This window comes from Papio anubis, chromosome X (genome assembly GCF_008728515.1).
Source record: "Papio anubis isolate 15944 chromosome X, Panubis1.0, whole genome shotgun sequence".
Classification (NCBI taxonomy): domain Eukaryota; kingdom Metazoa; phylum Chordata; class Mammalia; order Primates; family Cercopithecidae; genus Papio; species Papio anubis.
Window position 1 is genome coordinate 101,579,346 of NC_044996.1, and position 227,053 is coordinate 101,806,398.

The window sequence follows — 227,053 nt, forward strand, 5'->3', positions numbered from 1 at the left end:
CAGAAGAATGGCGTAAACCTGGGAGGCAGAGCTTGCAGTGAGCTGAGATCCGGCCACTGCACTCCAGCCCGGGCGACAGAGCAAGACTTCGTCTCAAAAAATAAAAAAGAAAAAAGAAAGAATTTGAGGTGAGTCCAAGAGTAAAGTAAAAGCAAGTTAATTAAGATAGTAAAGGGATACAAGAAATGGCTAATCCATAGGCAGAGCAGCCTGAAGGGCTGCTGGTTGCCCATTTTTACGGTTATTTCTTGATTATATGCTAAACAAGGGGTGGATTATTCATGCTTCCCCTTTTTAGACCATATAGGGTAACTTCCTGACATTGCCATGGTGTTTGTAAACTGTCATGGCACAGATGGGAGTGCAGTAGTGAGGACAAACAGAAGTCACTCTCTTCCCCATCGTGGTTTTGGTGGGTTTTGGATGACTTCTTTACTGTAACCTGTTTTATTGGCAAGGTCTTTATGACCTGTATCTTGTGCTGACCTCCTATCTCATCCTGTGACTTAGAATGCCTAAATGTCTGGGAATGCAGCCCAGCAGGTCTCAGCCTTATTTTACCCAGCCCCTATTCCAGATGGAGTTGCTCTGGATCAAATGTCTCTGGCATAAAGATACTTCAAAAAAAAACTCATTGTCTTGGCCGGGCACGGTGGCTCACGCCTGTAATCCCAGCACTTTGGGAGGCCGAGGTGGGCAGATCACGAGATCAGGAGATCAAGACCATCCTGGCAAACACTGTGAAACGCTGTCTCTACTAAAAATACAAAAAAATTAGCCAGGCGTGATGGTGGGCACCTGTGGTCCCAGCTACTCGGGAGGCTGAGGCAGGAGAATTGCTTGAACCCGGGAAGCCAAGGTTGCAGTGAGCCGAGATCACGCCACTGCACTCCAGCCTGGGCCACAGAGTGAGACTCCATCTCAAAAACAAAGAAAAAAAACCCCACAAAAAACCGTTGTCTTAATCTTATGAACAAGTAAGAAAAAACAGGCTTCCGGCTCTCAGGAAATGGTGGCTCCCCAATTCATCTATTTGCTTCCAGGGGAAACCCGGGAATCAACATTGATTCCTTCCTTTCCCTCCCCTATGCCCCACCATCCCCTTACTCCAGAAAACATACACACAAATAAATATATACACACTATATTCAATTCATTGGAGAGCCTGTCAATTCTACTTCCAAAACAGATCTGGAATTTGACTTCCATTTCCATCTTTACTGTCTCAACCTTGATCCAAGCCACTAGTGTTTTCCACCTGGAACTAATGCAATCGCCGTCTAACTGGTCTTCTCTCTATATCTGCCTTGGTCCCTTTCGGCCCATTCTTTATACAACATCTATAACATAGATCAGATCATTATTCTCCTCTACTTAAAACCTCCCAATGATTTGCAACTGCTCAGAAAAAAAATTCCAAATCCTAACCACGTCCTGTGTAGAAGCAGAGGGAAAGCTTCCCTTTTGCCCTCTCTGAAGGCTCACTGAAATGAGCTGACAATAGACACTATCAGGATAAGAAACATACAAATTTATTTACGCGCACATGGACACAGGAGTCCGGCAAATATGAGACCCAAAGAAGGGCCAGAGAGTTGAGACTTAAATACCCTCTTTAGAGTGGAGAAGAAATATGGGGGATGTAGGTAATCCTGATGGGTAGTAAATGCTTTTCAGGGGAAATGCATGGGTCCAAAGAGCAAACAACTGGGCTGGGACAAAGTTCCTCTGAGCTCTGGGGGAGGTGGTGGCAATTTGTGGGAAGTGAGAGGTAGAATTTCACTGTGAACAAAGGTGGTCTTATCATGCAGATAAAGTGTCCCAGGCAATCTCAGGGAGCTGCCCTCAGAAAAGTAGATGAAAACTCTTATCTGGGTGTGGTGATGACTTTTAGTCTTTTTACCTGCTCCGGTCATTACTCTTTTCTGATTATTTGATGAGATTTCTCAAGGAGAAAGTTTTAAGACAATTGCATTTCCTCTGGAAGAACTTCCCTTAATGGCATAAAGGGACTTTAGAGAAAGCCCCTGTCTGTGCTTCAGGAAAGAAGGGATCAGAGCAGGGGCCAGGGCTGCCAGTTCTGAGGCTTATTTCTGAGGCCTTTTCCTTCCCTTCCTTCCTTCCTTCCCTTCCTTCCTTCCTTCCTTCCTTCCTTCCTTCCTTCCTTCCTTCCTTCTTTCTCTCCTTCCTTCCTTCCTTTCTCTCCTTCCTTCCTTTCTCTCCTTCCTTCCTTTCTCTCCTTCTTTCATTTCTCTCCTTCCTTCCTTCCTTTCTCTCCTTCCTTCCTTTCTCTCCTTCCTTCCTTTCTCTCCCTTCCCTTCCTTTCTCCTTCCCTACCCTTTCTCTCCTTCCTTCCTTTCTCTCCCTTCCTTCCTTCCTTTCTCTCCTTCCTTCCTTTCTCTCCTTCCTTCCTTCCTTTCTCTCCTTCCTTCCTTTCTCTCCTTCCTTCCTTCCTTTCTCTCCTTCCTTCCTTTCTCTCCTTCCTTCCTTCCTTTCTCTCCTTCCTTCCTTCCTTTCTCTTCTTCCTTCCTTCCTTTCCTTCCTTCCTTCCTTCCTTCCTTCCTTCCTTCCTTCCTTCCTTCCTTTCCTTCCTTCCTTCCTTCCTTCCTTCCTTCCTTTCCTTCCTTCCTTCCTCCTTCCTTCCTTCCTTCCTTCCTTCTTCCTTCCTTCCTTCCTTCTTTCTTTCTTTCTTTCCTTTCCCTCTTTCTTTCTTTCTTTTCTTTTCTTTCTTTCCTTCCTTCCTTTTCTTTCTTTCTTTTCTTTTCTTCCTCTTTCCCTCCACCTCCATTTCTTTCTTTCATTCATTCATTCTTTCTTTCCTCAATTTTCCTTCATTCATTCATTTTTTCTTTCCATCCTTTCTTCCTTCCTTCTTTCTTTTCTTTTCTTTCTTTCTTTTCTTTCTTTCTTTCTTTCTTTCCTTTTTAATAGCTGTTGTTGCTGTCATTTTCTTCTGAAGTTTGAGTTGTCTGGCTTCACTTTATGAAAGCATAGCTTAGTTTTCAGTGACTACAAATTAGGGAAAATAGGGGGGAAAAAGGAAAAAAATGAAAACAATATTTTGAAGACTTGTAGCCAAGAAAAAATTAGAATTCTGTCCAAACTGTAGAAAATAATAAAAACTGAAAAACATTAGGCAAGACTAGAATCTAACAACAGGTGTACTATAGTTTTGAAGCAATTATAATTATTACTGATAATGTAAACTAAGTCATATCAGAATTATAGGAGCTTCCAATGATTTTGGAACACATACCAATAACATATACAAAGACAGCCCAAAGAAAACCAAACACCATTTCATATTTGACAATGTTTCCTATATAATTTTTATACCAAATTATGCTATTTTTGGACTTTAGGGCATCTAATTTCGTAAAAGATTAATTAGATCAGAAAAAAACATAATTCATAACTTGATTTTGGAAAGTTTGTCAAATATCAACGGTTTAAAACACTTGATATCGCAGTTCATTGTAAAATAAGTCATTTGACCAAAGCGATAACTCAAGGATTTCAAAAAAAAAAGGGTGAAAACCAAAAACCTTCATTATCTGAGAGAAGACACTTAATCTTCCAAGCAATAAGTCTTGATAAAACAGCATGAAGCCAATTAAATTTGTTTTTCAAAATTTTATAGGCAGTCTATAAAATTTTAATCTTGACCATAAGATATAACTTCCATAAGCCTTTTATAGCCTTTATAATCTTTATTAAGGAGTTGGTAATGCTTCAAGAAAACCTTGTTAATCTGGCACAGGGGCCCATATACTGTTCTTGCATCAGTGTGTCTTTGACATTAATGATTAATTAACAGAGAAACTGAACTGTTTTATCTCTCAAAATCAGCCTTTACAATCTTACATGCCCACCTTTTCTGCAATAGTCCCTGGCATTGAGGAGTTGATTAGCTTTAATTTCTGGCCCTGTGCCTTAGGAATGCTGTTTATTTTGGTTGGCATCTTCAACTGGGCCTGAAGATGAGGCTTTAATTACTGTCAGAGTTTAAGATTTAGCAGGACTTGGTGTTCTTTTTAGACTCAGGGGTCAAAGCTCTGTAACTCAATGTCACAAGAACTTTAAAAGCACATAGAGAAAGGTACATGGATGTAATAACTTTAATTAAAAAGAAGTTTTTTAATCTCAGTTTTTTCCCTAAGCAAGCCAAAACGTAACAATAATGGCATAGAAATTGTTTTGATAAACCATAAAATCTATTAAGCCAGTTACCAAAAGGCAAAAGAAAAGAACTTCTGCACTGCACAGAATATTACGTTGGAAGGAAACTTTTTCTTTAGACCTTTAAGAAAACATTGTTAGCATCAGGCCACAACAAACAGAACTGGAGGAAAAAACTTATTTGAGTTGAAGAAAAGGAGTTGAAGGAGAGCATTACTATTTCATGCCCTTTAAAAGGGGAGAGAAAACCGAAAATGGTGCAATGCAATAAAAGTTGAACTTTGGGTTAAAAAAATTAAAATATCTTATAATTTATTAAAGGTAAATTAATCCCTTAAGGAAATTTTATTGTTTGAATCAATTATTTAGTGTATAAGGGTTTTTTTTTTTTTTATGTCAAGCTAATCTCTAGAAAGACCATTATAATTTTCCTTTAATTATAGACAACTTGATCATATAAAAGTTTTTTTTATTTTTCCCTGGTTTGTCCTGAACATCTCTCTTTCTTAAACAACCAGTCATTTTATTCTAGGCCTAAATTTACCATACAAGATTCTTTCTCATATAAAATTACTTTAAGCTTTCTTACCAAAGGGGGGGGGAAGCCCTCTTTATTTTTATAAATTTCCTTATATCTCTCTTATTTTCTGGTTTATTTTACCTTGTTTTATGTGTAACTGTAGCAGGACGAGCCCACTGCTTGCTCAATCAATCACGACCCTCTCACGTGCACCCCCTTAGAGTTGTGAGCCCTTAAAAGGGACAGGAATTGCCCACTTGGGGGGCTCGGCTCTTGAGACAGGAGTCTTGCTGATGCCCCTGGCTGAATAAACCCCTTCCTTCTTTAACTCGCTGTCTGAGGAGTTTTGTCTGCAGCTCGTCCTGCTACAGTTACACATAAAACAAGGTAAAATAAACCAGGAAATAAGAGAGATATAAGGAAATTTATAAAAATAACTTTTATTGCATCTCACCATTTTCGGTTTTCTCTCCCCTTCTGGAACCTGTTGGATCCAAACAGTGGCTTTTATCTTAATAGAAAAATAATAGCAGAGTTAAAGCAGGCAGAAAAGAAAATAGAGAAAATGAGGACTTAGGAACTCTATAGTATAAAGATCAACCTTAGGGCTCTTTTTCCTTCATGTAAATGTGCACAAAGACCATATTACTTACATTTTACATAAACTCTGGCAAGTAGAGGTGCCATCAAACCTATGGAATGTTCACAAGGGTGTCATTCTGCTTGTTTTCTCCTCATTCTCAGACTATTTGTTTCTCACTTTTTTTTTCTTAAGAGGAGGAACTGAGCTATGGCCTAGGGTTTTAGTGTGATGGATCTGGATTTGTGTGTGCTGCTTGTGGGCAGGACTCCACAGTGTATCACCACTGAGTCGTTTCTGTCAGGCCTCTGAGCCCAAGCTAAGCCATCATATCCCCTGTGACCTGCACATATACATCCAGATGGCCTGGAAGTGAAGAATCACAAAAGAAGTGAAAATGGCCAGTTCCTGCCTTAACTGATGACATTCCACCATTGTGATTTGTTCCTGCCCCTCTTTGAGTGATTAACCTCATGAAATTCCTTTTCCTGGCTCAGAAGCTCCCACACTGAGCACCTTGGGACCCCCTGCCCCTGCTAGCAAGAAAACAACCCCCTTTGACTGTGATTTTCCACTACCCACCCAAATCCTACAAAACGGCCCCACCCCTGTCTCCCTTCACTGACTCTCTTTTCAGACTCAACCCACTTGCACCCAGGTGAAATAAACAGCCTCGTTGCTCACACAAAGCCTGTCTGGTGGTCTCTTCACAGGGACGCGTGTGACAGTTTCCACCCCCTTACGTGTCTCAGTTTCCCTCCCCAGAGGTCTGTGACCTCTGAAATGACTCAAAATGCCAGTGATCAGCCCTTATATGTGTTTCCTGGATGAGCCTTTTTTTTTTTTTTAATCTAATTTTTGTTGGGGATTTCCCTGTCGGACTGCTGCACATTGTGGGGGATTAACCCCCCAGACACCCCTATGAGGCCCCTGGTCACCCAGGGGTGCCTTTTGGCTGGGAGGAGAACAATGCCTTTTCTCTTCAGAGCTAAGAAAACTCAGTCTCTCATTTACCTATTAAAACAACAGCTCAGGCCGGGCGCGGTGGCTCGAGCCTGTAATCCCAGCAACTCGGGAGGCCGAGGCAGGCGAATGGCGCGAACCCGGGAGGCGGAGCTTGAAGTGAGCTGAGATCCGGCCACTGCACTCCAGCCTGGGTGGCAGAGCGAGACTCCGTCTCAAAAAAAAAAATAAAAAAAAAAAAAAAAAAAAACAACAGCTCAGTTCCTCACACAAATGTGCACAGACAAGCCAAATCGAGATTAATTTTGGGAGAAAAAGCAATAGAGAAGACCCTTTAGAATGCATCTCTGAACTAAAATTAGTATACTTAAACAACAGCTTCCTAGGAAAAGAAAAACAACAGCCAAGACCTCTTCCTGTAAACTGGGCTCAGCCACCCTTACTTTGCAGTTCTCATCCGCTATTATACTCACCAAGGTCAAATCCTCTCACAATACAAGGTAAATCTCTGGTACCTCCAAAAATAAAGAGGTCAGGTCATGCAATACAAGAAAACAGAGCTTTAGACCTAAGAAGAATCTGCCCATGATTCTTGAAACTCCGCAAGGAAAACAGAACACCCCAAAAGGGGTGAGTGGTGCCTTTGTTCTAAATTCTTTAAAGGGGTTCAAGTCGTTAGAAACCTTCTCTAGATTCTTTGGTACTACAGATGGCAAAGGGGGAAGGAGGTATATAGGGTGGAAGAAAAGTAAACGAAGGAACTTTTTTTTTTTAAGACAAGAAGCAAACACAGGAACCAAACACATGGTTTTTTGTTTGTTTTTTTGTTTTGTTTTGTTTTTGTTTGTTTGTTTTTCCTTTTTTGCAGCTGTGAAGAATTTTAGCCAAATTAAAGAGGATTTGTTATTCATAATTTGGAATTCTCACTCGGATTTGACCAAATTGGGTAGAGTTAGTCAAATCTGATGGGAGAAAGACCAGAACAAACAATAACAACAACCAAAAAAACCCAACAATATGATCACTGAGCGCTCTAATGGTAAAGAGAAATTAAGACTAGTTGTTAAACTTTAGCCAAGGCAAAACCCCAATTCAGCTACTTACCTAGGGACAGGTCTCAGGCTGAAGACTGCTTTCTACCATCCTAGAAGCAGGAAAAAAACCTCAAACTCATCTTCCCTGCTGGAAGCGAGCTCAGACTCCATAAAGGAGTTACCTTCCTTCTATCATTATGGAAGCAGGAAATTTTGCCTTCCTTGTTGGAAGCAAGTTAAACTCCAAGAAAAGGGAAGTTGTAAAGCAAAATAAACTAGATCTCAACCACATTTGGGAGATCTGGGATTCTCTGGAGGGGGACCTCAGACCTCAGCAAATTGTCCTGTTGGTTTGAGCCACAAAGTTAGCTCATGCTGGTCCCAAGCACTGATAGGAGATTTGTCAAAGGTCAGGGGCACCTCCACTCAGAATCTCCCCATGGTTACCAAAATGTGAACCCCAAATATCTGAGACAAGTCTCAGTTAATTTAGAAGGTTTATTTTGCCAGGGTTGAGGGCATGTGCCCGTGACACAGCCTCAGGTGTTGCTGATGACATGTGCCCCAGGTGGTAGGGGCACAGTTTGGTTTTATACATTTTGGGGAGACATGAGACCTCAATCAGTATGATCTGTAAGATGTACATTGGTTTAGTCTGGAAAGATGGGACAACTTGAGGCAAAGGCGGGACAGCTTGAAGCGAGGAGGGAGTTTCCAAGTTATAGGTAGATAAGGACAAATGGTTGCATTCTTTTGAGTTTCTGATTCACCTCTCCAAATTAGGCAATCAGATATGCATTTATCTCAGTGAGCAGAGGGGTGACTTTGAATAGAATGGGAGGCAGGTTGGCCCTAAGCAGTTCCCAGCTTGACTTTTCCCTTCAACTTAGTGATTTGGGAGCCCCAAGATTTATTTTCCTTTCACAGTTCACTTTTATTGCCTGTCTTCCCCTCTGGAATGTAAATTCTATGAGGGCAGAAACTACATCTGTCTTATCTCTACTTCCTGAAAAAGTACCTGACATATAGCAGGTATTCAAAAAAGTAGCTTGAATAAATGAGCTAATCAAAACCAATTGAACAATAAACAAGGCAGAACAAAAGTGTATTAAATTACACATAAGATAAAAGCTATGAGAATACATAAGAAGGGATGATTAATTATCATTGTTAAATGATAACAGTTACAATGAGATAGGGTTTAAGGCAAAACTTATCTATGCCGTCAGAACTTAGGATGATGTTTTGTTTTGCAGGGGGCTGCAGGTAATGACTAAAAGGGAATGTGAGTCAGGCTTCTAAAGTGCTGGTAGTATTTTGTTTCTTAATTTGGCTACTGGTTACCCAGGTATCTTCAGTTTGTGACCATAAACTTATGCACAGTTTTCTGGATATATAATGTTCTTCAATAAAAGATTAAATTTGGGGAAAAACATAGTTTATGTGGACCACATTACATCAAAGTACTGTAACCGATGTCCATAATGATGTTCTAATTCATCAAAAAGATTAAGTTTAGTGTGACTATTTTCAAAAATGTCAAGTGTATAATGTAGTTTTAAAAAGATTTCCATGAGAAATAGTTAACATTATGCCACATTGGTGTGTCTATAACATGCTGACTTAGATGGAACACCTTATGTTTCAATGATGCTCAAGAAATAAGGTATTAACACAATAACACCTTTAGAACAACCACAAAAACATGCTGGCATTATTGCCCCTGATTTTGCAGAAGTACCTGAGGGAGATAACTCGATTTCTTCAGTTGCGCATAAAGAAAGTGGTTGCTCCAAGGCCTAGATTCCATTTACTTTGACTTCAGGAGCAGGACAGTGTGCTTCTTTCAATACATGGTAATATGGAAAAGAAGAGGCAGAACCAATGGCACTGAGCCATCTCAAAGAGAAGGGTCTGCTAAGAAGATGATCTGTGAGTGGCCCCCACCTTCAAGACTCTTCGTGAGTCTTGAAGTTTTGAACATCTCCCATGCCTCCTCCTCACTTCCTTTGAGTGGTACTTGGCATTCTTTGAGCAATGAAACTATGATTTTTCAACAGATATTCATGAACTCTTACCATGGATATACCTTGGCTTAGTAGAGCTGTCTTTTATTTCTAGGGGCCATTGTGCATCTATTCTCTGGTTGTAAACAGCAACAAACATATACAGAAATGACTCTGAAAAATGACTATATTCTGTTGAGGTCTAAAAATTTTACCCTAAAGCATGGGTAACCACTTCAGCATTCAAGTTCTACAGCTGATTGACTTATGACCCAATCAAGGACTATCAGGTCCCAATTGAGTGAAGAAGTGGAGTGTTACAGGAAAAGGAAAAAGTGAGGCCCACTCTGGTACACAGTGGTTCTGAGATGGCTGGGTTTTCCAGGCTGTCACATCTGGAGGGCTTAGTGCAGGCCTCTTCTTAAGCCAACATAGTAAGTGCATGCAGATCAGATAAAGCCCACATAGCTACAGAGCCCCATGAGCCTCAGAAAGGGCAATTCTATGGCCTGGAAGAGCCTGAACTTGATCCAAAGCTCTAAAGTAAACTTCTAGGTAAGATCCATAATTGACATAAGACCTGAGAGCAGATCAGTTGAACAAAGCCACACTTACCCTCCCAGGCCTATGAGAGACCATTGGCAGAGAGTGGGAGACACCATGTGGCAGAGAAGGAGTCATTTCCCCCTACAATTCCAAGTATTGCCAGTGTTTTCAACCTTGTACTGGATGCTACAGTCGGTCATCCCAGATTCCACCTTCAAGGCTGAGACATTCACTCATTAGCCTAGCTGCCATGAACGTTAGTGGCTGGTAACCATCAGCTGAGTCTCTGTCCAGGAGTTTCCATAAGCCAAAAAGAGCCACTTGCCTCAAGGTCCTGCTGCCTGCATAGAGGTAGACATAATCCAATGACCAGTTACGACTGGAGTTGAAAGTCTGGTCCCTGTGTCTCAAAGTAGGACAACACTAAGGGGCCATCCCTGGGAGATGAGCTGAGATCTTTTCTGTGACTGTATCACAGCTCACCTCCACCCAGTCCTGCTTCTTTCACTTTCCCGCTTCCTATGTTCACTTCAACACTTCCAGGTATCAATCTTTGTGTATAGGAAGGTCCTTAATACGCTTCCTATACACAAAGCTCTGGCTCAGAGTCAACTTCCCCAGAAACAAAGAACCTGACTTCAAAACAATCCCTTATAAAACATAAAAGGTATCATAAGTTTAGAAATCAGAAAGGCCATGAGTAGAAATAGCTAAAATAGGAATGGAGCAGAAAATACCTTCCTTAGAACATTGTTTTAGAAATGGTAAACTCAGAAACTTTGAAAAGAGGTCAGTATGAAACTGATTTTTTTAAAAAAGATTTCATTTTGACTTAGTTTTCGTTTTAAGGGTGTTTCAACCTGCAGTTATTTTAGAACTAGAGATCTAAGCAGAAGTGCTGAGTTTTCATTTGTGGAAAATTTTGCATCAACAGACCAAGGGTTGATATTTTTAATGCCTAAGAAGCTCATACACATCAATAAATAAAAACATGAATACTTCAAAAGACATAAATGTTTAATGGTGTGAGTATATAACTCAAAAGCAGTAAATAATAATCTCTAGTAATAAAAAAGTAATCAAAACTAAACAATACTTTCCCTATTAAATTAGGACACATTAAAAAATTATAAAATGTCTAACCCTGGTGAGATTTCAATGAAACATACTGTTACTTACTGCCAATGGGGAGCAAACTGGCACAGTCTTTTTGGGAATCACTTTAACATTTGATATTAAAACTAAGATAATAATATTATTTGTTAAAGCAATTCTATTTCTGGAAATCTATCCTAAAGAAATAATTCCAAATGTGGGAAAAGCTTTGTTCTACATATTTTTGTCACAACATTAATTCAAGTTGAAAAAAGCGTGAAAACAAATACATGTGAAATTTGTTTAAAAGCCATTATATATATTTCATGGGCTGTTATGCAATCATAAAAAGTGATTACAATCAGTTTATGAAAATTTGAAGAATGCTCATAATTTAGTGTTAAGTGAAAGAAGACACATACCTTTTCTATTTCCTCTCTGCTGTTTAATAAAAGTTTCTCTTCCATTGATACCACTTTAAAACCTTTATATCCTGCATTTAAACTATGTTTTTTTTAATCTCAACAATTTAAGGTACTAAAAAGGTGTTTTCTATGTCAGTTTCACTTACTTTTCAGACAATTCTTACATTGATATATTCATTCACATCAGTTTTCTCTAGGAATTGGACAGAATGGTTCATTGAAACTTTGATTGGAACACAACACAGTAGCAGGTTAAAACACTGTCCTACTGTACAGTGGTTTTCAATAATTTTAGGGCTTTTAAACACTCCTGGATCATTGCCTTCACTGTATTTGCTCTAGTAAATGCAATAAGACTTAACTGAATCGCCAAAGAGATTTTGCCTCAAGGTCACTTCACCCATAAAGCCATCAACAGTAAAGCTCGAGGACATTCTGGCAGGGATACTGCACCCTGCTATTGTTAGCTCTGGCACGATGAGCTGTACTTCAAGCTGCTCTTCATCATTAACTGGTTAGTCCTCATGTTATTTGAGCAGTGTCCAGCCAGAAGTGAAGGTAATGGCTTTGTATTTTGTACACATGTTCCAGAGTAAAATCCACAGTGAGGTACTGGAAACACAGAAATGCTTCTACTATATTGCATTTCTCTGCATTTCTAGAACAATAGTTCTTAAGGGAAGAAATGCTCATTAGATAGCTTGGTCTGTGACTTCCTAGACCTCATTGCCCTGGATGAGTTTGATACATATAAGTCTATTCCTTTACCAGAGCAATACTTGGAAAGTCACATACATATCAGCAAGAAATGTGTCAATTTTCAAATGCTTTGAAGGTCTGGGGCTTTAAAAAAATTTCAAACCCAAAAATATGGTGAGAAATATATCATCTTTCCTCATGTCATATAACTTTGCAAAAATTATTCCTAATGTGTTAAGATATCTTAGCTATTGCACATATAAAGTTAATGGTTTTCTTATTTTTCATACTTGAATGTTACTGCCTTATTCCTTCTCATTGGGATATAATTTCCCATAACATGTTAATAGAAAACTGGATTTTAGGGCAGTTAATGTTTGTTAGAACCATATTAGTTGTCCCAAACACAGATTATTCATATGCACTCCTTTACCAAAAAAATTAAAAATAAAAATAACAAAAAAGAGGGAAAGAAAAACTTTCCTCTTTAGGTTCAATTATAACAAATCCATTTCACCAAAGTGACACTCTTAATAACAGAATATGCAAGGATGTAGAAGAACTGGAATTCTCATAGATTGCTGGTGGGAATGTAAAATACTGCAATCGCTTTAAAAAACAGTGTGGCCATCTCTTAAAAAGTTAAAGTTAAACATATTTTTACAGTGCGATCTAGCCATTCTATTTCTAGGTATTTATTTAAGAGAAATGAAAGAGTAAGTCCATACAAAGACTTGTACATGAATGTTCATAGCAGCCTTTTTTTTTTTTTTTTTTTTTTGAGACAGAGTCTTGCTCTGTCGTCCAGGCTGGAGTGCAATGGTGCGATCTCAGCTCACTGCAATCTCCACCTCCCAGGTTCAAGCGATTCTCCCGTCTCAGCTTCCCGAGTAGCTGGGATTACAAGCACTCGCCATCATGCCTGGCTAACTTTTGTATTTTTGTAGAGACCGGGTTTCACCTTATTGGCCAGACTGGTCTTGAACTCCTGACCTCAGGTAATCCACCCTCCTCGGCCTCCCGAAGTGCTAGGATTACAGGCGTGAGCCACTGCACCAGGCCAGGCAGCTCTATTTGTAATAACCAAAACGCAGAGTCGTTGAAACATCCATCAGGAAGTGAATGGATAAACACATTGTGGCATATCCACAATTGTCTAATATCCACAAATACCCAATATCAGCAATAAAAACAGAATGAACTGTTGATACACACAATGTGGATGCATTTCAAAATAATTATGCTCAGTGAAAGAAAACAGACAAAAAAGAAGATGCTGTGTTTGACCTCGTGTATACAAAATTCTAGAAAATGCAAACTAGAGTGACAGAAAGCAGATCAGTGGCTGCCTAGGAGATAGGTGTAAGGGAAAGGCAGGAAAGAGAGATGACAAAGGAGCTCGAAGAAATTTGTGGGGCTGGTGAATATGTTCATTTTCTGAAATATGGTGGTGGTTTCAGCCATGTATACAAATGCCAAAATGTGTCAAATTATACTCTTTAAATAGGTGCAGTTCATTATATATAAATTATACTTTATTAAAACCCTTAAAAAAAAAATAGGCCAGGCAGGGTGGCTCACGCCTGTAATCCCAGCACTTTGGGAGGCTGAGGTGGGCAGATCACAAGGTCAGGAGTTCGAGACCAGGCTGACCAACATGGTGAAACCCAATCTCTACTAAAAACACAAAAATTAGCTGGGTGTGGTGGCGGGCACCTGTAATCCCAGCTACTCAGGAGGCTGAAGCGGAAGAATCGCTTGAACCCGGGAGGCGGAGGTTGCAGTGAGCCAAGATCCGACCATTGCACTCCAGCCTGGGTGACAGAGTAAGACTCCATCTCAAAAAAAAGAAGGAATAACATTCAGTAGAACCAAGGTTGTAAAAAATGTGGTATCTAAGTTTCTTTGAAAAGGGATATAAAATTTAAACATCCTAATTTTTTTTAAAGAATGGCTTGGGGGTTACATAAGGAGTAGGAGTAGAACTGGAAAAATCTTGTGGAAGGAACAATCACCAAGTGACTTTCTGTTCACTAAGACATCAACTATGTGATGTAGGGGCCAAGGCCTTTGGTTTCCTGGAGGCTTGAAAGTGATATGAGGCAGACTAATAGGAGAAAAGGCATACAAATTTAGTTAATGTGCATACACAGGAGCCTTCAGAATGAAGACACAAAGGTACAGGGGAAATGGTCCATTGTTATGCCTAGGTTCAACAAAGTATGGACAGCCGTGTAGAAATATAATTGGAAAAGAAGGGCGTTGTTCATGTTAATATACTGTATGGGGAGACACAGCAAGGTCTATCTTCTTGGCCTGTCTGAGCAACACTCCTTGTCTAGATTTTTCGTGGCCTCTCTGAGCAGCATTCCTTCATTCTGAGTGTGGGGCAGGGCCGTCTCTGCAATGGGGATCTTATGACTGACAGTCAAACAAGGTAGGTCAGATAATTTCTTTATGGCCAGTTTTTATACAGAAAGGCAGAGGGAGCGTTAGAGTAATAATTTTAGGTTTTTATGACAAGCTTTGTAGGGAAGGGGTTCTGGTTTCTATGATCCAGCTTGGGGAAGAGGGATTATAATTTCTATGGCTGCCCTTGAGGAGAATGGGACTGAGACAGGAGGGCAGGAGGTCAGAGAGAAACTTTTGCTCTCTTTCTGACGCCTTCATTTTAGGCATTGTTCTCTAGCCCGAACAGTAAAAATACCCCCAGAATAGATAGAAATATCTAGATTATTATATCAATAATTATGTAGATTAAAATACCAATGGCCAGACACGGTGGCTCATGTCTGTAATCCCAGCACTTTGGGAGGCCGAGGTGGGTGGATCACCTGAGGTCAGGAGTTCAAGACCAACCTGACCAACATGGTGAAACTCTGTCTCTACTAAAAATACAAAAATTAGCCAGGCATGGTGGTGCACGCCTGTAATCCCAGCTACTCGGGAGGCTGAGGCACAAGAATTGCTTGAACCCAGGAGGCAGAGGTTGCAGTGAGCCAAGACCACGCCATTGCACTCCAGCCTGGGCAACAAGAGCAAAACTCCATTTCAATAAATAAATAAATAAATACCAATGACAACACTCAGAGATTAGGGGAGAGCAAAGTAAGATACTGAGCATATAAAATCCTGGTCCAAATATGATCCAAAGTTTTTCCACCCAAGAGAAAGGGATATAAAAATTTAAAAGCCCTTAGAATCCACAGAAGGTATTCTCCTGACAAATTGCAGCTTATTGCATAGGCCAGAAAAGGTGTTAGGAATGCATGTGAAAACACATATTATCCTGCAAATCTCTTTTTTAAATAAAACTCTACCCATGGACCATTTTTCCAAGCATCCATTAGTATTTAAAACATAAATCCAATTGAAAAATTTTACATTTCACTTAGGGACACACTGAGGGGGTTGGAGGGAGGGGGAGAACATAAAGGTTAGAGACCTGAGGATCTGCCATTCCTGATTTAATGTGCCAAGAAACAGATACCCTAAATGAGTTAGGATTGCTGGATCTGCCTTTCCTCAAAGCAACGGAATAATCCTATTGAATATATCTTCCCTCTGAGGCTGCTTTGGAACTGCTGTTTCATCCTAAATCTTCTCTGGATCCTCTTGACAAATGGCTTTGAGATGACATAATGAAAATGGACTTTGGGTCTTGTTTTTAATGACATTCATGCAAACAGAAAGATGGGTCCCATCTAAAATTCTGATGTGGACGCTGGCAAGTGTTGGAAGTAACAGAAGCACAAAACAGGCAAGAAGATGAGGAGAAATACGGAGAATACAAGAAGAGATGAAAGGAGGGAAGAAAGACCCAATATATGATATTTGGAGTTAGGAAAGGAAATTGGATTGCATAGAATGGCAGACACTTGGAATAACTGGGAACCCACAACATTTACTGATGGATATAGCTTCATTAGGAGATAATGGTTAATTTAGTCTTAAAGAATGAATAGGGAACATCCAGGTAAAAATTTATATAGAGAGAGAATGAAGCCCAGGATGCAGTACAAATAAAGGTGTGACATTATGTGCTGCTACTACTAGTGCATAGAATGTGTGTGTATTGAGGGTGGAGGGTGGGGCAGGTGAAGAAACGAGTAGAGGTTCAAAACCAGGAAACTGACATTGGCACAATACAATTAACTTGACTACAGATCTTACTCAGATTTACCAAGTAACAGTGTTTTAAAAATTGAAGTGTTGACATTTCAACAGTGACATGTATATTAGTCAGGTATCATTACTAATGGCTTACGTGGACCATCATTCAGAAATAACTTCAGTGATGCTGGTGAACATGTACTAACCTATATAAGTATATTTCCTGGTATGAGGCACAGATGGCCCCTGTCTTAGAGAAGTGTGCAGTCCAGCTGGGTAGCTGATGTAGGGGAGGAAAAACAATTTTCTCTTTATCCTTCATAGTTCTTAGTTGAGATGGATCCTTGTAACAAAAGATAAATTAATAAGAGAAAAACAAAGTTTAATAACATGTATGCCTCATGTATACATGAGATATATTCAGGGAGAATAAGTAAATCTCAAAAAGGTGGCTTTGAATTCAGGCTTAAAAACCATCATTCTCTAAAGCAAAGAAAAAAGAAGAAGACCAGTTATGGGGAGATAGCTAGGAAAAGGAAAAGCACGGTAAAGAAGGATAAGGTTTGTTACACAGATTTAATTTGATTCCTTCTCCATTGATAAGAGCCTTTATTGATTTAGAATCATTCCTCTCCTCCTGATACAAAGACGGAGACACCCTTATAAATGAATTATTTCCTTTATAGATGTAAATTTCCCTTACAAAAGGATAACCTCTACTGTATTTTCAGAGTTTCCCCTGTGTCTGCCATTTCTCAAAATAATCTTTATGCCAAAGAGCTATATTTTGGGGTGGCATATTCTGGTCTCCTACAGTCACATTTTGGGGTGATGTTGGGGTGGAGAGAACAATACCACAAAGTATAGTGCTTGGACATGCTGAACACTTTTAAATTAAAGGAAATTGGAAGGCCTCTGAAGCTGCCTCAAAACCAAGGACTTTCTAACCTTCTGTTGTTTCTTCCCAATAAGCAAAGGGAGAGAATCTTTCTGGAATTTCCTTATCTGACTAAGAAATCTTCTTTCCAAATAAAATGCAGTTGTCTTAAGACTCCCTCCCTAGGAATCTCATCAAATAACCAAGAAAAATTAACCAGCAGGGAAGAAAAAACACAAAAAGTTGTCACTATGCCCAGACAGATTTTTCATCTATTCTTCTAAGGACAACTCCAAGAGATTGCCTGGGGAATTTTATCTGCATAATAAAACAACCATTGTTCACAATGAAGTTCAGCCCCTCATCTTCCTGCTACCTCACCCAGAGCTCAGAGGAACTCTGTCATAGGTCATTGTTATTTGGGTTCATTCATTTCCCCTGAAAATCATTTATTACCCCTCACTGCTAGGTGGGGTGTCAGAGCCCTGGCATCAGAAAGTGGTCAATTCATAGGTTGGTAGGAAGAATTTACCAATGACAGTATAGGTTTGAAAAAGGGAAGTTTTACTAGAAAGAAAGAATGCTATACATGAGTGCAACGGGGCACCTCAGAAAGACAGGACTGAGTGTGCCATGGTGGATTTTTTTCCTCAGGGGTATTTATGGACCTTAAAGCAGGAGCTTAAGGGTAATTTGGAGTATATTAGCCACAAAGGTCGTGATGAACGATTACATTTGTAGACATTTTGGTGCCTTAATGTCAGCAATGGCTGCACAATGAGTTTCGGTGTGCATGCATTCCAGAGATGTATAGAAATTCTAGTTACTTAAAAATTTGGGGGAAAGAAACCTGGAACCAGCTGCCTGCTTTAGATAATAGGGAAGTCTAATTATTTCTGAATTCCTCAGATAAGCAGTTTTGTCTCTAGATGGTCTACTTGATGGTCACCAGGTGATCTTTGCTGTCCTCATTTTCTGCCTGAAAAATATCTTGGCTAAATCTTTGACCCTTTATATTCCCCCAAGCTCATGTCTAGCTGCTGCCTATTAGGGTCTCAAGAAGAAAGGGAAAATGGCACAGTGAAGAGCAATGTCAAGTCTGGTTACCTCCTGCTGAAAGGGAGCATTGAGGGGATACATTGTGTTCCCCTTTCTTGCTCTCTGTCATGAAGGGAATGAAAGGTCATGAAAACTTGTTCGCAGGGAAGACTGGATTCCATCAAGAGTCCCCATGTAAATGGAAGGTGCTGTTGCAGGCCAGTATTGGGATTGCATAGTCATCTGTAGATGGAATCGTTGTAATCTGTAAGATATAAACTTAATGAGAATGTTTAAGAGGCAGGGACTAAATATTAAAACAAGAATGATAAGGATTAAAGGTCCAAAGAATGGGGGAAGCCAAGTGATTTATGGAAACCAATGAAAGGTTTTGGCCCAGTCTTGGTTACCTTGTGAAAGTGTGTGTAGCCATTTGGCTTGTTTGAAAATTTCTTGGACATTAATTTTCACTTCTCCAGACACATTAATGTAGATGCAACAGATTTTGTTGATGACAGCACAGACTTCTCCTTGCTCGGCTTGGAAGTAATCTAGAACTCATCTATTCAAAAACCATTTCTGCTAGTGAGTTTAAAGACTTTTCTAGCACCGATAGACTTGCACTAGCTTTTGCCAAGGCTATTTCAAGGGAGGCAGTAAGTTCTCATAGTGTGATTTGATGGTAAGTAAAACCTCCCCAAGGGGCAAGAATTGCAATGGTTCCCACAACTCCAGTCACAATAAATCCTAGGGCCCTTTTTGTTCTTGAGTGGAATCATAGATTGGAAGTTATGTTCAAGACAGTAATTTGGGTGGGAGCTATTGTTCCCAGAGTGCAATCACCATAATGAAGAGAGAATTATCAAGATGGTATAGGGCCAAAGCCTGAAAAGGGTTTAAATAATTCTTAGCAGTGCTGCAAAGCCATAAGAGCCCAGGACAGGCAGGAAATATAGTTTGAGGCTTTTTGGACTAAGAGGTCCTCCACTGCTGAGGCTTTTAAGTGGGTGCTGAGGGGCCATCCCTAGGATACTAGGTCTAATGTTTTTGAAAAATATGCCATAGGGTGCTTAGAGAGCCCCAGATTTTGGGCTAAGAATCTTAAACTTATTCCCCTTTGTTCATGTACATACAAAAAGAAAGGCTTAGTCAAATCTGGTAGGGCCAAGGTCGGGGCTGAGATTAAAGCTTGCCTTAAAGTGTTTAGAGCATGCTTCATATCATTAGTCCAGAATAGAGGTTGTTCCTCAATTCCCTTGAGGGCTCATATAAAGGTTTTGCTATTAATCCAAAGGAAGGAATCCATATTCTGGCAAAGCTATTGTTTAGTTTCTGGAGTTGTCACATTTAAAACGAGATCTTTTCAAGCACTAGAAAGGCTCTTTGTACCAGGGGTTAAAATAAGATCCCAAAATTGAACTCTTTGTGTGGATATTTGTACCTTAGAAGGAGACACTTTGTATCCACAATTAGCAAGTTACTTTAGTACTACTACTGTATTTTGGTCTGAAACAGTATTGTTAGGAGTACAGATTAGTAGGTCATCCACATACTGGAGTAGACTGCTATCTGGGAAAAGCTGCAGGGTGTCCAGGTCTTTAGCGAGGCCCTGTCCAAAAAGGTGGGGGCTATCTCTGAATCCCTGGCACAGAATTGTCCAAGTTAACTGTTGAGTTATTTGAATATTTGGGTCTTGCCATTCAAAAGCAAACAAAAATTGGCTATTTGGGTGTATAGGAAATGCAGAAAAAGACATCTTTAAGATCAAGTACAGTAAACCATGCTGTGGTGGAGGGAATCTGTCCAAAAAAGATAAAAGGGTTTGGGACAATAGGATGAATAGGAATAACAGCTTCATTAATAATTCTAAGACCCTCTACTAGTCGGTAGGAGCCATCTGACTTCTTTACTGCTAGAATGGGAGTGTTGCAAGGCACATTTCATGGATGCAATAATCCATGGGTTAAAAATGTTGTTATTAGGTGCTTAACCGTTTTCGTGCTTCTGGTTTCAAGAAGTATTGGGGGTTTCTAGGGAACTTATTTAGGATTTTTAGGCTGAATGATGATGGGAGCAGCTGATATTGAATGGCCAGGAATGGAAGCATTCCAAACCTCAAATGGCACTTGTTTTAGCATGTGAAATTCTATAGACTCCAGTGGCTCTTTTAGTGACATGTGAGTTAATACAGGTAGAAGGTGGGGAGTCTTAGCTGTAAATTAGCTTATAATTTTGTGAATATGTCATGACCTGATAATGGAACAGGGCAACTTGGCAGGACTAAACATGAGTCAGTAAAGGAATAACCTTCTGTTTTACAAGGAAGTGGCAATGTGAAACAGCCTCATTAGGGTTTTCCATCAATACCTGTGAGGAAAATGGAGGACTGGCACATTGGGCCATAATAAACGTTCAAAGCTGAATAAGTGGCCCGTGTATCTACAAGGAGCATTCTCTCTTGCTCAGCTATGATCAGATTTACTTGAGGCTTGTCCATAGAGATGGAAAACATAGGGGCCTGGATGGCCTCAAGGCCCCATCAGTCATCTAGAGGATGACTTTCAGAGGTTTGATCATAATCCAGGAATAGAGTGAGAGGTGCTTGTCCTTGCCCTTGCCCTTGCCCTAGTCCTCATACTGTAGGATCCCTTTGTTGGGTAGGTTGGCAAGGTTTTGGCTGTGACAGCCCAGAAGGAAGAGATGCCCCCTTTCTCATGAGGGAGAGAGGGGTACTCACTCTTCCAATGACCCTCTTGTTTGCAATAAGGACAGGGTCTAGGGGACAGCTTGTAACCCAGAGGTTTGGGACATTCTTTACTCCAGTGTCCCGGATTTCTACAGCAATGCCAGGCCCCCATTCTGTTAGTATTATAGGGACAAGTCTTGGGGTTGTTAGCTAACGAAAAAGAATGTGCCAATGCTGTTGCCATGTATTTAGCTTGGCGACAGCATTTTTTTCTCCTCTAATGGAGCCTTTTTTATTTTTGGTGTTTCCTCCTGGTTATTAAAAGCCTTAAAGTCTGTATTTAATAAAGTAGAAAAGGGAGTTTGTGGGCCTTGCTCTAACTTTTGGAGTTTTAGTCTGATGTCTAGGGAAGCCTGACAAAATGGATTGGCACTCAGGGCTTTTGGAGTCTAAATTTGTATATTTACGCATGGCCTCCACCAGTCTAGCTTGGAAAAGGACAGGATTGTCAGATGGCTCCTGAGTGATTTCTTGTAATTTAGAAAAATTAACAGGTTGCATTACAGCCTTTCTCATTCCTTCCAACAAACAAGTTATCGTATAATCTCATCTGCCCCTATCTCTGTTTGGACTGGTATCAGCAGCCTGATATTGCAAATTGGGTTATGTGCTGGGGACAGCTTCTGCACTAGCTCTATCATCGTTAGGATTACAAGCATGAGCCTCATTTGCCCAAGCTGGAGCTAAAGATCATATGTGTGATTTTTCTTCATGGAGACAGCAAGTAGTTAATATCACGAATATGTCTTGCCAGGTTAAATCAAAGACAATAGTTAAAGCCCCCAATTCTTGAATGCACTTAGAGGGATCCTGGCTAAATGAACCCAACTTGGATTGAATTTGCAAAAGATCAACATTGGAAAAGGAACATAAACTTGAATTGTTCCCAAATCTTCATTTGCCACCTTGTGAGAGACAAAACTGTACTAGTGGTATATGTGACTGCTGTGTGAGTATGTGAGAGGGATAAAGTGTCTAGATATGGGAGGGGGTTGATTAGCAGATGGAGCAGATGCAGAGGATGTAGGTGAAGTGGGAGCAGGCTGAGGAGAGTGTGATAGGCAAAAGGAAGGATCATTTAAGACACAGAATCAGGGAGGGAGGAAGTTCCTTGGAAGCATATGCGACAATTTTTTTTCTGGGTTTTGGGATAAAGCCAAAAAGACCTGAACATTTGGGACCTCTGAATCCTTTCCAAGGTTCTGGCAAAATGAATCTGGTTGTAAAATAATAGTCCCATCCAGGGCTGGTTCAATTAAGAGGCCAATTTAAATTATTGGGATGCTTATATTGAACCCAAGCTGTATTACAAAAGAAAATGATACACTTCTTTTTGAGAGTGTGTGGGTCACAATGGGACCAATTTTTAAGTATGCAACCCAAGGGCAAGTGGAGTGGAATTGAAGAATGAATTGAACCCATGTTGGATTTTGATAAAGGACTACAAGATCCCTGGGGCATCCCTGAGGGATTTGGACCTCCCTTTATCTGTTGGCTTGCTCTATTCAAGGATGTTCCACCATGGATAGAGGGCCTGCCCTTGCCTGGATGACCAGTCCAAGAGTACCCTTGTTTGAGTGGTCATCTCAAACCCAATGTGAAGGAGAACTCACTCATAACTTGGGATGAGGTACTTGTGATGAAGGTGAATCCAAACTTGGGTCCACAACCGGTAGAGTGTGTCTGCGCAGAGTTGAGATGGCTGCTGCTCGTTTCCAAGTCACGGTTTACAGAGTGTTAAGTGAAAGTGGACTTGCCATCCTGACGGGCAGTACGGAATTCACTTTTTTGTCTTGGCCTTCCTGTAACACCAGGGAGTGCCCTCGGCCAGAAACCCTCAATTACCAAAGAATATTTAAGCTGATTCACTGGCAGTCAGAAAATGGAAAAAAATCCTTGGCCAGTCCCTCACCCCTAAAGGCAATAAAGACAGGTGTCCCTTCTCTAAGGCTTCAGAATCTCACCGAAGAGTGACCTCAGCCAAGGATCTTCAGTTCCCAAGAGTAAAGAACCAGACCATCAAAGGAAGCAGGGAGGAAAAAAAGAAAGGAGAAATCCCCAGTAAAGTCTCACTATGGGCGACCAAGATGCCGAGCAAGGTATCAGAGCCCCAGCATCGGAAAGTGGTCAGCTCATGGGTTGGTAAGAAGAATTTACCAATGACAGCATAGGTTTGAAAAAGGAAAGGTTTGTTTGTTTGTTTGTTTGTTTGTTTCGAGACAGAGTCTCACTCTTTCTCCCAGGCTGGAGTGCAATAGCACAATCTTAGCTCATTGCAACCTCCACCTCCCAGGTTCAAGCAATTCTCCTGCCTCAGCCTCCCAAGCAGCTGGGATTACAGGCCCCTGCCATTATGCCCAGCTAACTTTTATATTTTTAGTAGAGATGGGGTTTCACCTTGTTCGTCAGGCTGGTCTTGAACTCCTGACCTCAGGTGATCCGACCACCTAGGCCTCCCAAAGTGCTGGGATTACAGGCGTGAGCCACCATGCCCACCTAGGAAAGTTTTATTAGAAAGAAAGAACACTGTAGAAGAGTGCAGTGGGGTGCCTCAGCAAGACAGGACTGAGAGCGCCATGGTGGACTTTTTCCTCAGGGATATTTATGGACCTTAAAGCAGGAGCTTAAGGGTACTTGGGAGCATATTAGCCACATAGGTCATGATAAATGATTACATTTGTAGATATTTTGGTGCCTTAATGTCAGCAATGCCTGTGATTTTTGTCGTTGACAGGTACTGCTAATATGACAATTGTTTGTTACCTACATTCATAGTAAAAAATATATTAATTTCAGTTACGAGTTAGCGAAAATGAGTATGTAAGTTTTTTTTCCTTTTCAAGATCACAGATCCTCCTGAATTCTATTAGTTGACTTCAAGTTGAGAACTTCTGGTCTAAAAATCTGTGGTTTTATTGTATACCTCCAATACTGGATCTGCTAGTGTGTCCTGAGAAAACTCCCATTAAATAGCAAATTACATGCTCAGAGACAATTGCCAATCTTTACATATCCCTCACCTCTTCAAGTCATAGAGAACTGGTCAGGAGCAAATGCAGGGCCTGGCAACTCTGCCACTTGCATAGTATCTGTTTGTATCCTTTTATCCTTAAATCTGTCTTTTGTCCTGTCCCTGACGACCTTAGGGCATATTCTTTTTTTTTTTTTTTTTTTTGCAGTAATTATGATTTCAGCTTTTATTTCCCTCTAGGGAAAACCTTCTTAAAAAGTTTTATTTTAATGTATCACAGATGTAAACTGGAGGGATTTCCATAAACATGAGTGCTCTACACTTGTAGCAAGAGTTGTTAGCTCCGAATTTTTATTCCAAACAAACATGAAAACAATTGAAAATAATGAGATGCTAACTCATGCTCATATTTATCAATCTAAGTAGTGCTAAAGAACTTTCATCTCCATGCAAAGGACTTTGGTGACTGATGACAGCTGACTGATAACAGATGTCCCACTTTCTCTTTTTAAACATTCTTTCCCAGCTCAGCAAATTTAGAATGGTATATTCACCATGCATATACACTGTAATTACAGCTTCATTTTTGAATTTTTTTTTGAGATATAGTCCTGTTCTGTCACCCAGGCTGGAGTGCAGTGGCATGATCTCGGCTCACTGCTACCTCCGCCTCCCAGGTTCAAGCAGTTCTCCTGCCTCAGCCTCCTGAGTAGCTGGGATTGCAGGTGTGTGACACCACACCCGACTAATTTTTTTTTTTTTTTTTTGTATTTTTAGTAGACATGGGGTTTCACCATGTTGGCCAGGCTGATCTCGAACTCCTGACCTCAGGTGATCCACCCACCTGAACCTCCCAAAGTGCTGGGATTACAGGTATGAGCCACTGCGCCCAGCCCGTTTTTGAATTTTTTAAGGAACTCATTGAAAGCACAACATAGAAAGTGGACATAGATCCAGAGCCTTGCTTATCAGCTGCTGTAGTAGGTCATATTGACATGGTCGACCATCAGTCAGGATCCTAATAAGAAACACATGACAAACTCAGCTGAGATTTTTGTATAGAGTTTTAAAGATGGGAATATTCACAAAAGTATGAGCTGGGTTATGGAAACTGACAAGGGATATTGAAGCATCCAGGGACTAGTCATGATGGGAAGCCACTACTTGGCCTGACAGGATATGGGGAGGAAAAGGTGTTAGGGGATCCCAGCTGAGAGCTGGAGCTGTGGACAACAACAGGACAGAAGCTGTAGTTAGAAGGGGGCAACCATGGCCATGTCTCAGCTGTGGAAGATGGGGTGAGGAAAGATGGTGACAGTGATGAAATAAATACCATGACCTTTCTCTCCTGCCCTTTAGTCTCTTGTCAATCCCCACTCCAATGCCCCAACCCAACCAAAAGCTAAAAGGCAGGGGTGCCCAGGTGATGCATTCCATGGGGGTCAGAGCAGGACAGAGAAAGGTGGAAAATCAATGTGGAGGAGAGAGAAACAGAGAACAACCAGTACCTTCCCTCAGCACTTTTGAACAGTATTTTTACAAAAATAGGTTGAGGAAATTGAAGGCGGTAATCTTGTTTAAAATTCAAGTCCCTCTTAAGATGATGCTTTTAAGGAAGGTCTTGTCTGCCTAGCATTCCATATTGATCAAATTGTGTAGATAATTGTCTGTTTACCTTACCATTTTACTTTGCCTTCCTGGTCCCAGTCAGTGGGAATGCCTAGAGCTGCATCTCTTAAGTGAGTCTGATTTGAACTTAATTGATTATCTGCTGAAAGAAGGGCACTGCCTGTTTTTTTTTTAAATCATTCTTGTTCAAATTGTGTCTTGAAATATTGAAAGTTAAAAGAATGATTTAAAGAAGAGCCTGGACTTAAAATTGCCCTGAGCTGCATGATTCAGAGAATTCTCTGACTCTTGTCTATTTAGATGGAAGGAAGAGTAAACACGTTTATAAATGTCAGACATGGGCCCTGTAGGGGCTATTGATGCAGACAGCCAGAGCCAGCATTAAAAAAATTATCCAGAGGGCTTGATTCAATATCATTGCTGACCAGAAGTCTGGGAAAGAACTGAGGTTTATGTGCTTGAAAGCCCTGACTTACCCTTATCCTCTGTCCCTGCACATAAGAACTTCTTTAAAGGAGCAGCAGTTCTTGTGGTATGAGCATAGAAGCTTCATCTTCAACTATTGAGTAGCTGGAATGCTGTAACTTCCACCTCACCGCTATACATCCAATACCTTGCTCTGAGCTTAAATCACCTGTCACTTATTAAGGAATTGAACAACATACATTTATACTTCTTGAATCGGGGAGAGTCCTCTGAGGATTTAATTAGGTCCACATATATCATATCTCAGTGATACCATAACTAGTTATCACCATGATAATTGGTGAAGTCCCTTTCCATAATGGAATAGGTTATACTTCAAAGTATTATTCTGCTTGTTTTCAGTGTTCTCCCCTGCTCCCTCTTCTCTCTCACTGATATATTGTGGATCAATTTCACTCTTCCAGTCTACACTGAAGTTGAAATAAAGTTACATAGAAAATATAAAAGAAACTTTTAAATTTATGTGTCAAATGGAAATTCAAATGGCAGAGGAAGGACAGAAGGATGGGCGGAATGAACTTTCTGTCATGATAACCAAAGAGCCAAATAAAAGGGATTCCAGTAGGGACTGTTGTTGAGTGCAAATTCCCCTTCCTCCACCCATGCCAATTCACAGAATGTAGACAGCCCACCTTTCAATAATAATGGATATTTGTAAGTCTCCTCCACTCACACCTACCTCTGACCAAAAGGTGGAGATGGGAGGCACGAAAGGAGAACCTCAGCCCCTGGCAAGGTAGAACTGAATGGGGCCAATTGGGAGTATCCTCCTTGAGCAGGGCAACAGTAGACACACATTTACTGTTCTACATTCATTTACAGAACTATATCAGAAGGATTAAGTTCAGCTGCTTTTAACAGAAAACCCTAAATAATAGTGACTTAAACAAAAAAAGGTGTATCTGTCATATAAAAAATGTCTAGCAATGTACATGCTCCTTCTAATTATTCTGCCAGCCTGCTTCTATCTCTTTGTCTCAGGTGGCAATGCCTACATTCCAGATGGCAGAAAAGAGGAAGGAAAGAAGAGAGAACGATCCTTCCCTTTAAGAAAACTTTCTGGGAGTGTCACATGACATTTCCAATTATATCTGTTGACCAGAACTTAGTCACACTTAACTGGAAGGGAGGCCAGGAAATTGTGGTCTTTATTCTGAGCAGCAAAACTGTGGTTCTATTTCTAAGGAAGAAAGAGAAAACAGATACTGGAGGATAACTGTCTTTTCCACAAAGATAATCACAGTGATCTTTCATTTACAATGAAGTAGAAGATTGTGGGGAGAAAAACAGATGAAAGAACAGAAATAATGCACACATTCTTGGTAGTTATGCTTTTTAAGAGTAGAAGTATACAAAGAAAATTAGTACCTCATAATGTGGCAACAGACAAATGAAAGGTAATTTTAACATATCTGTACTACATGCAATAGAAGATATAATAGAAGATATAATAGAAGGAGGACCAGAGGCTGGACATTTATTCAGGACTGGAGACTGGACAAAAATTCAGAATTCCTTGCTCAAAAAAGGCATGCTGGCAAGGTGTGGTGGCACACACCTATACTCCCAGCTACTCAGCAGGCTGAGGCAGGGGGATTGCTTGAGCACAGGAATTTGATGCCAGCCTGAGAAACACAGTGAGCCCCTTATCTCTTAAAAAAAAAAAAATCCTAATGCTATGCAAATAGGGCAACAATGGGATGACAAGGAACAGAGGACATGCATATTACATGTATCTCCTCAGCTCATATGCATACTCCACTGCCCAGTGAAGTCTCTTTGGGCTTCATTTAAAAAATGAAAGTTCAAAGGTAAAATCATTAAGAATTTCAAGACAGAAACAGCAGGGCATTCAACCTAGGGCAAGACCCTTCTAAGAGAGGGTCCCTATATGCCCATGAAGCCAGCCCTGGGTGCTATAACAGGCATGGACATTCATTCATCACTCATATCCTTCAAGAAGGCTCCTGCACAGATGTGAGAAGTGTAGCTAGCTGACAGCCCCTAGCTGTGATTTTCTTCAGTATCTGCCTCAGCTTTAGTGTTAACTTCACAATATTCTTGGGGAAACACAAGGCAATGACTAAACGAAACAGTCTTCATAGGAAAACCTGCAGTGAATGACTAAGCAAGGCAGTGGTATGGGGCTAGACATTTACTCTAGTTGAGTAACTCCGGGCTTCTCTGAGAAGTATCTTTCACTGGGAACTCCCACTTGGCTGGTCGACACTTTCCAGATCTGCATCTGGATAGCCCTCTTCTGAAGTTTCCTTTCAGAAAGAGAGATAAAGTTTCTTTTTCGTTTGTATGAAGATGAATTTCTTTTGCCTTCACAATTGAATAACAACTTACCTTGGTGAAGGATTTTTGGCTCAAAATAACTTTTCCTCTGAACCGTTTCTCCCTAATGCTTAATATTGAGCAAATGTCAAGCCTGGAGAACAGTTAAAAGAATATTTTGACCAACACCAACATAGTCTTGACCTGGACTCACCAATGGTCATAGATATTACCACATTTTCATTATTTGTCTTTTTTTGTTTTTTTGAGTCGGAGCTTTGCTCAGGCTAGAGTGCAATGGCATGATCTCAGCTCACCGCAACCTCCGCCTCCTGGGTTCAAGCAATTCTCCTACCTCAACCTCCTGAGCAGCTGGGATTACAGGCATGCACCACCATGCCCAGCTAATTTTTTGTATTTTTAGTAGAGATGGGTTTTCTCCATGTTGGTGAGGCTGGTCTCGAACTCCTGACGTCAGGTGATCCACCCACCTCGGACTCCCAAAGTGCTGGGATGATAAGTGTGAGCCACCGCGCCCGGCCTTGTGCTTTTTAATAAATTATTTAAAAAATAAGTTAAAGCACTCATGACATTTCACCTCAAAGAACTTCAGCCTGCATCTTCTAGGAATAAGAACATTCTTGGCCGGATGCGGTGGCTCACACTTGTAATCCCAGTACTTTGGGAGGCCGAGGTGGGCAAATCATGAAGTCAGGAGTTTGAGACCAGCATGGCCAACATGGTGAAATCCCGTCTCTACTAAAAATACAAAAAATTAGCTGGGTGTGGTGGCGGGCGCCTGTAATTCCAGCTACTTGGGAGGCTGAGGCAGAAGAATCGCTTGAACCTGGGAGGTGAAGGTTGCAGTGAGCCAAGATCGCACCACTGCACTCCAGCCTGGGCGACAGTGGGAGACTGTCTCAAAAAAAAAAAAAAAAAAGAATGTTCTCCCCATAACTATAGTACTATTATCACATCTAGTAAAATTAACACTAATTAATAATATCATCTAATATGCAGTCCATATTTACATTTCCTCCATTGTCACAATGTCTATAGCTTTCTAGTTTTCCAAACCAGAATCCAGCCAAGTTTTACAAATAGTCTTTGGTCATGTCTCTTTATTCTCTTAATCTTGCACAGTCCCACTGCTTTTTAGTTTTTTTTCACAACATTAACTTTTATTGAAGGATCCAGGCCAGTTGTCTTATAAAACAGCCTGTATCTGAATTTGTCTGATTGGTCTCTCCTGATTGGATTCAAGTTAAGCATTTTTTGGTAAGAATACTGCATAAGTAAGGTTGTGAACATTTTTTCTTTTTTTTTTGAGATGGAGTTTCACTCTTGTTGCCCAGACTGGAGTGCAATTACATGATCTCAGCTCACTGCAACCTCTGTCTCCCGGGTTCAAGTGATTCTCCTGCCTCAACCTCCTGAGTAGCTGGGATTACAGGCAAGCGCCACTATGCCCAGCTAATGTTGTATTTTTAGTAGAGACGGGGTTTCTCCATGTTGGTCAGGCTGGTCTTGAACTCCTGACCTCAGGTGATCCACCCACCTCGGCCTCCCAAAGTGTTGGGATTACAGGAGTGAGCCACGATGCCCGGCTGGTTGTGAACTTAATACATCACATCAAAGGACATATTATATTAGATTATTGGTGATTGATGATCTTAAGTTTGATCATTTGACTTAGGTGGTAACTGCCAGATCTCTTACCTGTAAAGGATTTTTTTTCCTTTATAATTAGTAAAATAATCTGTGGGATGATACTTGGAGACCTTGTGAATGAACAATTTCCTAATGATCTTTCACTCCTGGGTTTTAGCATCTGCTGAGATGCTTGAATTGATTATTACAAGAGTTCAAAGTGGTCGTTTTTAATAATGCCTTCTACATTTACTACCTGATATTTTTCTGTAAAGAAAAACTTTCCTTTTTAACATCTTTCTCCTTATGTTTTATTAACTTATTTATTTTGGTATAACACAATGGGCTGATGGATTTTCTATTAATGTTTTATTATTGTCTTTTTTTTTTTTTTTTTTTTTGTGAGACAGAGATTTACTCTTGTTGCCCAGGCTGGAGTGCAACGGCACGATCTCGGCTCACTGCATCCTCCGCCTCCCAGGTTCAAGCGATTCTCCTGCCTCAGCCTTCTGAGTAGCTAGGATTACAGGCATGTGCCACCATGCCCGGCTAATTTTGTATTTTTAGTAGAGATGGGGTTTCACTGTGTTGCCCAGGCTGATCTTGAACTCCTGACCTCAAGTGATCCGCCCGCCTCGGCCTCCCAAAGTGCTGGGATTACAGGCATGAGCCACTGTGCCTGGCCTATTGTAATACTTTTTTCATGCTCAAATTGTTCCAACTTCAGGCAACATTACTTATAGCAAAAAAGTGCCTTCTGACTGGTAAATAGCATCTGGACTGATAGACTTCATAAATGAAATCTAAATACTTGATGCAAATACCATAATTTTGGCCTTCCTTTAGTGTGGTAACTGTTATAATTGGCTATGTCCCATGTGAGGGATCCTGGAAACTATGCCTGTGTAATTATTACAAAAGTTATTGGCTCCTCTGGGGCATGAGGCTGCTAAATCAGGCTAAGTTCCACCATCGTCTGAAGTGAAACTTGTTCCTTTGTACCTAAACTACCACTTGGGAGACTAATGAGAATAGCCCCAGTATAGGTAGTCTGACTGCTCTTTGATTTGCTGTAAGAACACCCATGGAAGGCAAACACTCCATGCTGTCCTGCTGGCAAGCTGTGGTTTGTCGTGTATCCCTTTGAGCGGACTGATGCCAAATATAGTCCATGGTAGTTTTGTGAGTCTGAAGGTTTAGTTAAACCCATGAAGAATCCCTAATGGGAGTTGCACTATTTAAAAAAGAATACTCAGAGAAACTTCACTTCAATCCCTACCCCTTCCATCCCATTCTCATTCATTTCTCTGTATATGATTTATCCTTCTTAAGTATTTTTGAAAATATAAGTACTATATCCTTACACAAAGATACAAATATATATACACATAGACATATACAAAGGTATGCCATATATAAATTCTCTCATACCTTCATTTTACTACTTTTTTTTTTTTTTTTGAGACAGAGCTTCGCTCTTGTTGCCCAGGCTGGAGTGCAATGGCGCGATCTCAGCTCACTGCAACCTCTGCCTCCTGGGTTCAAGTGATTCTCCTGCCTCAGCCTCCCTAGTAGCTGGGATTACAGGCATGCACCACCATGTCTGGCTAATTTTGTATTTTTAGTAGAGATGGGGTTTCTCCATGTTGGTCAGGCTGCTCTTGAACTCTCAACCTCAGGTGATCCACCCTCCTCGGCCTCCAATAGTGCTGGGATTACAGGCTGAGCCACCGCACCCGGCCTTCATTTTACTACTTGAAAATATATCCTGAAAATCACTCCATATTCCATAGCAGTTCATAAAGATCTTCTTTCTTTTCTTTTTTGTAATGACTGCATAGTGTTTTATTGTGTAGACTTATCAATGTTTATGCAAACAGTCCTCTATGGATGGGCATGTAAATTGTTTTGAATATTTTGCTAATCAAAATAATTCCACAATAGATAACCTTGAGCATGTGTTTTCACTGTTTGTGGAAGTGTATTATTAAGGTAAATTCCTAGGAGGATTGCTGGGTCAACGGGTAAATGCATAGGTAATTCTGTTAGATATTACCAAATTCCTTACTATCAGAGATTGTACCATTTGCACTTGAACCAGCAATGTATGAGAATGCCATAAGTGTCTATAGACAGAGAATAGCATTTTTGGCCCGGGGCAGTGGTTCATGCCTGTAATCCCAGCACATGGAGAGGCCGAAGTAGAAGGGTCGCTCAAGACCAGGAGTTTGAGAACAGTCTGGGCAACAAAGTGAGACCCTTGTCTCCACAATAAATTTTAAAAATAGCCAGATGGGGGACGGGCGCGGTGGTTCATGCCTGTAATCCCAGCACTTTGGGAGGCTGAGACAGCAGATCATGAGGTCAGGACATCGAGACAATCCTGGTTAACATGGTGAAACCCCGTCTCTACTAAAAATACAAAAAATTAGCTGGCCTGGTGGTGGGTGCCTGTAGTCCCAGCTACTCGGGAGGCTGAGGCAGGAGAATGGCGTGAACCCAGGAGGTGGAGCTTGCGATGAGCCCAGATTATGCCACTGCACTCCAGCCTGGGCGACAGAGCGAGACTTCGTCTCAAAAAAAAAAAAAAAAAAAAATTGCCTCATGGGGTGGTGTGTACCTTAGTCCCAGCTACTTGGGAGGCTGATACGAGAGGATCCCTTGAACCCAGGGGTTCGAGGTTACAGCGAGCTATGATCTGGCCATCGCACTCCAGCCTGGGTAACAGAGCAAGACACCATCTCAAAACAAAACAAAACAAAACAAAACAAAACAAAGAGCATTATCAAAAACAGTTAATGTTGTCCCCAGAAAATACATGCATCAGGTTTCTGCGAAACAGTGAGGAAAACATAAGGAGAAAATGCATTGAGATATACTTGGCATAAATGAAAATTGAGTTGGCTGAAATAAGAACTTAAAGTAAAAAGCAAAACAAAACAAAACCTAAAATGAAATGACAGTTAAAATCTGCATTAGAAGCAGTACAAATAGAATTAGAACTTCAGAAAATTAAATCAGTAATATGAAGGATAAATTTGATTAGCTCTCAGAATTCAGAGGAAAAGGACAAAGATGACAGCAATGATAAAGGACACAGAAAGGTGATCCAACAAGGTAACTATAGGTGTTTCTCAGGAAGAAACCAAATATTTAAAACAGATACAATAATCCAACTTGTAGTAGAGAAAAACTCCTTGCCTAGGAATGAACAAAAACCCCAAATTAAAAACCCACAGATTGAAAGGATTTATGATACTACACACACGCAAATAAACACACACAGACACACACACAGACTTTTATTATCCTCACAAAATTGTTTAATTTCGGGGACAAATGAAACAATTTCTCAAGAGTATTCTGTAAATGAAGACTTATTTTAAAAGATGTGAGGGCTGCCAAATAGAAATTTTTCAAATTGATGTCTAGGAAATATCATCACAATTAAATTAACCAGTCATTTCATTGATGGAATGATTTTGAAATTTATTTAAATATATAATAATATATTAATAAAAAGACTATGTAAGACTACTGCCAAGAATTTGTTAAAAAAAAAAAAAAAAACTATTGGGAAGGGACGAATCTTTCTATCTGATAAAATCTAATAAGGCAACAATAAGTAAATCAATGTGGCATTGATGGTAATGTGGCAAGAATAAGCAGGTCAGTATAACATAAGAGACAGTTCAAAAGCGTATCACTATTTATGTTACATGAGGTAAAACAAATCAGTGGAGAATGGAAGGATTTTTCGAAGACAATTCTCTTATGATTGGTTAGCTATTTGGGCGGGGGAGCAGATAATCCATTTAGGTCCTCACCTTATAGCACATAGCAAAATACCTACCAGTACATTAGGATTAAATAATTAAATTTTAAAATATCAGGCTGGGCACGGTGGCTCACGCCTGTATTCCTAGCACTTTGGGAAGCTGAGGTGGGCAGATCACTTGAGGTCAGGAGTTCGAGACCAGCCTGGCCAACATGGTAAAACCCCTTCTCTACTAAAAATACAAAAGTTATCTGCGTATGGTGGTGCTGGTCTGTAATCCCAGCTACTCAGGAGGCTGAGGCAGGAGAATCTCTTGAACCTGGGAGGCAGAAGTTGCAGTGAGCCGTGATCACACCACTGCACGCCAGCCTGGGCAACAGAGCAAGACTCCATTTCAAAAAAAGAAAAAAAGAATTTAAAATATCAAACCATCAAAAAACTATTATAAAAGAAAACAGATTTTGTCTTTCAGATCTTTGAAAGACAAAGCCCTTCCAAGTTGAAAAGCAATGGAAGGCATCACTAAAGAATGGATATAACCACATAAATTTAAATGTTATACATATCTAAAATGTCATAAACAGCACTAAAATACAAATTGGAATAAACTATCTTTAGTGAAAATAGCAAGCAAGGGGTTACTATCTTTTATAAAGCACTTTCAGAAATCAACTACAGAAAGGCAAGAAGTGATCATTCACAACAGAAGAGATGGAAATGGCTGTAATACATTTTTGAAAGATGTATTTCACCAGTAAGCAAATAAATGCTAATTTACATAGCAAAGCCATGCTGATTTTTCACCTTTCAAGTTAAGAAAGGTTCAAAGTTAACTTGTTTATTGTTGGAGTGGGTATAGTAAGAAGACAGCCATTCTTAGGCATTACTGATGAAGTATAAATTTGTATAATCTTTTGGGGAAGTAATTTGGTAACTTCAATCAAAGAACTTAAAAATGCTCCTACTTTCTTACCTCGTAATCCTGTTTTGGGATTCTATCTCAAGGAAATTGTAAAAACTACATACAATATTTTATGCACAAAATGTTCGTCTCCATATTAAGTATTATATTAAAAATTGTAAAGTACTAAACGCTTAATGCCAGAGGATAATGATTAAGTAGCCAATTGAACATAAAGAGTGAATATATATATGGCATGAATATATAATGTAGTTTTTAAAAAATTAAAGTGTGAATATGTATTGAGTAATTCTTACATGTCTGGTACCACCCTAAATGTTTTAATGCATTTGCTCGTTTAACCCTCACTTCAGCCCTGCTAGATATCTTCATTTTGCTTCTCCAGGTGCCACTACCACACTTCACTTCTCTACTCTGTTCTGGCCCCTGAAGGCTGACCTGTGTCAACAAAGGGAAAAAAATCAAGTTTTTAAAGAATTACAGTTAATTTTATTCAGAAGTCTTACTGGAGGCTATAGACCAAGGCTTACAGCCTGGGAGCAGTTCTGTCAGACTGCTTGGGCACAGTATTTCAGCCCATTGCTTATAGACAAGCGTGGGAGTTCAGTACATGCAAAATTGCATCAAAGCTGCTTAGAAGTTACAATGAAGCAGAATCACATCTAGATTTGGGTGTAAACGTACATCTGGCAACAGATTACGGAAGCATAATCACCAAACCCATCAGACGTTACGTTATGTGTAGGAAAAGGCAGGGACTAGGGGCATTTATCTTTTAAGGAATATAGTGACTCAGGCAAAAAACATGGGCCGTGTGCTCTAGCCTGTTGTGTCTTCAAAGCATCCTTCTGGTGAGCTGTACATCTTCACAGAGTCAGGAGCTTTGTGAAATTATGCTGGCAAGCAGAAATGAGCAAACTTGGCTTCTTGGCACTTGCTATTTTGTCTCACACCTGTATGGACTGCCTCAACAGTCTCTCTTGTTTTCCAGCTTCTGGTTGGGTTAGGTCTGTGCAGAGGACCAGCAGGAGACTGGAGGGAGGGAGATTAGGTATTTATTCTCCCAGCTTCCTCCCTGTAGGTTTCCTGTGGGCTGGCTGTCTCCCTGAACTAAAGGTCACACCTTGTGTCAAGCAGCCCTTTCCAAACAGCATTGTCACTAAATTTCTGATGACTTCTCTCTCCCCCTACCTGTTCAGAGTGATACCTTCTTGCTGTTGCCAAGCCAGGGTACTGCGTGATTCCTTGTGGCTTCTTTCCATCTTGCCAACATCTTTGAAAATAGTTAGTTGATGATATGCTCTTGAAATTCCTTAATTTGAGTTTGCTGTTTCCTGCTGGAACCCTGACTGATTCAACAACTTATAGGATTCTACGATTCTTCGGTTGGGACAACAGGCAGAAAGAAGTCCAGTAATTTCCTAAGGTCACACAAGGGAGGAAATAATACTTATGGAATGTTTCACAGTTATTCCTTTATTTATTTAAAATGAACTTTTATTGTTTTCGTACAACACAAATAAAATGAAGAGAGAAAATACTCATATTTCTACTCATTGATTTCCATCCTTTATTTAATAATACTTCCACATTTTCATCTCCAGCCAAACTCTTACTTTGAGTCTCAGGCTTTATGTTCAGTTGCCTACTCTGTAACATTCATCTGGATGTCTCAAAGGCACTTGAAACTCATCATGTCCAAAAACATGCTCATAGTCTTCCAAATCCTAGCTACAACCAAGTCCTGTCGATCTTATATGTAAATGTCTCTAAGATATCCACATGTCTCCAGCTCCACTGCCACCACTTACCTCAGTCTAAGACACTTTCACCTCGTTCTTTAAAGAATTCCTAACTTTGGTCTACCTGTACCTATCTACTCTTGCCCGATTTTGCACATGGCAGGCAGAGAGACCTCTCCAAGTTGCAATCTAGGTATATTGCCACTTGCTTAAAGTCTTGCAGTGGCTTTTGTTGCTCTTAGGATAAAGGCCAAGATTGCTACCTTGGCCTCCGCGGCCTCAGCAGCCTTGTCTCCTATACTTCTCCCCTTGCCCACAGCTCCACAGAGTAACTTTTAGTTGCCTTAATGAACTATGCTTTTTTTTCTACTACAGGGCCTTTGCACACATTGTTTCTTCTTTCTAAAACATTTTTACACTCCCTCTCCCAAAGTTAATGTCCTGAGGGGTCAGGACTCAGGACACCCTAACACTTTCTTATTATCCCTGTGGATCTTTCTAATATAACGTTTGTCAGAGTCTGTATTTACACATCAGATAGACAGTTGTCTATGTCCTCTATTGGCTCATCCACTAGACTGTGTGTTCAATGATAATGGTCTCTGTCTTGTGTTGCCTGTGTATCCCAGTACTGTGCCCTGTGCCTAGCACATAGCGTGAAATCAAGTATTTGAATGAAAATAAATGAAAACAATGAGAATAAGGAGAAAGGTGGACAGAATCACATTAGAAAGAGCTGATTTCTTTATATCTAGTTTTTCTTCTCTCTATGCTCGAAGTCTACCAAGATAAAAATGATTTCAATTTAGTCATGTCTCAAGTCCTTTTCTAGGAAGTAAAAGTTATTAAAACAGGATGAAGAAAAGACTAAATCCATATTTCTTTACAGTTTATTCAACAAGATGTTTGATACAGAATGGGGTGAGGGGCAACAGGAGACATGTTTATAGGTGGGAGCAGACATTGTTAGCTTCCTCAAGTTCTCATCACTTTCTCTAAATTTATGTCACGATTTTACCTATTTGTGAGGGTTCCAGTAATGACAAATTCAGCTTTTGATGACAAATTCAGGATAAGAAAAAGTGGAAAATTAAGAAAGGGATAAAACTAGCAAACAGAAGGCTGGCTGAACAGTAAAATACATGCACTAAATAGCACTCTTTTCAGTAGGATGGGGAAACACATGGTTTTTATTTCATTTGTTTCTGCACCTTAGCCATCCCTTTGACCTTCGCTTTTAAAATGCAGTCCCACTTAATACATGATAGGTGAGTTATTTTTCTTGCGTACTTGCTTCGATTTGGGTTAAGCGCCTCAGCTTGAAAAACCCCCTAGAGAACCAATAATTGCCTGGTCTCCCACAAGTGACGGTTCTCGCCCCGCCCCGCCCCGCCCCGCCCCGCCCCGCCCCGCCTCGCCTCGCCTCGCCCCGCCCCGCCCCGCCCCGTCCCACCCTGCCCAGCCCCTCCCTACCCCTCCCCTCCCCGCTCCTCCCCGCCCCGCCCTCAACCTAGTGCGGGCTGGAGGCTGCGCAGACCTCGACGGGCTATACATGACGTCACAAAGGGGCCAGACCAAGTGGGGCAGCACCCTGCGATCCTGCGATCCTGCCCGGCTCAGCCTCCTTCACATATCTGCTTCCTTAAGTTCACTCTTGCCCAGATAGCTTTCAGTTAAAACTAAAGAATGAAAGCACTAGGTTGAGACACTACGCGGCTACACCCACATCCACTCCTCCACTCTCGCCAAGCAACCGCGCCCCCCGCCTGCAGTGGCATCGCCCGGCCACGCCCAGTGGCCGGGCTTCCAGCGCGAGCAGGCAGGTAGGCCGGGAAGGCGGGGCCAGGCCGGCGTACAGCCACATCTCCCCGCCCCTGAGTGGGCCCGGCGCCCGGGGCTGGCCTCCAAGAGTGGGTACCGGGAACAGCCCGACTGGAGAAGGGCTGCGGGAAGCAGAACACCGCCCCCAGCGCCCAGCGCGCTCCAGAAACATGAGCACAAACGCCTCAGCCTCCTCCCCCGGCGGCACCGGCACCGGCACTGGCACCACTACCGGCACTGGCACCACTACCGGCACTGGCACAACTACCGGCACTGGCACAACTACCGGCACTGGCACCACTACCGGCACTGGCACAACTACCGGCACTGGCACAACTACCGGCACTGGCACCACTACCGGCACTGGCACCGGCACCGGGCGCGAGGCGGAGGGCCCGCCCGAAGCCGGGGGCACAACTTCCCAGGTCCCGAACCCGGCCTCCAACTTGGACGACACCTCGTACAACGCGTCCGAATGGAGCATCCGTTCTGAGTGGCGGTCGGTCTCGGATCCGCTAGCCAGTTCCCAGTGGAGCACGTCCTCAACGGCCGAGGCCGCCTCCTGGACCTCCAGCATACCCTCCCGAATCAGCACCCCCGGTCTTAGCGAAAGTATGGACTCCGACTCCAAGAGTGGCCTCCGGGATTTCAGCGCTTACAACCGGAGCAATCGGATCCCCGAGTCTACCACCCGCTCGAACTCCTCCGATGTGGCCTCCACAGCCTCCAACCAGGACACCGGCATTCCCTGGGTGTTAGTAACAGGACCTACCCCGCCCGTAAACTCCCCCTACGAGTCATTGCAAGGGTCTGTCTTCTCCTCAGGGTTCAGCCCCCTACAGGGTTCGGTAAAAGTACCCAACCTGCCCCCGGATTCCGTCCTGAGCTCAGTGCCCGGCTACACTTGGATGTTTGTACGGGGACCTCCTATACCCAATGACCTTTCGCAAGTGTCAATACAAGCACCTCCTACACCCAGTAACACCCCCCGAGTGTCAGTACAAGGGTCTGCCACATCCTTAGTGCCCAACTTCCCCTGGGGTTTGGTACCAGGACCACCTCTGCCGGATAACATCTCCCCAGTGTCGCCACAAGCACCTCCTGCACCCCATAACATCCCCCAAGTGTCAAGGCAGGCGTCTACCCCCACCTCAGTGCCTCACACTCCGCAGGGTTCAATACAAGAACCTCCTGCACCCAGTAATCCTTTCCAACTGCCGACACAAGGACATTCTAAACCTAGTAACTCTCGCAGAGTGTCAGTACAAGAGTCCGCCCCGCTCTCAGTGCCCAGCTCCCCCCGGGTATCAGCTGAAAGATCAGCTCCGCCCCTGGGCGCTCCCGGAGTATCAGCAAAAGGGTTCGCCCCGCCCACAGTGCCCGGCTCCCCCCGGGTATCAAAAGAAGGATCGGCTCCGCCCCCGGGCTCCCCGGGGGAGTTGGTAGAAGGGTCCTTCCCACCCTTTGCCGTCCGCACTCCTGTGCCTCCGACCCAGGAGAGTGTCAGCCCAAGCATGGAGAATCAAGAGAAGGCGAGTATCGCGGGCCACATGTTCGACGTGGTCGTGATCGGAGGTGGCATTTCAGGTCAGTGTGGACCGTAGCGGTGGCCTGGGGGGTCATGGCCAGTCAGGGGTAGGGAACTTGCAGCAGCGCTTGTGGCGTTTGGGGGTCTCTCATGCATGCGAGAGTGTAGTGTAGCCATGACTCGGCCCCATATCCTGCGAGGTGGGAGTGGGGGTTGTGCCAGTTTTGCTGGTGGTGTGATTGGGGGAGTCAGACACAATAATTTTACTACTACTACTATTAAATACTAATATTTAATTAGCTCTTGCTGTGCAGTTATATTTAGCACTTTACGTGGATTTTCTCAGTCCTCAACAGTCCTGTGTGGTGGGAACTAAATTCATCCCCGTTTTGCAAAACCAAGAAACTGAGGTCTGGGGAGTTTCAATAACTCTCTTGAGGTCGAATCACCTAGCTTGGAAGTGGCTGAATGATTTTCTCCCATTTAAGACCTGCAGTACTAATTCCTGAGGTGGCTGCTTTGCCTCACTGATTTCATATCCTTTGCCCTAAACAGAACATCAGGATACAGATTTCTGTAGTATTGAGGGAGCAGTAGTGTTATTCCAGCCCTGCTCTTCTCTATTTTCCCTAGAAAATTTAGTGGGTGAAGAGGAAGGAGGTAGACTCCTTTAAGAAAAGGTAGGAAAAAAAAAAAAAAAAAAGGGGAAGAGGGAGTGAGCTCTTAAACTATTCCTGTGTGTGTGTGTGTGTGTGTGTTTGTGTGTGTATATATATGAACTTTGTGTGTGTATATACATATATGAACTTGCAGGAAGGTGTAGGGCATTTATTATCCAAAGAGAATCCCTTTATGAAGCAGGGGCTGAGTGCCCTGTTGTATCCTCCTTCCTTCTTTCGCTAAGAGGTACCACCACCTGAATCTTGTCTTCATGAGCCAGTTGGTGGGCCAGGGTTCCCCTGGTCCAGGCTTGGATTTGTGGCTAACCAAGTGAGTGGTGCATGAGGCTTTTCAATATCTTCCTGGAAGCCTCATCATGATTGATATATTAATTGTCACCTATGTTGCCATCATTGGTAAAATGTTCGAAATTTAGGAATTTTGTTACCTTTCAGCCCTGGCTAGAATACCACACTGACCTATCCTGCCCCCACTAGGTGTTAATAATTTCTGAGTTATCCCTGCAGGGTCTGATTCAGAAAGAGAAAGATGATGGGAGTGAGTAAGTAGAGTGGCCCCACAGTAGCCATTTTTATATAAAAATCTTTCGAGGAGACGCTGAACATGCTTACAAATTAATGTTGGGTAGAGATAGCTTTTGACTTGGCCTGTTCAGGATAAACAGTCACCTCTTTATCCTGAACAGGCCAAGAGAAGAGATTGGCATGAACTGTTGCTTTGACAGTTCCAGCCAGTACCAGCAAAAACATACATGTATGTTGGAGCATCAGAGGAAAGCAGCTCCTGGTGGAGAGTAAGAAAAAGGAGTATTTCACCTTGTTTCTCTTTATGTATTTATATATTTGTTTATTCATTCAAAAAGCACTTGTTGAGTACCTGCAATGAAGTGGGCTGCTGTTTCCCAAAATCTGGTCCCACTAGGCAAGCCTCCTAGAAGCAATATGGTTGCAGATCACTGGAAAATAAATGTGATGGCAATGTGTTATATACATTGAGGAGGGGTTCTGGGTCCTCTCCCATCTCCATACCATGTGTATTCTGCAATTCAGAGTTCTTTCTGGGATTTTATTCTTAGTCTTTTTCTTGTTCAGTCTCCAGAATTCCTTAAGGAGCGTTGTTTTTGTATTTTTCCTCTGCCTGATTACCTGCTCTTCCTCCCTTTCTATACTTTATGCTCAATACTTGGTCATTAGCAGAGGTGAAATCACCATGTAGCTGATAAACTTTATGCTTTATGGCCTTATAACTGTAGGTCTCTTCGGTTCTCATTCTAAATAAATAACCAGTTTCATACTCAGTCCTGTATTTGCAATTTGGCTTTCTTATTTCTTAGAGAGGTTACCCAAGTTATATAAGTTGTAGGTCCCACAAAACCTGAATCTGTCCATGGTCACTCTTAATTATTAATTTATTTCCATTTAGGGCGTTTCTTACACAGTAGTTCACACCCCTATTCCAGAGGCCAGCTTCAGTGACACTGGAAAAAGCACTTGGCTTCCTCTAATGTCATCTCCATCAGTCAGATCTGAGTGATTTTAATACTCAGACTGACCAGAAACATTGCTTTCTATCTGTGGTACCTTCGCAGATGGTTCACAACTGAAATGAAAGTAGTTGCCAAATGTGGCTCATGTTAGATCCTGGACATCAACTGAGTGTTTCATGAGCCGGTGAGAAGCATCACTTCCCAAGCATTCTTGTGAATTTAGAAACATACCATTTTTATGTGTGCTTGGCAGTATCCCATAAATTACTTAATAGTCCCTGTGGCAGTTTTATATGCTTTTGGATGTTCTTTACAACTTTTGTTAGGACTTGCATGCTTTGATAGGTTACCCACACATTCATAATACATCACCAATCCATAGCATCAGCAGTGTTATTTCTATTATATAACTCCTAGAAGAGTACATATTCTAAGTGACATTACTCAGAATTGATCCATATTAGCAACATTATTTTTTAATCTCTCTACACAGAGAATAACAGCATCTTGATGTATCTCCTTTTTTTGTCATTATAAAACATAAAATAGACTATGTTTTACAACCACAAACTGTTTTTATCTGCCTAACCACCAATTAAATAATTATATATAGTATGTTAATAGTTGAGAGGGGAGGCCGGGCGCGGTGGCTCAAGCCTGTAATCCCAGCACTTTAGGAGGCCGAGACGGGCGGATCATGAGGTTAGGAGATCGAGACCATCCTGGCTGACACGGTGAAACCCCGTCTCTACTAAAAAATACAAAAACTTAGCCGGGTGAGGTGGCGGGCGCCTGTAGTCCCAGCTACTTGGGAGGCTGAGGCAGGAGAATGGCGTAAACCCAGGAGGTGGAGCTTGCAGTGAGCTGAGATCCGGCCACTGCACTCCAGCCTGGGCGACAGAGCGAGACTCCGTCTCAAAAAAAAAAAAAAAAAAAAAAATGGTTGAGAGAGGAAATAACCCTGCCGATTTGTTGGTCTAGTGATATCTTTAAAATGCTCTGGTCCTTAACCATTCATCATCTATCACCATTTCCTTTTTGAAACTCCTTTCATGTTTTCTGCGATGCTATTGGATCCTGAATTTTTATCCCATACCGATTGCTGCTTTTCCATCGCTTTCATTGTGCTCATATTCTTGCAAGCATCTGGTTTTGAAAGGTTCCACTGTTCATCACTTTGGGGTTCTTAGGTACTCTCTCCCTCTCTTTCTCATTCTAGAACTTCAGCTGTCCCTTATCTGTAGAAAACTCTCAAATCTCTCATTTGAATCCTCTTCTTTCCCTGAACTGTCCCATAGTTTATCTGCTCCTGGGTATTTCACGATTGAACACTTCAGGTTCAACATGTACCATAGCTACTGTGCTAGCCAGTCCAACTTCTTTTCCTCAGTTTCTTGACTCTGTTCTTAGCACTACCATCCCTTCCATAATTTTTGACATAATCTTTTGTTTTATCGTCTGCACCCCTTTAGCAGATCCTTCTCACTCTTCTTTGGGGCTATCTCTCTTCTCCTTTCTCTATGATGACCTCCCTCCCCCCATCACCAGGACAGACTCTTTTTGAAAAAAATTTTTGTATAAATGTAAGGGATACACCTGCAATTTTGTTACATGGATAGATTGCGTAGTGGTGAAGTCTGGGCTTTTAGTATATTCATAATGTGAATAATGTACATTGTACCCATTAGGTAATTTCTCATCATCCACCTTCCTCCTGCCCCCACACCCTTCCAGTCACCAATGTCTGTTATTCCGTACCTCTATGTCTGTGTGTGCACATTATATAGCTCCCACTTGTAAGTGAGAACATATGGTATTTGACTTTCTGAGTTGTTTCACTTAAGATAATGGCCTCCAGGTTCCATCAATGTTATTGAAAAGGCTCTTGACCCCTGAAGCTACCTGGTTATGACCCCATTCCCAGTGGCCACCCTTTACAATAATGTCTCTCCCTTTATGTCCATCCTGCATGCAGTGTTCTCCCAGACTTGATTTTTCTTAAACACTTCTTTCATCACCTTGCGCCTCTGCTCAGGGCCTTTAGTGCTGTCCTATCAGCAGTCTCTCAAACACCTCCCTGCCCCGCCCCGCATCGTGACAAGTAGCATTTCCTACTATTTTCCAACATGGGTTTGAGCTTTAGTCTCACTGCCTCGTGTCCTCAGGCTACACTACCTTTATTTTGTCCCTTCATGCCTTTTCTGTTTTGATCTTAACATGGAAGTGCTTTTCTCTTACATTTATATTCTATCTATCCTTCAACACTTGGCTGAAGATCCTTTCCTTGATCACTCTGGCTCCCACTGATTTTTCTCTCCTCTTGTAGAGCTTGTAATCTGTACTTAACAAACAATTTACACTTGTTTTCTATCTCTTATTTCATTTGATTTTAAGGATAATGGCTCAGTCACTGAATTCAGGTGCTAGTTCTTACTCATGAGCTGCCACAGATATAATAAATGACAGAAAACTAGCGGTGGAAGATTTTAAAATGTGCCCTCAACTGAGAATTTCTGAAATGGCTCTCTTTAGTAGAGAAAAAAAGGAAACAAGAAAAAAGCCCACCTCCAGGGGACAATGTATACTTCCTTCATGAGTCTGTTTGGAATTTGAGTCTTTGGGTCAAAGGGGTTTTAAAAGGCAATCTAGTCTAATCACCTAAGATTTTAATCTTCTTGACAGCACCTCTCTGGTGATTAGGGCCAGATGGCTGTAGCTTTGAACGCATTTAAGGATAGGAAATGCTCGATCTCTCAAAGCAACTCATTACAGGTAGAGGTAGCTCTGGCTCCTGGTCTTGTTTAAGCATTTCAGGAGCCTCTACCCATATACTAAGCAGGGACCAGATCATGGGGAAAGAAAGAGGTATATAAAGATGAGTAAGTAGCATCCCTGTATATAAGGTACTTCTATCTTCTGGAAGAAGTAATCAACTGGGTGAATAATTGACATGAATATAGTGAGATAATAATTGATAGGAATATAGTGAGATAAATATCAATGCAGTGAGATAAATATTAATGTTATGAATATGAACAAAGTGCAGGAATCTTGAGAGATAAGTAGAATTTTAACAGGTAGAAATAAGAGGATGGAAAAAAAGACATACCATACAGGAGATACTAGAGGAATACAGATACAGTCATGAGAGTAAGCCAGACATGAGCAGTGCTTAATTTCCCAATGGCGAGAGTTCCAGGGAATGACAGTAGTTGTTTCCTATGCCTCTAGGGATGTGATCCTGGTAGCTATTGAGATGACCCCAGTGTGCCACGTCTGCCCATGATTTTTGTTCCTGTGTGAGCTGTGAATGGTTAGCGAGTGCACAGTGAAAATGCCTTAGTCATAACGCTGGATTGTCCTGGGTGAATACAGTGTTTCTTCATTTTTTTTTTTTTTGTATGCAATTAAATTCCAAGTGTCATGTAGAAAGACCTCTTCATGTCCAAATAGTGTTTAAGCAATAGAATTCCTCTCTATTTTTGTCCATCAGCTGAGCTCTGCTAAAAGAATTGAGAACACTAGCTGCCCGGAATTCAGTGCTGTATAAAATCAGCAGGAATGAATTTTTCTTATCATCTGAGAGACAGAAAAGCCATTTCGCAAGAAAAATGACTAATGTTCAGCGTTCCGATGACTGAGTCCACAACATACCACAATTTCCCTTTTTTCCCGTAAAAATTATTCTGCTGGGACCATTTTAGGCATTTTAACCCAGAACTTGGCAGCATGTACCGTGTGGTTTTGCAGTGATTAAGAAAAGCTTCCATATAAGAAATGCCACTTATTTTGGGTGCCTTAGTTATTTGAATACTCTGAGGTTCAATGTGGGCTGAGCATTAATTTTGTGCTGTTTAGGACACTTCTCTGCCCCTATTTTATATTTTATTTTTAGGATGTTTTTCCTTCATAAACTTTTAAAATACTGAACAAAGAACACAAGAATTACATTTATTTGTGCTCTGATTTTTTTTTTTTTTTGAAATCTTCATGGTTGAGGGAGCTTTTGGATTTATCTGGCATTTAATGGGAAATTTTAGCATTTAGTCAATACTAATTGATTTGAATTGTTACATAATCCTCAGCTATTGTGAAACATGTATTTAACAGTAGATCTAGGTATAGCATAATTGCATACATTACAGAGACCAGTAATGGAGAAAAAGAAACATGGAACACCATTATTGGTGAATATTGGGTCACAATCTTTGTGTAGTTGTGGCATAGAAATATTTTAACCTATGAAAAATCTTGCAGTATTTGCATTCAAGTGTACTCAGAAAGACTAAGGTTGTATTCTAGTTTTATATTACATATAGGGTGCCCAGCCCTGTGATTTAGAAAGTATAGACACCTGATAAATAGTTGTTAAGGAATATACTTGTATGTATGAGATGTATAGATTTCATAATGATAGGTGTTTTTTTTAATTTTAATTTTGAGTAATTAGAACTTCAAAAATTGAATCAAAACATTTTCTAAATGTTGTGAGCATTTGAGACAAATTGATTGTTGGGACTGTTTCTCCTCCTTTATCATGACAAATATTTTATATTTTTATCAGCAATTTGTATTTTCCTTCAAACAATCTATTTCTCGTTGTGTTGCCATCTATCATTGTGTATTAGGGAAATTGAAAGTCTTTGAACTGTGGTTTTGTCATCCAAGAAGTTGGATTAAGTTATATGTGATATATCTTCTGGTATGGATTTTTAGTAATTAGTCAATTTCATGAAGATCTGTCTCTTTAGTTTTCTTTCTTGGACCCTCCTCAACGTTTTTTTCTTCTATGCTTTATTCTGGGAAGAGTTTGCATTATCTCTCATACTGACATTCTTCACAAACTTAAATCAGGGCCTGGGTCTCTCCACAGGTGCTCATTCACACTTGCCCCATGGCTTCTCTGAGTCTTCTTGAAAAACCCTTTTCTAGTTGTTGCTAGGCCAAAGTAAACAAAGCACACTCATTCACAATATTTAATTGATTGATCAGATAAAAGTGTTAAGAGCATAAAAAACAGATGATAAACTTTAAGAGTCGAAGTAATTATATATTAACCATGTCCAAGGGTTATAGAATAGTGGCCTATAAGAGCCCAAAGGGACTGAAACAGAGGCTCAGAGGGGTCAAGGGAATTACCAAATGCCACAAAATTCTTAGCTTTATAACTTGTCCTTGGATGCATAAAATACTGACTTCTAGGACAGTGCTCTTTCTGTACCTCACCTCACTGGACTTGCTTTGTCAGCTTATCCATAGATCTGCAGTAAACCTTACTATTGCTTTACTTTGAAGGTTGATGCTCTAAAGCATAGGGACTACTGCTTGACAGAAATTTATATACGATATCACAGGGAATGTTATTGCTTTCTGAACATTTAAATTTAAAAATATGGGGCACCCTATTAGGTAAAATGACTTTCATATGACAAATCTATTTCCTTTTTGGAAAGTCCATTCCTAGTGCATTTAGGATATGTAGAGATTGTTGGGATAGTTTAGATCAGTGATTCTTGACCTTTTGGACCAAATGTCTCTTGGAAAATCTGATGAAAGCTATTGGACCTTTTCACCAAAAAAAAAAGCATATTTTTACACCTAGATGTTTTTCTCCCCTGCACCAGGCCAGTGTTCTGGAAATCTCTTCTGTGTCACTGTCCTAGTAGTGTAATTATTTTTAGCTGATACTGAGGCTTCATGAAAGTGGTGAAAAATATTTCAGAGGATTCATTACATCATTAGACAGTTACTAGTAATGAAATTTTAAATAGACCATGATGAAGAGTCAAAACATTCAGGCTGGAAACGAAGGCACCTACATTTGCTATATTAGGTCCATGATAACTAGAGAAGTGAACTTGACATGTTTTGAAAAGAAAGAATTTGGGAGAAAACATTGGTGAAGGAAATGGAAGGCTGTGGTGATTAAGATGATTTCTTTTAGTAGTTTTCAAAGATTGTTTATTTAAAGTATCATTAGCCCATCGTCTATTCAGTGACTTGTGTGAGGAATAGACCCTATGTAACCTCTGTGTCACAGGGGTTACAGCAATGAGCCTGAAATGCTCTTCATACCTGAAATTGGTTCAGAGGTCCAATGTCAGCACAGAGAAGAGAGGAGTTAATTCCACCTGGAGAAAGTGACAAGGAAAGGACTCGACAGAAGTGTCATAGATTTTGGATAAATTCTGAAATGTAATGAAGATGACCTTTAAGGTGACCATTTCCAGATTAAATGAGTTAGCTTGGAGCTGTGGCCTAAGTTAAAGACCATTTTCTTGCTTGTATATGTCTGTTCATTCATTCAGTAAATATTTGTCAATTGTGCATCACTATATGCCTTGGGTAAAATTTGTGGGGTTTGCTTTCTGCTTTTCTGCTTTGGCATATTGCCTCAAAAATGAAATGCCTCTTCGAAAATCTGATGAAATCTGATTGCCTCAAAAATGAGGCAATATGAGTTGGTGTTTGACTATACTTTTTATTGTCCTTGGAGTGTTCAGTCCAAGAGTCCAAATGTGCAGTTATGTAAGAATTCTGTTGGCCAGAGACCACTTCACTGAATAATAATTAACTTAATATATCATGCAGTGTACTCTGTATAATTCCTAGGTGATGATGAATATCAAAGTTGAAGAAAGATGTCACTTTCAGGAATAAAGAGAAAGAACTAGGCAGGCATCAGAGTGTACACCATAGCTACACTAAAACCTTGCCCCAACACGCTCAGCTTGTGCTCTAGGCATTGTTCACCTAGGACCTTGCCTTTGGGAGTTTATTATGCTATTTGAATAATCAATCTTATAAGAGATTAAACAAGCTTTCCTAAAGTGTGTTTTCAGGTATACATTTTTTTAAAAAGCAGAGGGTGGATAAATGCTGAGTTAAATGGGTCTTTTTGCTGCAGGACTTCTCAGGACCATATGCCAGTGTGCACCAGGCATTTCCCAGAAGGAGAAACAGTATATGGTGTTCCAACTTCCATGAACATTGATTCTTCTCCCCAGAGCATCTTTCTTGAGGACTCATGTTCCATAAAACATTTAGGGAACTACAGCCCATCCTAGCGTGCAGAGTCCAAGGACAGCAATATGGAGTGTCCCTGGTGTATTTTAAGTTTCAATGAAAGAATGGGGCAAATAACAAATTAAGGGGTAATTGCATTCCCTAACTTGGGTGAGATCCTTTTATCTAAAGTGAAGATGAATGCTGAACAATAATCAAATAAATTAGGACTGTCTAGACAACCAGTCTGTTGAATTCAGGGCAAATTGAAGTTAATTGTTAGCTTTCATCTGTTTATTACTTGAGACAGCCCTATCTTTTTTAGTCTATCAAAGGGATTATAAGATTTGGCTTTTCCAAAAGCAGAGAATTATGTATCTGAAAGGAAGTACAAAATGCAGATGGGCGTAGGTATAGATTAGATAGATAGATAGATAGATAGATAGATAGATAGATAGATAGGAATGGTTTTATGTATCAAGGGCAAGTTTGCGTGTACATTGATATTCTCTGTTGTCTTCTGTGAAAAAGCACAATGGTGGTTCAAAGATCAGAAAATGTGCTAGCAGTATTTAGAATCTGCTGACTTACTTAGGCATAAAGGTTAAAATGACATGGCACCCTATCCTTGTCAATGTTTCTTAATTGCTTGAAATAAATATAATCTAGGTAGCATTAGAAACTTCCCTGTTGCCCTCATCCACATAAGCATGATTTTGTTTTCTTAGTATATGGTTCTTCTATTCATTCCAACAAGCATTTGGGCACCGCAACATGCAGGCTCCATCCTAGGGATGCAAAGATTTATAACACATTTCTGGTTTTTCATAACACACGTTTAGCTCATTTATGCATCTCAAGATTAATGCATCTAAAACAAGACACTTGATATTTCCCCATAACTCTTCTTCGCCTGGCTGTTTCCAACCTAATAAATGGTACCACCATTTAACCAGTTGCTCAGGTTAAAAAGCTTGGATCCATTCTTGGTTCCTCTCTTTTTGTCATACACCACATCCATTCCAGCAGCAAATTCTATTGGCTGTAGCCTCAAAATATGTTCCTTATCTCACGGCTTCCCACAACAACTGCAACCACAGTTATCCCCACCCAAGCCATTGTGGTCTTTTGCCTTTGTCCAAGCCACCATGATCTCTTGGCCAGAGATATCTGCCTCTTTAGTAGTCTCTGTACTTCCTTCCTCTTTTGCCCCACTACAGTCTGCTTTCCTCACAGAAACCAGGATGATCTTTTAATAAGTTAAAATAAGATGAATCACTCCCCTACTTATAAGCCTCCAGTAGCCCCTATCATACTTAGACCAAAACCTAGAGTCTTGCTATGGTCTACAAGACACTCTGTCACTTAGTCTCTTCTTACTTTTCCAGTCTCATCTTCTCCTCACTAATTTCCCTTTGGCTGTGCCAGCCTTATTGTTCTTTGAGCACATCAGCCTTTTTCCTGTCTTCCCCAGATACTTGCATGGCTCACTTCCTTACTTCATTAAGATCTCTGCTTTAATGTCACCTCTCAGATGCATTCACTGATGACCCTGTGTAAAAGTGCACTCCCCACCTCCGTGGCTCACTCTCCCCTTACTCTGATTTGTTTATCTTCATAGCACTTAATATTTCCTTAATAGTTCATAATCACTTAATATTAATATTTATTCCTTTATTTGTTTTTTTCCCCATAAAAATGTAAGCTTCATGAGGACTTAGTTATATTCACCTGTATCACAGCACCTAGGATGATGCCCGGGACTCAGTAAGAGTGCAATATTATTTTATGGGTGAATAGGTGAAGGAATGAATTTAGCTAGGTTTATGATACTTGTGAAAGGGTAAGTATATGTACTTGCAGAAATATTCCATTGTTATCCATGCCTTAGATGCTTCTCATGAAGACAGCCCACATTTCATATATCTGTAGGCTGTATTTGAAACATTTTAAGGGGAAAAATAATTTGAGGTAGAAAAAAATTCTTAATGTTTGTGTGTGCTAGTTTTCTCTTTGCAAACACAGTGATGCTCTACAGGAAACATATATGTGCAGTACATTCAAGTGAGTGTATATTGAAAGATGACTCTTCATTCCACTTCAACCCCAAGCACTATACCCCAAAAGTAACTGCTATGATAGTTTATTGTGTATCCTTTCAGATATTTACTGTGCAAGTATGAAGTATATACATTTTTTGTTATTCTACAATGGGCCTATACTATATACAGGGAATCTCAACTTTGCTTATTTCACCTTATTTATTTCAAAGAACTTTCATTCATTTTAATAGCTGTATAGTATTTCAAAGAATGCCTCTACCACATCCTTGTGTGTAGCTCTTGAAGCACATGGGTAAGTTTATGTAAGAGAGCTTACTAGGGTTGTAATTGCTGGATCAAAGGGAGGTCCATTCATAGGTTTTGATAGCTAATGACAACAAGGTTGAATCACTTTACCACCAACAGTGTAAGACAGAGTCTGTTTTTCTGCATCCATGTCAATACTATGTTTTAACTATTTTCATTCTTCAACCCAAGAAGCCAAAATGGTACTTTATTTTTATGTTTCTCCAGTTATGAGTGAGATTGAACACCTTTTCACTGAAAGGCATTTACATTTCTTCTGTAAAACTTTATGTTCACATTTTTTTTTTCTTTTTACTTATTTTAAAAGCATGTCTGGTCATTTTGCTTATTGATTTGTGAGAACTTTTTATATTTTGAAGAAATGAATTCTTTGTTGAATGTTGCAAATATTTTCTTTTTATGGCGTCTGGGTTTTGTGTCTTGCACAGAAAGCATTCTTTATTCCAAGAATATTATTTTAGAAAAATCTGCCCTACTTTATTCTAGCTTTTTCAGGTTTTTATGTTATGCATTTAAATCTTTCTTCTGAGTTTATTCTGAGTAAAGAGTTAGAGAGAGATTCTGCTTTACTTTTTTAATTTCCCCAAATCAGATGTCTCAACACAATATATTGACTAAACCAGGATTTACCTACTGATTTGTATAATTTAGGCTATTTCTAGACCATATGCTCTTATTTCTCTGTCTCTCTGATCTTGTACCAGCACAACTCTTTTTACTGTAGCTTTGCCATACATTTTAATGAAAAGTTGAGCTAGTTATAATGCTTTTTCAGGAATTTCCTGGCAAGCTGGCCATGCTATTTTCCCATGTGATTTTTCACCTGGACAGGTCTAGAAATAAATATATAAAGAAAAAGTTACTAATATTTTAATTGAGATTTCATTACATTTGTAAATTTATTTGGAGGAATTAAGGTCTTTATAATACTGTTTCCTTTTATCCAAAAATAAAAACTATTTTTTTCTGTTGAAATCTTCTATTGTGTCTTTTGGTGATTTTGAAGGTATTTTTCAGGTAGATTTTTCAGAGCTCTTGTTGAGTTCATGTTGCTCTAAGAGGTGAGCTTATTTTTTCCCATCATATTCTAATTCATTGTATACAGGGTAGATATTTATCTTTTAATATTAATTTTGGCTGGGCACAGTTGCTCACAGCTGTAATCCCAGCACTTTGGGAGACTGAGGCGGGCGGATCACGAGATCAGGAGTTCAAGACTAACCTGGGCAACATGGTGAAACCCCTTCTCTACTAAAAATACAAAGATTAGCTGGGCGTGGTGGTGTGCACCTGTAATCCCAGCTACTTGGGAGGCTAAGGCAGGAGAATTGCTTAAACCCAGGAGGCAGAGGTTGCAGTGAGCTGACATCGCATCACTGCACTCCAGCCTGGGTGAAAGAGCAAGACTCCATCTTGGGAAAAAAAAAAAAAAAAAAAAAAAATTTTTAAACTAGACACCTTTTTCCTTGAATTTTCTTTTTGTTTTTCTTTCGTTCATTTATTCATTCCTTCTTATCAATTTTCCAGGCTAAGTTTCCACTATCAATCCACTATGATAATTTTCTCTCTTCTCTAACTTTTATACCTCACTTCACCTTTATCTAATGGCATTGATTAGTACTTGCCCAATAATGTTAAATAAAATTGGTAATGGTGGCATTTCTACCTTGTTTCTGATTTTAATGCTACTGTTGTTTCACCATTAAGCATAGTGTTCAAGCCAATCATGCCAAAAGCTCTGGAAGCTCTCCTAAATCGCTCCAGGCAAGCTGGCTTAAGGACCTCCATGGCACCTTTTCTTTACCTTTATTGTAATCTGGAACATAATGAACTTGATAATGTGTTTATCTTACTGAACAATGTTGATGTGTTTATCTTACTGAACAATGTTGACAAATTCTGTGTACATCCTCAAAGAAGTAACTTTCCACAGATCGCCCTTTGGGAAGTGCTGATTTAGAGAAATACATGATCAACAATACCAACCATAGCATAAAGGAGTTTAAGGATTGAGACAAAACCATGAGGCTTAGAAAAAAGGAGGTCATCAGTGACCTTAAGGATAATGGTGATGATGATAGCTCATACCAGTGGTACATGTACCAGGCATCAGTCACTTGGCTGCGTAATTATATATGTTACTTTGTTTAATCTTCACATTACCCACCAAGGCAGAACAATTATTATCTCTGTTTTATAGCTGTGGCAACATGTTGAAGAAAGTTTCTTAAGATTGTCACACAGTAAATAACAAAATGTGATTGCAAATTTCACTCGCTCTATAGCAGGAGCTCGTCCACATAATACTAGGAGAATCAATCCAGAGCCTGCCCCAGGAGTGTTTTGTTTGGCCAATTCATTATGGGATTTTTGTTTTGTTTTGTTTTGAAACTGAATGCCTTCAGTAGGCATACATACCGTTGAATTTGTGAGTGTTTTTGAATTGCAATCTGAAGTTTTATAAAGTCTATTCATTCATTAATAAATTATTTCAACAAATATTTCCTGAGTGTCCACTGCATGCCAGGTACTATGCTAGGCTCTGGAGATACAACAATAAGCAAAAATGAGCAAAGACCCGATTTTCATGTGGACTTAATTAAATAATATACAAAAAATTGTGTGTGTGTGTGTGTGTGTGTGTGTGTGTATGCGTGTGTGTGTGTGTATGTATGTGGGTGGTAGGAAATGGAGACAGCTGATCATGTGTTGTAGAAAGAAATTCAGAAATCACATAGGAACTGAAAAGGGTGGCATGAGTCAAATTGAGGAATTTCTTACTTTTCTGTGATAGAATAATGTGAATATTCTTGAAGAAATAAGGTAAAGCAAGTGACCCAGGGAGAGGTGGAGAAGGCAGGGCGAAATGTGGAAGCTAGGTTCCAAAGTGACAGTATGCCTGAGATTTATGCCCTGGGAAGCAAAGGGATTATTTCCTCAAAGGCTTCATTGCATACATGAACTCCCAAGGCATGCTATGTGGGTAAAATCATCTCCTATACCAGTTCTCTGGGGACAGCAGCCATTTTGGGTTGTTGGAAGCATTGCAGAATTGGTGGTAATACAGTTTCTATGGGCAGTTGCTTTAAGAACTTGGAGCTTGGTTTGAGGTTGCCATGGTAACACCACTGCTGGCTGCATACAACATCTCACCCAGGCTCTCTTGATCTAATAACCAGGACCCACATTGCCTTGAACTCTCTCAAACAAGGTGTGCTTTTAGCAGACTAACTTTTTTTTTTAAACCTCTCTGATAAATCCATTAACCTATTTTATTTTGGTTTCTGTAACTTGCAAATGACTGAGGAGAGAGAAATTAGGAGAGGAATTGTATTGTTTTAAACTCATCGTCCCTATTTAGAATACTTAATGCAAACTAATTAAAGATCTGCTTGTGCTATGATCTGCTATCTTCCTGTTTTCAAGTTTTTGCATTGTGAAATCTATCATATCTCCTTGTTCACACAATAAGGCCTTAACAAACTCTTTGTGAATATAGTTTCTCTGACCTCTCTACTCTCGCAGAAAACCACAGGATAGGCCGGGCGCGGTGGCTCACGCCTGTAACCCCCGCACTTTGGGAGGCCGAGGCGGGCCCATCACAAGGTCAGGAGATAGAGACCATCCTGGCTAACACGGTGAAACCCCGTCTCTACTAAAAATACAAAAAATTAGCCAGGCGTGGTGGTGGGCACCTGTAGTCCCAGCTCCTCAGGAGGCTGAGGCAGGAGAATGACGTGAACCTGGGAGGCGGAGCTTGCAGTGAGCCGAGATGGCGCCACTGCACTCCAGCCTGGGCGACCAGAGAGAGACTCCATCTCGAAAAAAGAAAAAAAGAAAACCACAGGATACTCAGGAGTCTTGGGCTCTTTTCTTCCTAATGAGCTCTGTTTGCCATGGTTTGGGAGAGGAAGAGCTCTGAGTATAGGGGATGGTAGATTTTGTTAGTGTTCACTTAGACCTCTTCTCTCAAAAACATGGGTGAGAGAATCACACATTTTTGACACTAGGATACTTGAGAGTTTGGTCCAATGGTCTTTTACCAAGGTGGCCCCACATCTCCTACATCCCAATGAATATCATAAACACTTGCTGATTTAATGGACAATAATGTTAGTAGCCTGAAATCACACTAGTAGTTTGAAACCCATGATGAGGGTGCATATACACCATGGAAATCTAAATGCTGTGAAAATCTAAATGCTGTGAAACAGTCCCCGCTTCCCACTACTGGACTGGTTGTTAATCATTTACTGGCATACTTGTATCAAACCCTTCCCTTACACGGGTGGAGAGTGGTGAGAAACAGGCTTCTTATCACTAGTTTCTATGTGGCCATTAAATGATGGAAAATGAAAGAAAGGGAGAGCTGTAATGCATAATGCTCTTCATTTTTGCTTAGTAATTTATATTACTTTGGAACAAGATGAAATAAAAGATTTAAGATGAGCTTTTTATCTTTTCATAATAAAATGTGAAAAAATATTTGATTACAAAAGCTATCTTTATAGTAGCCACATTTTATTTGGTGACTTGCCTTCAGACTTAAGAATCTTTTCTAACAATTTTATCCCATTTACAAAAAAATGCTCAATAAATATTTCGAAAGATTAGGTCAAAAGCCCTTAAACTAATCTGTAGGGTTGACAATTAAGATATCATTTTTTTTTTCTGTAACTGATCATTGAATTTTGTAGTGCTGAGGGGAGGGTAGAATGCATAGTGAGTGACACACAAGTGCAAAAAAGAGTTGATTGTAATCTAAGACTTAGATTTTAAAGTAGGAATAATTTTTAGGTTTTGCCATTCAAATCAGCAGATAGCTACAGTTATTACATTACAAAAGATTTCTCAGCTCCAAGTATTTGCGTGTACTTTGACTTACTAAGCATTCAAAAATACTTTCCTAACAGCATCACACTTTTATTTTCATATTGTATATATTTTAACCTTTAAGTTATCATGGAAATTTCTTAACAAGGTCTTCTTCCCGGTAAACACGCAAACTGAAACATTAGCACTCTTTTATTCAGCATCTTAGAAGAAATATGCTTAATATAGTAGATTTTCCTAAATAACTTAAACCTTCACCCTTCAAATTCTAAGACCTTTTAGAAACCATTTCTCTGAAATCCTTTTTAAATATTTTAAACATATTTCTCATTTCTTAAACTAAGAGTTTAAACTCTCCTTGCTGTCATAGGGCTAATCGTTCTTCTGCCATGTAGAAACTACTTTCACCAGCTTTTAAATTTTATTTAGTTTTATCCTTAAATGCCAAACTGCAAAATGACCTTTGTCACTGGTGTGGTCATTGTATTCGCTCAGACAGCCCTGCTCCCCCCTCCCCTTTTAGTTTCCTGAGTAGTGTTTATTTATTATGGGCACTGAAACCCATGCATAAAACTTGTTTGGAGTTACATACTAGATTCGATTTTATTAAGACTCTAAGTGAGGGTGTGAGAAGTAAAATCCTTCGCTTTTCAGAAGACTTTGTTGTGGTCATATCAGGCACTTGGAATATGGAGATAATGAAATCTATTCCAAGGGATGGTTGTGAGAGGCAACAAGGAAAGGCATATGAAATGGATCTGTTTGGATGCCACCAAGTGGTCCCTTTATGCACACGACTGCTACAGGCCCCACCACTGTTGTTCAACGTTCCCCACCGCTCCATCCCCTTAGGCAGTGTGGGGAGAGCCAGTTTCTCCTCCTTAGAAGAGGAGCTGCCAGAGCAATTCTAGTAGACCCTTGGGTATGTTTACCTAACTGGTTTGTAGTTAGGTTGATTAAAGGGAATGGGAAGAAATAAAAATTTTGCATCTGAGTTTCTCTGTTTTTAAATATGGAGTATTACTTTGAGCCTAAAAATGTTCATCACTTTTGACTTAGTCATGTCCCTTCTGGAACTTAACCCTAAAGAAATAATCAGACATAAGGAGAAAGATTTATGCATAAACATATTTTTCATCTCACCTTCATCCTGTTTTTACATTAAGCAGCACAAGAAGCCTTTGACTGTGTTCCAGAAAACATATTGCACCAAGATTGGCAGACATTGGTTTGAGTTTATTTAACTGTCAGGGGATGGCTTTCTTTGTGAGCTGATTCCAAAAATTCATTACATACTTAAATGTTTGATGGGCATCAGCAATGTAAGAGTCGTGTACTTGAAGGGCTCAAAATTGCACACAAACATTAGTAGGTAGCAGTGCTGGATATTATGGTTTAGACTTAATATCTTTTAAGATATTTTAGATCTTGTAGACCCAAACTCATCCTTGATTTGGCTATGTGTATTCTATGCCATTCTGTATATGAGTGAAATACTGGGTTCTGTGAGAGCAGGCATCAAGATAGAACTAGCTGTCTAAGAGATTTATTGTGGGAAAAGCCCGTGAAGGATAAAGGGGAAGGAGAGCGTGAGTAGGGAATAAAAAACAAATAGGGTAGTCCTGTATAATTTCCTACAATTTGGATTTTGTTCATTTCATCCCAGTAGTATTAACATATTCCTCTGTTCCCTAAGTATCAGATACAGAGGGCTGATCACACTAGAATTTAATTTGTTCCTTCCTTTTCTCCCCTCTCCTCCCCTCCCCTCCCTCCCCTCCCTCCCCTCCTGTTCCCTCTCCTTCCCTTCATTCTTGCAAAACTACTTCATAGGTAATGGTGTGTGCTTCCATCAAGAGGCAGATAACATTTGTCTCATCTGTTTTTCTGTGTGTGTTAGCAACTTGATGATCATTATGCTAGATCCATTAACTCATTAGGGGTTGCAAAATGCTGACATTTGAATTATTTCTGTCTTCACTTACTAACTAGCATACTTTTATACAGAGAAACTTCCCCTCATTAGCTATTTGGTTGTTTTGAGGTTCAGCGCAAATAGGAAAGGTAGGATGAATGCTAGATTTTTTCTTTTGCTTGTCATTTTTCAAAATGATAAGTTCGTTCCTTAGCATTTTCCAAAGGTGGAAAATGAGAGTTTTTGTGTTTGTTTAGTATTATTATGAACTCATGGATTTAAGCCATTGTAGTTGTTATCTTTATTTGACACTCAAATTATTTCATCTTTGGCCAGTAGGAGTTTATATAGGTAGGCTCCTGAGTGTTTTTGACATAATCCTAGTAGTCTCTGACAGCCTCCTTGCTTTCTGGTATGATTTATTTTTTTATTTATTTATTTTTTTTGAGACGGAGTCTTGCTGTGTCGCCCAGGCTGGAGTGCAGTGGCCGGATCTCAGCTCACTGCAAGCTCCGCCTCCCGGGTTTACGCCATTCTCCTGCCTCAGCCTCCGGAGTAGCTGGGACTACAGGCGTCCGCCACCTCGCCAGGCTCGTTTTTTTGTATTTTTAGTAGAGACGGGGTTTCACCGTGTTTGCCAGGATGGTCTCGATCTCCTGACCTCGTGATCCGCCCGTCTCGGCCTCCCAAAGTGCTGGGATTACAGGCTTGAGCCACCGCGCCCGGCCTGCTTTCTGGTATGATTTAATGTTCAGGCTCATCTTGTACATTTCCTGCCTCAGATCTCACTAGGTCACAAGCCATAGTTCATTGTAGTGAGAATTGATTTTTTAGAAACAACACTCTAGGTGTTGGGAGTGTTCATTGCTACTGGGTAGGTTACTTTTTCTAGACCTTTTCATTGTACAAAACTAAGGAATTTTTTTTTTAAAGATAGAGTATATCCAGAGATCATACTTATAATTTCAATTTATATCTAGGACTACAGGGTTACTGCTTCATCTCATCATTTTTACATCTGAGTTTATTTATCTCCATGCTAAAAAACCTGCTTCTCAACAACACAAGCCTGATTACTCACTTGTTTTATCACATACTACAAATGTGACAGCCTTGGGATCACAATGCTAATACTAGGACTAGCTAAATTATTATTGAAAAAAATGTGAAGTTCTTTTTATCTTTAGGATATATACCATTAGAAATGAACTATCAAATCACTGGGTTTTATTTTATTTTTTTTTTTTTGAGATGGAGTCTCGCTCTGTTGCTCTGTTGCCCAGGCTGGAGTGCAGTGGCGCGATCTCGGCTCACTGCAAGCTCCGCCTCCCGGGTTCACGCCATTCTCCCGCCTCAGCCTCCGAGTAGCTGGGACTACAGGCGCCCGCCACCTCGCCCGGCTAGTTTTTTGTATTTTTAGTAGAGACGGGGTTTCACCATGTTAGCCAGGATGGTCTCGATCTCCTGACCTCGTGATCCACCCGCCTCGGCCTCCCAAAGTGCTGGGATTACAGGCTTGAGCCACCGCGCCCGGCCATCACTGGGTTTTAAAATCAGTTAGAATAGTTCCTCTCCTCAACCACTTGTATACGTATTTAGGTATTATTTGTATCACTTTACTAATCTTGTCTCTGGTGCCATTCTTATTTCCCTTACCCTAATATAACTAGCATTTTCTCCCTGTATTATGTTTGTCTCTGTAACAATGAGAAGTTTATGAGAAGTATAATGAGAAGTATAAAGTTAACTAGGAACTAAGAATTTGAAGTACAAAAATGAATGTAGATTTAAAAATAAGTGTATGCACAATATATTTCTTTACTCTGTGAGCTGAGAGGTCTTAGAAGCAATGACACCCCAGTAGCAATGAGCACACCTAGAACCCAGATCTTGGTTTCTAATACTGGTCTTCAGTAAAAGGGACCAAAGCTCATTGAAGAAATGCCTGATTCTAAGGCCATGGCAGAGAAAGATAAGATGAGTCTGGAGCATTGTGTAGTACTAGAAAGGAAGGAAATGCTCAAACACACACACACAATGATAGGGGCATGTCAAAGGGGCATAGGAGCCAAGTAAAAGAACTCCCAATAACCATAGCTGGAAGAATTTGAGCAACGAAATAAATGACATAGTGTTGGATTATAATCCAAAGTATAAAACGAATATCTGCGAGTCCATATTGATATGATAATAAGTAAATGATTGAAGAAGTCAGTAAGTGAGGAGAAGAGACACATCTCCAGTGCAGAATTCCAAATAATTTATATAGATACTCCACTCTCAAAAAGCTGGAACATACTTTCCACTCCTTAAGTGTGGCCTTTTTTTCAGAGTGTAGTATGTTAAGATAGGAAAAAGAATAACTATAGTGGAGAAACTTGACAAACACTACCTCAGCCAGGTGATCAGATCAAGGTCAACATCAGTGAGAAACCATGCTTGTAGCATGTACCCTTGATATAATGTTAATCTGCAACACTTTCTTAATTTTTCTGGTATTACTATGCTGGATTTAAAAAATATTTTATGTTTCCTGAAGGCTTTTAATTACAGGTGAAAACCTGTTCTCAGCTTTGTTTGAGCTAGTGAAAAAAGTATGAAGCATGGTTTCTACCTTATAGTAACTTAGAAACTAGTGAAGGAAACAAGATCTAGCAAGCATGTAATCAAAATGTAAATCATAGGACATGATTATACAGGATTTTTAAGTTGAGAAAAGCAAAGCATAGTTATACTGAGACCTGGTGTAGCTAGAGAAAGTTTTGAAGAAAATAGTCTCTCCTGTTAATACTATCAGGATTTCTGGATGAGGGAAATGATAGGGATTGATTTAGAGGCTCAGAAATTCTCTAAATATATGATTATCACCAGAAAACAAGATACATATATTTTAAAACCATTACATTTTGTTTCTGTTGACCAACTGAAATGCAAGATGACTAAATTAGTTATTTTTGAATCCCTTATGATAGATAATAAAATTGGTGGCTCATTTAATCATAGTGTGGCCAGAATGTATTAGAAAGACAGCAAAATCACTGGATTGTATATGATACCCTGCATTTATTTGATGTATAGACCTGGTTAAATCTTGGATTTTAAGCATTTGAATGTTACGTTGCTCTCTTTTGTTTTTCCTTTAGGACTATCTGCTGCCAAACTCTTGACTGAATATGGCGTTAGTGTTTTGGTTTTAGAAGCTCGGGACAGGGTTGGAGGAAGAACATATACCGTGAGGGTAAGTGATTCTAATACTTACATGTAATATAATATCTCACTCAAACTACAAGTGGCACCACTGAAAATCACAGGGCTAGAGGAGATCTCAAGAGTTCATGCAGTTAAGCCATTTGTCCCCCATAGTCCTAAAGTACTCCCATCAAATAAGCGTGCATTCTCTTTAACAAGTACACACTAAAGACTGACAGCTTCTGGCTTTCAGTGGAGTGAATTCAACAAACATGAGCAAGTAACTTCAATACAGTGTCATAATTTCCATACTACAGATGTAAATGAAGTGTGTAGTATCTCAGATGGAGTAATAGTTTGGCTGTACTGGAAGTGACTATACACCCACAATACACACAGACACACACAGAGAGACACACCCAAACACACACATGCTTAGATTCCTTATTTATCCAATGACACACAACTTAATAGAAATGTGGTGGCAAAAAAACAAAACAAACAAAAACAAACAAAAAAAGAAATGTGGTGGCCGTAGTAAGCAGGAACAAATGTAGCATATTTTTGCATAACTTTTCCCTTGGCCCTTGTTCCCTAAGAAGTATGCTACTGCCAGAGGTATTCCTGAGGTCGTGTCTGGCTAGATATAAGAAAGAAGCCCAGTTATTGCTACATCACTGCTTTTTTTATACTTGGGCTTACATCACCATTCTGGAAAAAATGCATGCTATTATTTACTACTATTAAGGGAATGGTTGCAGGTGGTTGACTCTGGGCGAAAGTACGTAGGGAGATAATGAAGACTGGGAAGGAAATAGGGGCAAAGATGGAAGTTTTTGCACATAAAAGTGGGGGAGAAAGGGAGAAGAGCCAGAGAGAAGTAGTAGAGGCAGAAGAGGAGGACCAGACTAGAGCAGCAATAGGTAGGTCAGCGGATGAAAGAGGAAGGGGTGCTCACCTGTCAACTGACACAGTATAAAGGCAAAACAAAACAAAAGAAAAAACCCCTCGCATTTGATAGTTAGAAGTTCATTAATTAATGAGCCCCTTTGCTAGAGTACACAAATAGAGTGTTAAAGACTGGAGATTGAGAGTAAAGACAAAACCAGACTGTTGAAGTGACTGGAAAGAGAGGAAGCATCTATCTAACTAGAAGATGCTTCAGTTAGATTAATAACAGAATGGCGTAAGCAATGCAAATATTTGATTACTTCACAGAAGTCTGGTGGTACATAGTCCAGGCTCTCGCTTTTTGCTCTTCTTTCTGCTCTCATATTCTTTTTTTTTTTTTTTTTTTTTTTTGAGACTGTTTTTCGCTCTTGTTGCCCAGGCTGGAGTGCTGTGGTGCAATCTCGGCTCACTGCAAACTCCGCCTCCCAGGTTCAAGTGATTCTCCTGTCTCAGCCTCCAGAGTAGCTGGGATTACAGGCACCCCCCACCACGCCAGCCAATTTTGTATTTTTAGTAGACACAGGGTTTCACCATGTTGGCCAGGCTGGTTGCAAACTCCTGATCTCAGGCGATCCATCGGCCTTGAAGCCTCCCGAAGTGCTGGGATAACAGGCATGAGTCACCGCACCCAGCCCTGCTCTGATATTCTTTGCATGTAGGCTTATTGTATTGTGGTAACAAGATGGATGCTGAGATTCTAAGCATCAGGTTCTCACTCAAGCCTGAAAAGAGAGTGAAAGGGGGGCACCAGCCTTGTCTGCAACAAAGCTTTTCCTTCGCCAAAAGACCCCAGCAGACATTTGCTTTAGTCTCATTGGCTAGAGTTGGGTCACATGGCTACCCTCAGCTGTCAGGGATCCTGGGAAAGTAAGTATTTCACAATAGTAGGCTGCATAATAGAAGCAGGCATGCGAGAGGAAATATCAATGGATATTGGAATAGCCTACAGACAATATTTGAATTAGGATTTCATAGCAGCGATTTCAGCCACCTTGTGCCATGCTACCCTTCTGTCATTTGCTTCCTACCTTTTTGGATACAGGGATGTATCTAAGCCTATTTCTGCTTTGCTCAGCTCTAAGGGTGCTGTACAGCCTTGCTATGCAAAGTATCATCTGTGGGTCAGTAGCCCCAGAATCAACTGGGATTTTGATAGAAATGTGGAATCTCAGGCTGTGTCTCAGAACTGCTGAATCTGGATCTGCATTTTGACAGCATCTCCAGGGGACACTATAGAAGTGCTACTCTGTGGCATTTGTTTGCTTGCTTGCCTTAAATTAATGCCAATCCAGATTAAATTTTCTGAGTGCTCCCTTAGATGTAGTCCACTGGGAAGCTATTGGTCTGGGAGTGAGGAGATTGGGATTCTAGCCTCTGTACTGACTTGATATGATGTCTTGGATAAGTCCTATTAGCACTTTACATCTCAGTTTTCTCATCTGACTAATAAGATACAATCTAAATGTCCCTGGAGAAACTCCCTTCCATCTTCAAATTCTAATTGAAGGCAGCGTGTTATAGTGCAAACGAAGAGTTGCGTCTTCTGCCTGTATGCCTTTATTAGATATGATTCTTCTGTCATTTTCTGAAAAATATTCCTTCATTTTGGAGATAGTTATTAGGTTGTCCCTTAGCCCTATTTTTCTTATCTCTAAAACCTTTTGGTTATTAAACAGGAGCATCAGTCATGTTATGGATTTTCAGTTAAGAACAAGTTTCTTTGTATAAGGGAAATGAGAATTCCAACATACTTGTCCCCATCTGTGTTATAGGCCCCAATTACTTTGCCATGCTGCGTCATTTATATATGTCAGCATCACTCAGGAACCATTCTTGTCTATTCAGCATGATATTACACCCCCCTTAGGAATGTGAGAAAGGAATCTCTGAAATGCTTGGTAATTAGGACTTAGCATTTATACTCCAAATGATGAGAAGGAGAAAAAGAGGGCTTTAAGAAACAGGCATGGAGGCTGGGCATGGTGGCTCACGCCTGTAATCCCAGCACTCTGGGAGGCCGAGGCGGGTGGATCACTTGAGCTTGGGAGTTTGAGATCAGCCTGGCCAACATGGTGAAACCCCATCTCTACTAAAAATACAAAAAGTAGCCAGGTGCAGTGGTGTACACCTGTAGTCACAGCTACTTGGGAGGCTGAGGTAGGAGAATCACTTGAGCCTAAAAGGCAGAGGTTACAGTGAGCCGAGATTGCACCATTGTACTCCAGTCTGGGTGACAGGAGTGGAAACCCTGACTCAAAAAATTAAAAAATTTAAAAAAGGAAACAGGCATGAAAATTGTATTTAATAAGAAACTGAAGCAAATATTTTTAAAAATGGCTTCTAATAACATAATCAATTAGGATAATTTTGGGAGGAGATGCCGTAAAAGCTACTATGGATCTCTGAGTACCAGAATCTCAACTTTGGTATTACCTGGCAAGCTGTTCAGATGGGTCTTCATTAGTTCAAAACTTCCCCGTTTTTCCTAATGTGATTCATCCATGATGCATTAGGTCAAGTTAATAAAGTTGAAATGCCTGCAGGGCTGCCACAGGGTTGGTGTATTTGTTTGCCAATATTGTTGCATGTTTGTGACCTCTGCAAAGGCTGAGTAGTGAGATCTAAATCAAGACCCCAAAGACTGAGGTGCAACATAGTAGAATACATTGTTACTGCTTCTAGTGTCTTCATGCTGAACTTCAGGCACCTCATTTAGAATGTTTTTACTTTGTAAAGAAACATTCTGCAAAATGCCTCACTCTTTTTACTGCTTCATTTAGGATTATTTGCTTTAACTATAGTGTCAGCCTTCTAAAGACATCATGTTTGGAAACTCCCAGGAGTCCTCTTGCTGTCTTTGTTAAAGCCCAGAAATTTATTGGAGTACTGATTCCAGTTTTGTTCTTTCTATCTTAAAATGGATGTTGGAGATTAGAAAAGGTTTGAAGGACAGCACTGATGGTTACTAAAAGAGAGAATAAACATTATATGAGGACACCTTAAAGAAGTCACAGAAACACTTCATTTCTGGTATTACGGCAGAATGAAAACCCCAACTCCTCATTGAAATAAGTAACATGCTGAATACAATATGCTGTGCTCATCTGACATGGAAGTTAGAAATTTGTAGATCTCCTGGATGTTGCATACACACCTCAAACATAAGTCCAACACTAGACTTCTTCTGATCTTCCTCAAGGCCACTATTCCAGCCACCTTCTCCATGTTAGAGTATGGCAACTTTGAAAAAACTCGGAGTCATGCTCAACACTACCAGACCCTCATTTGTTTTGTCAGGAAATTCTGTTGGCCCTGCCTTCAAAACATACCCAGAATTCAATGCTTCCCACCACTTCCACTGCTATCCCCTGGTGGGAGCCACCATTATCCCTAGGCCAGATTACTGCAATAGGCTCCTGATTTCCCTGCTTTTACTCCTGCCCCCTACATTCTGTTCTTTCATAGTGCATCAGTGAGAGTGAGCCTTTCAAATGTAAGTCAGATTTTTAGCATTTCCCTGCTCAAGACCTTCCAAAGGCCCCTCCCCCCTTCTCACTGACAGTCAAAACCTATGTCCTTACAATGTCCTGGGAGGCTTTAAGTGACCTGCTCTGCCAATAACCTCTGTAACCTCATCTTCAACTTTTTTCCTTGCTCACATTGTTCTGGTCACTTTGGCCTCCTTGCTATTTCTTGAACATACCAGCAGACTTCTCTGTTTTATTCTATTGTTGATGTTGCTTCATTTTCTTTAAAATTTTGCCAGTATCTTTGTTCACTGTCTGTTCTTGAATCTCAGACCTTTTATTTGTAACCATTTTCATTCTACTTGAAACACACCCTTTCCTCCAATCTGGGTTCTAAACTCTGTACATTTGTCAGCTTGACAAAACATAGTTCTAACAGGTAACAAATTCTATTTAGAATTTCTCTTCCTCTTTTTTTTTCTCTCAGAACAGCAAAGATATTATTCCCCTATCTTCTGGCTTGTATTTTTATCGTTGAAGTCTAATTTATCGTTAAGTCTAATTGTTGATTTTTTTTTCCAGAGTATGTACGATTTGCCTCTTTCGGTTTCTGAAAAAGAATTGCTTCTGAGAGCTCTTTTCTTTGGTATACTGCAGTTTCTCTGTGTCTGGATGAGAATTTATTTTTATTTATCATTCTTTGGACCTGTTGGGTTTCTTATCTTCCAACAATGCTGGTAAATCCTCAGCCATTATTTTTTTATACTACTTAATATTTTGACACCATCTTCCATGTCTTAACTACCTCCTCAACATATTTTCCAATTCTTTATCTTCGAACTGCATTCTATATAATTTATTCAGATCTAGCAGTTTACTCACTCTTTAACTATGTCGAATATACTGTTTAATCCATTCACAGAGTTTTTAAAATTTTAATTAGTACGTTTTTATCACTAGTAGTTATTTTTAAATCTACCTGATGATATTTTCAGTTGCTTTTCCCCTGCTCCTAGTTTTAATGGCTTATTTTATTTAAAATATATTACATAGTACTTTTAGATTCTGTGTATAATTCAACTATTACAAAGTCTTTCTGGATTATTTTTTCTGCTTATTTTCTTTTGGTGCCTTGTTTGCACGTATGTTTTGTAACTCTTGGCTGTGGGTTACTAATTTTCCATGGAACTTTATCTGTGTGTAAATTATTTGAGACCTAGGGGAAAAGGATTTGAGTCTACTTCAACCACCCGCATTGACACTTTAAATTTTCCACCCAAGGTTTTTCGTATCATATGGGTAGCGTAAATTCAGATGGAAAACATAAATAAAGATAAGCTTATTTTTTTTTCCTTTTCTGTGTGACAATACTGAGACCTGCAAAATAATGGAAAATATAAAGTTGTGGATGCAGCTAAAGCAATACTTAGAAGATATATAGTCTAAATTCTTCCATTAGAAAAGAAAAAGGCTATATATAAATAAGCTAATCATGCAAAGAGTTAGAAAAGTAAGAGCAAAATAAATCCAAAGAAGGGGTAAAAAGGGCACATATCAATGATATAGAAAATGGACACCCAGGCCGGGCACGGTGGCTCAAGCCTGTAATCCCAGCACTTTGGGAGGCCGAGACGGGTGGATCACGAGGTCAGGAGATCAAGACTATCCTGGCTAACATGGTGGAACCCTGTCTCTACTAAAAAATACAAAAGACTAGCCGGGCGAGGTGGTGGGCGCCTGTAGTCCCAGCTACTCGGGAGGCTGAGGCCGGAGAGTAGCGTGAACCCAGGAGGCGGAGCTTGCAGTGAGCTGAGACCCGGCCACTGCACTCCAGCCTGGGCGACAGAGCGAGACTCCGTCTCAAAAAAAAAAAAAAAAAAAAAAAAAAAAAGAAAATAGACACCCAACAAAGAGGATCCATAAAATAAAAGTTGATTATTTGAAGAGACCTATTAAAGATACACAAGACGTGTCTGATAAGATTTTTCCAGAAAAAGAAACACCCCAAATAAATAAGAGATGAGAGCCAGATGTGGGGCTCACGCCTGTAATCCCAGCACTTTGGGAGGCTGAGGCAGGTGCTGAGCTCAGGAGCTTGAGATCAGCCTGAGCAACCCTAAGTCTACAGAAAATACAAAAATTAGCTGAGTGTGGTGGCACATGCCTGTGGTCCCAGCTACTCAGGAGGCTGAGGTGGGAGAATTCGTAGACCCCAGGAAAGTCGAGGCTGCAGTGAGCCATGATCATGCCATTGTACTCCAGCTTGGGTGATAGAGTAAGACCCTGTCTCAAAAAATAATAATAAAAAAAGATGAAAATGAAGATATAATTACTGATACAATAAAGAATAATTAAATGAAAAGAAGATGCCATGAACATTAAACCAACAGTTTTGAAACATATATGAAATGTACATATTATGAGAAAAATATAATTCATCAAAGTTAGCATTGATTTAGTCTGGAAATAGAAGAGTAGTGCTTTAACCTAAAATAAATTAAATGTGTAGTTTAAGATTTTCCCTTAAAAAAAATCACCAAGCCTAGATAGTTCTACAGGTATGTTCTACATAATGTTCAAAGAATGGATCACTTTATTTACATACAAACCTTTCTACAGAATAGAAAAAAGTATGATCACTAACTAAGGAGATTAGCAGTACTCTAATGCAAACAACAGACAAGGCAGTAGAAGAAAGGAGAATCATAGGCCAGTCTCAATATTGCTTACATAGATATAAAATTCTAAACAAAATGTTAGCGTAGATATAAACATAGATATAAAAATTCTCAACAAAATGTTAGCAAAGCATATCCTCCAATAGAAAGATAATATCGGGTTGGGTAGCTCCAGGAAGGAAATGTTGAATAATACTAGACAATTTTCTGGAAATAATAGATTAGGTAAATTATAACAAAATACAAAGAGACTAGACAAGTTGCACTGTATAGACATACACACACATGCACACACACATCTTTAAAGTATTAAAGAGCCAGCAAGCTAACAAGATAGGGAAGAATCACTGGGCCAACATCTGGAAAAGATTAACCTACTTTTCCCTGGGTGGCAGGGGGAGTTGCTAACCACTGAAGAAGCTCCCGAAGGCTGAGCAGTGCTTTGGATCTAGTGCAAAGCTAGGGTGACAGGTCAAGTCCAGAACCCCATGAAGTGTGTACTAATTTGTAGGGGAGTATTGGTCAACTCCTTGTGCTGTGGAGTTGGGCTGCATCTAAGGACCAAGGGTGAATGGCAAGAAAGCTAGGTCAAATGTGCATTTTGGCCCAGCCTCAAATCCTCTCAGGTACTGCAAATGGAATAAAGTTATCTAGTACTGTGAGGGTCCCAGGCTGTGGGCAGAAGCAAACATTTTAAATCCTCTCTGAGAAAGATACCATCTTCCTAGGATTGAAATGATTTCTGCATGTTTTCAAGTGCAATGGGTGGCATTCAATAAAAAATAATCAGGCAAACAAGGAAAAAAGGCATGACAACGTGCTTGAGAACTGGTATACACAACAAAATAGACATAGACCCTTTAGTTATTAAAAAAAAAAAAAAAAAGCCATGGAGGGGTTGCAGCTCACCAATATTCAATTTATTGATTAAATCATTGGGACTTGCCAATTAATAAAAACAGCTGAAAAACATGGAGAACTGTATTTATGAGGGAACCCAGAGCCTCCCATTCCTACTCTCTGGCAGTGAGGGTAGCTTGTGAGGGCCACTGAGGGTGACAGGGAGGAAGGCCAAGTAAACAATTTTAGTTTATGATAGAGGGTTTGCATGTTTGTAAATAATTTAGTGATATGTGAATCTTTTTATACCTTCTTGTATTCTTTTCCTATGATGCATTCTTTCCTGGAAGTGTTTTAAAATACATCTAGAACCATCAATGTGGACTGATTGAAGATTTCACCGGGTGGAAATTAGGGAATTAGGCTTTGGGTAGCTCCTCCAGTAATAACACCAGAGAGAAGCTCACATGATAATTTAAATGTTTTGTAAAGGATCTAAACTGGCAGAATATACTACAGTGTTCTTTATCTTTTATGCATTGTGTGCTGAGTTGACCTTACCAATAGCTTTGCCAAATAATGGTGCTTAGTGATGAGTGTTAGACAGGATTGTGCCCCAGTTCTTGAGTGGACGAGGAAAGACTGCCATTTTCAGTTGCTCTTTATAGGGGAGACATAAGGGACAATTAACTTTTAAAAAAATAAATGGGGTTTTTTTTTTTACAAGGCACATTTTTCCAAGTTTTAACTAAAGTCCTCTGACCAATTTTTCTCTTTTTGCAGAATGAGCATGTTAATTACGTAGATGTTGGTGGAGCTTACGTGGGACCAACCCAAAACAGAATCTTACGCTTGTCTAAGGAGCTGGGCATAGAGACTTACAAAGTGAATGTCTGTGAGCGTCTCGTTCAATATGTCAAGGTAAGGCTGACTTCACCCAAGTGACTAATAGGGAAACCTTTTATTTGAGAAAACATTTGGTTTGTTTTTAGTTATTTTTCTTTCAAAGCAATTGTAAAAGTAGGCTCTCGACTTTGAAGTAGTATTTGCCTTTCTTTTCTTGTTTTCTTTTTTCTTTTTCTTTCGAAAAAAATCGCTAAAGTCTTCTGGAATCACTGCAGGATATTATGACTCAGCTTGGCCTTCCTCCCTGTCACCCTCAGTGGCCCTCACAAGCTACCCTCACTCCCAGAGAGTAGGAATGGGAGGCTCTGGGTTCCCTCCTAATGCATTTGAAGGGCACTGGGGTGGGGGCAGCAGGTGCCTGCAACAGACATGTGCACGCACACGCACACACACACACGCACGCACACGCATGCACACTCCCCTCCCCCAGCTGCAGGCAATCCCTGAGCGACCTAGGAAGCAACTCTAGAGCCCCAAGGAACACAAGAGTTTGAGGCGACTTCTTTAGCCTTTGAACTGGTTATTCATCCTCATTCTTACCTGGGATTATTTGGAATGCTTTATTTCCTCTGTACCTGGCCTTCACTCTTGGGAAGTCTAGCTTGTTTGTGCAGTTTCCTACTGTTTAAACAAGAGATTGTTTAAACTCTAGCCACTGATATCCACAGCTGTTGCCAGTGTTTTTCTTTCTCACTGAAGCCAAACATGGAGTGGCTGGAGTCTGGAAACATGCCTTGAGAAATCAAATTTCCCATCTGACATTGCAGCCTACTTCCTAGAGCTAGTGTCACTGACGAAGGGGTTATTTACTCATTCTAATGTCAGGATTCCCACACCAATAACCACATCACTTCTCAACAAATACATCCCTTCCCCTACTCTACCTTGGGCAATAACTGTGGGTCTGAAGGCTACAGGGCTTTGGGTGTGTCCTGGGAGTTGAGGATACTTGTGACATATGTACACTGATACCCAATCAGAAGAGACCAGAAACCTTTGTAAACTCTGATAGCCACGTGGTTTCAGATGCTTGGGATAGTCTGGTGGTGACAGACGTGAAAAAGCAAATCAGTAGTCTTTTTATTCTTTTCTTTTGACCTTTAAGCTCTGTTGGACTTGAAAATCAGTAGTCTTTAGAAAAACTGTGGGTTAAGAGGTCAAGGGAGGAATGAAGAAAGTATAATAAATTTCACAAAGTATTTAGGAACTCTGGTTACAACAGGCCGTGATCAAAAAGGAAAAACCCCTTTGCTTCCTCATTTTCTCTTTTCTGCACTGCACAGTGTTTCCATGGACTAGTAAGTAATAACAACAGTAAGAATCATAGCTGCTAACATTTATTAAGCACTTTTACCTGTATTCTCACATTTAATATCAGGAGAGAGACCAAACCTTTTGCACTCAACTACTAATTAAACAGTCACGTAAATTCACTCTCCACTCCAACTGGGAAGCAAATGAGTGTGATGATTATCTTGGAATCTGAGCAGATTCATGCTGATAAGATTCAGAGGCTGAGAGGTTTTTAGTTTACCTGGAGGCTAACAATAAACAACAACTAAAAGCTTTTTATGCATGAACTCATTAAATCCTTACATCCACCCTGCTAGGCAGGCATTATCATCCCCATTTTAAGTATGAGAAACCAGAAGTTCAAAGAGGTTAAAGTGACTTGACAAGGCTATAAAACTCCTAACAGTCTACCTAACCCCTGAGTGCGTGCTCTTCATTATCCCAATATATGGCCTAGGAAATGAAACTGAGGACTCTGAATGGAGATGTGCTGGACCTCCAATGTTTGGCCACACACACATCTATAGTAAGGTATCTCACTGTCAATATCACCGAAGCCTGGCTCATATGACAAGGAGATGCAGTCATTGAAAGACCACTTTTTTTCCCTACTTTCTTACTCTTCTTCCGGTTTCATGTTCCTTTTATGTACATTTTAAAAACTGGGAAAAACTGGAAATTTACAAGTATGTCCTCAAGCTAGGTACCTGCTAGTCTCCCAGCCATGCCCAGTCTAAAACTTGATATTGGGCTGGGTATGGTGGCTCACATCTGTAATCCCAGCCCTTTGGGAGGCCAAGGTGGGGGGATCGTCTGAGACCAGGAGTTCTAGACCAGCCTGGGCAACATAGTGAGACCTCTTCTCTATGAAAAATTAAGAATTAGCTGGGCATGGTGGTGCATGTCCTATAGTCCCAGCTACTTGGGAGGCTGAGGCAAAAGGATGGCTTGAGCCCAGGAGGTCGAGGTTACAGTGAGCCATGATCATGCCACTGCACTTCAGCCTGGGCAAACAGCGCAAGACCCTATCTCAAAAATAAAAATAAAAAGCACGATGCTAAGGTGATAGTTTGAAAGTGGCACCCACAGCCAGCTTTTGTAAGTAATTTAGCTCCTCGTTGTTCTTGATGGAGGCAAGGTGGGGTTAAAATGATAAAGTTCTGTTTGAGAATTTTGACTTTGCCTGAAAGTGATCAACAGATCTTGACATGCTGTCCAATCTTCCCAACAGGACCTTACAAATTACTTATCTTAAGTGTCAGACTTTCTGATGTCTCTGAAATTTTCTGGGCTTTACTGGGAACCCTGCTTTCTAGAAATCCAGATGTAATTGTTCTGTACTTTGAGAAGGTCCTGCTGCAAGCTTTAATAGAGGGTGAACTAATGGAAAGACTTAAGGAGTTGATGTATGCCACATTAGGTGCCTAAGTAAGGAAAGAGAAATATTAAGAGTAGCATCCAGGGTCCCTTTTTTGATATTGTTGCTGCTGCTGGGCCCGCTGTAAGGTTGGATCCACACTACCCTGATAGTCCTGTTCCTAAGGAAAAAACAACCTCAGCTTTCTGGAGGGGAGAATTGCTCAACTTCTACCATATTTTTCTTTCACAAAAATACAAATATGGCTGCGCTGTTGCTTAACCTACTGGACAAAGGCAACTTGCCATGGCATTGGACTTGGTAGCCCGAGGCTGTTTTCAAGAATGTAAAGCAGAAAATAAAATAAAAACAAAAAAAGAGGCTGGGCGCAGTGGCTCACGCCTGTAATCCCAGCACTTTGGGGGGCCAAGGCAGGTGGATCACGAGGTCAGGAAATTGAGACCATCCTGGCTAACACGGTGAAACCCTGTCTCCACTAAAAATACAAAAAATTAGCCGGGCGTGGTGGCGGGCGCCTGTAGTCCCAGCTATCAGCTACTTGGGAGGCTGAGGCAGGAGAATGGTGTGAACCCGGGAGGCAGAGGTTGCAGTGAGCCGAGATCGCGCCACTGCACTCCAGCCTGGGTGACAGAGGGAGACTCCGTCTCAAGAAAAAACAAACAAACAAACAAGAATGCAAGGCATTGTCAACCTCTGGATCTTTGCCGTTGCATGGCCATGCACATCAACACAATGGTAATATTAGACCATAATTATTGCATATGCAGCATGTGGCAGGTATGTGCTAAAACACATACCGTGCCTATGCTTTGGACAACAAATGGCACCTTTAAATCACAGCCACTGTGGTTGATCCCTCAAGGTCAGTACCACTCCCATAGTAATAATAATGACTACCCTCCCTACTGAGCTCCTAGTATGTTCCAGGCCCTGTGCCATTATCTTACTTAACCCTCCATTATCTTACTTAACCCTCACATGGATCCTAAGTTAGGGGTTATTTTGCCATTTCAGAGAAAGAGTCTGAAGTTCAGAGGCCCAGTAACCTGCCTAAGAGAGTAAGGGAATTCAGATTAAGGTCTTTTGACTTTATGCTATCTCTTGCTAGTCCAGATTCTACTGTCAGGGACTGTGGACTCCAGGAAGCTGCCTTACAGTTTGTGCTTGTCCTGGCTCTTTTTGGCAGCTCTCTTCTGATGGTCATCCTGTGTCCTTCATTGTGTCCCCATATGCAGTGCTGGTGACCATTTTGCTCAATCTTTTGGCCCAGAAGCCTGAAAGAGCAGTGTTAACTACCTGCTATGGTACAATCACTGTGCCTTGGTTATTGTTTGATGGATGCAGTAACTGGAAAATAGCCATTTAACTGTCAGAAAATAAATGTTGAAGCTCTATTTTGAATTTTAGTACTTATTTACAAATAGCTACCCATTTCAGATGGTAAGCATCATTCTTTTCATTGAACACTTAATCTCATCCAATGAAAAGATGAAAAATAGAAATACATATCATTAAACCATCCTCTCACATACTTTAACCTTTCAGAGAACACATATTTTCACCCAAGGTAGACAGCAATGTTAAGGCAAAAAAGTAGTGGGTTGGTTAAAGTTTAGTTTATTTGATCTGAATGAATGCCTTTTTGCTAGTGTTTTCCAATACATCATATCATTTCTGGAATGAGAAGTACTCGTTATAGTAGATGTTTTTATGATGATCAGGAAACTATATTAGGGAAAAGCAGGAAGATATTTAGTTCAATATTCCAGATAAGATGGTTAATAAATTGTATACTAAAAGTAACTCTACTTATTTTAAAATATCTTTTTTTTTTTTTTTTGAGACGGAGTCTCGCTCTGTCGCCCAGGCTGGAGTGCAGTGGCCGAATCTCAGCTCACTGCAAGCTCCGCCTCCCAGGTTTAGGCCATTCTCCTGCCTCAGCCTCCCGAGTAGCTGGGACTACAGGCGCCCGCCACTTCGCCCGGCTAGTTTTTTTTTTTGTATATTTTTAGTAGAGACGGGGTTTCACCGGGTTAGCCAGGATGGTCTCGATCTCCTGACTTCGTGATCCGCCCGTCTCGGCCTCCCAAAGTGCTGGGATTACAGGCTTGAGCCACCGTGCCCGGCCTAAAATATCTTAACTCTCACTGTTTTTCTCTACTTCTAGAGGAAAAGTGGGTGTTTCCCCAATGTGATAGTGTATTGGGTTAATAATGCAAATTGTCTTTGTGACACTTTCTGCATTGCTTTGTGACAACTTCAGCTTTCATAATCTAATACAGTCAATATTCGTTTCTGTAAATAACACTGAAATGAAGAGGAGGATTGCCATTGTCTACATAAACCAATCAATAATCTTTGTGGCCCAGATTGCTTCCGCTCTTAAATTTTCCCAATGCGAAACTTTGAAGAATGTTTAAATTGTTTAAACACTGTCGACAGTCTGTAACACATCTAGTGTCAGCTTATTCTAGGAAGGTTTTTACTATTCACCAAGGAACTACTCTTTACCTTTGTTAGATTGTGTTTACAGTGCAAGTTTTGACAAGACAGTGTGCAGTTCCAAGCCTGAGCCTCTCAGATGAATACTGAGGATACACCTTAGTGCTGAGGATACACCTTAGTGGTGTTTCCTCTACCTGATCCCTTCTCTTTCTGAGACTATGCCTATCTACACATTCATAGAGGATTCACATTGATATGCTAAATTCACTCATTGCTTAATATTTATATTTATGTATTTGAGAGAAATATGTATTTACAGAGGAAAATCTACTCTGTACCAGATATTGTTCCAGGCTGCAGATAGAGTGGTGAACAAATGATCAAAATTTCTGCTGTCATGGTCCTTCTAATCTAAAGAGAGAAGACAAGTAAATAAGAACAGTAAATAAATATTAGCTAACATTTTTGCCTGTATCCTTCATGGATCTTGTGAATAGAATCCCTCTTCTAATTCTGGTTTAGTAGATCCTGATTCTTATATAATAGGTTCCTGACTGGTTTCTACAGTGAGCAGCTTTTATGAATTTTGTGAGTTTGACATGGTTTTATTGGGGAGATTATATCTGATCTGTGAAATTAATATAAATTAATCTTATCGTTGTGAACCTTAAAGGTAGATTCTTAAATGGCATCAGCTAGATGTTTTTACACTTGATCTTAGCCAAAAAGCCAAGAAGCAATAGCTAGATATGTTTAAAACATTCTGTTTATCAGTTGGGCGCAGTGGCTCATGCCTGTAATCCCAGCACTTTGAGAGGCTGAGGCAGGAGGATTGCTTGAGCCCAGGATTTTGAGACTAGCCTGGGCAACATAGTGAGGCCCCCATTGCTACAAAATTTTTTTTAAATATAATTTTAAAAATAAATAAAATAAAACATTCTCTTTATCAGTTCTTCTCTTCTGCATGGCATAGGGGAAGCAGCTGGATCTGAATGCCAAGTGGATTGATTCATTACTTGCATTAGTAAATAAGATGCTCCATCAGCATGAGTGTGTTTCATTGAGTTGTGGAGATGTTTTGTTAAATTTTGCAGTGCTATGTGTTGCAGAAATAATGAAAATGTTGGATTCTACTTTTTTTTTTTTTGTTTTCTTTCCGTGAGTTTCCCACACATCATAACGCAGGTAGGGTGAGGGGTATAGAGAGGGAGAACCCAGCCAGAAATGGAGCAAGGCATTTTGCAGAGGCTACGTCAAAGGAGAAATTGACAATTACATGCCTTCTCACGTTCTTCCTGCTTTTCACATCCTCTCTAAATAAAAGTAGAGACTATAAATATATACCACCCATTTGTTTTTAGAGAATGGTGTGATAAAGATTTATTTAAAACACCATAGACTTTGCTGACAGTAACAGCTCAGCAAGCATTTTTTTTTTTTCTTTTTTTATTAGTTCTATTCTTCCCACAGCCCTTTACTCCAGGTTTCTATGCCAACGACTGAAATCAAAGGCTTTTCACAATGTGTATGTTCTGGAATACTAAGTAAATTTTGTTGTTGCTAAGAGGAAAACTTGGTTTTAGCCAGCAGGCCATACAGAAAGCTGAGTTTGTCTTAATGCTTACCAGATATAACCCCTCACTTCTAATAGAGTTTGACCCATGGCTTATAGTCGAATTTCTTTTGGATAAGGGACATTTCATTTGAAGTTTCTTTTAGCACCTTGTCCGTACCAACTCACAGAAGCCGTTTCTTTTGTCTTCAAAGAAGGATACATTTTCACTTTCAATCCCTCTCAGAAGGAAACTCAGGAAGCAGAAAGTGTTAAGTCCTTGTAGGGACGTTACTTGTTGTATATTTGCCTCCTTTCTTTTAAACACCTGAATTCATCCCTCCTGATTCCATGCTATTAATATTGCCTTCCATCTGTCATGTACCTATACATGTTTTACCTCACTTGAGCTTCCCAATGGTCCTAGGAGTAAACAGCATTATTTTTCCCAGCTCAGAGAGCGTAGGAGCCAAAGTGTAGCTTTCCAGCTCTGAGCCCAGTGTTCTGTGGGTTACATCACTTTGTTTTTTATTCCAAAGTTAACTTGTGAACCCTTCTAATAAACTGCTCCAAGATATGACAAAAATCACTTTATCCCAAAAGGCTCTGGAGTTGTAAGATGCCACTGTGGAAACAGGGACTCCTGTGGATATAGGTGTGGTCGTTCACGGGAGCTGTATGTGACACAGTTCACATTTCGCAGTTCACAGTTCACAGTGGTTGTACATGGGAGCTGTATGTGGCACAGTGGCTTCTGCTCTTCTCTTGCACCCTGAGCTGTAGTCTGAGAGGTCCTCTGGCCTTCAGTGAGCACCTGGCAGCTAAACAGCCCCCGGAGTGTCCCAGTTAGGCTCAGCAGGCTGAAGACCACAGATGGATTCTATTATTTTATTAAAATACTAAGTCTGGAGGTCTAAGGCATGGTTTGAAATTGCTGGCTATATATTCTTTTTGTTAAATGATCCATGTAAACTTATTATTCAAAGTATGGCCCAAGTATTGGCCAGTATTTTATGTTATGCCATTATATCCTGCCTGATTAGGATTTGAAGTGGTTCTCGACAAGTATTACTAATTTGGATAAGTCAGGGTAGAAGATAGAAAAAACAAAACAAAACAAAACAAACAAACAAACAAACAAACAAACAAATACCAGTTAGGTAAGGACAAGCAAGCAGTGACAGGCCTGTGCTCATGGTAAGAAATTATGTTTTGATGATAGAAATGAGGTAATATAGGAGGGATTGCTTTCTTATCTCAATTACAATTCTGAGTAGGTTTTAAAAGCAGAGAGGCTAAAAATGTTTACATATTTTCCGTTTGATCTATCCGGTATCCAGTATAAGGATATATGAAGACAGCTGGTAAAAAATTAGTTTTTAGTAACTTTCATTCTTTTTTCCCCCCTCACTTTGAAAAGACTTCATTTGCTGCCTGTGGGTTCCCAGAGAGCTTAATGGCAGAATCCCTCTTAAAGCTCTGCACTGTTTGGACAGCTAGGTCAGCATTAGTCATCTCCTCTCAGAGGCTCCTTCTTCCTATAAACTCTCAGGGTTACATCTCAGATTTGGTTTCAAAAATATAAAGTTCCTACTCAGCGACAACCCAGTATATAGCAAAATAAGTTAATTATTAGATTTTTTCTTCCACTCATTTTGTTTTCTTTTTAAAAAATGGTAAAGTACACTAACATAAAATTTATCATCTTCACCATTTTTAGGTGTACAGTTAATTCAGTAGCATTAAGTACATCCACATTGTTGTGCCACTGTCACCGCCCATCCATCCAACAGAACCCCTCTCATCTTCCTTCCATTCATTTCTAATAGGGACTAATTCACTACAGGAATTGTTTTCTAACCATTCATTGAGAAGCAACCTAGCATCACCCCCCAACTAGCAGCATAGAAAGGAAGTTAAGTCAGACACAAAGGATTTCTCTCACACTCAGGCTGAGGGACTTTGTGATCACACATAATCATGTAGGGCCTCAGCATTTGGGTTAATGGCCAAAAGAACTTTGTGAATGGAATTAAACATCATATGAGCAGCTTCCTCAAGAGAAATTGCTCTAGTCTGCATGATAACTGAACTCCTGGAGGTTCTGACCTTTCAGGTTAGAATGTAGTTGTCTCTCGGAGGTTAAAATCTCCTCCTTCCTCCTTGCTTTCTACTTCCTTCCTATTTCTTCTCAGCAACCCCTGTCCTCACCCCAGTGGCATGCACATTACTCCAGTCAAAAGACTCAATCATTGATCTTTAATTTTCAAACTTTTGCAAAGTAGCCTTCTAACAGTTGAAATCTTAAACAGCCTCTAACGTCCAATGAATCCCATATCTAGTCCGTTCTGGGCACTTCCTGAAGAAGGGAAATTCAGTTGTCCCATGATCACATGTTGAACCAGCTAGAAAACCTTTTCTGTCATTGCCTCATCCTGCCACCTAATAGGATCGATGCTGCCATGTAGCCCTCTGTATCACGTGCAGACTCAAACCTTTTTCATTTCTATGTCAAATTCAGTGAACAGATACCTTTTGAAAACCTACTGGGCCACAGAGTTTTAGTAAGTGGCTGTTACTCCTACTTTAGAGATAAGAGAAAGTTATAATAATGAGAGTGGTTCAAGGTCCTACAGAAGTGAGAAAGAAAGAGGGACAGACATAAAACCTAGTTAATTACTACCCTTTGCAAACACAGAGCTTCAAACCGAAAAGAGGCAAATAATGATAATAATGTCAATACCTGATATTTGACAGTCCAGTACTATTTTCATAGCACTTCATTTTAGTTTTTGCTTTGTGTTTGGGTTTTATGCAACCAGAAGAAGAAAATACTTGATGGAATCACAGAAAGCTTGAGTGTTAATTATAGTTCAGTGTAGTGAATGCTTTGATCCTGAAGGCTGTGAAACTGAGTCGTTTTCATTTAGAAGACTTCTCATGTCATGTTTTTCAAACGAAGAGAATGATTAGTAAACTATTCAATTACCTTTCATTCCCATAGCTCTTCTGTAATTCGTAAGACTCAAATGATACACACTGAACCTCAGGCTGAGATTTAGTTTTATGTATTTGCCAAAGTAACACAGTAGCCTAGTTTCCATAGCCATATCTAGCAGATAAATGTCTCTGGAAAAAAAAAAAAAAATCAAGCTTCAGAGACAATGGGAGGAAATCACTGTGGCTCACACTTGCGGACCAGCAGTGGGTGACAAAAGTGGATCCTGGGACACAGACATGGGTGCAGTCACTAATCGACATCATTATTTGAACATCCACCAGTGGAGTAGCCCTGAGTATCTGTGACTTTTCCCAATCTGTAAATTAAAAAAAAAAATACTATTCTGATGTTTAAATGCTGGGAAGTTGGTGCTAAGAGCATAATGGCTCTTAGTTCATCCACCCTTTCATTCCATGCCATCACCCTATCTCTGCCATCATGGTTATAAAGCCATCACTGAAGTAACTTCATCCAGTAGTAGGGGGCAAGGCCACATCTTCCCAGACACTGTGATACACAAGGTGAATGCACTCACTTAACAGCTTAGCTGACAAGAAGCTCTGCTTTGCCCTTGGCCCTCTCTACCTGCTCTGATGTACTTTCTCACTGCACTGTCTTGTTAGGAGGAGGACGGGCTGAGGGCAGAAACTCCGCGTGAAGCCCATGATGCACTTGCAATTTTAGCTAGATGTACAAGCAGTTTCCTTCCTTTCTCCTATTTGATTCGGTGTTGTGGAATTATGTGCCCTTTTGTCCAGAAGGGATACAAATGAAATTGTATTCCCATGTGTAACATTTGGAAAATAAACATTCTGGTTATCACAGCTTCTCTTTCATTGCATATTTTCCTGTGTTATGTCATGCTTCTGCCAGTGCAAGCCAGAATGTGAAGTATGCCTAGGGGAATATTTCTCAAGTTTTTTCTAAGCAACATTAATCTTAAAAATACTTTGCAAAAACAAGGCATTTGGTGGTCAGATAAATTTTGGAAGTGCTCCGTATTCTATCCCTGTCTTTGATAGTCAAGGTGCCCGTTAACAAATTAGGAGTCCTAGGAAGCCTGGCAATAAAAAAGACTATTGAACACAAACCAGGATTTCCCAGACTTACGACCATGGAAACTATTTTCATATAACACCTGTAAAGATCAGAGTAAGAGATGCTAACGCAGGAGGTGTTTTTAGAGATTTAGGTTCACAAATTATCAAAACTACTCAGGAATAAATAGAAAATTGAATAGACCTATAATAAGAAAAGAGATTGAATTAGTAATTTAAAATATCCCACAGAAACAAACCCAGACACAAATGGCTTTACTGGTAAATTTTACCAAAAGTTTAAAGAAGAATTAATACCAATTCTTTATAAATTCTTCTAGAAAAGTACAGGAGGAGGAAAGATTTCTCAGTTCATCCTGTGAGGTCAGTATTATCCTGAATAACAAAACCAAAGACATCACAAGAAAACTACAAACCAATATCCCTATATAGAGATGCAAAAATCTTCAAGAAAATACTAGCAAACTGAATCTAGCAATATATTAAAATGTTTATACACCATGACTAAGTAGGATTTATTCCAGGAATGCAAGGTTAGTTTAACATACAAAAAATCCAATAATGTAATGCACCACCATATTAATAGGATGAAGGACCAATAGCACATGATCATCTCAACAGACAGAGCAGAAACATTTGACAAAATTTAACGCCCTTTTATGATAAAACCACTAGAAAAACTAAGAATGGAGGAGAACTTCCTCAACCTAATAAAGGGCTTCTACAAAAAACCCACAGCTACCATAATACTCAATGGTAAAAGATTGAAAGCTTTCCTTCTCAAATCAGGAGCAAGACAAAGATATTTACTCTGGCCACTTGTATTTAACATTGTACTAGAGATTTTAGCCAGGGCACTTAGGCAAGAAATCAAAAAAAAAAAGAAGAAAAATTGTATTTGCAGATGATATGATCTTGTATATAGAAAATCCTGATACTGACTAAAACAACTCATGAAACTGTTAAACAAGTTTATCAAGGTTGCAGGATACAAGATCAATATTCAAAAATAAATTTTATTTCTATACAGTAGCAATGAACAGTCTGAAATGAAATTAAGAAAACAACTTCAGAAAATAACTTCACTGAAAATAGCATCAAAAAACAATAAAATACTTAGGAATAAATTTAACCAAAGAAGTGTAAGACTTACATACCTAAAACTACAAAATATCATTGAAATAAATTAAAGATGTAAATAAATGGAGGCATCCTGTGTTCATGGGCTTAATATGGTTAGGGTGATGATATTTCCCAAATTGAACTATGTTTTTAACACAATCTCTTTCAAAATCCTAGCTGACTGTTTTTGCAGAAATTGGGAGACTGATCCTAGAATGTATATGTAAATGCAAGAGACCCATAATAGCCAAAGCAGTTTTAAAAGAGAAGAACAAATTTGAAGGACCCACACTTCCTGATTTCAAAAATTACTATGAAGCTAGTGTGTTAAAACAATGCATACTTGTATAAAAACAATGTGTACTTGTATAAGGATAAACATATTGGTAAATGGAGTAGAACTGTGATTTCAGAAATAAACCCTTACATTTATGGCCAATTGATTTTTGTCAAGGGTAGCAAGGCAACTCAGTGCAAAAAGTAAAGTAAGTTATTTCAACAAATGGTATTGGACAACTGGATATCCACATGCAAAATAATGAAGTTGGACCTCTTCTCACACTATACACAAACATTAACTCATTTTAGACCTAACTACAAGAGCTAAAACTGTAAAACTCCTAGAAGAAAAAATAATAAATCTCTGTGAGTTAGGCAGTGATTTATTTGATGATACTGAAAGCACAAGCAACAGAAGAAAAAATAGATAAATTGGTCTTCATCAAAAAAAGTTTTTGAAGTGTTGTCATTTGTATACCATCAAGAAACTGAAAAGACAATCCATAAAATGGGAGAAAATATTTGCAAATCATATATCTGACAAAAGGACTTGTATTCAGAATACATAAAGAACTCTAACAACTCAATAATAAAAAGACAACCCAATTCAAAAATGGACAAAGGACTTGAATAGATACTTTGCCAAAAAAAGATATGCAGATGATCAATAAGCATCTGAAAAGATATTAGGGAAATGCAAGTCAAAACCACAATGAGATATCACTTCACATCCAACAGGATGGCTGTAATAAAAAAGGCAGACGTTAGTAGGAGTTGTGCAGGATGGGGCGACATTGGAACCCTCATCCATTGCTGCTAGAAGTGTAAAATGGTGCAGCCACTTTGGAAAATAGTTTGGCAGTTCTTCAAAATGCAGTGTGAGAGAAAGAAGAGTGACTACTAATAATTAAGGGCTTCTTCCTGGGGTGAAGAAGATGCTCTAAAATGAGATGTGGTGATGGTTGCGTGCTCTGTGAATATACCAAAGACCATTGAATTGTACACTATAAATGGATGAATTATAGGATATGTGAATGATATGTTAATAAAGCTGTTAACTAGCCTTTTGTCCTCACAGTGTGATATTTTCATCTTTTTTCACACTTCCCGTTTCTCCTGAGTTAATGGCATCTGTGAAAGAGGAAAACTATTTTTTTAAAAAAACTCTGTCATTATCTTTAATTACAAAAAAGCTGCCAGAAGAACTCATTATTGTTTCTATCTTAACTGTTTTGTTTGTAATTTCTGTATATAACTAGAATCCCTTGGAAAAGATGACATAAATTTCTTTTAGAACCCTTCACTGTTGGGGCCAGGCACAGTGGCTCATGCCTATAATCCCAGTACTTTGGGAGGCCAAGACAGGAGGATCACTTGAGCCCAGGAGTGCAAGACCAGCCTGAGCAATAAAGTGAGGCCCCATCTCTACAAGAAAAAATAAACAAATAAAAATACAAAAATTAGCCATGCATAGTGGCACACACCTATAGTCCCAGCTTATTTGGGAGGCTGAGGCTGGAAGATCACTTAAATCTGAGAGTTTGAGGCTGCAGTGAGCTGTGATCACAACGCTACACTCCAGCCTGGGTGACAGAGAAAGATCCTGTCTAAAAACATAAATAAAACCCGTCATTGTTGATGATATATCATCATTTATATCTGAGTGTAATGGTTCTCTTTTTCCAGAGATGGGACTGCACAACTCAGGCGCCCATTGCATTGGTAGCTGTACAAGTCTTGAGACAGAGGCTGAGAATATGAAATATCAGGTCCTAAACAAACACATAGGAATGTGCTGCCAGCCCTTGAAATGATGTGAGAGGTTATAGATAATTTGGTATTCGTAAACATGGAGCAGAGGCATGAAAAATGTAAACCATAAGACTGTGCAAATATAATAACAAATGTGAGGGTGGATAAGTTCCCCAGGGAAATGGGAAAGGGGTGGGCAGAAGGAAAGGAAAAGGCTAAGGATCAGACTCTGGGGGATTCAGTGGATCATAGAAGGAGGGGTCTTGGGGTAGTAGGCTGAGACTTGGGACAACTAGCACTATCTGATGGGGTGGTATCAAATTCAGCCAAGTGCTAATGGGATGGATACATCCCTTCATATCTAGCTAAAAGTGGCTCATTGGTGACCATAGAGAAAAGGGCACCCATGGACTTTTGAGGATACAAGTCAGATTTTAGAAAACAGAAGGATGTGAAGGCAATGGGGGCATCATTTGAGTGGGACTGTTAAAAGAATGCAAAGAGGATGACAAATGAAAAGGATAGATGTCTCCATGTAGGTTATGAAGGCTTTTTGTAGATAGCGTGAAGCTATGTATGTTTGAAGAGAGCTTGGATACCTACATTTGGAAAGAGGAAGATAAGGCTTTTGTTAACTATTAATACAACACAAAACTGCCGTCCTATTTAATGGATCTCTTCTTGGAGATTTTAAAATTTAAAGCATTGTTATAAACTATAGAAAATAAATCATCAAAAGATTCATCTTACAGGCTTTGTCACAAAACAATGGGACTAGAAGGGTCTCAAGGTATTCATATAAGCTGGACAGGCATATTTCTAAATTAATCTGGAAGATAACTCTTTATCTTGAAGATGATTAAAGAAGGCTATTTGGCAGCTTCCCCAGTGACCTATGATACTCTAATAACGCTCACTTCCTGTTGCTTAACTCAAATATAAAAGTACAGAGAGATGAAACTCTCCAATGTGCCAATCAGGAAATGCTATTTTGCTTACTATAAACTTAACTTATCTTATAGAACCAACAATAAAGAATTATGTGGGAGCCATAAACTGCTATCTCCTGGCAATAGTCTTCTGTTATTATGAACATTAGTAGATTGAAGATGTAGTTTCTCAAAGGGACTTAAGTGTTTGGGGGCATGGTTCCAGGGACATTGCGTTCTGTTTGACATAAACAGTTTCTGCTGTATCAAAGACACTGCCCTTTAGAGATTAATGGCCACTTTGGAAAACTAGTAAGCTTTCAGAGTGTAGGTACAAAATGAACTTGACCATTACACTCGATTTTTTTTTCCTTTTATGTTTAAAGAGCAGTAATCATTTGGAAGTATTCCCAGAGCCCCTGCTTCACCCTCTTAGGTCACGAAGGCATTCCTTACTGAGAAGTGGCTTAATATTGAGAAACTGCTGACACCTTGGTGAGAAAACTATAGAATCACATTCTGGAGACTGAGAGGGTCCACACTGTCAGGCAGTTCTCACTCAGCCAAGAGATATCTTCCAGGCACCCGTACTGCACTACTTTAGAGATTCTCACATGCAAAAGTGTTCCCCACACAAGTGCATTTATTTTTAGCAGGTTTGGGTTTTCTGTGAAATGAGAACAGAGAAGCCAGAAACTGATAGGGGTGAAACTAATTGATGAAATCCTTTATCAACAGCAAAGAAGTTTATGTTATGGGCCTTTATGGTCTTGGGGTTTTTTTTTTTTTTTTTTTTTTTAAGACAGAGTCTCGCACTGTCACCTAGGCTGGAATGCAGTGGCATGATATCGGCCCACTGCAGCCTCCGCCTCCAGGGTTCAAGCAATTCTCCTGCCTCAGCCTCCCGAGTAGCTGAGATTAGAGGTGTCCACCACCACACCCGGCTGATTTTCTTTCTTTTTTTTTTGTATTTTTAGTAGAGATGAGTTTTTTTTTTTGTTTGTTTGTTTGTTTGTTTGAGATGGAGTCGTGCTCTGTTGCTCAGGCTGGAGTGCAGTGGCATGATCTCGGCTCACTGCAACCTCTGCCTCCCGGGTTCAAGTGATTCTCCTGCCCCAGCCTCCCAAGTAGTTGGGGTTACAGGCACCCGTCACCACACCTGGCTAATTTTCGTATTTTTTTTTAAGTAGAGACAGGGTTTTGCCATGTTGGTCAGGCTGGTCTCGAACTCCTGACCGCAGGTGATCTGCCTGTCTCGGTCTCTCAAAGTGCTGGGATTACAGGTGTAAGCCACCACCTCTTCTTGTAAAATATTCCGTGGTTCCCATTTCTAAAATGATTGCCAGGCCAGATTTTCCTCTTTCCTTGAACTCTTTTCTTCTCCTGCCACCTCTGTTTATCAAGGCTCAGATCAAGGGGTCTTTGGACCTTGTGTGAAATCATACTCAAGTTGGCATCTTTCTGTGAAGAACTTCATTAGGAATGTGGGACACATTTTGTTGAGTTATATTTATAATACTTTTCTTTATGTTCCCAGACTATTGAGAATATTTATTTATTTATTTATTTGTTTTTAAGACAGAGTCTTGGTCTGTCGCCCAGGCTGGAGTGCAGTGGCGCAATCTCGGCTCACTGCAACCTCCGCCTCCTGGGTTTAAGCAGTTCTCCTGCCGCAGCCTCCCGGGCAATATTTATGTTTTTTAATAACATTTTTTCCCAAAGCAAAGATCAGTTTTGCATTAGACTATTCCTTGACTATACATGCATTTTACAGAGGAAAATGTAGATTTTTCCAGATTTCAGTTAAGGGAGGAATTATAACAAGGACCAGCTGCTCTGAGGCTGCCCCTGAGCTATTACTTACCCTCAGTCCCTCTCTTCTCCATAGCTATTTTTGTTTTCTATGTAAAATACCTTTGCCCATTTCTCTCAGGATATGTATTAGCATTTTCCAAAGTTGTTTATGTTCCCTCAGTGGTTGTCTTCCACCCCTGAAGCGTCTTAAGTCTCCATTTTTACTCCTTAGAAACAGAAAACGTACACGTGGAAGATTTCTAAGTTTCACATTTCAAAGTTCTCTTTCTTTTGGGAAAGAGAAAGTTGAGAAGTTTAAAAATGCCTTTAGAACAAACCTATCTCCACATTCCATCAACTGTACAGGAGGCAGGAAAGTATGTTTTATGAGCAAAGGCTTTGGGAGCAGGAAATTTCCATTCTATGATATACTAGCTACTGCTGCTGGACTTTAGTTTCCTTATTTATAAAATGGAAATATCAATAGTTTTTGCCTTCACAGGATTGGAGTGAGCATTGCGTGAGATAATGCATATAAAGGGCTTTAGCCAGTGTCAGGCATGGAGAAGGATCTCAATAAATGTTAGTGATGATGGTGGTGATGATGATAAAGGATTTGGAGTCTCAAAAAGTTGTATTGCAGTGTTCCAACGTAACATTTTCAGATAAGAAACGAGATCACATATTCTGCCAAGGTTATTTGAATTTGCTATGTGGAAGGGAAAATTACTTCCCTGTCACTTAATGGCCGCCATATATTCTTACTCAGGAGGTGTGCATACACGTGCTTGTGATGTCTTGTGTCCTTGCCCTGATGGTCAGGAGTTTTGTTTTAGCCCTTTAAAAAATCCAATACAGCTCTCAATATTCTGCAGTGCATGCAGTAGACTTTCTACAAGTAAATTATTTAATTAAAAAATCAAATTATCATGCAAATTATACTGGTAGAAAAGATGTGGCCTTATGAATATTTACAAGACATTTATTTTTAAAGTAAAAGAAATTAAATGAGCAAATAAGGCTGTATAAACTACCTATTTCTGGTCTATTTCCTAGGGACTCACCTCACCCTTGCTTTTCTTAGCACTTTGGCTGTTACACAATGAAATGAAGTTAATGGTTTCTAATAATGAAGGAGCCATCTTCATGTTAGAGGTCTTGGTACCAAGCAATAGAAACCAATTCAGGCTAACAAGAGGGAATGTACTGAAAGGAAATGAGAAGACCTACAGAACTGATGTGAGGCTGGAGGACCACACTTGAGAATGAGCAAAGAGCATGAGAGCTCTGGCAAGTTAGGGGCAGGAACCGTAGCCATGGTCTTTGTAGCAGGAAGCATCTGCTCAGCACTTGGCCACGGGGAAAGAAAACCCACAGTCTACTCTCTTCTCTACGTGGGTGACCCACTCCATGGCCAGAGTCCTCTGAGAGGGTGTGACTGGCCAAACTCAGATAACAGGCTCACAGCCAGGCTATACCAGGAGCTTGGGTGTAGAGATTTTTTAAAAAAAATCTAACTTATAATTTTCTGTAATGGGAGCTGGTACCTGGGACCATCCTTCCTACACAGCTATACAGAAAAGAAGAGTGGCAATTTCCCAGAAAGAAACCAGGATACCACCAGGAAAGGGGAATGGATGCTTGGCAGCCCACAGTGGCAAGTGCCTGATATTCCACACTGCTTATAATCTGATTCTTTAATCACGCATAGCGTGTAGTCTAGCTGGTCTTTATTAAGCCTTTGTAGACCTTAAAAAACAGTATGAGATATTCCGCTTTGCTATTCTTGTCCTATATGTGGTCTAAAGACGGTCCTCCACGTCATCATCCTGCTCTCGTCTCAGTGGGACCAGCTTTCTCAAGAGATTAGATGGGAATTCAGGAGTTAAGAATATTGTAGCACCAGCAGTAGATACTAGGATGTGCTACCTTTATTTAGGTATAATTTCCAAATAAATAGAAATAAATGTGAAGCTATTATTTACTGTAAATTAAAACCAGCCAACACAGCAGCATGGAGATTCTGCACATTTTATTAAATTGGGGCCTGTACAGGTATAATGTATTCAGTTCCCGTCAAAGGGAATGTTTCTGACACAGTAGAGGGTCTGGTTACTTTGAAAGTCTTAGGTTGGTTGCTTTTTTGTTGTTTTAGAATACCATTCAAATTTAAGGTATTACTCTTTTTGATTGATTCTGTTTGCTTTTATGTTCTAGGGGAAAACATATCCATTTCGGGGCGCCTTTCCACCAGTATGGAATCCCATTGCATATTTGGATTACAACAATCTGTGGCGGACAATAGATAACATGGGGAAGGAGGTAAAATGTGTGTTCAGTTTGCACATGACCCATTACTGAAATAACAATGGCAACCGTTTAATATCCTTCCATGGTGCAGGGAACATTGCTCCGGACACCAATGCATATCATTTCCAATGTACCCAAACTGCAAAGTTGGCTGTATTTCCACTTGACAAATGGGAAAAATGAGTACCCAGAGATTATGTAATTTACTCAAGACCTCATAGCAGGGAACCAGCATACCAACCCACTCTCTTATACAAATGCCTGTGTGCCTTCAACTCTATGCTACTGAGCATTTATATGACATTTTTGCCAAGTATCTCTACTTACAGTTGTCTGTCTGTCTGTAATGCCATTTTAGATAGTAAAGGAGGGAAGGACTTGCCACCCCAAAGCTTTTTAACTTAGTCTTAGGCTCTGTAATATCAATCTCTCAAACTTGAATTTGGGACATAAAGTAGGTATTAGCTTTCAATAATAATGATGATATTGTCATCATTATAATAATTACATCTAAATTTGTGCATAGACATATATAATATTGTCACTATTATTATTGTTTTGGCAATGGCATTAGGACATAGAATCCAAGGAACTCTACCGCACTCCCTGTCTCTATATAGAATTCCATGCCAATCATACATTTCAACACAGAGACCAAGAGACCCATTTTCAGAGGTTTTCATGAGGCCCTTCCTGCGAAGAGGTGGCAGTTACCATCAAACCTGAGTGGGGACTTCCTTTCTCTACAGATTCCAGCTGATGCACCCTGGGAGGCTAAAAATGCTGCTGAATGGGACAAAATGACCATGAAAGAGCTCATTGACAAAATCTGCTGGACAAAGTAAGTAGACTTTACCATTCAAAATTTACTTTTTATCTTCCCTTCTTGTCTTTTATATCTTGCCTTGAACTGCAGTGCTTTTCTTAACAACTTACAGAAAAAAAGTTAAGAGGAAACCTAGTAATCTTTCAGTCAGTAGCAATGTTGAGGGCACCTCAAAGTAGGTTAGAACAGAAAATGAATCTAAAAATTAACAAAAGTAGGTGAATGAAGTAGAATTTCTTTTAATGAAAGCGTTGTGTGATCTGCAATAAAATCAATAATTGTGTTTTCATATCCTGGAAAGGTTGCCTACAAAAGCAATTTGAAAAGATATTTTTAAAAAATGTGATGCATTTACACCATGGAATACTATGCAGCCATAAAAAAGGATGAAATTATGTCCTTTTCCGGGACATGGATGAAGCTGGAAGCCATCATTCTCAGAAAACTAACACAGGAACAGAAAACCAAACACCACATGTTCTTACTCATAAGTGTGGGAACTGAACATTAAGAAGACATGGATGCGGGGAGGGGAACAACACACACTGAAGCCTGTCAGGGGGTGGGAGGAGGGAGAGCATCAGGATAAATAGCTAATGCATGTGGGTCTTAATACCTAGGTGATGGGTTGACAGGTGCAGCAAACCACCATGGCACACGTTTACCTATCTAATAAACCTGCACATGTACCCCGGAACTTAAAATAAAATAAAATGATAATCCCATATAGATGTAGAATACTAGGAAATGAGAGGAAAGCTAGTCTGTAATAATAAAAATGTTTTCAATTAGACCATGTATTATTAGTTTATGTGGGGCCTACTATGTGAAGACACTATGCCAGGCACTGAGGAATGGGGGCGAACTTCTTAGGAATAGCCCCTACCCTCATGGAGTTTATGTTCTTCTAGCAAGCAAGACTGACCTTGAACACAATTACATAATGCTAGGAGAGTTCCTGTAACAGGGAGAACCTTACATGGTCTGAGGGTAAAGGAAGCATTCTTTGATGAAGCAAGCTTTAACCTGAAACTAAGGAGTTAGTGCATCAACTAAGAAAGAGCCGCAGGGGCAGAGGGGAGTCAGAAAAGGTGAACAGTGTAGGGCAATGGTATCTTCCAGGAATGACACACAGGGACAGGAGAGAGAAAGGAAGAGTGGATGAAGTTGGGGGGATAGTATCTACCAGGAATAAGCCATGGGGCAGGAGAGAGACAGGAAGGGTGGATGGTGTGGTGGAAATGGTACCTTCCAGGAGTGACCCATAGGGTTGACAGTAGTGAGGCAGATGGTATGATCTAAGAATGACACACAGTGTCAAAGGGAGAGAGGGAAGGTTGGACAGTGGTGGTGGGAGGAGGGAATGATAGCTTCCAAAAACTACCCACAAAAGCAAGAAGGGATAAAGGGATAATGGAGCAAGATGGGTGGTGTTTTAGGAATGACCCACAGAAACAAGGGGAGATGGGGACAGGAAGGGTGGATGGCATTGGGGGATTTTATCTTCTGGGAATGAGCCACAGGGATTAGGGGGAGATAGGAAGGAGTGATGGGATAGGGATAGGAAGATAGTATCTTCCAGGTATGATCCACAGGTTCAGAGGGGAGACAAGTATAGTGGATGGTGTTTGCCATGAATGAGCCACCAGGATAGTGGGGGAGACAAAAAAGGTTGATGGTGTGGTGGGATGGTATCTTTTATGAATGACCACAAGGGGCAAAAGGAAGACAGGAAAGGTGGAGGTTGCGGGGATATCATCCACCAACAACCCAGAGGTGTAATGAGGAGACAGGAAGTATAGATGGTATTACCAGGGTATGTCTTCCAGAAATGAGCCACAAAGGCAGGGATGAGATAGGAAGAGTGAATGGTGTGGCCTGGTTGCATCTTCCAGGAATGCCCCCACAGTGTTAGGGAGTGGGGAACAAGGATGGATCCCTGTGGGGGTATGGTATCTTCTAGGAATGGCCCACAGGGTCAAGGGGAAACAGGCAACATTAGATTGTGTGTGTGTGTGTGTGTGTGTGTGTGTGTGTGTGTGTATGTGTGTATGTGTGGTGGGGAAGAATGAAATTTTCCAGCTATTTCTCTGTCTCTGGGGAGAGAAATGGAAGGTTGGTTTGTGTGGATGGAGATGGTATCTTCTAGGAATTACCCAAAAGGTCAAAGGGGAAAACAGAAGGGTGGATGTCTTAGGGGAAGGGGAGTTTTCCAGCAATGACCCGGAAGGATGGTGGGGAGACAGGAAACATAGATGGTGAGGCAAGATGATGTATTCCAGAAATGACCCGTAGGGCAAGGGGTAGATACAAAGGTAGATGGGGTGAGGGAGATCATCTCTTCCAGTTATGACCTACAAGGATAGAGGGAACATAGGTAGTGTAGATCATTTGGCAAAATGGAATTTTCCAGGAATGGTCCACAGGGCAGAGGGTACATAAGACATTTTGGTGGTGTGGCAGGATGGTATCTTCCAGGAATGAGCCACACTGGCAGTGGTTGAGGGGAGAAAGGAAGGGTGGATGGTGAGGGGTCATGGTTTCTTCCAAGAATGACTCATAGGATTGTACAGGAATGACCCAGAGGTGTAGCACAGGGAGAGGAAACATGACCGGGTGTCGCAGGATATACCTTCCGGGAATGGTCCACAGGAGCTAGGGGATGCAGGTAAGGTGGGCTTGTTCAAAGGCATGGTTCTTCCTGGAGTAACCCAAAGGGTCAGGGGTGAGTCAGGAAGGGTGTATATTGGGCCGTGGATAACTTCCAGCAATGACCAAAAGAGGTGGGAGGAGACAGGAAGTGTGGAAGGTGACCAGGATGGTATTTCCAGGAGTGACCCTCAAGAGTTGGGAGAGACAAGTAGGATAGATGATTTGGTGAAGTGTTATCTTCCAGGAATGAACCAAAGGGGCAGAAGAAAACATGGTACATTGTGTTTAGAGAGATGGAATCTTCCAGGAATGAGCTACCCTGGTGGTGTTTGGGGGGAACAAGGAAAGTGTAGGCATAGTATCTTCCAGGATGACCCACAAGGCCAAGGGGGAGAAAGGACAGGGTGGATAGTGTGTTTGTAGGGGGAGGGCATGTTACTTTTCAGATATGTGACACAGGCACTGTGGGAACATAGAGAAGGTTAGATGTTTTGTGGAGGAGGTGGTTTAGAAATGACCCAGAGGGTTTAGAAAGGTGTAGCAAGATGGTATCTTCCAGGAATGAGCCACGTGGTTGGTGGTGGGGGAAGATGGGTGGTATAGAGAGATGGTATCTTCCAGGAATGACCCACAGGGGCAAGGGGGTGACCTGAAGGGTAAAGGTTGTGGAGGGGGATATCTTCCAGTAATCACCCAAAAGGGTAGAGGGAGATAGGAAGTAAAGATAGTGAGGCAGGATGCTATTTTCTAAGAATGGTCTTCAGGATGTGTGGGGTTAAGTAAACAGGAAAGGTGGATGGTGTAGGGAGATGGTATCTTCCAGGAATGAGCCACCGAGGTAGGGGTGAGACAGGTAGGTAGATAGTTTCATGGAATGGTATTTTCCAGGAATGAGCCACAGGGCAGGGGGTAGATATAAAGGATGCATGGTATGGAGGAGATGGTATCTTCCAGGAATGAACTACAAGATTGAGGAAGGAGGGGAATGATGGATGAGCTAGGTGGATGGGATCTGCCAAGATGGCCCACAGGGCCAAAAGAAAGACAAGACAGAGTGGATAATGTAAGGGGGATAGTATCTTCCAGGAATATGACACAGGCAATGCAGGGAGGCAGGAAAGGGTAGCTGTTTTGGTGAGGGAGTGGTATCATCCCTAAATGACCCAGAGCGGTAGAGGGGAGACAGGATAGTTGAATGGCAGGATGGTATCTTCCAGGAATGAGCCACGGTGACAGTGGTGGAAGTGGGAGACACTAAGGGTGTATGTGGATGGTATCTTACACAAATGACCCACAGAAGTCAGGGAAATACGTTTAGGCAAATGGTATCTCCTAGGAATGTACCAAAAGGGTAGTGGTGGGGGGAGATGGGAACGGTGGATATTGGGGGTGATACCATGCAGGAATGAGCCAGAGGGGGTAGTGGGGAGTCAGGAATCATGAATGGTGTGGCAGGATATATTTTCAAGGAATGACCCACATGGGCTAAGGGGACACAGGGAATGTTGGCCTGACTGGGGACATGGTATCTTCCTGGAGTGACTCAAAGGGTTGGGAGGAGATAAGAAAGGTGGATGTTGTGGGGAATACATTCCAACAATGACACAGAAGGATGGGGGGAGACACCAAGTGGGGAAGGTGAGGCAGGACGATATTTTCCAGGTATGACCCACAAGGTTGGGAGAGTAAGAAAGATGAGTGATGGTGGGGGAAATGGTATCTTCCGGGATAACCCTTAGGGGTAAGGGTAAACAGGACAGGGTGGATAGTGTTGAGGGGGTTATATCTTTCAGGAATGTGACTTAGTCTCTGGGGGGAAACAGGGAAGGGTAGTTGTTTTGTGAGGGAGTGATACCAAAATGACCCAGAGGAATAGTAGGGAAATAGGACAGTTGCATGGCGTGTCAGGATGGTATCTTCCAGAAATGAGCCACACTGGCAGTGGTGGAAAGAGACAAGAAAGGTGGATGTTATCATTCAAGATGATATCATTCAAGAATGATCCAGAGGAATAGGGGAGAGACAGGAAGCCCGACTGGTGTGGCAGGGTATGTCTTCTGGGAATGAGCCACCGTGTGGGAGAAGTCAGTCAGCGTAGATGGTTTGGTGGAATGAAATCTTCCAGGAATGACCCACAGGGTCTGGAGATATCTTCCAGCAATGACCTAGAGGGATGGGGGAGACAGGAAATGATGATGGTGTGGCAGGATGGTATCCTCCAGGATTGAGCCACACTGGTGGGGTTGTGGGGGGCATGGTATCTTCCAGGAATGACCCACTGGGATCAGGGGAAGACCGATAGGGTAGATGGTTTGGCAGAATGTTATTTTTACAGGAATGACCCACAGGGCAGAAGATAGATAGGAAGGATGGATACAGTAGAAGAGACGGTGTGTTCCAGTAATGAACTATAGAATTCGGGGAGGGGGGGATTGATGGATGAGGTAGGGAGATGGTATCTTCCAGGATGACCCACAGAGCCAAGGGGGTGACAAGGCAGACTAGGTAATATAAGGGGTATAGTATCTTTCAAGAGTATGAACCGAGCACTGCAAGGAGGCAGGGAAGGGTAGACGTTTTAGGAAGAAGGTGATATCATCACAAAATAACCAAGAGGATAGCAGGAAAGTAGAATGGTTAAATGGTTTGGCAGGATGGTATCGTCCAGAAATGAGCCAAAATGACAGTGGTGGGGGTGGCAGAAGGTATGGGTGGATGGTATCTTCCAAGAATGATTCAAAGAGGCAGGGAGAGACAGGGTACATTTTGTTTAGAGAGATGGTGTCTTCCAGGAATGAGACACCTGGGTAGTGGCAGGGGAAAACAGGAAGGGCGGAAGTGTGGGGGGATGATATCGTCCTGGAATGAGCCAGAGGATTAGTGTTGGGGGGGTTATATCAGGAATGTGACAAAGGCTCTTCGGGGACACAGGGAAGCCTAGATGTTTTAGGGAGGGTGTGGTATCATCCCGAAATGATCAGAGGGGTAGTGGGGAGATACAGTGGTTGCATGGTGTGGCAGGATGGTATCTTCCAGGAATGAGCCACACTGTGGGTGGTGGGGGAGACCATCAGGGGGATGTTGGCTGGCACGGTATCATTGTGGAATGACCCAGAGGGACAGGGCAGAGAGAGGAAGCATGAATGGTGTGGCAGGATATATTTTCCAGGAATGAATCACAGGGGCAGTAGGGAAACATGAAGAGTGGATGGTGAGGTGGGATGGTACCGCCCAGGAATGGTCCACAGGAGCTAGGGGATGGAGAGAACATTGGCTTGTTGGCAGCCATTGTTTTTCGTGTAGTGACCCAAAGAGTTGGGAGTGGTGGGGGAGATAACTTCCATCCACGACCCAGAGGAGAGGGAGGAGACAGGAAGTGTGGAAGATGACCACGATGGTATCTTCCAGGGATGACCCAAAGGGGCAGAGGGACACAGGGTGGATTGTGTTTTGAGAGATGGTGTCTTTCAGGAATGAGCCACCCTGGTGGTGCCTGGGGGGAACACAGGAAGAGATATGTGGAGATGGCATCCTCCTGGATGACCCAAAGGGGAAAGGGGGAGACAAGGCAAGGTGGAAGTGTTGGGGGGTTGTGATAGTATCTTTCAGGAATGTGGTATAGTCACTGTGGGGAAACAGGGAAGGGTAGATGTGGTTATGTCGTCTCAAAATGACCCAGAGGGGTACGGGAAAATAGGAAGGTTGGATGGTGTCACAAGATGGTATCTTTCAGGAATGAGCCACACTTGCAGTAGTGGGGGTGGAGACAGGATGGAAGGTGAATGTGGATGGTATCTTCCTGGAGTGACCCACAGGGGCAGTAGGTAACAGTGGATTGGGTTTAGAGAGATGGTATCTTCCAGCAATCTGCCACAAGGGTGGTTAGAGGTCCGGGGGATGTTGGAAGGGTGGATGGTGTGGCAGGATGGTATCTTCCAGGAATGAGCCCTGGCAGGTGGGTGTTTTGGGGGGATTGTATCTTCCAGGAATGGACCACAGGGGTAGATGGGAGACAGGTAGGGTATGGCAGAATGATATTTTCCAGGCATGACCTACAGGGCAGGGGATAGAGAAGAAGGATGGATGTTGCATTGGAGATGGTATCTTCCAGGAATGAACTATGGAATTGGGGAAGTGGGGGAATGATGGATGAGGTAGGAGAATGGGATCTTCCAGGATGGCCCGGAGATCCCACAGGGAGTCAAGGCAGGGTAAATAATGTAAGAGGGGATAGTATCAGGAATATGACACAGGCACTATAGGGTGACAGGGAAGGGTAGACATTTTGGGGAGGAGGTGGTATCATCCTGAAATGACCCAGAGGGGTAGTGGGGAAACAGAAAGGTTGGATTGTGTGGCAGGATGGTATCTTGCAGGAATGAACCACACTGGTGGTGCTTCAGGGGAACACAGGATGGGGGATGGTATCTAACAGAATGACTGACAGGGAAGAGTGGATAGTTTTGTGTGGGGTATAGTATCTTTCAGGAATGTGACATAGGCACTGCGGGAAGACGGAATGGTAGATGTCTTAGGGAGGGGGTGGTATCATCCAGATGTGACTCAGGAGTAGGGGGAAATAGAAAGGTTGGATGATGTGGCAATATGGTATCTTCCAGGAATGAACCACACAGGTGGTGACTGGGGGAGGCAGGAAAGGGGTGGTGTTGGGAGATGGTGTCTTCCAGGAATGACCCGCAAGAGAATTGGGAGACAGGGTGGATTGGCTTTGGAGACAGCCACAGGTGCAGTGGCTGGGGAGACAAGAAGGGCAGATGGTGTGGAAGGATGGTATCTTCCAGAAACAACCCACAGGGATATGGGGAGACAGGAGTTTAGAGAGATGGTACCTTCCAGGAATGAGCCACATGGGGAGTGGTAGGGAGAGACAGGAAGGATGGATGTTCTGGGGGGTGGTATTTGGGAATGACATAGCTGGGAATGGGGGAGACAGGAAGACAGGAATGCTGTAGCAAGATACATCTTCCAGGAATGAGCCACCAGGGCTTGAGGGGAGACATTATGATTGGATAGTGTTGGTACACGGTATAGTCAAGGAATTAGCCATAGGTTTAGAGGGGAGACAGCAAGAGTAGATGGTGTGGAGGCCGTCTAATGGCCGACAGGTGCAAGGGGGAGATAGGAGAGACTAGATAGTGCTGGGGGAATTATATCTTCCGAGATTGTGACACAGGCTCTGGAAGAGACAGTGAAGGTTGAATCTGGTTGTGGGGTGGGGGAGTGGGGAGGTAATGATATCCCCAAATCAGCCATAGTATTAGGGTGGCAATAGGAAGATTGGATGGTGTAGGCAGATGGTATCTACTAGGAATGACTGTCAGAGTCAGTGGGGACATACGAAAATAGAAAATGTGTTTCCGGAGATACTGTCTTCTAGGAATGAGACACAACTGCTGAGAGGAGGCAGGGAAGGGTGTACGTTTTGGGGGCAATGGTACCGTCCAGAAATGAACCAGAGGAGTAGCAGCAAGACAGGAAGAGTCAATGGTGTGTGGCAGGATGCTACCTTCCAGAAATGACCCACAGGTATGTGGGGAGACAGGAAAGGTTGGATGATGTGGGGAGAATGGTATCTTTCAAAAATGACTCAAAGTTCACAGGGGAGTGGGGAGACAGCGATGGGTAGATGATGTACAGTGATGGAATCTTCTAGGCATAGAGGACAGAAACAAGCATTTGTGAAGGCCTTGAAGTGAGGATATTGGCATGTTTGAGCAACTGAGTGGACAGTGTAGCTGGACCATAGTGATGACAAGAGCAAGTGGTATAAGGGGAGTTTGGAGGACTGGTCTAGAGGCTGATAGTGCAGGATCTATTGGCCACATTCAAGATTTGTCCTTTCTCCATTGAAGGTCATTGAAGGGTTTTGAGCAGAGGGTTTTTTGAGTTTGGCACTTTTAAAAGACCTCATTGGCTATAGTGTGGAGGATACAAGAGGGGATGCAGGATGACCAAGTAAGAGCCACCACTGCTATAGCCTGGACATATTGGTAGCCTGGACCAGGGCTGTGGCAATGAAGATGGAGAGTAGAGGATGGGTGTTGAAACAAGCATATTGACGCTTAGAGAGAACCTGGATTAGCATACTTGGAGCTAACTCATAATTTCTTTTTTTTTTTTATTATACTTTAAGTTCTGGGGTGCATGTGCACAACGTGCAGGTTTGTTACATAGGTATGCATGTGCCATGTTGGTTTGATACACCCATCAACTCATTATTTACATTAGGCATTTCTCCTAATGCTATCCCTCCCTGAGCCCCCAATCCCCTGACAGGCCCTGGTGTGTGATGTTCCCCTCCCTGTGTCCATGTGTTCTTATTGTTCAACTTCCACTTATGAGTGAGAACATGTGGTGTTTGGTTTTGTCTTCTTGTGTTACTTTGCTGAGAATGATGGTTTCCAGTTTCATCCATGTCCCTGCAAAGGACATGAACTCATCCTTTTTTATGGCTGCATAGTATTCCATGGTGTATATGTGCCACATTTTCTTTATCCAGTCTATCATTGATGGGCATTTGGGTTGGTTCCAAGACTTTGCTATTGTGAACAGTGCTGCAATAAACATATGTATGCATGTGTCTTTATAGTAGAATGATTTATAATTCTTTGGGTATATACCCAGTAATGGGATTGCTGGGTCAAATGGTATTTCTAGTTCTAGATCCTTGAGGAATCACCATACTGTCTTCCATAATGGTTGAACTAATTGACACTCCCACCAACATTGTAAAAGCATTCCTATTTCTCCACATCCTCTCCAGCATCTGTTGTTTCATGACTTTTTAGTGATTGCCATTCTAACTGGCATGAGATGGTATCTCACTGTAGTTTTGATTTGCATTTCTCTAAGGACCAGTGATGATGAAAATTTTTTCATAAGTCTTTTTGGCTGCATAAATGTCTTCTTTTGAGAAGTGTCTGTTCATATCCTTTGCCCATTTTTTGATGGGGTAGTTTCTTTCTTGTAAATTTGTTTAGGTTCTTTGTAGATTCTGGATATTAGCCCTTTGTCGGATGGGTAGATTACAAAAATTTTCTCCCATTCTGTAGGTTGCCAGTTAACTCTGATGATAGTTTATTTTGCTGTGCCAGAGCTCTTTAGTTTAATTAGATTCCATTTGTCTGTTTTGGCTTTTGTTGCTGTTGCTTTTGGTGTTTTAGTTATGAAGTCTTTGTCCATCCCTGTGTTCTGAATGGTATTGCCTAGGTTTTCTTCTACAGTTTTTATGGTTTTAGGTTACACATTTAAATCTTTAATCCATCTTGAGTTAATTTTTGTATAAAGTGTAAGGAAGGGATCCAATTTCACCTTTCTGCATATGGCTAGCCAGTTTTCCCAGCACTATTTATTAAATAGGGAATCCTTTCCCTATTGCTTGTTTTTGTCAGGTTTGTCAAAGATCAGATGGTTGTAGATGTGTGGTGTTATTTCTGAGGCCTCTGTTCTGTTCCATTGGTCTATATATCTGTTTTGGTACCAGTACCATGCTGTTTTGGTTACTGTAGCCTTGTAGTGTAGTTTGAAGTCAGGTAACATGATGCCTCCAGCTTTGTTCTTTTTGCTTAGGATTGTCTTGGCTATGCGGGCTCTTTTTTTGGTTCCATATGAAGTTTAAAGTAGTTTTTTCCAATTCTGTGAAGAAAGTCAGTCGTAGGTTGATGGGGATAGCACTGAATGTATGAATTACTTTGGGCAGTATGGCCATTTTCATGATATTGATTCTTCCTATCCATGAGCATGGAATGTTCTTCCATTTGTTTGTGTCCTCTTTTATTTCGTTGAACAGTGGTTTGTAGTTCTCCTTGAAGAGGTCCTTCACATCCCTTGTAAATTGGATTCCTAGGTATTTTATTCTCTTTGTAGCAATTGTGAATGGGAGTTCACTCATGATTTGGTTCTCTGTTATTGGTGTATAGGAATGCTTGTGATTTTTGCACATTGATTTTGTATCCTGAGACTTTGCTGAAGTTGCTTATCAGCTTAAGGAGATTTTGGGCTAAGACGATGGGGCTTTCTAAATATACAGTCATGTCATCTGCAAACAGACAATTTGACTTCCTCTTTTCCTAGTTGAATACCCTTTATTTCTTTCTCTTGTATGATTGCCCTGGCCAGAACTTCCAATACTATGTTGAATAGGAGTGGTGAGAGAGGGCATCCTTGTCTTGTGCCAGTTTTCAAAGGGAATGCTTCCAGTTTTTGCTCATTCAGTATGATATTGGCTGTGGGTTTGTCATAAATAGCTCTTATTATTTTGAGATATGTTCCATCAATACCTAGTTTATTGAGAGTTTTTATCATGAAGGGCTGTTGAATTTTGTCCAAGGCCTTTTCTGTATCTATTGAGATAATCTTGTGGTTTTTGTCATTGGTTCTGTTTATGTGATGGATTACATTTATTGATTTGTGTATGTTGAACCAGCCTTGCATCCCAGGGAGGAAGCCAACTTGATCTAGGTGGATATGCTTTTTGATGTGCTGCAGGATTTGGTTTGCTAGTATTTTATTGAGGATTTTCGCATTGATGTTCATCAGGGATATTGGCCTGAAATTTTCTTTTTTTGTTGTGTCTCTGCCAGGTTTTGGTATCAGGATGATGCTGGCCTCATAAAATGAGTTAGGGAGGATCCCCTCTTTTTCTATTGATTGGAATAGTTTCAGAAGGAATGGTAGCAGCCCCTCTTTGTACCTCTGGTAGAATTCAGCTGTGAATCTGTCTGGTCCTGGACTTTTTTTGGTTGGTAGGCTATTAATTACTGTCTCAATTTCAGAACCTGTTATTGGTGTATTCAGAGATTCGACTTCTTCCTGATTTAGTCTTGGGAGGGTGTATGTGTCTAGGAATTTATCCATTTCTTCTAGATTTTCTAGTTTATTTTCATAGAGGTGTTTATAGCATTCTCTGTTGGTAGTTTGTATTTCTGTGGGGTCAGTGGTGATATCCCCTTTATCATTTTTTATTGCGTCTATTTGATTCTTCTCTCTTTCTTTATTAGTCTTGCTAGCGGTCTATCTATTTTGTTGATCTTTTCAAAAAACCACCTCTTGGATTCATTGATTTTTTTGAAGGGTTTTTTTTTTTTTTTTTTTTTTTTAATCTCTATCTTCTTCAGTTCTGCTGTGATCTTAGTTATTTCTTGTCTTCTGCTAGCTTTTGAATTTGTTTGCTCTTGCTTCCCTAGTTCTTTTAATTGTGATATTAGGGTGTCGATTTTAGATCTTTCCAGCTTTCTCTTTTGGGCATTTAGTGCTATAAATTTTCCTCTATACACTGCTTTAAATGTGTCCCAGAGATTCTGGTGCATTGTGTCTTTGTTCTCATTTGTTTCAAAGAACAACTTTATTTCTGTCTTCATTTCGTTAATTCTCAGTAGTCATTCAGGAGCAGGTTGTTCAGTTTCCGTGTAGTTGTGCAGTTTTGAGTGAGTTTCTTCATCCTGAGTTCTAATTTGATTGTATTGTGGTCTGAGAGACAGTTTGTTGTGATTTCTGTTCTTTTACATTTGCTGAGGAGTTCTAATTATGTGGCCATTTTAGAATAAGTGTGATGTGGTGCTGAGAAGAATGTATACTCTGTTGATTTGGGGTGGAGAGTTCTGTAGATGTCTGTTAGGTCCACTTGGTCCAGAGCTGAGTTCAAGTCCTGAATATCCTTGTTAATTTTTGTCTCGTTGATCTAATATTGACAGTGGAGTATTAAAGTCTCCCACTGTTATTGTGTGGGAGTGTAAGTCTCTTTGTAGGTCTCTAAGAACTTTCTTTATGAACGTGGGTGCTCCTGTATTGGGTGCATGTATATTTAGGATAGTTAGCTCTTCTTGTTGCATTGATCCCTTTACAATTATGTAATGCCCTTCTTTGTCTCTTTTGACCTTTGTTGGTTTAAAGTCTGTTTTATCAGAGACTAAGACTGCAACCCCTGCTTTTTTTCTTGCTTTCCATCTGGTTGGTAAATGTTCCTCCATCCCTTTATTTTGAACCTATGTGTGTCTTTGCATGCGAGATGGGTCTCCTGAATACAGCACACCGATGGGTCTTGACTCTTTAGCCAGTTTGCTAGTCTGTGTCTTTCAATTGGGGCATTTAACCCATTTACATTTCAGGTTGATATTGTTATGTGTGAATTTGATCCTATCATTCTGATGCTAACTGGTTATTTTGCCCGCTAGTTGATGTAGTTTCTTCATAGTGTCAATGGTCTTTACAATTTGGCATGTTTTTGCAGTGGCTGGTACCAGTTGTTCCTTTCCATAATTAGTGCTTCCTTCAGGAGCTCTGGCAAGGCAGGCCTGGTGGTAACAAAATCTCTCAGCATTTGCTTGTCTGTAAAGGATTTTATTTCTCCTTCAGTCATGAAACTTAGTTTGGCTGGATATGAAATTCTGGGTTGAAAATTCTTTTCTTTAAATGTTGAATATTGGCCCCCAGTCTCTTCTGGCTTGTAGGGTTTCTGCTGGGAGATCTGCTGTTAGTCTGATGGGCTTCCCTTTGTGGGTAACCTGACCTTTCTGTCTGGCTGCACTTAACATTTTTTCCTTCATTTCAACCTTGATGAATCTGATGATTATATGTGTTGGGGTTGCTCTTTTTGAGGAATATCTTTGTGGTGTTCTATGTATTTCCTGAATTTGAATGTTGGCCTGCCTTGCTAGGTTAGGGAAGTTCTCCTGGATAATATCCTGAAGAATGTTTTCCAACTTGGTTCCATTCTCCCCATCAATTTCAGGTATACCAGTCAAACATAAATTTGGTCTTTTCACATAGTCCCATATTTCTTGGAGGCTTTGTTCGTTTCTTTTCACTCTTTTTTCTCTAATCTTGTCTTCTTGCTTTATTTCATTAAGTTGATCTTCAATTACTGACATCCTTTCTTCTGCTTGATCAGTTCAGCTATTGAAACTTGTGTCTGCTTCACGAAGTTCTCGTGGTGCGTTTTTCAGCTCCATCAGGTCATTTATGTTCTTCCCTACACTGGTTATTCTAGTTAGCAATTCGTCTAACCTGTTTTCAAGCCTCTTAGCTTCCTTGCATTGGGTTAGAACCTGCTCCTTTAGCTCGGAGGAGTTTGTTATCACCCACCTTCTGAAGCCTACTTCTGTCAATTCGTCAAACTCATTCTCCGTCCAGTTTTGTTCCCTTACTGGTGAGGAGTTGTGATCCTTTGCAAGAGAAGAGGCATTTTGGTGTTTGGAATTTTTTATCCTTTCTCCACTGGTTTCTCCCCACCTTTGTGGTTTTATCTACCTTTGGTCTTTGATGTTGGTGACCTACAGATGGGGTTTCCGTATGGATGTCCTTTTTGTTGATGTTGATGCTATTCCTTTCTGCTTGTTAGTTTTCCTTCTAACAGGCCCCTCAGCTGCAAGTCTGTTGGAGTTTGCTGGAGGTCCACTCCAGACCCTGTTTGTTGGGGTTTCACCAGCAGAGGCTGCAGAACAGCAACTATTGCTGCCTGATCCTTCCTCTGGAAGGATCAAGGGGGCACCCACCAGATGCCAGCCAGAGCTCTCCTGTATGAGGTGTCTGTCATCCCCTGCTGGGAGGTGTCTCCTAGTCAGGATACACAGGGGTCAGGGACCTACTTGAGGAGGCAGTCTGTCCATTATCAGAGCTCAAACGCTGTGCTGGGAGAACCACTGCTCTCTTCAGAGCTGTCAGGCAGGGACATTTAAGTCTGCTGAAGCTGCACCCACAGCTGCCCCTTCCCCCTGGTGCTCTGTCCCAGGGAGATGGGGATTTTATCTATAAGTCCCTGACTGGGGCTGCTGCCTCTTGTTCAGAGATGCCCTGCCCACAGAGGTGGAATCTAGAGTGGCAGTAGACCTTGCTGAACTGTGGTGGGGTCTATCCAGTTCAAACTTCCCCTTGGCTTTGTTTACACTGTCAACATAAAACTGCCTACTCAAGCCTCAGCAATGGCGGACGCCCCTCCCCACACCAAGCTTCAGCATCCCAGGTTGATCTCAGGCTGCTGCAATAGCAGCGAGGATTTCAAGCCAATGGATATTAGCTTGCTGGGCTCCGTGGGTGTGGGACCCACTGAGCCAGGCACCGGAGGGAATCTCCAAGTCTACCGGTTGCGAAGACTGTAGGAAAAGCACAGTATCTGCGCAGGAGTGTACCGTTCTTCCTGGTACTGTCTCTCAGGGCTTCCCTTGGCTAGGAAAGGGAAATCCCCGACCCCTTGCACTTCCCGGGTGAGGTGACGCCCCTCCCTGCTTCAGCTCGCCCTCCGTGGCCTGCACCCACTGCCCAACAAGTCCCAATGAGATGAACCAGGTACCTCAGTTGGAAACACAGAAATCACCCACCTTCTGCGTGAATCTCACTGGGAGCTGCAAACCAGAGCTGTTTCTATTCGGCCATCTTGCTGGACCCTCCGCTCATTTTCAACTCATAATTTCTTAAGCAGGAGAAAACATTAGTTTCTCTAAGAGTTAAAGAATGCATTCCTTCAGAAATTGAATCCTTGAGGGTGTTTTTTTTTTTTTTTCAATTGCAGTAGAAAAACTTTCTGAACACACTAAATAGTGTTGTAAAAACATTACGTTATCTGACTCCTATACATATTGATACCTGACTTCCACTTTTGTTCTGTAAACAGGACTGCTAGGCAGTTTGCTACTCTTTTTGTGAATATCAATGTGACCTCTGAGCCTCACGAAGTGTCTGCCCTATGGTTCTTGTGGTATGTGAAGCAGTGTGGGGGCACCACTCGGATATTCTCTGTCACCAATGGCGGCCAGGTATGGTGTGTATGTGTCTGTTCTGAAACAAGAGCTTCATCTGTGATTTTGCTTTCTCCCAGGGCAGTGTCTTTAATAATTGCTTCAGTATTTTGAAACATGAATAATTAGCAGCGTGAAATTATCTCAAAAAATTTTCTGAAAAAAAAAATTTCTCATTTCCTTTTGTCACTCCTGAAAAGGAGTTCACAGATAAAGAATGTTTCATTTTGAATTAATTAGGTTTTGAGAATTAAGTTGCTTCCTTTTGGTGGCAGGTAAAATTAGGCTGTTTATGTAGGAGAAGCTAAATTCCTAAAATAATTTCCAAAATTCTAGAAATTGTACAATTATTGTACTTAAAATCATCTCTGTTCCAGATACCAGGTTTCTGTCCCATCTGTTTATCAGATTTATTCTTTTATGTTAACTGTTACAGAATGGAAGTGACTGTTCTTCCTTCTAATTCACACAAGTGATTATGGCCACTCTTGCAATAGTAAATTCTGCCTTTTGGATTCTTAGTTTTTGCTACCCACTTGAATTTGCCCAGTTTCCATATCATTTCCTTTATTAATAAGTAGACTTATTTGGTTCATTGGCTGGACACATGGCGAAGCCAGAATCCTAATTCCCCAGACTCTGAGATTCTCTGCTTCAACCCTTTCTGTTATCCAAAGAGAATGGGTATCTCTGTTCTATAAATGTTGTGCTTGGATGGTATGAGGTTTAATTAGTAGCAGTTTACTACTAACTTAGGTTCTCTGAGTTCCCGAATTCTGAGTGCACAGTACAAGGTATAGAGTCTTTCTCTACCAAATGAATTATTCCTCTCCTGAGGAGGTCACCGGAAATCCCCAAGTTCTTGTGACACCAAGAGTCATTGCCCATTTGACCCTTAGCTTTGACAAACGCAGGACAGTTGCATTTTTTAAGTGTCTTTACTTACAGGCAGAAATGCCAGATTACTCCTTTTAGCCAATATTTTACTTTCTGAGGTATTTTGATTCATATTTGATATTTGTGTCCTTCATTCAGAGGAGCCAGGATACTTCTAGCCAAATTCTACATGACCTTTTGGAAAATATGGTTCAGATGATTAATCTCAAACCATGATCACAATATTTTTCTAAAGAACTTAGGCTTATCCTATAATTTAATTCAACAAATACTAGACCTGGAGGGGTGGACAGTGAACAAGACAGAAACAGTTCATCGTCTTTCCACCGCATTAAAACTCAAAATAACTCTTAGAAAACAGATCAGATTGGTCCGGGTTTCTTGAAGAAAGATGAATCATGAATTTAGGTCTGAACCACTATGGGAATTTTTTTCCTTTTTTTAAATTAATTTTTGAGACAGAGTCTCACTTTGTTGCCTAGGCTGGTCTCCAACTCCTGGGCTGAAGCAGTCCTTCCGCCTCAGCCTCTCAAAGTGCTAGGATCACAGGCATGAGCCACCATGCCTAGCCAGGAATATTTTTTATGAAGAACTTTGGTATTGTCATTAAAACAGTAGCCAGTTACAAAAGTGCAAAAATCACTGCATGGCTGCTTATGCAGTTTTCTGGAGGAGCATGATTGAGGAATCTGTTAAGTGGTGGGCTGTGCACTTCTAACCATTTAAAGAATCTTCTGGCCAGGCGCAGTGGCTTACACTTGTAATCCCAGCACTTTGGGAGGCCAAGGCGGCTGGATCACCTGAGGTCAGGAGTTTGAGACCAGCCTGGCTAACATGATGAAACCCCATTTCTGCTAAAAATACAAAAAATTAGCCAGGCGTCGTGGCACGCGCCTGTAATCCCAGCTACTCGGGAGGCTGAGGCAAGAGAATCACTTGAACCCAGGAGACGGAGGTTGCAGTGAACCGAGATCGTGCCATTGCACTCAGCTTGGGCAACAAGAGTGAAACTCCATCTCAAGAAAAAAAAAAAAAAAAGAATTTTCTATAATAGGCTAAAAATATCCTTCTGGTTCTTACCAAAAGCATTGTGTTAAGGAGTTACCTTCTTAGATTAAGCTGGAAACATTTCCATGGTGATCATAGCAGAAGGCAGGGGGTAGAGCACTTCTGGTCTTATAAGGGCCGCTCAAGAGAACTATTTAACAATATCTAAAGGAACAAGCAGATGCTTAGCCTTCACCCTCTGCCTCCACCTTGAAACTTACAGATAGTTTTGCAAAAAGTTACTCAAGATCTGATATTCCGATTCTTTTTATTTTTAAGATGGAGTCTAGTTCTGTCACTCATGCTGGAGTGCAGTGGCGCAATCTTGGCTCACTGCAACCTCCGCCTCCTGGGTTCAAGTGGTTCTCCTCCCTCAGCCTCCCGAATAGCTGGGATTACAGGCATGTGCCACCACGCCTGGCTAGTTTTTGTATTTTTAGTAGAGATGGGATTTCACCATGTTAGCCAGACTGGTCTTGAACTCCTGACCCCAGATGAGCCACTGCACCTGGCCCTTCTTCCCATTCATAGAACATCATTTGGTGGTAACTAGTAGGACATGACTATCCCTAAAAGCACCCTGTAACTTTGTCTATAATATGGCACCATCTGCATCCTTACCTGCCTGGATAACCTCAGCCCAGAACTACAGGAATCAAAGGAAATTAGAAACCTCATCCTCTGGAGTAAGCACAGTGCCCGCCTCTTCCCAGGGCTCCCTCCACACCCTGCACTCTTGGGCATTTGAAGCCCACAAACTCGCTGATATTCCCACTTGTTCAGGGCAGCATTGGCATAGTGGAACATTTCTTCTGGTTCTGTGATTTTTATAAACTTTAATGGCTTTTCTTTGCTGGAAGCTGTGCAGGGAATGATCATTGAATTGTCTTGGCCAACTCTGCCTCTGTCCTAATGAATTCTTCTGACAGTTAAGTGTGCAGATATTGGAGGTGTGGCCTGTGACTTTCTGGAGGTTTTCTAATCAGTAGCCAATAGGATTTTCCTTCCTTGGGCTTTCATAATGTTTCCTGTCCTACCTACCTCCCCCTGTAGGAACGGAAGTTTGTAGGTGGATCTGGTCAAGTGAGCGAACGGATAATGGACCTGCTCGGAGACAAAGTGAAGCTGAACCAACCTGTCACTCATGTTGACCAGTCAAGTGACAACATCATCATAGAGACATTGAACCATGAACATTATGAGGTAACTCGGTTGAGTCAAAAGGAGCATATAGTAAATAGGCCTTGTGTCTTTTGCAGCTTCTAACCAGATACAATTCAAGCAGTAGCATAATTAATGCTGACATGTTTCCGCCTCAGTCTTCCAAATTACCAGCCTTGGTTGACCGACCTTGATCTGTTTTGTTGCCTTACAGTTGCCTCATTGTCTCATTTTGTATGTTTTTACTGCTCAATGTTGTTTAGAAGTGATAAAGATGATTTTTCATGCCTGCTACAAAGACTGCAGCTCACATTTGAGGTAATATTTTGCTTGTGTGTGTCTTAGTGCAAATATGTAATTAATGCGATCCCTCCGACCTTGACGGCCAAGATTCACTTCAGACCAGAGCTTCCAGCAGAGAGAAACCAGTTAATTCAGCGTCTTCCAATGGGAGCTATCATTAAGTGCATGATGTATTACAAGGAGGCCTTCTGGAAGAAGAAGGGTAGGCTGCTATTATTCATGTTTAAACTATTATATGAAGAAATCACACTGTTTTAGGATTATTGAACAGAAGGTATTGAACAGAAACAAAGTATTTTCAAATTGGTAGAAAAAGGGTTAGAAATCTTGGTCTGTCAATTTCCTCATATCCTTGGCCACACATAATTACCCCAAGAGCACTTGTTGGCAATGAGAGGGAAGAAGGAGATCACATCAGTAATAAGGCCACCATTGCCCTGGCTCCTGGCATCTGTCCTGCTTCTTACTTTTTATGAGCAGAGTGAGGTCAGCAGGCACCATGGAAAGAGCACTGCATTGAAGTTACACATTCCAGGACTTCGCTTGCTTGCTAGCATCAGACTGTAGGTGTAAAGTGGTGACAGTAATACCTACCACTAAGGTGTTGTGAGAGTTAAATGAGGTGGGATCTTGGACTTAGAAAGCATCCCAGATATGGTGGCTATTGTTGATAAGCATTCTGGTTATACTCATCAGATTCCCTCCTGCCACTTCTTCCCTGGATTGGGTCGTTCCCTCCAGCGCAGCCCTTCTCTTTCCTCATGTATGCTAGGAGCCAGGGTCATCTGACCATTTTTGTCATGCATTGGTTGGTCATAAGCCCTTTAGGTAAAGGTGATGGAGATGGGTCATTTTCTGTCTGTGGGTGAATAGACATCTTTATATATTCAGTGTGTGTATTTAACAAGGCATAGCGTCTAGGATTGGGACCAAGACCAAGAGTTTAAGATTTGCCTTCCTCTTAAAAAATAGTTTATATATATTTATGTGTATATGGGTGTCTCTGATGAGCTTGGTCTCGATCTCCCATTGATTTTTCTCCTGGTTAAGATTACTGTGGCTGCATGATCATTGAAGATGAAGATGCTCCAATTTCAATAACCTTGGATGACACCAAGCCGGATGGATCACTGCCTGCCATCATGGGGTAAGTTAGAGCTGGCTGTTCTACATTTTCCAAATTGTATTGATGTATTGGTATGGATGCTGTCAAAGTATATTGCTTTGGAATTAAGCTCAAGCAATGATGAATAATGCTATCAAAATATGTAATGTATTAAAATACTGCAGTAATGTTTTGTGTGTAGCACAAGAATACTGGGAAACTTTACTAAAATTGACACCATTTTGAACTTGTACCCATGTATGTCTTTCTCTCACACAAAGCTTACATGTTGAGGACAGAGTGAAAAAGAGCAGCTAGACAGGCAGTATGGTAGCCACCCCTGCCTACAGGCAGAATGTCCACAGCCATTCTGAAATGAGAACTAACCACTTTATTCTATCAAAAAATTCTAAATGGAGGGGTTCTCGGTTTTATCCTTTTCTCCATTCCAGATATCTGCTACATAGCAAATGTTAGTTGTCACCCTAAGATATAAGATAGCTGACCAATTAGGAGGCACAGTTCAGAGTTGAGCCAGGCCTTGATTGGATGGCATGGCAGTTTTTCTGGTGGGTCACTCTAGTTGTCCTTCACCAGTGGTGCTTCACTTAACCTCCGAAGTGTGCAGATGTTCCAGGATCTGGTTCTGTGTAGGGAAAATGAGAGCTCTTCCCTTCTCTTCCCATTCCGGCACACAGCTGCCCTACTCAATGGGGGTTAGGGAGTCCTGAGAAGGAAGTGGGGTCTCCACAAAGGAATTGCTAAGGAGTTCCACAGCCTCCCTGTTGCCTGCCTTTTGGCCTCCTCAAAAACTATGCAAATAAAAGGCGATCTGTTCTGCCACTCCGTAACAAAAGAACATAGCTTCAGTAGCAATCAAGTGACTTTTAAAGGGGAGACCAGTGGTCTCCCCTTTACCCCTGGGAAATGCATACCTTTTGCTCAAAGGGAAAGGTGAACTCATGCACATCATGTCATTGAAGGAAAATTACAAAGGCAAAAGGGGCAGACCCACATCTAAGGGAACTTAGAAAGCAGGTTGTGCTGCTGGGTTACTAATGAGACGTTTATAACCACCTCTCTCACTGTAACATATAAGAACACCAGCCTCCCTGAGAAAGGCAGGTGCTTACAACATAATGACCGTTGGAATAACACATCCTCTTCATCTCTGCCAATGGGCAGAAAAGGATATAGGTTGTTTGGGTGGTTTGACATCATCTTCTATATGCCAGAGAAAAGCAGGAGGTTCAGGTACAGGTTTCAGGAGAATGTCAGTGAAGACCAATCCAACTGTGAATGGAAGAGCATTGATGTTTTTCTTGCCCTAGGAGTTAGATATAGTGATGTCTTCTGCCATTTTGGGCTTTCTTTCTTTCTTTTTTTTTTGAAAGTAGAACTCAATATTTTGATGATTTTACTTAAATAGTATAAAAGGAAAATGTTAAACAGTTGTGTTCTGTGGACAGCGGGGCTAAAACAAATATAAAATAATAATAATTGGTTACAGAGAACCAAGTATAGAAGATGAGAGTTTCCTTGGAAACTGAGGAATAGCAAAATAATCTGTTTCTTGGCGATGTGGTGTTAAAAATTAAAGCTACCATTTATTGAGCGCTGGTTGTGGGTGCAAGTTTTTATGTGTACAATGCTTTTGGGCTTTCTTCAGCATTATTATTAACTAGGTAATTCAGGGCTCAAATAACTGACCCGCTGTTAATGGAGTTATTTAGGCAATTCTTAGAAAGTGATATTCTAATTTCTTTCATCTTGACACTTGCCTCCACCCTGCTCTTTGCTCATGGCCACAGCCACGAAAACCTTGAAGATAGGGGTGGTAATTGCCCAGCACTGTGTTTCTAATAACCTTTTGGAAACTAGAAAGGACGTTGTACTTTAGAACTGTGAAACGTTTCCAACACAAAGCCAGCATGTTTAATTTCCTCAATAAAACACCAAAGTAAGTTAAAGCTTATTTATCCATAGTTGGGATTAGATCAAAGAGATTATTTCATTCATGACTTGAGATTTGGCAGAAATAACCAACACTAACTGCCCTTTGGGAAGGGAACTGTAAAAAGTATACAAGACGAGTTGACTAAAAATGTTTTCAGATAAATCATTTAATCTTTTATCAGATATTGATGATTAAAAAATACTATATACATCTAAACATACTGATTCTTACATAAACCCAAAATCTAACTAAAATGATCAATAACAAGCTGTAACTTAAGGCGTTAAATCATGCAAAATTATGACTATATTCCATAAAGTTCAATAGTTCAGATTTCCTAAATAGTCCACAGCTTTCTCTGAAATGCTATTCTCTGCATTAACATACGTGTTTGCTTCTCAGAGTGATCTCAAATAACAGCCCTAAAGGAACTGCCAATCCAATTTGAGGAACACTTTAATTTGGGGGTAGGGAGAGGAGGAAATATCTGTTTTTTGCACTGATCTATCTGTCCTTTTGGTCTTGAATAAAAGAAATACACATTTAAAATTTTTTTAATGGAAAAATAATTTCATTGTCCTTTAGATCATTTGGATTTTTTAAAGCTTTCTTTGTTTTGTTTTGTTTTGTTTTTATTGAGACAGAGTCTCACTCTGCCGCCCAGGCTGGAGTGCAGTGGTGCGATCTCCGCTCATTGCAAGCTCTGCCTTCCGGGTTCACACCATGCTCCTGTCTCAGTCTCCCAAGTAGCCGGAACTACAGGCACCCACCACCACGCCCCGCTAATTTTTTGTATTTTTAGTAGAGACGGGGTTTCACTGTGTTTGCCACGATGGTCTCGATCTCCTGACCTCGTGATCCACCCGTCTCGGCCTCCCAAAGTGCTGGGATTACAGGCGTGAGCCACAGCGCCCAACCGAACGCTTTCTAATAATAGTATAACTAAGGACTTAATGTCACAATTCAATTCTTTTAAATATACATGCAGTTAGTAATATCAGTATAATAAATAGAATCTATTTGATTAAAGGGGAGCAGGCAGGTTATAACTGAGTTTTATTGAGTTACTTTATTTGGGGACTATATCAGGTCAGTTTCCAGGGAAGCTGACACAGAGCTGGAGATTTGGGTGCTGGAGGTTTATTGGGAAGTGCTCTGGGGATGACTACCTATGGCGGAAGGATTAAGCAGAACTTGAGCTCCAGTGTTGTCCCAACAAAGGCCTCCCCCATTCCCTTGGAAGTTCTGGAGCTGGGTGGCCCTTCAGAGTTGTCTTCAACTGCATCTAGGTCAGGACAACTCTGGGGAGGGGTGGGACCTTGAGCAAGGCATTCTCTGCTGTCCCGTCCAATTACTGGGGAAGATTTCAGCTGTGAGCTAAGAGTGATGATTGCCTTGTCCCAAAGGGAGGCCTGGGGGGCCCACCGTGGCCTCCACTACAGACACATGTTTATATTTGTTTTTCCAGCTTTGATAACGTATTTGGCAGAAGGCAACAGTCATTACCAGAATGATCATTTGGCACAACATTAATTCATTCAACATTTGATTTCCTACTGTATGCCAAAAACCATGTTAAACTTTAGAAGTAAAATATTGAATAGGAGGTCACTGGTCATGTAGGGAATCACAGCCTAGCAGGGGTTTTGGACACACAGGCAGACTAAAGACAACATGGCATTTGCCCTAGTAGAGGAGGAGAGTCTGAGAGAGTTCATTTAATGCTGAATTGCTACAGGTTAAGAATACTTCAAAAAGAAAGGGTAGCTCTTAAGATAAACAGCTGTAACCTGATCATTCAATGTAACCTCTCTCTCCAGCTTCATTCTTGCCCGGAAAGCTGATCGACTTGCTAAACTACATAAGGAAATAAGGTAAGAGATTTATAACTGAAAAATAGATGAAAAAGTTAGCTTTGTATTGTGTTTTTGCACTGACACTAGTAGAATGACATGAGGAAAAACACAATACTTCACAAATATTCTCAAAATTCCAACAAACCAACCTTTTGTATTTTGCTATAGCCCTCTTGACCTAGCCCTTGCCCATGTGCATATATTAATTTTACATGTTTGTGTTTATTTTACAATGGTTAAGAGGTAGGATTTCCCTGTGAGATGGATGGAGAAAATAATAGAAAATATTAGCTGTGAAAAAAGCTGTAAAAACCGAATCCCAATCCCCTTTCAAGGCCATAATCCTTTTCTAAGATCCTCTGACATGGACTTTCTAAAAAGTGTATTTTAACTTGTAGCAACTTGTGTACATGAAAGTATTCACTACTGATTATCTGGGACACAGTTCTGATGTTCCCTTATCTGAAAGTTTCCTAATATAAAATTTATTTTAGGACAGTGGCTTTTTGTTTTGTTTCTTTCTCCCTTTCTCTTTCTGTCATGGTATATTTGTTTTGTTTTGTTTTGGAATCCTTTGTTCAATTAAAATCTTACCTGGAGAGGTTAGCCTTTTAACATCAGAGTTATTTGGCTGTTGGAGGGATGCCTCTGGGTAGCCCTAAAACCTCTGCTAGCTTTTAAAGAGGTCCAATACATACACAAAAATACAGACTTTTCTCTGAATGTAATTAAAAAAATTAAACAGCTAACCCATTAGCAGCCCTTGCTTTGGGAGTTACTCTGATGACTTTAGAAGTGGGGGAAAGGCTGCAGAATGAGTTCCTACATGTGCACACGGATTTGTTTATTTGAACAACCGTGAGCTTCAACAATCTCATGGTTTGCATGTAAGCTTTACAGGGAAGAAACTCCCAGCTTCAATCCCTGTCAGGTTCTTCTCTGTTCACTGTAAGTGGTAAATGGTTGAATCTCAACAACCATGAGATTGTGGAATCTCATGGTTGTTAAAAATTAACTCTACTCACTCAGTAGAGGAGGGATTTGGGGTCCAGTGATAGGGCATGATTTGTTCAAGGCTCCATAGCTAGTGTCTTAGTGCATTTGTGATACTGTAACAAATGCTTGAAACTGGGCAATTTATAAAGAATAGAAACTTATTTCTCACAGTTCTAGAGGCTGGGAAGTCCAAGATTATGATGCCAACAGATTCAATTCAGTATTTGGTGAGAGCCTGTTCCATAGGTAGCACTTTCTCACATGGCAGAAAAGGCAGAAGGAGGAAGGACAAAAAGGGATGAAGGTGGTGTCCTCACTTGGAGGAAGGCAGAAGGGCAGAAAGGGCCTAGCTAGTTCCCTCCAGCCCGCTTATAACGGCACTAATCTATTCATAAGGGCAGAATCTTCCTGATTTCATCATTTCCCCAAAGACCCCACCTCATAATACCATCATCTTGGAGGTTAAGTTCCAACATTTAAATTTTGGAGGGACACATACATTCAAATCATCGCAGCTAGCTTGTGACAAAGTCTGGAGTAGCATATAATGCATACGTTTTCATTACACCACACTAAGCTGACATTTTCTTTTGGATTTCCTGCTTTCCCTCCTTATTAATAGTAAAATAAATACCAGCCTGTAGGTAGACATTTGGTTATGATTCCACACAGTGGCTGAACTTCTCAAAAGTTCTTGTAAGGCAAAACCCTTACTGAATATGTCATTGACAAAAACAGTGGTTCCCAGATCTGACTGCATCAAAATATCCCAAAGGATGTTTGGAAAATATGTTTTTATAAGACTTATATATTGTGATTGAGTAGATTTGAGGTGGGGCCTGCCTATTTGTATATTTCAACAAGGCTTTCAGGTGATTATGACAAGCAACCAGATTTAGAAACCAGTGAATAAGTTCAACAAGATGATTTGCACAGTGGCCTCTTTTGGCCATCACTTAGGTTCTGTTATTTTTAGAACCAAATTAATCAATCAGTGCATTGTTTTAACATCCTTGCCTTACATATCTTTTCCAAAAATTTTTAATTTTAAAGGGAAGAAGGGAAAAGGAAAGATAATTTCCTGTGTTTGTATGAACTCATCCTTGGCTCTTCTAATAATATGAAATACAGTAAATAATGACTTATAACTATTATAATTGTTTTTAACATTCATGAATGAAAACTAACTACAGTGGAGGTTGATTGGATTTCAGGTTTCACTCTGCTTTAATAAAAATTTTATTACACATCCAGAAAGTAAGTTAAGCAGGCCTGGCGCAGTGGCTCACACCTATGATCCCAACACTTTGGGAGGCTGAGGCAGGCAGATTGCTTGAGTGTAGAAGTTGAAGACCAGCCTGGGCAACATAAAGAAACCCTGTCTCCACAAAAAATAGAAAAATTAGCCGGGCATGGTGATATGTATCTGTAGTCCCAGCAATTTGGGAGGCTGAGGCGAGAGGATCACCTGAGTCCAGGGAGGTTGAGGCTGCAGTGAGCCATAACCGTGCCACTGCATTCCAATTTGAGTGACAGAGTGAGACCCTATCTCAGAAATAATAGTAATAAGTTAAGTACTGTTGAGCTTTTTTAGAATGATCATTGCCGATACTTTCATTTTCTAATTAACTCAAAATGTCTGAATTATTGCTTGTAACACCCTTGTGAAGTAGATGTTAGAATTAGTCATCTCTTCATAGACTATGCAAAGAGGGTACCATAGTAGGCTGAGGATGGATTTTGACTGAACAAATATTTCCTGAGTACCTGCTATGGGCAGATTACTCAGAAGCGTAGAGCCTTACCCTGCTATTAATTAGCTGAGCAAAATCAAACAAATCTCTGCAGTTCCCTGAGCCTCGGTTTCCTCATCTCTGAAATAAGGGGCTTGAATCAGGCTGAGAGAGACAGACAGGCAAACAGTAGTCTTGAGACTTCTTCCCATTATTCCTTTCCTTTATGACTTTTTATGTATAATGTGAGCAGCTCTTTGAAGGAAGCCAGACTTTCTCTGACTGTCCTGAAATTTAACTATCCACCTAAATATCGATCTAATGTTGCATGACATCATCTCAGGAGTGGCATTTGACTCTCCCTTAAAACCTTCCATGGAAAATGGTGACAATAAGCAAAGTTTATAATCCGCCTCCTCCTCCTGACTTTATACCTATGAGGTGAATGTTCTGGAAGTTATATAAATGGTATAAGTGTGAGGATTTAGATAAATTTATAAGGTTACACTTTATCCCACATTATTCAGAGAAATTGGGGGCATGTCTTTAAAATATTTTCTAATGTAATTGGCAACATAAAATTGTATATTTCTAAATCTCGATTTCTTTATTACCAGGAAGCTTGAGCTCCCCCCGCCCTGCATAATTTTGTCTCTTCAGCTTTTAATACTTGTCTTATAGATTTGACTCAAACCTTTTGCCACATTTTTAAGCAAATATTTTTCCAGTTGCTTGTTATCCCTTAACAAATATTTTAGAGCATTTTCAAATGTTTAAACTATATTAAAACTATAAAAGGTAAATAGGAAAAGTATATAACTGGATCAGTGTGAACCTATGCAAACAAATCCAGAAATAAAACCATTAATTTCTAAAACAGGTGATTTTAGTAAATTAGACCTTTTAAAAAAATTCACCATGAGTAGTTGTGAGTTAAAATGTATTTCATTTCAAAAAGAGTTTATATAAGTACAACCACTAATTTTTTCAGACATGAAAATACCATGTTCTGGGCTAGTCATTTAGATAATGAATTATGAGAATAACAAAAGGCTGTGTTTGAGGTAACATTAGCATATTGTGCCCATCCCTCAGATACACTTTGAAATACTGTGGTCCACAGATCCTTCTATCAAGTGACAAATTCCTAGACTGAAATGACTGTAGATACTTTCTGTATAGCATATCTTATGTTATGCTTAAAAGATTAAATGAGCTTTATATGTTTGTAGGTAATTAAAACACAAGTATAGGATAGTTGAAAGACACCATCACTTATACTATAGACTTGTAAAAGGGATCATTTTAGAATTCTACGTATTCCAGAAAAGTTATATAGAATCAGTTCCTAAGACTGGCTAAACTTAATTGAATCCATTTTTCCCATTTTTATCTCAAGCAGATATCATATTAGGTAGCGAAAGAGGCAAAAATGTAAAAAAGAAAAGAATAATTCCATTGGATCCTCAAATTAAATGACTATTGAGGCATCGAAAGTTAATTTGAGCGCAGGGATTCATGGAACTGCTCATTTGTGCAGTTACAGAAGGCCATGGATTTTAATTTTTCTGTAATAAATCTGGTTGATACCAAGAGCTCTAGAACTCACTGGATTTATTCTATACCCATCAGTTACTCCTTCCCTAATTTTTTTTTTTTTTGGCTCTGTTTTATAGGAAGAAGAAGATCTGTGAGCTCTATGCCAAAGTGTTGGGATCCCAAGAAGCTTTACATGTAAGAAACTCCCAGCTTTAATCCCTAGCAGGTTCTTCTCTGTTCATTATAAGTAGTAAAGCAAAGTAGATTCTGATTTTCTGACAGTCTTATGAAGAGCGTATAAAGCGATATGCTTAACTTGGAGGATAAACTTCAGCAGTCACAAAAGGTTATTAAAAGCTGGTGTCAGGTGCATGTAATTTCTGACGCAGCAACTCCTTTGGGCTGTTTAAATGTTCACTAGATAACTGGCAGCCAGTTGTAATGAGAGCCTAGAGCTGCAGGGATTATGTCAAGAATGGGTGAGATGGGTTCCCAGAACAGTCGTGTCCTCAGTCAGTGTCACTTACCTGCTGCACAATTAAATTCCAGATATGTCATCATTTGTTGGTGAAGGCAAAGTAGTATGGTACTTGACAAGATGGACTGAATCTAGAGTCTCTTCCCAGGTCAAAGTCATAGTAATTTATTTTTCCATGTGTGAACTCAATTCACAACTCATTTAGGAATATCAGTGCTTTCAATCCACCACTGAAAGCAATTAGGAGAATGAAATTACGTCTTTTTGGAAAAAATACCAATAGCTGGGGGCTCTTTCAGGGGTTTGCCTCCAAACTGTTCAAATAATACACTTTGTGAATGTGCCAGGGAAATTAGAGAAGGTTCTCTCATGTCCCCTAGGAAACATTTTTCATCTGAATTGCCCCTTTTGAGTGGAATTCCCATCATTCATGTTTCCAGCTTAGAGAAGGGGTTGGGAAAAAAGTCTTTCTTAGACATTTGTTTGTCTTCTGCCTCCTCCTTCCCACCCTTTTCTTAGCAATAATGCCTGGTAGATGGGGAAGTAAAGTCTGTTATTAGAGACTCCAGAGATTTGAGCAGACCTTTCCACAAGCTGAATTGTTGATGGGGTTTCCTATAGACTTAGCTCCAAAGACTTCAGAATCTGCATGGATGGGTGGATACCCCTCTCTCCCAGATGCTGGAATACTTCCATGTCTTCCCTAATCAAGAAAATGGGAAGAGCAAAGGATACATGTTTTGCCACATGGTCCGTCACAAAAGGCCATTACTTGGTACTCTCATGTTTCCCCTTAAGTGAGTTGGAAAAACAGGATCTTCTTTATTTTCTTAATGTAAACTTTTTGTTAAAGCAACGATATTGTTGACTTGCAGCATTTCAGCTTTGTTTTCTCTTTTGCATTTTCTTCCCCACTGAACTGCAGCCAGTACACTATGAAGAGAAGAACTGGTGTGAGGAGCAGTACTCTGGGGGCTGCTACACGGCGTACTTCCCTCCTGGGATCATGACTCAATATGGAAGGTATTACACAAGCACTACGCCAATTAATCCAAGACCTGTGCCAAATTTAAAAGGAAAAGCAGAGTTCAGTGGGAATTCTAGAAATAGTTGTCAAAATCCCCATTTCTTATGTCCCAGATAATACTTGTATATTTCTGGATGTCCATAGAAAAATAAGGATGTCATTACATAGAACAATAGCTGTCAGCATATAGAACAACAGCAGAACAGTGGGGAGGATTTCAGATGTGAACAGTGCTTGTGAGAATGAAGCAAGCTGCAGTGTCCTCCAAGGGGCCTTCGTGAGCTCAACTTGACATTTTAGTCTCACATGACTGCCTTAGGCTCCTTGGCGCCAGTCAACACAGAACAACATTGGACGTTGTTTATCCAACACGTCTGTCTTGCCAACAGAGCATCTGCAGACAGTTCTCTTCAGGGGAAGAGTCCTCACTGTATACAGTTGAGGTGTGAGGAAATGACATCCACGTGGGGTGGGGAAGTCCACCTTGACCTAGAAGCCCCTTGCCCCATGGAAGCCATTATCTCCATGCTTCATAGGCATAGTGTCCAGTAACTTGCTCAGTTATAAGACTTGCTCAGTTACAAGAGACACCACACTCAGGGAAGCCCAAAGTGATAGCCTCCTACCAGGTATTTACAATTCATTTAGAGTCCTCCCAGCCTGGATGCAGTTTACGAATGTGGGGGCGGGAGGGGAGGCACTTTTAGCATAAGTGGTGCTGCCTCCATAGATGGCATTACACCTTCATCTGGTTTCCAGAGAGACAGAGCTAGAATGTTAATACAAGGTCACATTTGTCCACCGAAAAGGAAGAAGTATTTATTAACCTTTTTGTTACAGGAGGTTTTGGTCTGTTTTTTTTTTTTTTTTTTTCTTCTTAAGTGATTCAAATCGCCTTTGTTTAACAATAGCAGGATCGATGAACTGGATTAGTTCTGGCATCAAAGTAGAAGTCTTAGAAGACAAGACTAAGATAAGGAATAGATGAAGCCCAGGGTTCTGGAATTGGAAAAAGGAGTGCCAGCGGGTTGAGATGAAGGCCATCAGGGTGGGGGGCAAGACATGCAGCTTGGGAGAGTTCATGAAACTAGCTGTGGACATGGCAGGAGTCAAAGCCAAGAAAGTTGGAGGGGATAGCTGTCCGTTCAGTCCAGCCCGTCTTTGTAAGAGGAGACCCATTTCCTTGCCCTCAGCCAGTCCCTAGAGAAGCTCAGAGAAGCTAACTGTACAGAGGTTGTTTTCTTAAAGAGACACACCCATATAATGTCTCAGGTCTCTCCTTTGCCAGAAATGACAGTTAACGTCCCTGTCTTCCCACTTGCCACTGTAGTTCCTCCTGACACACTGGGAGTGCCTGCAAAGCTGGATCTGTGGCTGTTCTCAAGAAGAGTGTACCCTCCCCCGAGAAAGACAGGAGAGGGAGAAGAATGGACTGCCAACAGGAAAACATAGCAAAGAAATCTGATTTGGGGATTGAATACATGTTCTTATATTCCAGCTCTGGCTGGCTTGGCAAAGGTCAACATCCCCTTTAATGATTGATGATCTGATGGCCTGATTCTCCCTGGCTTGAAAGTTCAGATCCTCTATGCAGACCCCGAAAACAAAAAGTGACCCTTCACCTTGGGCTAAGTCATACGGGTGTTTTTTTAAACAGTCCGAATTTCTGTGCCTTCTGCAGACTAAATGAGGGCAGTGCTTGGCTCGTTTACCCTGCCCACCTTCCCAAGTAACTCTGTGTAACCTCTTGGTTCCCTTGAAGGGTGATCCGTCAACCCGTGGGCAGGATTTTCTTTGCGGGTACAGAGACTGCCACAAAGTGGAGCGGCTACATGGAAGGGGCAGTTGAGGCTGGAGAACGAGCAGCTAGGGAGGTAAGCAGGAAAGCCCAGGCTCTCTCCCTCCTGAGTCACGGCAACGTTTTTGGCATCTGGTCTTGCTAGTTCTGGACACTGATAGAATCTGTATGTCCATTTCTCTGCCCCTCACTCATGGGGCTCATCTGTGGCTAGCAGGGCCTTGAATCTGTAGAAACTATCCAGCCTCTTTTCATAATACCATGGTCACTTTCTTTCAGGTCTTAAATGGTCTCGGGAAGGTGAACGAGAAAGACATCTGGGTAGAAGAACCTGAATCAAAGGTCAGTTTGGTGGCTCTGGGCACTCTCTCTCCTTAAACCCATCATGGAATATAAAACTCACATCTCCCTTCTTCTAGCCTCTGATTTAATTATAGATGCAACTATCCCAGGGGTCTCCATGCATGGACCTTGCAGATGTGTTTTGTTCCTCCATGTCAGCATGAGTTTTTTGCTCATGATCTGTGTTCCTTCATCTAGGACGTTCCAGCGGTAGAAATCACTCGCACCTTCTGGGAGAGGAACCTGCCTTCTGTGTCTGGCCTGCTGAAGATCATTGGGTTTTCCACATCAGTAACTGCCCTGGGATTCGTGGTGTACAAATACAAGCTCCTGCCACGGTCTTGAAGTTTTATTCCTATGCTCTCTACTCATTGATTTTCAATATCACCAAAGGAAAATATTGACAAATTTAAAGGCTGTGTCACTGGGCCATTTTTAAGTGTACTGGATTTAACTACCTTTGGCTTAGTTCCAATCATTGCTAAAGTAAAAACAATTCAACGAATCGCCTAATTAATTTCAGTAAGATCAAGCTCCATCTTCTTTGTCTGTGTAAACCAACTCATGTGAATTGATAGAATAAAGCCTTGTGATCACTTTCTGAGATTCAAAAAGTTAAAGGTGATGTGCTCATCAGAAACAATTTCTGTGTCTTATTTTTATTCCCGTCAATGCAAAATACCTGATGATTTCAGAAACAAAGTATTTGACTTTCTCTCTGTGGAGGTGGAGTAGGTGAAGGCCCAGCCTGTGACTGTCCTTTTTCTTCCCTTAGGCAATGGTGAAGTGTCATTACAGAGCCTAGAGGCTCCCAGCCTCCTGGAGGAAGCAGCCTCCACTTTGGATCAGGAAATAGTAAAGCAAAGCAGTGTTGGGGGTAAGCGGCATGCAGACCCTCAGACCAGAATGGGGACATCTTGTAAGCTGCTGCCTCAGGAATCTCCTGACCACTTCTAATTCCTCCGACTTTTCTAGACATCTAGTCTCAGTGCTAGCTTATTTGTATTTTTCCTCTTTCACTTCTTATGGAGGAGAGTGTTTAACTGAGTTAGAATGTTGAGACTGACTTGCTGTGACTTGCGTGCAGCTTTCCAGTTGAGCAGAGGAAAATAGTGGCAGGACTGTCCCCTGGGAGGGCTCCCCGCTTAGCTCTGTGTGGGACCAACTGCAATTGGCATCTTCTCTTCCCCCTGGAAGGCAGCTAGACACCGACGGATCCTTGTCAGTTGTAACATTCTATTTCAACTTCGGGAAAGCAGCAGTTTTCTCTTTTTTTCCCTATGACCACAGAATTAGACATACCTCTCAACTTACATATGTCTTCAACATGGTTACCTCTGCATAAATATTAGCATAGCATGCCAATTTCTCTTGAGTACTGAAATACACATGAGAAATTTGACTGTTATTTGTTGAGACTATCAAACAGAAAAGAAATTAGGGCTCTAATTTTCTTAAAGCAAGCTCGCTTTAAGGAAGCAAAATTGAGTCATTTTATATATGAAGACTAAGTTCTCTATCTTAGGAGTAATGTCGGCCAAGAAGGGTGCCCACTTCTTGTTTTCCCATTTTAAAAATTCAGATTTTAAAAGCCCTTTCCAAAGATTTCAGCCGTAAAATGCTTCTTTTTAAAAATGTATCAACATATTTTTATTTAAGGGGAATTAACAATTGCCAGGGGAAGCCAGCCAACCCAGTTTATTATATCATTAACCTTATAAATTCAAACCTAAGTTGCTGGACCCCGGTGTGAGGGCATACATCTTCCAAAGTTCTGCCTATCCTAAGAGCTGGATTTTTCTGCTGCTCTTTGTCTTGCAGTTTAGCTAATTTAGGAGTTTTGAGAATGTATTGGATATGCTCCAGTACATACGGAGTTGCAGCATATTATATCAAACTGCTTTGAGAAAGCTCGTCCTTAATCTATTGCAGTTGTTTCTATTAACTTACTGATTAACTCAGTCCTGACACACCTTTTGGGAAATGCTGACTTAAACTCCTTAACTGGCAACAGTTGGAACAGTAATCAGTTTGTTAACATATTTAAAGTCTTGAATATGGAAGAACTCATAAGTATGTGATTTACCCTTTTCAATTTTTTGGAAAACCATTTAATTTATTCTAATTAGATTAACCCTGTTAATCTACGGATTGGATATCAAAATGAATGCCAGTCCAGATGTGCCTAGACACGAAATTGGAGCTGAGGACTCTCACCATATGCGAGTTCATCCAGTATGAAGATACCATAAGCCTTTTCTCTGAACCAGAGAAATGAAAGTCAGTTTAAGAGGCTGATACATCTTGGCCCTGTTAAGGCATCCACTTCACAGCCGTGAAGGCTGAGTCAGCCCCACTCCATAGGTAGGCCAAGAATTAGATTTTAAACCTTCATCTGTCTGTCCCAGTTAACTGTTAAATAAGGCCTTATCCTCCACTGAAGAGTATGGATTGAAGGACTGTGAACTATGTTTAGTCTGATTGTGAAATTGGTGCCTAATGTTCCATGTCTGAAGTTTGCCCCAGTGCTACATGTTGGAGTAGACCTATGTGTGTGCTTTGCCATTGAAGTAAGATTTTGCCTGTATGGTACTGTTTTGTTTGTTAATAAAGTGCACTGCCACCCCCGATACAGACTCGACTCCTGTATTGAGTTGATAGCTCTATGCAGAAAGTTCAATGGCTTCTTATAGCAAGAGGTCACAATGAGGCATTGTCCATGGAGGATAGGCTTAGGAAATCGTTTGATATCGACTGCAAATTCTCAAAGTTGAGTTTGACTCTCATTTGTTATTGAGGTTTTCTGGGAACTGATTAAATGCTGAAACACTGTAGCCTGCCTGACTGGGCCACAGATGTGGATTCTGGTCCAAGTTTTCTCACCTAATTAGCTTATGATACCTTGAGCAAGTCACTTTGGTTCTCTCGGTCTCCACATCTGGAAAAGGTTGGGTTGCATTAGATGGCTTCTAAGCATTCTTTTCATGGCAGCATAATGTGGTCTATGCATTTTGTTGCCAGGGCTGTATTTTTGCCTATTGGTATGCCAGGGGCAAAAAATTCAGTCTTTCTGTACCCTGCTTTACTCCTTGTGCTAGATTGGGTTCCCTGGAAACAGGCTCTAAGATACAGAGTCAGGGCAAAAAGTTTATTGAAGACAATCCTCAGAAAATACACCTAAGAGGGTGAGGAAGGCAGGACTGGGCAGGAGAGTCGACCTACAATGCAGTTGCAACTACAGGTTCTAATGAGGAGCTAGGAAGACCCTTCAGAAGTGTCCCTCATTGAGACAAGGAGGTCTGGACTCTGTGACCCTTCATCAGCCTCCCTCTGAGAGAGGGTGTTACCTGGGGTAAGGCAGGTTCAAGGACGATTTCTAGTGAGGAACTGTAGCTGGGAACTTCAGCCAGCCTGTATTCCCTGCAGATCCAGGGCGGAGTACTGCATTATCTACTTTACTCCCATAGAAAATACAGAGTTGCCTTGTCATGTAAAAGACATCGTGAACTTGAACTTTGGTTTTATAGATAGAAGGGAGCTCTCTCTGTGAACCTATCCCTGTTAGGTAAAGGAACTTCTTTTAGTGGGTTGTATTTCTGCACTATTCTTTACATGGAAGAAAGAAAAATCAGAATTGGAAGGAACCCTGGAAATGATTCCATCTCTGTCTCAATGAGGGAGCCCCACCTACAGAAAACTAACAGAAAGATCAAAGGGAAAAAATAAGCATTTCTAAATAGGAGTCCTAAATCCACTGTCTTCAGGAGTTGGGCAGCTAAAAACGAACGGCAGCAGACATAAGACATTTGGGAATACTGAGGACCGGCTGACCTAGGAAGTATGTGCCCTTCTAAAGAGCATTTATATTCAAATTCCTTGAAAAGATTGCTGACCAATTAAAACACATTTGGGGTGGGTGCGGTGGCTCACACCTGTAATCCCAGCACTTTGGAGGCCGAGGCAGGTGGATCACTTGAGGTCAGGAGTTCAAGACTAGCCTGACCAACATGGTGAAATCCCATCTCTACTAAAAATACAAAAATTAGCCCAGCATGGTGGTGCACACCTGTAATCCCAGCTACTCGGGAGGCTGAGGCAGGAGAATCGCTTGAATCCGGGAGGCAGGGGTTGCAGTGAGCCGAGATCGCGCCATTGCACTCCAGCCTGGATGACAAGAGTGAAACTCCGTCTCAAAAAATAAAATAAAATAAAATAAAAAATAAAATACATTTGAAGGCTTGGTTCACATGTCCAAGTTGTCTTCAAGTCCTTGATAAAGAAGTGCAAGGTTTGGTTTTGCATCACTTAAAAGTTCCTTTTGGATATCTTTGCTTTTCTGAGAAATAAGCACAAAGACCAGCAACCATTTTGTAAAACTACCCGGAGTGAGTAAGAGAGGCCTGGGTTGGAAGGGCAAAAAGAAAAAAAAAGACAGAAAAAAAGTCTTCTTAGACCAGAAATCTCCCTTAAGAAATTACCCTTCCCCAGCCCAGCATACCATGGCAATGTTTATCTCCTGCTATGTGAATGTCACGATTGACGAGAGCAGTGTCAGACTTTATTGGAAAAACCACATATTTGCAGTGAGATAGAAATCACCGCTCTTCTGTTAACATTTATTCTGTGCTATGATATAATTTCAGCAAACAGGACATCAACATTGAGTGTATTAATTTTTTCAAACTATACTCCTTGCTTTACACCGAGGTGGTGGTAAACATGCAAGGCATGCCCCTTAGCCTAAGGAAGCTGACTGAGACATTAGAGGAAGAGGATGAAAACAAAGGAAGGTACTAGGTAATACTAACAGTTCTCTTTCCTCTATCACAGCCCAGGGCTTGGCTCTCTTCCTTGATCAAGGCAATTCTTTTCAGAGTTTGAAGGCAAAAGCAGGTCTCAAAGTGGCAGTTGATGTGAACTGGTTGTCTCAGCCTGGGGCCAAGTTTCTGAAAAGTAGATTTGGAAGCCTCATGTGAAAAAGCTGGCTTGAGGAAACTTGCCACTCATTCAAGGTGGGCTGTGGGCCCTTCAAGTAAGACCTCCCCTTAATGCAGGTGTGATCCATCAAAGGCTACTATTTATTTACACTCCAAACAGTAACACCTCAGTGGGAACCAGGTTTTCCTATTAATGGGCCTCATATATTTTCCACAAACCACTGAGGTCCATGGGTGAAACAGAGTGGAGGAAAGAGGTATGGGTGTGTGCTGGGGGATGGGGAGGTAGGGATAGAGAAAAGGGACGAAGACTGGCAGAGATGAGGTTCTCAAAGGTCCACAGAGCAGTACAGTAATGAGAATCTTGATGGATTGATACAGGACACCCCTGCACCTTGTGTCATTTACTTTTTACATGCCCCTAGATAACTACTGTGACTTGAAGTACCTGTCTTATAGAATTGATGGGAAGAGGGAGGTAATGCAGGTAAGGGCTTAACACAGCAAGCACTCAGTAGGCATCAGCTCTTCTCCATCGACCTTTTAGAATAGCAGAAAGGAAGTACTGCTTAAGTTTTGTGAGCAGTTATTGCCTTGAATTTCTTACCATCATTCAACACATACTTACTGAGTACCTACACCTACTATGTGGTAGGTGGGCACCATGCTGTGATTCAGCAGTGTATAAGACACAGCCCACCTCATGGAGCACACAGTTGATTGTAGATACTGTGGAACACATTAATTGTGGCTCTGGTCAGTGCTATTACAGAAAAGCCTGAAACGCTAGGAATGTAGGGGAAGCACGATTTAAGAGGAAGTTACTGGAATCCTCAGGCCTCCATAAGCATCACCGTGTGGCAAGAGAGTAAGGACACCACATAGTGAGACAGGAAGTGAAAAACAGAAACGGCATGACTAAATGGTAAAGAAAACCACATCTGCAACTAATAAGTGCTGACTGTGAAGTCCTATTTGTCCCATTGACCATAGTTCACCCCATCAGTCTTTTACTGTTCCCCTGTCTGCCCAGCCCTTCTCTGCACTTGGAGCTCTTTAACAACTATGATTGACTATCGCCCAGCCCCTGTGCTAGGGGGCTGCGCCAATTTGTTTTAAAAGAGTGCCATCTTCTGGCCAAATAGTGTTGTTTCCTTCTAGTGGAAATCCGAAAGTATTCAAGACAGCTTCGCCCTTGGGGAAACTAAGAAGCGTCACCTCCACCCAGAATTTCCTCCAACACATTTGCCTGCACTCTCTTACTTTGTTTTCAGTTGTGACACGGATCAATATTGATATCTAATATTTGCAGCCTTTCCTCTGCCCTAATCTCTCAGGAAGGTTTTTTGTTAGAACTTCTTGGTTTTTCCGCCTCTGTTGTGTGCATCTGGGTAATGGGTGAAGGGAAAATTGGCGGGAGATGAGACAGGTGGAATCGCTTTCACCTTAGAAAGGGCAGGGAAGTAATCTGGGGAAAGCAGGAGAAGGGAGCTGGGGAAAGCAGAAGGGAGCTGGGGAGAAGACAGTTTCAGAAAGGCAACTTGGGGCTGTGGAGGAGTGCCGCTGGAGAGAAGAAGGGGTTTTCTCTTTTTATGTGATTTTACTTTAAGTTCTGGGATACATGTGCAGAACATGCAGGTTTGTTACATAGGTATACATGTGCCATGGTTGTTTGCTGCACCTATCAATCCGTCATCTAGGTTTTAAGCCCCACATGCATTAGGTGTTTGTCCTAATGCTCTCCGTCCTCTTGCCGCCTCAGGCCCTGGTGTGTGATGTTCCCCTCCCTGTGTCCATGTGTTCTCATTGTTCAACTCCCACTTAGGGGTGAGAACATGCAGTGTTTGGTTTTCTGTTCCTGTGTTAGTTTGCTGAGAATGATGGGAGAAGAAGGGGTTTTCAAAAGCTGTTTTGACAACCTAAGGAGATGAAGGAAGGAAGGAAGGAAGGAAGGAAGGAAGGAAGGAAGGAAGGAAGGAAGGAAGGAAAGAAGGAGGGAGGGAGGGAGGGAGGGATGAAGCTTCCTAAGTTTGGCTAGGAGTTGTGTGGTATAGTAAATATTTACATTACTTTTAAGCTTTGGGCGTCAAAATTGTGTTTCTTTTAGGCACTGTGTAGACCTCTAAGTCTGGGACTTAGAGGTCCCCAGAGCACCCTAGGTTATCTGGGGCTGTACAAATTCAGAAAATATACACCTAATAGTGGCTGGCATCTGGAATGGTACATAAGTGTCCTGTGGGTTCAGTATATGGGATTTCAGTGGAACTAAACCTTGGCAACTCTGTCTTCAGCAAGATCAACATCTAAGCTGATAAACTGTGTACCCTATGCCAGACGTACACTAAATATGTAATACATCTTGCAGTGAATTAGATTTACATTAAGAAAATGAGCAAAGGAGGTCTGTTTGCCTGGTGTCGTGTATCCATCTGGCTACCGTAGACTATTCTGTCACATCAACTAGCAAACATGGAAGATGCAGGTATGAGGCCCCTAGATGGGTCCAACGAGGCAGCTGGTATTAGATGGGCCTTATATTTAGACCATGTAGAACTGGTCGGAGGATACATCTGAAAGGTAAGTCCGCTGAGAGATGGGGCCAGTTCAGACAGCCCAAAGGGAGTGAGGGCAAGTCAGCTTCTCTCTCGAGCAGCCTGACCACCTTTGCTATATCAGCCATTTTAATTTTGTTTTCTGTATTAATGTCCTATTGCCCCTGTAACAAATTGGCACAAGCTTAGTAGCTTAAAACAACACAAGCTTATTATTTTACAGTTCTGGAAGTCAAAAGTTCAAAATGAGTCTTATAGGGCTAAAATCAAGGTGTTAGCAGGAATGGTTCCTTCTGGATGCTCCAAGGAAGAACTCATTCCTTGCCTCTTTCTGCTTCTAAAGGCTGCTGGCATTCCTTGGCTTGTGGCTGCATCACTCCAATCTCCTATTTCCATGGATGCACCATCTGCTTCTCACTTTGAGCCTCCTATCTCCCTCTTAAGAGAACCCTTGTGAGTACATTGGGCCCACGAAGGTTCTCTCCCTATTTTATAATCCTTACTCACATCTGCAACGTCCCTTTGCCATGTAAGGTAACATATTCATTGGCCCCAGGATTAGGATGTGGACGTCTTTGGCCAGGTTATGATCTAGCCTACCACACGGGCCTCAATATTTTTGAAAACCAAGAGTTAAATGCCACAATTGGTCTTTCCTCAAATCCCTGCTGTTCCAGGTACCTGAATTTGGAACAGCAACTATAACTTTTAATGATTTAAAACCACATGGACTCTGCCCTGCTTCCACCAATACCTATCCTCTTCCCTATCACACACACACCCCAATATAGCTTCTATCCAGCTTTGTCTTCTACATACAAAAAGGCTTGCATCTGGGATCCTGAGAAGCAAATGTATTTGTCTTACATAAGCACAAAACTAGATTCCAACTTTGTACCTTTAATAAACGACAGAAGAGAAATTTCTATTCTCTAAACCAATAACTGAATTTCTTTCAGACTCTGCACACAACTGAATACTGGACTTTCACAAGAACCTGCTCAGACATCCCTTTAGGTGGCCAAGCCCCAAAGAAAGAGTGTCCTACCAGGCACTTGCCAATCATTGACTTCCCAAAAGATCATCAGAAAACATGTCAATCAAGAAAAGCTAAGTTTATCAGACACACTGCATAAGGGAGAACATCTTGCATTGACAGTCTTACTAGTGTCTCAAAGTGGAAAAATTGGGAAAGGGTTCACAGGGTTTTCAATTTGGGGGTTGTTTTTAAGGCAGATCTTGCAAGGCAAAAAACTGGTTGGAATTGGAAAAGTTTATGATAGAGTAGTTGTGGATTGGGAGGCAAAGTAAAGTGGTGTCTTAAAGCGAGTCTTGATGAGCAAGCTGTTAGTCTTGATAAATAATCTATTTTTGTTACTTCAAAGCTTTGTATTCCAGGAGCAAGTATTTCCTGGGACAAGTAGCCAAGTTATTTTGACTGGTTCAGTATTGTTTAGCTCAGGGACAGGAAAGTCTGTTGGTTTCAGCTTCCTACATTTAACACACAATTAGGAATACTTATTATTCCTAAAGGCACGTTCTGATTTCTTAGCCCTAAGAACTGTCTTTAGAAAGAGATACTTTGTTAAGCCACCCTCTTTTGTAGGAAAGGGGAAATGTTAAAAGCTCAGGTTTCTGAAGCCAGCTAGGCCTGGGTTTGAATCTTGGTATTGAACATGCATTTTCTTATCTGTTAAATGGAGCTAGCTGTTCAGTTGTTCTGAGCATTCAATAGGATCACATAAGTGAAGCTGTTACAGTACTAACAATAAATGATAGCTTTAAAAAAATAAAGGATCCATTTGTGGTCTACTATGATTTCTATTTCAAAAATACATCTCTAATTACTTTTCTCCACTAGTAACTTCTCTCTGGTTAGCCATCTCTTGCTAAAATGCCCTGGTTTTCCTTTCACTACACCACCCGAGCAGACCAAGTAGATCTTTTAAAACTGCAAATCTGATCCTGTCAGTTCAGACGCAAGCCCCTTCAATAGCTGCTCAATACACTTTGGATATGACGCACTGTGGCTCCCAAGGCCTTGCATGCTCTTTTTTCTGCCTGTTTCCCTGCCCTCGCCTCGAGTCACTCCACTCTCCCTCAGAACCTTCCAGCCATCTAGTTCTCATAAATCCTCAGATATATCCAGTTATTTTCTGTCTTGGTTCCCTCTCTCTGGAAGGTTCTTTTCTCCATTCTTTAGTTGGCTAAATCCTTTAGGTTATTTCCCAAAGGATGAAATAGCACTTCCTCAGAGATGCATTTCCTGAGAACCTCTCCCTGACAATTAATTCTCCATTATAATCTCTTATTACTGCTTTAAAAAAAGTATTTTCCATAAGCGATTCGGGTTCAGGTGGTATTTGGTTACATGAGTAAGTTCTTTAGTGGAGATTTGTGAGATCCTGAGGCACCCATCACTCAAGCAGTATACACTGCACAGTATTTGTTGTCTTTTATCTCTTGCCCCCATCCCACTCTTTCCCCAAGTCGCCAAAGTCCATTGTATCGTTCTTATGCCTTTGTGTCCTCATAGCTTAGCTCTCGCATATCAGTGAGAACATATGATGTTTGGTTTTCCATTCCTGAGTTACTTCACAAAAGAAGATATACGAATGGCCAACAAACATATGAAAGAATGCTCTTATCACTGCTTTTGTTTTCCCTCCATGAAGATTCAAAATTATATATTTTTTGAAATGCTTCTTTAATGTCTCCCCAAATGATAGACCCCACCACAAATGGGTGGTATCTATGTAGAGGCCATCAGTTCTCCAGCCAGAGGAACAGGAACTTGGGTGGCCACAGCCCCTAAGCTACTAGCTTCCATGCATTCAATAACTGTATCCATTTACCCAGTGTGCCAAAACAAATGCAATCAATTTTTTTTTCTGTGTAATGTGATGTGAAAAAGGCAAGCACTGTCTTATGCCAGTATTTTTGGTATAGATAGAGAGATAAGCAAGCAGGGATCAAGGATCCAGGTTTTACTATGAGACATCACTTGCATGAGAAAAAGTAAAACCCACTGTCATTTCCCAGGACCACAATTTCATATGGTGCCCAGTATCATTACGGTAATGACATACCTTCAAACATATCCATCCACAAATTCAAGTTTTCTGCTCTTTAATTATTTCACTTCCATTGTAACATGCCCTCAAAAGAATGAATTTAAATGAGCCAATTAGTAACCAAAGGTCAGTCTGGAGGAAATAATTGACAGAACCAGTCCTCAGATCTCACCAGGGCTCCTTCGATTTAAATTGGAATCCAAGAGAGAAGCATTTATTCATTATTTATTTCATCCGATCATTTATGACAAGTCTGGCCTCTAGGGGAAGCTGGGTATCTGGCTGAAATGCAAAATTAACAAATTAAAATTAACAAGCACAGAAAAGAGAAAAAAAATATCCAGTCTCGCTCCAGCTTACTCCAAGGGCTAGGACTGACACTGGGTGTACCCAGGAAGAGTGCCCTTGGCTTCTCAGAGTTGGGCTAACCTTCTCCCCACTCCCACACATGAATCTGTGGTAAAAATTTCCGCTTAGGTAAAGAGAGAAAGCAGTATTGGTATAATATAAGGGTCGTTTGGCATCAGGTGGGTGCTTTTGAGCACTCAGCAGATCACATCCTTCATGGATCGGCATCCAGGGAAATGAGGGCTCTGCACAGCAGTCCCTCTGAGACAAGGAGAAGGGGGCCCATGCATGACACAATGCCCTCTCCTGGGACAGACTCAATATGGTGGGGTGGCCAGGGTGAGCAAAGGGAAAAGACAGCCTTAGTGGTCAGGAAACAGAGGAGAAGATGGGCTTGCCACACAAGGACTTAGCTATCCTCAGTCTGGGTTTCAGGCAAACTGGTCCAGGGTGTCTTGGTGGGGATGGGTTGGCAGAGGATAATAACAGGAAATCTAGGAAAGACACACTTTTAGGCTCAGACAGGAGAACCCTACACATAAGGAGCAGAGGATAAGGAATTGCTAATGGCTACTGGGCATGGAGCCTTGGTTGTGTACCCTGAGGCAGACTCATCTCTGAGAGAGGATGGGATCTGAGATACAGTCCGAGGCCTGTGGTCTGCACTGGGCACCTTAACTACCCTGTTTTCATCACAGATCCCTTTGGGGCAGGGATATGACTGGCACCCAGGTGCTGCCAATGTCTTGCTCCCTGGTTGAATATGACTTTTTGCACGCCTACTGAATACTGGGCCCTTGAATCCACCTGGATTAGCCTCTGCAGAGCCTCGATTGAATAATCTGCCAGCAACACTAGGACCCTGCTGCTCTTCCCTGCCTGCCTATCTGGCTCACACTACTAAGCTGGGCATATGGCGTTTTTGGCACTGCCAGCCTGGATGGGTTGGGGTGGAGAAAGAGCCTCACTGGACCCAGGTGACTCTCCTCTCATTGGCTTCTCAAAGAAGGAAATTCTGGAGCTGAGTGGCTAAAGACGAAATGTAGAAATTCTCCAGGCTGATGACAGGGTAGGACACCTAAGGCAGAGGGAGTAGCACTTCCCACAGGTACAAGCCCCAGGGGAAGTTTCTTGGGCCACAGTCAGCTGGGTGGACCAAAGGCCTATAGAAATTATCAGAGCCTTCCCCACTTTCCTATCTTTGTTCTAGTTTTTTCGCCCATCCACTTTTTCATAGAGCCGTTTCAAATAGGGAACCCAACCTTCTGAGGTCAAGCTATGAAAAGTGTCATTTTAGCACGCCTGCTGACCCCTGGGAAGTACTGGACATATTTGGAGTCCTCTTCTTACCATCAGCAGGATCTTGAAAAAGGAGACAGTCACCCACTGAAAGCTCTCCAGGGGAAATCGTGGAGAAACACGAGGAAGAGCTGACATTAAGGAGGCCAACAGAAAGAAGAGTTCAGAGGGTGATGGGGAAGGAAGAATCATTGAGTCTTCCAACATCGTGAAGTCACCTTGTGCTGGTGTTGCCCAGAATTTCATCTTTGGAGTAGATTTTTTCCCTGAGTTGAGCTTTTCCCTGAGTTGACCACAATTTGGTAAAGCTTATTAACACTAAAGTGAGACGTGCCAGGAATCCATTTGGTGGGTCAAAGGTGCATTTTGATAGACCCCAGTCTAAGAGGATTTCTGAAGTGACATTTCAGATAGTGTGATAAAATGAAACAAAAACATTTTCAGGTCTTGGTCAATGGGTCTTTACTGGAGTCCTTCAGATTCCCTACCTAGATAGCAGTCGGCCTTCCCTGTGCCCACCTGCTCATCCACTTACTGCTCACACACCATCTCCTTTTGTTTTGTTTTGTTAACTTGGTATTTAAATGTGTTGCTGGATGTTGTCTCAAATTCTCTGGGAAGTAGCAGACAATAAGCAAATACATAAATACAGTAGCAGATTGTTTAACCAGGTGTCCAAACCCCAGAAATATATAACAGAAATGTTTTTTAAAAATTTTAAAACAATTATTACTCACTTTTTTACATCAGCTTACTATAATCGCTGAAAAGTTGCAATAGTGGAGATTATAATGAACGATTACAGTGAAATCACTGCAATCTGAGTACATAATTTGTCAGAGCTCTTAGATATATATATATATATATATATCTGTTGGGGATCACAGCTGTTTATAATTGAGTAAATAGATATTGAACGTTTCACATTTAATGGTTGGGTGTCTCAGGGCTCATCTTCAACTATTGCTCTGTTTACACTCAATCCCACAGCTTCCCAAATTATATCACCAGCCCCAACCTCTCCCTGGAACTCTAATGTACATAGCCAAAAGCTTACTCAACACCTCCACTCGGATCTTCATGGATCTCCATGGATCTGTATCTGCATTACTCTAGACCAAGCCACCAGAGTCTCTGGCTTGGACAACTAACTTTCCAGGCCTCCTAGATAGTCTACTGCTTTCACTCTTACCACACAGAAGCCTACTTTCCACATCACTAAGTGTCTCACAGGGTGGATTTTCCCTATAATGGGAGTGGAATCAGGATAAAATAAGATGATGTACAGCATTTTGTAATTAATATTTAATAAAAGTAACTGTTGTTATAATAATATAATTAATAATAAGCATTATTGTTATCCAAAGACAATCTTATAAGAAGGTCTTAAAATTGTGTCAAGTGAGGTGGATCTTTTAGGATGTTCTGTACTGTAACAGAAAGCCTGTATTCAAAATGGTTGAATTTATTTCTCATATGACCAGACTTGCTAAAATTGGATAGGCTGGGAGAAGGGTGTATCAGGGCTGATGTCTGATTTCTTTGTAACGTTTTTGGCCTTAACCTTCTCTGTGTATGGACCTCATCCTTGGCCTGAAAATTAGATGGCTGCAGCAATTATAAATGTCACATCCAGATACTTGTAACATCTCAAGGAAGATAGAATGCGTCTGTTTTCTCACGTGTCTGTTTTTAAGAGCGAGGAACCCTTTTCCACAAACTCTACACATTCCCCTAGAGTCCAGAACATTTTAGATTATTCTATTTGGTTGCAAGATTTACTCCATTATTGAAATGAGGTGTGGGTAAGAAAACTACCATTGCTTTCGTATAAGACCTGTCCTTCTTAGTTTGAGGCCAAGGCTAAGAAGGAAGTAAAGTGATCCTAACATATTGGCCAGGAGACAAGATCCTAAAGGGTATGCAATGACAGAGGACTAGTAACAGGGGACAAGCAGAGTTAACGTTTGAAAGGAAGCAGGTGGGAAGGCACGTGACTTTTTCCAGAGAAAAGATGTCTCTGTTAGGTATACTCTGTTTCCACAGCAAAACTAGGGGCAGTCAGGAAGTAGAGGAGATCAGCTCCACTGTGGTTCATTCAAATCTCTTGATGTCCCAGAGCATTGGTCATTACTATGGAGATGCCACCATAGGTCACATGGCGCAGCAGCCACTCAGATTTGGGCTTCATTCTCCCATTCCCTGTGACTTAACCTGCTCTCTCCTTGTATCAACGTTGTCTTCACCACTGTCATAGAAAGGCTTTTAGCCAGGTCAACTTATGGAGCACTGGACACCTATAGAGTGCTTTGACTCAGGAATCAATCCTAGTCCAATCAGTTGTGGCCAGTTAGTAGGGTCAAAAAACCAGGTGACATTTCTGCAAAGATTCATTTCTGACCACCTTTTAAAAAGGGAACACAGGCATGGCAAACATTCAATGTTTCCTAGACATCTTTCTGGCATGAGACCTTACCGAGAGATGGGATTTATCCCAGCTGTGACGCCTTAAAGATCCCAAATTGAGATGTTCTCTTTATAACTAAAATATCCATGAGACTGTCACGTAAACAGGTTGTTTTTCTAAGATTCAACATGTCTCTCCCTTGGACAAGGAAAAAAATTTAAAGAAAAAATAAATAAATGAAATACCGTGCTTCTTTCGATAAAATTCTTTTAAGTTGTATATTGGTTCCTATACATCACACCTCTTAGGCACCACTGTATCCTCTCAGCCCATCTTTTTACTCTAGCCATTGACACGGCAACCAGATGTGCAAGCTGACATCAGCACCTTCCCCAGTGGCTATTCCAATTCATGGGCAAACCTGGAAGTTCAAGGGAGTTAACATTCCAGGGAACACTTTAACTATTCTAGGGTACATTGTGCAAGACTCCTCAAAGGGTCCCCAGAAGGACTGAGTCCCTGTATCCCACAGCAGTGACCAGCTCAATAATACACCCTTGGATTGGTTCTCCCACCTTCCTTGTTTCACAGTTCTACTCCCTGGGATCACTTTCCAGAGTGAATGGTCTCCATAAAAGCCCTTCTTTGAGGCTCTACTTGTGGGGGTTACCCAGTTCAAGACAACCATGCCTTCCAATCAAGATAGTCTTTCTTTAATCAAGTAGTTCTTGTGATCCAGGAAACATGTATCACTCTTTAACTTGTTAAATTGATGCTTAACTTTTAATTTAATTAAATTAAATTTTTTTTGAGATGGAGTCTTGCTCTGTTGCCCAGATGGGAGTGTGGTGGCACGATCTCAGCTAACTGTGACCTCCACCTCCCAAGTAATTCTCTTGCCTCCACTTCCCAAGTAGCTGGGACTATAGGCATGCACCACCACACCTGGCTAATTTTTGTATTTTTAGCAGAGACGGGGTTTCATCATGTTGCCCAGGCTGGTCTTGAACTCCTGACCTCAAGTGGTCTGCTTACCTCAGCCTCCCAAAGTGCTAGGATTACAGGAGTGAGCCACCACACCCGGCCCAGATGCTTAACTTTTAGGGAGCAACACTGTTTGCTTTTATTCTAAGTATGTTATTAGCATATTTTTTTTTACTCCAATATAGCTCGGTAAGTGAAAGAGAATGGAGGCTGAGCAGCAGTCTCGTGAAACAAGCTCAATGCCAGATCTCCAAGCTTTACTGCGTCTTTGAACCAGTAATTCTTAGCGCTTGGTTATGACCTTCACAGAGAAGGTCTGTGAAGACACTCACCACCTACCAGCCTGCTATATTCAATTCTTCATGTGTTTAGTTAGGTACAAGGGGTCTTTCCAAAGTCCCCCGTCATTTTGTTATACACTCACGGTTGAAAAGCATAGCTTTAGATCCATCAGTCTACCCAAGAAGGAAACTGTATCCAACCAGTTAGTGCTATCTCAACTGAAATATAGTAAAGAAGACAATTGACGCTTCAAAATGAGTATGACAAAAAATTTAAGTTGGCTTTCTACAAAACAGCATAGGAGCATTCTGTTTGCTGAGTAAGTATAACAGGATTGTCAATTCAGAATTAAAATAAAAATTACAAGAATCCATTCATCTATTATTTTTTAGACATTATGATGGCTTAGGCACCACAGGAGATACGGAGGATGAAAAGATGAATAGAAAACCATCTCTGCTTTCAAGAATAGATGATAATAATACCAGTGTATTGAATGGGATGTAAATAAATCACTTTATTTTTTGTCTTCCACTGTTCATTTAGACCTGCTCAGTGAGAGAAGTTTCTCCATTTCTTGTATTTGAAAACTCTGGCAGGTCTATGACTCTATCATCAATTGCTCTTAAATAAGAGACAATCCTATGACTTCCTAGAGTCACAAACCACAGTCTCAATTCAGTAATTTGGATGTCCAATACTGTGGAATAATCAAGTCTCTGAACTTGATTTAGAGCTCAGTCTTCTCCCCTCTTCCAGTTAAGACCAGCTTCAGGGACAGCTGTGCAGTCTTGCAGGGGGCATGTGGTAAGCTTTTCCTTTCCTTCTGTACTCCTTCCTTGCTTAGCTTAAACCATGGATTCTGGGACTTTATGGGTTGGGTGTGGAAAGAAATGAGGGAAAGTGGTTTACTGAACACTCCTACTTGACTGGTCTTCTTATAAGATAGTTTTATATGATCCAAGCCTGGCTGTTATGAGAACTAACTCTTTCTTGTGAGGACACTTTTGGGTGTTTTTTTTTTTTTCAGAGACTCTCCCTCTGGCTGTAACCTTGACTGCCACAAAACAGGCAGTGCCTCTCCTTTGGGTAGACAATTTTAATCCCTGCTTAGCATATATTTTCCGGCAGTTGCTGTGGCAGCCCCTAACTCTCTGGTCAAAACTATCTCGAGCAGAATTGAGGGCTTTGATTCTTCAGAGGTGTGTCAAGCTCTCAAAGGGGTTTTCTTGATGTTCCTCTCGCTAGACTTGGAGTGAGAAGGCAGCGTCCCCATCCCTCCCTTTTGTGCTGTGCTGGACCCAGAGAATGGCAGCGCTCTCTAAAGAGATCTCTTTACAAATCTGCCCCTTCGAAAACCCTCTCCACTACTTTTATATTCTCAGAACTGATGAGGGGTTACAACAGAAAAAAAAACTTTTTTTTTTAATATCTTTCCTTTGAAGTTTTCTATTTTTGTCTATCTCAGGACTCACCTTGGTAACTGATATTTAACGTAACTTGGCACCTCAGTCAAATCATATAACTTAACAAGATGACACAATTGCAATATCATGTGGTCAGCACAGAACAAGAGGTCAATGTATGTGACATTGGGAAAGCAAAGAAAAGGGGCACCTCACTCAGCTGCAGAATGAGTGATCCAGGACATTTTTGGAGAAGGCGATTCCTTTTTTTTTTTTTTTTTTTTTTGACAGTCTCACTCTGTCACCCAGGCTGGAGTGTGATCTCAGTTCACTGCAACCCCCGCCTCCCAGGTTCAATTTCCTGCCTCAGCCTCCCCAGTAGCTGGGACTACAGGCACATACCACCATGCCTGGTTAATTTTTGCATTTTTTATAGAGATGGGATTTCACCATGTTGCCTAGGCTGGTCTCCCGAGCTCAAGCGATCTGCCTGCCTCAGCCTCCCAAAGTGCTAGGATTACAGGTGTGAGCCACTGTGGCCAGCCCTTGACTCTTTCTTAGCAGATGCATTAGAGCTAACAATGTGATCAACTTTTAGGGAGAGTTTTTTGGAGAAGATGCTGAAGACACCCCATGCCATGTACATTTTTAGAGAGATTTAAAAACATGGTTACAAAGAAAATCTTGGTGGGTTCTTTAATTTTCCCATTTAGTCTCTGCTATGGATCGAATGTATCCCCCAAACTTCATGTGTTGGAACTTTGATACCCAGTGCAATGGTTTTGTTGAGACCTAATGAAAGATGTTTGGGTCATGAAGGCACCACTTTCATAAATGGGTTAATACTCTTATTGTGGCAGTGGGTTTGTTATCACAGGAGTGGATTCCTTATAAAAGGATGAGTTTAGCCCTCTCTTGCTCTCTCTCACCCATGTGATGCCTTCTGCCACACAGCAAAAAGGCCCTCGCAAGATGCCAGTTCCTTGAACTTGGACTTCCCAGCCTTCACAATCATGAGTCAATAAATTTCTGTTCGCTATAAATTACTGAGTCTGTGACATTTTGTTATAGCAACACAAAATAGAGTAAGACAGTCCCTAAATTTCCCATAAATTCATACATGTTAATGCCACTGTAAAATCAGAAACTGCATACTATTATTAATTAATCTTGGGAGATTTCTTCAATTTCACTTATGCTGAGAATAAGCTTCATTTTTTAAACGAGAGTATAAGAATGACCATTTATGGATTTAAAAGACATCCCGATGAAAGCTGACGGTGGGAGTCGAGAGGTATGAGTGCTTTGAGATGATGATATCATTTAAAAAATAGTCCAAATAAAATTTAATGGACTGTGAAACTGCAGTTTCAAATTAATGAGTGTACCTAGTAAAAAGCTTTGCACCAAGAAGGAATATTAAATGTCAACTGAAATTTTATAATTAGCTTAATAGTTTAAGCATCTTGCTTATTAATATGTCATTTATTTTGACAGGTATTTTTTGGGGTAGTGAAGGCAAGGAACTGTGTCTTTTAGCATTCTTACCATATCATTATAAATAATTTTCAACATGCTCACACATATGCCACCATGATAGATCATGCAATCAGAATGCATGCGGCATCCAGGCTTCAAGGAAATTTTGACTAACTGCTTTAAAGTCACAATTATTTACCTAATACTGGATCTTGATTTGATCTGTTCAAAGCTTGAAAGTCATTATCCAAAAGAAAAGACAGCAGATATGGTCAATCAACTTTTATTTTTAATTACCCAAATGTGTACTGTTCTTTGTATGAAGATACAATGGAGGATACAAAAGGAAGAAGAGATAAAATTTCTACCATCCAAAAAGCTAAAATCAGCTGGAGACACTGCACAAAACAGTAAGACTTAAGGCTATATACTGAGTAGCATTTGAGTAGTGTAAGACAACTTAGCACAAAGTAAATCCACACAAGGGGACACCATCAGTGACAATAACAGGGAGTGAAGGAGGATAATTGGGGAATACATCCAGGGAGGTGGGAAAGGCATTGGATTTGTGTTCTAGTCCCCGAGATACCAGTGGCTTATTGCAGCTCTTAGGTAATTAAATTCCACCTCTGTCGGCTTCAGTTTGCTCAACTCTAAAACAGGTGAGGACTAAATGGTCTTTAATGTCTTTCAGCTGTAACAATACAGTATTCTAAGGACAAATGCAAAGAACTTGGGAAGGTGAGGCTATTACAGGTAAGAGGAAGAACAAGCACAAAATCACAGTGATAGGAAAAAACTCATTGCTTGTGCATGGGCAAGGTGTGTTGTGGGGCAGCGAGGACCTTGAACAAGCCTATTTAACTATTCTAAAGATTCTGAGGGCAATAAACTTGGAAACTGTTGAAACAGAACGCTAAGCCAGGTGAGGGACACTAAGCAGTGGCCACAATGGACAAAGAGATACCATGTATTTTACAGTCAGAGTTGGACTTATCTTCATACTCCCTGCCTCACTCCACATTATTTGTCTTCATAGAACTTTACTGCAACTCTTTCCCCAAACCCATACTCCAAATACAGTAAGAAGAGAGTGTGATTGCAGACACCTTCTCTCTTTAGACTCGCATGAGTAGCCCCCTTTTGTGGGCCAGGAAGCCAAGAGCCGTTGCTGAAAAAATGGTGGTCAATCCAATCAGCCTGAGCAAGCCTGGCACGGAGGGCAAATATCTCTCCAAGAAGGTCGTGGTGATGGGCAGCGCAGGGACGTCCTGGGTTCAGAAAACATTGGATATTAGTACAGGGCTTGTGCACTTTATTCCAGAAAGTCTGTACTTCCTCCAGCTCTCTGAACGTGACCCATTCTTGCCAACCTCTAGACTATTAAACACGATGTTCCCTCTGCTTATACTGTTTACTCTGTCTTCCTCACTGGACCCTTCACTTCCTCAGGGGGGCTTTCTTTCCTGAGCCCCCAGCCTAGGATGACGTTTTCCTTTTGCATTTTTTTCTCAGCATGTCTTCTTCACTATTCTGTACTTTTTGGTTATCATCTGCATTCTCCACCAGATGTTGAGCTCCACAAAAATGCTGCTGTGTCTTTGCCACAATGGCTGATGCAGAACACGTGTGCCATAAACACTTGTTAGTAAATGAATCAGTGGTCCTCACAGCCCACAATCCCATCCCTGGCAGAAGCACCAAGAGAATGACTTTGGAGTGGCAGGCCTATTCTCTTTGACTTCACACTTAAAAGGATAGAGCAATAATTCTGACTTTTGTGACCTTGTCCTCTAAAGTGTGTTTTCACTCTAACCTCTATGCATCCCTCCTTCCAGCCAGGAAAACTTCCTAGGATTTTTTTACAAAAATTATGAGTATATTAAAAACAAAATTTTAATATAAATATTCTCCATTTCATTCCCTCTGTTTGTCCCTGGACAGGAGATGCTAACATACTTTCCTTTCTTTTCCTACCTCTTGTTGAGAATCACCAGGCTAGATATTTATTCGACTGGCATTTATTGAGTTATTATTTTTAGAAGTCTCTGAGAAATGTCTCCCTCCTCATCAAAAAATATTTTTTCCTAATAATCTGTAATGAATGTGGCAGCTACAAATTTATCAAAGTTCATCTAAATCTCTCACCTCTGCCCTAACCCATGATACTTATTTAAATATTCATGTTGAGATCAATTAGGTAAATCACTTAGTTGACTCACTTAGGAAAAGGTATGTGAATATATACAAGTGTGCTCTTCTTGCAAATGATGGGTTTTGGAGAAAAGATATCTAATTTCATGAAATAAAACAGCCTACCACAGACTCTGGTTCTGACTGCCAGACTTCATCCTCTGGAATCTTCCCCATGGCATGCAGGATCTGAAACAAAAGAACACATTGGCAAATAGCAAAAGTGACACCATCTTTCTTCTAATCTGCTCCCTAAATAAAGGACTAAGTAACTGTCTCTTGAGATATCCATCAAAAACACCAAGGTAAAGGCCAGAACACTCCACTCAACCTTTAAGTGGCACCAAAAGGTCTTTCTCCTGTGGTATAAGAGGTTCCAATCATTAGGCTTACCATACATTTTAATAGTTGTGAACACACCTCAGATAGAGATGAGATCAGAGGAACTGTCAGAAAATGTTTCCTGTGAAATGAATTGAATTTTGAGTCCTAATAGAAGCATGTTTGGTTCTACAATATCAGACCTAGGTTATATTTCAAGTATAGTCAGGTTGATCATTTGTCCCATGGGTTCTTTTTACCTTGGGTGACACGTTAGGTATTTTCATTATTACTTCGGGCTAAGGTATTCACTTCACCCGAGACAATAGTTAAAATGGTACTTTATGGGTCTTAACATGAGGGTTACTTGAGAGTTGGTCTCCAGGCTCTCAGATATCTTTGACCCACATGTCCGGACCGTGAGTTGCCTCCTTCCCCATAATCTGTGACCCCGGACTCTACCTCTCGGGCCGCTCTCTCCCCGGCCTCTACAGCCCCCTCCATGTAGCCGCTCCAGTGTGTGGCAGTCTCGGTGCCTGCAAAGTAAATCCTGTCCACTGGCTGGCGTAGAACCCTTGGAATAAAAGCAAAGAGGCAAAAGTGGTCAGTCTCAGAGAGTCAGAGAAAAGTTTTCCCATAAAGACCAACGCTGGTCAGCTTCCTCAGATTCTAAACAATCAAGAAGGACATTGGCAATTTTGGAATAACGTTTATGTGGTTCCTCCAGCTCTTGCATGATCCTTGTCACAAACAAAATGGAATAAAAGCCAAAGTTCATTCCTGCACCAAGAGTTGCAGGTGAAGGAGCTGACATTAATGGACGTAAATTATGTATCTGCTTCACCAACATGAAGTGAGGGACTGTATAAGCCCAGTCACATGGCTCCCTTTATGGCTCACTGGCTCTGTGGTTATTCCACTAGTGAACTTGGCAAATCACTTCCTCTCACTGTGCTCTGGCTTCCTTGCCTCTTAAAGCAAATGGTCCACTGATTTCTAAGACCCTTTCCATCAGTAAAATTTAACAAATCTGAGAGTCTGACTATGGCTCCATGACTACTATTCCTTGAACACTTGCCTGTACTGGTGAGGTCGGTACTATTATTATCCCCATTTTGCAGATGAGAATATAGAGGTGGACTGTGGTGGACATTGTGATGAACCACGCAGGCCCCCTTCAAGAATGAAAGACTTATTCCCAGCTGCTGGGAGTGCTGCCAGAAGAGGGCCTACTGATGTCAGCCCTCTTTGGAGATTGCCTCTGCTAAAAAAAACTATGTCACCTAAGTCATGCCTCCTTCCAGTAGCAGTTGCATCCAGTGACTGATCACCATAGGCTGTAAATACCTGATTCCCAAGCTCCAACTTGAGACCACCCACTCTGAAGGGCCATTCTAGTTCTGGAACTCCCTCTGGGGTCAGCTGAGGCCTTCTCTGGAACTGCATTGCAGCCCAAGTTCTCCCTATGCCCACTCCTGCTTCCTTCTCCCTTCCACAGCTGCCAATCCTAAGGGCATGCCTTAATATATATCCTGTCTGCTAACCGTTGTTTCAGGGTCTGCTTTCTGGAACCTAACCAGCAACAAAGACAAAGTAATTTGCTCTCGGTCACAGCTAGCAAGTAGCAGAGTTGATATTTGAACACAGGCAATCTGACTCTGGAACCTACAGTCTTAACCACTTAGTTACACTTCCTCTCTCTACTGCATTACTTCTTCAATCTTTTAAATAACTCTGTGACATAGCTACTATTATCAATTAAAATTATCATTATCTAATTTTACACATGAGGAAACTGAGGCTTGGAGAAATGTTCAGTGATAATGCCAAGAGCCACACTCCTAGAAAATAGCAAAGCCAGGATTTGAACCATGTCTACCAAATGTCAAAGTCTCTGTTTTCATTTTATATTCTTTGCCTGGTGTATCATCACCCTATAATATTTAATAGCTAGTAGAGTGCCCACATGCTATATGAGGGACTGAAATGTCATAGCACATGGCCTGTAAGAGGGGCAGTTCATTGTTGCTCTGACAAAAATACCATAAGGAAAGCACCATCAACACGCCATTATTCATTCTGTCTCAAGATTCTCTTATATCTGATAAGCGATGTCAAGAGCTAACACCCATGCTCCATCTTAGTCAACACTGTACACCACTGGGCCTTTTATTAGAAAACCAAACGAGCTGGCTTGCATTGGTGGGTTTTCTTTCACCTGCTCTGATTGCAGTCATCAAAAAGAGGAGAAGAAAATACAAGGAGAGATATTATATAGAATACAGATGGTCTCCGACTTATAAGTTTTAACTTTATGATGGTGTTAAAGCAATACACATTCAGTAGAAATCATACTTCAAGTACCCATATAACCATTCTGTCTGTCACTTTCAATACCGTATTTAAAACTTGACATGAGATATCCAACCCTCTATTATAAAATACGCTTTCTGTTAGATTATTTTGCCCAACTGTAGGCTAATATAAGTGTTCTGAGCACGTTTAAGGTAGCTAAGCTAAACTATGATATTTGGTAGGTTAGGTGTATTAAGTGCATTTTCCACTTAAAATATTTTCAATTTGTGGTGGGTTTATTGGGATATAACCACATCATATTTTGAGGAACATCTGTATTAGTATATTGATGACAACACATGAAATAAATCTGTAATTATAGAAAGTCTAAGGGTACTCAGGAAGGAACCCTTCCTGCAAGAGAAGGTGGATTGACTTTCCCCATGTTGATTAAACAATGTCATTTTTCACTACATGTTTACTTTTCTTCCAATGAAGAAAACTAACCCCAGTTGGAGACCTCTGGGAGGCCTGGCTAGACCCTAAGAATGAAATATTAGAAGAAAGAACAAAGGCTTAGAGAACTAATCATACTATCAATCAGAAAATGTAAAAACCAAGAATTAATTTTAAACAAAGAGATAGTTTCCCTCCACTTGTCATTTGGAAATTATGTTCCTTTAGGGGAAAAAAATGTCCAACAACCAGGTAAGAAAAACACCTGCCCCTTCTTTTGCAGGTGCATGAACAGACAGTATATATTTACAAAAGATTATAGGACTTCACAAAGTAGAACTCCACACATATTTCTTGTGACTTATGAGTTTTACTGCATAATCACGACAATCATTTTTTCACTCTATCCAGAAGAAAAATTTCTTGAGAAATGTACATTTAGTTCTTTACCAAGTTGTACTGTTAATTCTGTCTTCTCTCTTCCTTTAGAACATGTACTGTGAACTTCCAGGGCTCTGAATATAAAACTTATTGCAATATCTTAAATGCCATGGCCCTGAAGAGTCAAGAGAAGTTGTCTGGGCAGGTAGTCTCTGTTCAAGCTGGGAGTTATGTTAAGCTAAATTGTGCCTTAGAGTCTACCCTACAAATTGAAGGTAGTTAAAGGAAGCCTTACATATATCCCTGGGAAGGAATAAAGATAAAAGAAGGCATTACTGTATCACCCCCAGTGCCAGATACGATGGGATTTATCTTGCTTCTCTCACGTGGTCAGGATCAGGCCAGTCCAGGTAAGTGTCCTCTTTGCTCCCCAAACCAAAAGGTATTTTCCTGACACCCTTTATGAAATTGAGCATAAAACTCACCACTCTGTGGTCATAAATCTAATCATATCACACTTCTGATTTAAAACAAAGCCAAAAACAAAAGTAATGCAGTGACAGCTGTTCTCTGTTGAAATATCAAGTTTTGTATTCCTGAATGTGTCATATAGGGCAAAGGGTCCTTCCTCCCCCTTTAGTCTGATTCTCCATTCTGTCCTTAGTATCACCCATAGCCCATCTGATATAATTTTGACATTTGTCCCCACCCAAATCTCATGTAGAATTGTAATTCCCAGTGCTTGAGGTGGGGCCTGGTGGGAGGTGTTTGGATCATGGGGGCGGATCCCTCATGGCTTGGTGTCTTCTTCATGATAGTGAGTTCTCACAAGATCTGGTCTCATAAGAGTGTATGGCACCTCTCCCCACCACACTTGCTTGTTCCTGCTTTCACCGTGTAACTTGCCTGTTCTCACTTTGCCTTCTGCCGTGATTGTGAGCTCCCTGAGGCTTCACCAGAAACTGAGCAGATGCCAGCACCATGCTTGTATAGCCTGCAGAACTGTGAGCCAATTAAACCTTTTTTCTTTATAAGTTCCCCAGACTCAGGTCTTTATTTTAAGCAATGCAAGAATGGGCTAATACACCATCCATGCAAAGTTCTTCCCCAGACCTTCCAGAAACCTGTAGGATCCTAGCATTTTCCTCATACCATTCCATCTGCATAGACTGCATCCCCAATAGCCTTTCTCTGCCTCCTACAACCCTCAGGTGGTATGTGCATTATGAAGCCTTCTCAGATTTCTCTAAGTAAGGCTAGCCTGTGCCTCAGTGTTTCCCAGTGGTATCTCTATGCCCCTGTATTACAGCATTTACCTCAGTGTTAACATTCTGAGTGGTGATACAGTAGTGCCCTCTTTTATCCTTATTCCCTCCCAGGGACATATGTCAGTACTGTAGAGTCAATTTTTGATGTCATGTCCTCTCCCCATCTCCACCCTAGCCTTCAACACTGTCAGCTCCTTCTCAGCAGGGAGGGTGTTCTTGGTATTGAAGTTTTCAGCACAGTGCTTGGCAAATAGTTGGCACTTAGCCAATAAACGCAGACTGAAACAAATACCATTGACATATTCTACACTCAGTGATACGGTTTGGCTCTGTGTCCCCACCCAAATCTCATATTGTAGCTCCCATAATTCCCACGTGTTGTGGGAGGGACCCGTTGGGGGATGAGTGAATCATGGGCGAGGGTCTTTCCTGTGCTGTTCTCGTGATAATGAATGGATCTCACAAGATCTGATGGTTTTAAAAATGGGAGTTTCTTTGCACAAGCTCTCTCCTTGCCTGCTGCCTTCGACGTAAGATGTGACTTGCTCCTCCTTGCCTTTCGCCATGATTGTGAAGCTTCCCCAGCCGTGTGGAACTGTAAGTCCAATAAACCTCTTTCTTTTGTAAATTGCCCATCTCAGGTATGTCTTTATCGGCAGCATGAAAACGGACTAATACAGTCAACATATCTAAAAATTAACTTAAAGACCCAGCAGCTTATCAGGTGCTGCCCTTTGGCCCCAGAATGTTCTCTTGGACAATATTTTGCCATCTTCAAGCAGGTAAAGAAAGTGCCAACCAAAGTTATTATGTATCTTCTGATAAGCAGCTTTTAATCCTTATTTGACCAGTTTTCATGGACAGATTGATTAGCCATTTCCTCTGTTTGCCACATACTTTCAACAGTCTTTGACTCACTAGTTTACATTTCTCATTCTGTTTAGATTAAGCTTTTGGCATTAAATTATTGCTTGGTTTAGTAATACTATGATTGTCATAAAAATCACTGCTATATTATTAGTTCATTTATTGTCATCAAATAAATTGAACAACATACTTGTATGTATAATACTGTGAATGCTAAAAGCCATTGAACTGTGCACCATTTTGAATAGGTGAATTGTATGGTATGTGAATTATGTCTCAATAAGGATGTTAAAAAATAACTCACACTTCCCAGCATCTAAGGACTAGGATAAAAAAATAAAAATTCATACTTTCTTGAGCATACTGATTATTGCTCACTGTACATCATTTTGTCCTTTCCCATTCACTTGCTAAGAAAGTGAGGTTCAGAAAGGAGAAGTGACCTGTTTGGCATGACAAAGTTGGTTATTGGTAGAATCAGAGCTGGGACCAAAGTCTCTTCATGCCCAGTCCAGAACTCATTTTGTTTTTATAATTTTGTCCCCATGTTGGCAGTTGTACAGTGGCATTTGAGGAAGTTTTACTGAGTCCTAACTCAGTATAAGGACACTTCTTCTGAGACTGTGGGTGAACCCTTGGACTTCCTAAAATGCTACTCTTTTTTGATTTTTAATTTTTATAGGTACACAGTAGGTGTATATATTTATGGGTTACATGATGTGTTTTGATACAGGCACGCAATGTATAATAATCACATCATGAAGAATGGGGTAAAATGCTATTCTCATGCTGAAACCTTCTATGGTTATATTGATTGGAATTGCCCTTCCAGAAAAATTAAAATTGAAAAGCAGCACCATGGTGTATGTATAATTATAATGATTTCATTCATAAGATACATGATTTCATTCATAAGATACACAATTTCATTCATAAGATACAAAGGAAATTGGGGGATTTTTTTTTTTTTTTTTTTTTTGTATTTATGAGAAACAAGGGAGAAGAGCTACCTGAACCTATTTAGGGTTTGGATTCAGGTGCAGGGGATTTCAGTCACAGCTTAGCACGCTTTTACTCTACCTTCCATATTGAGTCAGGATCCCAGGGGGGAAGTAAGTTGTGTAGCAGCCCCCGGAGTACTGCTCCTCACACCAGTTCTTTTCTTCATAATGCACTGGCTGCAAGACAGAGCGACAAAAACTTGAAGGAGACACAGAGAAAGCTATCTAACCTGGAATAAATCGAACAGTTTAGTAGGCTTTGTATTGTCAAACCAATGTATTTCGGAAATAGAGTTGCATTATCCTGATGTTTTAAAAGATATGTCTTTGGGTAGGTAAATGTCATAGGTAATAAGCTTCTAAGAAATTCAGATTTTAGAATTTTTTTTTCATTTAGTTTCTTCATATCTTAAGTATTGTTCATAAATTGCAATAGTCTAATTCCATTTTTACTTTGGTCTTACCTATTAAAAAGTTTTAGTGCCTGATGGTTTCAAGAAAAGTTTTTAAAAGGATTTATGCTTACTGGAGTGGCTGGATAGGAAAAAAGGGCAGAAAAATATGTCTGTTGAAGAAAAAGGATTATCAGGTTCATGTTTTGGTGGAGGTGAGCTTTCTTGAGGGAAGCTGAACAGACAAACTTACATTTTTGTGGCAGGCAAGCACTTCTGTTGATGGTGGTATTTGTAAACGACCATTGGTCTGAAAAACTTGTTTTTGCCATGAACAGGCAAAACTGGCCAAGACTTTGTAAAGTTCAAATGCTTTTTTAAAGTAACCGAACAGAAGCTTTATCATTAAGCATTACTTCAAAAAGATAAAATCAACGTAGCAAGTTGTTTTTTTTTTTTGAGACGGAGTCTCGCTCTGTCGCCCAGGCTGGAGTGCAGTGGCCGGATCTCAGCTCACTGCAAACTCCGCCTCCCTGGTTTACGCCATTCTCCTGCCTCAGCCTCCCGAGTAGCTGGGACTACAGGCGCCTGCCACCTCGCCCGGCTAGTTTTTTGTATTTTTTTTAGTAGAGACGGAGTTTCACTGTGTTAGCCAGGATGGTCTGGATCTCCTGACCTCGTGATCCGCCCGCCTCAGCCTCCCAAAGTGCTGGGATTACAGGCTTGAGCCACTGCACCCGGCCAACAATGTTTGTTTTAAAGAGAGATTTTGAAAAATATTTTGTTTAAAATAATTGCAATCACACAGCTGACTTCGGACAGTCATTTGTAAAGCATCCTATTTACAAAGCATGATTATGAGGTTCCGCCTGATGGGTTAAGGGGCTCCAGGTCTTCTGTGGTATCACCATGCTACACCCCGTAGCACCTGACGGCTACATCCACCTCCTAAGCAAGCTTCCCTGGCTGTCTGCAACCAATGAGAAGAAAGGGTGGACTTTATCTTTCACTGTGTCTTGTTCCCAGGAATTTCTTCCTTCCACAAAATAGACACCAAAGCAAAAATAAAACAAGCGGCCCTCTCCATGCCAAGAGCAAACAAGAACAGGACCAACTTATTTTTATCATCAGGAATTAATCATCCACACCCTTATTAGGAAAAGGGACTTTCTCAAATGAAAAATGATCAGCCTTTTTCAAAATATGAGGACAAACGCTTTCCTCTCCAACTGAAGTTCCCCAAACTCCCATCTCACGAGTTGTTGGAGGAACTTCAATTAACAAACTGCTCTAGCCTGGGAGTGTCTCAGAATGCAACTTCAAAAAGCTTGAATATCTACCAGGGTGAAATCTCTTGAATGGCTTTTTTTTTTTTTTTTTTTTTTTAAATCAACTCCACACTCTTTATTCTCCAAATCTCTACCACTGAATGGCATTTTTAAACAGAAAACTAATAATTTTTAACAGATGTTAAGTGCTTTTTCTGGTGAGTATATACTGTATTTTTTGTTTTGATACTTTACTCAATATCCTTGAGCCTGGAGGCTATGCCTATATTTAAACTTGCTAAATGGTATATGAAAGCAAAAAAACAAAACAACAACAACAACAAAAAAGCAAAGCATATTCCTCATTCATATTGTTTCCCTAATTGTTCTAGTTTATTTGCTGAGAAACAATTCCAAGAAACATCAAGAGCATGTGTTTCGCCTGTATCAAGTACAGAAGATATGCAACGGTGGGGCAAGGAGGGAGGGAGAGAATTTTGCTTTAAAATAGTGAACAAAAATGACAAATTTGAAAGACACAGCAACTTGACCAGGAGGAAGCAAGTCACTCCAAAGCTAAGCAAAGTAAGTGTTAGAGTAATAGGGCTAAGTCATGCAGCTGCTCAACTAGATTATGGTATATACTTACAGAGATTTGGATTTAAGAGGCTTAACAAGTTAAACATTCTCAGCCTCCTCATTAGACTTTTTTCATGCATTAACTGCTCATTTGTACATTGGTCTCTATTGTCTTCAAATGCTTCACAGATAACTGGATTTAATAATCACTTTCAAAAGGTGGCATAGTCTATGTCAAAATATTAAAAACTTAACAGTCTGATGAATGTCATGAGAATGCCAATTCATCATTTTAAATATTGATGAGGGAGGTGATTATGGGTAATTGTTATGAGTACTTTGGGCCCTCTGACTGTCACCAAATGCCCCCTACCCTGCCCCCATCCCACCTTTAACCACCTTAGAATTCTACTTGATTCATTTGAAGATCACCATTTTTTCAGGCTACTTCCAAAGGTGTCTAGAAAACTCAAATGGCAGACAGACAGCCAGCCTGTCTTCTTTACATCTCTCATGTTCAAGGGTAAAACAAGGCAGAAAAGGGGCCATGCAGGAGTAGGGGCAGGTAATCTTATTTTTTAACTGTGGGGGATGGGGTAGGTATAGGTTTATGTACAGGAGTGAGACTCTGCCCTTTTTACAAGATCACCAAAGAGGGGAAAAAGCCCTTTTCATCCTCATCCTGGCTGCCGGGATCTAGGATCTTCCTATGGGTAGTAGAAGCTCCCCTCTTTTACCCTCCTAATAGAACTGGAAGCAGAGTGACCCAATGCCCTCTTCCAAGAAGAAACTCTGAATTCAGGGACAATGTAGCACCACCTAAACCATAGCATGTTGCAAGGTCCCTGACCCGCCACCAGCACAGCCAGGACCCACACTCTCTGGAACCACTTGTAAATTGACCAGTCCTGTGTAGATGCCTCTCCAAATATATTGGGAAAAACATGAACTTCAGGACCCCAACTTGCATCAACCTATCCCTGCTAGCCCCTGGGGACAAAGAAAGATCTCTCACCCTTAGTATAGGGTTGGGAAGCAGCCTTACCTCCAGAGCTTCTGGGGAACCCAGAACCTTGGCATAGAGTTCACAAAGTTTCTTCAACCTGTGAACGAGAAGAGGCAAAAGTGAAAATAAAGGCAAGAAGGGAAGGAAAGAAAAAGTGGGAAAGAGACATTTATCCCCTTATAAAAAAGACTCCACAAGCCATTGATTCCACTCCAACATTTCATTTTAATTTTTCAAAACAAGGCATTTTGTTCCATTTCAGATGTCTTAAATCTTTGAGGTCACAAATATTAATCACACAGGATTGCTGGTAAGTCTTCAAGAAAGTAAAGTGATGCATTGCCTGAATTACGATATTATTTTATTATTTTAAATCCAGGAGCCCTTTTGTTTATGAATAAAATGTTTATGAAACAAATGTTTATGAAAATGACTAAGTTCTTCTCCTTCCCTCTCTTCCTTCTCTCTCTTTCTGTCTTTTTCTTTGTTTTTATACAAATGAAGTAACTTGCTGCAAGCAGAGGAATGGCTAGAAACAGCAAAGAAATAAGTACAGAAGTAGAACCAAATATATAAGGAAATTTAGAATTCATAAAGGTGGATATTTTAAGCCCACAGGGAAAAGACATTTTTCAATGAAATGGCACTGGGACAAACAGCTGCCCATGAAAGAAATAAAGTTGGATGCTTACATTATTTTCTTACACCAAAGTATATTTCAGAAGGATCAAAGATTTATATATAACAGGTAAAACCATAAAACGAATGGAAGAATGGGTGATTTCTAAAAAAATTATCTTGGAATGAGAAAGTCTTTTCTATGCATGATAGATACTCAGAAACTATGGTTTTAAAATGGATAAATTTAACTACATAAAAAGATAAAATTTTATTATAGTATAAAATGAATAAGCCATAAACAGGATCAAAAGGCAAAGTGCGAAAAGATTTGTTCCAGGCATTGGAAACCCAGCAGTGAGCCAATCAGACAAAACATCCTACCTTCATGATCTTATATTCTAGTGGGGATATTTCTAGGGAAGAGGACCAGGCAGACGGCTACAGCCCTGGCCATGTGCAGAGGTAACACTGGTCATGGAGGAGAACCCTGATGGAATCGGAAAGCATGCATCATAATATAATTCAGGAGCTCTTTCCTGGTAAATACGTTATTAGCAGTGGTGTGGGAATAAATAATTGGCAGTGGTGAACACTAATTGCAAGAAGAAAGTGCCACCTCCAGAGAAATTAGTCCCTTTGTATCTATAGTCCGTAATTGTTATGCATCATTCATGTACTATGTACAGCAGACTTCCCCACAACACAGTAATTTTTCTACCTGGTTTATCTCTTTCACAAGCAAATTTTCAGTCCCTGGGTTATATCCATTTTCATATTCTCCATAGCCCCTAGCATAGTGTCTTATGTACAATAAACTCAATAAATATTAATTTGAAAACTTTGGTTCTTAAGTTATCAGCACTATGTCTTTTACAACAAGACCCTTATAATTAACATAGCAAACAAGTAGCATTGGCAATACACATATAATTAGGCAGTCTGTAAGTTAAAAAGTTAAGTAAAAATGAAAGGCAGGCAAGTAGGTAGAAAAGAAGGAAAGAAGGAGAAAAGGGAGGGAGGGACAGAGTCGGGGGAAAGGAAGGAAGAAACGAAAGAAGCAGCACTTCTTTTGTTACCTTTCCTCTTTGGTGAGACGTGCCAGTTTTCTGGCTTTGTGGGCTAGGATAAATCTAAAACATACAAACAAGAAAAAGGGGAGAAATTAATGGTTGCTTTCATCCTAGCCTCATTTTTGTAGCTACACATGTGCCCAGTTTACACAGTTAAAAGTCTACCAAAAGAAACAAACTATATACTAACTTATCTTATGTTCAAAGTTTTTGATTTACATGTCAAATTTCTGACACTGAAGAGCACTTTCTAACTTCAAGGAGTCAAGTGACTAGAAGTAGATGACTGGCCATAATTTTTGCCTTGGATAACACTATGGCTGACCCACTTTCCCTCACCCAGCTGGTGGTCAATAAGAATAATCCTTGAGCCTCAAATACCCACTTAAGGCTATGTCTGAGCCTTTCCAATTTCATCCAGTCCTTGCTCTTTGGTTTTGTCTCCACTGTGGTGTCTCCCTAGCACCCAATCTTCTAGATTCCATCTCAATTTCTAGCTCCATGATTGCCTTCAACTTACAATTGGCTTTGATCTCCCTGTTCTGACTGTTGGCTCTCTCTGAGATAAACTCATACATGTCCCAGGGCCCATCTTAATTTTGGATACTCCAGGTCACCACCTCTCTGGGCCAGAACATCCTGGTCTTCCCTTCCCATGTGCTGGTCTTCCCTGGAAAGCTGAAGACTAGGCTGGTCTTGGCTCTTCTCTACTGAGACTCAGAAATCTCAGCATCCCACTTAAGTAACATGGATGCCCACACAGCCTCCATAAGAAGTCTCTTAGTAAAACACCCCAAGTCAGGTCTTTTTATCATGCCTTCAACAAAAGATGGGTCACCAAAATGTTTCTACCCCCAACACTAAATACTAATAGAAAATTAACACAAAAATTTAAAAATGTTATTGGTATTCTGCTTCCTACCTAGATATTTATTCATTGGAAGACATTATTTAGAAAAGAACCAGTAATAATTTTTATACTGCCGAATTTGAAAAATAGTGCCACTGGGTAAAAAAAAAAAAAAATCACTTAACAAAGTTTGGGGCACATTTGTTAATAGTATGTGATTACCTTGTCAACACTGAATAGCAACCACAACACCATAAATGTGCCTTACCCCATTATGGCGGCATAGTTGCCTTCAGGTTTGGTATCATCCAATGTGTAGGCAACTGGAGCTTCCTCTCCATCAATAATCATGGTTCCACAGTAATCTTAGAGAACAGCAAAATGGAAGAGCATATTCATCACTCTATCAAACTATCCATTGCAGATATAATGAAGTGCATGTTTTTAAACTTGAGAAGCCCAAAGGCCAAATATACCATGTCATACTCCAAACATATGAAGGCAAACCAAACTGATGTCAAAGGAGGGCTAAGTAGCCAGCATTTTTTGAAAAAAATCAAACCATAAGCTCTTTTCTGCAAAGAATAAAGCATATGATATTAGGAATTCATCTAGGTCACCATTTAATGAAAACTGGTTTTCCTTGCAGTTAATACTTGGGCTTCCTGTTTTCTCTTTCATAAGAAATCAGAATAAATCCAAAGATGTATAAAGGAAATACCAGTTCATTACTGTAAAAAAGAAGAGACTGAACACTGACATTTTATGAGAAGTCACTTATTCTAAGTAGTTCTTTATTATCTGGAGGCAGTGTTTAGAGGAAAATTTATAGCACTAAATGCCCACAAGAGAAAACAGGGAAGATCTAAAATTGACACTCTAACATCACAATTAAAAGAACTATAGAAGCAAGAGCAAACACATCCAAAAGCTAGCACAAGACAAGAAATAACTAAGATCAGAGCAGAACTGAAGGAGATAGAGACACAAAAAACCCTCCAAAAAATCAATGAATCCAGGAGCTGTTTTTTTGAAAAGATCAACAAAATAGATAGCCCACTAGCCAGACTAATCAAGAATAAAAGAGAGAAGAATCAAATAGATGTAACAAAAAATGATAAAGGGGATATTACCACCGATCCCACAGAAATACAAACTACCATCAAAGAATACCATAAACACCTCTACGCAAATAAACCAGAAAACCTAGAAGAAATGGATAAATTCCTGGACACATACACCCTCCCAAGACTAAACCAGGAAGAATAAAACAATAACAAGTTCTGAAATTGAGGTAATAATTAATAGCCTACCAACCAAAAAAAGCCCAGGACCAGACAGATTCACAGCCGAATTCTACCAGAGGTACAAAAAGGAGCTGGTACCATTCCTTCTGAAACTGTTCCAAACAATAGAAAAAGAGGGACCCCTCCCTAACTCATTTTATGAGGCCAGCACCATCCTGATACCAAAGCCTGGCAGAGACACAACAAATAAAGACAATTTTAGACCAATATCCCTGATGAACATCGATGTGAAAATCCTCAATAAAATACTAGCAAACTGAATCCAGCAGTACATAAAAAAGCTTATCCACCATGATCAAGGCGACTTCCTCCCCGGGATGCAAGGCTGGTTCAACATACGCAAATCAATAAACATAATCCATCACGTAAACAGAACCAATGACAAAAACCACATCATTATCTCAATAGATGCAGAAAAGGCCTTCGATAAAATTCAACAGCGCTTCATGCTAAAATCTCTCAATAAACTAGGTACTGATGGAACGTATCTCAAAATAATAAGAACTATTTATGACAAACCCATAGCCAATATCATACTGAATGAGCAAAACCTGGAAGCATTCCCTTTGAAAATTGGCACAAGACAAGGATGCCCTCTCTCACCACTCCTATTCAATATAGTATTGGAAGCTCTGGCCAGGGCAATCAGGCAAGAGAAAGAAATAAAGTATCCAAATAGGAAGAGAGGAAGTCAAATTGTCTCTGTTTGCAGATGACATGATTGTATACTTATCATCTGGAGGCAGAGCAGAGAGGACATGTATAACTAAAATTCATAGAATCCCAAACCCTCATTTCAAACATGCCTTCCAAAGACTCATTCCCCCGTCAAGAACAACTGGAGAAACAATTGCAGCTTATCCTAGATAAGATTGTCTTCCTCAGTTCCCTACTGAACAAAATACAGGCACACCTCAAAGATAATGTGGGCTTCATTTCAGATAAAGGAAATAAAGTGAATATAGTAATAAAGCAAATTGTGTCAAAGAAATTGCTCGGTTTCCCAGTGCATATAAGTTATATCTACACTACACTGTAGTCTATTAAGTGTGTAATAGAATTATGTCTAAAATATGTACATAATTTAAACATACTTTATTACTAAAAAAGCTAACAATCATCTGAGCCTTGAGTGAGTTGTAATCTTGTTGCTGGTGGAGGGGCTTGCTTCTATGTTGATGGTTGCTGACTGATCAGGGTGGTGGCTGCTGAAGGTTGGTGTGGCTGTGGCAATTTTAAAAAAGAAGACAACAATGAAGTGTGCCACATCAATTGACTCTTTTTTTTAAGAAAAATTTCTCTGGAGCCTGTGATGCTGTCTGATAGCATTTCACCCACGGTAGAACTTCTTTCAAAATTGGAGTCAATCCTCTCCAACCCTGTCACTGCTTTATCAACTAAATTTATGTAATATTCTAAATCCTTTCTTGTCATTTCAACAATGTTCACAGCATCTTCACCAGGAGGAGTTTCCATCTCAAGAAACCACGTTCTTTGCACATCCACAAGAAGCAACTTCCCCATTCAAGTTTTGTCATGAGATGGCAGCAATTCACTCACATCTTCAGGTTCCACTTATGATTCTAATTCTCTTGCTATTTCCACCATATCTGCAGTTACTTCCTCCACTGAAGTCTTGAACCCCTCAAAGTCGCTCATGAGGATTGGAATCAACTTCTTTCAAACTCCTATTAATGTTGATATATTGACTTCCTTCCATGAATCACGAATGTTTTTAATGGCATTGACAATAGTGAACTCTTTCCAGAAGGTTTTCAATTTACTTTGCCCAGATCCATCAGACAGGCAGGAGGACTGTAAGGCAGGTATAGCCTTACAAAATGTATTTCTTAAATAATAAGACTTGAAAGTTGAAATTACTCCTTGATCCATGGGCTGCAGAATGGACATTATGTTAGCAGGCATGAAAACAACAATAATCTCCTTGTACATCTCCATCAGAGCCCTTGGGTGACCAGGTGCATTGTCCATGAACAGTAACATTTTGAGGAATCTTTTTTCTTCTTAGCAATAGGTCTCAAGAGTGGGCTTAAAATATTCAGTAAACCATGCTATAAATAAATAGGCTGTCATTCAGGCTTTGTTGCTGTTTGATAGCATTTATAGACCACAGGCAGAGTAGACTTAGCATAATTATTAAGGATCCTAGAATTTCCTGAATGGTAAGTGGACGTTGACTTCAACTTAAAGTCCCAGCTGCATTAACTCCTAACAACAGAGACAGCCTGTCCTTTGAAGCTTTGAAGCCAGGTACTGACTTCCTTTCTCTAGCTATGAAGGTCCTAGATGGCATTTTCTTCCAATATAACGCTGTTTGGTCTACATCAAAAAACTTTTGTTTCCGGTCGGGTGTGGTGGCTCTTGCCTATAATCCTAGCACTTTGGGAGGCCGAGGTGGGTGGATCACTTGAGGTCAGGAGTTCAAGACCAGTCTGGCCAACATGGTGAAACCCCGTCTCTACTAAAAATACAAATATTAGATGGGTGTGGTGGCGTGCGACTATAACCTCAGCTACACAGGAGGCTGAGGCAGGAGAATCACTTGAACCCAGGAGTCGGAGGTTGCAGTGAGCCGAGATCATGCCCCTGCACTCCAGCCTGGGTGAAAGAGCGAGACTCCATCTCAAAACAAAACAAAACAAAACAAAACAAAACAAAACAGTCTGTTGTTTAATGTAGCCACCTCTTTCAATGTTCTTAGGTAGAACTTCTGGATAACTTGCTGCAGTTTCTTCATCAGCCCTTGCTGTTTCGCCTTGCACTTTTATGTTATGGGGAGAAGGCTTCTTTCCTTAAACTTCATCAACCAACTTCTGCTAGCTTCACACTTTTCTTCTGCAGCTTCAACTTCAATTGAAGAGAGTTGGGGGCCTTGCTCTGGATCTAGGCTTTGGCTTAAAGGAATGTTGTGGCTGGTTTGATCTTCTATTCAGACCATTCAGACTTTCTCTATATCAGCAATAAGGCTGTTTTACTTTCTTATCATTCATATGTTCACTGGAGTGCACTTTTAATTTCCTTCAAGAATTTTTCTTTTGCATTTACAACTTGGGTATTTGGCACAAGAGGCCTAGCTTTCAGCCTATCTCAGCTTACGATATGCCTTCCTCACTAAGCTTAATCATTTCTAGTTTTTGATTTAAAGCAAGAGATGTGCAGCACTTTCTTTCACTTGAACACTGGGGAGACCACTGTAGGGTCATTCATTAGCCTTATTTCATTACTGTTGTGTCTCAGGGAATAGGGATACCCAAGAAGATGGAGAGATCTGGGGGAACAGTTGGTTGACTGAGCAGTCAGAATACACACAGCGTTTATCAATTAAGTTTGCCATCTTATATGAGTGCTGTTTATGAAACTCCAAAACAATTACAATAGTAACATCAAAGGTGATCACTGATCACCATGACAAACATAATAATAATGAAAGTTTGAAACATTGTGAGAATTACCAAAATGTGACACAGACACGAAGTGAATACACGCTGTTGGAAAAATGATGCCAATAAACTTGCACAATGCAGGGTAGCCACAAACCTTCAATTTGTAAAAAGTGCAATTATCTGTAAAGTGCAATGAAGTGAAGTTCAATAAAAAGAGGTGTGCCTGTATATACAATTTCAAAAGACGGTAACAGGGCACTAGTGAAAATGTCAGGGCAGAGTCTGAAATGTTATAACAATATATTACTGCAGTGTACCACTCCTCCTGCTCTATCATTTCCTTGCAAAATTGAGGTTGTTTGAATAAAATTATTGTGGAAGACTCAGCGGCAAATGTTGTATAGAAAACCCAACAAGAAGATTTCAAAATAAGGAAGAAAGAACAGAGAAAGGACCTCCCCAACCTGTGTGCATATATGTGTGTAAGCAGACAAACCAGGAAGCCTTTTAAAGGGAACTTGTCTCTTTCTCTCCTCCTGCACCCCGCCCCACTGTGCACCTGTTAGAATCAATGTCCCAATCAGCCACTGGCTTGAGGGGTGCTTGAATGTCCTTCAGATGTGCTGGGGCAGGAAAAGATGTTGAGAAAGACTGAAGTATGTGAAGAAGAAATGTTTAAAGTCTAAGAACTCAAGATTTAAAAATACAAGAGAACCATCTTAGGAATCCCCTGTTATAAGAAGGCAAGAGAGAGAGGAGACAAATAGTACAAGATATGATCAAAGAACATGTGCATACTGATCATGTAGGGATCGGCTGGACAGGACCAGCATAGGACGCCAGGCTGGCCAAGGTGGAGATACTGCTTTCTCGATGGAGGGGCTCCTTGGACACTTCCTTTTCAGAGTGAATCTGGCCTCTGAGTCAAGTGGGTGCACTTAGTGGAGGTGAAGGACAAGGGGCAGAGAGAAAAGTCATGTTCATGCCAGGACAAGCTATGCAGCACAGAAGGGATTTCTGCCACTTGCAGATAGAAAGCTCAAGAGTCCCACCCATGCACAAAAAACATCTCATCAGCTTTGTAGGGCCTTACTCTTAGAAAAAGAGAAGTGATATTCAAGGACATCCAAACACTTAAAGAAGTTATTAAAGAATAAAGGCAAAGACAAAAGCAGAAACAAATTCACAACTAACAAGAAAACCAGAAAAGCTATGGGGGATGGGGTAGGTAGGGGGAGGGATCCAATAATTCAGGTAGTAGAAGAAATTTTCCCCAAAGTGCTAACTTTCTCAGAGAGAAACAAAGCCATTGTAGCTCTGGGAGGTAACAAAGAGGCATGTTCAGAATAAAATAATTCAATAGAAGCTTTTGTAATGTAGGAGTGTGGAGACAGGAGCTTTGATGAGATGATAATCACATTCATCTGGATGAATAACTGAAGAAGTTTACCAAGGACAAAATTAAAGGAAAAAAATAATAAGGGAATGTCCTACCTGACATAGTATAACGTATTGTAAACATATTATAAAGCTACAGATATTAAAACAGTACAATGCTGTCATAGGATTAGATAATATAAACCTGTGCTTTCCAAAGTGGGAGTGTACACCTAGACTGCACATCTAGATAGTGGAAGAAAATACTAGAGATTCTAGTTTTTCAATTTAAGCTTTTTAAAAAGTCTACTTTTCAAATGTTTTATAGTTACAACGATACAATTTTTCAGAGGTACTTGTGTATAATTAAGGAATACCTATAATGGTAGTTTATGTCTACATTTTTTAGTAAGTAGAGCTGCAAAAATATTTAGAACCCAGTGACGAAGATCAGTGGAACAGAAAGAATCCATGTATAGAATGTAGTAGGGGGAACCATCTTATGACAAATCATTAAAAACTGATTCACTGGGAAAAAATATTTGCAATATAAACAGAAAAAAACTTTAATGAGCAAAGGTAATTTACAAAATGATACCTTGTTAATGATAAAAATTACAAATTATAGATAAATGAGGTAATTTCTCCTACCCGATTGACAAAAAATTTTTAAATATTATTAGCTGGTGTCTTAGACTGCTGGTGTTGCTATAAAGGGATACCTGAGACTGGGTAATATACAAAGGAAAGAGGATATTTATTTGGTTCATGGTTCTACAGACTGTACAAGAAACATGGCGCCAGCATCTGCTTCTCATGAGGGCCTCAGGAAGCTTCCACTCATGGCTGGAGGTGAAGAAGAGCTGGCGTGTGCAGATCACTTGGTGAGACGGGAGGCAAGAGAGAGGGGAGGGAAGCGCCAGGCTCTTTTTAACAACCAGCTCTCATGGGAACTGACACAGCAAGAACTCACTTATTACCTCAGGGAGAAGGATGGCACCAAGATGTTCAGGAGGGATCTGCCCACAAGACCCAAACACTTGCTTTTAGGCCCCACCTCCAACATTGGGGGTCAAATTTCAACATGAGATTTGGAGAAGACAAACATGGAACTTATATCAACTGGCAAGGATGTGAGAGGACAGAAACCCTAACAAAAATTTCACAGGTCTACCCAAATCAGTTGACTTGATAATTCCATCCTACAGCATTTATCAAAAAGAAATGCTCCTATACAAATATGTAGAGCTATATGGAGGATGCTGTTTATTGCGGCATGGTGTATAATAGCAAAAACTTGGAAACACGAAAAATGACTATCAACAGCACACAATGATATACTGGTTATTCAGTTGTATAAAAGGGGTAGATTTAAATGTACTGCTTTGGAGAGATGTCCATGGCGTATTGTTAACAGGAAAAAGCAAATTTCAGTATGATATGTATGATGTATGATTTTTTTAAAAAACATGTTTTTGGAAAAATATATTAACATATTTATTTAAAATTAAAGTTATATTTGTATAAAATATGTATTATATTATTTAACATGTATTTCCAGTACATATAGTTCTCTCTACATATATGTAGGGATGCTCACACACATATATTTAAAGTACAGGTTGAGTATCCCCATCCCTTATATGAAATGCTTGAGACAAGAAGTGTTTCAAATTTTGGCTCTTTTCAGATTTTGGAATTCTTGCATATACATAATGAGATTTGAGGGTGAGACCCAAGCCCAAATACCAGATTCATTTATGTTTCAAATACATCTTATATACATAGTATGAAGGTAATTTTATACAATATTTTAATAATTTTGTGTGAGAAACAAAGTTTTGACTATGACCTATCACATGAGGTCAGGTATGGAATTTTCTACTTGAGACATCATGTCGATGCTTCAGAAGTTTCAGAATTTGGAGCATTTTGAATTCTGAGTTTTCAGATTAGGGATGTGAAACTTGTATTACCTATGCATACAGTAAATCTTTAAGGATAAACAAACTACATTTTTAACAGCGGCCCTATAGGGGGAGGAACAATAGAAGAGAAACATTTTTCACACACTTTTGTTTTTTGAAAGTTTTATGGTCATTATATTTACTTCTGTAACTTAGAAAAACAGGTATAGCTTCTGCCATTGAAAACATAAATTGATATAAATTAGACGTAAATATTTAAGGGAAAGTAGAAATGGTTCATAGATGAACAAAAGCAAGGAGACCACAAGAATTCAATGCATTGCTAACAGCCTCCCCCTTCCACAGAAGTGGGCTAGAATGAGGGGCTGATGCATCCCGTGTAGGGTGGAGTGCTGACGGTGAGGGCGGCTAGACAGGATGTCTCGGTGGAAGGCCAGCAAAAAATAGGAGGCCCGTCCTTGCCAATTCACAAAGATGTTACACACTAAGAGACTGGGAAGCATTTCCTGGGATAATCAATCTAAAAGCAATCAGGTGCTCTTACCACACACAGGAGGTGACCATGTGAGGAAATGGATATGTTAATTTGCTTGACCATTAATCATTTCACTATGTACATGTGTATCAAAACATTATGAAGTACACCTTAAATATGTACAATTAAAAAGAAACTAAAAGCAGTGTTTAGCATGATGCTGGGATTGTGTGGGGGTGTGGAGGGGAGAAGCAATCAAGAGTTGGCTACCGCTGTCTGTATCAAAATACAAAACGTTACCTTCTCTTTAATAACCCAAGCCACACCGAACATGTAAAACAAAACAAAGCAACATAAAACCAAAACTCTGGTGATTACTGACTGTGTGCCTGATATGTGCTAATCACTGTGCTGGATTGTTGGGGCTGCATAATTCATACCCTTCTATCTTGTTACCTCATATTGACTGAGCTTCTATGTTACTAGTTAATTACAGTGTCTTTGGCAATGATGTTGATAGTCTGGTGCAAAGCAAAGATCTTGTTATAAGAGTGAACTTTAGATTTCATTTCAGAAGCTTTCAAATAAGTGTCATTGAATACACTTATCAATGTAACAGGAATCATATTGGATATGAGTCTGGAGCCCTACTTGGTGTTTCTATAATAGCCTAGAACTCAATACATTGTTGTGCAATTACCAGTTTACATGACTGTCTTCCTCCCGAGTCTGGATTTTCTGGGCAAGGAAAAGTGCCTTTGAATTCTCAATGCCTAGCACTGTGTCTGGCATACAATAGGTGCCCAGTTGAAGAAATACATTAAAGTTGTAACTCAAAAGAAATTTCAAATGCTTTGGTGAGGCTATCTCATGTCAACAAACTTTTTTTTTTTTTTTTTTTTTTTTGAGATAGAGATGAAGTCTCACTCTGTTGCCCAGGCTGAAGTTCAATCATAGCTCATTCACTGTATCCTCCACCTCCTGGGCTCAAGCAATCCTCCAGTCTCAGCCTCCTGAGTAGCTGGTACTACAGGTATGCACCACTATGCCTTGCCCACAATCATTTTTTAAAAGTCTTATGCAAGGCTCATTACCAACAAGGACCAAGTCAGATTTCGAGGGTGGAGATCTTGGGTTTTCTTTTTGATACTAGTGCCTAACAACTTGCCTGGCACATAGCAGGCCTAAGATAAAGATTTGCAGGCATGAATGGAAAGTTACAGTTCCTCTCCATAAATAAAGGCACTCACACTCATTAAGAGAAGACTGTATTCCTGGTCCTAAACCTTATCTACTTGCCACCAGCCAGTCATTTAAAATGGGTGACCTGGGTCACAAGAGGAAGTAATTCAGCACCAGTGTGTTACAGCCATTAGATTCAAAGACTAAAATGACAGGGCTCTTTGTGGTGGATCGCTGCATTGACTTTGCAAACAGTAGATTACTTGCTCAACTGATGCACCCATCCAATAGCAGTCCTAAACATGATTATCTGCAACGTGGAGAATGAAGAGCCTGTGATGCAGCTGAAAAAGAGTAGTATACAAGAAAAAGCACCCTAAGGCAAAATTGTGGCACTTTCCCCATTTGCCTCCAACCTTCTTTCCGCAGTCTTGCTCCTCCTTGGAGTACATCCTGCCCTTCACCTTCAGTCTTAGATACTGACTCTTCTTACATGGCCTCCACTTGGAAGAAAAGTGGGTGCTATAAGAGCAAATATGACAAGATTCTAGCATTGTGCTGTCTGTGTGTGGCTACTTGCATTTATATTTAAAGCAATTAAAATTAAATAGAATTCTTATGCCTGTAATCCCAGCACTTTGGGAGGCCGAGGCAGGTGGATCACGAGGTCAGGAGACCGAGACCATCCTGGCTAACACGGTGAAATCCCGTCTCTACTAAAATTACAAAAAATTAGCCAGGTGTGGTGGCATGCACCTGTAATCCCAGCTACTTGGGAGGCTGAGGCAGGAGAATTGCTTGAACCCGGGAGGCAGGGGTTTCAGTGAGCCAAGATCGCACCACTGCACTCCAGCCTGGGCAACAGAGCAAGACTCCATCTCAAAAATAAATAAATAAATAAATAGAATTTTAAAACCTGATTCCCAAGTCTCACTAGCTATATTTCAAGTGTTCAGTACCCACATGTGGCTAGTGACTGGTGCTAGTGTATTAAAGCAGCTCTAGAACATTCCCATCATTGTAGAATCCAGCACCTCAGTGAGCATCCCTGTAATATTCTACCCAGTTGAGTAGTACACTTGTTGAAATGTGCAAATGAATAAATGAATTTAATTTAATATGGTAGAATCGACACTAGTGAGAGAGAGCCAAGAAATTTTCAGAATCCCAACCTTTGTGATTGGCTTTATAAACCCATACTTTAAAACACTGAATTGGAAAAGACGACTCACCTTTTTTCACAAGATTTTGTGGGAGGATTAAATAAACATTTTGTTGATTTACAAAGAGTTGGTTATATTCTAAGGAAAGTTAATTCCATGAGTTTGTGCCAATATATTTTATTTAAAAGAATTGTCCTTAGAATCTGGATTAACATTTTATGTCCAGTATTCTAACAAAACAGTTACATGCAAATACATGTCTTTAAGTTTCAAAAGCAATTGCAACAAAAACAAAAATTGCCAAGTGGGACCTAATTAAACTAAAGAGCTTCTACACAGCAAAAGAAACTATCAAGAAAGTAAACACACAGCCTACAAAATGGGAGAAAATATTTGCAAACTATGCCCCTGACAAAGGTCTAATATCCAGAATCTATAAGGAACTTAACAAGCAAAAACCAAATAACCCTATTAAAAAGTAGGCAAAATGCTTGAACAGACACTTCTCAAAAGAAGACATACAAGTGGCCAAAAAGCATATCAAAAAGAGCTCTACATCACTAATCATCAGATAAATGCCAATCAAAACCACAATGAGATATCATCTCACACCAGTCAGAATGGCTATTATTAAAAAGTCAAAAAATAAGAGATGTTGGAGAAAAAGGAGCACTTATGCACTGTTGGTGGAAATGTAAGTTAGTTCAGTCACTGTGAAAAGAAATTTGGAGTTTTCTCAAAGAACTAAAAATAGAACTATCATGCGACCCAGCAATCTCATTATTAGGTATATACCCAAAGGAATATAAATTGTTCTACCAGAAAGCCACATGCACTCATATGTTCATCACAACACTACTCACAATAGCAAACATGTGGAATCAACATAGGTGCCCATCAAAGGTGGATTAGATAAACAAAATGTGGTATGGATATACCACGGAATACTATGCAGCCATAAAAAAGAACGAAATCATGTTCTTTGCAGCAACATGGATGCAGCTCGAGGCTATTATCCTAAGTGAATCAATGCAGAAACAGAAAACCAAATACCGCAAGTTCCCACTTAAAAGTGAGAGCTAAGCATGGGGTACATATGGATATAAAGATGAAAATAATAGACACTAAGCACTACTAAAGGGGGAAGTAAGGAGTAGGCAAGAGTTGAAAACCTACCTATTGGGTACTATGTTCACTACCTGGGTGACAGGATCATTCATACCCCAAACCTCAGCATCATGCAACATATCCATGTAACAAATCTGCACATGTACCCCTGAATCTAAAATAAAAGTTGGCTTTTTTTTTTTTAAATGCATGCCTTAGCCACAAGTTTCTTGGACCTTCTTCTAAAGGTTTTTATATAAGGAAAGTACTCACCCTTTTTCCTCCAGAAAGGCTCTTTATAATAAACTATACACTTGATGACTGAACCCAAAGGCACACGAGTGATCATCTGGTTTCTCATCATTGGCAGAGGGGGATTGAAGTGAATCTTCATGCCCAGAGTAGGAGGAATAGCACTAATCACATATTTAGCCTGAAAGAAAAGCAGCACGGTTAAACGTTGTTGCCCTGTGTCTTTTGTTTTTTCCCAATGATTCCCTCTCATTCTACCGTTGTCCCTTTTCAGTCTCTTAAAGAAGTGACAAGGATTTTGTTGAAACCTAAAGTAGCCTTTATTGTTCCTTAGTTCAAAACCGCCAGTGACTTTCCATTGCACTTAGAGTCAAAGCCAAGTTTCTCACCATCATCGCCAAGGCCACACGTGAAATGGGCCCATTAAATCACTGATCTCACCTCCTGTTACTTTTGCCCTCACTCCTCTTACTTCTGCCATTTTTCTTTTTCTTTTCTTTCTTTCTTTTTTTTTTTTTGAGACCGAGTCTCACTCTGTCACCAGACTGGAGTGCAGTGGCATGATCTTGGCTCACTGAAACCTCCGCGACCCAGGTTCAAGCGATTCTCCTGTCTCAGCCTCCGGAGTAGCGGGGACTACAGGTGTGGGCCACCACGCCCAGCTAATTTTTGTATTTTTAGTAAAGACAGGGTTTCACCACGTTGGCCAGGATGGTCTCGATCTCTTGACCTTGTGATCTTCCCACCTTGGCCTCCCAAAGTGCTGGGATTAGAGGCGTGAGCCACCGCGCCCGCCCTGCCTGCCGTTTTGATCACCTTGCTGTTCCTTGGTCACACCAGGCTTGCTCCCACTTCAGGGCCTTGGCACTGGCTGTTCCATCTTCTTCTCTCAGGGAGCCACATGGCTCAATCCCTCGTCCCCTCCAATTCTCTATCAGATATCACCTTCTCAGTGAGGCCTTCCCTGAGGACCTTATTTAAACTTGCATAACCAATTCTCCCATACCACTTTCTGGTATGGCCTCTCCCCACCTCGCTGCTTGATTTTTTCCACATTAATTATCACTCTCTGACATACTTTATATTTTAACTATATGTTTCTTTACGGTCTTTCTCCTTCACTAGAAGGAGAATTGTATGTGGGCAGAGAATTGTATCTGTTTTGTTCACGACTGTGTTCCTAACTCCTAGAATAATGTCAGACGCATAGGAGGTGCTTGATATTTACCAAATAAATATTTTCTGTGTTTTTCTAATTACATAAAAGCAAAATACAGAGGGTTGATAATACCGTTATATGTTTTTATAAATCCTCCCCCACCCCAAATAGTCTGGTTCTCTTTTCCTTTTTTTCAGTTAGAGGTAGCTTTTTCACTTTTGGCAAAAAGACTGTCTATAAAGTGTGCGATATTGTTGACTTCAACTTTGATTATCTATGAGACTGTGGCCTCTTCCCACTTGTTTAAGTGTCTTGGTAACTCTGAGTGGAAAAATGTCAAACCAAAGTGCTTTTTTCCATTCTCTCACTCAACAACGATCACCACAGAAGACTTCTGTGACCAAATGTGGAGTGGGTTTTCCCCACATATGAAGCAAGCAAGCAATTCTATAGCAGACACCAGCCATGTGTCCTCTGAATTCAATTCAATTCTGACAGTATCTACCTGGAGATAGCTTCTGATCCTACAGGTTGAGGGCTCAGTCTCCAAGACTGTCCCCCACCTTCAGATGTCAGTCACAAGTCCAGCTTCCAGAACTTCTGACCAATCTGCTTCCAGTTGACGTTCCTACAACCCCTTTGAGTTTGATTAATTTGCTACAGTGGCTCACAGAACTCAGGGAAACATGTTTACTGTTTTATTATAAAGGATATTACAAAGGGTACAGAGGACGAGGTGCATAGGGCAAGGGATGTGAGAAGGGGCATGGAACTTTCATGCCCTCCCCAGGCATGCCATTCTCAAGGAACCTCCAGTTGTGCAGATATCCAGAAGCTCCCAGAACTCGGTCCTTTTGAGTTTTTATGGAGGCTTCATTATGTAGGCACAATTGATTAAATCACTGGCCACTGGTGATCAATTCAACCTTCAGCCCCTTGCCTCATCCCCTCCCTGGAGGCTGGGGGTGGGGCTGAAAATCCCAACCCTCTAATCCTTCCATGGTCTTTCCTGTGACCAACCCCATCCTGAAGCTACCTAAGGGCTGCCAGCCATCAATCATTGGCATCAAAGAACATCACTCTGGAGATTCTAAGAGTTTTTAAAGTTGGATGCCAGGAAACTGGGATGAAGATCAAATATATATTTCATGATATCACAGTTACCTCATACATCTCATGGTTTAGGGTCTGCACAAGGACATTTTCTCTTGTCTGGTCAATGTAGATCACAGGCCTCTCCAGTTTTACTCGGTCTCCAAGGAGGTCCATTATCCGCTCGCTCACTTGACCAGATCCGCCCACAAATTTCCTCTCCTGGAAAGAGAAAAGGAGGTGAAAGAGAAATGCAGAGATGGGCATAAGTTGCTAAATTGCTAGTTGTCTTCACATATCTCTACTCTGAGATGTCTAACATTTCATTTTGAGGCTGTGAATAGTGGCTTTCACCATGGTTTTCTAACTAGGAATTGCTGTCTTTAGACAAAATTACAGGATTTCTAAGTTACTTTACAAGCTATGCTCTTGTAGATTCCCAGGCTCCAACCTTAGCTGGACATCTTCAGAATGACCCCTATATCCCACCTTTCTGGTCACTATCCCTGCTGTCTGTCCTATCTGCAGTCTTTTGTTGGGAGCTGGACCTGGTGAAGCTGTACCTAAAGCTCTTCCCTAGCTTGCCTGAGCAGACCTAAGCCTGATTTCCCTTGCTCTGTGGCCCAAGCACGGAACTTCCCTGCCTCCCACCATGTCCCTTTCCCTCAGACCAGCCTACTCTCTGTTGCAGGCTGCCCATCTTATCCTGGGTCAGATGCCTGCTGCCTCTGTAGCCACCGAAGTCATTTCACCTCACTGTACCCACCTGCCCTGAGTCTTGCTAAAACTTCCAAATGTTCTACCTGGCTATGCACACAGTTGACCTGACTGCCTATTCCTTAATTTTCAGTTCAGGTTAGAGAAGGAGAAGGAGAGGGGGAAAGAGAAAAGGAGGAGGAGAAAGAGGAGGAGGAGGAGGAGAAGAGAGAGAAAGAAGAGGAGGAGGGAGAGAGAGAAGAACAGAACATGACAACAAAGCAGATTATCTAAGAACTCCAATCTGTTCCTACTGTGTCTAGCACAGTGCCTTATACAGTGCTGGGGCTCAAGAAATGGGCATTGAATGAACGAATAGATCAATGAATTCCATGCATAGTATGTGTTTTAAATTGAAAATGCATTTCTGACTTTCCTTTATAAACTTTCCAAGAAGTGCTCAAGATAAGCTTACTTCAGATGGTCTCCTACAAACTTACCAAATAATAATTGAGTGTATGGAAAATGGCAACAGTGCATAAAGAGACAAGTCTAGTTTTAAAATTACATTGGAAACTGGGTTCTCACAGTGGGTACCTGACAACAGACTGTGCCTTACAAGAAACACTTTGAGCTGCCATGGTAATGCTCTAAAAGCCACAAGCCTGCTTCCCACTTCAGCAGTTCATGATTGAAGGATGATGCTGATCTTTCATTTCAGTAGCAGTGTTTTTCCATTGGGATGGTGGGGGAGTGGATGGATACCTGTCCTCCATTCGTTGTCGAGATGATTCTGGTTGTGCCTCCACACTGCTTCACATACCACAGGAACCAGAGAGCAGAGACCTCATGGGTCTCTGCAGTGACACACAGGTTCACAAAGAGAGTGCCAAGCTGCTTTGCAGATCTGCACAGGAAGAAACAAGAGCAAAATTGGCAAATGCAGGAGAGCAGCTTCTTAATTCTCTAAAAATTATTTGAGTAATACATTTTCTTGGTTAAGTTTAGCACAATGTGGTAAGGTCAAAAAATTGTCACTAGAATCTAATATTACAAAACATGACATCAGAGGCTTTTGAAATATCATATTTTTTCCCTGTAAACAAAACACCTTACTCAGAATCAGCTTGTATTCCAGATTCTGTGCTTTCATGATTTCTCCCTACATTCCTGCTGCTCTTCCAGTGATCCCCATCTCAGTAAAAAGCACCACCATTTACTCAATGGCAAAAGCCAACACTCTAGAAATCAAACATTATTCCTCTCTTTCCATCGATCTTCCCCCATCCAATTCATTGGGAAGTCCCATTATCTCTCATCACATCACTCCACCTTCACCACAAATTTAGCATCCGTTTCCAGGAGTACTGCAATTACTTCCTCCAGACTGGCCTCTCTGCCTCCATTCATCCTCACCTGGTATCTGTTCACCACACTCAAAACCGGAGGCTTTTCCCTCCCTCCCTACCATGGTGCTCTCTCTGAAGTGTAAATCAAATCATGTCATTTTCTTGCTTAAAAAAATCTCCATTGTTATCCTATTAAAACCAGAATAAGATTCAGATCTTACACCATGGCTTCCAGAGTCCTATGTGATCTAGCCTATGCCTACCGTTTCTGCCTCATCTTGTACCCTCTTCTTTTTACTCTAATGTTTCCTTAGAAAGACATATTCTCAATTGTCTATGAAAATGACCACTGGCTTCCATATTCCCAGCACCCTGACATTCTCTATCATTTTGCTACTGTATAGTATCTTTATAACTCTTTTCACTGTCTGAAATGGTCTTGATTATTGGTTTATTCTTTTTAATTGCTGTCTCCCCCCACTAGAATATCAACCTATGAGAACAAAGATCTTATGTTTGTCACTCACCATAGTGTCCCCGTTAACAAATGCCTGGAACACTGTAAGCACTCAATAATTACTTGTTGCATGATTGAACAAATGAATGATTGATGAGAAATATCAGTTAAACAGTATTTTTTAAACATCCATAACGTGCAAAGGATATGCTAGATGCTGTACCAAACACAAAATTAGTCACAGTTATCTATTCAGTTATTTTACTGCCTAACAGAAGACAAGCTCAAATAATGGATGAGGGGACAAGCAGTTCATAGAGCATAAATGAGTAAGCTTTTGCTTGACATTGGCAGGTAAATGGTGAGAGGTTATCACCTATCAGGAAGCACATCAGAAAGCAAATAATCTCATCCAATTTCAAGGACTCCATTATATCTAGCACATCCTAAAATTCATCAGTAGTAATGTGCACTCTGGGATATCTTTAATAAGGTCCAATCCCCCTTTTGACTTTGACATGAAGTTTGCATATTGTTAATCTTGTTATTTCTGAGACAGAATTTTCCATCTGGTAATGTTGACAATGGGTGAAATAAATGATACTGTCTTCCATTTATTGAGCTCTTTCCATACTCCATTGTCTTTAAAATCACTATCTTATTAAATTGTTGCAACAACCATATCAAATATCTATTATTTTTCCAAGTTCACATACTAGAAAACGGAGTCTCGGACAGTTTAGGAGTACATAATGGCACAACTTCAAACCAGATCATACTTGACTCAAAACTCATGCTTTTGATACCCCAAAATGTTTTCTAACTAGTCAGCTGACAGTCTTGGAAGTACAAATACTCACCAAGGGGCATCTCTCTACTTTACTGTATCTTGACCCTAGAAGTTTGTAGAATCGTGCCTAACACACGTATCAGTTATTGACATTATTTGCAGCCGTAACAACCTGACAGCCCATCTATGACAGTCCCTATCATTATAGCCTGTGAAATGGTGTCATATATACATTAAAGTGACTTACAGTTAGTTTTGTAAGATTTCTCAGGATAATTGAAGGGATGGAAATTGTTAACTCATGACTTCCTTGCGGAGGCAATTTGTAATATCTAACTAAAACAAATATCCAGAAGTCAATGTAAAATAAAAGTAGTATTTTATTTGCTGCTTCCTAAAATCCAATTTCTTTTGTTCCTTATTTTTTAAGTGGATTGAGGGGCATACAGTAAAGGGGGTAATAAATAACTGAAACTTAACATTGGCCCAGCTGGAGAGCCAATATTTAACAAAAATATTGCTGGAATTCTAGTTGTTATTGTTGCCAATTTGGTGGGAAAGAAATAATTTTGGTTTGAACTAAAGGGAGATCTAAAAGTAATTCTGAAGGGCCAGTCTCTTCCTAATCCTTTATTTGAATTTACTCTAGGAGCTTCAGTAAGAAAAGAAATAAGAACAATATTTGAAGGATGGAAGGTCAAGGAAGTTAGTGCAATAATATTTCTGAATTTTTTGCCCTGTTGACTTTTTAAAAGATAAATGTTATAATATTTTTCTACATGAAAAATACATACACATTATATAAAATTTGGAAAATTTTTAAGATAAAAAGATGAGAGAATGAGTATCTTCCACATTTCTGCCCCTCCAGAAGATAATTACTAGTCTCATTTTGATGCATTTTTTTCTAAGTATAGGTCTTTTTAAAAATGTTTTTACATAGCTGTGATCACATTGAAAATACAGTTCATGTTTGTGAAGTGCACTTTGTAAACGACAATAACTGAAAGAATAATCAACATTAGTCTTGGAATGTATGATTGTGCTTTGGTCTGAATAATAATAGACTGGATATTCTGGGGATTACTTCATTTAAATCCAGGAAATAATACTGTGTGTATCTTGCTTGGGAAGAGTTAGAAAATTGTCTTGTGTTCTTCTACTCCTAGTATCTCAGAATGCTTTATTTTGTCAAATGACAACTTAGAATATTCACTAAGTGGAGGACTAGGCCAAGGGCTATGATAGAAAATGTCAAGTTCCTGTGATCCCAAAGACATATGATTGATTTTATCACCAAGAAACTTAAAAGTTCTCTAAGGAGAAAAGAACTAACTGAATTTATTAAAAGCTTTTCATAACAGGAGTTATAAAAAAATTCAGATAATTATATACTTATTATATTTTGAAAATCTAAAGTATATAATTTAAAACTAAATACTACAATTTTATTACAATTAAAATAAATTATATTACACACTACATTCTCATAGAAGTGTTAGATAGCATTAGATAAATGTTTAAAAGAATATAATTGGCCGGGCGCGGTGGCTCAAGCCTGTAATCCCAGCACTTTGGGAGGCTGAGGCGGGCGGATCACGAGGTCAGGAGATCGAGACCATCCTGGCTAACCCGGTGAAACCTCGTCTCTACTAAAAAATACAAAAAAAAAAAAAACCAGCCGGGCGAGGGGGCGGGCCCCCGGAGTCCCGCCACCCCGGGGGGCCGGAGGAAAGAGAGGGCGTAAACCCGGGAGGCGGAGCTTGAAGTGAGCTGAGATCGGGCAACGCAACCCCACCCGGGCGACAGAGCAAAACTCCCTCTCAAAAAAAAAAAAAAAAAAAAAAAAAGAATATAATTAATAACAGGCATTCATTTCATGACATAAAAGGATTTTACTCTTCCAAAATTGGTTGCTTTCAAAGGTTGAAGACATAGGAGAGGCACAAAGATGTTTATTATAGAGTATTGTATAATAATAATAATAATAATAACAAAAAACAGAAAGTACCCAATGTGTTGAACAGGATGTTATTGGACAAATACATTACGTATTCATTTTCCATGGAATATTCTGGTACCATGAAATATGATGTTTAAAGAATAATTTTTAATGATGTAAAGTTTTTAAGCATTTTAAAAATAAATGCTTGTATAGTAATATTAAACGTTAAAAATATTTCAATGGATGTCCGCTGCTTTTGCAGTGCATATATAAATAGTTGCTTTTAGAAATGAGATCATATACCATACCACAACAGCCTGTTTTTCTATGTGCTTAATATTACTATTTTTTCCAGTCATTAAATATTCCTCTACAACACAATTTTTTAAAACCCTCGAGTATTGAATTTTTTAGATGTTCCATACTTGATTCTGCTGATTTATTATTGGATTTTCCGATCCTCTCTTTTAAAAATAATGCTTTGGATCTGCCTCTTTCACTCTTTCTCCCTCTCTCCTTCTCTCCCTGTATGCCTCTCTCTTCTTTTGTCTCACGTTCTTAAAGCTAAATTATTAGAAGCTGAATTTTTATATCAAAAAGTATATGAATTTTATGTATTTTGATTATTTCCATTTTTTAGATTCAGATATTCTAAAAGCTTGTTTTTACTTTTAGTTGGCAGTGAATGATGCCTAAAAATGAAGACATTAACCCTACAGCCAAACATATTCTCAACTAACACTCTTCAGCAAGGCAGGGCAGTCTCCTTGAATTTGGCTTCCATTTTTCTTGTTTTGTTTACCACAAATTTACAATGTGCTTGAATTGGAACCCTCATAATCCTTTCCATTTTCCCTGCTGTCCAAGAGCAGTGCGGCCTCTCCACGTGGTCTGTCTATACAAGCCTTCACAATTTCCCTACAATTCCCAGTTCTGCCAACAAGAATTTAATGCTTAACTCATGGGTACTTGTTTTTTCACTAAAGGGGAACAGCTAGTCCAGTCACACATGTTTCCCCTGTAGTTGTGAACTATCTACAAAGGCTTTAGAGGTTCCTCTTTAAGTCCTTGAAGAGTTGCACTACATCACACAAGGTATGGCAAATGCACACGCTAACCATCTCCACATTTGACCACCAGTGAAGAATACAAAAATTGTCCTATATCAACAACTTCATAAATGAGAGCTTTAAGCTGATGGTCTTTAAGCTGTTTTATATAAAGAAACTAGTACCTTCTGGTCTGTTCTGAGGACTTCACAGGGTAATACTACCTTTGTGATACAAAACTATTCCAAAGAAGTAAGTTGTATGTAAAGATATCTTCAGGGTAGGAGCCAATTCCAATGGTTTTCAGCATTCTACTTGGCTGGTGGTGTGGTTTTAGACACAAAGCAGCTACTTGTTCCATACTTGTTGAATGGTATTGCTAAATGAACCTGAAAGGTGGTCACAATAAATGCCTGTGCCTAATGGCAAGACTTACTCAGTCCAGCAGACCTTGTCCAGCAGCTCCTTCATTGTCATGTTGTCCCACTCTTCTGCAAGGGGAGCCTTCCATGGGGCATCACTGGGAATCTACATTCAGATGAGGATTCGAAGGAGAAAGACAAATGCAATTTTCTATTTTATTTTATTTATTTTTGTAATTTTCCATTTTAAATAACTATTCAAATAGTATTAAAAACTCTACCTTAAAGAGGAAAAATGTTAAGTTTTCCAAATTCATCCAATATTGCTTTTACTGCATAATCAATGCTGTCTATGTAGCTTTCCTATTATAAATCTGTACCACTCAAGCCATATTTAATTTGTGATAAAACTTCCTGCACAATAAATAGAGGCATGTTGTAACTGGGCTATTTCTAGATATGGATTCCTAAGTTACTAACTTCTAGAGAACATTCATAAATGTAACTCTTTAACAAGGATCACAGAGCTGCAGCAAATCATGTCTATGGAGCTTTCAGTTAAGCTTTATGTGTGTTCAGGAACAGAAAACCAAACACCACATGTTCTCACTCATAAGTGGAAGTTGAACAATGAGAACATATGGACACAGGGAGGGGAACATCACACACTAGGGCCTGTTGAGGAGTGGGGGGCAAGGGGAGGGAAAGCATTAGCACAAATACCTAATGCATGTGGGGCTTAAAACCTAGATGACGGGTTGATAGGTGCAGCAAACCACCATGGCACATGTATACCTATGTAACAAACCTGCACGTTCTGCACATGTATCCTGGAACTTAAAGTAAAAGAAAAAAAATGCTTTATGTGTGATTACTTATGATTTGTTTGGGCATGGTGGTGAATCAAAGACCCAGAAGTCTAATTTTGCTATGTACCGAAGATTTCCAAAATTTTAAACATCTTTCCAAGAAGGCTGAGTGGCACCCAATCTCCTGCCCACTCATCATTAGTATACAAATATCAATCTGTTTGACATCTTATTATTGCAGAGGTTAGAAACAAGTTCATTCATTCATTTCACAAATCTTTACTGCTACCGTGTGCTCACAATGTGCTAGGTGTTGGAGATATATTGTACTTTCTTTCTTTGAAGGACTAAACGTATTACAAAACAAAAAATACAAATATAGTCAAAGAAGCTTTACCTCTCGCCCCATATCATCCATTGTCCTCCAAAAGTTGTTATGATCTAAGTAGGTAATTGGATTCCATACAGGTGGGAACGGCCCCCTGAAGGGGTATGATTTGCCCTGTGAGATATAAGATATTTTAAAAAGGAAATCTTTACTACAATGTAAAAGTAGATAATCTGCCAAATTGGTAAATGTCTGCAAGCAAAATCATGTGAGTTATCAATATGTGATACACACTCAACTTTTTAGCTCCTTGTATCCTCAGAACCCCACTTAACGTTTTAGCATAGAGATTTCCAGCAAAATTCTGTGTTAATTAAGTTCACTGCCACACCAAGCACGGTAAAGAGGTTTCTCTCTGAAATTGGAGCCCTTAGCATATAAAATTTAAATACCAGTACATAAGTGGAGTTAACCTAAGGAAATCTTGTTTGCCAATGGTACTTGCAAATATCTCAGAGTCAGGAGCCTCTGTGTGCCTGGAGAGTCAGAAAATTATAACTATAAGCATTATACAACTTAGAAGGGGATGAAAAATCAATCACGAGAATGCAACCATCTGTTAGAAGAACCACAAAACAGGGCCCAGAAAGCTTTCCCAAGGACTCAGATGTGCTAGGTAAACACAGGAGTTCCCAGAGACCAGCAAAGTCAAAGCAGAAAGATTAGACAACTTCAAGCTTCTCTTCCAGACATGTTTACACCACCTGGTTCTTCCCACAGAGATACCTCGACACAGAAGTAAAGGGAACACATCATTCCAAGGATTAAAAATAAATAATCTCTGGAAGGATTAACCTGCTGATGGCACTTAAGAGACATACACAAAAATCACTTTGGGTCAATCTGAAAACCCAAGTCAGAAGCCAGGCTGTGCATTCTGACAGCATCTTTCAACCGAATCAGAATAACTTAAAGTTGTCAGTCAACAAAAACTTCCGCAAAACTCTGAGTCATTCAACAAAGATGCATCTTCTGTTGATGTTGTAGGCAGAGAAACTAGAATTGTGTAATAAGAGATTTCATATTTGTTCTTGTATTAATTCTGTGGCCATGTTGGTCTTCTCTCTCCAACAAGGCCATAAGATTCTCAGGGAAGGGTTGAGATACAGCTTTTTGTTTCTTCTCAGCCAGAATTCCTTAGAGAAACAGAACCAACAGGAGATAGATAGATAGATACATACATACATACATACATAGGTAGAAACTACATAGACATATACACATAGATAGATGATATAGATAGAGAGAGAGAGACAGAAACAGAGAAAGAAACAGAGACAGAGAGAAGGATTCAGATTTATTTTAAGGAAATAGCTTATGTTGTTTGAGAGGGATGGCAAGTCCAAAATCTGTAGGGTAGGTCACGGACCCAGGGAAGAGTTGCAGTTTGACTTCAAAGGCAGTCTGCTGGCAGAATTCCTTCTTTTCCTGGGAGACATCAATCTTTTTCTCTTAAGGACTTCAACTGATTGGAGAAGGTCCATTCACATTATGGAAGGTAATCTGCTTTGCTCCAAGTCTACTGATTTAAATGTTAACCTTATCTTAAAAATAGCTTGACAGAAACATTAGAATAATGTTTGTCCAAATATCTAGACAAGTTGACATAAAAAATTAACTGCCACCCTTCTTAATTAACACTATTGAGGTGTACTTTACATACAATGTACTCATTTTATTTTAGTTTAGTTTCCATATTTTTTATAGTTAAAAGTTATTTTAAAATTTTAACCTGCCATTAAACTGTATATATTTATAATATACAACATAATATTTTGAAATATGTATACCCTGTGGAATGGTTAAACTGAGCTAATTCCATATGCAGTACCTTACATACCTATCATTTTGGGAGGTGAGAACACATAAAATCTATTCTCTTAGCAATTTTCAAGACTACAATACATTGTTTTTAACTAAAGTTACTATGTTGTACAATAGATCTCTTGAACTTATTTCTCCTATCTAACTAAAATTTTGTATCCTTTGACCAATATCTCCTCAACAATGTACCCACATTAAATAATTTAACATGCAATTTGGGGAGTTATGACACATGTATACACCTATGTAACTACCACTCCAATCAAGATATAAAACATTCCTATCACTCCAGAAAGTTCCCTCTTTCCCCTTCCTAGACAATCCCTGTCCCCTTTCTGGCCCTGGGCAATCACTGTTCAGTTTTCTGTCACTATAGATTGTTTTTGCCTGTTTTCACATTTTTTAATGGACTCATACAAGATGTGCACCTTTGTATCTGGCGTCTTTTGCTCAGGATGATATTTCTGAGGTTTGTCCAAGTTTCCGTTTGTTCCTCTTTATTGCTAAGTAGTAGTCCATTGTATGGATGTACCATGGTTTGTTTCACCTGTTGATAACTATTTCTAGTTTTGATCTGCTGTGAATAAAACTGCTATAAACATTCTTGTACAGGTCTTTTTGTGTACATATATTTTTTCTTCTCTTGGGTAAATGCCCAGTAGGGGAATGGCTGAGTCACATGGTGGGTGTATGTTTAACTTTTTAAGTTTAATAGTGTTCCAAAGTTGTTGCACTGCTTTACATCACCAACAGCAATGCGTGAAAGTTCTAGTTGATCAGCATACTGACACTTGCTGACTTTTCTTTTATGCTTTATGTTTTAAATATAGTTTCTATTTGTTTTACACATTTTTACAAAGTAATTTGTTTTACAAATTTTTACAAAATAACTTTGTTTTACAAAGTAATATTTGTTTTACAAAAAAAGTTGCAAAGACAGTACAGAAAGTTCCCATATACCTTTCACCTAGTTTTCTCTAATGTTAGCATCTTACATTACATGGTACATTGACCAAGACCAGGAGATCGACACTGGTAGATCACTATATACTAAACTTCAGATTTTATTTGGATTTCACCCATTTATCCACTAAACATTCTTTTTCTGTTGCAGGATCCCATCCAGGATATCACATTTCATTTAGTTGTCCTGTCTTCTTAGTGTCTTATGGTCTGTGATAGTTTCTCAGTAGTCCCTCATTTTTCATAACCTTCGAAGTTTGAAGAATGCTGGTCAGTTATCCAGTAGAATATCCCTTAATATGGATCTGTCTGAAGTTACATTTTTTTTTTCATTTTTAGATTGGGACTATGAATTTTGTGGAAGACTACCACAAAGACCAAGTGCTCTTTTCATCATGTCACCTCAGAGGGCACGTGATATCAACATGACCTATCACGGATGATGTTAACCTTGATTCCTTGCTTAGGGTGGTGTCTGTCAGGTCTCTCTACTGTACAGTTGCTATTCACCCCTCTTCTATGCTCTGTTCTTTGGAAGAGAGTCATTAAGTTCAGAACATCCTCAAGAGGGGATGGTGGGAGCTAACCTCCACTTTCTGGAGACGGAGAAACCTCACAAATTTTTTGAATTCTTTTCTAAGGAAAGTTTTCCTCTTTTCCCCCTTTACTTGCTTATTCAATCATTTATTTATAACAGTGGACATATATATGTGTGTTTCATACCTTGTGTTATAATCCAACACTATATTATTTATTTGTTGCTCAAATTATTCTACTTCTGAGCACTCCTTCAGGTCGGCTCCCTGTGTCCCTTTGACATGCCCCCATCCTTTTGTCTGTTGAGCATTTATTTTCATTTCTGGCACTAGAAGATTCTCCAGACTCATCTTCTGTTTTTTCTGCCCAAGTCCTAGGATCTGTCATTTGTCCAAGAAGCCTTTCCTTTTATCAAGAGAGTGGTATTTAGAAGCAACTTCTGGCTGCTGAGTGCAAGCTGATTTTGTTTTATAATCAGCTTTGTTGAGAAATAATTCATGTTCCATACAACTTGCATGCTGACCTGAAAACCTCCACTTATCCCTCCTCCATTAGAGTTCAATACATAAAACTTGCTCAGACTTCTTCTCTCCACGAAGAAGAAGTCAATCCCCATTCTAGCTCTGCCTCTCCTAAGATGACTGACACAGAGTAAGACAGTTGCTTAATCTTCCAAGCCCCAGATATCAGTCTTTGTAATTCAACATCTACTGACTCCATTGTCTTCTTCCAGGAAGTATGCCCAGATTACCATAAACAGTTGGGTTAGGTGGTCTTCTCAGTGTCCCAGAGCTCTCTGTTTCTCTTTCATCTGCCACTAACTCCACTGCACCAGTTTCATGCATTTACTACTCTACCTCATTCATTGGGCCCTATGCTGCAAGAGCATGGGCTCTGGAACCAGTCTCCCTGAGTTGAGTCATGGTCTGCCACTCACTAGCTGTGTTAAGTTGCTTAACTTCTCTGTGCTTCAGTTAACTCAGTAGTGAAATGTGATCATAGTAACTATCTTGGAGGCATGTTAGAAAGATGAAGTGTGTTGATACATGCAAGTCACTTTGAACAGTGGCTGGCATGTTGTAAGTTCTCAATCAATATTATTACCACAGCTGCTACCATTGTAATTATAATCTTTGTATGCTTAGGATGTGCTGGCAGAGACTGCTGGCACACAGTAGGTTCACAATGCATGCTTGATACAATTTCAGCTGTGTGACCTTGAACTTGTCATTTATTTGCCACACAATGTCCCAATTTCTAAACTGATCTTTTGTACTTTGGTTCCTTATGTTATAACTATCTATCCTACTTGTTTTAAGTCTCCCCCTTGAACCCAAACCCACTCTGGTCTCTGCAGATTCCTATCAACCGAGTAGTGCCCAACCCTGCCCCCTCAACACAATGCACTTGTACAAAGGGGGTGTGGGATGGAACTTAAATAGCAAAGAACCAAATCAAGCTGCACACTGAGAGCAATGTGCATCTATGACTGGTGTACAAAGTCATCCTTCTGGACTATCAGTATGGCATTGTGCCCACAAAGAGATAAAACCATAAGCAATTGAATAGCCACACCATAAGTGGGAAGAACAGCATAGTTTTGCTTGAACATCCATTAATAAAAAGATAGAGAGGAAGAAATCAGTGTTCAGCCAAACAATTAAATTATTTAGGTTTTTTTTTTGTTTGCTTGTGCTTGTTTTCATAAACACATCGGTTCAGTCAGAAATCACCAACAGATGACTTGAAGAAGAGTGTGAGCCCAGCAGATGTGGTTAATTAATGTCTGTCTGTCACTGCCAGGGCCTGCACCAGCAACCATGGTAGCTCCTGGAAACATAAAGACAATTGATCCAGAAAGTGAGAGCTCAGTCTGACACATGAGACTTGGCCTGGGAAAAGGTGAAGGACAGCTTTTGGAATAAGGCAGGGTTAACTAACTAACCATGACCTGCATGTGGAGCCCTGCCCAACAAAAGCATCCTGCACATCTATCTATCTATCTATCTATCTATCTATCTATCTATCTATCTATCCATCCATCTATAGAGAGAGATAGAGTCTTGCTCTGTTTCCCTAGCTGGAGTACAGTGGCACACTCTTGACTCATTGCAACCTCTGCCTCCCTGATTCAAGCGATTCTCTTGCCTCAGCCTCCTGAGTAGCTGGGATTACAGGTGCCACCACCAATGCCTACACTCTTTGCACCTTTAGTAGAGACGCTCACCCATATTGGCTGCTGTGGCTGGTCTCAAACTCCTGACCTCAGGTAATTCACCCACCAAAGCCTCCCAAAGTGCAGGAATTACAGGGGTGAGTCACCGCACCCAGCCATATCCTTCTATATTAACCTCCCACCAGAACGCATAAGATGGGCACCTCTCCACCATCCCTCCTTCCTTTCCCCAGAGATAAATTATTTGTACAGTACATGTCATATGGAAGTGCTGTGATGTGGGTGGCAAGGGGCCCCTTCCAAGACTCTAGTTGACAGATCCCATCTGAATAACCCAGTTGAAATGTCACCTTAGCTGAATTATAGCGATTTTCATTCAATGGGGTCCCAAAAACATTGAGGTTTGCTCAAATAGCAATAATTCCAGCAATGCAATGGTGTCAAAGACCAGCTGTTAAAGCCCTCCTAACTCAGGAATGTTCTTAGAAAGGAGGTTTGCTCAAAACTCTAAAACCAAAAACAGTAAACGTGTGAGTAAATGGAAACCAAACAATATGTAAAGAAAACTATCATGAAGCAGAATAAAACACTTTATCCTTTAACCTCCTTGGTGTCTTATGTCTAAGCAGGCAACAGCTTAGTTTAGATAAATTCATAAAAACAAGTCTTCTTTTATAAGATTAGGGAAAACTTCTGATAAACACAGGAAAGAGCTATTGTTAGACTCATAAAAGATTGCAAATCTTCAAGTTTCCAGGGAATAAGTTGGGTAAGGAGGAAATGTCTAAGTTTATAAGATTACACATTCTGAGGCAAGAGTTTTGTGCCTCAGATTTGGCCATGATACAAACAGTCCAGTGATTACTATTACTGTTTTGAACATTGTCCGGGAAGGCTTGTTCTTCTGAAGACATCATGAGAAGACATTAGAATAAGTGCTCATCCCAGGATGTGTCTAAGTTACAAAGTCTAATTACATACAGCATTTTTCTTTGATCATTACAGCAGCCCTGTTAGGTAGGTTCAGCAGAAGTTATTTCTTCCTTTTACAGGTAAAAGAAATAAAGCTCAGAGAAGTTTAAATGACTAGATTGAGATCTCATAGCTCATGAGTGAAAGCTATTGGAAGTTCAATTTGATTTACAGTAGCTGCCAGGGTCATTGTCTTCCATCAAGCCAGACGTGAACAAGATATGCAAAATGTAAATTAATGCCACTCACTCATTTTGTTTGTTTTAGAAAACAGTTTTTTAATAAAAATATATTATGTTTACTTATAGTAGGGTTATTATTGTTATTTTAAGTAATTAAGTTCTATCAATAAATATTTTTAAGATTCTCAATTTCAATTTATAAGATGGCAAATATAGAGAGATAGAGCCACAAAAACAAAAGCTACTTGGAATTCTTAATAATTTTTAAGAATGTAAAAATGTTAGAGGCTCTGGACTAAAGTCTCATGAGAAGGATTATAAGATGGCTTTTAAGAAACCAACAGAACTGACTTGAACTGGCTCTTCAAAGTAATAGCTGTATGACTACAGGTAAATTGCTCAACATTTGTAAGCTTCGGTTCTCTTATCATTAGAATTGGAATCATGATACCTATCTTGGGTGTACTGTAGGAATAATGGAGATTATACAAGGTACACAGGATGCATGCACTAAATGGATATTGCTGATGGTTTTGTGATTATTATGAGTGTACCATCATTTATACAACCACTTCTTACCCATAAAGCCATGACCACACTTTTGATGAATCTCCTTTGGATGAATTCCTAGCATCAGAATTCCTGCCATGAAAATTTGTCTTTGACTTTTTAAAGCAGACTTCCTGAAAAACAGTAACCAAACTGATGCTCACATGGCCTCATTTTGGAGTCTGTATGTTCAGTTAAAACATTTGAACTCCACTTCCTAGAATCGTCACCTAGTGAGTGAGTGGCTCTCAGAAACAGGCTGGCTGGGTGACAGGTCCATTACTATCGTCAACATCAATGTTCTACATGTCCTTCTCCCCTCCTGACCTCTCTTCTGGAAGCAAAGACCCTACACCCCAATTTCTGCCACATTTGGGAAGCCCTTTTGCCATCATAATATTGATGCTGGACCCAGTCCCTGTCAGTAGAAACAGGTGGCCTGGTCCTTCTCAGATTCAGTTCCTGAGGAGTGACCTTTTTCTCTCAGAATGTCTCCTCTGACGTTCATGGGAACCTTGCCCTTCTAACCATTGGGAGCCAGAGTAAGCCACCCTCCCCTCTATAACTCAATCATTTTTACAGTTATGAATAAGGGTTGTTCTTAGGCAATAAACTAATTTGAAGGACCAGGCTTTCCTTTTGACCTATACTTGCAGTTTGAGAGAAAAGAAAATTAGTCTTTCCCATGAGGGAGGAGGGGAGAAGTCTCGCAAACTGTAGTTGGGCAAATGGTTGTCTTCTTCTGTTCGTGCGCCTATTTCACGACCCTTGTTCACATTTCCAATTTTTTAATTTTTAAAACATTTTCTGGGTACATAGTAGGTGTATATACTTACGGGGTACATGAGATGTTTTGATGATACATGCATGCAATGTGTAATAATCATATCATGGAAAATGGGGTATCCATCGCCTCAAGCATTTATCCTTTGTGTCACAAACAATCCAATCATACCCTCTTAGTTATTTTTAAATGTACAGTTAAATTATTATTGACTAGAGTCACCCTGTTGTTCCATCAAACAGTAGGTCTTATTCATTCTTTAATTATTTTTTTTTTTACCCCTTAACCATCCTTACCTTCCTCTCACCCGCATTTCACTATACTTCCCAGCCTCTGGTAAGCATCCTCTACTCTCTATGTCTATGAGTTCAATTGTTTTGATTTTTAGATCCCACAAATAAGTGATAACATGTGGTGTTTGTCTTTCCGTGCCTGGTTTACTTCACTTAACATAATGGTATTCAGTTACATCCATGTTATTGCAAATGACAGGATCTCATCCTTTTTATGGCTGTATAGTACTTCATTGTGTATATGTACCGCGTTTCCTTTATCCATTCATCTGTTGGTGGACACTTAGGTTGCTTCCAAATGTTGTCTATTATGAACAGAGCTGCAACAAACATGGGAGTGCAGATACCTCTTTGATATGCTGTTTTCCTTCCTTTGGGGTATATATCCAGCAGTGGAATTGCTGGATCATATGGTAGCTCCATTTTTAGTTTTCTGAGGAACTTCCAAAATGTTCTCCATAGTGGTTGTACTACTTTACATTCCCACCAACATTGTGCAAATATTCCCTTTTCTCTACATCCTTGCGAGCATTTGCTATTATCTGTCTTTTGGATATAAGCCATTTTAACTGGGGTGAGATGCTATCTTACTGTAGTTTTGATTTGCAATGAGGTTGAGCAGTTTTCCACATGTCTGTTTGCCATTTGGATGTCTTCTTTTGAGAAATGTCTATTAAAATGTTTTGCCCATTTTTTGATCAGATAATTAGATTTTTTCTTATAGAATTGCTTGCTAACATTTCTAAGCACCCAGAATTGGCACTGCCACTGTCTTCTAATTGCACCATCACATGGGTGAAACTGGAGTGAGGTGCAGACAATGGCAATGTTGCATTTTTGGAATCTTCCAGCAGCACCACAGCACATGAAAGGCCTGGGATTGTCCACACAGAAAGAAATGGGGAAGATGGGAGTGGTTGTGGCTGAGAAACCAGGCAAAGCCCGGCAGGAATAATAATAAGAAGGAATAATGACAATAAGTAGTATTGAGTGCTTACTCTGTTCAGGCCCTGTTCTGTGCACTTCATATATATTGACTCAATCTTCACAGTGACCCTATGAGATAGGCACCATGTTGTCCTTTTCAGATGAAGAAACTGAGGCATACAGAGATAAATAATTATATTTTGCCTAAGATCTCACAACTAGTATGTGGTAGCAGGATTTAAATTCAGACATTCAAAGACCAATGCTCTCAATCATGAAGCTTCCCAGCCTTTCCTTTCAATTATAATGATTGAACACTATTTGTCAGACACTGGGCTAATAGATTTAAGTTAATTCATTTAATCCTCACAACAACCCAGTGAGTAAGCTGCTGATAGTTAGTTTCATCTTGCAGATGAGTTTCATAGCACAGAGGGTTGAGTAACCTGTCCAAGGTCACACAGCTTGCATACTGCAGAAACTGAATTTAACCTCAGATTTGTGTATGTAGAGCTCACATTCTTTCTTCTTAAACAGCTTTATTGCAGCATAAGTGACATACAATAAATTGCACATGAGTAATAGAATTCAAGCTCTTGTCAGATTCTCTGCTCTATGAGCCACTTCTCATTTGTTCCAAAGATAGTCTCTGGAAGGCATTTAGATCAAGTAACCACTTGAGATTCTTACAAACTAGATAGAAGCGATTCATGGACTCAATGACCAGCCAGATCATTATTGTGGCTGTCCCTCCTGTTCCCATGCATGGCCTAGTCCAGTCCATCCTCGAATGGCTGTCACATCAGTTCATTCCTTCATTCAACAAATATTTCTTGAGTGCCTCCTGTGTGCCTGGCACTGTTCTGGGCACTGGAGGCACAACAGGTAAAAGTCTGCTCTCGTGGGAGCTTATATTATAGTAGGTATAAACAAGGAAAAACTAACAAAACAGACACTACACAAAATAAATAAGAAAATCATGTAGTAGATTAGAAGGTGGAAAGTGCTATGAAGACAAAGTAGCAGGGAAGACAAAGAGGAAGTGTTGGCGGTTTGAGGTTGTTGCAATTTTAATTAAAGTGATGTCAAGGAAGTCCTCAAGGAGAAGGTGACAGTTGAATGAAGAGATGAAAGAGGTGAGGGGGGAAATCATGTGAATATCTGGAGGGGAGAAATGCTCCAGGCAGGCAGAGGCCCTAGTAAGTGTCTTCAGACGGGAGCATGAATAGACTGCACAAGAAACCAGAAGGGGGCAGCCTTGTCCTATCTCTTTTCCAACCGGACTGCCCCCTTGCTCACTGGAACAAACTCAAGCTCCTGTACCTGGTTCTCAAGGTTGCCAAAAGAAGGTGGCTGCCAAGAAGAAGGTGCCTTCCAAGAAGAAGGTGGCTGCCTCTGTGCTCTGGTCAAGCAGTTTCCCTGATGTCAGCAGGCTATCCTCTCCTCACCAGTGTATCATCACTGCATCTTTCCTCGAAGGCTTTTTATTTTCTAATATCTATCAGCACAAAGTATAAACTTTCTTTGCAGAGCTCAATACTGACTCCTTCAAGAAATCTTCCAAGCTTCATCTCACCACCCGTCACTGCTCTGCACATAAAGGTCACTCCATTTGAGTCCCTACCATCTTAATTTGTACTTGCCCATGTTATCTTGATAGTACTGTATTCTCTAGGTATTCCATGTGGCTACGTCTTCCCTCTCCAGCTATATCAGGAAATGAACCAATCATCTGTATCGTCCCATAATGCTTAAGAATGTTATATATTCAATTGGTGTTTGACATGCATGGGATGGTTGGATGGATGAATGGATGCTTGGATGGACAGATGTAAGGATGGAAATGGACGGATGAATGAATGGATAGATAGATGACTGGATAAACAGTACTAAAAGAAGAAGAAGAAGTTTTCAGAGTCTGAGTCGGAAGTCTGATTGCTTTCTAAACACAATCAAAATTAATTTATTCTGAAAAAAGTGAAGTGTTTAAACTAAGAAGCTGAAAATTGTATTTCCTCCCTCAAAGACCTGTCTTTGTCCTATTTACCCTCACAATCTGGTGTAAATGCACCTGTAAGTGGAGACAGGTTTGAGTTCCACAAAAGAGTCTCCAAAATTAGTCCGTGCATTGACCTCAAAGAATAAGGGTGTGTGCAGAAGGATGCAGGGTTTTGTGACCGTAATTCTTTACTGCTTGTATCAGCCATTTCCAGCTGTGTCACATTTCTAACCATCAGGACATGCCATCATGCCAAGAGGTTGTTTCTAAAGCAGAATAATGCCCATGACTAAAATCAGTTTTTCCGTGCCAACTTTCTCACTCTTTCAATTTGTAAACACATAAGTGTTTATTTGATCGAATAGAACAGGCATCTAAAGTATCTCAATAAATATCATTCCTTTATTGAAGGCATGTAATTTTTGGATATCCCCAACATATTGCTCAACATGCACACCAGCACTAGCAAAACTCCAGAGTGCTCTGGCCTTGAATAACGTGCTTTTCAAAAATAGAGACAGCTACCTACCAGTGTCAGCTTTTCCAGGAGAAATCTTGGCTCAAATAAAAGGCTGTTTCACCACGATATTAGAGATTATAAGAAAGCTGAAAACTGGAAGCAGTGGTTTTTGTCATTCTCTGGGACAAGGGCTCCTCTGAAAATTGGTTGCGAACCATGAAGTCTCTCCAGTAGAGTGCATACCTATAGATAGTATAACACCAGGAGAAGGTACCTGAAGCCTACTCAGGGGCCCTCTCGCCAGAGTCCAGGAATATGAGGTTGAGAAAGCTTGATGACACCACCAAGGGCGGTGAAGTAAAGAAGCAACCAGAACTCTCATATCTTGCTAATGGTAGTGTAATGTAGTATATTCCCCTTTGGAAAACTGGCAGTATCTACTAAAGCTGCATATACACATTACTATGACTCACTTCTAGGTATATGCCCCAGAAAATATTCTCCAAACACATACATGAAAATGTTAAATATCCGTTAATAGTAATATGGACAAAAAAATGAATTATAGTTCCTTAATGGTCCACCATACAGCTATCCATCAATAGCAATATGGACAAAAAAAGTGCTATAGTTTCTTAATGGTATACCATATACATCAAGGGGAATAAATCATCTACAAATACTCCTAATAGCATGATTGAATTTCACAGCAAAAATTTACAAAGGCAGCCGGACACAAAGACTACACACTATAAGATTTCTTTTTTATAAAGTCTTAAAACAGGGAAAATTAATCTATGGTGATAGAATTCAGGATACTGGGTCTCCTTGGGAATGGGTAATGCCAGTAAAGGAACATGAGGAGGCCTCTGGGGGCTGTAGTGAGATGAAAGCTGGCTTTATGAGTATGTTCATTCTGAAAATTCATCAGCTGTTCATTTATGTTTTGTCTTGTTTTCTGTACATATGTTATACATCAACAAACATTTACATACTCAGAATAGACTAAAAATCCACTGAATTGTACACTTAAAGTGGTGAACTGCATGGTATGTGAATTAGATCTCAATGAAGCTGTAAGTAAATGAATGGTTTGTGTAACTTCTGAGTTCAGGGTGAGGAAGGTTAGCAGCCAGCAAAGGAGCCCTGGAATGTTGTAATATACAGAAATATACAGTAGATTCATTGACTGCTTGAGTAGAAAGAGACTTCAACTTTCAACTTTCTACAGCCAGCATCACTCTATTGCTACGGCGAAAAGCTTCCTAACCAACCTGATGCACTGTAAAGACATCCATATCACTAGACAAGGTAACTTCTCTAGAAAGGGATGTTCAATGTCCACACTTGCTGTAGGTGACTGACTTCCTTTGAGAGATAAATAAGAGGAAGGGGTTTAAAAATCAAGTTCTTTTTTGGATTCCAGTGGTATTGGATTTGGAGTGGTCACCATAATAGGTGACATAGGCATTGCTGATGTGCTGTGCCAGGCTAGTGGTTGCTAGGCTACCCTGAGGAGAGAGATCCACATTTCTCAGAATCCAGAATGAACTGATTCTATGTTTGATGTCTCCCAGCAAAAGACACTTTTTTCTTTAGTAGATGAGCTTCAGAAGCTTCCAATGCCATCTCCAGTGACTATCAACAAGAGCCTGAGGTCTTCTAGTGTAGCATTTCTTCCTCCCAGAAGTTATTTCTTCTTCTCCTCCTCCTCCTTCTTTTCTCCCCTCTTCCTCTTCCTCCTCCTCCTCCTCTTCTTCTGCTTCTTCTCCCTCTCCTCCTTCTTCTTCTCCTTCTTCTTTTTTCTCTCTCTCTCTTCTTCTTTGTTCTTCTCTCTCTGTCTCTCTCTCTGTTATAGCTCTCTGTTAGTTTTAACTACTGACCAAAATGATTCTTTGGGGAGTCTGGTGAATTTCACTGATTCATTCTATTGTTTTCTGTATCCCCCATCCCCCAACGATTACTTTTACTGCTAGACAATAATAATCCATTCATCTGTAAAGCACAGATTGCCCGAAATCAGTTGCTTGACTTCTTTCTTTTTCTCTTATCCCATACATAATCAGCCATCAAAACGGCCAGTTCTAAATTCAAAATATATCTAAAATCCAATCACTTCTCATCTCCTTGACTGTTACCTCCCTGCTCCAAGCCACTATCAGCTCTAACCTTTATTACTGCATTAACTTTCTGAATTCTCTCTCTGCTTCCACCTTTGGCCCCCAGAATCTCCTAGCAGTCAGAGTGAGTTTTGTAAGATATAATTCAGAACATGTCACTCCCTTGAGAAAATTCTTCTAATGACTTTTATCGTGCTTACACAAACTCCAAAGTCTCTTCCATGGGCAACACGGCTTTTGTACTTCTCTTTCCCTATCTACCACTTTCTCCTTTTGTTCACTTGCCTCCCTGCTGTTCTTTAGACACACAAACTTATCCCTGCCTGAGGGCCTTTGCACCTGTCATTCCCTCTTTCAAGAACATGCATGTGCCAGATATTCGCAAGGCACTATTTAAATGTCACTTCCTAAGATATGCTTTTCCTGTCAACCTTTATGATGCTTCATGGCAACTGAGACTATGTGGTACATTTATTCATATATATATATATATATATGTGGTGCATTTATTCATATATATATGAGACTATGTGGTACATTTATTCATATATATAAATATATATATATTCTCTCTCTATATGTGTGTGTGTGTATATATATAGAGAGAGAATATATATGTGTGTGTGTGTGTGTGTGTGTGTGTGTATATATGTATAGAGAGAGAGAGAGAGAGAGAGTGCCTCTCCACGCTGGAATGTAATCTCCATGAAGGTAGAAATCTTGTCTTTTTCACTGGTGTATTCCCAGTACCTGGAACAGTATTCATTCAATAAATCTTTGAAGAATAAATAAATATCTGATAGTGTGTTCATTTGAAACCATGTTTACAGGCCAGAAGAGATTCAGAGCAAATAGTAACAATGCTCATATAAACAAAGTCATACAATATCTGTCCTTTTGTGTCTGATTTATTTCACTTAACATATCTTCAACATTCATCCATGTTGTAGCATGTGTCAGAATTTCATTCCTTTTTAGGGCCGAATAATACTCCTATATATGGATATACTATATTTTGTTTATCCACGCATCTGTTGATACACAGTTGGGTTGTTTCCACTTTTTGGCTATTATGAATACTGCTGCTTTTTGAACATTTGTGTAGTAACTCATATTACAGACGAGGAGAATAAGTCTTAGGATAAACATCTTCGCCAGGATTACACAGCTGATAAGCAGAGTTCAAATTCAGGTGTGCTTAATGTCAAGCTAGTTTCCCAGCTCCTGCTTCCTCTCATGCAGCAAGAGATCGAAGTTCTGGATGGATCCTTGCACACAGGCAACAGCAGGTACCAACACTGCCCATCTCATCACCACTCTACTCTACTTACATATAATTGTGACTTTAAGAGTATTAGGCAGAGAGACAAAGCAAAGGATAACTATCAAATTAGAACTAACACTGTATTTGGGTAACTGATGAAGACAATCAAAACTATTGACAGGCTTGGACAGACCCAGGAGAAATCTAGGCATCATCCTTTTAAGTGCTACTAACACTTAAACAAAATGGAGTAAGCACAAGCTATGAAACAGGCACTAAACAATACACTGAAGAAACAGAAATTAAATAAGACATAGTTCCAGGCTCAAGGAGCTCCAAAGTCCTGGAGAGGCAGGTCCATGAAAACAGAGAATTATGGCATCATAATTATAACATGGCATATGGCTGGCTTCATGGCTTCACCTGGCTATGTGGCTGTGTATGGAACAGCCCCTTGATGGCAACTCTAGTCTTTGGATAAAGGAAGTTGTTCCATGGAGAGGGTAGTCAGCAGGATTCATGACTCTATTGATCTCACCAGACAGTATTATGCTTCTCTGTCCAAAGCCATTGGGTCATCCAGGTGGCAAGGTCTGCAAAAGCCCCAGTAAATAAAGTTTGGCCTGGAACTACTAAACAGAAGAGTGGAGTTCCCAAGTGGTCAATGTGGCAGATGCTGTGATGAGCTTGCACAGACTGCCCTTCAGGAATTAGGAACTTATTGCTTCAGTTACTCGGAGTGCTGTTGGCAGGCAGCCCTTGATTTTCAGCCCCCTTCAGAGATTACCCGAGCTGCAGAAAATCCACTTTGCCTAAGGTCATGTCACCTTCTCTGGGCACCTCACTTCCAATGACTGATCTACATGAGGATAGAAAGGCCTGACCCTCTTGCCCCGCTCAGGATAGCTCCCAAGGGCCATCTCATCTTCAGAATCCCTTGTCAGGTCAGCCAAGGCTTCCACTGCAACTATATCACAGTTTGACTTATTCCTCTGGCCACCCCTGCCTTCTTGCCTTCCAACAATCAATGGCTGTTGATCCCCACAGCACCCACTAACAAACCACCAACATGCTATTCTTCATCTCCAAGTCTGTGTCCTGAGGAGCCCAACTGCAACAGCCATCCATTGGAATGGGCACAGCAGCCTGGAGCAATGTCTAAAAAATCTCAATCCCAGGGCTCCGGGGTGGCCCAGACCTCATGAGAAACTTCTGACACAGGCCTAATGGGGACCTCATTTGAGAATTGAGGTGTTTTCTTTTGGGGCGGAGATTGGTGGCAAGGTCCCAATTGTTTCCATCATTCTTATCAGAGCCTTGCTAAAGGAAATGAGAAATACAGCAATAGCTGCTACAAACATACTCAAATAGGCGAACAGATCAAACTGAGAGAAGAGTCTGTAGTCAAATCTAAGTAAGGCTCACAAGACAAATTTACATCACAGATCGTAATTTTAAAATACCATTAATGTCCTTATAAAGGTTTGTGCCATGAACAAAAGTGAATTTCCTGTTTTAAAAAGGTTTCCAACCTAAACAACAACTCCTAGTATACATTTTGAGTTATTTAGGAAAGGACCTTGGAGTTAAAGTCTACTCGATCTACAAATTCCACTGAATCTTAAACAAGTATGAGTATCGAAATCTTGTCTCCCAAGCATTTTTAACATGTTCTATCAGCTGCATTAGCTTAAGTACAATTCTTCACTCCACTTTTAGTCTTACTACAAGACTTTCATAAACTCCCACCAATAATTTACATAGAAGGTAGTTTCCCAGCTCTAATATTCTAATTTAATTAATAAATCGAATGTGGTTTTTCATAGACAAAAATATAAAAAAGTGCTTGTTTAAATAACTGTTATTAAAGTGTTGTAAAATTTCAGGTACATATAGATATGTGATGGTTTGGAAAATTTCACTACAGACATAAAGTGATTTTTATGGTGATTTCATTGTAGAGCAGCAAAGAAATAAAACCAAATACAATAGCATTTACAAAAAAGGGGACACTCAGCTTCACCATAATCATTGCAAACCCTTGTTTTATAATATTCAAACACCAGAAACAACTTGAAAAAGGTTCGTTTTTGCATACACATACATGATATTAGATACTAGAGGTGAGAGCGCAGCTTGTGATGTTCAACATCCCAGTAGGTAACCATGAACTCAGGCATGCAACAAACTGGGCCTCTGTATATAATGTGAATGTAAATAGAATAGAACCGATGTCATGATAGTATTATGGGTCATCAGTGACATAATGCGTACACATCTCAACATGGTGACTTGCACATAGTAAATGCATAGATATTGACTAATACCATCCTTACTATCCCTACACTTTTCTTTCCACAAAAAGTGTTGCCAACTTTCATGTAGATGATGAAAGCATTGGCTCAAGAAGTGACTAATTCTAATTCTGTGACCTTAGGTAAGTTACATCTCTGACATTTTCATCATCTGTAAAATGTAGGTACTAATACCTCCAGGGCTGTGGCAAGGATTAAATGAGATCATATATGTAAAGTTCTTAGAAGGATATTAGTTGTTGTTGTTATTATGATTTTAATAAATATCACAAAGCCCCTTTCTAAACACACCTTGAGCCTCCCATAGGGCAATTGCCTCCCTCTGGGATAATTCTACCATATGAACTAGCAGATGACTTTGTAGAAGAAAGTTCAGAGCTTCCTGCCCATACAGCATCACTGAGCGTGCTGGGATTTATCAGCACAAAAATCCATCCCCGAATGCTTACCCCAGCACCTCTCCTTGTCATGGAAGGTACTCGTTTAATTGCATTTTCTAGCAAGCCCTCTCGGAACCTCCAGGACTGGACCCTGAACTCCAGCCTCAGAGAGCAGATCAGCTAATCCAAAACAACTGCACCACTCTCCTATCCCAGCTGTAGCCTCGCTGGGCTCACAGGTGCCGGATGACAGGTGCGCCCCTTGTCTTTCAAAGATATTATCCGAATGCTTTTGATGCCTCTGAAATGTATAGAGTAATGAGAAGATGGAAAAGTTCTTGGTAACCTGGGTACATGCCTTAGTACAATATACAAGGAGGGATGGGGATAGAGAGGGAGGGAGAAATTGACTTCTAAAATAAATGATTTTTCTCAAAACAAGTTCTTCCTTAAATGTCAATTATTATATTTGGATTATTAGATTATCCTTTTGAAATCTGAGGACATGTGATTATCTCAGTTGAGAAAAATTGTTTCTAAAAAACAAATTGTCAAAAAATTCCTTCCTAAAGTTTCTCTACCACATAAGATTTTAAAAATGATGAAGGTACCTGATATTTATAAAGTCATTTCATATATTATCATATTTAATTTTCAAGGGAACACTTGCAGGTTAGAAACTAATAATCTCACTTTACAAACTAGGAATTGAAGCTTCTAAGAAGCATTAAATTACATGCCCAAGGTCCATGGTAAAGTTATTGAAGCCCCAGGGGTATAACACAAATCTGTGACTCCAGAATTAGCATGCCTTTCTCTACAGAAAGAGCCTTATGAGACAGAAATTCATATCCTTGAATTTATCCAAGTACAACATGTTTTCTCTTCTCCATTGAATAACTCATCCAGTACCAAAGTCAGCCTCTGATTAATGCTGGTGCAGGTACCAACTTTTCACTCCATAAATTGTTTGGGAGAAGTGTTCACTTTTTTAGTGATACAAGCCAAAATGATGATTCACTTAGATGAGTCAGAATACTTCTCCAAAGAAAGTCAATGCTTTGAAATAAGAACTCCACTTTAAAATAAATCAAAGGAGACTTTATGCACAAATAGAAAGGTTTCCTTGGTTCCGAAAGGAGCTCTGTTGCTATGAACATTAATCCCTAGTGTAGAAATTGTGTTGATTTAAAGGAGATTCACTTGTTGAGGGAATAAGAAGGATGCTGGGAAGATTCTGATTAGAAGAATATTCTGGAGACTAGTCGAGAGATGACACAGCAGGAGAAAGCTGGAGTGAGATTCAGATGAAGGAAGAAGCAAGTTTGGCCAAAAAGCTACTTGTGAATTTTACATGGAAGACACCCTGGAGATACTTTAAGAGAATTCAAACTTTACCAATTGGACAGAGAGAAAAAGAATATCAGAGGCATCTGTTTATTTGAAACAATTATTTTCAGGAAGAAAAAGTTTTCAAAGAAACTCACTTAAGGGGTACTTTGAATTGACATCCATATGCTTTTTGAAAAGCCATTTCAAAGGAGAAGTCATGAGCACAAAGAAAATGGGTAAGAGAAATAAGGACTGTGATAGGCAAGTGTCATAATGAACCATTATCACCAACATCATCATCACCACCACCACCACCAGTGTCATCATGATCATTACCACCATCACCACCATCATCAGGGTTAACACTTTTTTCACATTTGCTGCATACTAAAATCCTTTTAAAGACTTAATACATTTATTTTTATTTATCTCCCTCAACAACCCTATAAGCAAGGTATTCCGATTCTCAATTTTTAGATTAAGAAACAGAGGCACAGAGAGGTTAAGAAACTTGCCTCAAATCACACAGCCAGTAAGTAGCGAGTTCGGAATTCAAATCCAGGCCCCTCTGGGTTCTAAGTCTATGATCTCGGTATCTATATTATAGCAGATGCATTTTTTTTTTTTTTTTTGAGATGGAGTGTCACTCTGTCACCCAGGCTGGAGTGCAGTGGCACGATCTCAGCTCAGTGCAACCTCCGCCTCCTGGGTTCAAGCAATTCTCCTGCCTCAGCCTCCCAAGTAGTTGGGATTACAGGTGTGCACCACCACACCTGGCTAATTTTTGTATTTTTAGTAGAAACGAGGTTTCACCATCTTGGCCAGGCTGATCTCAAACTCCTGACCTCAGGTGATCCTCCTGCCTGGGCCTCCCAAAGTGCTGGGATTACAGGTGTGAGCCACCACGCCTGACCTACAGATGCATTTATTGTTATATCTTTCAACTTTCCCAAGAAAATGTACATAGTCACATATATTGTTCAAGCCTCTGAGGAGCTTCAATATGACAATATCTATATATCTTGGGGCTGCTAGAAGATATTAGCAAAAGACCCCTGAGGCAAAGACTATTTCTTTCATAGCTAGGAGAGAAATTCTTTAGGATATATTGTATAATAATTCATGGCTTCTGTTACATTTATAAGCATCTGCCTCTTTCTTTTTCTTGACATTTTGTTCAACTATTTCACCTTTTCCATCTTCAAGCCTATGTATTTGTGCTCAGGAAGTCGGTCACTGTGCTAGTATTTTCTCTTTCTTTGATCTGTACCATTTGGACCCACCCAAAATTAAACTTTTAATTCAGAAGGTGCCTACCCCCCATACCATTCTTACGTATAGCTTCAATTTTAAAATTCTGTTCAGGGATATTGTCTCATATGATGGCTTTGAATTCCAAAGCAGGCCACAAGGTGCTAGCTAACTTATGCTGACCTAAAGTAGGTTTCAGCAATGACCGTGATAATGAAAACTGCGGGTTGGTCTAAGTGTAGTTTCAAAGTGCTCCTCTTCAAAATTATTGAATGACTGCTGACAACCCTCCCATTTCTCACACATATATATGCACATGAGTTTGAATAGGATGCTGTGAGTTTCAAAGCTAGAGAACATAGCAGGATCCTAAGAATACTTCCATTACCAATTGATGAGATGAAGTAATAGAACAGATTGTGATGACATATTAAGGCTTCACACATGTGCTGCATTTCACTTGTATGAGAAGCTCTTTGGTTGAGTGAGCCACATAGTCTTAAAAATTATGATTGATATTGTCATTTTTATTTCAGTGGGTTCTGGGTTAAATGCCTAAATGAAGAAAGAGGATTGGCCCTTCATAGAAAAGGATTTGAGGCCGGGCATGGTGGCTCACACCTGTAATTCTAGCACTTTGGGAAGCTGAGGTGGGTGGATCACCTGAGGTCAGGAGATCGAGACCAGCCTGGCCAACATGGCAAAACCCCATCTCTACTAAAAATAGAAAAATTAACTGGGCATGGTGACAGGCACCTGTAGTCCCAGCTACTCAGGTGGTTGAGGCAGGAGAATTGCTTGAACCCAGGAGGCGGAGGTTTCAGTGAGCCAAGATTGCACCATTGCACTCCAGCCTGGGCAACAGAGTGAGACTCTGCCTCAAAAAAAAAAAAAAAAAAAAGAAAAAAGAAAAAAGAAAAGATTTGTATTCTTCTTTTGTATCTGTCCCCAAAGAAAGAAGAGTAACAGCTGGGGTGAATTGCCATCCATGAAGAAGAAACAGACACAGACATATGTGTGGCCATGTGCACGTGCACACACACATGCACACACACACACACACACACATGCACACATGCACACACACATCTATTTGCTCATGAGGGAGCTTCTGTAGAATAGTACTTTACAAAGGAAAGTTGCAGCATGTTACTTCTCTACTTCAGACCTTCCAATGGCTTCCCACATCACCCAGAGTAAATGTCAATGTTCTTAGAATTGCCCTCTAGGCCCTATGCCATCTAGCCCTGCTCTCTCTCTGACCTCCTCATATTGTGTTGGAGTCTGTGTGTACTGGGTCCTGAGAACCATCTGTGTTCATCTCTTCCCAACTCTGCATTCAGTGACGGTAAGTTGGTAGCTTGACATCGGCCATTAAGTATTTATACCATGCAAACTCTACAGGTGAGAGTTTTGCTTTTTGGTGTTTTTTCTTTTTTTTTTGAATCACTGCTTCCCTCCCGCAGCTTTCCTTTGTTTACTTCACTCCAGCCACAGGGGGGTCCTTGCTGTGCCATAAACATGAGCTTTACAAAACAGCTTCAGGGCTTCTGAACCTGCCATTCCTCTGGCTGGAACACTCTTACCCATATAGCCACTTTTTTTTTGCTCTCTCCCCTCCTTTAGGTTTTCTGCTGAAATGTTACCTCCTCAGTGAGGCCCTCCCTGACTATCCTACTTGAAATTGGATCCCACCCTCTCACACAACCCCACACTCCCATTCTCCATAGCACTCATCGCTTTCTAATACAACACATATATATTTTTTCCAATGTGTGCAGATACTATAATGTACATTGCTATTAACATAATAACATCTTATACATGCATTTGGGAGATTTAGCATATCTGGTTAAAACGTTCAAACCCTTACTAAAAATTATTAAATCTTGACAGGGGAAAAGTAATAAGATTTTGAAAGCCAAAGCTCTTTGCATAATTCAGCAAGTTATTGGTTAACTAAACTTGAGCTCTAAAATATACTTGAAAGTCAACTCATATCCCCATTAGAATTGAGAGTGTTACATTTAAAGTCGCATTTTTTTAAGTTTCAAGGAACATAATATGTGAATTTTTGTTACATCTGAATTAACTTCATTTAAGAAGATCCATGTTTTATAGCATTTTTTATTCCGCACTTTGCCATATTTCTTGATTGTGCCTGTTACTGCAAGTGAAAAGCAATTATAAAATCAAACATGGCTAATTCTATTTTAGGCATACAAATATTTTTCTCCATATTTTATTTGTTTGTTTATATCTTCCCCAGATAACACATAAGCTCCACAAGAGCAGGGAGTTTTGTTATGTTTTGTTTGCCTCTGTATCTCCAATTTATCTGTAACTCAACTGTGGACAAAGTTGACTGTGGAACTTGGACAAAGTTATTTGTGGAACCTGGGTGGGAGCCGGTGGTGTTAAGTGTTGAGGTGGGGGATCCTCCTGGTTTCTTGACACCATACTAGGTGGCACATATTTTCCTGTAAGACTAGAGTACTTGTGACTAAAATATTTCTGTTTTCTCCTATGAGTGATGCCAAATCAGAGTCTGCCCAATTGTGCTCTAAAAGGGACAGGCTCACATACGGGCAAAGACGCATTCTTTCAATCATTTACATAAGAAACATTTACCTAAAGCCTACCAACTGCCACATCCTGATCCAAGAAATAATTTTGTTGCCTTAGTCCATTTTGTATTGCTATATTAGAATACCACAGACTGAAAAATTTATAAAGAAAGGAAATTTATTTCTCATAGTTCTGGAGGCTGAGAAGTCCAAGAACAAGGTGCTGGAATCTGGTGAGGGAATTCCTGTGGCATCATAACATGGTGGAAGGCATCACATGGTGAGAAGTCACAAGTATTAGCAAGAGGAAAGGGAACAAACTGATCCTTTTATGAGGAGTCCACTCCTGCGATGACAGACCCACTCACACAATTAACTACCCCGCTCCTGCAATAGCAGCAACAATTAATGAGAGCAGAGCCCTTATTACCTAATCACCTCTTAAAGGCCCCACAACTCAGAACTGTTGCACTGGGGATTAAGTTGCCAACACATGAAGTTTGGGGACATATTCCAACCAAAGTATCTGCCCTCATGGAACTTGCCTTCTACCAGGAGAAAGTAGTCAAAAACAAATACATGTATAATATGATATACATGATATAATTTATAAGTGCTATAAAAAATAAGAAAGCAGAGAAGGCATAAATTAGGAATAGAGAATACCAGTGGGGGTGGGAGAGGCTACTCTGGCATGTCTGAAGAGGTGATATTTGAGTTGAGACCCAAGAAAGGGCATTTCAAGTGGAGGGAACAAGTGTGTTTTGGTTATCAATGGCTGGATAAATAAATAAGCCCACATTTTAATGGCTTAAGGCATCACTCTATTATTTTCTCTCACAGTTATGTGGGTTGACTGAACTCAGCTGGGCAGTTTCTTGCTTGAGTTTACTTATGTGGCTGCGTCAGATGGCAGCTGGGGCTGGAGTCATTCAAAGGCTCAACTGAGTTGGATGTCTGCCGCAGCTTCACTTCCAAGTCTAGTACCTTTGTAAGCAGGGTTGGAAGGCTGGATTTGGCTGGTACAGATGAACAGAGTGCCTACATGTGGCTTCTCCAGCATGGCAGTCTCAGGGTATTTGGACTTCTTACATGGTGTAACTCAAGGTTTCAAAAGTGGAACCTGCCAGTTTCTTAAGGCCTGGGCCACCAAACTGAAGTAGCATAACTTCAGTCATATTCTCCTGGTCAAAGCAGTGACAGAGTCCTCCCAGATTCACAGAAAGGAGGCATGGAACCCAACTCTCCCTTTCCATGGGAAGACTACCAAAGAATGTGTAGCCACCCATCTTTAATCTGCTTCGAAATGCAGTAGTCCAGGGGAAGGAATAAACTTGGCACACTAGAAGCCAGAGTGGCTGGACCAGGGTGAGCTGGGCCGGGAGATTGGTGGGGCATATCATTTAGGTACTTGCAGGTCATGATGAAGATTTAATTTTATTCATTATCTTTATAACTTATTTATTTTTACTGCTTTTTCTCCCAGGGTTCTACAGTCAAGAAACCTTAGCTCCAGCCTGGATACATAGACAAGATGTCAACAGATATCTGGGAGAAATGCCTGGAACCAATCAGGGAGAAATATGAGGTCCCTAAAATAGCAGCAGCATAACTATCCTGGCCTCATAAAGAAAAGTAGCAGCTTAAAAACAACCTGTTGTTTTTAGATGGACTCTCATCCTTTCTAATCCAAAGGATCAAGGTTATTAGGTATCATAATGACATCCTTTCAATTGCCAAAACGTCGACTCCACATAGGTCACCCTTAAATATGTAATTTTATATTTTCCTTTCTGCCTAAGCATGAAGTTATACAGAAAGCAATGCTTCTTCTAACCTTATTATGTTTATACTTTGCAATGGAAACATGAAATAAGCCCAAGAAACATGTACAGCTGTCTATTCTTACGTTTATCTTGTGTGACACAGAGTTTCAGCATTCTCACTAGAATGAGCAGCTTTAATACTTTTTTTAAATTCCTGGATTAAGAATGAGATGAGAGGATTCAATGTTTCCCAATAGTCCTTGATTTGACCAAATAGATGATTCATGTCAGTGTCCTCCACTGGAAGATCAAGAAAGTTACAGGTGGTCAAATGGAGATAAAAAGAAAATCAGTGATGGGGCATAAGATGAAAAAATAAATCAGCATTAGGAAGCAAGAACATGAGCGGAACGGGGAGAAGGGATGAGTGCCTGCCCTGCAATTCAGTCTTCAGCACCCTTATCCTTTTCCTTGTCTTTCTTGAGACTTCACCCACTCTTAAGTATAATCTCTGTGTTGGCCTGCACCTAAGCTGAGCTGCCAAATCCCTGGATGGTGGAGTGAGATGGATCAGAGTTAAAGCCCCCAGTCCATCACTTACCAACTGGGGGATCTTGAGCAAGTTGTGTAAATGCCTTGTACTTCAATGCTCTCCTTTGTAAAGGAGAAATAACGAAAATCATCAGGCTTTTCTGAGCATTAAGTGAGATAATGCATATAAACTGCTTAGAATGGTGCTTTGTATCTATCAAAATCTCAAAAGATGTTGGTTATTGTTATTATCAAATTGAGTTTGGAACAGAATTTCCAGGAGCCACCATGTGCATATGAATTTGGTTTCACTTGAGAGCCTAAATTATAGGTAACAATGAATAGTGATTTTTTTTCACGGTTTGCACATGAGTAGAAGCTGTCTGTAGCAACTGCCCTTAACATTTGCCAACTTTAAAAAAGGGGAAATAGTAAATGTCAGCAGTAAAACGCTCCAGGTCACTCTGCAGTTCTTTTGCTTAGAATTCTACATGAAGCATGTGTGCTAAAAGGTGAAAAGAGTAAATAAACTTCCATTGAACTATAGGTTTATCTTCTCTACAACTCATTACTTGTTGGACTCTTCTCTGACTGTATTTTAAGATAATCACCATTTATAGCACTTTGGGCCATATTGTTTCTCCTCAGTTAGTCATAGACAGGGACAAATGAGCAAATGTATTAAAATAATGACACTATATGAAAAGTCTCTATGCTCTCCATAAATTTATTCCCTTGAATTTATTGAGCAGTGTCTTTTAAGGTTTTTGGAAGTGTTCAAAGCATTCTCTTAGGGTAGTCTCTCTGACCACGTCAATCTCAATTACTTCCAGCTTGCTCACTTTCTAATGTATTAAAATCCCAGGACATAGCATCTCCCTGTGTACCTAGGATTGTATTCTCAAAGTGATTCAAAGTTTCCCTACCCTTAGGAAGCAATGAGCACATAAGGAACTTCACTTATTGTTTACTTCTGGATTATCTGTGATGACAGATATTTGAAGTTGCCAGAATAAAGGAAGTTAATTTGCGATGTACTGTATGGTCTCTGTTGTGAGATTTAGACATATGTATTGTACGGGTTTTATTTTTTAACAAATTTAAGATGGATTAGCAATGTTTGCAAAAATACACAGGATCTACTAACCTTTTATGCCTGTGCCATCCAATAGAGTAGCCACTCACCACATGTGGCTATTAAGCAATGTGTGCCTGGTACGAATTGAGATGTGCTGTGAGTGGAAACCACACATCAGATTTTAAAAGCTTAGTACAAAAGAAGAACGTAAAATATCTCATTAATAATGTTTTATAATGATTACAAGTTTAAATAATATTTTGACTATACTGGGTTAAATAAAATGTATCATTAAAATTAATTTCATCTTGTTCACTTTTTAATATGGCTACTAGAAGAATATAAATTTACCAATGTACATCTTAAATTTTGATTGGGCTGTGCTGTTGTAAGCTATTTTAATATTTTTAGATTTCATGCATGTATCAAAAGAGATTTTTAACGTAATGCATTTTAATTCTCTGAACTTAGGTTTTCTTAGAGACTGGTAAATCCTGAGATGCCTCCTGTCTCTGACAGGAGGAGACATTCCTGACTCTACAGGAGTGCCAGTACGGCCAATTAGGGACCCAGAGGAAAGGATCTTAACTGACCCCAATAATAGCCATTGTCCCATATTCCAGGGCATAAAAAAAATCTGACTGGGGCTGAAGGAAACTTAGAAGGTAATACAGCCAGAAAAGGTCGCTTTATTTATCTCTCCTGTGATCTATTTAGCCTGTGTGGGCATGTGAGCTTAGTAGAAGCCAAATGCTTCCCTCCTAGCCTACTAATAATACAGAAGAAAAAGAATACTGGATTTTAAGGGGGAAAGTTCACAGTTCCGTGTATAAGGAGCCCATGAAAATATTTTCAGGATAAGTTTATTGGCCTGGCACTCTTTTGAAAAGAATTTGTAAAGCTTCATCCTACCTGGTGTCTTATCATTTACATTCTTACTTGCTACTAAGAATCCCCAGAACCTTATAGAAAAGTTTGTTTCCAAAAGGAAAGTAAACAAACTCTATCCTTCCTATCAAAATGTTCTTAGGATCTTCAGTGTACCACAGCAGCCTCGTGACAATGAAGTTAATCAGTGTCTTGTTAACATCTTGTTTCTTTAAACCTCAAAGTACTAAGTGGGACAGGTACAAACACACTTATTTTCAAACAGAGATATCAAAACACAAATGCACAAATAACGCGGCCAAGGACACACAAAAGGTCAATAATGGAGTGTGTGTGTGTGTGTGTGTGTGTGTGTGTGAGATACTCAGAAAATTCTGCAGTGCAATAATAGCAGGATAAGGGCCTTTGAGGTTCTGCATTAGAACAGCTGCTTTGGGATCTAGACTGTCTGAACTCAAAGGATCTAAGCTCAGTCACTAAGCCCGGCTGGAAGCAGTTTGGTGATTGTTAATGGATATGTAACCCAGGAGACTGCTGCCTAGGCAGGTGAGAGGCACAGAGATCTGCTAGAAACACTGGGCCTAACCTCTTCTCATAGATCATGAGCTTTCCAAAGTAAAGTCTGTGTCTAATTACATTTTTAAAAATAAAAATGAGAGGAGCTCTTTATAAAATGTTTTGGCAGTACTAACAAGTACAAAGAAGAAAGCAACGAATTACTCCATGTTGTACCATCAAGTTAAAAACAAAAGCTGTGGCCGGGCGCTGGCACCAAGCCTGTAATCCCAGCACCCTTAGGAGGCCGAGACGGGCTGGATCGCCAGGTCAGATCGAGACCATCCTGGCTAGCACGGTGAAACCCCGTCTCACTAAAAAATACAAAAACTAGCCGGGCGAGGTGGCGATGCCTGTAGTCCCAGCTACTCGGGAGGCTGAGGCAGGAGAATGGCGTAAACCCGGGAGGCTGAGCCAGTGAGCTGAGATCCGCCACGCACCCCGCCTGGCGATGATGCAGACTCCGCCTCAAAAAAAAAAAAAAAAAAAAACAAAAGCTGTAACATTTGGTGTATGACATTCCAGACCTCTTATATAAGCATCTACAAGATAGAAAAATGAATAGATGAATGGATGGATGGTTGCTATGGATGGATAAATGAACAAATGGATGATTGAGAGGGCAGGAACGAAACAAAAAACAACAAAGGAAGAAAGGAAGGAGGGAGAAAAAAAGAGAAAATAAAAAATACGAGAATTGAATCATATTGTATTTGTTATTTTAAATGATAGAAATATACTTCAATTTAATAGAAGAAATATAAACTGAAATGAACTGAAGGAAGTGCTAAACTTCAAATAAATGTTTCACACACCTAATTAATTTATTAATTACTGTATATTAACTATTCATTTTGGTATAGATTGATTCATTGCTATGAAAGATTTAAGCAGCTGTTACCTCTCTTATGTGTCTTCCCTTCTTACCTTCTCTACATTCTGATTTTGTTGATTATATAATTTTTACCACATAAAAATTTTAAATAACATTTACATAAATTGCTATGATTGTAATTCTTCCAATTGTTTAAATCTTTATCTAAATATATTTTATGTTCAACACCAATTTCACCAAAGCTGATCCATTCCCGAATTCTTGATTTACCACTTGGTGATATTTTGAACTAGGATGCTGCTATGACAAAATTTCCAATTTTTGCTGTTGTCTTAGTGGAGAGGCTGCATGTAACCAGAAAACAGGTGTCACAAGACTGATAGGTAGAAAAAAACGAGACAGCATTGGTAACACTGTTGCCAGTTTTACTTGTACATCAAGTACAAGAATCTGGATAATCTGGAAGGCCAATCAAGTACTTACCAACATTAAAGCTCTAAGAGAAACTGTTAGAAAGAATGTCAGTGGTTGTTAGCATTTACTTGTAATACATTTGTTTTTTTTTTTTTTTTTTGGCACACATACACAAAACGTTGACCCCTGAACAACACAGGTTTGAACTGCATAGGTTCACTTCTAAGTGGATTTTCTTCTGCCTCTGCCACCCCTAAGACAGGAAGACCAACTCTTCCTCTTCCTCCTCTACTTCTGCCTACTCAGTGTGAAGATGATGAGGATGAAGACCTTTATGATGATCCACCTCTTCTTAATGAATAGTAAATACATTGTCTCTTCCTTACGATTTTCTTAATAACATTTTCTTTTCTCTAGCTTACTTTATTGTAAGAATACAGCATATAATATATTTAACACAAAATATGTGTTTACCAACATAATTAACAGCAAGCTATTAGTAGTTTTGGGGAAGTCGCGTTATATAAGAATTTCTGACTGCACAGGGAGTCAGCGCTCCCAACCCCCACATTGTCCAAGAGTCAACTGTTTATGAAGTCTTGGTGTACAAGTAACAGAAAACTGTTTATCCTACTTAAAAACAGACTTTTATAAAGAATAATCAGGAAGGTGAGGAGGATACAGGGCTTTGGAGGGAGCCAGTGGAATAACTACTCAACTGTGGAAAATCTTAAGGAAAGGAGGATCTTGAATTTGATTTTTCCAGTATGTGAGGGTGCAAGTTTGGCAAGAAGAAAGGCGGGTCAACTGGGTGCTGAGGCTTAGAAGGAAATGACAAAAAGTAGTCCCCAACCAGCAGACAGTGAGCTCTTTGCGGTGTGTTTGTGACACCCAAAAGCCTCAACTCATGCTCTGACCCCATTGCATCTTGTCATTTGCAATTAATCTCTGTAACCTTTAGGTCCTCACCTGTTAAATGGGGATAATACTTCTAATGCACAACCAAATAACTTATAGTTATTTGAGATTGGAAATACTTGGTAGTTTCTAGATGTCCATGTAAGAGTCATGCTACCATTGTTATTACTTCTTGGTGGTTGCAGAGGCCAAGAGAAATGCCCAGGACATGTGATACATAGTCTGGGAATCCATGCCTAAGCCTTTCTGCAGGCTGCTGCTCTGCTGAGGACATGGTAAGGCAGGCTAACACATTTCAGGCCATCTTGCACTTCCTGTCAATCTCTTGGTAGTGCAAGTTGCCAAAACTCTCTTTAATCAGTTACATTGTCCCCTTATTAGTCACCATCCTTTGGTAAGCTGGGCCCCCTGTCATTGCAGCTCCTTTGGACTACTTGGTCATACCATATAATCACATGGTATAGAAGCTGCAAAATTTTGTACAAGATTTAAGCTATATCGCTGTTTCCCTTAGTGAATTTCACTACCCTAACTGAATTCCATACATTGTCTACCCTCCAGTCCTAGCAAAATTTAAAGCTAACTCTGTTACCCACAACCATAGTCACTGTTAAGTTTATCCAGATATGTGCGTGTATGCATAGAAAATATGTTTACTGATTGTACCATATTTTAAGTTCCAAATGGAAACCTTGGAGGCGGAAAATGAATTCATCTCATACCCTAAATATTGCTCCAAATCCAGCCATCAAAGGCATAATTTTCAGCAAATTATTACATGCCAAAGATCTGCCTGTATTCTCTAAAGAATACAAATGAGCACTTTGGTTTCCAGAATAACAGCATAAGCTTTAGAATGATCACTAGACAAATGTGTTTCACTTACTAGAGAGAAAATTACTATTCTCCACATTTTTTCCTTGAAAAAAGTTTTCCATAATAAGACATATTTGTTTCAAACAAATAAGAAATGAAATGCAGTGTGGGTGGAAGTGACAGAAAAGGTTCATTGAGCCCACTTCAGAAAGGGCAAACTCACAGAGCCGGTAAGCTCAACATGGTAAGTGTGAAGTTCATGTAAAATGGGCAACTGTTCCTGAATAAAAACAAGAGTTGGTCTAACCTGTTCTTGGAAACTTCTATCTTCATGAGAGAAGCAAGTGTATTCTGGACTTTGATCCAGGCTCCCCTGGATTAATAGGATCAGGGATGGGGGTGTGAAGAAGGGAATATTGAGGACCTAGAGAAGACTGGGTACTTCTGGCCTGTTGATCTCCAGGAGATGCCAAGACCTTACACTACAGGACGATTTCCATTTGCTAAATGCAATTATCATTTGCATATTTTATGTCTCAATATTTCTACTTTAATCCTGTTGCTGTTCCTTAGTACTGAGAGGCTATTCAGACAGAGATTAACTGAAATGGCATTGCAGATAGATAGCTACAGTTTCACCTCTCTGCCTTTGTGTGCTTTTTGTGTATCATATTTTCAACTGGATTTCGGAGTTGTCAGCAAGACTGAGGGGTTGTGCCAAATGCGTCCTCCTCTGTGAGGCTGTTTGAGCAACAGCAGCTATGGCAGCAACAAGTAGACAACATATTTGAGAGATGAATCCTCATTCACATGTCTTTAGCATTGAAGGCTGACCATATGCAACACAAAAAGGACTTTGGCAATAAGCTTTTTTTCTGCCTACTAGGAAGTAGGTTAAGACCAAAATGTCCTTTTGCTCAGCTTCTCCAGATAGCTGAAGTTTGGAAATGAATATCAGTATGAAGTTGGGCTCTTAATTTTAAGTCACACTACATCTTTATAAATTGGCAAAACTCTTAACAGTTCAACCTTCAGTCCCAGAGCAGTTGCATGGGTGCTTTTACCAGACTTTAGTTTCAAATTTCAGATGGATGAAAGCTTCTGAGACAGAGAAATTTTATTTGTCTACATTGTACCAAACCTTAGAATTTTCTCCAACTTCTTCAAAGAACCCAAAAGAACAAAAACAACCACACATGCGTGCACATGTAAACACACAATGAAAGAGAAAGAAACATAAGTCAAAATATAGCAGGATTCCTTAAGAAGTTTTTGTTTTTATCTTTTTCTTTTTAATTATGAAATATTCCTTAAAAGAAAACAATTTTTTCAAGTTACTTCCAAGACATCTAAACAGCTGCCTTCCAAACGATACCAGTGGAAATTAGCATGCCTATTTGTAAAATGGATCAAAAATCTCAGTAGATGTTTAACAATAATTGTAAAGTACTAACAGCTGCATCACTGACTTTAGAAGTAAGGAAAACACCTTCTAAATTATATAGATTTGAGCTGAAGCGATCCCTTTCTCACTGATAATTAAATCCCAGTACAGTTTGGTATCACATCTTTTATTCATGAAGTTGTCTTTGGAAAACCCTACTTTAACAACATATAACAGATCTACAGAGCATTAAAAATGAATGCCACTCAGTAGATACAAACATGTCTGACAGATCAGATTGAGACAGAAGCCTGTTCATCACAGCACACTAGGGGTTTAAAGATGCCTATTATGGAGGCGGCATGAACACATTTCCTCTATCAGAAGAACATTTCTATGACAACTGCGACAGAACTGGTGATACTGGGAGTCATCCTCTCTTGAGGAAAGACACTCTTTCATTTGGGTAGTTAGCCCACCATGAGCTGCTGTACCCTTCCCCTTTTCTGGGTAGCTCCACTTCATTCATTTCAATATCAACCACTATATCCAAGTTCCTTAGCTTAATGTTGCTAAAGTTGCACATAAAACTCTATTTCCCATTATCAGCCACATAAAAAATTTTAAAAGCAGATCCCTTTGATAGGATCTGACAATATGGCAAGTAGCATACTTGATACTCTCAGGATTCAGATTAAGAAATACATGCAGATTCGCTGAAAAAAAGAAAAAAAACCAAAGACTAAATACGCTATCTATTTACATGAACTATAGTTTGCACTCGGGGACAGTAGTTATTAAAATAGGTAACAGAGGACAATGTTCAAATTCCCAAAGCACTGCTTTCCATGACACAGGAGACAAATTTCTCAACTGCATTCTCTAGTACATAGTAGGAGAAAGAATGTCAAGGTTCTTGTTAATAATTCCAGAAATGAATGTAGCCATCCGAGATGCTTTTTACAGCTCAAAAATGAGAAAAATGACGTAGACAAAGACATGGAAGTGGAGATGGTAGAGAACAAGTACTTAGTTTGAGGAGGACTTCTTAGCTATAAGGTCTTCATCATTATGTATTATCATGTAGCTCTTCACTGCATATGACTGATCACGAGGAGGCCAAATTGGCACCTTTGTCAAGACTGCAGAAACCTTTGTTTCACAGCATCATTATTTTTTCAATTTGTCTCATTAGTGATAATTAATTTGAGAGTAAGTTACTACATAAAACATACACACATTTGCATGTGCATACAATTTCTTAAAATGCATTGATATTTCCCACTTCCTCCAGCAGAGGTCAGAAAATAGCAATACAGGAATATGAAAATCTATGAACCAAGAGAGTATTTTAGAATGATCTTCTCAAGATAATATTATAAAGGGATTTGTTAATTGTTCTTGTTTATCTATATTTTCTAACCATATTTTTACAATAAACATGCTTTACTTCTGTCATAATTAAAAAGCAGTAAGACATATTTTAAGTATAAAGAGCATTATTGGCATATGCATTTACCCCGTATTAAGGACGGACTATGGCTTAATTACTTGTATTTTCCTAACTGCACATAGAGTAATGGAAATAGTGAAAAAGCAACACATTTGGCCATCACTGTGAAATATCATTTAAGTGTAACATCATTCCTGGAATTGATGACTCAGCAATTTCTTTCAGACAAGGGACTTAATGTCAGGACAAAACAAAGCATCCTGGACATAGCTCTGAGCTGACAATAATCTCTGTACACACAAAGACAGGCAAGTGAATATAATCTCTGGTCATCTCCTTTGACTGGAGAAATTTAAAGATCCTAGTGTTCTGAGAAGTCAATCTCCGCAAGCCTTACAGGTAGAATAAGACATAAGAAATTGGTCAAGAAAACCTATATTTAAAAAAACAAAGAACTCAGCAAAGGGTGTTAAGAACTGTTGATTGATATTCAACAAATCACATTATCACCATGGTAGATTTTCATTTCTAATTCATGTGTCTCTTTTTCTCCTAGACACATAGGGAAGGAAGGTGGAAAGGCTTATAATATAAAATTTGGTATTTTTAGTAGAGACGGGGTTTTGCCATGATGGCCAGGCTGGTCTGGAACTCCTGACCTCAGGCGATCCGCCCGCCTCGGCCTCCCAAAGTGCAGGGATTACAGGCGTGAGCCACTGCACCCGGCCAATATAAAATAAAATTTGAAGGTCAACCCAAACATTTATTTATAAATTAAGGAAAACTTTTACCCACATTATACCAAATTAAGTAGCTGCTTAGTTCCCATTTTATTAAATGTTTCATGATTTATGGTCAGTTATTTGTCTCGATATTATCACTCACAAATAATATAAAGATGTCAAAATTGTTATATAAATCAAAATTGACTGTTGCTAGTTTCTTCTGTCTTATAAGGGGTGTTTTCTACCAGTGAGGAATAAGTTCCTACGCTGCTTACTTCCACCTACAGGAGCAAGTGAAGATGAGAGAGGAAAGACTGAAATTGAAAACCTCTGCCAGTTCTTCCATGGGACTCCTGGATGGGGCCCAGATTAGGTGATTGTTTGATTGTCAAGAGAACATGAGTGACTTTGTGGACCAAGATGAGGATGCTGGAAAAACAGAGGAGCAGGGAGATGTGAAGAGAGTCTGAGGACCAGCAGCATGGTAGGAGACTGGAATCTGCAGAGAAATGTGACCAGTGAGAAATCCTCAGGGGATGCTTTGATCTAAGAGGTTATTAGAATGAATTTCCAACATTCAGTTCTAATCTGTTTGTATTTCTACAAATTTAAGAGCCTCCCCACCCCAACTCCATTGCTCAAAACTTCAGTCAAGTTTGCTTTTCACACAGCTTATGGTGGTCTGAGAAAAATCAGGACAAAGAGGTGAGTGTGAACCCAGGTTGGCATAAGCAAAGAGAAGAAAAGAGTCACAGGCCATGAGATGTGAATGAACATAGGTATCATGGAAGCCAGAACCATGAGCCACGAATGATCATAGGAATGAGAAACCCAGTAAATTCACAGAAATCTCGGGGAGAACAATGAAGCTTCCTTGCAAAAGACAGGATCTGGGACTTGAACCACTTTGATGTCAATCTCCAAAGAAGAATAACTTTAGCTGATATATAGGCCACAATGATAAAACGTAAGAATATTTCATTAGGCATATTGCAAATACTCTTTACCATGTGCAGTCTAGGGCAGCATTTTAAAAACTTTGCACAGGTTTTTGTATTAATATAAAAGAGTTCCAGGTATTTAAATGGATATTTAATAAATAAAGCACAAATGTTTGTTCTCTATGGGTTTTGTTAAACATTTTACCACATGGACAATACCACTTCATCAATAACCTTTCTAAATAGGTTTAGAATTTCCACCTAATTCCCCTTTGTAATAGCAAATGAATCTCCGAGTGGCTGAAATGCCATTATAAAATACATTTGCATTGTCCAGAGATATAGAAGATTCTCTGAAAGAACGATCTGGAATTTATATAAGGAAACATCATAGAGAAGTTTTCAAATCCTTCAAAGTCTGGCCTGATCTTACCTTTACATGGTGGATCAGACGCTCAACCTCATTCACTTTGTAGGTCTCCAATCCTAATTCCTTGGCTAATCTCAAGATACGATTCTGGGTTGGTCCAACATAGGATCCTCCAAGGTCCACATATTTAACCTTTTGGTTCTGTTTTCCCCATAGGAAAAAATAAAAAAAAAATTTGTAAAACATGTATAAAATAGCAAAAGACAGTCCTGAAATAAGCAAATCGACATTTCACAAGTTATAGATACAACTTAAGGTATATCTATGAAAAACTAGATTTTGTTCTTAACTCTACTTCATTCACATGACTTAGTTATTAAATCAATCTTTAATTTAAAGCAAAATTGATTGAATGCTGAATAGGCAAGAGCTTCTAAACCTCATCATTTTCAATATACTATAACGTGGTTTGGTTTTTAGTGCTTTGACTTTGTGAGCTGTGAATTGTTGATGAATCTCTTTACTCAGTACTTCAGGTAAACGTTGAGGGGACCAACGCTAGAGAAAAAGCAAGAAAGAAAACGATCACTTCTTATGTGATTTGTTAATCCAGACATTTGAAAATAGCACTAGGGAATATTTGATCATAATTTGGACTTTGAAATTGCTTTTATGTTTTATAGTATATTTACATAGTTTTGAATTGGCTTCATTTCCAATGACTGAGGGGTGACCTTTGAACAATAAAATGAGTAGAAACGTTTCCTATTTCTGAGTATGTCTAAGAAAAACCAGGTTCTTACTAGTTAGAAGCACTAGAAATGGTCCTTCTTTTCTGTTTTTGTTTATTTGCTTATTTTTTGTCTAGCTTCCCACTCACTTACCCCTCAAAAATGCAATTTTCACAAGGCATCTTTGTTTTACTCACTAAAGTATTCCAAACACCTATAGCAGTTGTCCAATAAATTTTCTCAAATAAATGAGAGAAAGATGTTTTTAAAAATTCAGCACCTAATTGTACTAAACCAGCTTCTTTATGTAAAAGGCACTCTTATATGCTGTATTTTTCAAGGAATATGAAGATTTCAAGAACTGGGGGAGATAAGATGTACATAGGCAAAAACCTGTACCGCAACATATAATAATTGTCCTTGTGTGGAACAGGTAAGTGGTATTAACACAGAAGAAAGGCAAGTAGCTTTCGATTGGAGTGGGAAGGGATAATATCCCAGAAGTATGTGAAGATTTTGCCATACAATGAAGGCAAAAAGAGATATTTGAGGAACACAGAATGGCAAAAACAATGGCCAGTAGACAAGAAGGGCTAGACCAAGTTTGGAGGCCTGTGTGAAATCACAAATAACTAGGTTAGGGGATATATGTCATGGTCAATAACAGATAAGGCTTTCAGGCTTATCTGAGCCTCTGGCTCTCAAGACTGGTAAGGTGCCCTCTTATGCCTCCTATGGCACCACTCCAAGCTGTCACTCACCCTCATTGTAGCATTTTCCTTGAAAAGCTATAATTAGGCAATTATAACAGTCAGTGTCCCCCTGGGAGACTGTAAAGTCTGTGGAGCAAGGCCATTCTGGGGGGATTACTGTGCCTGACTCATAGTAGGTACTCAGTAGATATTTGTTTTGAGGACAAATTCAATTACAAAGGAGATGACTCAAAGTAAAGAATGAGTACAGAGGGCTAGCAAGATGGTCGAAAAGGAACAGCTCCAGTCTACAGCTCCCAGTGAGATCAATGCAGAAGGCAGGTGATTTCTGCATTTCCAACTGAGGTACCTGGCTCACCTCGTTGGGACTGGTTAGACAGTGGGTGCAGCCCATGGAGGGTGAGCCTAAGCAGGGTGGGGTGTTGCCTCACCTGGAAAGTGCAAGGGGTTGGGGAACTTCCTCCCCTAGCCAAGGGAAGCTGTGAGGGACTGTGTCATGAGGAACAGTGCACTAAGGCCCAGATACTATGCTTTTCTCAAGGTCTTTACAACCCGCAGACCAGGAGATTCCCTCAGTCCTATGCCACCAGGGCCCTGGGTTTCAAACACAAGCCTCCATGGCCATTTTGGCAGACGCTGAGCCAGCTGCAGGAGTTTTTGTTTGTTTGTTTGTTTTTTCATATCCAAGTGGTGCCTGGAACACCAGTGGGACAGAACCGTTCACTCCCCTGGAAAGGGGCTGAAGCCAGGGAACCAAGTGATCTAGCTCAGCAGATCCCACCCCTGCACATGTATCCCAGAACTTAAAGTATAATTTTACAAAAAAGAATGAGTACAAAGCACCAGATATATATCATTGATGAATCCTTCCAAAAGAAGAACTGTGAGTCAGAATTGTATATGTCTTATCTCTCTGGAAATGAAAATACTCTGTAGCATCTATGTCTATTATTCATATCTTGAATGTATGGAAGTAGGGCATTTCCTTGCAGAGAAACTTGCTTTGCTTGACTTTGTGTTTAAATAGAAAATCATTAATTTTAGGCAACAGTGTCAGAATTGAAACAACTAACTAGCAATTAAAATAAGAGTATTTATAAATTGGTAAATAATTCTTTTAAAAATATAAAAATTAACTGAAGCAAAAACAAGAAGGAAAATTAGGCAGGTAAAAGTTTAGTTTACGTGAATAAATAAAAACATATCCATGTTCATGGATTGGGAGAATTAATAATGTAAAATGTCCATACTACCCAAAGCGATCCATAGATTCAGTGCAATCCCCATCAAAATGCCAATGTTATTTTTCACAGAAACAGAAAAAACAATCGTTAAATTCATATGGAATTATAGAAGACTACAAATAGCCAAAACAATCTTAAACAAAAAGAATAAAGGTGAAGGCATTATATTACCCAACTTCAAAATATATTATGAAGCAATTTTAATCAAAACAGTATGGTACTGGCATAAAAACAGACTCACCAACCAATAGAACAGGATAGAAAGCTCAAAAATAAACCCACACATTTACAATCAATTGAGTTTTGATGAAGATTCCAAGAACACACAATGGGGAAAGGACAGTCTATTCAATAAATGGTACAGGAAAAACTGGCTATCCACATGCAGAAGAATAAAAATAGGCCCTTATCTTATACCATATACAAACACCATACACAAATAATCAACTCTAAATAGATTAAAGACTTAAACATAAGACCTGAAACTGCAAAATTACTTGAAGAAAACAAGCGGAAAGCTCCATGACACTAGTCAGGGAAATGATTTTTTGGATATGGCCCTGAAAGATCAGGAAAAAAAGCAAAAACTGACAAATGGAATTGCATCAAACCACAAAGCTCCTGCACAGCAAAAGAACAATTAATAAAATAAACTGACAACCCATAGAGTGCGAAAATATATTTGCAAGCCATACATCTGATAAGAGGTTGATATCCAAATTATATAAGAAACTCAAACAACTCAATAGCAAGAGACAAATAACCAGAATTTTAAAAAATGGGCAAAGAAACTGAACAGACACTTCTTAAAAGAAGGCATGCAAATGGCCAACAGGTTCATGGATAAAGTTCAGTACCACTAATCATTAGGGAAATACAAATTAAAACCAAAATGAGATATCACCTCGCACCTGTTAAAATGGCTTTTATCAAAAAGATGAAAAATAACCAGTGTTGTCAAGGATGAAGAGAAAAGGAACCCTTGTACACTGTTGGTGGGAATGTAAATCAGTACAGCTATTACAGAAAACAGTATGGAGGTTCCTCAGAAAACTAAAAATAGAACTACCATATAATTCAGCAATCCTATTTTTGGGAATATATCCAAAAGAATTGAAATCAATATGCCGAAGAGATATCTGCACACCCATGTTCATTGCAGCATTATCTACAGTAGCCATGATATGAAATCAACCTAAGTGTTGTCAGTGGATAAATGGATGAGGAAGACATGGTATATACACACAATGGAACACTATTCAGCCTTTAAAAAGAAAGAAATGTCATTTGGGACAACATGGATGAATTTGGAGGACATTATGCTAAGTAAAATAAGCCAGGCACAGAAAGACTTATAAGTGGAATCTAAAACACGTTGAATTCATAGAAGTAGAGAGCAAAATGAAGATTATCAGGGGCTGGGGGGTGAGAACTGAGGGAATGAGGAGCTGCTGGTCCAAGATACAAAATTTTAGCTAGACAGGAAGAATAAGTTTTGAAATCCATTGCACAGTAACTGTAGTAATAATAATGTATTGTATATTTCAAAATAACAAACAGTAAATTTCAAATGTATCACCACAAAAAATGTCAAGAAAGTGAGGCGCTGAATATGTTAATTAGCTTGATTTAATCACTCCACATTGTATACATATGGTGAAAACATCACATTGTACTCCATAAATGTAATACAAGTATGACTTGTCAATTAAAAATAAAATAAAATTTGAAAAGTAAATTTAAAAATGGGAGAAAATCTCTCCAAAAAGTTTAGTTTGTATGACTGGAAAGATTGTGTTGGTGTAAAGGAAGCCTTGAAGTTAGGAGTGGAAAGTACAAATAATTATGTTATTTTTCTTCCCATTTCACACACATACACACAGAGAGAGAGAGAGAGAGAGAGAGAGAGAGAGAGAAAGAGAGGAACACACATATCTGCCCATTTTCCTCTTAATCCTAACTCTATGAGGCCAAATATCAAGAGATAAAAAGACAAAAAGGAACAGAAGAATTGAAAGGAAGGCAAACTGGGAGAGAGGCTGTAAAGAATGTTTCAGAGTTATTTTCACCCTCTCAGAGTCAAATGAAATTGAAGATTTTTTGGGGAAAAACCAAAAATGAAGCCCCAAACTCAACTTCAGTCCCATATTTGTCCACCGAATTCTTAATGCCTTACCCTAAGAGTGTAAGTCCTGCCTCCCACACGGTCCCGGGCTTCCAGAACAACCACATTCAGTCCAGAGTCATGCAGAAGTTTGGCTGCTGCCATACCTGGGAGAAAAGACAGTAAGACATCAGGATCAAATATTTTACAAGGATGCCAGACAAGCTCCTCATGCTAACAGTCAATGAGAAAAGTCCATGCTGGCTCAAGTACACAACCTATTGTTACATTCAACTTACAAGTGGATACGGTTTGTCAATAGAGGCCCAGAGTCTGATGTTTCTGGAAACAACAAAAGGGATTTCATTTTTTGGTAAATTTCTCAAATCTTAAACACATCCTCTGTCACTATATCAAAATGTCTATTTTAATGTCTAAATTGCATGTCTGATAATATAAATGAGAACACAAGGCCATGCTCAAGAGAAATATATGAGTCACAGACACAGGACCAAGTCCAGTCACTGACTTCATTCTCAGGGTAAATATGAAAAACCGGTAAACTGAGGGACAGTGGGCCTTCAAAGCATGTGCCAGGAACTGGGATTTACTATTAATGTTGGACTTTTAGAAGTTGACGTAAAGTTTCAAAATCAAGGACATAAAATTCGACCCCTTGTGCATCTTGATTTCCTGATGTGATCCATCACTGCAGAATGAAATAATTCCATTCATGACTAATTTAACTATTAATTTAGTCAAAAATACTTAGTGAATGCCTATTACATTCTCACCACCACGAATTTAGCTCTTAAAAAAACCCCACAGCTTTACTGAGGTAAATGTACATGCAATAAACTTTACCCACTGTGATGGTTAATTTTAAGTGTCAACTTGACTGGATTGTGGGATATCTAGACGGCAGGCGAAGCATTGTTTTTGGGTGTCCCTGTGAGGGTGTTTCCAGAAGAAACTGGCATGGGAGTCGGCATACTGGGAGAGGAAAACGGGCTCTCAATGTGGGTGGGCCCCATCCAATCCAATCAGCTGGGTCTCTGCTGGGACAAACAGGTGAAAGAAGAGGGGACTCTCTCTCTCTCTGCCCTCATTCTCCCTTCCGGAGCGGGATGCTTGTTCTCCTCCTGCCTTTGGACATCAGACTCCGGGTTTTGGACTCTGAGACTTGCACCAGTGACCTCTAGGGGGCTCTTGGGCTTTTGGACTCGGACTGGGAGTTGCACCATTAGCGTCCCTGGTTCTGAGGCTTCCAGACCAAGAAAGCTTCTCCCATGTTCCAGCTCGCAGTCAGCTATCATGGGGCTCCTCTAGCTCTGTGATGGTGGGAGCCAATTCCCCCAGTAAATGTATTCTTCCACGTATCCTGTTGGTTCTGTCTTTCTGGAGAACCCTGACTGATACATCCATTAATGCAGAGTTCAATACGTTTTGACAAAGGACAAAGCATAGCGTGGAGTACATGTATAAAGTTTGGGGTACTAATCCATTCTGGATGTAGTTTTTGACCTCAAAGCTCTTAAAATACTGTATTTTTTACAAAGCACTCTTACAGAATTTAGCAAGTTTTCTCAGAGAACAGAAACCTGGTGCTCTTCCCATGACGAGTGGGCTGAATGTGCTCAGTTCCAATTACCTTACTCATTTGCTTTATGAGACCAAATATTAAGGCCATGCCAAGATGCTCTTGTGCCTTACAACATAAATAAAACTGCTTCTATCTTGTCTTTCAAAAATAATAGTTCTGTGCTTTTTAGACTCCACTACTGCAAAATTAAAAAGATTCCTATAAAATAGCTAATAGTCTTATTATATTGGGTTCTGTTTTAATAAATTAATTCAATGAACTTCTACAACCCCATGAGATAAGTACTGTTGACATTCCCATTTTACGGCCAAGAAAATCCAAGTCCAAAGAGATGTCCAAGGTCGCATAAGGAGTAGGTGACAAAGTCAGTTTAACTGCAGCATCTGTATTCACAGCCATTATACAACATTGTCTTCCCCGGACCCCCATGGCCATCCTCTTCATTGATGGCATCTTCCAACTTTTGCTACAGGGAGAAACTACACTTCAAAAGATATTTCTCACTTTTTTGGATCAACTTGTTTTTAAGACACACCTGTATGTTGTGGTTTATAAGAATCCATATAACATAAAATAGGAGCCCACATTAAAAACCATAATGAAAAGCCAACACTTCAGTCACCGTCTATCAGTGATCTTAAAGGAGGAATTCTCATTTTTTAGAGAGGCTGATTTGACATTTCATTATTTGAGTTAATCCATCTTCCCATCCCTGTCACTGGGGGCAGAGCCAATGCTTCCAGTTGCTGATGGGGTAACAGTTCCAAAGTCCATGAACCCCGTGCAGTGTACACAAGCATTGCACAACCCTGATTTAGGAATACAGGGCACAGGATTTATAACCCCAATTTCCTAATTTTACCTCCATAAGGAAAAAAAAAACCACTTCTATTTAAATTCAAAATTACAAACAATACAATGACATTTTTCTCATCAAGCATCAGTTCAACAAATGAAATAACATGCAGTCATAGCAACAGCTGTTATCACTGAATTGAGATAAACTGCTTGAGCATGCTGAGGCTTAAACAAAAGGGTTCAGAAGGAAATACAACGTCACTTGTATACACTAACCATTTTGTATTCCACAAAAGGTACTGTCTTTTAGTAAATGCATTTACCCAATAATATCAGATGCTAAATATGAACAGTTATTAAAACAAATAAAGGGCTTATCAAATCACTGAACAGAGCTCTCTATGCTCATGTACCTTAAACAATTATAAATAGAAAATTACAAAAATATCTTTAAAAAAGGCAACACAAAAATGTGTTGCTGGAAATAACTTACAATTCAGCTCACTAATGTTCATAGGGGGTAGTCAAGAGGCTTTTTGGAAATCAACTGCCAGAAATTGATCTGAAAAAAAAATTGGTCCAAATATCAGTGGCTTAGGGAAGTCACTGCAATTTAGAAGGTTAGGGTACATAGGAAACTGAGTTGGAGACTGGTCAAGAGGAGATTAAGATTGTCTAGAAGAGGTAGCTCAAAAGCCTCCTTCAATGATGAATGATAAAAGGACTAATGATTTGATTGCTCAAGGACAATTAACTCTACAGAGCATCCCTCACTTACAAGACAGTTATTTCCCAAGAGTTCTTTTCTATGTTGGTTGTTTGGAACTTTTAACACATTTTGCCATAGAAACAAAAATATGAGAGATGATATATCCTCTGGGAAGTATGGAAATTTTCAAGTGCAATATTATTGCAAAAAAAAGATACAGTAGCAGAAATACATTTGCCCTAAAAACATTAGATAATGTAATTGCCACTATTTAAACATTTATGCAATAATCTCCTGATAAAAATGCAAGTAACAATTTGTTTGTTAAAAATGAAAATACCGGCCAGGCACGGTGACTCAAGCCTGTAATCAGCACTTTGGGAGGCCGAGGCAGGCGGATCACCTGTGGTCAGGAGTTTAAGACCAGCCTGGCCAACATGGGGAAACCCCGTCTCTACTAAAAATACGAAAATTACCCAGGCGTGGTGGCAGGCGCCTGTAATCCCAACTACTCGGTAGACTGAGGAAGGGACAATTACTTGAATCTGGGAGGCAGAGTTTGCAGTGAGCTGAGACCATGCCACTGCACTCCAGCCTGGGTGACAGAGTGAGACTCTGTCTCAAAAAAAAAAAATTAAAATACCCACAGTAATAACAGCCACCATCATAACGCATGAAGTACTTTGGTCTGTGTGAAGCGCTTTACACAAAAAGCTCAACCGATCCTTACCACAATGCTGAGGAATATTATTATCCTCATTTTAAAAAGAAAAAAATGGCAGCTTAGAGACATTCAGTGACTTAACTGTAGGTTACACAATTAGTAAGTGGCGGAGTCAGAGTTCAACCCAAAACCTGAACTCTTAACCACTACCCTTGGACAAAAAAGAAAAAATTAAAAACACAGTAACTCTACATATACGCTGATTGATATACAGTGTCTTAAAACATTCTGCTATCTGACTAAATATAAGAATCTTAAATACCAGCTTTTCTCACAGATATTTAACCTTTGCAAACAATTTAGGAGCAAGCTTATCATCACTTCATCTTTTTGAAAACCTAATGACACTTGAATTTAACATGCGGTATCAATTATAGTCTCACAAACAAATGGTAATTTGGCACTTTCAGAAGCAGTCCCTACGTCCCCATGACAGGCCCTTGGATGAATAATCATAGCACAGCACGCACAAATAATGGTAGACTAATATTTAATATTATGAAATTATACAAATACTGCATCTCTCTTCTGAGAAGTTTACTTGGAAAAGTTTTCGTAAAAGTGACAACAATCTCAATTACGAGTAGACACCCAAATTATTTTAAATACTTAAAAATCAGTGATGTGCAACATGATTAGCATTCTGCACTTTTAGTTTTTTGCCAAGGAAAATGGCCCAAGTTAGATGCTTGGCCCAAGTTAGATGGGAAATACACAGTGGCGGTAACACACAAGTGCCCTCTTTACAGTGTCTTAAGGGCAGTTAGGGGAGCCAGAATGCAAAGGAAAGGATAAAATCAAAATCACCACCTGCCTCATGCTTGGCTTTGTCAATCTGTTTCACACTCTTCATATCAAACTTTGATATTTAACAAAACATTTTTAAAAATTAAAATGCAAAGTTAATAGTCTTGAAAACACTACATAAGAACTCTTTCACAGTTTAAAGTTATGAAAAGAGAGAGACGGAATCACGTTAACCAAAAGTGACAATGAAATTCACTATACCTCAAAGAATCCCTATTGTAATCCTGGTAAACTATATAGGCATTCCTTTGGGATTTTTTTTCCTGTTGTTGTTCTCGTGTTTGTTTGTTTGTTTTTGTTTTGTTGAGACGAAGTCTCACTCTGTCACCCAGGCTGGAGTGCAGTGGCACAATCTCAGCTCACTGCAACCTCTGCCTCCTGAGTTCAAGTGATTCTCCTGCCTCAGCCTCCCCAAGTAGCTGGGATTACATGCAAGCACTACCACGCCCTGCTAATTTTTGTACTTTTTGTAGAGATGGAGTTTCACCATGTTGGCCAGCCTGGTCTCGAACACCTGACCTCAGGTGATCTGCCCGCCTCGGCCTCTCAAAGTGCTGGGATTACAAAAACCAAGAATATGCAAACATCCCTCATCACCTCTATCACTCTGACAAAGCAATGGTTTTATGAGAAAATTCTAAAAACCACCAAGTCACCTTCTGATCACATAACTGGAATTCTTTGATTTGTCTGAAGAGAATGCTTTCTAGTTATTTGACACAAACACACACAAAAAGGTCTGAGGTAAGGAGATAAATATCACCAATTTGACATCAAATTCATAAAAGTGGTTTTTGTAGGTAGAATTTAGATGTTAATTGTTGAACTTTTCAACACAGAGTAGCAAGGAAATCCTGAACAGTAAAGCCATCACTGAAAACAGCTAACGTTTTGAGCATTGACTGTGTGCCAGCCACTATTCTAAGTGTTTTAAGAACTTATTTATCCTCCCAATAACTATGAGGCAGGCAGATAAAGAAAATGAAGCATAGAGAGGCCAAGTAATGTGTACAAGGGTCACACAGCTAGCAAGTAGCAGAGCCAGTATTCAAATTCAGGCAACCTGACTCCAGGTAACAGCACGACTTCACAGTGAAACACTGCAAATCTTCCCTTTAACATCACAGATCATACAAGCATCAGGGCCACTGCTAGCGCATTCACGCACGCCTTTGTGTAAATTGCAAGAAGGCACACACTCGTGGCTAGTAAATTTCCAAAACATGTCCTTCCTTCAGGCGAATGCGGCTCACAAGGTGCATGCAAATGGCTTGGCTGGCAGAGTGGGGGGCTGCGTTACACCCCCCTTCCACTTCATCAGCCAAATGCCCTTGGGCAGGGCACCACCTGAACAGCTTATGCTGTGGCCTTGAAGCTCATAAAACTTTTATTTCCTGAACAATAAGAATTTAATTGTCTATTCTTTGTCTCCTCAATTCTAGAACATGGTTGGCACTTACATGTTTGTAGAATGAATTTATTTAAAACCTTTCTACAGAGATGACATTTGATTACTGAGTCAATAAATAAATAAATGGCTGTAGTGATCAGTGTCTGCATAAGTAAAATATTTTAAATACAGTATGAGAAACTAAAATACTTAAGACATACTGAAACTGATTTCCTCTGGTCATCCAGAAATGGTAACATAAACTTTTGACTTTTTCAAAGGGAAAGAAAGACAGCCAGCCAATAATAATTACCACCTTACATTTGTACAGCATTGCACAGTTTCCAGCACTCACACACATTCAATCCTTAACAATAATGCCGTGAGTCTGGCATCGTTACTCCTATTTTGCGGATTAGTAAAAGGAGGTTCGGAGAGATTCAAGGGCTTGCTCACAGCTATACGGCTAGCAATGGCAGAGCTAGGTCTGAAACCTGGTTCTGTTTCTGTGTCCTAACGTGTGTTGCCTCAGCCTTATTACCTCCTATAACATACAGAGATCCATGTTGCTAAAACAAAATTCTTGAAACATGCAGAGTTTTAAAATCAGAATTTTTAAATTAACTTTCTTGGAAAGAGTATGTTGGAGTCTATCAATGTCCAAAGCCTTGGGACTATATCATTAGAGGAATATTTGCAGGCATGTGGAACAATGCAGCATTCTCCAGGGCAGCCCCACTGAACTACATATTAGGGGGTGTTTTGGCCAAACAGTTCCTCCTCCTTAAGTTCAAACTGGCTTCTCTTCCTGAAAATGCACCAGTCACAATTTTGGGGAAACTCTAAACAACACATGACATAAACCAAATATTGCAATGTGTACCATCATTTTGATCATTGAGAAGCAATGTTTAAGATGATGTTATTCACGTCTTGTCACCCAAAATGAAAACAAAAAAATAGACTGCAAGCCTTCTTGGAAACATGGTAACCTTTGCTCTGTTTCCTCTAAGACAATCAAAATATATAACATAAAAACAAATGGCAATAGCTTGTAAAATAATGGAGACCTTTACTGAAGCCTCAGGCTGTGGGATGATTTATGCTCTTGAAAAAGATAAAAAACATCAAGCGTTCATAAGTTGCCATAGAAACCTTTCTCCAGATGCAGCCGCTTTGAGATACTAGAATGAGATTGCCTTCCAAGGTCTTTCAGAATATGTCTAAAACCATAAAAATTGTCTCTTCATCACACTTTATGTGCAAATGATTGCATTTTCTAAAATGTCAGCAATCATAATGAGTCTTGTTTAATAACCAAGCTTTTGTCTCTACCCTTTGTTGTTTGAAAGGCGTTGACTATCTTTGATGTATTGTAATCGTGGTAGACAAAATTTGTTTTTGCTTTACCTCAACATAGTCTCCCATGAATAAAGGAATCAAACACAGAAATTACAGCTTTGTCTTTCTCGGGTTTGTGTGTTATATTATTCATTATAAAAACTGTTCAATAAAACTAAACTTTTAATTTACCTGCCTCAAATCCTTCTGGGAATTAGAGGAAGTGTGTATGAAATAAATAAACATACACTCTTTCAAGAAAATTGTTTTTTTAAGTATAGAAGATAATTATGTGATGCCATGATCATTTCCTTTTTTATTTTTAATTTTTATGCGTACATGGTAGGTGGATATATTTATGGGGCACATGAAATATTCTGACACAGGCATACAATGTGTAATAATCACATTGAGGTAAATGGGGTATCCATTTCCTTAAGCAATTGTACTCCCTCAGTTATTCTAAAATGCCATGATCATTTCTTTGATGGGGATCTGAGGATGAAATATTTCACTGCTATGATAGTAGCCCTCCTACGGATTACCAACACAATGTTTAGAATCACAAACATCTTTAAGGAAGAATATAAAACTGGAGAGCTACCATTTCTGCTTTGGGTCACCCCCTCCCTAGACCCCATTCTGTGATAGGTGTTACAAATGTCATGAAGAGGGTTAGAGGTCTGCTATAGAGTATGTTGACTACCTCTCCAGGAAAACATCCCCTTTCACCAAAAAGGAGAAGATAGATTAGGAAATCTAGAAAAAGAGGACAAAATGTGGGAGTTACCAAAGAAAAGAAATCTGGATGTGAGGTAATCAGTGATTAGAAGAAATAAAATTACAAAGGAGTCATTCAGTGATGCCAAAGGCTGGCCCTGCTTCCATCTTCTAGGAGCCTAGTGAGCCTGCCCCGACACGAACCTGTGAAACAAAGACCAAAGGAGTCAGCAGTGTGCAAGGACCAGAATCAAATGAAAACACCACCTGGTCAAGAAGAAGGCAGAACTTTGCCCTTCAGTAGAAAAAGCTGTATGCCCAAAAGGCCACCTCCTGGCTGCATAACCCCAGACAAGAGTCCTCACCTTTCTGGGACTCACTTTCCCCATCCATAAAATAAGGTGATTAAATTAGGCCGCTTCCAGTCTGTGATCAACCTAAATGAGACAGGGTGGCAATGTCATAAAGCTGAGATTTCATTACAGAGGTAGTATCTTTATGACCCCAAAGCATCTAGCCCAAAGTTTGCCCTGTGGAGCTTAAAATTTGGGTGTCATCGATAGATGTGAATAAAAATATGTGATTTTTGTGTTCATATATGATAAGGAAATGCTGATTTAAACAAAGCTGTTTAGGGATAGATGTGCTAAGATAATTAGGGATGAAATGTCATGATGTCTGTGACTTACTTTGAAATTCATCAAAAATCAAAAGGGATTGATAGATGGAGAGAGGGATAAATAGTTGGATATACTGGAATAAAGCAAATATAGCAAAAACATTAATTGTGGAGTCTAGTTGGTTGGTATATGAGTGTTGACTGTACAATTCTTTGAAAAATTTCATAATAAGAAATTTCTGGAAAAAAGTTAAACTGGTTTCTATTCTGCTGGACTTGTTCAGAGCCTCAAGTTAATGTATCACATAATTCCATAAAGATACTATATACTATTTATATAATTTCTTAGTCTTTAATAACTTATTGGGCAACAGAGGATAAAAGTGATTCTCTTGAGGGCAGAAAGTTCTTATATTTTTTGAAAAACATACCTAAAGCAACTGGTCAATTTGGTCAATGTGGCTAAACCTGATGGTGGGTTCCTTAGACTGATGTCCAAAACATGATGTGCCTCTGGAAAAGAACAAAGTCTAACAGAAAAGGCACCATGAAGGCAGGGAAGAGGGTAACTACAGGTATTTGGAAAAGGAGCTGCCTGGGGAGGTCACAAGTACATTTGGTACAGCCAAGTTACAAAAAAGTAGAAAATGATGGTCTGGGCGCAGTGACTCACGCCTGTAATCCCAGCACTTTGGGAGGCCGAGGCGGGCGGATCACGAGGTCAGGAGATTGAGACCATCCTGGCTAACATGGTGAAACTCCGTCTCTACTAAAAGTACAAAAAATTAGCCGGGCATGGTGGCAGGCGCCTGTCGTCCCAGCTGCGCGGCAGGCTGAAGCAGGAGAATGGCATGAACCCGGGAGGCGGAGGCTGCAGTGAGCCGAGAAGGTGCCACTGCACTCCAGCCTGGGTGACAGAGTGAGACAAGGAAAGAAAGAAAGAGAGAGAGAGAGAGAGAGAAAGAAAGAAAGAAAGAAAGAAAGAAAGAAAGAAAGAAAGAAAGAAAGAAGGAAGGAAGGAAGG

At 40.2% G+C, this 227,053-nt stretch overlaps 2 protein-coding genes across 2 annotated transcripts; one reads left to right on the plus strand and one right to left on the minus strand.

Annotated features, from left to right (window-relative positions):
- Window positions 1-38,556: 38,556 nt before the first annotated feature.
- On the plus strand, window positions 38,557-123,960 carry LOC100998752 (amine oxidase [flavin-containing] A). The gene is made up of 15 exons (XM_003919035.5): window positions 38,557-39,687; window positions 61,061-61,155; window positions 69,826-69,963; window positions 88,769-88,873; window positions 89,611-89,702; window positions 104,968-105,109; window positions 108,089-108,238; window positions 108,542-108,701; window positions 109,550-109,646; window positions 113,382-113,435; window positions 117,823-117,880; window positions 119,089-119,186; window positions 120,953-121,064; window positions 121,268-121,330; window positions 121,529-123,960. Exons 1-15 carry the CDS (start codon window positions 38,715-38,717, stop codon window positions 121,673-121,675), a joined length of 2,484 nt encoding a protein of 827 aa, XP_003919084.2. The 5' UTR covers window positions 38,557-38,714; the 3' UTR covers window positions 121,676-123,960.
- A 16,405-nt stretch (window positions 123,961-140,365) lies between these two features.
- MAOB (monoamine oxidase B) lies at window positions 140,366-220,249 on the minus strand. The gene is made up of 15 exons (XM_009199377.2): window positions 220,213-220,249; window positions 217,391-217,485; window positions 212,590-212,727; window positions 176,967-177,071; window positions 175,835-175,926; window positions 170,574-170,715; window positions 169,185-169,334; window positions 166,883-167,042; window positions 154,935-155,031; window positions 153,823-153,876; window positions 152,165-152,222; window positions 148,960-149,057; window positions 143,075-143,186; window positions 142,418-142,480; window positions 140,366-141,369 (listed from the first exon to the last, which is right to left on the minus strand). The coding sequence occupies exons 1-15, from the start codon at window positions 220,232-220,234 to the stop codon at window positions 141,217-141,219; spliced, it is 1,539 nt and encodes a 512-aa protein (XP_009197641.1). The 5' UTR covers window positions 220,235-220,249; the 3' UTR covers window positions 140,366-141,216.
- Between the last annotated feature and the right edge of the window lie 6,804 nt (window positions 220,250-227,053).

Bases quoted from the DNA above. Each gene is read 5' to 3' on its own strand.
- LOC100998752 (XM_003919035.5), top strand. From the start codon at position 38,715: ATGGACTCCGACTCCAAGAGTGGCCTCCGGGATTTCAGCGCTTACAAC. The intron at 113,436-117,822 runs GTAAGAGATTTA...TCTGTTTTATAG, and splicing joins AAACTACATAAGGAAATAAG to GAAGAAGAAGATCTGTGAGC. The intron at 119,187-120,952 runs GTATTACACAAG...GTTCCCTTGAAG, and splicing joins ATCATGACTCAATATGGAAG to GGTGATCCGTCAACCCGTGG.
- MAOB (XM_009199377.2), bottom strand. From the start codon at position 220,234: ATGAACATTAGTGAGCTGAATT. The intron at 167,043-169,184 runs GTAACTGTGATA...CTTTTCTTTCAG, and splicing joins TAAACCATGAGATGTATGAG to GCTAAATATGTGATTAGTGC. The intron at 152,223-153,822 runs GTAACAAAAGAA...TCTCGTTCACAG, and splicing joins CGTCTCACCAAAGAGGAAAG to GTTGAAGAAACTTTGTGAAC.